Raw genomic sequence first — 238,418 nt, forward strand, 5'->3', positions numbered from 1 at the left:
ATTATCAAAAAGATTTCTGTAGATGGCTCTGTTCTTCAGAGAGCCATCTCTTTGCCACAGAAGTGTGGTTTTAACATTTTGGTAATTCAAAAGGAAATTATTTTTTTTATCAGAGTATACATTCCTTATTAAAAATTAAAATTCCTTATTAAAAATTAAATGCAGAACAGGAAATAGCAACTGATTTGGGATAAGAAAAAAATTATAAAGATTGTATTTGTTTAAAACAATGTTAACTTCAGAGGAAAGGTAGAGAGAATAAAGTCTGTAGCCTGCGCTTTTGTGGTCCCGCAGAAATCTGATGGGATAACAACAGCTTTTAAGAAAGAGAGAGATTCTTTTTCTTTTCCTATCCATATTTGCATTGCAATTTTGTAACTATGTTCCTTTGTACAGTAGTACACTACTGCAGTAATATGTAAGGATTAGCTTCTTGGGGGGTATAAATTTGTCTAGCTTCATTGAAGACAGTGGAATAAAGACAATTTACATCAGTTTCCAAAGAGTTTGATCAGCTGATCACCGCAGCAATGGGGAAGTTGGCAGGAGAATCCTGCCTTTTGTCTTTGCAGAAAAGGGGCTATTGATGAAATGCCATGTTCTGCTTTACAGACAACTAAAGCACTGTCTGAGAGTATGTTAGCATGTGTGTGTGCTACACCCCTCTGTCTGCTCCCTTGTGGGACGGGCAAAGGAGAGCAGATGGAGATCCTGCTTGCACACCTACGCTTTCCTTGATTTCAGGTTCTACATTCAAAAAGGGCTTTCCTTGTAGGCAAAGCAACTCTGCCTAGGTGATAACAGAGGAAATGAAAAAAATCCCCATAATCTGGGGCTATCACGCATACACCAGCTTCTGTTAAAGCTACTGAATTTCCTCAGAGTATACAGTAGGACAGACATTAGTACATGGTAGGGCACAAGGGAAGTTTGACATCCAGTATTTGCAGAAGACTAGACTAATACCTGTGTCACACCTGTAGGAAGCAGAATGCTCAACAAGGAAGGCTGGAGGGTTTCAAGTCCGTGCATTAAGTTCAGGAAGTACAGGGGGATTTTTTCCACTCTAGAGAACTCAAAGCTTGCTGATTTTTTTTCTGATCTATTTCTTGTGTTCTCAGGCCTTGAAGTTTGTGCGGTCACTCAGATCTGTGCAAAGTCAGCATAATGCTCTGGTAGCTCATATATAGTGCCTAGCAGTAGGGTATTACAACTTCTAGGTAGATGAAAGACCGTGTCTTTATGCTTTCCAGGATTATCCTCCCTGTCAAAGAGACATTAGACAGGAAGGAGTAGGGTGTTGATAACATCTTTTATGCTTTTGAATATTTGCAGGGTAGAGAGAGGCTTGGTCGAGATGGTCTTTTCTGGTTTTAAGATCATTTTTCTTCTCACATTATTAACTCTCTTTTTTTTTCTTCTCAAACATTATGTATTTTCTGCCTCATTTATTTATCTCTGTGGCACCTTGGCACGGTCCTGAGAAATGTTAAACGCTGTCCACTCTCTGTCTTTAGAAACAGTGGAGCATTAAAGATGATTTTTAGCATCAAACTCTGAGCGAGAATATTTATCACAGTCCCATCATATTCCCTTGTCCTATTTCTCTGATATCGGCAAACTTCTATGTTCTTAGAAGAGATAGGGAATTAGGATACGGACAGTAGCTGGTGTACAGAAAGCAGCCCAGCTTCTCTGGGCTGTTTGACACTGGGCGATCATGGATTTCCTCTAGAGCTGTCAAGAGCGCTGTGGACAAGCCCGTGTTTATACTCCTGCAGTACAATATGAGCAGTGGCACAGAAAGGCTGCTGGGCTCCTGCCAAAGGGCCCCACAAAGGCAGCCAGATCATCTCCCTGCAATGCGAATACGATGACAGTGGCGGCAGGGGAAGCCTGGTTGCGCAGCCACCTCCTCCTCTCCCCTGCTCACCCTCCCCAGTTCTGGTACCAGGAGAGTATACATACTGAGGGGGAAGTCACCAGGAGTGCTGGCTGCAAAGGGATTTGGGGAGGCAGGCTGCCTTCAGAGCTCAAAGCTCCCACCCACCTGATTTTAGGATGGGACTGGTAGCATCCCAGGTCTCTTACTGACCCTTCACTTCAGGTGTCTTTGGTGTTTGGCTAGTGGCCAAAGTGGGCAGGACCGTTCCCCACATGAGGCCCCAACACAACCTTCAACAAAATCTCTCTTCTCTGTGCCCGAATGAGGGCATTGGCGGGAGCTGGGGGAGGAGCACCAGGAGGACAGTGCAGATCCCTCTGCCAGGGGAAGGGCCCACGAACAAGTTGCCATCTCCAGCGTGAGAGAGAGTGGCTTCTCAAGCAAGAATCCCAGCCGGTCACCCTGTGCACAAGGTATGGTGGTCCTGGGGCAGAGGGAGACTGGAAAGAGGGAGGAAAGGGAACTAGAAAAGAGCTGAACAACTAAGAGAGAAAGGTAATGAAGAGAGCAGAGAAACCAGAACAGAGGGGCTTGGAAGAACATGACCCACTGCCTGCAGGGAAAATGAAATTTGATGAGAAGTTCAGATATGCGGAAAGTAAGGAATAGTGATGCTGCGGGGAGCAGGAGGAGAATTTATTGTGGAATTAATAGCTTGATGCAGTGACTGAGGAATTTGAGTGGGAATACCCATGTTATACAGGCAAATCTGATGTACATTTTTCTTTAAATTGTTACTCTGCTGGCATTAAGTATTTTTGTCTGGTTTCCGCATAGCTCGGGGGTTTAACAACATAAAATTCTATTCTTCTACATTGCTGATCTTCTCCTAAGCCATGAAGTTGGAAAATTGTCTAAAAACAACTTTCAAACCCAAAAGTTTCCCTTCCTGAAATCAGCAAGTAAGAGATTCCCTGCTTGTCGGTCCATCAGGTTTCCCATCTGTTCAAAAGGTTATGTATGCTTCCATGAAACGAATACATTTTATTTATTTATTTATTTTTGGAGGAGGGGAGTACATGTATGTAGTTTGGGAAGAAGATGTAACAGATGGTGCCCTCTTCTGAAGGGATGGCCAGAATTGCTCTTTAGCATGTGACAAAGCTCAAATATGATTTGTTCTCTTGGACTTGAATGCCTTTGGATCCCAGATGCTGAAGGATAAAGGTTTTCTTGTTTGTTTGTTTGTTGCTTGTTTTCTGAGCAGAGTTTTATTTATTTACATATGTGCAGAATGATCTATTCTACTGGGTGGGATCTCAGACTATTTGGTTTGGCGCCTAGTTTGAGAAATAGGTGTTTTTACTGCGCAGCTGAAGTGTTCTTGCTTCAGGTCCTTTTAGGATTGTAAAACCCACCAGAGTAGTGGTTCACTGCAAAACGAAGAGTCAATAGTACTTGGCTTTACAAATTTCTCAACACTTTCCACACTCTATCTCAAATTCATGCGTACAACCTTCAATTTTCATGAATTTCACATGGGTCAGCACGCTTGGATTTACTGGTTTGTGGTTTTTTTTTCATTTAAATTCTTACTGGAAAGCTAGTTATTTAGGGTATTAAGTTCCAGCTGTCCTTACTTTGATACAAGATTGTTTACTGCTTGATTAAGAAAATTGTCCAAAATAACACTGTATATGTCATGGTAGATCACTTTCTATACAAAATGTTATTTTATAATATTTCCCTATTGACATTTCTCCTAAGACTCGTTTAGTACTTGGAAGGCACGCTGGAGACCGCTGGCGTTACAGTGATGGTTTAAGCCTTATCCTGTCATTATCAAATGCACAAAACACACAAGACAGACAAGGATAGGATCTCTGTCCATGGAGTGGCTACAAGCCAGACTTTACTCACTAGATAGTATCTGCTTGAAAAGAGAAAGCAGAGCTGGGTGCAGCAGATATAGTGATGCATCTCAGCTATCTCTGAGCAGCGTGTGAGTGTACGCATTCAGGCTGATGGGGGTCTCCCATGTCCTGGGACACTGGAAACACCCCGTGAGAGAACAAGTAGTAAGTAGTTCATCCCTCAACTTCTTTGCTGTCCCACCAGACTGGTGATGGCTGCATGAGGCTCTTTGTTTACCTGTTTGGTAAATAAAAATGAGGCAGCTTAAAATACAGCCTTGGTCTCCAGCTGGAAGAGAAGTGGTGACTTTGCTGGGTGGTCAGGCTCTCTACTCCTCTGTCGTGCATGGGGCTGGCCCGTCCCCACAAGCTCTTCACTCCCCGCAGGCAGTGGGCTGACCCCACATAGCAGTAAAACATTGTACCCATCCTTGCCGTGGTCTGGCTCGGCTGCCTGCTGCAAAAATCAGTCTGCTGATATCTCACTTTTCGGAGCAACATTTCAGGACCTTCATTTTCATTCAGACGGTGCGATTTTGTGCTTTGGGATTTTGGTGCGAGGGAATGGTAGAGTTTGATATTTCTCTACAGATATAAATTTCAAGCTTTTAGGCTTAAGGGATGGGGTGGAGAAAGTATTTTCCTTTTTCATGCTTATGACAATAACTATGAATGTAAATAGATACATTAATAAAGCTGATTGAAAGTATTTTATTAGGGAATGTGCAAGTCATTAACTTTTCAGTAAGAAAGTGTAAATAGCCCTTCTTATATTTCCATGTGAAATTGTAAAACTAAATTTCCTGTGCATATAGGAGCATTTTTGTCCATCATAGTAGCCGAAGTACTTTAATAAGTCATTTTAGTTTGAAGTAGCGCTGTCATTTAGTACTGTCATTTTTCCTCCACTGCCTTACATTCCCAAATTCTTTCATAAAAAATAGCGTATGATTTTGTGAATGTAAAGATAAAAACAAGGGTGATGTTCTGTGGGTAGAACCCTCATTTTGGAAGCTGGTTTGGAGAGTGGATAAGCATCATTACTACTGATAGGAAAATTTTCTGTACCTGAGTAGCCTCCTCGTTTTACTAGTGGCTTGATAAAACATTTTGTTGCATTTGTTTTAGAATTTCTCAGTGTTAAAAAGCATGCTTACTCTGGGGTTTGTGCACATGCTGGCAGCAAGATACTAATGGACAATGTAGAAAGAAATAAAAATAAGGAAATTATTAATTTAGGGTATTTTAATAGGTCCTCAAAATAATTAACGCTTTATAACACCTTACTAAATTTAGTGTGCTCATTTTCAATGAAATGGACTAAAAGATCAAGCCAAATGTTATTCTATATATTTTGAGTTTGCTCCAGTTCTGTGTTTGTTACTATTTGCATCTGTAAATCAACCTTTTTAAAGTGTCACAGACAAAATTTCTTTGAAATCTCAGTGGTTTTGACTCTTCCAAATGGTGATGTTTCAATTGTTGATGTCACGATAAATTTCTATTATAGAGAACTTTCTTCTAGGGGAATGTGTATGACATAAAGCGTAGAGCATTGGACTCCGGGAATTATTCAAAATTAATAGCTGTGTTGGCAAGGCACTCAGAAGAATAGCTGTGGTGGACCAAGGCACAGAAAGAAGGCCCTTTGAAGAAGGTGTAGAAAGAAGTGTAGGCACACCCCTCACAGAGAGAAATGTCATGGCGAAATGAAAACAGAACATGACTAGAAGTCAGAAACCTAACACCAGGTAATTTTTTTCCTAACAGAGGAACGTAGGGAATCTTTGTGTAAGGGTTGTAAGAAATCCACAGGAGGAAACCTTATGGCAAGAAATAGTTGTAGAAATGTACCCTACTGAGGTTTAGTACCATTTTTATCTACAATATTGTCTCTGTTGTTTAACTCCAATAGTTACGAACTGTATCAAATTCATATAAGCAGAAACAATTTCCTTAGTCCTAAAGCAATAATTCTAGCATCCTTCCTATTTCTAGCAGCAGCAACAACAATAACAACAAGAAAAGTTGTAAATAACTTAAGTGCTTCCTTTTTATGGATGCACATATGGTTCAAAGCTGCACCAGGGGACGTTCAGACTGGACATCAGGAAGTATTTCTTTACCGAGAGGGTGGCCAGACATTAGACAGGCTTCCTAGAGAGGTGGTCAATACCCCAAGCCTGTCAGTGTTGGATTTGGAAAATGGCCTTAATAACCTGCTTTAACTTTTGGTCAGCCGTCAATTGGTCAGGCAGTTGGACTAGATGATCACGGTAGGTCCCTTCCATCTGAAACAGTCTATTCTAGTCTATATAGCACACAGAAACCAAGTCTCATAGTAACAAAAATTGTCACGTGCGCTTGGCAACAGCAGGCCTGTGTGTTTTCCCTTAAGGCTTGAGTCAGCTGAGAAAAAGTGCTGTGTTGAGCATTACACCGTTTTTCTCTGGATAATTAAATCTGTGAATTATTTCACTGTTATTTTACTGTTTACCAACACACTAGATTTTAAGAAAGCAATTTTATGTATACAGTACTTAAGCACCCACGAAGGCCTGCTGGCATTTGTGGGGATTACACATGAAATCCTGCTGCGGATGCAGAGAATACTCAGCTTGTTTCTCCAAAAGGCTAGTCACATCTTCACATATGATGAGATATTTATTGAGTACAATGTTAACAGCTACCATATTGCTGTACTCCCACGTTGACGCAAATGTTGGCAAAAGCTGCTCTGCCAGCTGCCCACTTACACACTCTAGTGGCACCTTTGCTATTCCTCAAATCCACAAACTGCCATTCTCGTCCAATTAATGCTCAAACACTGGTGGTTTTTTCTGCCTGACATATTTAGCAGATTTCTGTCAGAAAATAAAAGATGAAGGTGGATACACAGGACCCTGTCAAGCCAGACCAAATGCAGGAAAGTTAAGACTTTTTTGATGCCAGAAAATACCCTGGAGTGGTCTGTGGGAATATTATGAAAGAGAACCAAGGATTAGTGCAGAGATTGAGGAGATTAAACCTTAATTAAAATGAGCACTTGTATACCGTACGTATGGCAGACAACTATTCTTACGGTGCCATGGAGCAGAAGTCTTCCTGCAGTTACACAGGTCCTACCTCTCATCCCACTCAAGGAGTGGCCTTCTGCAGCAGCTGCTGGAGGACACATTGTTTAGGTCAGTATAGAAACATGCAACTACAGAAGACTCCCCATGGCATAGTGCTTCTGTGCAACAAGATAAGGTGCTTCTATAATCAGCATTTGTATCTAAACTGTATACGTGTGTTTTGCTATCCTCCTCATAGACTGGGCTCCTCCAGCTTGATGGTATCAAGCCAAAGCATGGGAGCTGCATTTGCCACTTGAGTGCACAGAAGTGGAGGTGGCCACCATTTCTGATAACTTTTCATCTCTAGAAGTATTAATCTCAGACCTAAGATAGTCTCTGCCTGCTGACCTCCAAAATATGCTGCAAGGCGTAGTCAAGACTTGAATTTGTGTCCCTTTTTATTAAGTTTACATGATTTTCTGATGGAGTTACACTTATGTTTGAAAAAGAAAAAAATCAACTTAATTTGGTGCATGTTGTTTCTGTGGTTGTGTAATCATTTTTCTGTGTCCATGAAGCTTCATTTTGGTTATCAGGAGGGAATTTATAGACCTGTGATGAACAAGAGGCATGTAAAGATCATACTGTGGTGGTGGTGATTGTCAAAATGTGAGGAAAAAAACCTGCAACTTTTGATGTACATCCCTTCAGAACACAGTGGCCATTTCAATAGTTTGAAATAGAAATACAGAATAGCAAACTATATCCAAATGACATGCCAACATCTTTCCAAAATACCAGCAGTGCTATTCTTGTCTGGAGTTTGTGTACAGTCAGGGGTTCTTCTGGAGTGCCGCTCTATAAATGCTTTCAAAGCTCCTGATGTTATAATCCATTGTTTTCCAATATTTTATGATTCTCGGTAGGACATTTATTGGAGAGATGAAACATGAGTAGGTCGTAATTAATCCTTTCAGCAGATTAGTTGCATACTCCTGGCTGTGTGGAACTATTTACTCTTAAGCAGAAACCTGGAGGTTGCAATGGTGTTCGCCACTGTTCCCTTCTGACCTGGTCTGTGTACTGGTGTAATGTTATTTTAGGGACATGTTTGATAGTTTAGAAGCAAAGTCTCGAAATAGACATCCACACGTACGTCTTTTAAGCAGCGGGGCTTCTGCTGCTCAGGCTCCTGATAACTTCATTCCTTAACTTTATTCAGGGGTTGCTGCACATAAAGCATTCCTCCAAATCATTGCCAAATAATTTGTTTATGGTTTCAGGGCATATTATGTTTAAATTACTTGAGATAGTGTCATAACAGGTATAAACTAATTATTCTAATCAAGGTTGAAATACAATGCCATCAAGTTCCAGGTGTCATTTTAGAATGTCTTCCTGTGAAAAATCCTTCTGTGCTGTTCCGCCAAGGGTAATTGGGCTGGATCCTTCTGTTTCAATGCTTGCATCGAAGTCAGTGAACTTCCTTCTTGCTATCACTCTGGGAAGAAAAAACATAATCCCTGTTTTAGGGGACTTTGCTGGTGATATTTTATCCTTATGCTATTCCATAGCCTCTATTTCTTACTTGGCAAAAAATATAGGTGTTATATATAAATAAAAAAAATATTTATCTTGCGTATGCTGTGTTATTAGGTGAATGAATTTAAAAGGCAACCCAGCAAAAGAGGGTTGCGAGGGGGAGAATGAAAACTGTGACTTCAGTGCAGAAGGAAAAGCAAAAAGTTTGCAGAAGCAGAGCAAAACCATTACTTCAGAAATCTAATAAGCAGTATTAGTGACTTTTAAAATAATAGTGTCTGCTAGGGCACGTACAGAGGAGCACTAAGAAAGCTCAGCTATCTGGTGACTGCCAAATGATACTGCTCTGCAGCCACTGCCTCCAACACAAATAGCTCAGCTCCATTTAAGTATCCTTACTGGAGGCGATCAATCACATATGGAACAGAGCAGCAGTTATAAATAAGGTCTGATGTTCATATACATTCAGTTATTTTTGCAACTAAGCTATATTTGCGTCCAAAAGAAATATTTGGATAACTGAATGTCTCCCTCCTAGAAGCAATGGAGAAAAAAAAGAGTGCAAATTGTCAGCATAGGTCAAGAAATCACTGAAATTCAGAATTCAGTGCCTGGATGCATTTCATCTTCAGAACCAAAGCGTTGCCACCCTGTGCAACCTTTCGAAAGACTTTGACGCCTTAGGCTTAAGTACCTAATGTCACAGTGAATGAAGAGATCCAGACGGCCAACTTACTGCTCATGCTGGAAGACAACACAGCAAATGGAAGGAGGAGGAGCACTGTAAGAATATTACAAAAATTGCAGAGACAGTTTAAAGAAAATTGTTAATACAAGAGCTACCTTTGAGCAGAAAGTCAGCTTCTTGAAATTCCCCATGTCTCTGTGTTTCTCAGTGTTGATGATAGCAAAATGTTTTAAAAACATTGATTTCTTTTTTTTTTGCTAGTAATGTCCCACAAAGAACACTGGTTTTAGAAATTTCAGTCAAGAGTGTGTCTGCACGCTGTGGATTACCAGTTCTCCAAAACTGTCTCACGAGTCTGTCTAACGTATGATGAACTCGGTTACATATATAGCACCAGCGACAGACATAAATGGATTCACTTGCTGGGCAAAGAAGAGCAAAGCAGGAGGCTGGTGGAACGGGCGTGTGCAGCAACAGCACTGAGCAACAGAGCCAGAGAGCTGGGTAGGGCTAACATCATCAGCCGCTGTAGTAACACGTCTGCTCACATTTAGTAATTCAGTAGTAAACATGTCAAAGTCTCATTTTCTTAATTAACTTAATCTAGTCAGATGATCAATATGTCATCACTGTTTTTACCCCATGAAACAAGAACATGCAGTGTATCTTCCCTTAGTTTTGGTGTGGGTTTTTTTCTCCTTACTTTCCCTCCTTTTGGGTGTTCTCTCTACCTTATATTTCAGAGCTATTCTGCAGGGCTGAAGAGAGACACGTGCAAGTACTGTGTTTGGGTTTGTTCTGCCTGTGAAATTTCATAGAATCGTAGAATGGTTCAGTTTAGAAGGGACCTTAAAGATCATCTAGTTCCAACCCTCCGATTTCATTGTAAATGGGGCCAGTGTTAGGAGCTTCAACCTTTTTTTCCTCAAGTTTGGCCTTGATCGTACTTCCAAGGAACTGCACATCAACTAATGTTTTGCATTTTAAGGCAAAAATGCAAACAGAAAAAAAAAAAAAGACAAGTTTTTGATAAAATATGCATGCTTACGATGTGTTTTCCATTTGAGAGGCTGATAAAGTCCAGCATGAAAAACATTTTAATGTTAACTAATTTCAGAATTACATCTTTTTGAATGGGAAAAAAAAAGCAACCCAGATATGAGCCCTTTGTTTATAACTAGTGTAGCGACAGGGCAGAGGTGAAATTTCCTTAGTTTCTTCTGTCTTTAAGAATCCAGTATTTACCAATGCATTATTCCAAATCCTTCACTGAATAATTTACATAATGATTTCAGTTTCTGTGAGTCTCATCACCAGCAAATTCGTTCATTAGAATGTATCTGAAGGACAAACATAGAAGGAACTGAACCCAGCTGAACTGAATTAATAAAAAGGTTTGAGCAAATGCTGGTGGATTTTTTTCCAGTATTTTCAGCTCTCTTAAGAAATGATACAAATCCCATCTAAAAGCAGTGAAAAACCTACATCGCTTACTGAGTTTTGTAAATCTGTGAGCCTTCTATACCTCACGCTTAAAAGTAAAGACAGGACAGACCCTTTCCCGATTTTGACCTTTTTTTTCTGTAGGTATGAAACTTGTTGAGGTATTCTCATATTACTGCAGACAGCCTCCACCCATGAACGTTGTTCATCTCTCTGGTATGTTCAGGTCTTGCATGTGTTGGCTCTTTGAGATTTTCTCTGAGCACGGTGTTCTCAAAGCTCGCAGTATGACACGTGATATTGCAAAGGAAGATAAAGAAAGGAACAGAGCAGACAGTAATAAATATGAATGAAAAGGGCAAAAGAGCCTCTCTGCATTTTCCATCCATTCTGCTACTCTTGCTTCTTTCCCCTTTATCTTTTGCTTTATGTTCTCCTCTCTCTGCCATTAAGATTTTAAACATTTTAAGTCATTCCCTCTGTCTTTCTCTACTAGGAGCATGAGTTATGAGCAATAATGAATGAATGCACTCTTCCTTAGGAGCAACAAGCAGTACGCTTACAGCAGGAGCTGCTGACGCAGCACATGGGGAGATTGACTGGAGTAGCACAGCAGAGTTTCCTAAATCAGCATGCAAAAAATGTCAGACATCGTGTGTCACCACGTGGCAGCTGGTTCAGAAGAACAACGTGGTTTTCTCCAACCTGAACATACCTCAGGAAAAACCCATTTGCAAATGCTAGTTTTCGGAGCTTTTTGTGCAGTTTTGTTTTGGTTTTACTTAGGATTAAAATGTACTTGCTTAGTTACCTCCCATTTCGTTCACCGAACATCTGGTTAACTAAATACCAGGTAGTGGATTATCACACAGGATTCTGTGGTGAGCTGCAACTCTTAGTTAAGTTTCTTTTGTATATTTAAAAGTGGGTGAATTTTATTTCTGTTGGCTTTTTATTAGCTTGGATACTCAGAAAGGCCTTTCAAGATGGCAATACCTATGCTGAGCTCCAGATCCCCTGATGTTTTGCCATTCAGATTCTGCTCTTAACTTGTTTTCTTTCTCAGCCCTTATGTAAGGAGATTACATAAGAGAAGACTGTAATCTCCAAAATCATTTACCATATTAAACAGCAACTACCATCAATGGATCTTTATCAGCTGCCTGGAGCAGAAAGGAGACATGCGGCTGTACATTTGGAAACCGGTTGTTTACAGTACTCATCAATGCTTGCTGCTAGTCGTGGGCAGATGTCATCAACAGTCATTACACAGCTCTGAAAATAGAATCAAACTTGACCTGGACAGGTCCTCAAACAATTGATAAGCTGTCTCTGAATGATGGAAATGCGTGGAGTCCATTCTGTCCACCATTCTGCAGAGCCAGATCTAGGGCAGTGTGGGGAATGGGTACTCAGTTGTGGTGTACCTGTCAAGCTGAAGTTTCCTCACCCCTAGGAGTTATGGTTTCTCTGTGGGCCCCTGACGTGTCCTTGTGGAAAGGAGCATGACCAGCATGTGCCTGCTGATCCCTGCAGCAGTGCTGTGTTATCTCTGGAAATGACAAGTTATATTTGCCCCTTGTTGTTCTTCCTTTTTCTCTTCTTCCCCAGAAACCACTGGTAAGCAAGGAGGTGAGCTAGAGAAAGCACTTTGGGGAAAAGAAGGGCAAAGAGGTTTTGAGAGCAGCTCTGCCGTGTGTGTGCTTCTTCGGCTGTCCCAGCCACTGCGCTGTGCCCGGGGAAGGGACAAAACAGCCTCAGAGTGCAGAGGGCTCCTGTGCCTCTGTCTTTCCCACTTTTCCAAACCATGTGAACTCAGCATCAAGAGCTGGTGTCATGGCTTTGACAGCACTCCTGCAATTGCTGTGTTGTGTGGAAGGGGACAACCTGCCATCATCTCATATTCGTACATTTGCCTAAATCTGGCTTCCTCTGCTTAGCTCCCACAAGAGGATGAAGAGTCCAGAGAGTGGCTTCCTTTCCCCTTCCTTCCCCCACCCTCACACAAGGCTTGAGAGGAACACTGCCTTCTCCGTTTCTTTGAGGAGTGCTGGCGAACACAGGCTGTTACAGTCCACCGCATACAGTGCCTTGGCATCAGAAGTGGTCAGCTGCTCCCAGGCTCCTATTTGTTTGCTGGCGTGTGGCAGAGGGCATGAGAGAAAAGAAAGCAATGCTATACTTCTGAAATGAGGCATAGCAAGCATTGTGTGCCTGCAGCTCCAGCCCAGCCTGCCAGTGTTTGTCTGCTCTTTAGTTAGCAGGTAGAACATTACAAGTGACTTCCACTTAGTTGCTCCCCTGTGCAAACGCCTCTGATCTCCAGCAGGCCTGGAAGACATGATTTAAGGCTCTAAGAAATGTGTCACTTAGCCTTTTTAGAAGTGCACAGCTAGAGTTCGTGTGGTAATTTTATCTTTGAAATACAAGAGTGCTTTGTAAAGGCTACCAATGCTGATAAACATAATGACAGGAAAAATTAATTTTTATGTCTCTGCCAGAATGATATTCTGTTTGTCAGAAATAGACAACAGTCCTGCCACAATGGAAGAGGGCTGTATATCTCTTTGCTATTTGCTTCTCCTCCTTTACAGTCTCTGGAAGGGTGCATGCAGATGGGCTTTCTAGCTGTTTGTCTACTTTCCCAAACCAAGGAGGATACCACAGCAATAATCATTTGGTGACAAAAATACTGAACTGAATCAAAGTTTGTTATGAGCTATGTAACAGAACATACTGTTATGCTTTATCTATGCAGGGAGCGATCTCTTTATTTAACAGCAGTTGCAGCAACAGAAATGTTTCTGGCTACAGTTTTTGTTTTTATACTTTTTTGGGCATTCTCCTTCTCCCTTTTGGTTGTTCTTGAGGTTGTGACATGAGATCAGGAAAGCTTAAAAGCTTAAGTGACTTCTTAGCGTACCATCATTTCAAGATGAATAAGCGTTCATGAAGACAGCCTGCGGGAAGGGAACTGATGTACTATCTGAATGCCCTGACTTTATAATTCATACAAAACTCTCTCGGCAGGAGCGTGCCCAGTGCTGAAAACTTTGCCTTAGGGTTCAGATGGATCAAGTGGTAATAAGACTCCATGGCTAGCAGAGGGGGAGGAAGAGGAGAAAACAATTTAAAAGCAATGAAAGGAGATACCCACGATCATTGTTGTAGCAAAGCTTTTGCTCCCACAGCCTATGGAACCACCACATAATAGGCTGGAGAACTGACCCCACTCTCAGTTGCCTGCCTTGCAGCTGCACGTGGGATTGCAACCTTGGTTTGGGAACAAGTGGCTGAAGGAGAGGCAGCTGGCTGCTCTGCTCAGCTGTGTTTTGAGATGAGCAATTTTCTGTTGAGGTCAGCGAGAGTGTGATGGTATAAGGAGTTCAGACCACCATCCCTAGAGAGGGTGGAGAAATCCAAAATGAGAAAATAGGGATAAGACCATGCGTTCTCTCTAAAACTGGTTGCATGATCTATTTCAGTGTGAATGCATTTGTCCATAATGTGTTTTTCCCAGCAAAATACAGGGAGGAGGTTTTTGCTCTGAGATGAATTCACAGTTTGCATAAAGCTTGCATAATATTTCCATTTAGACAGTGCTGTCAGGCAGTCATTTTAATGAGTGCTGAAAACCCCAAACCAATTGTAGCCTAATCCCACTGCTTGCTCCTATTTCTGTATTGATGCTTCTGGCACCTCACAGCCATTTGCCTTCTGCAACCAAACAGCCGCACATTGGGAATGAGCATCTTGGCCCAAACTGTCTGCTATTTAATAAAGCTTGCCGATAACTATTTTCCTAAGTTCTAGATGGCATGGTTTCAAATGCTGAAGCACTGTGCACCAAAATAGAGCCAAGACCCAGATAGCTTGGTTTTTCCCTCATTAGCCATCATGTTCACTGCTTACTTCTTTTAGATCATTTTTTGCAAGTTTTAATTAAGAAGGTAGTTTTGAGATAACTGGTGAGAGGAGTTGGGGAACTAACCTCTACTTTCACAGCTGGGCTTCCCAATGCATGTCTCATTTGTCAGTAAGCATCCGTCATCCCTTATCCCTCGTAAGCACGGGAAGAAGCCCTGGAAACATCTTGGAGCACCTTCCTGTGTTTTGTCCCTGAATTATTTGCTGTCACATTTTTATCGGACATCACTGCTCCTGTGCTGGAAGCAGGAAGGTTTGCTTGCAATTCAGTTAGAGGCCAGTTGTGTATTTTTGGTGTTTGTGATAGCCCTGTTATTAACTCCTGAGGGCATAAGACTTAGTGGTCAGGCTATAGATAGCCTATGGGAGAGCTGCTAATCTCATTAACCCTTGGACTTAGCTTGATTTGTACATAATATGCACCCCCTAGATATATTGCTTGACTTCAAGAAAGAACAAAACCACAGGGTGGATGACAAAAAAGTGGTCATGGAGAATTTTTGCTCAGACCTCAAACTCTTTGCTGAGAATGGAGGATTTGGATATAATTTCTTGCCACTGTCACTCATTTCTATTGTACTGTTAGGTACATGTGAATAGTCCTTCATCGATGCTAAAGAATTTCAGTTTTCCATCTCTCCTTAGGCTCACTCTGTGTCATATCTGTCTTTTCTGAATAACTTTGCTTGAATAAATTTTATGAATGTAAACACACGTGTAGTAATAAGTTTCCAGAGTCTTTACTCTAAATGAACATTTGGCTCTGCTCCAAAAATACACACAGGTTTCAGTACTGCCTTAATACCAGGGCTAATTCATTTCTGGCAGGAGCTGTTTAGTGGTACACAGAAATTAAGGGGGTTTTGTACTCAGCTTTTGTATGACATTAGCTGTATCACTGTAGACGTGTGTATAATTAGGCTGATACAACCTCTCAGTTAATTTGATGGAGCTACAGCTATAAAATATGTTTAAAGGGGTAGTGACTGTACTAAAAATTTAAGGAAATAAAGCTGTGGCAGTGTAGCTATTGCCCACGCGAAATAGTAGGGCTAATCTAGATGACTAGCATTTGAAGTACAAAGCTCTGTATAGCTCCACCTTACACCATTACTTTTCTTGCTCTGCTGGATCTGCTATTGTAAAACTTTTCTGTCACTTATATGCACAAATTCATATTTCCACAGCATGACAAGGAATATGTTATAAGACTGATAAAATCGATGAAGACAGTTTTCTTGTCTAGTGGGAGCTACTGTAAATAGTTATGCTAAGCACAGGACACCAGAAAATTTGATTTCACCAAGTAAAGCCAACCACTTCAACACAGAAAGCAATTTTTTGCTTTTTTTGCTATTCTCTACCTCATTTGCCCTCCCCACCCCAGAAATGACCAGGTGGATGTCATGTGCTCAAGCCTAAAAAAGTACTGTCAGTGGCTAAATTGAATTTATGTGGAGGTATATTAATCAGAAGCTAGCATTGAGACCGATGGGAGTAGATGAGGTTAGACTAAAAGTGGAGAAAAATAAGAACAGAGAGAATTCAGAAGAAGAAAAATACTGGTTTTAAAAGGCAAAAATAGAGAAATAACTCTAGGAAATTTGATTAAAAAAATTCATGTGAGATATCAGGTTAGCAGTTAGCATGGAAGAAAAAGAGAAAATTAAAGAAAAAGAATTTACAGATTATGAGCTTTTGATGCATGTTCAGCAGGTCACAGATAAGCAGTGATCAGGCAAGTCTGCAAACAGACCGGCGTTCCATCACACAGGAGCCACTGTCAGACTTCTGTCATTAGGCAACAGCTGTGGCTGGATAAATGACTACTTGTTCTGCTTTGCAGCCAGCACCATCCCTGTGGGCATGTAGTGTAGATTAAGCCCCCTGAACTTTGGACAAGGAGGGCAGGGGCTAGTGTTAGCTTAGGAGACAGAATTTTGTAGTATTTGTTTGTAGTATTTATATTCTATAAATAGTAGTATTGTATTTTGTATTGTATTTGTAGTAAGTATTGTATTTGTAGTATTTATATATTTTTGTAGTATTTATATTCTAGAATATATCGCAGATTATCAGAGACGGCTGTTGCAAACACATACAAGGATAATTCAAGGGGCATTCACAAAGCCTAGATTTAGCCTTGGGATGCTTTTCTCCCCCAGCTTCCTATAGAATCAAGAGAAAGCATTTCCTCTGGGGCAGCCCAGAGCACCTACAATCAGGTCCCATTGAGACACTCTGCTGAGGACTTTACCACTCCCCAATGGCTGTGGAAAGATCCTAAGGCAAATAAGCTCCTTAGTCTAAAGGTGGCCTTTGCAACTATCCTGCTGTGCAGCCCGGTTTAAGAACCAGGAGCAGTGAATCAGTCACTAACAGATTTTGGAGTCGGTTCTATGATTTTCAAGGCTCACAGAATGCCATAATTCCTCCACTGGCTTTAAGCACTCTGGAGCATTACACATGTACAGCAACTGGAAGTCTGTAAGGACTGCTACAATATCAATAAATAACATACTGTGGGGCTGCCCACATATTCAGAACACAAGTATCAGTGATAGGACATCATTCAGAGCACAACATGGTTTAATTAAAATGCTTGTGGATGTTATTAACAAAACAGTGCTATAAACTAGCAGTCACATTATTGTCTGTTCGTGTACTCCCTCTATCTAATCTGCCTGAATATAGGTGCTAAGTGGGCAGACATTCCTATCAGAGCAAAACCATGTAGAACGCAGCTCTTAATTGCTGTTTCTAATGTATTTCCTTGTGAAATTCTAATAGTGGATCACATATTTAATCATAGATCTGAAAGACAGTATAAGAGCTTGTAGTAAGTGACTGAGTCAAGTGAGTGAAATTTAAGACTAGTCTCACTAGGCATCCAGGCTCTGAGCCAAGGAGAGGGAATGTCTGAGTGTTCCTCCTCTCATTCATTTAACATAATTTTTCCTCTATTTCTTTAGCAGTTAATTAGCTGTATTCATGGTAGCAGTGGGGGATAAGACAATGGTGTCTTTCCTGTCTTGCCATGTCACTTCAGTCATAGAAGATCTTGATGGCACAACAGCTGGCAGGCAGCAAAATTAATCTATAATGAGTATCTTCTGTGCTTATACAAAAGTGGTGGTCAATGGAGTTAAATCCAGCTGGCGGCCGGTCACAAGTGGTGTTCCTCAGGGCTCGGTGTTGGGACCATTTCTGTTCAACATCTTTATTGACGACCTTGATAAGGACATAGAGTAAGTTCGCAGATGACACCAAGTTAAGCGGGAGTGTTGATCTACATGAGGATAGGGAGGCTCTACAGAGAGACTTGGATAGATTGGATCGATGGGCCAACACTAACGGTATGAGCTTCAACAAGGCCAAGTGCCAGGTCCTGCACTTGGGCCACAACAACCCCATGCATCGCTACAGGCTTGGGGAAGTGTGGCTAGAAAGTTGCCTGGCAGAAAAGGACCTGAGGGTTCTAATTGACAAGCGACTGAACATGAGCCAGCAGTGTGCCCAGGTGGCCAAGAAAGCCCATGGCATCCTGGCTTGTATTAGAAATAGCGTGACCAGCAGAAGGAGGGAGGTGATTGTCCCCCTGTACTCAACACTGGTGAGGCCACACCTTGAGTATTGTGTCCAGTTTTGGGCACCTCAATATGAGAGAGATATCGAGGTGCTGGAGTGAGTGCAGAGGAGGGCAACGAAGCTGGTGAAGGGCCTGCAGAATAAACCTTATGAAGAGCAATTGAAGGAGCTGGGACTGTTTAGTTTGAGGAAGAGGAGGCTGAGGGGAGACCTCATCACTCTCTACAACTACTTGAAAGGACACTGTAGAGAGGTTGGTGCTGGTCTCTTCTCACAGGTAATTAGCGACAGAACAAGAGGGAATGGGTTCAAGCTGCAGCAGGATAGGTTTAGACTGGGCATTAGGAAAAAATTCTTCCCAGAAGGAGTGGTCAGACAGTGGAACAGGCTGCCCAGGGAGGTGGTGGAGTCACCATCCCTGAATGTGTTTAAGAGTCATTTAGATGTGGTGTTAAGGGATATGGTGTAAGGGAGAACTTTGTAGAGTGGGGTTGATGGTTGCACTCGATGATCCCAAGGGTCTTTTCCAACCTAAATAATTCTATGATTCTATGAAAAAGCTTAAAGCTCTATAGTTATAAGAAAACTAGATCATTAGTTGACATTGAGGAACTAGTCACTTGGACCTTCTTTATTAACTTTATGTGTTACTGAACTGTACCTCCTTCTTGGCTGTCTTTGAAGAGTTTTGATGTCATCCAATGAAAGGATGTCGTATTATGAGGAAAATCTAATGTACAGGATCAGCTGAGAGAATTTAAGAAAAGCCTTTGTGGGCTTTGAAGGGGAGGGGCAGTAGGAAAGACTCAAGAAGATACTGTAATGGAAAGCCAGCAGAAATGTGTCTTGTTCCAGTGAAAATGGGAAACGCAGAAGAGAGAATGGGTCACTGTGGGCTACTTAAGCAAGTAAAACTAAAATATGAACTGCACTGGAAACAGAAAACTGGAGGGCCACCAAAACAGGCTTTTATATTCCAAGTTCAGTGCACGTGAGAAAAACAGGGACAGCATGAGGATACACTGAAACAGTTGCCAAGAGGTTAAAGATAATATGAAGAGACCGTGTTATAAGTCCTGAAGGCACAATAGTGCAAAATGACTTGACCAAGAAAATACTAATTGTAATTAATTTGTAATACGGTGATAAATTTTGAGACCAGTTCTTATTCCCCACTAAAAATAATTGGACTTTTGCCATGCAGTTTATTGTGAAGGAGATTAAACTTTGAATAATGGCTTGGTTGAGAAATCATTGATGTAATTGTGAACTGCTGGGAAAAAGCAACTAAGAAATACATAATGAAATATCATCACTTGAACAAATGCATCTGAGGTGTCCCTTTGGGTATTTATAGAACTGATGGAACAACTAGTTGCTAAAAAAACCCACGGAGAATTGAGGAAGTATCAGGAGACTAATGAAGTGTCAGCATGTTACAAGTATTTAAAAATTGAATTAAGAGTAACTATGGAAACTATTGTCTTATGGGTATGGCTCCAAATTGAAATAAATAGTATAAATATTGAAGCAGACTGGGAAAATGTGTTTATATGGAGGTGAATAGTATAATGAGACCCAGATATGACACAGGTGTACTAGAGTAAACTAAGCCAGACAAATTAGAACATTTATCCCTCCACTTCTTTTAAAGATGAAGCCAGAAGATTAGTAGAGTACAGAATAGCATCAAGACTTTGCAAAGGCATTTGATGCTCTGCCACATAATATCTTAAGGGACTTACTGCAACGAGTCAGCTTGGGCTAAAATTCACTTAAAGGTACTGCAGGCTGGCCACGGAACTGTAGACAGAAAGTAAATGTGAATAGCAGTCAGCATTGTCAAGGATAAGCGGACGGTAGTATCCTTTAAAGGTCAAGATATGGTCCGATATCTGGAGGATAAAGCACTAATTAAATGTGAAAATGATACTAAAGTAGGAAGAATGATTAACAGCACAGAAGAGAGAGGAAATACAGAAGGTTCTAGTTGTTCTCTAGGGATACTATAGATATAATAAAGTGAGGCTAAACTTAAGAGAAAAGCAAATTAATAAATGATAATGCTGAGCATTAACAGTACTTTGTGCCCATTAGGCAACAAATAAATTTTATGAAGTTACAAATACATTATTTTTGCCTATGAAAGAATTTGTCTGTCTTAAATGCTTATTCAGGCTTTATAAAGCTGATCAGAAAACTGAAACTTGGAAAGCAGCAGTATAAATAGCATTAATAATTTGCCTCATATCTTTCTGTTTATCTGAGAGGAACGTTTCTTTTTAATTGTTTACGTTGCTCACAAGTAGGTTGGGAGTTGCACACCCAGATGACACAGTGGGAGGGCTCCATATACTGAAGTGTTCGTTATGAATGAGGACGGTGTGGTGGCAGTGGTGGCTGGTAAGGAAGGAAGGTTTACATACCAGGGCATTTCCTTGATTGTGGTGGGTCAGGTCATTTGAGCAGTGGCTGAAAATGTATGTTTATGGAAGATGAAGAGCAGGACAAGCACATGTAACAGTCTTCAGTGACTCTTCCCCAGATTCTAATAATTTTCAGATTAGGGACTCCGAATCACTTGCGGGTTTAGTAACTCGAAAGGAATTCTTTTCCATGAACGTTTCCAGCCTCTCCTTGAACCAATGCAGACTTTTAGCATTGACACTATCCTTTGGCCTTACAAGTCTAACACCAATTGCACAAAGTACCACCTCCTTCTGCTTGTTGTGAAGCTGGCTGCTATTAACTGCATTTGATGCCCTCTGATTCTTGTACTGGGAGACCTGGCAAACAGACTTTGGCCACCTTATTTGTGCTACTTGTGCTTTAGTGAATATCACGTATATCCCCCTGGTTGCCTTTTTCACAGACTGATTGTCTTTTTATCTGAGTAGTAGACTAGCTTTTCCCCATATAGAAGCCATTTTCACATCATACTAGACAAAAGACTTCAGATTCCTGAGTACATCCCCTGGCACCAGAGGTCACAAGATTACCTCAGAATAGTATCTTTGACGTTTTAAAGTATGTTTTATGGCCTTGCAAGAAAAGCCTGAATGCACGAACTGAATGCAGTTGCTGAAATGAAGTCTTCCAAACAAAGAATGAGAGATGTTTTGAGATGAATGAACTACTGCACACATCTCACTGGAGAGTTCCCAGAAATAGTGAGGGCTTCCCAGCATCGTGACCAACGTGAAAGCAGAAAACAGCAGACAGACAGACCCCTTCCCAAGAGAGCTGCAGCCTCACGGCTGGGCTTAGTGTCAGGGTGCCTGGCTGCGGTTGTCACCTTTGCAGAGAGTGGGAGAAAGAGGGAGAGAGATTCACTCCAGTGCTAAAACTAAGCATTGCTGCTCTGCCTTGGATTTTCCTAGGGAAAAAAAGGGGGGGGGGAGGGGGGCTTGTGCCATCATCCTCCTTGTTTGAGCATTTGAGAAGGCTCTTGCTTTGCTATCCGAGAAAAAACAAAGACATTCCCAGTGAGATACTGTGCCTAGTGCTCTAAATTGTCATACATCAATGTCTGTCTCTGTGTAGAAAAGGAAGCTGTGTCGCACTGCACGTTAACTGTACATAGTCACGGCTTTCACTTAGCGTCTTACATCTTTTTTATTTGTCTTTCTGTCACCAGTGTGTGGATTTTACTTCCGTCCTATGGTATTTCAAGAATATCTCGCACACAATTCTTTGTGAGTATGTGCCTTTGCATGCTTGAAACAGACATGGCCACTAAAGACAAAGAATGACTGTGAAATTGCAAAGCATTTTTTTCCAGGAAACTTCAGGAGTTAGTTGCTAAGCTTAGTCAATGCTCCTTTTAGAACTGACCCAAAATATGCTGGATACTGGTTTTGACCCTTCCGTTTAGCTGTCCTTTAATATTCTGCTTTTCTCCTCAAAAGTGACGTATTAATAAAAAAAAAAAAAGAAAGAAAGAAATAAAAGAACTGTCTTTATTTCTTCCCTTGTTTTTCTTTCCTGAAAACTGTCTGTAGCCTTTCTGCCTTCTGCTTGCACAGTCCACTGAGCAATAACACAAGTCCCTTTTATTCCCAAGTGGGAAGGAAGAGCTGGAACTCTGAGTCTTGATGAAGTCTGAAAAAGGAGGTTTCTTTTATAACTTGCAAATAAAAACCTGCTACTGTGAAATACAACAGTGTTTTCAAATGGGAAGGAAAGGGTTGCCTTACAGCTCTGCGCTGTAGTCTGCTGCCGCTGCAGAGCACTTCTCCCAAAATGGAGCGCAGCACAGGCAGGACACAACTTTGTATCAGGGTGTGGGTTGGTTTGTGGGGAGGAGAGGAGCACAGAGCACCTTTTCCTCACGCTTTTATGGCTTCTCGCTTTTATGGCATGGGGTAGTGGCTTTTAGGAAAGAAGCCACACACCTCCCCAGCTGGCTGGCAGCCTCTCTGCCTGTCTGCTGTAGAGCGGTAGCCCTGCAACAAGGTCTTGGTGACCAACCCAGGGGGCTGTGAATGCCGGGCATGAGGGCCCAGCTTGTTGAACCTAGCCGGGCAAGAGCTGTGTGTCACAGCACATGCTTCCCGGTACATTTATCGTCCTAGAAAACGCTGCTTCTCTCTCCTTATGTGAGGTTGCAATAATAACAGACCCACTCCCGTTGAACTATAGAAATTGGTAATATTCTATTTAATGTTCAAAGTGCTGAAGGCTGCTGTTGTGGCAAATTCCTTGCAAGCTTTTGCAGTTCTAAACACACCACACACTGTTGTCTCTCATGTTGCGCTGCCATTGGCAGCCTTCCCATTACATAATATTGACCCATATTTGTGGTGCGTGACATTTTTTGCTAAAGACTGTCAGGGATAATCTGTCACAGAAGAAACGTTCTGATTATACGCTGAGAATTTGTCATCCTTTAGCACAAACGTAACCCGTGCCTCAGACAATGCTATTCCTTGTTAAGACAAGCAGAGTACAGTTCTGTCAGGTAAGAAAAACACCAAGACAGTATTGTGTGCTTTGAGACTGAAACACCTAAGACTAAATTCACCACAGAATGATTGCACGGGATCACATCTGGGAGTAATTTGAGCTTTAAAAAAATGTTGAGCCCGAGCCCAGGTGATGGGAGCAGCGACTGGCTGAGGGAAGCATGAAATCTGAAGTGTGACTCTGCAAAATGCTGTCTCAGGCAGGTCCAGCTTGTTTCATGCTTCAGAAAAGCAGAGCTGTGGAAAAGGTTTCTTTGCTCTACTGTTCCACTGAAGTCTGCCAGTATTTGTAGACTAACCAGTCTTTTCTTTAAAAAAAAACCCAAAAAACAAAAAACCAACCGTAATGGTGTGGGGAGATAAATAGATATAGCTCAGGCAGGGGTTATTGCTAAAAGGCAGCTGAGAAATGAGAGGTCTTGGAGGAATGGGAATGCTCCCAAAGCTGTCTGCTTTCAAAGAGCTGTGCAAAATCCATCCGTTCTTAAAAACACAATTTCAGTTGCATAGAATAAAAAGTAGAGGAGAGAAAGGTGTTTAAAACGGAGGCAGGGAGAATAAAATGGGAATTCTCTCTATTCAAGAAAAAGGTCTGCTTCAAATTGACTTTATATAATGTAGCAAAGAAGTAAGATTGCGTGAGCTGCTGAAGCGTCTGCCACTTTGTGGAAAGGAATGAATGTGGAACATAAGGCCGAGAGACTAAATACGCTGTTTTCAGAGAAAGACATTTTCCAGCCTTACGTAGGAGACGACTGTGTGCTAAGAACAGTTGCAATATCGAGGAGAAAGGTTTTGCTTCTGTGTGAGGAATTAATGCTTGTCAGAGCCAAAATTAAAACCTGATGAATGCAGTCTCATTCACTTTCGTTTCTTCCCTCTCAGATTCTGCATTTGTCCTCAGTCTGTCTGTGCATTCATTCATACATTCCTCTCCCTTCCCACCTCCCCATTGACTCACACTCTCCCTCTCTATTTGGTATCGCTTCCTTTTCATTTTCTTTAGGTTTCCTTCCCACTCATTCCATTTCTCCTCTGCCTGACCCCTCTGCACACATTTTCCTTCATGGTGAAAACACAAGAGAGACAAAGAGGAGGAAAAAATAGAAGATGAGCAAGGAAAGCAGGGGGCGAAGAGTAGACGGTGCAGGAAGACTGCTCAGCGTTGCACTTTGTCCCCGTGCTGCACTACTGATTTTTGAAGGTGTCCTAGGAGTCAGGGCTCCTAGAACCTGTTTCTTTCTCCCAGGCAGCAGCACTTGGCAGTGGCTTTGTGAAAGGTAATGCCAGAGCCCATTTCCTCAGATTAGTGTCCCTAGAAACCATCATAAAGAATAGAATAATCCCAAAGCCCAGTGGAAAGCCACCTCTGAGTGACAAACATCTGGCTGTGCGTGGAGCTTGCTACTGCGTTGGATCAGTGAGGACCGGGAGGAGACTGGGTGGTCTTGGGACTCAAAATGGCAAAGGGGAGCCTTAGGGACTCTGTGGACTTGCTGGCATGCAGTACTGAGCAAGAAACATCATGGCCTCAAGGTTGTTGGGGGACAGTGGGCAATGAGCTGGTGTTTCTCAAAGCAGCTGCTGCTGGTGTCTCAAAATCAATGGCCAAATGTTGCCAATTTTGGTTTAGTGAAAAAACAGAGAGGTGCCAGGAATGCTTATTGTAATGAGTGGTAGGAAATGAGCTGAAACCGGTTTATCTGGAGACTCATGATGCATCTGAGCACAATGAGCTCGATCCCAAAGTCAATCTGTAACCTGGAGCAAGTGCTGCGCTCTGGCAGCCCCGGAGGCCCAGAGGCTGTTTCTTTGTACACCCTGTGGACCTGTGGTGAGGAGGGAGCCGAGCCGCCACAGCCACCCATGGTGCAGTGCTGCACGAGCTTAAATTTCTTCTCCTATTACTCTTTATGTAAATTTTCTCCTTTTCTGGCCCCGTTCTTGTTCCTGAAACTGCTAACTGAGATGCAATTGTTTCTCCCCGATTTAAAAAAAAAAATAAAATAATCTACTCTTCACAAAAGCTTGGTAGGAACAGCACTGGTACACTGCGGGTTATTTCTCCTTCCCACAAAGGGAGCAGGCAGGAAGCGTGCAGGGCAGGTAGCCAGTGACGACTCACTCCTGTACCCTGCCCTGCCATCTGTAACCTTCTGCCAGCTTTTCTTGTTTTATCAATTTAACAAGGGCTAATATTTCTTTCTTCAGATTCTTGCATAATTGAAGGATCAAAGCGAAGGCACGCGGCCCTTCCCTGGCAGTTTAGTCTGATTTATAAGCCGTGTTCCCGGGGAAGGGGAATCGATACCCGCGGGCCGTTGGGGTTTTGGCGTCGATGCGCCGCTCCTTAGCCCCAAACGACGACGCCAAATACGACGGACCGCGGCGCGGCCGGCTATGCCCGGGGCTGTGTCCGCGGGGACGGCACCCGGCGGCCCCGGCCCCCCCGGGATCCGCGGCCGGGAGAGGCCCGGGGAAAGAAAAGGAGAGGAGAGGCGAGGCGGGCGGTGGGCCCGGGGAAAGAAAAGGAGAGGCGAGGCGGGCGGTGGGCCCGGGGAAGGGCCGGGCGAGACGGGCAGCGACGGACAGGAGGATGGCAGCGGGCAGAGGGATTGCGACGGGCCCCGCCGCCGCCGTTACATAAGGAAGGGGGGGGAGGGCAGCGGGCCGAACCGGGTGGCGGCGGCGGCCCCTTTAAACGCGGATCCCCGTGTGCGGTGATTGCGCGCCTCTCTGCTGCCCCCTCCCCGCCTGCCTGCAGTGACAAATCCGCTCCCCGCCCGCCTCCGCCGAGCCCAACCGAGCCGGGCGGCGCCGGGAAGCGCTGCCGTGCGGCTCTGCACCGCCCGCCCGCCGCGGAGCCGGCCAGCCCCAGCCCCAGCCCCAGCCCCGCCGGCGCGACAGCAGGGAGCGGCGAGGGGCGCGATGGAGGCTCCGCGCCTGGCGCACACCATGAGCAGCCCCACTAGCCCCTGCGAGGAGGTGATCAAGAACCTGAGCCTGGAGGCGATTCAGCTCTGCGATAGGGACGGTAAGTCCGGGCTCGACACGGCTAATCCCTGCAGACGCAAGATGCTGCTGCCCCCACGGATGCTAATGCAAATTAATCCCCGCGGCGTATGGTCCTTTGTTATCCCCCATGTATTTGTAGGTGCTAGTGTTCCCCACCCCTCCCGCCGCCGCCGCCACCCTCCTGCCATCGAGAACAAAAGAAAAAAAGAGAAGGTTGCACCTTGCTGGAGGGAAGGGAGGGAAACCAGCCGCTCCCTGAGCCATCCCTTGCGTTGCAGTGCGTTTACCCCTGGGCGAGCCTGCTGCACAGCCCTGCCAGGAATGGACGCCGGGGTTCGTTCCGGGAGAGGCCGTAGGGAGAACCGGAGCAGGCGCTGGAGAGTCCAGCTCTAGGGACCAGGCTAGTAGCCCTTGTGGGTGTTTTGTTCTCTGCGATCTCCGAACTCCTTTGTATTGTAAGGCAGTTCCGGTCTTAAAATACACAGGGATCCTCTGGCTGGCGTGGGCTAGCGGCGAAACTTGTTGCCGGTCCCTTGTGCCGAGCGGTACGGCGGGGATCGGGCCGAGGCTGGGGCTTGGGGGGAGACGGAGCGGGAGGCTGCGGGGCTGGTGGGCCCCGCGGTTCAGCACCGCGGACAGCGCCGCGGCCGGGCCGATCGGTGCGGGGGGAGCGCGGTGCCCCGGGGGCAGCGGCAGCGCGTCCCCCGGCTGGCACAGCCCGACCGTCGGACACACAAAGTTTGGGTTTAGAGTTAGCGGGTGCGGATATGGACGATTTATCTGGGTCGAAGCAGCCAGGTAAACGTAAGGTGGCGGTGAGGGAGAGCACCAACACGTTTACGTGCTTAAAACAACACTGAAAGCTAGCTATGGTAGAAGGGAGTAGTATCGTTTGTGCAGAACTATGACTGACAAAACTGAACAGACAAAACTGATAGTCAAACAATGAAAATATTTTCTGGTAAAGTGAGTGGCATGTAATCTGTGTTCATATACCAGATTATTCTCATCTTCCCATTTGACATTGAATTGTCAAAAATAACTTAGCATTTTTTGTTGCAAAATGTGCTTTGGGTGTGGAATATATGTTACCTGGTAAATATAGCCAGGAATGGAGGTACTGTGTCAGTGAACAGTACAGTTGAATTAATGAATTGCCTGTTGTGAGTGTATTTTTGGAGCATAACTGTTACAGGTGGTGATTATAGAAAGACTCAGTCCAGCTTTCTCAGTTATTTTTTTGCAAATTGATTGTGATGAAATACTTCACTCTTTTGACCTAGGTGGACTTACAATATAAAATGCTGGATTTTTTAAGTTCTTTATTTTTCTTGAAATATTCAAGAAATTGAGAAGGCATTGAAAAGTCTTTTCAGTAATTATTTTTATAGCTGCACTGGAAATTCTTTGAATTTATTTATGTTTGAATTAAGATATAATATGTATCTCTATCCACTCATGCCTAACTCGCTGCCTAGAGAAACCAACCTATGTTTATAGTATTGAAGGCTAGACTGTTCTTTTGTTAAAACTCTCTTTCATGTATATTTCTTTTTATTAATGCTAGAGAGAAATGAAAATAGATAAATTATGTAATCCTTCGTATTTGTCCACCCCAAGTAATTGTAGTGAAGTACTCCATGTTAATCATTGCAGACTCTATTTGGCTCAACAGACCGTAGTTAAGGACTGCTTGATTTCTATGGAATAGTGTCATGCAGACAAGCAAATGCAAAAACGTAGTATTTTTAATTTTAATTCCCTTTTGAATAGGCTTCACTGGAAAACATCTTTGCTGTAGATCTGGCTTTACAAACTAATCTTCATCGAGTAAGTCACTGTTGTACAGGGTCATTGCTTCCTACAATACACGGTTGAATTTCTGAAGGAGGCATCTATACTGGGCATGTAAAATGTGCAACTCGGTGCCTAATTTGGCACAAGACTGTACTTGGGCATACTTCAGTATTTCCTACAGGTGGCACTTATGTATCAAAAAGCTTGTTTTAATGGGAACATAAAAACAAGCAAGCAAAGGTTAGGGCATTGATCTTTCTAGGTAAGCATGCAAATGTATACGCAACACATTTAGAGCCCCAATTGCGTACATGGGTTTAATTAGTGCATTTATATTATAAACGCTTCCATATTTTTTTTAGGGTATCTTTGTTGTAAAAGATTTAGTTCTTAAGGTGATATGTTGGCATCACTGAGATTAATCAAATATCAATATATTACCTGTGGTGAATTAAAAATATGCTAGTTTTTCACTTTTTGAAAATGTCCTTGATGTCTAAGCTGTAGTAACTGTAAAGGTAGTCAATGAAATTATGATATTCTATATCCAGGTGTGATAAATTCTGCAGCATACTTAGTTTGGACTTGCAGGCAATGCTGCAGTATAAGCGTAAGCAATAATGTAATATTTATGCAGGTAACAAAATATTTTTCTTGTTTCCTAAGATGAGGGAAATTAATATTGAAACACTTTGTATTCGGAAAACTGAGTTATACCTCCTATGGAGGTATATGCAGGAGCCAAGAATCCAGGAACTGGAGCGAGCAATTAATAGTATCACAACAGTTCATATATTTTTAGATTTTTTCTGGGGTTTTTTCAGTGTGTTTTTTGCAAGCCTTGTTGTCTCTTTTAATGAATCAAGACCATTTAGAAAACTTACAAATGTCAAATAAAAATAAAACAAATGTATGCATTTTGGAGATTTTTTTTTTTTATAAAAACCACCTGGTAAGATAATAATCTTAATTATTATTAAGATAATAATAATGAATGCAACATTATAAAGCCAGTTATCAGCTCTTAGTTTCAGCATTCTCTGTTATTTACAAATGCATCTTAACATTATTTTTTCTTTTCACTATTGTAGGTGGGTCTACTGGCACAGCTTGGTATTAGTCTGTTGCACAGTCTAACAGATAGTTCCTTAGAACTCTGCTGAACTTACTTTCTGTATAGGAAAAAATGTATCATTTGTTATTTTCCTTTGTCGTGTTTGAACATGGCAGCCATATTTCTTTAAATTTAGGCCAGGAAAGAATGTTTAATCTGTGCTAAAAATTCTGGTGACCTTTTTATAAAATTTGTATTAACCCTACCCAGGGATTAAACCTTTAGTAGATGGATGCCCTTTGTGTCGTAGCAGGCCAATTCTGTGAAAATATATCTAACTTCAGGAAATCAGGAGCCTTTGAAAAAAACTGTGCTTTTCTCAGACTTGCTACAACAGTCTTAGATTTTAGCAGCTGAATTTCCTGAAGCTCCACGTTGTGGTTGTGCAGTGCTCGCCCTACAGATGCTGCGCTTTGGCTGCTGGGGTCCTGCCAGGGTGAGAGCAGTGATGCTGGCATCTGCTCTCCCTGTGCTTACAGTTGGCATAGACAGCTGGAAAGAGGAAGACACCTGTCGGAATGCAGGAAGGAGCAACAAACCTTCAACGATGATGTTGGAACCTGGGAGACATGGCTTGGGGAGAGGGGCAAGAAAACTGTCCCAGAAGGCACATTGGGCTTGGTGCTAATAGAGACTGAGGCAGTGTCTGGTCAAGGGTAGAAGAACAGGAAAGACTTAGAAGCTGGGGATGTTTGTGAAGATTAGATTAAATAGGAAGGCAGAAGTGGGCAAAATGACTCTGAGTGAGAATAGGAAAAGAAGATGAAGGAGCAAGGGAGGTAATCCAAGTTCAGGCAGGCTGTGCAGGAAAGTAAAACTGGGAAAAAAGATGAGGGGGTGTTCACCCAGATGAGATGAATTGGCTGAATGAGGATGGAATGAGAATTGTGAACCTGCGAAGAGTAAACCTGGAGACTTGTCTGCAAAGAAGAGACAGAAAGTACAAGAATGTGGAGGGGCGAATGGGGTAGTTTGGACCACAGAGGTTAGGAGTAAACGAATGAAACTAGGACTTGCTGAGCAAAGAGACTGTGTCTGAAAAGACAGCCTTAGGAATGAAGAACAGGACTTTTGAAGCATGACTGGGAGCCAGAAGGGGCAGGACAGGAACAAGTTCAAGGAATAGGGCAGAAGTGGCCATGTTTTGGTGTAACAACCAGAGAAAGGTCATGTATATTGGCACGTGCCATCTTCCAAAGCCACACACAAGCCCAGGGTACCAAATTCTCCTTGTTCATTTGCCAGCAAGGAGGTCTAAAATTCACTGGCAAAGCATGACATCCATTTTCAGCACTTATCTGCGTGAAGGCTGGCAGTGTGGTGCAGCTGATGGTTGGCCTGTTAGATCAAATGGTACCATCTGTGCCTTTTGCTGTGCACCTAAATGTTCCAGCACTGCAGGTTACCCATACGAGAATTGATATGAAGCCACAGGTAGATTTTTAATCTTCTTTTTAGTTGCCATTTTGTAAGATCTAAGAAATTGCAGACATACAATAGGTTATTAAGGTTGCTGAGTTAAGCACTCGAAGCTATGAAATGGTGAAAGTTTGGTCCTCTGTGCAGAACCGGCATGCTGTTCGGATGTTTATGCTGTGTAGTGAATACTGGGGATGTTGAATGGCATGTTGTAAACATCGTGGGGGAAGAAAGGAGGGAGAAGTTTTCGTTCTAACTGTGAGTCTGTTCCGGACTTTCTGCATGGAACTGAGCAAGAGCTACCTCCTTTTCAAAGGGGTTTGTTATTTCTTGTGTTTCTCCTTTTCTGGTTCATCCTGATACCATGGTGTCAGGGCTTCAGAGGTTCTGAGTGTCAGCAGCTGCAGCTGACTTCAGTGAGAGCAGGGCTTCGAACGTACAAAGTGCCGTGCTAAATGCTTTGAGAAAAGAGGCATTAACCACCTTCACTGGGCACTGAAAGTTAGTAACCATCTTTAACTTCAACATATTCATCAGTGACCTGGATGAGGGGACAGAGTGTAGCCCCAGCAAGTTTGCCGATGATACAAAACTGAGAGGAGTGGCTGACACACCAGATGGCTGTGCTCCATACAGCGAGACCTGGACAGGCTGGAGAGTTGAGCAGAGAGGAACATAATGAAGTTCAACAAGGGCAAGTGTAGGGTCCTGCAGACAGGGAGGAATAACCCCTGCACAGGTTAGGGGTTAACCTGCTGGAAAGCAGCTCTGCAGAGAGGGACCTGGGAGTCCTGGTGGACAAGAAGTTGACCATGAGCCAGCAGTGTGCCCTTGTAGTCAGGAAGGCCAATGGTAACCTGGGGTGCATTAAAAAGAGTGTGGCCAGAAGGTTGAAGGAGGTCATCCTCCCCTCTACTCTGCCCTGGTGAGGCCACATCTGGAGTATTGTGTCCAGTTCTGGGCTCCCCAGTTCAAGAAAGACAAGGGACTACTGGAGAGAGTCCAGTGGAGGGCTACAAAGATGATCAAGGGACTGGAACATCTCTTTTATGAGGAAAGCTGAGGGACCTGGGTCTGCTTAACCTGGAGAAGCCTGAGAGGGGACCTCATCAATGCTTATAAATACCTAAAGAGCGGGTGTCAGGAGGATGGGGACAGAGTCTTTTCAGTGGTGGCCAGCAACAGGACAAGGGGCAACGGGTACAAACTGGAACACAGGAAATTCCATCTCAACATGAGGAATAACTTCTTAACTTTGAGTGTGGCAGAGCACTGGAACAGGCTGCCCGGAGAGGTGGTGGAGTCTCCTTCTCTGGAGACATTCAAAACCTGCCTGGATGCGTTCCTGCGTAACCTGCTCTAGGTGACCCTGCTCTGGCAGGGGGGTTGGACTAGGTGATCTCTGAAGGTCCCTTCCAACACCTACCATTCTGTGATTCTGTGGTTTTCTGTGCCTCAATTTTCCATGTGTAAAATGGAAGTCGTATTATTGCCTCCCCTCACAGAGATGTTTTCAAAATAAACTAATGAATGTTTGTTCGGCAGCCAGACACTGTAGTAGCCTGGAAAACCCATGAGGTGCATGGAAAAACCCATGATGGAATTCATAATTTTGTCTTCAGAGCAGAATATGAATAATGTGTAGCAAATAAGGCCTGGGACTACACACTGAACAATAGAGAATAGCTGTTACAAGAAAAATAGTTCATTATGTACGCACTATTCATTACATATGCAGAATGAGTCAGAATTTATGTGGAAAAAAATAGTATGTAATCATGCAGTTAAAGACTATATCATAATCTGAACAAACAAAGGGGCCAGTTTAAGGTTATGCAAGTATGCTTTATTGTGATGTTTTCTAATCATTGATGGCTTAAACTATACAATCTCAGTTAAGTGCTTTTAAAGTGTTTTTTGGGTTTTTTTTTTCTGTGCTTTATATATTTGTATATATTCTGTGCTTTTATATATTTGAAGATAATATTTGGGTATCAGGATCAGAACTGGAATTGGTATCTTGGCTAGTTTCACTTGAATAAATCAATTTCATCACTTTTCTAAACACTTGACACCATCAAAATTGTTTAGTCTAAGAAGCTTGTATAAAAGCATTACCTCATACAAGCTAAGATGTCACTTCTGTCTTATGTAAACAACTTGCACCTGTGGCTTTCCATGTTATTTGACCATGTCTCATGTTTTCTTATTTACTTCAGAAGTTTATTATTATGCTGGATTTATTGGAGCGTTCCAAAAGATACTTCTAAAGTTTGTAAATGGGAGTTTTCATGGCCATATCATGTACACATTTGCCTTTCAAACAGAAGGGATAAAGTGGCATCATCCAGTGTCTGGGTACATTCTTCAAATGCCTTTTTTGACATTATGGGCAGTGTCACTGCTATTTCTGAAATGTTATCCTGTAAGTCTCAGAGGCAGGGGAAAATTGAATTTCTAGGTAGGCTACCACACGAAGGACAACTGAGAGATCCAAATTTCACAGTAATTCTTTGTGTCCTGAATTGCTGGACTTGCATAGTTGTTTGGGTTCTTTTTTTTTAAAACTATGATTCTTCTGAGCACACGAATGAACAATTCATATTTTCGTATCCACCATAATAGAGAGGTGGTTGTAACTGTGATGTTTTGATGGGGCACCAAATTCAGAGGGATGTTTATTGCTGTTTTTATTCCTCTCCCCAACTGCAAGTTTGGAGATTTAAATTTGCTTTCTTCAAAATGCAAACTGTATCACTTTTCTAGGCTTTGAATGATGGAGTGGCCTACTAAGACATGTATTTCTGCCATAAAATTTCATCTAACCTGGCTGAACTTAAAGATAGCAAATTTTTTTGACTATTTAACATCCCTGTGTCAAGAAATGTATTTACCTCCATTCTTCCTTTATATTCTGTAATTTTCAAAGTAATTTTCCTTCTTTCTTCCTCCCTCCTCATTTTAAAAGCCTTATGCCACTCAAGTGTGTGTAATTGATTATTAACTATTTTAACTGGCAATAACCAAGTTACATATTATTAGCTATTTAAATCTTGCCTGGTATTCTGTTTATGCCCCTATTGATTCAATTATTCTTCACTGAAACTTTTCTAGATCCTTTACAAAGCAACTGAAATGCTTGATGTGTAATTATGCCAAGTTCATGTACAGAAGCACAGTTCTCTCCCAGTGCTATGCACTGATATTGCTAGGTTGAAACTCAAATATATAATGTCAGTTTTGTAGTTAATTTCTGCTCATTGTTATAATTAAGGCTTTTTAAACATTACTGTCTCCCATGTATGTCCCTTTTTCTTTGTTTCAAATTATAGTTCCCAGATGTGTTCTTTTATTTATTCTGTAACAGAATCCATTTTATCCTTTTCTGCCTATGTTTCTAAGCCATGTTGTCCTTGCAGCTCCTTCTATTCTGATGTTTTCTGCAATACAAAAATGTTATCTTTTCTTTCTAGATTGTTCATAATGGTGCTTATTTAGCCTAGAACTAGCCACAGGCTCCATGGTAGCCCAGTACCTGAACTCCTTGGCTGTTTTGGCATGTATCGATCTCATCTCTGCCAGCTGATGTTCATTCCCGCAGATCAGTAGTTCTTAGTAAGTACAATGGCAGGAGGAATCAGTTAGGGAAGAGAAATTCCACTCCCTCCAGCATTTGAGAAGTAGGAATCCCAAGCCAACCCCTCACTTAAAATTTCGTATATCTTCTGCAAATCTCAAAGACAAAACCTGTTTTACCTGAGTGAGAGTTAAGCCATTAGTATCCTCTTCAGCTGTTTCATCTTCCATCTTAAACTAGATGTAGCAATTTTCTACTCAGCCTACCAATCTGATGGCTCTACCACCTCTGGTAAGCTGTGTTCTGAGCTCGCTTCTCTGAATTCGCTTCTACTTCCCCTGCAGTTGTGCCTGTGTATAATCTAGATCAGAGTCTGCCCTATAGGCCACTTCAGCTTTCACAGCAGCCTTCCAGTCAGGTCCCTGGTCCTAGAGCCATAGCTTCTAGGACAAGCAGAATGTCACTTTTGTCATGTAAGGTCAGGGGAGGAGACTCTATATCACATTCTTATTTAGAGTTCTCTAGTATTTTGTCATTCATTTTTGAATGGGTTCCAGTCAGGCATCATTGTGTTCAATTGTGTCCAAAGGCTTGCTGAAGCTTATCTTCCTGACCTTGGGTTTTCCTTATGGGACTTCTTTGCCTCATTAATTTTTCCTCCAAAATCTAGAAGGATCTCCTCCTTTACCCATTCTTCATAATTCCGTCCGCCTTTTATTATTCATGGTCTCTATATAGCAGAATTTGAGGCCCCGACTTCTGTGAATAAGGTAGTTTTCAGTTCCCTTTGTGCTGCTGAAGTAGTGCCAGCATCTTTTACCACAGTTGAGGAGGTAATCTTTAAGGAGTCCTTACAGCCTAGGTTTGTTTTTCCTAGTCCACTTGGTACAGTAGGTACGTCTGCCGTGCTGCCAGCGTGCATGGCCTTTTGTGCTTTATGTGACCTGGAAGGCTATATTTAGTTCTGGCTGAACACAGCCCAGAATCATCCACCATGTTTTCTTTATTCTTTTGATAGAAGTTTTAAGCCTTTTACTTGCAGACAGCTTTCTTCAAAAATTTATAAACATGTCTGAAAAAATAGTACTAACATTGCTAATACAAGATGCATGTGTAAAATATGTCACTGCTATAGGAAAGTATGAACAAATATAACTTTTATGATGTTGGAACTAAAGAAGGCTCTGCTCCAGGATCACTTCCCGTGGTTTCCACACTAGGTTTTGTTATACAGCAGAGCATCTTTTATTTGACCTTGAAAATGTTTCCTTCAGCACAGAAGGTTTGGTTAGAATTTGTTGTAGTGTTTGTAGCTGGATCAATTTTCGCAGTGGTGTTTGTAGTTGAATCATTAATCAATTTTATTTTATTGTTTTCACAGAGTGTTCTTGTTTTATTTACGCTTGAATGAACAAGCTGTTTTGCATGGATGTTTTCAAAAACAATGATTAGCTATACTGTTTTTATAACCTAACAACAGTTTCTGTGAGCCTCGACAGTTCTAGCTGCTGCCAGAAAGGGGAAACCTTAAAATTAGTTTGGTGTTACTCTTTCATTCCTACAGAATGACAGAAAGTATTATCAGAGTTACACTCTTTCTTAGTTCCAAGTATAGAGTGGCATCTGGAGTTTATTTTTCCAATACTGTTAAGTCAGACACAGCTGGCAGCTCTCGGGGAAGCATAGTTTGAGGAATTCCCATGTTAAGCTTTCTATATCAAGGCACTCTTGTTAGAATTCTGCAGTTTGCAATTGTCAGAGGCATCCCATAAATTTATTTCCTGAGCTGTTCCATTGGCTTCAATAAGACTTTGTGTAAAAAACAAATATGCGTCCATAACGCAGCATGATTAAGATCTTGCAAGAACTGTGTTTTCTTAACTTTTGTTGTGTGTGTTCAATCTTATTTCATAGCAATAGGGATTTAATTTGTAATTTCTCTCTTCAAGTTGCAATTTGTCTGTCATCTATCTTCAGTTTTGGGCTAGAAATAACATTTTAAAAAGATTATTCTGTGGTTTTTTGCAGTTCACCTCTAAGTGTACTCAAAGTTACAGGGACTTCATAGGGACTTCAAAATCAGCCAGATAAAAAGATGTTAAAAGGCTCTTTCGATTTTGGCCAGCTCTAAGTACTAGTATACAAATATCAGTGGCGTGATTCATGCTGTTGGTACTTTTAATCCAACTTATGTAAAGGGAAATTATACATGAGTTTATATAAACTAAGGGATAAAATTAAGAACAGAGTGTGCAGCAGATTGTATTTTAATGCTACTAAGGTGCATCTGATGACATAAAGTAAATATTATGCACTTACACTTTTATGATGGAATTTATGCTGGTAATTTAATATAAATGCTTAGTAGCAAGTGTGGCTTTCAGTGTGCTAACGTTTTTGACGAATTTCCAGCCTTTACACTTTCAATGTAATTTCAAGGCATATCTCTAATCACAGGAATGGAAAATTTCCAAGCTTATCTGCTCAATGAATCCATTGCATCGCAGAGAAGTTGTGTCCTTCTTGTGTGGAACATACTGGAATTTTAGCCAGTGTTACCTGTGCTGTGATGCCACAGCTACCACCTTACCCTTCATGAAAGGACGGGCTTGAGCAGTAAGACTTCACACGGAGTTTACTGGGATTGTCTCACCTCTGCCCATGTGTAGAGGTTACTTTCTCTTCCCTTCTAGATAGAGGCACCTGAAACTCCAGGTAGATTTCTTTGTTTCCTCTGTCTGTGAACTGCTTTGTACCGTGCTTTGGAACCTCGACCCATTAAATACGTTGCTTCTGTACTTCACTTTGTCCCTCTGTTTAGGTAGCATGGAGTTCTTAGATCATATTTGATTTAAGGCTCTCAAAGTCCCTCTGTCCTTTATATAGGTTATAGGCTGAAAGTCTGAAACCTACATAAAAATTAAATTTAAAAAAATATTACAAGTTACAGATTAGAATTTCTTGCACTATTGTGAATATGGAATACATTTCAAATCACAGTTAAAAAGCACAAACTGGTGTAAAACAGCCAAATCCTATTCCTTGCAAGAGATCTGTGTGCAAAGCACACGGCAATTACCAGTGCGCTGAAGGGAAGAAATGCTCATTCATGCTGCAGACTGCCAGGGTAGCCAGCGAGTCACAAAAGCCCACTCACGCTGAGCACCCTACTTTCTCAAGAAAAAACGCTTAGTAAAATTGTGTTCCCGCGCCTTGAGTTCTCTCTTCAAGTGGTGAGTTTTGCCTTTCTCTCTGGGCATCCCTTTGCTTGAAAGAAAAGTGGGTCTTAAGTGAAAATCCCTGTGCGATGAAGGCAGTTGGTTTGCAGACAAGCTGGCAGGTCAAATTAAAGCTCATGTGATAACAGGCTGCCTCTCCTTGCTAGATTTGAACTCGCATGACTTAACTTGAGGTAGAGAACGCATTTTTGGTTTTGATTAAGACACAGCTGCAATAAATGGCACAAGTTGTTGCCAGCCAAATAAGAATGAGGTAAACAAGTATGAGCGTGAGGCTCATAGTAATAAACTAAAATGAAAGCATTTGTTTGCGCCTCTTTTTTTTTTTTTTTAGTCACACGTGAAAGCACAAATCATGAAAGGACACTCAATTCTCTAATATACAGTTAATATTAAAAGCAGTAGAGGATTAAGGCCAATGCTTTGCCCTCAGTTATACTGTGTTAGATGAGGAGCATTGGAGCAATTACGCCAGTGACCCAGAGCAGTGTAACTTGGATCGGAATCTGGCCCCAAGCAACTTGTCCGGGGTCATACAGTCAGTGCCTTCATCTGTGAGATCTGTTTTATTTCGTTGTTAGTCTTGGAGATGCAGGCAGTTCCACGCACTCAGAGGCAGCTGTACTTGTTTATTCATCAGAAGAGGAAAAACCTCATGCCATAAGAAGCTCCAGATCCCTTCCTGCTCTAAAATCTGCCTCTTTAGTAATCAGCAGGGTGGGAGTCTGCTGAAAAACATCACACACTGTTTTCCAGCAAAAAAGTATTGAGGTAGCAGCCTTCCGAAATTACACCACAAAATGGGTCTGAGCGCAGTCTGAAGTATGGTCAGCATTTCATAAGGATGCATGGATGCCCGACAACGCAGGCTTCTCCTGCAAAATGAGTAAAGTACTTGTGATAAATTGATCTGCTTGTGTAGTAGTGTTTCTGATGTAGTTACTTGCTTTCAAAATCTGGAATTCCATATAACTGAAGGTATGCATTATACACAAATTCTAGTATATGTGAGTGTCTGTAAAGTTCATTTTAATTTTTAAATGACACTTAAATTAAGCTAGAAGACGGTTTAGAGCCTTTTACATCCCTTATTACCTTCTTTCCGTTTCAGCAGCTGAGAAATGCTCATTTTAATTAAAATTTGTTTTTAAAACGCGTCTTGTAGTCAACACATGCTGAGAAGAGCCACTTACCACCCATGTACTGTAAGCTTGCTGTGTTGAACAAAATGGGAGCAATGCTTTAAGTAGTAGTAAATACTGTGGTGGCTTAGCATTTGCGGTCTACTATAATGTCCTGTTTGATTTCAGGAAGGTAGAAATGCACTAGCCTGGCTGACGGTCAGGGGCATGAAAAGCAATGGTGTGCCAGTAGGAGCTGGAGTGCAGCTGTAGCTGTTTTTGCCATGCTTCAATTCTCATTCCATAGAAGGTTGCAGAGAAGCTCATTTAGCTTCAACATGACAAGGTACAGTAAAAAATAAAAACATGTCTTTAGTATAAGCCATCTAAGAGAACTTCAGTGGGAACAGTATATTGGTATAAATGTTTTTGCATATCTGAGTCGCTCAGCAGAGAGGATGAGGAGCAAGACACTGGTGGTTGGGGGTGTTATTTGCACTCAGTCTCAGCTTATCTGGCCAATTTAGTTTACTTGGGCTTGATATTCATGGGTCATAAAAGGAGATCCCACCACTTCTCCTCAGCTTGCTACCTCAAAGATTTGGTCAGTCCTTAGAGCATGGTAGGATCAGTAGATCTGCTTATCTTAGGATAAGGGGAAATGTAGGCGTGATGGCACGTCAGTTTAGTCTTCTGGGCTAGGTGGTTTTTTACTGTCTTAAAATTTTCCTGGTCTTTAGTGAAGAAATGTGTACCCACATGGTTATCCAGAACCTTCCAGCTGCATATTTTTATCTGATAATGAAATTCCTTCTTTTTCATTATTTTCCCCATATATTTTTTAACACAGTGAAAATTAAATTTTGTGTGCAGGTGTGTGCTTAGCTTAGTGTTTTACTGAGTGAGCACTCCTCAACTTACGTGTAATAAAAATGTGAAAAGGAAAGAGCAAAAACTGGGTAATAGTGGCCCAGCCTTGTGGAACACCAAGTAGTGTATAGAAGCGTAGAGGCGCATCCAGTTTTCATAAAAAATTGTCTTCCAAAAAATATCCATAAGGAGTAAGGGAAACTCTAAAAAGGTGTCATTGTGTCAACAGAGACTTGCATCTATTTTCATTTCAGTCTACCAGAAACTCTAGGTTTTTGGCTGCTATTGACATTCTGAAAATGTGGTTTAGTTTTGAATGAGTAACGTATAAATACTAAATACTTTCAAGACTTCAGGATACCCAATAAGAATTTAATCTTAGTGAAAGAATAAGGTCAGCCTTGCCATAATAGTCATTGCACAAAGTTTTTTCTGATCCGATTTTCAGTCATGTTTAGTTTTATGGTTTGGGTTTGTGAACTCATGTGCCTCCACAGTTCACTTTCAGCCATGGGTGTGAATTGTTAGATGTTTGCAGTCAAGTTTTGAGGGGCCCTCAAGTAACTCAGTTTAAATCCCATTGATTTCAGTAAGATGCTGCTAAATCATATAGGTGCTTCTGAAGATGTTACCAAATGTTACTTAAATTTTTGCTACAAGTAAGGATGGGTCAAAAATCAAAGGAAGAATTGGCACTGGATTGGAACAATTGGCTGGTAAGAACAGAGGACAACTCACAGTGATATATCTGAATTTTCTTTATGGTAATAACGAAAGAGGAAACAATTATTGAGAAATTCATTTAATGATGCAATTGAATGTATTATTTATTTTTAATTAAAATTAATCAAATTACAGTTATTAAATTATTTAGCTATAATTGTACTTAGCAAGATATAAATTCATCCACATTCAAACTTAAATGGTCCTGAGATGTTTCATCCTATCAGTGCTTTCAGAAAAAATATTATGGGGAGAAGTGAAAAACTCTGAAGCACTTGACTCAGGAATTCAGAGAAATTATTCTTGAAAAGTTTATCCCTTTTAAAGTATCAGTCCAAAGGCTATTTGTGAGTCAGTGAGATGCAATACTTACTTTTTTCCCCATGTTCTTTTTCTTGTTACTCTTTGGCAAGAATCTTGCGAATTATCAGAGGTTGCTGTTGCATCATGAGAATCATGAGAATTGACAAGTGTAATTGAGGAAATAATTACAAAGGGTAGCTTCATCTAGCTCTTGATGTCTGCAACCTCCCTTTCTAGTCTCTGAAAAGAATTAGGCTTCTCCAGCGCGAAGTTAAATGTGAGAGCTAACTGTAACTACTCACGTTATCTAATGTAGGAGACTGCCTTTCTTCACTGAATGGAAGGTGAGCCTGAGGAGACCAACCACCCAGGGCTGATGTTGCTCTTTGTTAGTATTTTCTTCTTTCTTAGCGTAGTACACCCTATCGGTATTGCACATGAACATCGTTACAAGTCATATCTATGAAACCTTTCGGACGGTAGCCTTTGCTTTTGAATTAGAGGATGCATCTTTTGTATAGAATTTATTCCAGGTGTAATTCCACAGCCATCTGTGGTCTTATTGCAGGAGTGAATGTTATTCCCGCTTTTTCCTTGTTACTGACTACTGCTACTATCTACTGTCAGTTTTAAGAAGCAAAGAAATGTTTGTGTTTTACTATCTTTAACTTTGAAGGAGTACATATGGCCCAACAAATCCATTCTTGAGAATTTTGTATCTAAGCCACAATTTATATTTCACACAAACATTATAATGGGACTCTGCTTACTAATTATAGTAACCTTTTCTGTACAGATACACTTAATTCCCTGTTTGACCTAATGTTGTATTCAGTGTCCACTGAAAGAATGCTTGAACTTCAAACCAAAGCCCTACAGTTCTGATGGCATAATCCTATTCCAAAATATACCAGCGTAACTCTTTATTTGCTACCACTAGCTGTCAGGTTTGCCACACTTGCATTGTGTTTTCCCATTGGCGTTAGAGGAAAACATACACATTTGAGGAGACTAAGCCCCTAAAGTCCCATCTGCACAAGATCTCAAAATGTATATGATAGTCGAGTGTTTTTGCTAAGGGCAAATGAGCATCTCAGTTGAGTTAGTATTCAAGCGAACGGCAAACCTTCAAGGCTGTGCGGAACGCTTTTCTTTCAGTGTCTGTACTGCGCCTCCTGTCAGGTAGCAACTGAGCCTCTGAACCGTCATTGTGAAGCAAGAGGCTGCTTGTTTCAGTTTTTCAGAACAAGGTTTCAGTCCCGTAGTTGACAGGAGGCAGTGAGAAACGAGGCCTGAGCGAGAGCGGGGCGCTGCTCAGCAGGAACTGAGAGCCTGCACATTTGCTGCTGTTAGCGGCAGCATTGAGGTATCGGTCTGCTCCTGATTTGAATCATGGCACCACTTGTAGAGTACATTTGTTCTCCATGTGAGATGGAGGAAGAATTGAGTCCTTTGTAAGGGGCTGAGAGAAATTCTTTAATACAAAAGCTAGACAATCTAGAGAATGCTCAGTGCTTTATGTAGGTGCAGTTTTGGGGTACCCTCTCTGCTGAAGATGATGGCTGTACTAAAGGCACAATTGTGCTCACAGAGTCCAGTTTTGTTGTCTCTGTTTTACAGCGTGGAATATTCCTGCTAATGGTGTAGATTAGTAGGAAACAGATAAATTAAGCCTTGAGTTAAAACCAAGTAACAAGAGAATCCAATTGTATATGAACATTTTAAAAAACTCTCAGTAAATATAGATAATACATATCATAAATAAGTAAGACTTCATTTTCAATACTATTTTTTTAAATTGTGGACAGAGTGCACATTGTCTTACTAGAAAATGCAGGACAGTAGTGTCAGACATGGGGAGGAAATGTGGAGAAGATTTAGAGGGGCTTATCCCTCTAACAAGATTGATAGAGCCAGGCATTCTCTATCTAATGAGGAATTGGTTTTACAAGGATACTTATTTAGAAAATATTCTTAAATATGCTTGTATAAATATAAAAATCTGTATTGGGAGTTAGTTTACCAGGGTTCTGGGGAGAGGAGAGAGAGACATTTAAGAATCTGAGACTATTCACTCATTTTTTGTACATAAAAAGAAGCAGAAATAAAGCATAAATGTTATTTATGTGATTACGCATAGCAAGTGGAATTTTGAAATAGAATAGCCATCCTAGAGAAGTGCCACTTCCATGGCCTAACAAATACCAGCCTTGATTTTGATAATTTTATAAATGATGTTGTATTTCCTCTGTGTGATTTCATCGTCTCTCTTGAACAAGGTGTTGCAGGGAACATTGAAATTCTTGATATTCTGGTTAATTATTTGCTTGGTAGGGACATATTGTCCTGGTCCAGTAAAACAATTTTTTGTAGCTAGCAGCTGGACAGGGACCCATTCATTCCAGAACTCAGGAGAAAAACACGATGATGTATTTTTGCTGAGTTAAATTTAAAGTATGTAGCTAATATATAATTTCCTGGCACTTCCCTGTCGTTTTTGATGGTTATAGAGACAGAATAATTCTCCCTCCTATTGAATTTTTGAGTAAATAAAATACCTCCACAGTAAGTTGGAGAATTCGGTCTGAATTATAGCGCTCAAATATTGTCGGTCTATATCAATTTTCCAGAATTACAAACTTAGTATTTTACCTTTATAGAGCCGGTATATAAACAATCAGCTGAATTATCAAGACAAGGAAAGGTAGAAATTTTTCTGTTTCAGAAGGTGTAAAGATGTCTCTGTTCATTTTATGGGAGTTAGAGTTTCTGACTGAGTTGTTTTCCGTTGTTAGTATCAGTATCTAGTAAGAGGATTTCTCGTGCATGGTACCTGGGTGCTCTTTGTGAAGTTGGTCCCCTCTCATCAAACATTTCTGCTTCAAAAGGTCATAGCTGATGTCTCTCATTGTATTGAAAATGTTAACTGAAGAAAAACGCTTTCTGTTTTCCCCAATGGATATATTTTAAGATGTGAGAAAGGTGACATTTGAAAAAACATGTGGTTTCTATTATAAGATTTTGTTTGGCTTTTGGTGTGTTTATTACATGTGCTGTTGGTATCTGCATATAATGTAAACCTGATCTTTCAGAGTCTCAAAAATTGCTTTACTTTATAGGTTATTCCTCTATGCCTGTCATCCTCATCTACATATCTTTTGATTTTCAGATATCTTCCCAGAATGTATTAAGGATCCAGCATTACCTTTTAATTTTGTGCTATGTAGGTAAAGTCTCACCTTGCTTATTTTCTGGCTCACAAACCTTAGTCACATTTCCCTTATCAAATTCCTAGGTTTTCATGGAGCTGCTTCAGGGAAGTAACTGCAGGTGTTCCTATCTTGTATGTCTTTCTAAAGACAGCACAGTGCAGCACTTGATGCACTATCTTCTGCATGACAGCAGCCCGGATAAACCCCAAACTACGTGAACCAGATGAGTGAAATTATGTCAGTGTAGGAGAATATTGTGGTGACGCAGAAGTGGCATTGATGACTGTTCCACTGGTTTTCCTCCCAGTGGCTAGTTGTGGGGTATTACCAGGGCTTCCTTGTGCTTTTGGCATTCCCAGTCAGGTCAGTAGTTTCCGGCTGTCTTACCTGCCATAAAAAATTGCAGCAACCTTAGAAGCTGCTTTGAGTTGCTTTAGCCGAGCCAGCCATGTTGTGGGTGAATGAAGCAATTACCACTGAATCTAGGCTTTCTTTTTTGTAGCAAACCTTCAATCCTGGGCCACAGGTCAGTGTTAGAGGTTCTTCAGTATGTTACGTAGGCTTAGTTTTCGTTATTGTCTGTGTAGTCCCCCTAAAGTAATGTGGTTTGTACCACGTAGTTTTCCATCATCTCCCCCTCGCCCCGCCCCCCCCATCAGAAAGCCGTTTTTCAACATCTAAATGTCAAAAGATCTCATTTTTGGAAAGTGTTTTGAACTGTTTTCTTCTTTGTTGCTGCTAGAGGTAAATTCAGAGGACAGCCAGTCTTCAGAGAGAATTTTAGCACGACCTGTTATTTACTTTGCTGTTCCTCTACCAAGTTTTAATTGAGCCTTAAATGAGTGCTTTGACTATAAGGAGTAGTGACATTTCTATATTTTCAATTAAATTCTTTGGGAATTAGCAGATTCCATGACTTTTAACTCTATGTTCATTTGAAATCTCTAAATATGTGGATGTCTTCTGGAAAATTGAACCGAGGTCTTAAACAGATGTTTTTTGCAAATCATCGTGAAATCAAAGTTTAAGAAACCGCTGTTCCCAAGTCAGCTGTGAAGGCTGTAGCTAGACTAGTCAGCTCTTAGGATGTTTCTCTGTAACTTACAGCTGGAAAACACAGGATTGTAACTGGAAGTAGCCATCACTGACAAGGATTCCACTGTTCATGTTGCGGTTTGTTTTAAATGTAGACCATATTAAATGCAAAGAGTTTCATCCTCAGGTAAAGAAACTTCTTAATAACAACCATTTCAGATGCAAGGACAAGTGTGAGATTTACAAGTACAGATTGACAGCCCCAAATGCCTTAATGTTATTCCAGATCCTTTGGGAACATTTTTTCAAAGATCCATGGCAATGGGGTTGGTAGCTTAGGAGAGGCATAATAGTGATTTTTTGAATGTCTGCTCCAAAAGCATCAGAAGTCCATGTTTCCCACAACATGACTCTAAAGACACTGAAGGTTTATCCCTGAGTACAAAGAAACTTAGAACCAGATGATTTGTCTTTGTCCATAAAACTGGAGATTTTCCAGTGCAATGCCAAAAGAGGCAAATCTATTTGTACGTGTTGAGGGGGGTTCATAATGGGTTTAAATGAAAATGTAAGTTACACTTCATTAAGCTGATGTAATTTGCATCTTGAGGGACAGAAGGACAAAGCCTTAGCAGGAAACACAGTCGACAAGAGATTTTAAAGTAATGCAAGGAAAAGCCATTTTATCGCTTTCTTCCCTTTTCCGTTGGTTGTTCCCCTGGCATGTTTGGGCTCTGTAATACAAAGCGCATTTACAGCACTTCAGGGATGTGTAACTTTCCCCCACTACTTAGGACAGCTCTAAATTTGTTTGAGCGATGCTTCAAACAGACCCCCCCCCCTCTTTTATTCCAAATTCTGTTTAGATATTTGCGTTTTTTCCACATATAAAATGGATAAATAATTTTTGTCCAGATATTGGACAAATATCTGAATTGGTTGAATCTAAACCCCGTGAAGGGGAATTCGCAATCTGAAAAGCATTCTTATATATACTTTGCTGGTCATTACCCCCAGTATCCAAGGCTAAATTGCAGATAAATAGTAATATTTTACATCTATATTTTGTCATCCATGATTACTGAAGGGATACTTTCACAGCTCCAGCAGAGAAAAGGATTTCACCTGGCCATGCCTTCTTTTAATTTCTCCAGATTTAATGAACATCATTGTGGTTGAATGAATATTTCACAAGTTTACTTCACACTGCGTACAAGCAATCACACTCATTATGGCTGTAATATTTGTCGTTTTTTCCCTGTTGATGGATGGCTATTATGTCATTGTATTCAGTCATTTGCAAGTTCTGTTTACTGTGAATTTGTTTCCTGACTGCCGGGTAATTCTTCATGGTTGCATAGTGCAGCAAGCCACGTAGTTAATGCTGTGAAAGGTGGCATATTAGTCTTGTGGATGGAGTTACGGGAAAGAGGGTGTGATTTGATTGCTGAGTACAAATCGCATGAGTTCTGAATACTTAGGAGTTCTACTGCAGCGTGTCTGGTGTACAACCTTTGATCATGAAGCCATCTTCTTAACGTTTCTAAGTGAGGAATTACATTCAAACTATGGGAAACACAGATGTATGTGTAGGGATTCTATATATTCATTAAATGTGTATCGTACTGCTTCATTTAATTTTTTTTTTCATTCTTAATGCTTAATAGCAAGAATATATTTGCCAAGATTGTATCAGAGTCAAAACATCTATAAGCAAGGTCATAGGAACCCAGAAATGTATTATTTTACTGGTCTAGTTTCATAAAACTCACTTCTGTGATCTGTAAGTATGCTTAGAGAGTGGATTACAAATTAGCCCTTTCAGGATTTCTTTTGTGGATAACATAAACAGTTTTTCTGTGAAACGAAAAATCAGTAGGCATGTACTTCCTTGCCCTGCTGTGAAGTTCTGCATTTTTAGAACTAAGGAAAAAGAAAGATCAAGTATTCTAAAATTATAAAAATTCAGTGATGGTGAATGCTCAGTAACTACCAGTCAGGGCTTGTGTAAGGTTCTTCACCATCCTTCCACTGCTGCAGATGTAATGAATGGTTCAACTTGTTTTGCGTTACGAGGCAAATTAAAGAAAAACAACATCCTTTTCCAAATCTTTTCAGTGTGGGCTTTCAATTTCCAAGTCTTATCATTTGTCTCCAATAGTAGCAGATGAAAGCCATGCATGTTCAATGGGAATTTTTGGCCTTTTTTTTTCCCATTCAGAGATAATTTATGTAAGTAGAAGATATAATGAGGATACTAAATTAAGTGTGTCTATGTGTATATAAATAAAATGTGTTTGTTACCCATTTGCCAGCATTTTGGCTCAGCTGCAGCAGTGAGTATCATAACTGCTTTAAAATTGATTAGAAAATTTAACTTGAAATTTAACTCTGGATATGGCAGAGAGAGATAAGCCTGTGAATAGGAGCGTAAAGCATTAATCTTGCAGTTCTCCAGCTGATGTCAGTAAAGCTGGCGTGTTGTATTTATTGTTTGGCTTTGAAGAAATTTAAAGTCTTGATGCTTCCAGTGTGACCTGTGCACACATGAGTGGTCTTTGACTTCTTATTATACGGGTCAAGAATCACTGGGACCTTTTGCTTGTTCTAAAAGTGAACTGTTTTTTTGTTAAAACAGAAGTGTTTCTGCGGCACACAGGGATGACATGCCTAGTTTTTTTGGCAGGGAGACCAGGTTTGTTTGACTACTGACTCTCCTGTAAGTTCCTGCCCAAAAGAAACCTGAAAGCAGTGTTTCTATCCAGTCCCGCAGTCGCTTCCAGTGTTGAAGGAACATGAAGGTGCAAAATGAAGTAGCCATTTTAATTGGAAGCTGATCTGTTTTAATTTGATTTTAAGCTGTTTGGAGCAACATTTCTTATGCTACCTTTTCAATTTTAGTCTGGATTGTGATGCTTCAAAGAAAGATCAATTTAGCCTCAGTGAAGTGGCAAAGCAACAAATGGGAAAGCAGTGAGTTCTAAGGCCTTCTCCACCTATTTTCACATCCGTAACCATAGTAACTTCCTTTCAGCTGGAGTTTTGGAGTGCTTTAGGGCAACTGTATGCTGGTGTCGAGTAAGTTCAGCTGCTTATTTCTGCTTTTAGTAGACATCCTATTTCCTGATGTTGATCTATTCTTTAAATCGATCCTGGTATAAAGAAGAACTGATTTGCAGTGGACATGCTTTCCAGTATGAGAACCAATTCAAAATATTCACTAAAGCACAAGTGGAAAAAAGGCAAGGTACAAATGCGTTACCTTTTTAGTCAGTTATACCTGTCAGTTTTTGATCTTCGTGACATCTATATTTCATCTACCACACATGTGAAGTCTCTAGTTATAACTAGCAAGTGGTCCACTCAGCAGTCTCTTGTAGCAGCCAGCGTTTTTAACTGGTTTGGTTGAAGATATTTTCAGAGCCTAGATGAACCCCCACTTTAAAAGCAGAGAGTAGTATTTTCCTAAACACCTGACTTCCAAGTTTAGCTCAAAGTTACCCTTCTGCTATTGAAAATTCTGCCCATTCGTACTATTTTGTCTTGTAGGTATGTAGCTATATATTATAGTAGTTGTAATGCTTTTATAATATTGATAAACTCTAATGGAAATATGCCATGATATGTAGTTGTTATAAATGGTGTAGATACATTGCCAGACTGGATACGATATTCTGACTCTGCTTCTGTGCTATCCTCTCATTGTCATTTCTTTCTAGTTAATTACAGTACAGTGATGTCAAACACTGTATCTCACATTTTTATGTCGTATTCCAGTAAGTCTCAGGACAGAATGGTGTTCCTAACATTGAAAAGCACTAGTTTTTGCAGGACCCAGATTCTGAGTTAAAGCTTAAGCTTTGCAAGAAAATGCTTCTTTAAAATTTCTTGGTGGTCTGAACCACTGGGGTGTCGGCTGAGTGGGCAAAGCTGGCCCAGTATCTGCATGTTTGGTTCCTACCATCAGTTCCTTAGCGTCAGTTCCTTAGCATCTAAGAAAGCAGTAGCATGCTTCTCACGCTCTGTCCTTTTTTTCCTTGTTCCCATGAATGGTCCACCAGTTGCTATTCAAAAGTCACCATTTACCAATGCCCACTGAACCATCATTCTCTGTATTAAAACTATATATCATTATAAGGTTCCTGTTACTGCCTGTCAGCTTAATGGATTTTATCATTCAGGACTACACAAATATGTATCAAAACATGCATTACAAATTTCACAGGTGCTTCATGTTCTAAATAGAAGGGAAAATGGAGTATTGCTTGCTGATGATGATTGTGAGGTATTTTACATTCTTATTTCAAATTCTGTTCGTATTCTGTTTGTATTTCAAAACCTGTAAAATGATTTTTTTTTCCACTTTCAAAGATTCCTGAGAAGTGTTTATTTTGGATTTTGTTCCATCACAAAAAAAAAGGATAGCTTAGCACTTAGTAACACAAGTGGTTTCTTTTTCTGACATATTAAAAATGTTGCTAAAAGTTACTGGGAGATTTTCTGCTAGACATTTACTTAAACTATTTATTCACCTCTTAAGCAAAGAAAGTGAAAGGAGCAGGAGTGCAGACATCTAAAGATGTATGCCAGACATTATTTCCAAGAAATGTACAGAAAACAATACCTATTTACAGAAGCACTTTTGCTCTTTGACTGTCATCGGTGTGCTCCAAAATCTTTTTTCATCTCTGTTACTGTTTGTTAGTGGCCATTACTGCTTTGCACGTGTCTGCTGAAGCTTAAACTACTTTGGCTGCTTGTAACACAGCTAGGGCTCATAGTTATGGAGTAGAGAAGCATACTTTTGGAGCGAAGTCACGTGTTAGTGTATTGTGGACATAGATGGCTTGGATTCCTGACTGCATATCTGTTCAGGTCTTTATGCAGTTATTCATTGTGCTGGGATCCAAGCCCGTCCAGCTCTCTGGGAGGTCTGGGAACCTCAGCAGCATCCCTCCATCTTCTGCTTAAACACAGGGCCTCGCTCCTGGCAGAGCAATCCCATGGAGCCTTTTTGGTGTGCCTGGTAGAGCTTTCACTCATTTTTCAAATACAAAATGCTTGCAAAAGAAAGCAATGCCATTTTCTCCCTGCTGGCTTTCTGAGGTGTCATGTTGGGAAAAGCACTTACCAGGTATTTCGTATGAACAGAAAGCTTTTGTTAATGACTGGTATTTTGGAGCCAGTTGCAGCCAGTGCAGCTGTTGAAAATGTCATTGTGGATGGCACAAATAGGATAGGGTTTTGCGCAAGGCCATGTGCCATTTGACTTTGATATTGGTTGAAAAGGAAAAAAAGAGCGATAGGATGATGAAAGAATTGACAAACTGCTGGATGTAAATGCATAGAATGGAACAAAAATAGAAAAGTGTTATTATTGGTTCTTGAAGTCATCAGTAAAATTACTTTATTCAGAGTACTAGCTGGAAATCTATGGATTTTGCAGACTCTGTGATTGAATTTCATATATCCATGAGGAGAATTTTGAACAATCAGGCCATCTTGATATTCTTGCATTGAGGTGTTGGTATAACTCTCTGACAATGTATGTCAATAGGTTGAAGTGTCCCTAATGTTTTCCAAATCACATTTTTATTATTATTACAGACTAGACTCACTTTCTGTCTCCCAGTTTTTTATCAGTTATGATGGAAGTATATAAATACAATCTTTTTCTATAATAAAATGTGACTAAAAATAATACTGACAATGTGTTCCTTCGCATCTCTGCATAGATTTCCAATCTGCCTCATCTGGACAGAATTTTGGGAACTTTACTCTCTTCCTTACACAGGCATTAGCCTTGATTTTCTCCATTGTTTTTTCTATTCTTGTCTATGTTTCATTTTATTTTTTTGTGCCATGTTTCTTTACTCCATCTCTTACATCATCTTCTCTATTTTTTTCCTTTCTGTCCACTCATTTTTCTTGTATTTCTGCTTGATTTTATTATTTCTTTGCTTTTGGCTTGTGTCTTATGTAGTGCAAGATCCCCTAATGTTTCTGAGTTTTAATGCTCACGGAAGGCTGTACTATAAGGTTGCCTTGGGAACTAAAGGACGACCCAATCTTAGAACCTGTGATGCTTTTTGGGGTCAATGGTCATTTGTTTAGCTACCATAAGCACTTAGAGAAATTAGAAAAAACTTCCCAAGAAGACTGCAGGGTCTCAACTGGGCAAATAGAACAGAGAAAAGAAGGACCAGAAAATGAAATTGGTGCCTTTTATTGTGGCTGAACAAGTTACTTGTTTCATTGTGAAGGAGACAGATTTTTATATGTGTGTATGCATATGTGTATATACCATCTATAATCCTTGAAGAGATTGGTTTTACTTTGTACTTGAAAAAGAGTTTTAGGTTGGATATGATTTCTGTTTGTATTTATGTCACTGAGGGGTATGGATAGGGCCATTATATTAACTGTGGATGTTGCTGGCATCTTAACTAAACACTGTGGCACCAGATGCCTTCAGATGTTTCTTATCCTTAAACTACAACTGCACACGGTTGTGATACCAGCCAGTCTGGGCATGCTGCTTACATGTTAGTGGTGCTTATCCACATGAGGAATTTCATCCCTTTCCAATATTTCCCATCACTGAAACGGGGACTTGCATAATTGTACTTCATAGTTGCTTCTGAGCACCACCTATGAGACTTTGTGAAAGGCTCTTCAGAGATGTGATTGTATTGGAGCACAGAAAACAGATATCTAATAGGCCTTTAACTGAACGAATCATGCTTGCTTTTTATGCAGGGAATAAATCACAAGATAGCGGGATTGCAGAGATGGAGGAACTTCCAGTCCCGCACAACATCAAAATAAGTAACATCACATGTGATTCCTTCAAGATTTCCTGGGACATGGATTCTAAATCCAAGGACCGCATTACTCATTATTTCATCGATCTCAACAAGAAAGAAAACAAGAATTCCAACAAATTTAAACACAAGGTAATTTTCACTTAAAAATCAAGGTGGAAATATTTCCAATAGATGAATCTCAGAGTTTTATTAACCTTTCAAAGCCAGACCATGGGAAACAGGTATTGGACATCCAGCAAAGGTGGGTTTTGAGCAATCCGATTGACAGGTTTTACTCAGAACACCTTCTCCATCTCTAGCCTATGCGCATGTACGCACAAATGTATTTGTTTAATGGAGAACTGAACATTACCTTTTCTATTTCATTTGACATTAAAACAGTTTTGGAACCTGTACAATGTATTGCAAGATAGACATCTTTATTCCTGACTAGTTCCTAACCATTATTTAAACACTTTCTGTATTCTGTGCCTGTCCTTGTTCAGTGACAGACTCCTGAGAGCAACACATGTCATTTCAACAGAGCGGTCACAAATTCTAATGCCCTTCTAGGAAGGCTTCCAGCAATTTGGGTTTGCAGCGTTCAGCACTGTGACCTGAATATTCATCTGGCCTCTTACCTCAAGCCACTGATGCGGGGACATACTGAATGTATTGCAGAATCTGTAGTTATCAAATCCAGCAAAATTTGCTTTGACCTCAGAACAGTTGAAATACTGAGATGTCTAGAGAAACATGGAATGAGATAGGAGATTAAACACCACAATCATCTGCACATTTCAAAACAATGTTGGCAATATCTCTAAAAGATAAGGTTTACCAAGACATAAACAACCATCCAGACAAATATGAGAGCTCTAATTCCACCAACACCTAAATTACTATTGGCTTATAAACCAGTGGGATAAGCAGGAAGTATTTCCACCAATTTCTCCAAGTCTGTTTATTGTGAGAGTATTTTTCCTGTGACTGCTATTAATAGCATGCATATAATTTTCACATTTCCTTATTTGACTTTTTTTTTGTTTTAATGTGGTTAGAAGTAACATATTCATGAACTGCAATGAAAAATCACTACTGCTTGAAATCAAGAATTTTACGTGTTTGGCTAAGATGTTGCAGTTGCTAGGAACCAGTGTGCAAAGCACTACCAAATTTAATGTTGTAATAGCCATTTATTATGACCCATTTTTAATTGTGGTAGCAAATAAAATAGGATATGTTCGGGTTTTCCTACTGTTATTACTTTTGGACTAACAACCTTTGAATTTGAATTGCCATTTTATCCTGCAGGAATAAATGTACCTTTTAATATAAGTGTTTACTTGGATGGATTCTTTTTAATTTTTTTCATTTTATTAATCTACTTTTTTTAAATTGGTGTGTGAACTGATCTAAAGATGTAAAATTTGTTTTTGTAAAAGGTAGAGCCACCCAACTAGATCAAACACTATATTCACTTCAAAATCTGTATCACAGTGACGAGACTAATGTTAAAATGGAGAGGAAGAAAAAAAAAAGGGTATTGGTAGTGTAATAAAGATAAGCCAGTAGATTTATTTTGTTTTTCTGAGCAATTCCCTAGCTTTTTACGGTGATGAAGTGTTTAGTCAAAGGAGAGAGGTAATTGGTTTTGTAAGAACAGGAGACTAAAGCCTATCAATTAAAACAATGAGTAAGTCGGATGTCTTGTCAGAATTAACTTAAAATTTCCTGGTACTAATTGTGTTAGTGACTTTGGTAAAGCTTTTTTTTTTGGGGGGGGGGGTGGTGTTGGTGTTTTTTTTCCCCGCAGCCAGAGTGATGGAAATCCCGACAGCAGGCAGGGTGGGTGAGAGAACTGCAGAGACTGAATACTCTTAAATCTGTGCCGGAGCACACGTGTTTGCTTCAGGCATCTTTAGCACTAAGTATTTTTTAACACAATTTTTTAGAATGAGCTTAAAAATTGCTCAAATTCAAAATCTGCTGTATCCCTAGTATGATTAGAGACTCGCATCCTTCCTCCCTATAACATTAGTTATACGCGTGTCAGGGCAGAAGCTCAGCGGCAGAGCTGCTGGGAGCTGATAACCTGGCAGCTGCAGCGCCAGGGACTGAATCCCCCCACCCATCCATTGCCTTCATTACAAAGCTGTTGTAGCAAGGGGAAGGATATCAGTGCCCCTTCTCCTAGCTTTTTAGAAAGAAAAGAGGGAGTCCTACCACTTAGTTATAAAAAAGAGCCTTGGGACTTATTCCCAGGAGTCATCCAGCAGTCAGGCTGTGGAAGGAGACAGGCATTTCAGGGGGAAAAAATCATCCTCACTTAGCTTGCAGATAGGGTAAATCACTGTCTGCATGTGCCTGTCTCTCTCACAGGTGATAAGCCCAGATCACCAGCTTAAACTGTTTTCTAACTTGTAGAGAGTTAGTGTTAAGTCTCAGTTTTCCTACATGGCTGTGAGGAAGTGACTAGGGATATCCCTAGATAACCTGGTAGATAAACGCTGTACTTCAGGAAAGGGGGCTGATTCTTTCCTTCTGTACCTAAGAGAGCATAAATGAATGGTTCATTCCTTACGATACCTTTTCTGTTGGCAAATATATAAAATATATTCAGCATATTTAGGGTGCATATAGTGTTATTATTTAAAACTGTTGTCATGATATCTGTGCAGGAGGAGATTTGTATTGGTATTAGCATGTAAAGATTAGAATTCTAATAAGACTGTCTTTTTCTCAATGCAATTTGCATCCCTCCCCCTTTTTTTAAAAAGATAGAAGTATGATTATTCCCATGTAATAGGAAATGAGGCTCAGATATTTAGCAAAACTAGGACTAGAACCTGGGTGTGCCGAGTTCCCACAGTGTGTCCTAGGAGCAGAGCTGGCAAAGGAATGGATAAGATCAAATGGCAGAAAGCTGAAAATTGAAAGCTGCTGCTTTGGCAATGAAAAGGGACTGCAAAGTAGGCAGCTCCTCCCAAAAAGGAGAAGAGGTAGCGTGACTCGTATACCTTTCTGCTTCCTTATTCAGTGCGTCCAGGTTGTTCTTGGAAGTTATTGCCGTCTAGGTACCTTTAGAGTTGTCTGGTAAGTGCTGGTGGTGGAGCAGCCATCTGCCACTGCAGAATCCCGGCCGGCACATAACCTCCTTTGCATTTCTTTGGGGGCTCAGCCAGGAACGAGAGCTGGGCAGGAAAGAGATGAAAGGAAAGAATCGAAAATCCCCAGAGTGATTTCAACATGCACATTTGAACATTTTTTCCTGACGTCAGTATTGCAACCTTAAAAAAAAATAATGCTTATAAAGAGAACAACAGATTAGAGTTATGAAAAGCATCGTATCTGCCCCTCCCTCCCACCTGTGCAAGAGAAAACCCTCTATTTAAGGTGCTTGTGGGTAATCTGCCCTTTTCTGGTCCAGTTAGAAGAGTTTCCTGATGCCCAGCTGTAAGGTAGGGCTTTGGTGCATGGGGGCAATGAGGCTCTTACCGTTACATGAAAAACTGCCAAAAGTAATGGGGGCAAAACCCACCACCGGTTGTGGGCAGAGAGATTTGACCCAGGGGGAGGCAGTTTTTACCATTGCCAAAGAAAAGATGACAGGAAGACTAATGATTGTAGCTGCAGCAGCTGCTGACTGCTTTAGCGTTAGCAAATACAGTCCAGCGGGACGCCTTGGCAATGTAGTTCCAGGGTGTCAGCTTTAAACGTCATTTGAGGTTTCTTTTCTTTTTCCTTGTACTTTTTCTCTATCTTTTATATATTATTTATTTCAGAGCACACAACTGAGTCCTTTACAGATAAAGTTTTCTCCCAGCTGTTTCTTGATTTAAATGAGAATTAGCAAAAAAAAAAATGAATCGTGACAGCAAAATCTTACCCTTGATTATCAGTCGATCACATTTCAGTTCTTGTAATATCACAAGCTGCAATTTTACAGTTACTCAGCAATGTGTGGAATTTTTTTCTGTTGAAGTTTGGTTTGGAAGATATCAACAGCGATATAGGTGGACTGATTGATCACAGATAGAATTTTGTTTGGTGACACTGACTGAAGGAAAACGATGGCAGTGAGAGCACAAGGAGATCTTAAATTAAGATATCCTTGTGGTTGGTAGCATGTCTTTCCCTGCTTGCAGACTTAAGCACAAATGGCCCTAGTCCGAATTATGTATTTGGGCTATATATAATAGTATCAGTCTATAGTCACTTGTAACCAATAGTAAACTCATAGGTGCCAGTTACACCGTAGCTGTTAGAGCAGAGCATAGAGCATTGTCCTCTGTTCACTTTGCTGCACCAAAGACTGTGAGAAGTAACTGAGAGTTACACAGAAGAGCCGGGGGCTGGGGATTACATTACAAAAACAAGGAAGGAGGGGGCGGTGGAGTGATTTGGTTGCACTGCTGACCTGTGTGTTATTTTGTCTTTGTGTTTCCATCAGGATGTACCCACTAAATTGGTGGCCAAAGCTGTTCCTTTGCCTATGACAGTCCGCGGGCACTGGTTCTTGAGCCCAAGAACAGAATACACAGTGGCAGTGCAGACAGCATCAAAGCAAGTTGATGGCGATTATGTTGTTTCTGAGTGGAGTGAAATCATCGAGTTTTGCACAGCAGGTAATATTGCTGAGGAACCATGCATGCACCACAGGACCTATGCAACTAACGCTAGCTCTGCTGCATGAGTCGGGGAGCCATCTACCAGTGCCAGCTGGGCCAGTAGGGTTACAGTAGTCACACCTGGGAACTGGAATTCTACCCTTCAGGCTTTGTGTGCGCTCAGGTTTGGTGTGTTAATGAGAGGAGGGAGGCAGCTGGAGCGCCCCTTTGTTCTGCAACCCCAAAGGGCTGTGCCTGGCACGATTGCTTGTCCCAGGAAAGGAGAGCGGTGAACCAAAGTGGAGCGGGGCCGCTTGTGGACCTGTTGCTGGCTACTAGCACCTGTGGAGGGAAGAGAGAGTGGCAGCTCCCTAACAGAGAGCTTGCTTAAGGCGTTCTGCTGCTCTCCCTTTCTGCATGCCGCAGAGCCTGAGCACCACCAACGCCCTCTCTCGAGCCTGTCATTGATGTATCAGTCTCCTCCTTTGGATGTCTGTCACCTAGTGCAAATGTGGTTGCCTGTGTGAAAGCCGAGCGCTGAAGTGAGCTCTGTGTGTGACTCCCATCTCGGTTGAGAGGCAGTTTAGGCTGGGTCCCAAGCAAGCTTTTTTAGTTACGTGAAGTGTTACTGGCTCACAACCAGGTACGTTGTAGCAAACAGTTTATCAAATGACAAAGTCTGGGAAGGCAATTCTCAGCTCCTCTGCAGGCCCAAATACAAGGAAACACAGGAAATCCTGAGCTGAAAGTTGTGGTAGGCTGGCAGGGTATTCCTGGGGAAAGGAGTGCGTAGAATCAAACATGCACATTCCTGCCATGTGTCCGTTGCCACTGTTGGAAACGGCTGCTGGGCTATATAGTTTCCGTATAGCTGCTGCACGATGTGAGGTATGTAACTGAGGCTCTCTTCCCAATTTTAAGTCTGTGCATCTGCGTAGCTTTTGGAGAGTATTGTAGTTTTTCCTGCTTCCCATACTAGCAGATTGTCTTTTCTTTACAGATTATTCAAAAGTTCACCTAACACAGCTATTGGAAAAAGCTGAAGTGATTGCAGGCCGTATGCTTAAACTGTCTGTTTTTTATCGGAATCAGCACAAAGAATACTTCGATTATATCAGGTAAGAAAGTAAGCATATGCAAAATTGTTTGGCAAATTAAGGGAGTAATGAAAATAAGTAAATGGAGGCAGCTGTGCTACAGCTAGAGCAGAATGTCTGTATGCTTTATTACCAGTTCAGAAGAAGGGGGAAAAAAAAAAAATACAACTAATTCTTCCACCTTGCTTAACTCAGCACTTCCATTAGGCAATAAAAGTTTGTGTTTTGAAGCAGAAACTGAAGTATGCATGGGGTCTCCAGCCTGATTAAAGTGGCTGTTATCATAACAGAGTGTTTAGTAGCCAAATGCTTCTATTGTACTAAGAAATTCAGAGTGAGATGTCTGATAGAAGTGCACAACTGCGTGCATAGGCATTTCCCTGCATATAAGAGTTCCACTATTTGCTCTCCATGTACAACCGCCCCATTTCTGTGCCCAAATATAGCAACTGGGGCTCTGCAAACCAAATGCGATTTACAGGTCGTGTGGGAGGGAGAGGGGATGATGTTTAGACAATTTTACAACACTGTGCTTCAGTTGGCATGAATAAATGGGATAGCTGGAGGTAGGTTCCTTATTCCTGTTGGAGACCCAGTGTGCCTTTGCACATGCAACGGGAAGTGTTATTACAATAGAAAAGAATAATTTTCAATAGAAGCAGTCGAAGCTCATGTACTGACTGAGGAGGAGCAACCAGCATGCAGAGGTAACCTTGCGCTGTTAGGAGAACACGGATGGGAGGTAAGCGGTGTGTCGACATCTGTTTCATCGCTGTGTCAGAAGGGCGGCAGCACTGACTGTGCTTCTTTAACGTGTGTTGAGGGACGGGGCTGCTGCTGTGCCACAGAATTCCAGTTTTATGTGGGTGTCACACTAGTACCCGTCTAGAACTAGAAGTTTTTTAAAACTGGTGAATTAAAAAAATACTCGAGGGAATCCAACTCCAAGGAGTTTCCACCACCCTTGGAAATGTTCCCACTTTGTAGTGAGTATGACTATCTGCTTGATTCCAGGAGTGTCTTGTATGTTCCAGAGCACAGGGTTTGCTCTTTCCCTTCTGTGTTTTGGAAGAATTATTTTATTGATGCAAAACTCAATGGAGATAGAGAATGAATTGCAGTTGTTGCAGCTCTTTGAGGACCTCGTAAATCTCTGGGGCCATCCTGGACTAGGTACCACAGAAGGGAAGTGCCTGTGGCAGTTCTGGTTCTCATATAGTTTTGTTTTCAGCCATAGAATCATAGTGCACCTGCCTTGGTGTTCATAGAGCTTTGAAAATTGCCACTGAGGTGCGTTTATAGCTGTGGGTTTGGCCTTGTTCTGCCAAATGTGACGCTGATTGCAGTGTATCTTTTCACCTCCTTCCTGTTATGTGCTTTCTTGGTTTGATACAAAGAGAAACTCGTTAGTTTTCCCTTCTGTTAGTGAGTTAAAGAGACAAATAGCTGTGTTTTACCGGGTCGGTATGAATCTAGAATACTTGTAACTGATAGTCACCTTTTCTGATCAGGGATGTACTAATATGGTCATGTGGGCTAGTCCTTCCACTGTACCCATAACATAGAATGTTATGTTAAAAACCCTAACCACATGCTTCCTTTTAGGAAAAATTTCTTGTCACACCATGCCTGCAAATGGCCTCTGTGGTGTCATAACTAGTAAATAAGCTTGGAAAAGCTTGTAGAGTAGCTCTAGTAGCATTGGCAAATGAGCAACTGCCACGCTGCTGAAGCAGCAACCCCTAAATGTAGGGTTTGAAGCGTGAGCGTGTGAGCGGTGTTCATGACACTGCTGCTTACCTCGGCTGGGAGCGCCATAAAGCATGTTACATCCCCGGGAAGAGTGACCTATAATTAGCCTAATTGGCCACTGGATGTCAGTATCTTGCCACAGAAATGGAACTGCGAGAATCCTGGCTTTTCAGGTGTCAGAGCTGGTCGTTATTCAAGCTGATTTATTTTTTTCTTCCTAGTAGTCGTTTCACTCATAAAAAAACCCATTGTACCCCACCCCACTCAATGTCTTGTGAAATAGGGCTTGAGACAATAACTATGTTATTGTGTTTGAATGACCCAGAAAACTTTTGAAATTTATTTTAGAGTCAAATTAAGATATGCTGCTGAGGAGATTAGAAATAATGAAAAAACCACAGCTGGAGACATTGCTGAGTTGATCAGCACTGTTTTGTATGTATACACAGAATTTGTTTGCTTTGTCTGCTACCTCACGCTTTAACCAAGTAAAACCTTCTCCCGCACAGCACCATTTTACCTGGCGCTGTTGCAAGTTAGAAGCAGGGAGAGAACAGTCTCTCTTGGCTAGCTTCCCTTCCTCAAAAAAAAAAAACAACCCAAAGGTGGGGGAAGAAAGAAAGAAAAAAGAGTAAAGGTAAAGCAAGAGGAGGATGTAAGACTCTCCGGCCCCACAGCCTCATGCGTCTTTAATCTGTCAATGTGCATAAAGGCATTTTTCTAAGGGTGCCTAGTAAATCTGGTGTTTTGCAGGACTGACTTACAAAAGGGAATGTTTCCTTTTCTGGCATCCCACGGTTGCAGGTGCAGACAGAGCCAAGCTGTCACCAGCGCTTCCAGAGAGGCGTGGGGCACAAGTTCTGGGGAACATCCTGCTCGATGTAAAATCTCAGGTGCTAAGGGAGGATTAGATGGGGTGTTTTGGACTGTTCTCCTAAACGTAGCAGCCTAATGCTGCTGAGTACAATTTGGGATTTGGGGTTTTTAAAAATCCACTTGTTACATTGAACATTTCTTTTCACTGGAAATAAATGGAGCTCAAATGGAGCTCAGCTTGCAAAAAAAAAAAAAAAAAAAAAAAAAGGAGTTAGTCTTGTACATTTTTTCCCCTTAGGACTAGTGACTGCAGAAGCTGGATACCAACCAAAGTGGAAACTAACCAAATTGCCTAATACTCTGTGCCCAGCTCTGCTCTGATTGAAGTCAGCAGTAGACAAATTAGACCTGAAATTATCATCTGGGGGGGAAAAAAAAAAAAACCCATGGCAGACAGTACATTCCTTCCTATAAGCTCTCTGAAAAACATCGTTCAGAAATAACTTTCACTGGCAGTTTTCTACATGAAATATATACTGCCTATGCTAAAAATACATATTAACAAACAGTATATTCCGCATATTGAGACTGACTTGCAATTTTCAACGTGTGATTAAAGTAAAATGTGTTTATTGTTAGAATTGTAGTGGAAGGCTGAATTAATCAGCTAATTAAAGACATTGGCGGTTTGAGGGCTTTTTTGTTTGTGCTATTCTTTGCCTGCATATGATACCCACACAGCTCGCAGCTGACAGAGAAGCCAGACTGGAAAAGCAGGTTTTTCCCTTGAGCAGGAGTTATTCTGGGTCTTTCTGAGCCTGGTGTCACTTGATTTTCTTGGTCCTAAGATCATGACACTAACCAGTTTTCAGTTTAACGGTTCTCCTTTGTGTCCCTTCAGTACTGCTACCAAACAGCACGATGTCCTAACTTTCCACTTTTTCCATTAACATGTGTTATAAAATAAACAATACCAGTCATTCGTTTGTAGAGAGCATCACGGGAATGCCATGCAGCCCTCTGTTAAAGATAACAGTGGCAGCCATGGCTCTCCGATCAGCGGGAAGCTGGAAGGCATCTTCTTTAGCTGCAACACTGAGTTTAACACTGGGAAGCCACCACAAGATTCACCTTATGGAAGATACAGGTTTGAGATTGCAGCTGAAAAACTCTTCAACCCAAACACTAACTTGTACTTTGGAGACTTCTACTGCATGTACACAGCCTACCACTACGTCATTCTCGTTATCGCCCCTGTTGGATCACCAGGAGACGAATTCTGTAAGCAGCGCCTTCCTCAACTAAATATAAAAGATAATAAATTTCTGACCTGCGATGAAGAAGACGGTGTCATGGTTTACCATCATGCCCAGGATGTTATTTTGGAGGTAATTTACACTGATCCTGTGGATCTCTCCCTCGGCACAGTTGCGGAAATTACCGGTCACCAACTAATGAGCTTGTCTACTGCAAACGCAAAGAAAGATCCCAGCTGCAAGACCTGCAATATCAGTGTTGGACGTTAAAACTTCCCTCGTTACTTAGGAGCCTTCAAACCTCTGTTGCCCATTTCCATAGTCAGACGTTTTTGTCAGAAGCATGCACATGCCGCTGTCACCAAAAGCAAACACGAGTCTTCAAAATCTCCAATAGCGTTTTTAGTATTCTTCTCTCCCTCCTTCCCTTCTGTTCCCCCGATGCTTCAAATGATTAGAAGTCCTGGATTACTTTCTGGCAACCATTTATACCTAGATGCTGCAAAAATTGTTTTCTGTTTCTTGCCAAACATAACAAAATCCTATATAAACTGCTTTAGCAAAATAAAAATAACGGCTTTTAAATGGTGTTTAAATATGCATTCATTTTAACTACTGAACAAATACTGGGATAACTCCGAACAGCATGAAAGGTTGTAATTGCAGCATGATTTAAATTTCAAAGCCTAGAAATGTCAGCACTTCCAACGTGTTGTTTGACAGTGTTATTTATGTTATTTATATTAGCTAACTGAAAACAGAAACTGTGTCTCGACATAATAAATATAATAGAAAAATATTTTATTTGTACTGTTGTATAAAATATTATACAATCATATAGAATATATAGATTACATTTTAATATCAATTGTATACATATGTCATGAAATCATTTTCCCTTATCAAAGATGTAGTTTGTAAACTTCAAATAGCTCTGTATCTGTTCCTGTTGCTCTAGATGACTTTAATTAAAACAGATTTACGAAGGAGACCATTTCTGATTCATAAAAGTTAAGTTATAAATTACTAAGTCAGTACACTGAAACAGCAAACCTCTGAGAAATAAAAAATTCCTTTTCTAGTGTTCATACTTTTTCCTCCAAGCTACTTGAAAACGCGTACGTCTTCAAAATCATGCCGAGCCATTACATACGATAGAAATACAAACACGGTTGGTACAGAATAGGCTTCATAAAATGAAAATCTTCTTACCAAGATAGAAAACAGGTTGCTTATACTACGTGGTCAATACAAAATGACAGTTAAAGCAAAACACTAAATGTGATTCAACTGATTCAAGTCCCTTTTCTTTTATTTTTCTTCCTTCCTTTATGTCTGGGCTAGGTATTTCCCAGAATCCCTGCTTTTCATTTCTAGTACAAAAACCAGTGATAATCCTCCTGTTAATAGTCCTCTTTTCACACAAATGGTCTATCACAAATAGTGAAAAAAATCTCCTTAATATTACAAAGTGTGGTGCTCTGAAAGTTAAGAAAGATGCATAATTCCAATGGAAAAATATCTTTTTTTATAATCTTATTTTCCGTAAACAAGAAGTCTAACATTCCTCACCCAGATAACTGTGACACTCGATTATATATCATGTACTTTATCTATCCAAAATAACTCAGCATAATGCAATAATCTAGTCTTGTTTTAATATATATATATATATATATGTGGCAATTTATAACACAAGAAATACTTCGACATTTTACAAAGTGCATGCGTCTAAACGAGCTTTGGTAGTTAGAAAAGCAAAAGTTATAGCATCAGGCAAAATAAAGTGCAAGGTTTAATACAGAAATAAAAATTAGCATGTAGTCGATCTATTTACTGAATTTTAAATACCATGAGCCAGGTCCTGTGAACCAGAGTGGAAAAGACAGCAGCCACTACATTTGTTTTATCTCTTCCCAGTATATTGTATCCATTTTGTTTTGCCAAACACTTTCGTTTCTAAAAAAACCCAATAGTTCTATTTGGCAGTCATGTTGCAGCCTTTTTTTATTTATTTATTTTTTTTTGCATAGGCAATATCACTTTGCTCTACTCCCAGAATTTTAGACCAAATCCTGGCACTGGTTCTTTGTGTGCACCTTTGAAGCTACCGGAATTGGACGGCAACTCTGTCTTGAAAGATACAGCGCCTTCATGAGTTTTTCCTTCATTTATTTTATGCTCATGTTTCTTTTAATCTAGTGAATCAGCATGTTGAGAAACAACATTAATAGTTAATTATAGTGCATGTTAATTCTGGAAAGAAATGTGTGGTACATCGTCACGTACTAAAAACCTGGAGAGCATTTCCTCACGCTTCTTAAAACTAAGAGCCGGTCAAACTGAAGATGTACAATACTTCAGCATCCCCTTAATGTCTAACATTCTCACAGTGCACTTCAAGGCTTTTTCAACAGGAAAAAATATATACTATAGTCCACTCACCCGTGCTTAATATTCTTGCATATTGCTGTCCTCGCTCATCCCAGCTAGTACAATTGGTAAAGTGCATCAAAAATCTCAGTGTGTCAAATAATTGTGCAGCAGACCAAGACCTGTAAAATTACTGCCTCTTTTTCATTATTTGTTTTTTTTTTTGCTAGAGACCAATACCACGGCAATCCATTCCCTTCAGATTGTTTTGGAAATATCATGCTTACTGATGAGAACCTCCAAGAGCCTGATTTTGGCTTTCGTGTGCTTGTATTCAGAGTATTCCTCGGCCATTGGCACCCGATCTTCTTTTTGAGGACTCCTACGAAAAGCAAATAAAAGTGCTATCACTTCTATGATTAAGAGGAGACATAGTCTTTAAAATTAATTCTGTAACAACTAATGAGGATTGGGTTGGATTATTATTTTTCTTCCTAACTGTAGGTAACTAAAGACAATTTGACAGGACGAAAAGCTCTAATAGACTGAAATAACAGGTTTTAAAATATTGACTTTTTATATACCAGGTAATTTTCATTCTTGTCAGCTATGCAAGCATAACTACTTCATTCTAAAATATGCAGAGAAGTTACTACACAGGGCTTTGAAAACTGCTAGCAGAGTACTGCATGCCCATATCCTCCGTGGTTTTCACCAAGCAAGTTTGCTAAATGAAGGGAGGGGATAAATAGAGTGAAAAATAGCCAGCATTTATCTATGGGTGAAAGGAGCTCTGGCTTCTGTTTCTACATCTGGCCTTTTAAAAATGGCCCAGCTGCCAAGTGTAACCCCTGCACTCTTTAGCAGCCTCCCTTCAGCTCTGGAAACAGGGTTTATACCCATTGCAGGCACATCCTGAAAGATCCCCAGATCCGGATCGTCCTCACAGATGCTCACATCCTGGGGGAATTAAGCATGGAGATGGACATCTCCACAGAGCCCAGACCCCTCCATGGTATCTCCCAGTCCCTGTCCCCAGTCCCAGAAGCTGCAGCTCCTTTGGCCTGCTCACCCAAGAGTACCCCCCCAGCAGAAACACACTCATCTGCACAGGAGCCCAAAGGGGAGGAGGAGAGGGCTTTTTGTTGAGCTGGTTATTTACCTTCCTGTCTGTTTATAGAATTGTTCCTCAAACTCTCTCAGAGCTTTGCGAAGCCTCTTCTTATCTGCTCTTGTTTCTCTGAGATGTTCAAGCAGAACGGGCCTGTAAAAGAGAGACAAGAACATGAACCCCACCCCCCCCCCAAGTGCTTGGAAGTACTGTAAGAGCTGTGGCTTTGGGTAATAAGCAGCCTGCTGCTATGGGCCATGGCAGGCACTGCTCTCGGTGACCCGAGACAGTCCACTGCATCCCTCCCACTAGGGATATAACTGGCTGTACCATCACCCACAAGAAGCAGTATATTCTCACCCCTCTAATAAGGTGAAGGCAGAGACTCTGGAAAACATGGGAGGAAAAGCTTTCAGGATTGAGTCTTGCTAGAGGGTCTTAATTCTGTGTGGAATTAATGGAGTTGACAGGGCTCAGCATCTCACAGGAAATGCTTTGCCTCTCTGTCACTGAATAAAGTCAACATCCAGCCCTACTCCTAAAAGCAGCTGTTACCAAATATTACTGTGATATGGTGGAAATGCTAGTGGTACCCAGAACCAGGAAATTTTTTTTTTAAGGCCTTGTTTTAGCTGGTATTTGGAGAAAAAGGTTTTTTTAAGCATAAAAAGACTTCTGTTATGACATCTGCAGCTGTTTGTTTGGTTTGTTTTTTACTATAATAACAAAATGCACAGAAATACCTTCACAGCATTTGTGAGCAGACTGTTGCATACATAGTTGAGTTACATGGAAAACCAAGACATTTTTATTTACGCTCAATTTTGGTAGAGCCTAGTCAACTTCATTCATGCATCTAAGAGCTGCCACTTAAAACACAAGAAGAAGATACCATCCCATAAGCTATGACAACAGATCTGTTCCTAGAATGCATATGCAACAAGTTTCAGAGATGAGTGATAACAGGGCATGTGCATCTTGAGATTCGTTATCTCATGCAACCTGAGATTCTTCACTACAACTCAGGAGGAGGGCTTTATTTTGGGTGTATAATGGAGGGTGGTATTAAGTTTTCTGGGCAGGCAGACACTGATAACTGTTCTTACACCAGGAAGAAACTGATTTTACATGCATTCAATGGCCTCCCATGTGGCCAGGTATTGTGTGACCCTTGACTCAGCTCACCTGTTGCTACTTGTATGCTTCACGTCTCCAGCATTTTTACCTCACACAGTCAGTCAGTCCTAGTACAGACACACAGGAGCAGACTGTCCTGCCTGCCCAAACTGTGCTTTGTTTTGTGACTGCTTTGTAAGAACACAAGTAATTAGCTATCTAAAAATTTTGCAGCAATTATAAGTAGATCAGCATATACTTTACTAAGGCATGATGTAGTATCTACCACTCTATAGTTTTTTTCTCCGATCTGTTTACATTCCTGCACCTTTCTCTTCATGGACCTGGCACAGAGTTGTGTGAATAAATAGCTCAAATCACAGGTATGCTGCCCAAGCAACAACTAACCTCTGCCTCTTTTCTCCTGTAAGAAAACGCGGAATCTCTTCTTTGGTACAGAATATTCCTATGCAACAAGTATGGCCCACGTGTCATTTACAAAGTCTACATAAAATATTTTAAAACATTCAGAAAAAAAAACAACAACAAAATAGACAGAACTTACATTGTTGCCTCATGTAAATTGGACATAGACAGGGCTGTTTGCCTGAAAACTTTCTTTTCATCCAGAGGTGAAACGTATGCAGGCTCACTCTCCTCCTGAGAGTAACACAGGTGCTCCTCGACAGGGAGGCAAGATATTGGACCAGATGATAACTCATGGCTGCTTTGAGAATGGTCTTCATCTGAATCTTCCTCCTCCTGCTTGTAAAATGCAAAGCATTATTAAATTAGCTGTTTACATTACAATACTAACAATTAGTAGGATCTAACTTCCTGGATTTATTCACTGAGATAGATGACACACATCGAAAGCTCTACCCAGCTCTACCTGGGATCGTTCACGAGAGCTGTCGTGGGGCCCACTGAGTTACTGTGTATTGTCCACCATGACTAGACAGGACACAAGTTGGCTCTGCTTCTGGGTTATCTCCAGCTGGCAATTTAGTTCTGTTTACTCAAAAGCCTTTATAAGTAGCAAAGATTTAAAGAACATACTATATTTATGTAAGCAGCACTGCAGTCTTGCTGGAGCTTGTCCTCCTCTTATATACCATCTACTGTTTGCATTATGCCCAGAAATTCTGACTGTAACAGGAGTTGGAGGCAGAGATTCCACAGTTATATACCTACAAATGTTAACTACCAAAACAGAGTGATGTCACTGTCTTCCTCACATTCCATCATCCTCAGAAGAAAAGTTGAGCTTTTGAAACGAAGGCTTAAACATAAAAACTCCACGGAGCAAAGCTCCTAAGTAGTAACACAAGGGAACTTCAGCTAAATTTTTAAATAAAATATCCACGTGCATGTGTACAAAGATTTACGCTGCGATTTTTCAAAGACATCTAAAGCTCCGCTGTCATCTAATATGACAATAGTTCATAAATTTAACCCAGCCGGAATTACTATTAGGTTAGTATTTTTGCTAGAGACATGCTAATTAACTTCCAGATAACCACCTTGCACTACCTCTGCTCACAGAGGGACCACTACTGTTACTTTACATTGACACATTATTAATTAAAGTACTACAAATTATACTTATGTGCTACATTATTGATAAAAGCTTTGTCAACAAAATATAGAAGATATAGTGACAGTATAGTGCTTCGTGGAAAGAGATAGGTTTCATTTTGTGTTGCATTTGTAAGCCATAACAGAAAGCTAATGCCAGCCTTTGATCTCTTGCCCAGTCATTTGAAGTGATTGCCTCAGAAACTTACGTGCTTGCAACTTGAATTTTACAGAGCGTTTGCTCTATTTGAAATATCAACACCCTGCATTAACCAATGAGCGGATTCTTCAAACATCAGTAGCTCTACTGCTGCCAAACAGGTACAAATCAAACTCAGCACTTAGTAGGTTTTCTTGACAATGAGTATGAATTCTTTCCAACTTACAATTGTTGTGATCAAAGATGGAGCTGCGAGAAGTTTCTTGATTATTCTATATCTGTCGTAAAGAGGTTTCATGAGACTCTTTTCTTGCTTGGTTACCTAAAGAGAAATCATAACAAAATATACTCTTCCAAATTAAAAATAAAAAATAAATAAATAAAGTTGTCATTTGCTCCTGTAAAGCTGAGAAAGGTATTAGAAGAGTATGTGTAATTTGCTTCCATAGATACGGCATGGGAACTGTAGTTTAATCCATACAATTTCTAAAAAAGAAAACTGCAATCTGTTTTCTAATGGAAAATACCCAATGTGCATTCCTCACTTCCTTGAGCCACAGAACCCAGGCAGAGAATAAACTAGTCTCTGTCTCTTTCTGAAGATGCTAATAGAGTTGTAAGAGTTAAGATACGCTCCTACCATGCATTGAATTGGCAGTTCACTTACTTAACTAGAATAACAGCAACAGGCTAGCTACAGTAACATGAGAAGCTGCCTGGGCCAATATACGCAGGTGCCCAGTGGGATGGAGAGTGCTGAGGATCCAGCTTTACAGCCTCACGGAGCGAGCTGGCTCCATGTGCATCCCTCGCCACAATCGGGATTAACTGGCTGTTCATTTAGTTTGCTCTTGCTCTTTTATGAGCGCTAGGAGCATTGATTTGGAGGAGAATGTTATTTTAGATCAGGTATTAAGAGCCTGATCCAGCCACAAGTATTTGTAAATACAAAAATAAACCTTATGGAAACTAGCTTTGCAGTAGACTGACTATGGAAAAAAAGAACAAATCCCACAAAAAAAAACCCAACCGCAACCTCAGAAAAACAACATGTTCCTCAGTGATTAAATGTCAAAATAGAGTCATTTGCAAACTAGTCCACCGTCAGCCTCTGCTCCTCGACTGACATGCCTATCAGCACCCACTGGGTACCATGTCACTGTCTTTTGGCACTGTGACTGCGCTACTGCATCGAAGCCCAGCCCCACACGCTCAGCTGAGTGCACACATGGCAGGTTTGAAGGGCCACAGGCTGGCTGGCAACGTGGACAACAGTCCAGAGCTGCTCAGAAACAGACCGATAGCTGGTCCTCAGGAGGAAGGGTGACAGACAAACGCAGGTTGATGGCTCTGCATATGTCTGTCTGAGTGAGAAGTCAGAGATGATTTCTAGAGGCATGCTTCACTACAGTGTCAGGGCTTGCCTATCCCACCTAGTCCGCTTCTCTTCCCCAGTCGTCTTGTTCCATTTGATTGCAACACATAAGAGCCCCAGGAAATGCCAAACAAGCCAGAACAGATAATTTTCTGTTTTAAACCTAGTCAGGGCCCTCTCTGCCTGACTTTGCTCAGGTGAGTCTGGATAAAGATGGTGCTCAGCCATTCTGAACATCAGCAGGGTAAGCATCGTCACCAGTGCTCTCCATTGTGTTTGAGGCTGCTGTATTCATAATACTCTGAATATGCAACAACTTGACAATTTTTTCTGATGGATTCATTTGTACTCCCAAAGAAGGTTTCTGGAATAACTGCGAGATTGTCTAGGACTGCATTTTGCTATTTGCTTAAAAGGAAAAAAGAAACCATAAACAAAAAATCACGACAAACCACCAAAGTTTTTGCATAACAGGCAAAATGATTATTTTCTTGGAATCCCAGTGCACTCCATTCAGATTAACCTTTTGAGAATGCTATGGTGTGATATTTGTTAAATGACAAGGCATGTCATGGGTTGCTAATTCAAACGTCTAAAGTTGGTGGTCTTGAGCCTTCAGCAATCAGCATTCAAGTATTGTGAAAATCCATTTTCTGCACTGAGACAATTCTTTGCCAGCAGAGACGCACCCTGCGTTGTTAGCTAATGTCACCGGGGTGCCTCAGACTGGGCAGTCACCGATTTGCCTTCTCCAAATCATCACCCCCTGAGTTTTATCAACTGTGTGAGCTTCCCCAGCAGCTCTCTCTTTCCTGGGCCCCTCCAGCTCTGAACTGGGCATGGAGTCTGTGCTTGTCGCTGAGCTTGAGCCTTGGTGGCCTCACTCTCCAGCTGTTCTTGGTGCCCAGGGTGCATGCAGACTCCTCACCCCTTTTCCTCAGGAAAATACGTTGATACAAAGATTAAACTTTACTTCTCTAAGATACATGGTTATGTAGGTATGCAGCTGGAACTGCGTGGAGCATCTCCAGATTGCTTGATTATTTTCAACCACAACAAAAGATGTAAAAATCTTGCCTAACTTCCACCTCCCTGCATTAAATTCTTGACTGTCCCTGGGCTTTCTGTGACCTGAAGTCAGAGCTGTTCGACAGACCTACGATTCCCTCATGGCTGCTTAGTCTCCCTGGTCACCTCTCTCCTTGTGCAGTTAGCATCCTCTTTCTTAGCTGGCTACAGAGCTGCTTCGACCTGGAGAAGAAACACCCTCTCTGAGCCCCATGGTACAAAGCATGCTCTATTAGTCTCTTTTCTATCTTTGAATCTTCAAGTCTCTTTTGCCTCTATATACCATTAACAACTCAATTTCTTGTTTGTTCTCCTTCTTAGGAAATATAATTATTTCTTCATGCCCTTCCTATATATTCTCTCCGTCCCTCAGCTCTCATTCCAAGCCCAAAGAAGCTGGACAAACAAACTATTTTATCCAAGATGCAGAGAGATCAGATTCAGATCATAATAATTTTAAGACTTGGAATATTTTTGGACACATGCTGGTGCCGCTTCCCTTTTCCTCTACCACAACAACTACTAGCCAGAAACAGAGACAGTCATAGGAATGCAGACACAGACATCAAATGGGAATTCCCTCAGTTGCGTATAGAAAAATTTCCAAATCATCATCTCGGCAACAGTGGCAATTTTTTGTTTTGTACCTACGTTCAGCAATGAAAGCCCTTGAAAGGATTTTAATTAATAGTTTTAAGTGCTGCTGTGAAATAAAGGAAGGCACAGATGACAGGTCATGTCATTTCTGTATTTCATGTCTCAGGTGGTGCCCTGTAACCCTTTCTCGGCTGCTCAGCATTCTGACCTCTCATACGTCGTAGCAGAGCTACAGTGTGCATGAGCCGAGTCTGCTGTTCTTATATATATAATCCTCCAACTTTGTCATCAAAACCTGCAAACTCCAATCATGGAGAGAGATGCATGGCCACTAAAACTTGCCTTTGTTTTTTATTTTAAAAATACAAACCAAATTCATTAATATCAGGCAATAACAGTTATACCTGAAGATTAGTTTAAAATAACTAAAACTATGTTAATCATGTAAAATTCATCCAAATATATTTAATATAGGAGTCAAAAAGTATTTGTTAGAGAAGTTAGATAATTTTTAATTTACCTATCTTTCCATGGTATACTTACAGGTCGTCCATGAATACTCTCAACATATAGTAGACATTTCTGAAGACTGATTTTTTCCAAAGCCATTTGCTTTTTTGTCATATCCTATTTAAAAAAGTTATTTATAAGATTATGAGTCAGGATTTCATGACAAAGGAACAGGTAGGTATCTGTTTAATAATCTATTCTCCCCAGATAAACATTAATAATGAATTCTGTTTCTGTCCACACTGAGGTCAACGGGGACTTGGCATTGGCTTAGCAAGAACAGAGTCCAAATGTACATGACTGAAGTTTTAAATGAATCAAAGTACATGTCACCCTCTCAAGGCCTGGGGCAAACCAACGAGAGCTAGGAGATACTTCTACTGATCAATAGCGCAGGTGTCAGTTAGGCCTTTACCAGTGGCAAATACACCGTACTTGCTTTGCCTGGCCAAAGTGGAGCCTTTGTGGCCTGAACTTGCGCTTGCTCTCCTGGAGAAAGATGCATGAATGAAAATGTACTGAAAGGCTGGAATCTTATTTTTCTTAACGTCATTATATAAAGATCTAATACTTGATTTCTTTCAAAATAACTATTCTACAAAAGCAATTTAACAAGCTTAAAGTCAGGAAGCAGTTCTAGACCATTGACAGAACACTGCATCCTTATCTGGAAGGTTTCCAAGGGTACAAGGTTAGTCAGTAAGACAAGAATCTTTGTGCATTGCTCAGTCAGAGCCTGCATCTGAAAAATTTTTCTGGGAATACCGGAAAGTCTAAACAAGCAGAGGTGTTTGCTTGACTATCACAGCCCAATCGCATGGACGTGGGGTGTATCTCATGCGTTGGGTTTAGGAAAGACGGGCTCACAAAAGACGACTGCAGCATCTGAGTAGAAGGTGTTGGCATTGAGGTCCCACAGATATCAGTGCAGCACCTCCCTACTACATTTTCCAATGCTTAGGTAACATTTATGAATAGTTGTTGTAACTGAAAAACTAAATAAGTATTTTTCTTATCCATTATTTAATCCATTAATGAGATCTGTATGTCATTAACTTCTATCTGCCAGATCAGTTCATAAATCATAGATAGCATTATATATTAAATATTATTTAGTTGTTACAAATGAGAACAACAACCATTCTAGACAAAATACTCAGAAACTTGCAAAAACGCAGAGAGGTCATTCCTCAACTTTTTAATTATTCATCAAGAAAAACAGATTTGCCTTGGCTGGTAAGGGATGAAGAACAGAAAGCTTCAGCTATGCAAACACAACACATCTATGGAGTGGAACGACAGTTTCACAATCAAATCCCTAAATATCCAATCATTGTGATACCATGGTTAACACCCCATAAATGCTGAGCATACTAGAAAAAGGTGCTATCTCTAAAATGAAATGGAAGAATAATCTGATCAGCCACCAGGAAATGATGGCTGGACAGTGTGCGTCTGTAGGACCGCGATGGGGAAGCTGCAGAAAGAGCAGCCTTTTACTAACAATGGGGACGGAGGTGGGCTTTCCCCCTCAGTCACAGTTCTTGCTCTGCTGGGCTGAACACCTAACACTAGCAGTTCATTTCTGTTCAAAAATCACAATCTGAAAGATGAAATCACAAAGATGAAAGACAAATGTTGATTTTCAACAATGCGATTTGTCGGTGTCGGTGATATACCAGGATATGTATAGGTGTCTGCTGCAGGGAACATGGGTGTTTCTCATGTTTCTCTCCTCCTCTCTCTTTCCCCGTCTTCCCAAGAAGATCTGATCCTGACACTTGCATACTTTCATCTGGGTCAGAACAGTCTCTGCCAGATGACGACAGATGTGTATGAATTAGGGACAGTGTCCGGAGGTTGGGAGGCTCAGCCACCACAACCAAGTAATGTGAAGAACACTGGAGTTGGGAACAGGGAAGGGAATATGCCTTTCTGCAGGAAGTCGACGACTAGGTTTTTTTATTGACAACTGAGAGAAGTATTTTCAGTAATTAGCCTCTACTTTTTAAAAATATATCAAGCCCTGAAGAAGCAATGCACTTCTAATATCAAAGGGGTGCCTTGCTATTAACTTCAGCAGGAGCAAAACCTGTTTTGTTTGCTGCCCAAATGCAAAACCAGTGCAGAACCACTAATCACATTTTGCCTTAAAGGTCTGCATAAGTTAATCACTCCAAAATTATCTGTCATTCACGTTAAGAGAAGAGCTACTAACTAGAATGTAGGAGTATTATAAAGTAGCTAATTGGTTTACTTATTGCAAGTTCTGCAATTAATACAAGGTTAATTTCTTTCGAAAACTCTTAAGCCTGGAGCAGCGGAATAGTTAGGAGGAAACAGGGAGTGATCATTAATATTGATTTTACACATGAGAAAAAATCTCAAGAGGGTTTAGCATTTGGGCCTATTTCATTAGCTCATTTTATTAGCAATCTCAATAGGGGTTTGTATTCAGCTATGTTCAAAATGGCTGATAATTTCGAAATCAGAGAGGGCAGGTGGAATCACAAACTACAGAATTGTCTGAGACATCTTAGGACTGTAGGCTGCGTAGAGCAACAGGAAATTCAATGCTAAGTACATAAAAACAGTGCTTCATAGCCAAGGAAAAGATGAACTGAAGCGGGTCAATAATGAGAGGACAGATGCATAAAGGTCACCAGTCTGAGAAAAGCCTTGGGGGGACAGACTGCAAATCTTCAAACTAAACATAAGGCAAAAGCTGATTGTTGCCTATAAAGAAAGAAAAAGGAGATTCCATGCCAAGCTAAAGTAGTAGGGTGGTTTTCGTAACTTGGGACAAAGGCACACCGAATACTGTATACAGCTGTCTTCCCCACTAGTCAGTTCCCTGAATGCTTATGCCTTTTAAGCTCCCTGTTGTTTTTCCAGACAGATAATGCAAACCCTGAGGCCGGACAGCGTGACAGCGGGGACCGGGCACGGCTGAGGCCTTTCACTTTTGGTGGCAGCGCTTTGTCTCCATGCGGGCACCGAGTGGGGGTTCCCAGGCCCTACTGCGCCTGCCACGTGGGGCTGTGTGGTGGCTCACTACAAAGCAGCATTTCACACAAAAACAGTAAGAAAAATTTGAAAGGAAGGCAACAAGTGACACAAGACATCCCTGGAACGATGCCAGTTTACTTCAGCTGAGGGACAGGCCAAGTCTGACTGCAGCCCACGGGTGAGCCACAGCTGAGGACCGCAGGGCTGCTGCTCCTCCTCGCTGCGATTAGGGCAGCAACGACATCCCCAGCCATTAAACATTCGGCTTGGCTTAAAAGTCAGGAGTTGGGATTTGGATTTGGGATTTAGGGATTTGGAGTAATATTATTCAAATTTTCTCTATTTGCCTTATGGCTCCTAAACTCCTACATTCATGGTCTTAATCTTTTTTTTTCTGAAGCCTTGTACCTAGAAAATAGTAACAGGTGGCCATCCCTTTTTGGGTTACTGAATCATCCATGGGATAATCCCAATTTTCTCTAAGTCTTCTCAATTCAGTAACTTTACTCACAGGCTTTTTATGTGGGAGAGATGTTTGGTTCTGAAAACCCACATTCCTCTATTTCATACTCAGATTTTATGGTTTGTCCCCTTCAGACATCGTGGGTGCCTCAGGATTTTTCTCTGTACTCATTCTCTCATTTGTATTTCAGCAGGGCCTTAGAGGCTTTCCGCAGCTGAACTTCAGGGGAGACCGAGGCAGGCTTTTATGGAAACAATATCCCTGCCCAAAATAACTAAATCTTGAAAAAAGAAACATTTAGCTGCTATTTAGTTTACTATTATTCTAGCTCAGATTCTGGTACGGGATCTAAATGTTATATACAAAATAAAAAGTTGCACGTAAAAAATATCTATGGTAACACCAAAGTTGCGTGTAGCTGAAATGAAGCCTTTGATCTTTGCTGTAACCAGCAGCCATCCTTGGTTCATTTCACATCATCAGTGCTCGTTCTTCCCCAGCATTTTGATTATGGTGACTCTTAATCAAAAACCAATCATTTTTAATGTTATACTTAAGGAATTGGTAAAATATATCCTTTTGAAATAGATCGATTTGACTTCATATTATTCCTTTTCTAGCCTCTGTTCCATAGCAGTTTCGTATAACTATTATCATACACCTCAGCTAACAAGTGGATGGTTCTCTCAACACAAGTTTTCTCTACAAGAAGAATCTAAGATCTTTTAAAAAATATTTGAAATTACTGACTTGTGCAAACATTTAATTTACATTACAGAATCCTCCATGAGAATATTTCAAGCCAGCACTGCCATTGCACAGATTTAGGAGGTTCTCTCTTGGAAAAATCAGGAGAAGTCCTATTAATGAGAAAATGAGTAGGACAGAGACCCTCACAAAACTTCCTCTATAAGAGGGGTTTTCTGGACAGGATTTCCTCATTGACATCTCTTTTGGTGTCATCTCATCTCACTCCTTGCACAATAAAAAAATATTTAACAACTGAAAATATTATCATACAGTCTGCACTATTGGGATTTTAGGACTATATAGAGAACAGTGTGGTTTTGTTGTCATCTTTTGTTTTCTTATAAAGGAGTTCTGGTTATGAAACACTTTTTCCATTTCAAGTTTTAAAAAAAGTAGTTTATAAAAAGAAACAATTAAAAAGTCAGTCATGTATGCAGAGCTCAAGATCTCAGAAGCACGGCATTGTTATGCACAGTTCTAGTTTTTATACAGTAACGAGGTGTTTAAGAAATGAGAATAGAAGCAAAACAAAACAAAAAATCAAAAATTATCTCTGCTGGGTACTTTCTGTTACTGAAATCTGCCCAGAATCATTTCTTAGTTCTCACATAGTTTAGCATTTAGTTCTTCTTCACTCCTCCTTGTCCCTCTCCTCCCCCACCCTTTTTCATTCATCAGACAGAGTCTAAACATTACTGTCAATATTTAGATTTTGGGTACCTTCGAGGTCTTGCTTGGCTGTATAGCATCAGGAATAGCAACATCATTTAACAGAAAAAACAGCCCCCAAAACGTATTTTTATGGACAATATGTTTTGCAGAGCACCAGCTTCAGACAGACCCTATAATGCGCCAGTAGTGTGAAGGTACAGCAGAATTTTAAAACATGTACTAGTTTAAAAATAAAAATAAATTGCCCAGCCATGCAAGCACATTTCATGGAATATTGCTCCTACATGTAGAAGCGTAATTGAGAATGTGGAAGAGCAGAGGGAATATCACCACAAGTAAGCGTACGAGATCAGAAGGGCAAAGCAGTCTGGACGGTTGTGCTATCCATGTCATCTTAGCACTCGGCAGAGGCTTTCAGCATTGCTCAGGTGAGAGGGGACCTTTAGTGTCAAAATAACTTCAGGAATGTTTTTAGTCAAATGGTTTCTGTGGACTCAAGATGGGATTCCTTTTGCTGTCACCATCTCCAATACACTGGGATATGCACTTCCCGCGCACACAGCCGCAAGTAGGCAGGTTTCAGCGGTGCCTGGCAAACAGCTTTGTACATGCATCTCTGAGAAAAAAGCGCTTAGCGTTATTTGAAAAAAACCTGCACCTCTTTTTCTGTGCAATTCTTCCCAGAAAAGTAATTTGGGAAATCTGCACTACAGCTCCCATCTTGTTAGAGAGAAAATGCGCTGCAGTGCCAGAAGACAGAGGGTGCACAGCCACCAGCAGGCCCTCAGACAGCTACGTGCTCAGTAGTATCTGCCTCGGATGATAACGTTCTGAAAGAAACAGCCATATTTGTTAAATACCTTAATAGTCTCAGGAAGGTTGAAGTGTTGTCTTTTCTCCTTTAATCGTCTCAATACACTATCCATGGTTTCTTCTACTGAGGGAGCTGGTTCTGTGCTTGTGGCCTCCTGTGGCGCAGCCTCTTTAGAGGTCCCAGTGTTTTCGCAATGATCATTTCTTTGGGGTGCTCTAGAAGTACAGTTTTGCTCTTCCGATATTCTGAGTTTCAGCTCTGAAAGGCAAATTACTTTGCAAGTAAATAGATTAGAAATATTTGCAAAGAAGGTTCCTCTGACGCTACAAGAAAAAAACCCAAACATCCCTACTTCTTGCATACAATTATTATCATACCAGTTGTGTAGGTAAGTAACTCTGCTTCATTTCAACATGTAACAGCTTTTACCTGGTTAAAGGGAAATCCAGTGGTCAAGGGATGAGATGTGACCAGGCCAATGAAACTTACAGCACATAGGTACTTCTCTTTTTCCTCCAAGCCCATCTTTGACATAAAAGGTGAGGACTGAAGAGGCACTGGGTTAAAGAGTGGGGTCTGGGAAGGAATCAGTGCAGAACTTCTGTGGGAGTGAGGTTAGGAAAAGGGCTTTAAAGGAGAAACAGTGCTTGAAACTATTTGTGGGAGTCCTGGTGCGGGAAAGATATTGGAAGCAGAGCTCGCTCTCTCCCCCTTCTGCTCAGTAAACCCATGTACTCTCAGTTGATCCGGTGTCTGGATAAGTAAGAACATGTCCAAGCTTCTGTGGGGATTGTTGTCTAAGGATGCAGTCCTTCACAGACGGCCTTCTGGACAAGCAGCAGTGTCTCCGCAGCCACCTGCCCCACTCACCCCCGCTGTGCTTGCCTGCCCTCCTGTGCTGCTGCACAAGTGAGGAGGAGAGTGAAGGCCATTCCCTGAGGAGGGCTGGGGAGGCTACGCTGTGATACGGAGCCCACCATGCCAGCCACCAGGCTGCTGGAGACACCTACTCCAGGTCTGCATAACCAACGCCACTCTCCTCTAGTGCAATTTAAACCATAACCCTCCCTTCCAGAGGCTGCATCACGATCTGAGCCAGGCTGCTGAGCTGGTCCTTACATGGAGAATCAGCCACTTTGCTGAAATGACTTCCCTTGGCAGAAGAGCACCTGAGTAGCCCAGCAGAAGACATACAAGGTTACAGTGTGTCCTAGCTGCTCAGTCAGCAAGCTGCCTGGCTGCGCCAAAGTATGCAAGTGTATTAGCTTGACACCAAGCCAAAGACCCTGGAGCTCTAGGGACCCGCAGAGAGTGACAAGGAAATTGAATTGAGGTCTGAGTTAGCTCCTGTGAAACCAGGCTGCATTCGTAGCGTATGCCTGGCTGGTGAAGGACCTTGGGCAAGGTGGGAGACTGATAGCTCCAAATGTGTTAAATTTATTGAAATCTGTGCAGAAACAGTAACATCTTTTTTTAGCTGTGACAGTCTGAGGATACAGGCCAGGTTTGTAGGAGAAAATAGTAATTTTTATTAAACTCATAGAGATATGAAGGATGGGCAAGCCTTCCAAATGTGAAGGACCTAGAAGCACTTGAATGTTTTTCTGTTTCAGTTGCACCTGTCCCATGAACCTCATGAATCTTGCTTCACTTAAAAGCAGTATTATCATTCAGGATAATAAAATCAAGGGTGTTCACAGAATCAAGGCATTTTGGGTGTGCAGGCGAGGCTGATCTGTAGACCTCCCGGCTAGCTGAAGCAATTGAGTTGAGTCAGAGAGATAATTTTCAGAAAGTTAACTATGTAGTTTGGCAATTTCCTCTCATTTGCCCTTCCTGGATTTGTAATAAAACATTCAAGGGGGAAAAATTCTTGTAATTATACACCATAGTATTTAAGGGAGAGCTTTCCAGAAGAAATTTACTGAAAGATGAGTTTTTAATTCTTTATTTGCCACAATCACACCCTCTATATCTCCATTCTTAACTATATCCAAAACAGAGATGAAACATACTACTGCAATTTAATTAGTAGTGAGAATCCATTTGTAATGGCGGAAAAAAGATTCAGATAAATTACAAGTAGCCTTTAAAAAAAAAAAAAAATCAATCAATCAGTCCTGGCTACATTCTCCCTGAGGACAAGCACGTGATACACCCACAGACATTAACGGAGCGGTGTGCAGACAGGCAAGGGCAAAACTTGACCCTCAAGACCAATTGTAGTATCAAGGAAAGATCCATTTTTATGATAAAAGAAAAAAAAGCTTCAGAGTTGTATTACCTCGGTCCTAAAGAAACATTTTACACCTACATTTGCACTATTACAAGGACACTTTTAACTTCGTAGTTCTGTACTTCAGACACTCAGAATATTCAGAATAATATTGCCTTTTGCACTAATGTTTATAGTTAGGAGGGAGAGATGATATCTCCTTCCCATTCCCTGTTAGCCTTGTTATGAGCCTTACTTTAATCCCTGCTTTCAGGAATGAAGGCAAGTCATATCACCTAATATCTTTGTTGTCATCGGGAGACTTATTGCTGCTACACATCAGTGAAAAACAAGCAGAGCATTGAGGTCAGAGAACTAACTCTAAAATATTCCAGGTACAGTCATACTTCCAAAAGCTTCAGCAATAGAGTGAAACGACATGCTATCATGTACCTTTGAGCTGCTTACGACCTTTGGCCAAATCATTCATCCATTTCAGAACTTCAGGATTGGAAGTCTTGTCACCGTGTGAAGGCTGAATGTAAAGAAAAAAGGAAGAGGAAAAAAATAAGAAGGAATTGATGGTTATACAGTCAAATAGATAAAAACCTACCCCCACACACAGTGCTAATAAATGTCCATAGTTCCGACCATACTACATTATAGTGTCATTCAGAGCATTTGGCTTGATCATGGTACTAATTTATCATGCCTTCTCTCCCCATTGTGGCACGGTGTTACATGGATCTGAGTATTTTGGCTCTGATCCTAAAAAAAACATTTGACTATTTGGATAAGTAATCTCCCTGACTTCAAAAGGACTGATGAAATACCTAATGTTAGTCAAGTCCCTAAGTGATTTCCAGGATGGTAACTGAAGTACTCTGTCCCTTGCAGGGACAAGCCCTTACTGCTTGAAGACAGGGCTTCTCTTGTGAAACAGCACGTTCAACGTTTCAACTGAACTGCTCAACTTATCAAATGAAAAAATTCTGTGCAACAGAGTGATTTCAAAAGCAACAAACAAAAAAAGCTTTGTATATCAGTTCTTCCTGTGCAGTTAGAAATTGCCTCCCAATTGAAATCAATTTGCCCTAGATCTTCAAAACTCAGATATTTAAAATGCTAAACAGTTGTGCAAAATTAAACCTCTGAAATAATTTCTGGTTACAGTATGATGACTGTTCAAGTATGAAATTTTACTCCTACAAGTAAATTATGACCATAGGGCATGCTTAAGTTTGCAGTCATAGCCGAGATTATAAGGTAGCATACAATTTGCTGAATTTTCATTTTAATGTACTCATAAAATATAAAAAAAAATTCCCTGTTTCATATGGTACACATCCGTAGCATCACGGATGTTTTGATATGTTTACACTGCACGATTCGCTTTACACAAACGAGTTTGATCTGAGTGATGATCTTGCATACGCTGCACAGAGCACACCATTGACCTCAAAAAAACCCCACCAGCAACACATCACAATTTTTATTTCTGTAATTTCTGCCATCGGCTTTTACGGAGCCCCATGCTCAGAGGTTTACAGGAGTCTGCCTGAATGAAGGAATCTGCACAGCAGAGCAACAGTTTCCAAGCAAATGACTTCTACAAAGTAAATAAGTAGCTTTTCATCTTTTGAATCATTCTGGTTCACAAACCTGTCAGCAATGTTTCACTGATTCACATTTCTCACACTTCTAGAAGATGGATATTTTGCAACAAAGCTAATCCAAATTAGACTCTCAGAACTACTGCATACACTGAAAGATGATAAAAAAGATATTCCCTCATTGATAATTTTCGCATTTCATTTTACCAAAAATACTCTTTTTCCTATTGTTTTGCTTAAGTTTAAATGCACTAGGATTCATGCCTGCCACTTGTAGTATTGCCTTTTATCTTTTCAATTATTATCTTACCAGGTATTTTTTTTCTTGTTCAAACTTTTCTTCATACTTCCTAATTTTTCTCTTGAGACTCTGAAGGTGCTTGGTAAGTTGTGCTACTGTTTGTGGTTCTTTGCACTCTTCACAGTTACATCTAGAAGAACTTCTTGGCCTGCAAAAGCCGGAAGCATGATCTGGATCAAAGAACTGGCTATAACGGACCGTGCCTTGTTTCAGGCACACTTAACACTTTCCTAGCACTTCAGAATTGGCAGCTAGGTTCTTTCACAGGATAGAGACAATTTAGTTTTACAAAGTAAACATAAAATAATTGCTTTTGCTTGAAGGTACCTTTAGGGTATATTAATAGGTTCACCATCTGTCTTACACATTTTCTCTTTTTTTAATTTTTTTTAATTAATTGTGGGATTTCGGAATATTTTTCAAAAGCTTAAGTTAGTAGGTCACAACCTGATCCAGTACTTACATTTAACACCCGCATCTTACTTCACAAATTTTCCAACTATAATGGGAGACCGTAACAACATGATTTGCAAAAGTAAGCTCAGGGAGTTTTTTATTACTGGGAGTAAACATTGTCATTTTGAAGGCCCTTTAGTTTTGATTTTTTACAATTGCAAATCAATAGATCCAATTACTATTCATATGCAGCTGACAGCTATGTATATAAGCTTTTAAGAAAGTTTGGTTTCTGTCTAAAACTCACAGCTTGGTTTCTGGAGATCACATATGTGGCCTGTTCAGATGTTCCATGACACTCTCACGTGCAGTGAATGACTCAAGCTATAGTTCTATTACAGCTGAAATTTTTAGTATTATGCCCTCTATCTTATGTTCACTCCTCAGACTAATTACTAACATTCAAACTGTCTTTGCTAACTATAATTACAAAGGCTTAAACAATCTTGTACTGTGTTATTACTGAAAAAATGCTAGATCCTATTTCTGGTATTGAAAGTTAACCATGTCAAAATATGCTACAATATGAAAATTTCTTGTTTATGACATAACAGTAACTGAAAAAACATGAGGAGTCAAAGATTGTGGATTGTATAAAAAATATTCAAAATATAGAAGAATTAAAATATGTTTCCTTACATCATGAAAGGTTGAGCACTTGGCGGAGAAGGGGCAGACTCTGTGTCTAGATTAAATCTCTGGCTTTGGCTAAAGATAGAGCAGCGTGGTGACAAAAGAGGATTGTCTCCATCCGTAATGTGATAGAGCAGTCGACTGGTCCCCAGGGAGTGATGTTCTTGTGGGCTGCTGTCCATGTCATTCTGCCAGTCCCTGTGGGCTGGCACAGGCTCTAGAAAGAAAGCATAAACCAACATGGACTGAGCGTCACTCGCAAGATATTTAGCTACCTAGATAAATACAGAGTTATACTTACACAAGTATTGAAAGCATAAGTGTTCAAAGTGAACAGCAAATAGTTCAGCAAAGTGACACATGCAGGATGAACATAATACTGAGGATGAGAAAATATAAAGGAACCGTTACTGGCTTAACATAAAGCATTTTTGAGTACCACAGCAGAAGGGGGGTGAGTGTGTTTGTAAACTATGAAATATAAAGATAGTTTCCCAGAATAGTAGTTATATACTAGTAGTAATATACTAGTAATACAGGAATTATATTTTCATAGATCTGTTTGCTTTTGAAAGCCACATTCCTGAAGACGACGACGAATGTACAAAACAAGTTTAATTTTGTGATTTAGAGTTTAGTTCTTTGGTCAAGAGAAAGGCAGATCAAAAATATAACATGTCCTGATGCTAAGAACCTCCAGTGTTGCTTGCAGTATCCTGCAGAATTTTGTTGAGGTTTGAAGTTACGTACACATGGGTCTAAAGAACCCAAGATAATGAAAATAACAACCACAACCAGTAACATTCAAAGTAGTTATTCAAGGTGGTGTGCAGTGACTGCTACTTGGAGGACTCATGCTTATGATACTCTGTTAATATTGTCTGAATATAAATGGAAACCTTGCCTCAGGTGCCTCAAAAGGTAAAATTTGTTTTATAGAGATGGTCAAGCTAGAAGTCAGAACGATTTATTCCGGACTGAAAATTGGTGAACCTCATCACGCTGATTCTGTTTATGGGTAACATGGAAAATAATGGGCACATTGCAGAGCCTGCCTCCAGGGAATGCCAAGAGTTCATCTTCCCTTTGCCCTGCCTGAGTACATTAACAGGAAGAACCATTGAATCTTCTTCCTCACCCTCAGGGGGTGAAATGGGTGAGGACGATCTAACCTCGTCGACATTTTTGCTATCAGATGATTGTGCTTTAAAGCAAATTATACTTTTAGGGAGGAACTCTACGCTGTCATGGAAGCTCTCCCCACAAAATCAGTTAATATATGGTAAAGCAAAGGATGTGCTCTCTCCCAGGTTCCCCAACACCAATTTCCATAGTACATAAAATTTTACACCAACTACAAGGTTTTTTTCCCCTCTAAAACCATGTATATACACAGCCTTTGAATTCATATAAAATATTTTATATCTCCAGGCAGTAGGCGTGTTATTTCTAATCAGTACTGTATTTGCAATATAGCATGCGTTCTAATACATTTCACAGAATCTTTTTATTCAACGGAAGTCTAAAACTGCGCAGAAAAAAAAACTGTATACGGATTTACTCACAGAAGAGCAGGCAGGTTTAGAAAAGTTCTTTCAACTTCACTTTCTTTCCATTTTCTCCTTTGTACAAGGGACATGACATTACCATGGTGAGTGGGAACCTTTGTAATACATTTTATTTGGCCTTTGCCCACCAGACAATGAAGCTACAAATCCCAATGGCTGCACTAGGACAGGGGGAAGAAACCAGCTCTGAATGGCACCCTTCATAGAAAGCAAGTATTGATTTCAAAAATAATAGTTCCAATGGCCTAAAATATCATTTTATCAGGCGCTATCCAACTGCTTTTGTTTACAGACAATAAAAAATCCAATTGTATATTGCATAATCACCGTTTAGTCTGTCATGTGAAAGTTACACAGGACTTTTGTATCTATAAGTTCATTTACTCTAACAGCACCATCACTTATAATTACGTTAAGCATTTTCACAAGACAATGTAGTTGATTATTAATTCTGATCTAGCATCTTTCCTCTAAGTACTTCATACTCTGTAGGTCGAATTCAACTCTCCAAGATATGAGAGCAACACCCAAAACTTCTAAATCGTGTATGAGATTCAAATCCTCTCGCAGAGGGATGCAGAAAGGCATCTGGGAGAAGCAAGGGCAGAGTATTTTACCAGTCACAGGAAATTACGTACACAGACAACATACAGTGATAAAGGCTGGAATAAATGTTCTGCAAACAAAAATGTTGTCTCTTTCTGGCAAGTAATCTTTCCTTGCCCTGTAAGACTTAAAAAAATTAATAGTTTTGGTTGGGGTTTGGTTTGTTTGGTTTTTGGTTTGTTTTTAATTTCTGAAAATCAATATTGTCACGGAGAAGAAACTGGCTTCCCTCCTTTTATTTCATTATCTTTGAACTTCACGAAACATATTATCACCGTGAAGCAGGTTGACTAAGAATAGTTTCACTGTTTCTCATACTCTGTTACTAAAAGGAATAATTTTTTTTATAGTCATATTAATTAGCAGTCTCCTCAATGTGAAAGGAAAATGATGTTGTAAAGAAAAATCAGCCAGTCTGTGTAAGATAGGTACAGGAAAAAAGTTTCCAACATCTGAGCTCCCATTTTCTATGGACATAGAAGTACCCCTCCTGCAGGAGGCAGTCTGTACTGCTGATAAACTGTATGGTCACAGGCATTTGCTCCTTTTCACGTTACCACCAGGCAATTTTACTAGGCCCAATCCAGCCTCAGAAATGGAAGAAAAGTACGCATTCGAGACTAAACACTCCTGGAAGATAAATGCAAAGGACAAGTAGTGGCTGGAGAGGCCCCAGTGTAAAACCAAACACACAGAGCTGCTGAGGGTTCGAGAAGGGTATTTTTATTGAGCTAGCGAATGAAGGGGAGACAACCTGCATGCCAGGTGAATTTGGGAGTATTTCCCAGAGGCCAGGGCTCTTCCATTTCCTTGACACCAGGGCTTCCTGACAGCATGGCTCCTCTAAATCTCACAAACTGGTACAACTTTGTTAGGGCCACAGGAAAGGTTTTTAGTCCCAACCCTACCACAGATGAATTAAATGACTACATACTGTCCAGAAGTGGTCAGCAAGTCATTCAAACTGATTCATTTACATGTCTCAAATACTATAATAGCAGAACATCTCAGGGTGATGCCAAGTTATAACCAACTCCATTTTCAATTACAAATTAGGGCCATCATCCTGATTCCAGTTCTGCATAGATCCTAAACAAGACACTAAGCATTATCCTGAGAGTAGCCCATGAACTGACCAAATATCTACCTGTGTTCATGTGTCTGATCTAATTTTAGCCTCTGTTTTTGACAAAACTGGGAACTAAAGCCACCTCTAGCCAAGCCAGTAAGTTGTCCCTTAGGCTGCATCTCCTCCATCTCGTCTACTGAGTCCAGCTTCGCACTGACAAGAGCTTACCACAGGACTTGAAGCCAATATCTAGTACCTTGTAATATGCAGTATGCTTCATAATGTGGACTTCAATCATATGACAACAAGTCATATGGTACAAGTCTGTATTCATGCATTAAGTACGCTGAATAATACAGTAATACACTGAAATCTGTTCTATAAAGAAAAAATAAAAAATAATATGCAGATGTAATGTGTTCGTCCCTCAACACGTTATGTCCGTGAATGCCAGTATCATAATTTTTTATTTGAAAGATATTTACAACCTCTTGTAGTTAAGTTCAACTGCCCACTGCTTAAGTCACATATTTGATGTATACTCATATCCAAAAGCTATAAAAATAACTCACACTCTACTTTTCTTTTTTTTCCCTTAAAAAAAATAGCTTAATATCCCCTTGCAATTCGTTATGGTCTCATTTTGCCAGCTCTAATTCAAGTTTTTTCATATTCAAAAATAAACTGGAAATTGCTGACTTTGCTCAGAGATAAGAACTACTGTTCACTCCTTAAAAATTGCATCCTGAAATACCCTGTCATTTTACTAGGCTGTTCTAGCTTCACTCACTATACATATAATGTATTTTTTTCTAATTTTTGTTGACTGGGATCTGAAACAAAAGAAATTAAATAGACTAGACAATCATGCTTATTTTAAAAATAATACATTTGTACATTGTTAATGTTAAAATTTTTAATGCCTGATCCACTGAGCAAAGGCTAATAACTAGAGGCATAGTATATATGGCACATCCTCTAAAAACTCTTCCTGGTACGAATCTCTGCACTTCCATCCAAGTTCAACCTGAAATAGCCAACAGTCCTATGTGACAACTGTACCCAAACTGAATGTGTCAGAAGATTTCAGTAGCAATTTAAGAGACAGAATTAGGACTAGCTCTATTGATGCAAAATGGCAAGTTATTAAAAAAACCCACAAACCACAAAGCAGTTATTCACAGGAATTAGCATACATTAAAATCCATTAAATAGGTAAGCTTTAATTAAAGCACAAGTTTGAACAGCTAAAGTGACAGAGCATGCTCTTGAACTGCCTGAGAGAAATGCTACATCATCCAATATTTGCCTGTGTAGCTGGAGACAGGCAAATAGGAGCTAGAGATTGTATCAGAAGTCAGGGGCACTAACAGTATGAATAAAACAAAATCCAGTCAAAACAGAAAAAAATAAGGAAAGGAAACAATTATGAACTATCCTAACAATGGATTATGAAACTACTAAAATAAAATAATTCAGTTAACTACTGGAAAAGGAGGAAAAACCCATCCTGCCATAAAGGAAAAGAGTCAGTGCAGATTCTGAATGGGCTGCAAAATGTCTCTGCCTGTGCAGCACAGGTCTGAGAGCTGTCTCTGCCTCAGATCCACACCAAGGGACTAGCACCAGTGCAAGTTCCATACCTGTATCCAAGAGCTATTAAGGCATTTGCCTAGCTAGGCTAAAGCATACATTTTTTTTTAAGCTAAACCCTAGGATATTTAGTATTTTTTACATTCCTTCATCTTTATAATAATTTGGATTCTACATACCATTTTCCTTAATTGTCCAGTGCAAACCTCAAACTTTAGATTTTCTTAAGTAGAACACTATCATTTGTCATTTTTTTAGGTAAATAACTTACTGTGATTTCTTGCTGAAAATTCTGAGCAAACAGCTTCTGAAATAAGTTCTTCTGAACCCAGCCTTTATTCTGACATAAAACATCAATTGGAAAGGGGTTACTGACCTATCTGCCTTAACTTGGACCATACATGGTGAATGATTTAAGTATTTGTGTATTCATGTCACTTGTCTGTGAGATGTATTAGTCATATTGCCTTTGACCTATTTTTCACGAACAGTGATTCCTCTTCTACTGAGCATCACGACTCTGCCAGCCCTGTGACTGCAAGCTATGAACTGACAAAAATAGTGCCGAGCCTTAGGGCTACTTATTTGCAAGGACTGGTTTCCATATTGAGGCAAGAGGGAGAGATAACACACCACAGTTTGCCCAAATGGGTAATAATACAGGTTCATGAATGATTAAAATCCACATGCTGTAAAACTCACCTTCGCTATCTCTCTGCTGATGCATTAAATTAAAATCAATAATAGGAGAAATGAAGTGATATTTCTCTGACAAAAAGAATGACAAAAATAGAATTACATGATATGGCAGGTGATCTCACACAATACAGACATAGGAAATAAAGAGCATAAATTTACTTGAACAAAAAGGCAACAGATTAAAAATAAAGGAATCAGGATTCTTAAAACCTGTCTGAAAAGCAAGACTCCCTCTCAGAAAAACAGAATGTTATATCCCTAAATTTCAGTTCTTTTAACAGGTATCACACCCCTTTTTTCATTACACAGCATTTGCTTCGGGAAATGGTGCTTTGCATTAGCTCTGCACTGTTTCCCAGAGGACTGCAAATCTGATATAAACAGCAAGTCACAAGGCTTTTTTTATAATTGCAAATGAGAACACATCGTGACATGATGGCTTACCTCCACAACCGGCCCCATCAGCTTGCACACTGGTTTGGACTGATGAAGGGGCTGGATCCTTGGGTGCCGGCAGCTGAGGAGTTTCTTCCTGGGTTGGCAGAAACGCAGAGCACAGATCGGTTTCAAGGGCTTGTAGCTTCAACAAAGAATTCTGCAGACAAAAGCAGAACATTGGGCTAGATAGCGAACAACAGAACACAGCGATAGCTCTTCAACTCACTGAGCCCATTAGCAGCGCCTGCAAAGGGGTGTTCCACTAGCAGCTCGGAGAGGATCTGCAAGAGAACAAACGTGCCCTATTCCACGAGTTTCTTGACTTCTGGTTATTTAAGTCCCAATTTACATGGATTATTCATGACACGTGGGAAAGATGACTTCGTCAGCAAAAGACGATTTATTCTAGGAATCCAAACTGAGATGGTGTCCCTTTTCTTGGTCTTGAAGCAATACACTAAGCAAGTATTTCATTCATTGGGCTGACATCACGATCTGATGACATTATGTCCCTCCCCGTTTACCATTCATAAAAAAACAAATCTCCCTCTCCAGCCTATTGTGCAGTACACAGCAGTGAACAAAGAGTTACTGAGAACACGCTCCCTCATGGGATTCCTGGAAGAGATATTTTTTAATTGGCTGTTTTAGAGATACTTCTTTATGTAGACGTAGCTTTTATGTAGGCTGCTGCTGCTTCCACAGGGCAACCAGATCATTTCCTGTCCACTGCAAAGATAAAATTAACAGATCATTGTCACTTGCTGCAGACAAATCAATGAGGACAAGGCTAGTTATCTATAATATCACTTCCAGCTACTGTGTCATGCTTGGTCCATTTCTCATTTTAATCTTCAATGCTGCATGCAATATTCAGCTGTACAATCTGACACAAGCATCTTGCTGTGATGTAAATGCTGTGAAAGCCCTAATCACCATCCGGCTGGGCAAAATGAGTCACTACCAATACCCCACGCGCTCAGTTCCCCTCTCTCAAGGGAAACACAGCTTGCAGCATCAAAGAAAGTCACACAAGGCTGTCTTAATAATCACACAGCTGGCACACACGGAATTATATGTAAAATGTTAAGTCACTCAAATGGTACATATTTGTGAAGAGCAATTTCTGAAAAAAATGTGAGTTGCAATAAAAAAAATAATTCCTCGTGTTTATATCCTGAAAAGCTCTTTTCCCCACTCTGTCAAAAACCTGAAACCAATTTATTGATTCATTTAATGAAATAATGAATTTATTGATTGTAATAATTTCCTTTAGGTAACAGAGTAGTTTAACATGTCTTTGCATTATTTTTACTGTAATACAGCCCTTTTATAAAGCCAAAGATGCCAGTGGTTTCAGGTAAAAATCAAAAAAATTTAAAAAGGTAACTAATTTGGCTGAGAACAGCAGAGAAGATTTCAGCCTTAATCTTTTCATTCTTTTTATAGAATTCAGGCAGTGAAAAGGGAGCAGAAAGTAGCTCTTTCTAGGAGCTAGCTCAAAATAGGGAAGTTTCAAAAAAGCACATGAACACTATAAGTTGTATGTGCTGTCAGGAGAGCTTCAAAATCCACGTCCCGTTCCACAAAACAGATGAGGTTACAATCAAACACTTGGACTTTGGCCTCAGCTTAGGTCAAAAAGGGAACCCAGGAACACCTTCCATCTCCTAGTCCCAGAGCAGACAGGAGCTCTGGCCATTCCTATCAGAAGCAGCTTGATATTACAGACATGTGAGCAAAGAAGTGGCCTGTGTTATACTTTTATTTTAGAATGAAGTTTGTCTCATCTGTTGTCAAGATACATTTTGACATCTCATCCTATAATATCAGGAAAGAAGTGATTGCAAGGCCAAGCACTGATTCATAATGAAATGCCTAAATGTAGTACTATTCTTTAAAAATATGGTACGATATAGAGCTGGTTTCTCTGATCTGAGGCAGGAGATACTTCTACTATTCCCAGGTCCAGGTTGCCATTAACAACCTACCATCCTCTGTACCAGCTGCCATTTCTAAGGATAATTTACCCATCTTGACCAGCAGTGCCTCATCTTCACACCTCAGTTTCTCCACGACTCTTGAACGACCAGTATCTTTTCCTTGTCACTTACTGACACCATTTGGTCCAATATTTGACATGTATTACTTCAAACTGATCTGGCTCCTTTGACCTGTCTGCTAGAAAAAGCATACCAGGTGTGCAAATGTCCCCAACATGGGCTTTATCAGTGAAGACCAATATAACAAATTCCCTCAGCCTCTCTGTTTACAGCCGTATCACCTTAGCACCCATTTCACATGTCAGCCAGCCAGCAGTCCCAGCAATACCCTACTTGCCTTCTTGCTTTTGGTGTATTTCGTAGAATTCTTACTATCAATTTGAGCATCTTTTATGATGCACTTTCAAAGTCGTCTTTAATCCTCTACAGGGTTTTCTTGAATTAGAGACAGAATGATGGAAACCATCTCACCTTCAACAGCTTTCAAGTGGCAGTGAATTTTCCTTGGCAAGGGAAGGGTGCCGACTTCAATCATATCCATGGCACTGTTTTGGGAAGAGCTTTCATGACATGACAGGCCTCATTTTCCACTGACTCTCACCCCAGCTAGACCCAAAGAAGTAGCTGTAAAATTATCACAACTGACGGGCAGCGTTTTACAGACATTAATGTCAGCTAGAAAAATATGACTATACCAGTTACAGACCAGTGAGGACCCTGATCCCAGCCTGGACCTTATAATGAGAACTGCTGATATCAAGTAAGGAAAAACATAGGCAAACATACCAGAGGAACATACCAACAAGGCGAACGTAGGCGAATAACTGACAAATATACCTAACCTTCATAGAGTGTTACTTCAAGCATTTGACAAAAGTATTTCTGTATCAAGAAAATACATTCACTTTGCATCACTATTTCTTATGATACATTAATATTTATGGCAAGTTCAGTATAAAAGCATTCACACAGACTACGTTGTTAAACATTGTATTTCGGCGATGCTTATGCTGTAATTCACCAGCTGGTTTATATTCAGTTCCTCTTAATGATATTTTTCACCCATCTGTGGAAGGTGGGAGGATGGCAAATTTCCAGTCACTGACAAATACTAAAATTTCATATAATAATAATAATAATAGAAATACCTTATATGATTTCATGACTGTGCCCTTGACAGGGATTTGATGTAGGGAGAAAAAGAGTAAGGAGCTTTGATCATTTTGATGTTACCAGGGAGATGATGAATCTGCAGTCTGCCATCAACCTCATCTTACTCCTAAAACACAGCTGAGTACTATGGTACCGCCACAGCGCACCATACATGAAAAGCCACCACATATTTATGGGAACACATGTAAGGAGACAGAGCTGTAAGCAAAGGACAAGCACAAAGCTGCCTGAGGTCCCCAACTCAGGGGCAACAGGAGCGTCCCAGTAAATGGGACTTACTTACTGCCTGCCCTGCAGCACGTCCTCTCCTGCCCCTCTCAGAGGGTTGCTTCAAGTACCGGCAATGCCAGAGCAGCTGGGCTGGATGCTGCCAGCCTCAGACCTCCCGCTCTGTGCCAGGAGCAGTGGGGCTCCCTGTTTGTGCAACTGCAGCCCAAGCAGAGCAGCAAGGTGCTCTGGGAGAGGACATGGCCATATATCAGCAACTGGCAGCGAGTCCTCTATCCTTGGGCAGGCGAACATGCTACCAACTACCAGCAAAAGGAAGGCAAGAAGAGAGGAAAAATAAAGTCTTAGCCCTGTCTTCATCTTCTCAAACCTCCCAAGTTAATTTGAAATCTTACTGACCACTTCCAACTTCTCCATAATTCTCCAATACTTTCCAGTACCTGTACAGCCATGTGACCGCAGGCGTCACACCACAGTGGTGGGGATGTGTACTCTTCTGCACTGCACAAGCTCAGCAATACATCTAATGTGGAGTTGAACCCGCCTGTGCACATGCTACTTAAAAATCTCTCGTGGTCCAGACCCGCCCTTGGGGCCCAACCGGGCCTTCTCTGCTCTTGGCCATTTAAAAGAAGTTGCAAAACACGTTAGAAGCAAATACAAACAGCTAAAATACACAGAGATGAAAATGTTAGATCATGGTGAGTATCATCATAAATTTTAGTAAGCTCTTAATGGGAAACCAACATCACTGAAATAATTTAAGCTACAGCTAATGATCTTAGTTCAAATACTTCAGATTTGATCCTCATTCCAGCTTTACTCTGGTGCCTAACATCAGTGTTTCTGATGCAGTAATTCCTGATCCATGGTAATGCAAATGAAAGGACATATTGATATTTAAAATGGATCCTTAAGTTTCTTTGGAAAAATAACCATATTGTTGCCTCTTAAGACTAGTATTTCGCATGTTTGAAAAAATTGTCTTGGACAAAGTTTTCTTATCTCTTCTTATGTCCTCTTAAAGTAACTGACAATTCAAAGAACTTGAGCTATGCCAATTCCACTAGAAGAAGAAAAAAAATCCTGCATTATTCTAGATCAAAGATAATGGAAAAATAAAGACATTTACAGGAAGTCTGAGGAAAACAGAAAAAGAGTCGGTGTGGTATTTCTCTCCTATTTGTAATTTTTGCTAATGCTTTAACAAAACATATTTATTAAAGTATCAAACTCTTGCCTGCTGGAGAAAACAAAGTAAGAAAGGATTGCCATTTGCAGCGGAAGCTCAGTCTGTAGTAATGAAACCATCTTTACAAATAAGTACGCCTGTAGACTGTACCCCATTGACCATCTCTCGTTCCCACCCAATGATAATTGAAAATCAAGACACGAGGCCTTAGGGGCAGGAATTATTGAGATGACAGATGACCTCTTACATCTAGAGATAAATACCACATACCTACACTCACACTGCTAAATCCCACTGGAGAATGGGACATTGAGTGAACAAATACTCCCAATTTATCACCAAAATGCTGTGGCAATGAGTGGGAGTCCCCTAAAATAGCCTATAAATTTATTCTTGGTAGGTGCCATAAGTAACTCCCTCTCCAGCTGGAGGCCCCTGCATGGGGCCCTGCAGGATGAGCGCTGCGTGCCGTGGTGGTCAGCACGTCCAGGGGGCCGTAGCCCAATGGGACACAATGCACCAAGTGGAGTCTCACAGCCCTGCGCTCTCCCTTATTGCACCAAGAGCTACAGCACTGCCAAACCTGGTGATCGATCCGCGCTCACTGCATATCTGCAGAGACAGCAGAGAGCTAACAACGGCCAAAAGAGTGCCAGTGCTGTTAGAAATAATTTCTTTCCCTGAAAAAGCACTACTATTATCAGCATCCGTTGTTTCATCCTTGTGGATGTCCTAAGGTCTGGTAAATTTAAGAACTGAGGGAAAGGGAATAGGTCTGCCCACCCATGGACCCTGCCTGGTCTCAGCCTGGAGGCTGAGGGAGAAGGGAGGAGAGGCAAAGCCCAGACCTGGTGCTTTCTGAAGAAACTGAAACCAGCCTGTCCCACACACGGTGTTTCTGAATATTAAGGATGCCTGCACCCTGCCCTGGGCCTGCTCCTGCCCCTCCAGGGCAGGAAGGCAGCTATTCTACTATAACCAGTTTATTCCTGGATTTACTGTATTTATGAAACCAGCTGGGGCAGAGAAGGAGAATAATCCAAGCTTTGAGTATTTAATGGCCTTTGAAGTGATTCATATAGAAAAAAACCTGAGTAAATATCAACCTGTTCAAATTCTTCACTCTAAGGAAATTAATGCTTTTCTATGTCACATTAAAACAGTGACATATAAAAGCATATCCCCTGCTTTCTAATCTGAGAATTCGGGTTAAAATAAGATAGTGATATTTTATGTGAACATAAATAAATATCTGCAGTATCTGTTATGGCAATATTTGTGTCTTTAGGCGTATGACATTTTCAATTCAGAACTTCCTTTGTGGGGAACAAACAAGCAACAATAAGATAGAACAAGATATGCCCTGGGTCTGCAGAATGGCACAGCTGAGCAGTGAGGAGAGACATCACTTTCTCTAATCCAAGAAGGGAATTTATTTTCTTATGACACACGTCCATTTGGGTTTGCAGTAGACCTGAGGCACAATACAATCTAAGATTTTGCAAAAGAAAGCACCAGAATGTAACCCTTACTCACTCCCCATAAATTATTAGCAATTTATTTTAATTTCTATCTGTTTTAATATCTTACACTGATTTTAGCTATTAGTTTATCTTAACCTTTAAGGAATCCTTTGCACGAATTTTAAATGGAGGCTTTGGTGATTTTTTGCAATGGGGCTTCTCAAATGAAACAATAACTTGATGATTTCTCCCAGGGCCTTAATTGGCTAGACAGAGGCTGAGTATATTCCCTTACATCAGTCATGGAACGTGCCTTACAAGTTAGCATTGAGATTTTCAATAGTGAGCTGCACAACAATGACATAAATACACAGGAAATAATACATTGTAAGGAGGAGATTAAGTTTGAATTCCTTTAAAAGGACATACTGTGGTTTTCCCCTAATGAAAGTCAGGCATCTATTAATAGACATAGATGTTCTCTGGCTCATTATGGAAACAAAGCTGTTTTTTCCATGGTTTGACAGGAATGGGCTTCCCTTCCCCCCAGCTCTTTTTTTCCCCCTGCTTCTGTTGTTCTGTTGTCTTGGCCTACACTTAAAAATATTGTCTGCTTTTTGTTTAAGTCTGGTATTCTTCACTGCCCTTGCAGTACATAAACATACTCTATGCTAGTATGCAGATACCCTTGTTTGTGGAAGATGCTTTATAAGTTTCCCCACTTCGAATAATTGCAAAGCTTGGGTTTGGCCTCCAGTATATTGCTGACTGAGGGAATCGAGCCCAGGCTCATCCATTGTTTGACGTGATCACACAAGCAGCTGCTTTGTGCTCTACTCTCACACCATCCTCCTGCCATAACCCCTGTGAAAACAGCTCTTGTTTCAAGTGGCACAGGTATTATTTGGCTTTCCTTGCTTCCTCTCTTCACTTCAACCCTCCTCCCCTCCCATCTTACAACAAGACTACCTTTTAGACTACCTTGTACTTTTCATAGTTTATTTATGCAGGATGTAGCAACCTTGAGAACTCCTTATTTTTAAACAAAACATCATTGATAGCTGAACACATTTGAGCTGTAATATGAGGAAAAAATCAAATGTTCTTAAAAGATGGCATTTCACTAAGTCAATATTGAATGTTTAATTCTTTTCTGAGCACAAACAGAAAGCAGCATAAAGTTGGCTAAAATATTTTTAAAATCTCTTGCTTCTAGCTTTTCAACTATTATAGCAGTCTCGTATCACATTTTTAAGCTTTTCTCCGAAAAACAAAAGACTAAAAAAAAAAATAACCTAAGACTCTCAAGTGATTACATTATTCCAAGACCGTAGAATTAACAAAAACCAAATATCTAATTCAAAATTTGTAACATCGTATTTCAACTTTTGGTTAAGCTTACCTCATTTAAGCGGTTAAATTGCTCAGTTGCTTCTTTTGGTGAAATTTGTGTTTTCTGATCTATTCTACAAAACAAAGCAAGAATTTTCACTCAATGGATTGCTTATCCATGCTGCAAATATTTCAAACTTTTCATCGCGTCTGTACATAAATTACAAGTTATAGGATAAAGTTATTTTATTATAAAAATAACACATCTATGAAAGTTACATCAGTATTTCATACCTCATTCAAAACCACAATGATTTTAATGGAATCCTAAATAATGTATTTAAATTGTGAATGAGGTCCTGGAAACTATGACATTAAAATCCGGGCTCACTCTGACACACAGAAAAAGTCCTAGAGAAGCTCGGTTAGCTCTCAGTATCTTGGTGAGCTAATAGGGTTAAAGCCAAGATAAAGCTCAAACATATGTTTAAATCTAAGCACAATTTGTCCCACATGCTTCAAGTCAGGAACAAGAGTTTTCCTGTATCAGAGCCATAAAGAATAAATCTTTCCATATTTAAACTTGATGGTATCCCAGGATCCCAATCTTCAACTTTCTGCTTAAGTTCTGTTTTGCAAATTTCACAAAGACCCAAGAGACTCTCATGAGGACCTGGAAATCCTTTGAGTAAGAGAAATTTCCACACTTTTTAAAGAGTGTCACTTTGCAGCTATCAGAGGTGTCCATACCTTTGGCTTTCGCTCAGTGTATCACTGCTTCTCCACATGGAAAAAGGAAAGGAAGGTCCTGGACTGGCAAGGGGAAAATCTCTTCCCTCTGTCTACAGCTAGTGAGACAACTGTGCCCCATCCAGACAGATGTGGTTGTGGTCTAGGGCTCCACACACCTACCTACCAGTTTACAAATTCACTCTACCAATGAAACTGAAGCCTAACAAAAACCTCACACAGATTGGATAAGCAACCTGAATAGCCTCATCCCGCTGCTCCGTCCTTCCCCAAGGCAAACAGAGGCTTTCTACACTCAGCTTCAAAGCTTGACATGGGTCTATCACAAGCTGACTCTCAACTCAGCTGAAGCAAGAAAACTGTTGCTGTCTCAGAGAATGAGATTTCTCATTGCTGAAAAGCTGGCAATGTTTGCTGGCCTCTGTGAGACTCACTCACAGACATGATCAAAACTAACACAAACCCCAGATTCCTTTGGACAAAAGAATTCATCTTTTCCAACCTATCGTGCTCAGAGTAATCCAAGCAAAACCAAATAGTTTTAGAAGTCTCTAGAGACCTCAAAAACAGCATAGACAGATCCGTAGGCCTTTGATGTAGTTCTTCATAGATTTATGAGGCATTTAAAGACTGAAATGATGGATATGCCACTTTCCCTACCAAAACAGACACATCAGATAGCTACACCAGGGTGAACAACCGCTTGCCTCCGAACAGGATCCAAGGTGCGCAATTCGTGTAGGAACAAAAATGAGTCATTTTGGTGGTGGTACATCTAGCACCAGAATGGGAGGTCTCACAGGCCACCCAGCCTGTACCTCCAGCCAGATACACAGGTACCTGATCAGAAGTGAGTGGTTTCTGGAGATACCTCAGCAGCAATGTGCCTTGGCTGACTGTTGTACAAACACCTATCTACATCTCTATGTAGCTCTCCACATATATATTCTTTCCATCATCTTGCCAGAAAATGAATAGCAAATGTCTCCACAATGTGAAGAGAACAGAAGGAAAATGGAATTACAAAAGCCAAAAGGTTAATTCCTAACAACCGACCTCTAGCGTTTAGGCAGCAGAGAGGACAGTATGAGGCAGCAGAAGAGAGTTAAAGAAAACTAAGAAAAAGCATAGGGAGAGCAAAGGGACTAATTTAATAGGAAAGAGTGACATATTTATAGTTTGGTTTAATTACATGTAAGGAAGGACCTGCAAGGCTACAAACAGATGAAGAACTAATTTACTAATGAAGAAAAAAATATTTAGAGTGATTTATTGCATTGAACTAGAGCTAGACATAAAAGAAAGGAAGAAAAGGACACGTGTCAGATTTGTACACTTCTGGTATTCATTTGCATGACTCCTTTCAGGGTGCCTAACACACAGCAAATGTGAACCCTCCTTTAAAAAAAAAATACACAACATAAAAACCTAAACACCAGTTTAAGTTTAGGTAAGAACCAGCAGTTCTTACTGGTGCTATACAAAGTTCTACATAATTCACAGCTGTATCACTCACGATTCTTGCACTCTGGAGAGTAAAATGTTTACAGCACCCCTGAAATACAACCTCTCTCTCATTCAGGATGATGTTCTTGTCTGCCATTTTAGGGATGCAGAAGTCTTGCCTTTTATGGTTTCTTTTTCACTAAAAAGGAGTAAGATGCTCTTAGCTTGGCATTCTTTGGATTCTGGAGATACTGAAATCATTAAGGTGAGTAACCATTTTTGTATGAAGACCATTTACACTAGCAGTCATATACATACGCTGAGCTGATCTTACTCTATACAGAGAGTTTGGGGGTGGGCTTTTTTGTTTTTGCCAAGATTAACTGTGCTGCTAGGCAAACGCAGGTTATCTGATTGTCACCAGGCAACAAAGGGCTTACAATTAATAACGATGAGTTGAATTCTACTCTTATTAAAAGTCAATCACAAAATATCCATTAACTTCAAAAGCAGCAGGAACAAGCCCTAATTTTCTGTCTGTGCTGAGTACATTAAAATTATTTTAGGCCTTAGCTGAAATTTTGAATAATAGCAAACAACCCTTATTTTGTATAATGTACATCATGTAAAATAACGAAAATGGAATTCTCTCTGTGGCTACTACTCAAATATATGTTATAGCATTCTTTATAAAATATGAAAGGCCTGACCTCTCACCCTCCCTATAGACTGGTAACTCAGGCTTTGGCAGACTGGCATCTGTATGGCACAGATGACAAAGATGCAACCCAGTAACATGTACATTTGAAGTTCATGGACATAACCAAAAAAATAAATTAAATGCTAATTATCATAACAGAGCTCCTACCAGACTTCAAGGGGAAGATAAATTTGCATGAGCAGTGAGCTGTTTAAAAAACAGACCAGAACATGTGAATTATTGAATTATGCATGATATCACTTCTAAACTGGCAGAAAATTCAAATAAGACCACATAAATTTAAAAAGTAGGAAAAATGAAGATAACTTAAGAAAATTCACTTCTTATTTCCCAGACTAAACCCAGAAAGGAGCATAACATTCTGTAATTTGCAAGTCTCAATCCAGTCCAACCCTGGATTACACTAACCCCATCCGCAGGAGACTTAGGTGTTCATCCACCATGATGCTACACATGCTCAGTGTCTTGGGCCAATTAATGTATCAGTGATGCCAGGAAAAATCCTGGTAAGCAAACCAGGATGCTCTGGGATGAAGCCCCTTTTCCAGATTCACTTTCAGTCTATCCTGGCCCAATACTTCTTCCCTGTCTCCAGTTTAGCAGTTGGTAGTCGGTTTTACCCTTCCCACTGTGAGGGTGGCCTACCAGGTTAACAGCTCAGAAAGCGCAGGTTCAGTACCGCACCAGAGCACTGATTCAGCCTATCCAGAGGTTACATCACACGAGTTCACAGAAAGGCAGACCCCACAACCAACACACCCCAGTGCCAGCAAAACAAAAAGGTCCTTTCTGAGACCTCCACAAATGGCAAAAAACATTATGAAGTTCAAACATAGTCACCACCTTACTACAGGGCTGCAGGTCAATGTTTCAAAAGCATGCCTGTGGCTCCTTACAAAGCAATACAGAACTACAACAGGCTCTTGGATGAACATAAAGGACAAGCTTGCAGTGAAAGAAACAACATTATTAAGACCCGAGGCTGTTTGGATACATCCTAGGCTGCTCCTTGGGCAGTCCCTGAATGCTGGACAGACAGAGAGCCAGAGTAGGAGTGCCTGGCTCATCAGTTACGTAAAGGCTGGCTGTGAACCACATTTGTTTTTCTAATCATGAGTGCCTCTCATACTCACCAGGCACAGTCCTTACTTGGGCTACAATAAGATACAAGAAATAACATTGGAACCATAAACACCAATATCTTAATATCAAAATTCCTGAAGAAGCTGCTCTTAGGAACTCGTCCATCATTTCCCAGCAAAGTGATGTTTCATCAGCAAAGCCTGATTTGCTGACAGAGAGCTATTTGCAGACACATGCTGGTCACGATGAATTTTTGCCAGGTCTGAGGCAAGACTCAGAGGGAAACTGGCCAAGTTTTCTCCCTGCTCACCTGGCTGCCTTTGTGGGAACGCAGCCTCACAAGCTCTGCCTCACCCGTGCGGGTCCACCATATGGTGTGGGGACATCAGCATTTCTGCAGCTTCCCTGCTCCCTCCCACGCATCCCTGAGTTGTAGCTGTGCAGCAGAAAGCATGGAAACTACCAGAGTCCCCACCTGAACTGACTTCTCAAAAGCTAATTGCCTTGAAAACTTAAATGCTGAAAGCCTCACTTAGTCTCCCTCAGGGGAGCACAGAAACCCTGGGAGACTCTGGCTGAACCCAAGATCCAGGGCGGCCCAGGCCTCCCGGCATTTCCAGTTTTCCTGCAGAACAGTCATAGGTCTGGCAGCAACTGCCACTCTACAGCCTCTGCAGAAATTAGGGACAACCCTGGGACCAGCTGAGTCCTACTAAATGAAATTACTCCACTCCCGTTTTATCTGGGGAATAGGAAAGAGGGGGAATTTTCAAGATTTATTTTCGTGGGGGCAGAAACCCCCAAAGCGTAGTTCCCACACTGACTTGGAACGCAACCTTCTCTGGAACACTGCCATTCCCACCGCCCAGGAGTTCCACATTTCATCCCCCTTTCTATGTAACAGGCATCTGAAGAAAACACCATTCTCTAGTCAGGTAAGAGCGTACACAGCTCTGCAATCCACGTCAGTTTTGCTGATTGCCTTTGAGAAGGCAATCGGTAAGAACAGCTTTGTGTAATCATATGTATTGTTCCATACTGGCTTTCCTATTCTCTGTTAAAAAAAAGGCAATTCTCTTTATTGTAACATTTCTTCCTGGGGCCTGCATATAACTTTTATCTCCCAAAGGTGCAGATTATATTACACTCTTATCCAAACCCAACTACACACAGTGACTAGAGCAGCATTCAATGTAATCACTAGCAATAGTATTAGAAATTCATGTTCTTCTTATAAAATGTAAAGGTTTCCTTACATGTAGATGGCATTTAATATTCTAAAATGATGCTGATGTTCATAAATCATGCATGATAAACACCTCTTGAAATTAAAATACTTGATTTGCAGGTCAGGTATAGCTTAGCCAAGAACAAGAAAGTATTCCCTCATTCTTCTGACTGTGAGCCTCTTCACCAAGTCTATTCTTCCATTTCCCTCAAATCCCACTAAAACTTTTCCTTCACTGTTTCAGTGATTATCATAAAATTAAAGCACTGCCCCTAAAAACAATCAACATACATACTTGTGTGTCATATTTCTATAGGTTATGTCTCTTATATTGCCTGTTCTGTTCTTTGTTATGTATTTGTTCATGAACATCCCTTGTTAGATTACCCTGAATTTAGATTGCTTAACAGGGACTGTACTGAAAAGTTTTTCGTATCTCAGTAGTTTTCAATCCATATTTAGACAAATTAAACCTGTACTGTTTTTAGTTGCCCCACACTAACTAGAATAGATTTTTTTAAAAAAAACTGTACCATTCAGAGGCATCTAGACCTTTAAACTCCAGTGAGACTAATGACAGAGCTATAGCAGTCTGCAGAAACAAAATTAAAGTAGAAGTACTAACCAACCGCACTAGAAATAATCAACCTTGGTTCTTAGTATGAGACAGAAATAAATCTTTCTTCTCCTGTCTTCCCCACACACATCTGATAGACAGAGGAGCCTGCCCAGTGGCACCCCTGCAGCAGTGTGGCCATCTCCTCCAAAAGACCAGAAAGCTTTTGGTCTGTGTTAGGGATCCTAGGCAGAGGTAGTGTTCCAAAGCACTGCTAATTTCACCAGTAACCTAACAAAAACAGGGTGGAAGACAGTGAAACTCAAGTTTTGTGGGGCTACCAGATGTGTTCTGTCAAAGTCTAGCTATGATTGTTGCCTGCTGCCAAGACTGAATGCTTAACCTTTGCCATGTCCCAGAGCAGAGAAGGCAGAAAACAAGGCAAGACGTCATACCCTGGCAGCTATGCTTCACGGCCTGTTGCATGAGCCAGTTCTGTGATCCTGATGTAGCAGCCAGTGCTCTGCACGAGTGAGACATGGGCGTGTAATTGCTCTGGCCCTATCAAAGCTGAGCGATGGCAGAGGGATGGGGCAAGCTGCTGGTGACCCTTAAAGAGGAGTCATCAGACACAGCGACCCTCAAACTGAAAGTGATAACTTCAGCCTATGTAATTCAAAGTCCCCTGCCCCAGCTGGGTGTTGGGAATGTTTTTTCCAAGGACAGTTAAGACAATTAAAGTAAATAAAGTGTGAGTGTGAGGCCAGGGACCATGCATTAATGCTTGTTTACTCCACATTTGAAGTTCCTTATTTGAGAGTAAAGTCACCTCCATTTTGTTGACTTCATCAAGTCTTCATCAAACTAAGACACAGCCAGAGTTGAGATTTGATCACTGTGCTTTCACAGCTTTTAGCATGGTAAATCCAGGTACCATTATTTAACAGACTTAGCACTTGTGGACAGCAGGCTTCCTAAGGAGCCACCCTGGTGTTAAACAGAAATAAATAGCATAGTGAACAATGGTTTAATACCAGGGAAACTAAAAAGGCCACACTGTTGAAATGGACAGGGGAACTTTACTGTGGTTGCTGTTTTATTCATGCACACACCACTCTGGTTCTTATCTTTAACGTCCCTGTTTCTTTCATCTTGTTCCTTTCATCAATCGAAACTAACCAATGTTATTTCATTATCTACTCATACACAGACCTCCTACCGGCAGAGCCACTAGGTAGGTCTAACTCTCCAATACCAAACCCACTATGCTCCTCTTTACAAGAAATCCATGTGATTTTTTCCTAGTGTAAAGAATGCCAGAAAAAGAGCAGGCAAGCTTCCTAGACTGGGGGTAATTAGAAACACTTTCTGAGATGCAGGACTTTGCAGTGTCTCAATCACAGATGCAGGCATTGGAAGGCGAAAGCAGTTCTTTGTGAAAGCTAATTAAATGCTTGGTCATTCTGCTAAAGCTTCCTTTGAGAGCACAAATTAATATCATTTACAACGTTGCCTACTAAAAGCTGTGCTGAAGGCAACCAGTTCATTTCGCATAAAGCACCAAACTGCCATTGGATGGCAACTGTCACTACTAACCTAGTCCTGACTTGAAAGAGACCTTGGAGGCAATGAGCTCTGCATGTCCACCAGCTGTGCCCTGACCCACTGAGCATCCCTGGGATGTACAGCTGCTGCTCTGGTCCCTCCAAAGAGAGCCAGAGCTTCTGCCACACAGCACCAAGGCTGCCATGCACCTTGAGGCAGAGAACAAAGAGCAGAGATGTGGCTCATCTGCCTGAAACTATGTGCGCAGCAAAGCAGGGCCAAATCAGCACCTGAGCATGGGAAATTTGTAAAGCGGTGCCCCAAAAACTGACAGCTGTGAAGAGCATGATCTTATTTACACAGTCCAAGCCTGTCAGTAAGAGCAAAATTTTATCCTTAGGATACACCCTCACTGGTAGATTGGGGCAGTGGGGCAAGTTGAAACCCCATTTCTAGCCTTTTGCAGAGCCATGAAGGATCAGAGGAGGAACTGTGACTTCCAATAGCTACCAGAGCTGAGTTACTTCATGATCAGCTGAGTTACCTGCCACCAAGACTTGGCTAATGCCTGACCTGGATACCCTGTACCCTTCAGGGCACTGGAACAAGCACAGTTACCACAGCACCCAGGGTCTAAACTGCACCTAAATGTATACCCCTGCTAAAATCAGGTGTGCGGCTTCCCATTCCCATTGCTCAGTGAGAATACAGCTCTGAGAAAGACTGCAGCAAGTCACCACCGGGGGGAAAAGAAAAGAAGTGCCAAGATATTTTTGAAACTTGGCACAGAGGAATTGAAGTTTCTGAACTGAGAATGTTTTTCCTGCTTGAAATGTAAGGGGTTTAAAGAATGATGAAATTTGCATTCTTATCTTCATCCCTTTCACTTTCTCCAAACAGTTCTAGGCATATAAATACAGAACACAACTGCCAGTGGGAGCCAGGAGTCTGAATATTTTATACAAAAGGCAGGAAATAAATTAGCCTTTCCTACAGTTAATCAGAAGTGAAATGCAGTGTCTTATCCCAAGGCTTACCTTGGTTGAAATCTCACGACTGCTTCCTGGCATCTGAAAGCCACGTTCTGTGCATAGTCATTAGCTGAGGATCCAGCCTTCCCCTGCCACTCTGAGAGGCCTGGCGAGGCACTTTCCAGCTCCTGCACAAAGCAAAAAAAAAACCCAAACGTTGCATGCCCTGTTAGTACCAATCAGGCTTAGCTGAATATTTTGCTTTAAGAAAAAAAGGAGCTCCATGAGACTTGATGCTGATTGTGATTCTTTATTATTTTTTGGTAATAATCTGGAAACAACTGGAAAACACAGACTAGAAAAGGTTCTAAACAAAGTAGTATCTTCTTTCACTGTAAAACATTTTTTGAAACCAAAGCAGACGGTAGCCCATTTTCTGTTTATTAGTTAGATAACAGATGTCAGCTTCTGAGCTAAGAAGTGCTATACACAGAGTTCAGTATCTTTTTGCTTATGTATACATTCACATTTCATTTGAAATTATTTACTCATGTGTCAGTTTTTTATTACTTGGGTATCATAAGAAAATTCTAGGCTGACAAAAGCAAATGCAATTCACTTAAATAAGATTTGTAAGGTATAACCAGTTTCCTTTTTCCTTTTGCTCTTTCCCTTCCCTAGCATATGCACAGCTTTATGAACAGAGTATCACTTTGGGAGGAGTGAAAGGTAATGAAGAAAAAAAGTGACATCAGCCATCCCGCCACACAGAAAATGAAAAGGCAATAGAGTCCAACAAATTGAGGAAGGGAGTAGGAAATAGAAAGGTATGCATTTTACTCCAAGCTTTTGAAAACCAGTTGTAGGGCTGTGACAAGGTCTGTTCAGCACATCTTTATTTCCTTACCTATAAAACGGGTTATAATATTTCCCTTGCATTGCAAAAGGGTAAATTAATGAAGTTCTTTGGAAATCAAAGTGGGGCTTTTTCCTACTTCTTTATTAGCTTTTATCATACAATATTTTGTAGTTCAATATATAGTTCACAAAATTAAAGTACAACATGCTTTGCGAAACAACAGTGTTCCCTTCCCCTGGTAAAGCAATGTATCTGATTTTGCTCCAGTTTCAAAGCTTAGCTGGAAGCATGGAAGTTGGAAAGACTGTTTGGATGTGAACTTGGAGGGCTGAGGTCATTCTACATTTAAAAAAACAGTGGCTGCTTTTACTTCCTTCTTAGTCCGTTCCGTCTTTACAGACTATGAATGAAGCTTGTTCAGAGACGCATTGTATTTAAACAAAACTAAATTACACTTTTTTATTTTATAAATTTTATAATTTTATAAAAAGTCAATTTTATAAAAAGTTTTAAAATTAAGAAAATTGCCCAAATGCTCTCCTCTCAGGAGAAATATTCAGTGTCTACCTCTCAAAATTAATGATGAAAAGACTAATGGATCTTGTAAAAAAAAAATAACAACTGGTAAAAATCAATAAAAAGTCTGATCACTGGCACTTTACTTCCTCTCCACGATGACATTTTAACTATAGGATATTTGTTGGATAAATGAATGTTAATTCCTCCTCCTTAGTCTATGAGATGAGTATAAAAAGCACCTCGAAATCTATCTCTAGAAAGAGGTAGCTGTCACCATCGTGATGGAAGGTATTCGGGAGGAAGCAGCCATGTGCTAACTCTAACACGCACGTCCGTCCATGGAGTATGTCTGTGCTGCAATTTTGAAGTGTAGACCTGCCCTGGCACTAAAAGGACTTTCCCTGCCAGTTGAAGAGAGCTGCGCTAACATTAGATTAGGCTGCTTTGGTATCAGCCACTGCAGTAGAACTGACCCAGCAGAGGTTAATCAAGCTTTCCAACCATACTGACTACCCACAAGGGGCAAACTTCCAAAATGGACCTCCAAACCAGAGGCTGTTCTTTTTTCAGACTAGATATAACGACACTCTGATGATATCAGAGCAAAAGGATTGAAAGCTTCACTCAACTGACTAGCATCACTCTTGCTTTTGTTACCCTTTGTCTCCTTCAGAGCCTTCTAGGACAGATGTCTTCCCCTCTCCCCATGTCTATCTAAGATAGTTTAGCATTGGATAAATGACATTTTATCCAAAAATGGTAATAACAATTCAGGTTACAAACGGACAGAAGTTTTTTGCAGCTGTCCTAGCTTTTCCGTTACTGTCTTGACATTATTTTCCTCTAGTTATATAAAAATGATCATATGTTCTTGGGGTCTAAACAGGTCAACACAAAAGTTTTCATTAAAGTTCAAGGCAGAAGTGTATTGAACCAGTTCAGCTTATTTTATTTGCCCAGAAATCTTCAGTGGCTTGATGGTCTCCAGGTAGAACAAGCATTTTGCTCATTTGTGCTTGGAATCTCTTGTAAGGACAGGGTTACATTTTGCTAGGTATTGGACATGACAGAAAGTAGAAAGACTAACACTATATTCTGGAAAAAGCTGGAAGAAAGAATTCTGCATCATCACTGTGATGCATACTGAAAATATTCTTTCTCAAAGAGATTTAATAATAGAGACACGTAGGAAGACTAAAAATCAGATCTCAGAAAAACCTCTGGAACTGAATCTGGGAATTTGTACTTTTTGTAAATCTGAAGGATGTAAACTGGGGGGATAGAGGGAAGAGGTCGGGACACTGGAGTTCAGGAGATGACTTTCCTATGACTGTAGTGGCCTCATTAGGGGACATTTCTGGTCAGAACTTGAATCCTAGCTTTTTATGCCATCATATGACAATATAGAGTTTCAGGATACAATAAAATACCAAAAGAGGCAAAAGCCATTGACTTAAACCAGTTGAAGACCTGGTCTAGAATTCTTGCAAGAGCCTCAACTTTTATGTTTAGATGGGCTTAGCTTCAGAAGTTGATCACGACAGCTGTTTATACAGACAAAAAGAAAACTTTGCATGCTCTGTAAATGAATGAAACTAGCGCATGTCAAGTTAAGCAAGCATATCTTCTGGCTGAAGCCTTCTCAGTGTTGTACTATTTAAGTTAATCAGTCAAAGAAAGTCAATCCAGTTAAGGTACAAAACTAAACCTGCATTAAAGTAGTAAACTTGCTTCAGCAGAAGCCTCTTCTGCAACGAATACCCCTCTCCCGTATCAGCAGAGAGAACACAGCAATTCAAAATGCTTTCTGCTAGATGAAAGCTGAGGACAAGAATATGTGCTGGTAATAAGCGCTTACTTGCAGGCTTGATGTTTGAGGATTTGGGTGAGTTTTGGTTGGTTTTTCTTTTCTTTTTTCTTTTTTTTTTGTTGTTGTTATTGTTCATAAGTTATGTCATTAGGATGTTAAAGAGTAACCTTAGGGAAACACCCTTGATGGAACCTCCATTTCTTAAGAGCAATGAAAACCATTCCTGATGCATCAAAGGCATCCAACAGTATAGTGCTGTCTTCTATTGTATTTCTGTTTCTTCTTCACTACGGAGAGTGAAGCTTCTACAATGAGGCTCCATCTGGTAAGTAGTCTGTGAAGAGGGAAATCTCCAGGCATTGCTGAGAAGGCTCAGTGCTGCATAATCACTGCCATGATATTTGCTCTGTACACAAAATAATACATGGGCTTGGAAGCAGACAAAAATTTCCATCATGGATACATATGTTGAGATAACTCAACTTCTGTTTCACAAGCTAAAATTATTTTTAAACTTATTTTCCTTAAAAAAAATCACAGTATGTCATAACCCATCTCTGTCAGAGCATCTGAATTACAGTAGAGGCATACAAATGTTTGCTGTGTTTACGCAGCAGGTTAATCTGCTCTTGAACTCCAGAAAGTGCCCTGCATCCTTCATATGCTTTATCCAACACATAAACACTTCTGTCTCTCGTCAAATGTAAGCTCTATGCAAATACCCTGCCAGCCCTGGCATATCACATAGTGCTGTGTCAGTGTAGAAAATAGTCAAGACTGAAGTCCTGAGAAGAAGTGCCTCCCACCCCTCCTGAAAATGCAAGCCCATACAAGAAAATAAGCAGGTATGTATTTAATGGACAGAGAATTGAACAGACTTAATCCACAATGGGAGGTATGGTTTAAACATAAATAGAGTATACCTAAAAATTGAAGCGGAACTTGCAGACTGCCTGACATGTTCATCTGTTTGTGTAGCTAATGTGTTAACATTTGCTCTGTTTTTTTGATTCCAGTGCATTTAAAATCACAATTTTAATGCCAAATTACTGAAAGTTCTTTGAAATCCATGCAATTTGACCATTTAATTTATACACAAAATACAAAATTTCACACAGCAATTTTCAGCATTCCCATATCTACACATCAATTGTCAAGCCAACATTTCATTTTTATAGTCATTTACCTTGATAATACGACTTTAAAATTGAACTTTTACTGTCTCTACCTATTAGCTAGCATGCTTAGTGTCACTTTATAAGTATGTCTCAGTATCAGTGGATAACTCATTTAATAATCTATATTCATGACTGCATCACAGGTGAGTGACAGGAGAAAGGATTAAGCAAGGAAAGCAGACTTTCCATTCCTCACCATCTGTTCTCACGCTGACTCCCCAGAGTATGTTCTGAGCATATGCTTCCTCACCTCTTGAAGTCAAATAAATCCTAATTAATTTGATTTTCTATAGATTAACATTGCGGAATTGCTAAAGAAGCTCATGAAACCACAGCAAAGATGAAACCAAGTAGCTGAAGTACAGCAGTGTAATCACATTCTAGCAGCCTGACTCTCTTCCCAAACTTTGGAAAGGTTACAACTGCCCCCATACCCAGCTCCTGCCTCCAAAGAAATAACTGCATGCAATATCCAAGATACAGCTTTACTCTAGTGACATTTTATCAGCTGATAATTGGCCAAGTGAAGTCTCTTGATATTAGTCACTTTTATTAGACTGTTAATCATCACTGTAGATTTAATAACTTTTTCTTCATCAAGATCTAGGGTACACGACCACAGTACTACACTTGCGTCAAAAAAATCAGAGGCACAGGAATCACACTTCAGCAGACTGAGAGCCCGAGTTGGCCATCTTTCCTCTACTTGAATGCAGCAGTCTGCTCCCTCACAGTGACGTTTCTACAATGGAAATCCCTTGGATTCTCACTAGTAGAAAGGCACACAAAATTGGTTACCATCCAAACAGGCTTTAATCCTTCCAGCACATGCAGCAAACTTATTTATGTTCAATAACCTATTCTGATCTTAAAGGGACAATTTTCTAAAAAAGCAGCTCATGGGCTTACAGCACAGAAGGGCAAGTGGGTCCAGAGAAGGGCAATGAAGCTGGTGAGGGGTCTGGAGAATAAGTCTTACAAGGAGCGGCTGAGGGAGCTGGGATTGTTCAGCCTGGAGAAAAGGAGGCTGAGGGGAGACCTTGTCACTCTCTACAACTACCTAAAAGCAGGTTGTAGAGAGGTGAGGGTCAGTCTCTTCTCCCAGGTAACAAGCGCTAGGACAAGAGGAAGGAGCCTCAAATTGTGCCAAGGGAGGTTTAGACCAGATACTAGGAAAACTTTTTACACTGAAAGGGCTATTAAGCATTGGAACAGGCTGCCCAGGGAAGTGGTTGAGTCACCATCCATACCACCATACCTGGAGGTATTTAAAAGACAGGTAGACATAGCGCTTAGAGATATGGTTTAGTGATGGTTTTTGTCAGAGTTAGGTTGATGGTTGGAGTAGATGATCTGTAAGGTCCCTTCCAACCCAGGCGATTCTATGATTCTACGAGTAGCAAACATTTCCCTGGCTTATCAGAGCAACACCTTTAAAAGAGATACTATCACTGCACTATTGTAACTGTCTTTGTCTGAAGCCACAGAGAAGTCAGGTGGGGGAAGTGAGGAGATTGTTGAAAAAAGCACTCTATCAAACTCAGGAAAGGGAGGATGAACAGTTTTAATCACTGTATGTAGTGCATCATGCTTTTCTTTCATAAATGCATGTACTCAGACATTGCTGTTTGTCAGCTTGACATCAGCTGCTTACGAGTACATCATTTATTTCATCAAGTGGCTTGGTGGCAAGGTGTTTCACAAAAGGAAGGTATAGGCAGTTGCATAGTGTTTCAAAGCATCAGTCTGGCCCACTTTTCCAGGTAATAACAACCTGCCATATACATATAAACAACAGTTACTACAAACAACACAGTAGCACTTTGCTTTCAGCTTCAAAATGGAGGGAAGCAGTTGCTATCAGTTCATGACTAGAGCTGCTGACACTGACAGCTGCAATAGGCTTTGGGAGGTCGGAAGACACCAAGGATCCCAACAAGAGCCCACAAACCCTTCGCAGAGCTCTTCTGCAAGCAGACCCTTGTTTTTCATAGGCAACTTTAACAAAGCCAGGAGCCAGATGCTTGCTTCTTTAAGAACAAAAGCCCTTGAGGTAGCTGAAGATACAGCAAGGCAAGTATTTGGGTCAAGAAGCGTGCACATCCTAACTAACGAGAATGAAGGCTATGTGAAATGAAGGGCTTGGTAGATGCTTTCTCCAAAACAGCTTCCTTCTGCAAACCCTTCCAAGAGGCAACCTCTTTCCTCTACAGCAAGCACCACTGAAGCCAGTGGAGATACAGGAGGCTGATGAGAGACCTCATCACTCTCTACAACTACTTGAAAGGACATTGTAGAGAGGTTGGTGATGGTCTCTTCTCACAGGTAATTAGCGATAGAACAAGAGGGAATGGGTTCAAGCTGCAGCAGGGTAGGTTTAGGCTGGACATTAGGGAAAAATTCTTCACAGAAAGAGTGGTTAGACACTGGAATGGGCTGCCCAGGGAGGTGGTGGAGTCACCATCCCTGAATGTGTTTAAGACTCATTTAAATGCAGTGTTAAGGGATATGGTGTAAGGGAGAACTTTGTAGAGTAGAGTTGATGCTTGGACTCGATGATCCCAAGGGTCTTTTCCAACCTAAATGATTCTGTGATTCTATGACATTCATTGAAAAGGATACAATTCCCTCTATGAATGAGTGGAGTTCCTTTATGGAGGGATGTTTGCTTTGTGTTTATTCTTTATATTACACTCAAAGCTCTACAGTAGCTCTCTCATCCCTCAAGTACTCCCATCAAATCAAAGGTGAGATAAAATAGTGCCTGCACATCATACCTCTTCCAGTATGCCAGAGATGGGAGCAATGCATAGTGTGGGGACCCAGCACCAGTTTTGTGTTTCCTAATTCAAACCCTTGAGTCATGTGACATTATCTGCCTGACACTGTTTTTCCTTCCAGAGGCTGCATATCTAAGTTGCACTGGTATTTTATGGCAGTCTAATTATAGACTCAAAAAAGTTTCCCATGAAAGAATATCAACATTTTCATTTAACCACTTCAGGCCACGTAAAATACCATAGAGCAGCAAATCTATGCTGCGTTAGTTTTCCTTGGGTGAGAGATACAGGCACAACATGCACAGGGAGCAGGCAGACAGGAGAGCTGGAAGCAGCTGAAAGAGCCACAGATGATCAATGAGACAGATCTTGCCCTACTTATGACTTCATGACTCCTCTTCCTGGTACACCTCCACTTGCTCTTCATAGGCCAAAATTTCCTATCATTTTTCTTGTCTGCTGATGAACATGCACACCTCATCTCCCTGCAGCCTAAATAACATTTCCTAGGAATGCAATAGATTTACAAAAAAATGAGCAGTTATTAATTCATCTCAGGGATGAACTCCAGCAAAAATATGCAAGAAGATTAGGTCAAGAATTGACATTGATATTCTGAAAAAGACTGTGATGATACCATTGGGGTGCCATTTGCTTTTACTTTTTCTTCTGGGATTCAAAAGGATATTCTTCACTTAGAAGGTAAGACATGCCATCCAATATGATGAATTCCAATTCTAAATTTGAAAAAATGAACCAAAATCATTCCTGGTCTACGATGGATCCAAAGCACTTCAGAATGCACTCCACAAATTGCTATCCACAAACAAGAGAGGAGAGAGACAGAAAATAGCCAAATACATTATACATCAAAGAAGAGATGTAAAGACAGACATCTCTCAGGCCTTGTGTCTACTACAGGCCGACAATCTACCAATGTTAGTATCAACTATGTTGGTTATGAGAATATTTCTCGCTGAGGGGTTAAACCTGGAGCAGAGCTCTATCCCTTACACTGCACATGAGACATGACTTGGGAAGCACCGGGGGAGAGTAGAGGTGGTAACTCTGAAGTCTGCCTAGCAATGCACCTCCACAGACAGCAGCAGAGGCTTCTTCATTTCTAGCCTTCCTTTATAGCTTTTAGAAAACTTACAGCTCTGCTCCCCTCAGCTCTACCCAGGAAGCCTGTGGGCAAGAGCACCGGCACCAGAACCTGCACTGGAATAGATTTATTGTTTATAGATGAGAAAAAAAACAGAAAGTAAAATAAAGGGAAAGTACAAAATCTGTCCATTGCTAGCCAAAACACCAGTGCAAGAGATCCTTGGCCAAATAAACTGTCCGGGTTTGAGACAGAAAAAGTCTAATCAAGTGCTGCAACTATCAAGATTTTTATATTTGGTGCAAGGAGTCCCAGGAAATCTAGAGATATTTGCACCTCTTCAGCTACGCTCTCCACTCACTTTGGATAGCAGTCGCAACACACCCCTGGCTGAAAGAAATTGTCTGTCATTACAGGAGGGTTCCAGGACCCCAGGTCTCTGAAAATCAGGGTAGATTATTGTGGGGTCTCAGTCACACCGTGGATTACCAGAGAGTCCCACTTTGCATTTCAAAAGGTACATTTACTCAGATACTGTGCCATAGACATACCCTTGGTAAGTTTAGTTCTTTACCTGACTTTCCTCGTGACTTTTTCCATTTTCTAGCTTTGCAATGGGCTTAGGTTTTCTTAGCTTTAAGTTGCCCATTTCAGGCTTTAGAGCGTAGTCAATTACAGCCTGCTGCTTGTGCTGCTGAGTATCCTGCAGAGGCAGCTGCCTTTCCTCTAAGACAGCAGCGTTGTCCGGATAATTTTCTTTGTTATCATCATCTCTGTAAGAAAATAAAATTGAAATGCATCAGGCAGGACTTCAGACACCTGTCAAAACATTATGAAGGACGAACAGCAACAAGTTCTTAGCTATTCATGGCATTTTAATTTTACCAAGTTGAGTAGTCTACACATCAAATACTGTATATGTTAGTAACATGAATCTGAGAGGCTACAGTTTATTGTCAAATCACAAGCTTAACTACCATTAGTATTATTACACATTCAACTGTAGAGACATTTAAATAAGACTCATTTTAGAGGCACTCTCTGGCTTCAGCCCTAGAATTCACATTCCCCAAATAAAATCTGAAACAGTCTTCTCATGCAGAGGACCTTTCCCCATCCAATGATTCACACTAGGTTAAAATCTCACAAAAATGTTGTCGCATACAGTAATTCCTCCCTAGAGCCACACTTCCCTTCTGACAGTCTCTGTTTTTGTGGGCTTTGGGACAAAGTGAAGGAGGTAGGCACACAAAGTAGGGTTTGAACAGCCAGAGATGCGTTTGGGTGGAAGGGATATCATATACCCCCAGTTTGGAGAAAAGTTCCTCCTGTATAACAGCACGTCTAGTGGTTTAAACAGACACTGTTGCTCATGGATGCTCAGGTAACCACTGAATCTGGGACAGATATTTTCAATCTCCACCTAGCTACAGAGTTCAACCTGTCCTAAAGAAGACCTTGGTAGTCTTATCCACACCCAGTCAATCCAGCCTTAGACTGGTCTAATGCCTTCCACTGGGAGCATCTCCCTGGAACCATTAAGAAAGCTACTGCAATGCAGAATGCGAGGCCCCCTGCTCAGCTGGCAGGATGAGCAGATCAGCATTACTGCTCTGAAATCCCTGGCTGTTGCTTAGTTTGCAGGTGGAATTTCAGATGCTAGCTTCAGCTGGTAAAATCCTAATGGTTAGCTGAGAGATGACCTGTCTCCTGGTGTGAAACTTCCACAACTGAGGCAGTCAAGGACTATCGAATTAAACCCCCCTGAGATTTTTTTAGAAAGCATAACTTGCTAATTCAACGGTTTCTCCCAAGGATTCGGAGCTGCCAAACTCACTTTCCATCTGTGGCCCATCAGCATCCAGATGGATGCTCACAGGGTGCCTGTGGAGTTAAGCACCATTGCTGCCCATGCCTTCTGCAAGTGTGCTCCAAGGCAGTTGTTATAGTTACAATGTGCAGAAGTGTTGCTAATTTTAAGGTATCATCTGATTTAAAAATCTTTCTGAAAGGTTAAGTTGCATCCTCTAGCAATCAACGTATACTAACGTAGCTATGAGACACATGCCTCAAGAATACTTGAGTTAAATTACAATTTGAAGACTTTTTTTTTTCAGAGTCACTCATCAATGTGCATATCCTTGCAAAGTTGCAAAACTCCGCTTACTACTACTTTATACCAGCTGCTGTACAGTAAAACTCAATGTATTAGCATCAGAACTGCATCTGAATTAAAGTAATATGATGTGAAGAACACAGACTATAATACGTTTACTCATATGATAACAATGGTAATTAATCTTAATATTCTTTACACAAAAGCATACAATACAAATACGAATTTCCCAGAAATACTAATAGCTTTAGCAAGTAATACCACAGAAATTCTTCATTCCCTTGAGAATAAAGATTTTTTTCTAATAGTTTAACAGAGGCACTCTGACAGCTTTGTTGGTTGCCAACGGATTTCAGACAAAATTTGCAGTAGAATACCTGGGGCTGGAACTGGATGCTTGATCTTCATGTACAGAATCCGAATCCCCGTCGCACCTTGAAAATGGATACAAAATAATTGCTGATTTTCTGCCAGCTGCAGAAATTTAGCTTTTAATAACATGACAGTGCAGCTGAAAGTATAAACACATCTCTCCTTCTCACACCTTAGCTGGGGTCATTTAATGCCATAGCTGCTCCACGACAGTCTAAATCTCAGCGGAAGAAGGGGATTTGAGATGTTACGTGTACACAATTTGCTATATCTTTTTCAGCAAGATAGAAATAGTGATGACAAAGAATTCAGATGTTACCATAAAAATCACAGGAAATTATGTATTTTAATTGCTTATAGTATACTACACATTTAAAAAAAAAAAAAAGAATTAGAAACAATTAGCTAAGGGTATTTTTCTCCTAGATCACAAAAGTATTTAGTTGAGCAGTCATACATTATGCAGCAGGAAAAAGAATCCCAAAATAAATTATAAATTGGTCACCACTCTTAAAAAGTGAATTAGCAGAATTTTCAGATGCCTGAAGAATCATAATCGATTAGATCCCCTTAAGTTACAAACAACAGAATTGGATAAATATGCCAACCACTCAGTGTTGAACACTACATTGTGCAGCATGGCTGAACTTTGCAGAATGATACAACTGCAAAGCCTATGAGCAGTATTTCTTCAAATAAACATACATATAGACACATACGCTCCTAACAAATACGCATACGCCCTTTCTAGGTATTATTTCTGGGGAAAAGTCGGGGGCCTCTCCTCACCCTCTGTTCATACTCACAGGGCACAGACACTAAGCAGGCCTGGATCACTTGAAGTTTGCTGGCAGAGGAATCTCTTCATTATGAGGGAAGCAGCCTGTACTTCCGCTGACTTGTTAAATTTTCAGAAGAGCTGCTGCACTTAGGACAGAGCACATTAAATGATAAATTCATAGCTCTGTGTTGCAATTTGATGGCAAGGTTTTTAATATATTCCTCTTTCCCACCAGTCTTCTGCTAGTATCTTTATCAAAAGCCAGACTGCAGCAGAAAATATTTAAAGGGACATTCAAGTGTTTACACTTCCTGAATACATCAGCATATGGATGAAAGCATTTGCTGCTAGCAACTGGAACATGTAACTACAGTTGCAGATCCCTCCTAATCACACAATATTCCTGTAACGGGTGCAGTTCTCCCCACAAGGCAAAGTGGGATGACAGATGGAAGACAGGGGTCGATGTACAAAATGGATAAATTCACTGTAGAAGTCTGGTTGCCTTTGACTAAATCTAGTGCCAGCCACACCTTCCCCTCTGGTCTTTCACTAATTACCTTATGGGTGTCTGACACCTGCAAGATGTGAGGATAGGACATACTGGGGGTATGAAGAAGGAAGCCCAGTACAAAAGGAACCAGAAACCTGGATGGAAAACACAATGGAGAATTTCAGAGGGAGAAAAACATAGTAAGGAAACACACTGTGAGGAGACAGTGCCAAGGTCAGAGCTGGACGCACAGAGGTCCAGCACAAATACGAGAGTCGGGTAAGATGCCACCAGGTGTGCTGTGCACCATGGACCATGCCACAGTCAACAAAGCCCAGGGACCCTCTAAAGGGACAAATTCTCCCTCCTGTGTGTACCACAGGAAGAGGAGGTGGGAGGAAGCAGCTCTACCATCTTCACTCACCCCTTCCTCTCACCAAACACCACACTTCGCAGCCTTCAGTCCTGAAAGACCATTTTAGCAACTGGGAACACTCTTTGGAGGGATGATAGATGACTTAGCACAGGTCCATCAGCCAAGTCTATGGGTGCATACTTGTGTGCATACTCCATAACCTGGGGAAGTGCCATGCGGGTTGCTTTCCCTGAGCTGGCTGTAATAAGGTGATCTTAAGAAGTAGAGTTCCTAACTTACCATCCAGATAAAAGCCATAAAACAAGACAGAACTTATAAATAACACAAGTAAGCATGACAAAATGTATTTGAATAGCAGTAGATAGCAGTAGATAGGAAAGATAAGTAATAATGAAGAAGAAAAGATCATGTCCATCATGTAATAAAAAGATTATGAGGAAGTTCAGAAACAACGTGCTCTGAAATTGTTAACAGAAATTCTTCTCTTCATAAGAATAAATATTAACCAACAAAGCTCATTCACATGAGACAGTGCTTGAGGCTAAGACCATAGCAGGATCTTTAAAAAGATGAATCCATGATATAATACAAATATTCATCATTAAAGCCCAGAGTATTTTTCTTGACTTTTTTAAGAAATGCAGCTTATGTGTTCATGCCAACTTGTTTGCACATATCAACAGACATGCACACACTCCTCTCCTCTCACCAGTAACTTGTAAATCTTGTCCAGCTTTAGCTATATTTAACAGACAGAGGGATATTCAAGAGTTTGGTAAGTTTTGTGAAAGCTTGTGGCCATGTAGTAGAGAGAGTTCCCAGCAACCCAAAAATCGGAGCAGCATCTCACTGATTCCTAAAGCATCAGAGAATATGCCAGAACAGCTTCAAGTCATAAATCCATATGGGTTGAAGCTTACATTGGGCAAGAAGAACATCTTTTAACAAAACCAGTGATGTACATCCTTTTCCTTCAGTGCCCAATCTAACTACTGACTAATGGATATCTCTCTTAAAAGTAAGTACATCCATTACTGGTTTTATGGCACTGGCCAGCATCAGGTCAGAGAAGGGATCCCAGTCTAGGTGGACTGCTGTTCTGACTATTTATACTTCTGCCTCTGTATGTTTCTTCCAAGGATCTCTGGTTTAATGGGATTAGCTTTTTACATTTTCTTCCATTTTCACCTTTCCGTAGGAGGCATTTCAGTACAACTTGGAAACTGCTCCTCTTTGTTGACTTGACCTTTAAGATGTTCACATGAACAACTTCTAAAACCAGTTTGCACGCATAGCTTGCTGGAAGCTTAGCGGCCCCAGGCACTTGCCTTGTCTGGAGAAATGTTCCTGAAAGTATAGTATCACTGATTTTATATCATTCAGGAAGTCCCGATTTTGCCTTTGCCACAAGTAAAGACAGAAATTGTCAAATGGGGATGTCTAAAGTTGCATGGCAAGCTCTCTCTTTATTCTGCTCAATAAAAGTAACCTATTTTCAGATATGGCCCACACAAACAACTAGTGCTGAAATCAGTAAGAATAGTGTATCCTCAGCAGTTCTCAAAAACAGGCTTTGTGGGGAGGATCTAAACAGGATTTAGGGAAATCAACCCTGGAAACCAAGTTTGTTCATTTGGACAATGCATTTCAGATGTCATTGTTCGCTTGCTTTGTTTTCTAAAAGCATGTTTCTACTTCTATGTTTGGAAGATAAGATTAAAAATTAAAGCCCCTGAAACAGAACGAACAACAGCTTAAATGAGGGAGATTCACCCTTCAGGCAATGCCTGGCCCCAGCTCTGCCATGCCACTGCCTCTCAGCTCGGCACAGCACAGCACCGCACAGCACCGTCTGCCCCCTCTCCCTTTCCCCAGGGGCAGTGCTGGAACTACGCAGTCAGCTTTTATGCCATCCCAGCCCTTGTCTTAGTGGTCACGTGAAGGACCACAGAGAAAGGCCGTCACCTTTGAGTCCCAGAAACCTCAAGGGTGAGGCTGACACAGGGGACGCTCCAGAGGAATCTCTATGGGAAACAATGGATGTAGGGACAGAGAAAAGGGAAGGAGGAAAAAATATGAAAAATGTACTATCTGTAATCTGGTTATTCTTCTGTGGAGAGGGAGCACCCCAGAATTTTACAGACCAATATTCATCACTCAACTAACAGGGACACAGGAAAAAAAAAACCCAAAAGCCACAATGATTTATTAGCTTCTGTTAAATCTTTCCATATCTGCCACAATCACACTAAAAGAGTGACTAAGTTAAAATATTAAATAAAGCAAGGCAATGTAAGCAAATAAAGTGAAGCAATATATGAGAGGGAAATTATTTGTATCACTTTTCCTGTAGTGGTTTTGACAATACTTAGGGACGGCTCAGAAGATTACAACTTGGCCTGCTTTCAGAATGTATTCTGTCCCCACAACACTTAGGCAAACAGCTCACTGCAGCCAGGGTTTTTTAAATTATGAGCATTTTAGCAGTGTAAAACTCACCTGATACACAAACAAATTTAAAAATAATTTCCTTCCTGAGAAACTGCTTGGCATATTACTGCTTAAGAATCTACCCTAAAAGCTTTTGAAACAATCAAAAGCATGCAAAAAAATAATGTAGAGAACACCAAAATTGCGTTGTTTTAGACTGAAAGAAAACAAAGACAATTTCGTCTCTAATGGTTCCTAAAGCCTTTGCCTTTCTAACTTTCTAATGTTCTCCCTTGTGCTGTTCTGTTGTGTCTGTAAAACAACAACAAAAAAAAATCAACATATATATCCTTATGATCATATATCATAATTTTTCATATCATTATATAAATGAAAGGTCTTCTAATGAGTTTATGGAATTGATTACAAAGAAATGATGTATTTGGTATTTGGCCTATCTAAATAATGGATAGTTATTTTTTTCAAAATATTTGCAAAGATATTTTTTTTCTAATAATGCTTGCAGGAAGTACAAACCATGTGTTCTTAGAAAACCGACATGCTTGTGTTTATCAAGATCAGCAGTACCAGAAACGAGCAATATTTTCACAGGAGATTTATCCTACACTGAAAATCATGCATTTAAACATGTGTGATGTGCATCAAATATATTCTCTCCCAGAAAGGTATTTCACTGCTAAATGGTCACAGAGGACGTGAAGGGAGCTGTTTCATGCAATCTTTCCCATACAGTCAATAATATACTTAGATCACAGAAAACTGAATCAAAAAACATGACAGACAGCTTGGGACTTCTCACATACCACTTAAAATTATTCTCTACAGTAACTAAACTCAGCATTCTTATTTAAAAATAAGGACATCTAAAATGTTCACTTACTCTGCCAAAGCTGTTGTGTTGAAGGGATTATCCTGAATGCTGAAACAGAAACAAGAAAACATCAGATAAATCAGCAAGGCAGGCAGGCTCCCTGTATCCTTCTCAGTTGTAGGAACACATGCACAAACATGGCATTGCAAGGCAAGTCTCTCTGTGTCAGCTCTACATGCACGGCTCTACCTTCAGCTGCTCTGCACATGCTCATAATCAAGGAACCATAGGGATTAGCCCTACAACACTCACAAAGCCCATCCAGCAGCGCTGTGAATTAATACAGGGATGGAGGTAGTCTGAGAGGCTCAGAAAGGGATCATATTCTTTTATAACTGTAACAGTGCTACTAATAAAGGCTTAGGTTTACAAACAAGTATTTGGCATTCGGTCCTTTAAACGTTTGCTCTGTGTTATTGGCTCTCAAACACAGTTATTTTTATTACTTAAATAGGGCTGCTCAGCTAAGATCTCTGGAGGTTTTATCTTCTTGTGTAGTGGTCTCTTACACACTCAGCTCACGGCCAAACCCCAGGGGAAGCTATGAAAAAATAATCTGGCAGAAAGGACAGTTCAAGTAGCAAAAGGCTATTAAGCTAACAGCAAGCAATAGATGAAACCATTTCTATGAAAGGAATAGGCTGCTGTGCTCCTGCAACAAAATGTTTCAGACCTGATGTAATACATTCAGTGGGGGTCAACTCAGGATACCAAAAACTGCTGGGTTTGAGGCAGTGGTGGAATCCCCCCTTGAACAACACCTCTCAAATCGGATCATCCTGAAATCTTATAGCAGCAGGGGAAAAAAAAAAAAAATCTCACTGCTACATACCAGAGCTGTGATACTTTTTTTTTTCCCTTTGGGGGGAGGTGGAGAAGGCAATGCAGACAACAGTGTCTTACGAGCACTCCTGTTTGTGACAATGGCTCCTGGCGGATGACAGCAGCAAGCGGAGCAGGGACACCGGGAGGTGCAGCGTCCCCCTCCCGGCAGCAGCTTGTGCCGCTGCGAGGTGTTGATACACATTTCCCAAGCAGCAGCAGCCAGGAGCCACAGCCCTGACAATTTCCCTTCTCTCACCAACCGGGCTAACAGCGTATCTCATCTCCGCCTCTTCCCAGCCTTCCTACCTGCTTGCACACACTACTTTGCTCTTTTCTTTCCCATATATGTATATATAATGTCAATTTATATAATTGCACAAATTACCTGGGGTGTCAGAATATCACAGCCAGTCTGTAAGGACTTCTGCCCTACAAAGTAGCGGGTTTCATGAGAGAAGGGTGAACAGAAAAGCTAAATTTAATGGTTAGCATTTAAATCTTGCCTTACACCTAAAATTTCAAATTTTTTCTCCTCCTGCTTTCAGTTTCTTGGTCCCTGGCTTTACCCTGCCTCACAAGGGAGAGCCGAAGATGGCTGAACCTGCATCTTTGCTTCCCTCTAAGTCTCAGGTGCAGGGAAAACATAATACTGATGTTATCTCCTTGTTTTCAATAATGACATTAAAGTCAATTAGGCCTGTAATGCTATAAAACATTGCTCTTCAATGTACTAAAATTCTCAGTGCCAGATATATGTCGTCACCACATTCAGGTGACGTGTCAGGTCTCTCATCATCCTGAAGTCCCAATGAAAAATAATTCTACACATGTATGTGAAGTTCTATGTGAAGTAAGCTTTAGACTTCACCACTGAGCAGGTACACTTTTAAGGACTTTACATTCTGAAGTAATTAAAATACATCTTTCTGAAATTCTGAAAATAAAGGCTTTTAAATCAGTTTTTTCCTCATTTATACTGAACAGTTTAAGTGATTCATATTTTTGCAATATCATATCCATGGAAAAATGCCTTCTTTGTTAAAAAGCTTCCCATTTTATATCCAGCTTTGTTCTTATCCTCTTTTGGCAAATGTTGACCAAGCCAACATAAACATCACATGCCAGCTCTCAGCTGACAACAAAGATGTCGGAGAACTATGAAATGAACATATTTTGGAGACACCAGGATTCAGAAACATGTTGCTGTTCACTTCTGAAAATTTGACTAATATATTGCCTATTTATGGCTGACAAATAGATCGGCAAAGAAATTCCATTCTTTATTTGTTTTGTATCATCAAGAGAATTCCTGCTAGGTCAGGAGGAAGACTGAAACAGGAATCACGTAGCCTCCAGATCAGTTTTGCACGTAATAGAGACACATGCTCAATATAAACGATACGTTCATAAGCTCAGAACAGCATTAATTGGCACTATAAGCATGTATCAGGCAGTGAATGCTTTACAAAGACAGTATGGTCTGGTTTCAGAAGACTGCAAAAGAAGAGAGAGGTAGTGAGACAAAAGTGGGCAGAAGTAGTTCTGGCTTCAGGAAAATGGAAGAGCATGCAACAATCAAGATCAAAAGGCCAGGAAAAAAAAGAGGGAATAGTGAAGCTTGCCAAGCTACAGTTGCCTAAATCGTCATACACACACACCCCACATACAACCCCCTGCAGACTTTGTGGCAGCTCGGTTTCACCTGCAGAATAGAACCTTTGCCTCAGTTTCCAGAATTTGCTCATCTCAGGAAATGACTGTGCTCTCTTAAGGGCATTGCTGACTCAGGTAAATTATGAGGCCTTTCAGCCTTAACTACAGAATAATGGAGAATTTGCTTTGGGAAATAAACTGCATGTTTAGAGGGAGAATTACATATTTACAAAGAACTCTAAACTCTCTAAGGTTCTAGGAAAGTTAGTATTTCTGCATTTAATATCTACTATCTAATGACAAATTCAGTGCAATCCTGTAGGGTCTCATTAGCATTTATTGCAAGACTATTTTCTTTATTATTATTTGTTATTCCACAGAGTCCAAATTGCTTGTGCTGAAATTGCTGCATCAGAAGCAATTACATTTTGCACTATGGTTAGGCCATACAAGGGAGCTGCACTAACACCGCGGAGGGACGTGAGAGATGCGGTATGACACTCTGTGCACGACGAGGAGCCCAAGGTGACTCCCTCCAGCTCTGGGAAGAAGTTACTCATGTTCCACTACCCAAATAAAGGGAAAGTTGGAACAATCTGAATGATCTCCCCCCTACTGCCTCTCTAAGATGAAGTCAAGCTGCCAGAATCAGCTGAGCTCAGAGACTCATAAAAATATTGAGCAAATTTGTTTGCCATGGAGTAAGCGTGTTCCTGCCTAGTAGCAATACCTTGAAGTGCTCCAACAGTCCTTCATCTCCCTCTCAAATTGTGCCAACAAGGAGCTGCACTCACTCCTACCTGTATGCATACACAGCGTATGCTTTCATGGCCAAAACACATTCAACTCCGGCAAGGAGCAGATTAAATATGCTTGCTTGTCAGGTCACATGGCTACTTCTGAGGTCACATTTACAACAGAACACTTTTATTTAAGCAGAAAAAAACCTGAGGGTCTCTGCAGTAACTCATCTCTGCCTTCAGCAAGTCTGTTCTCTTCCAACACACAGGACTTTCTTAGCTGATAAGTGTAAGGATCATTCTTGCAGCAAAATGTTAGCACTGGGGATCGTCCCAGTGCCTTGCCCTTTCTTCAAAAGCCATCCTGCGGGATACTTTCTCTATTTTCCAATCAGCAAGGCATAAACCAAGGAGCTGCCATGTGAAAGAGAAGTCACATGTCTCTTGCCTGTAGTGATAAATACTGAATGCTACACTCTGTGGCTCAAAATATTCATGTGTTCACTGACTTGCTTTCTTGATGTGCAGTCTGCCTTTTTACGGGTAACATTCTCAGAGACATCAGAGAACATCTTAAGACAAATTAAACTAAAATACAGCAATTACATGTAGGAGTTGGTCAGTGAGCACTCGATCCAGTTTCTATATCTTTGATTTTTCTCAGTGACCTAATTAGCACATCATCCGAGTGAATGGACCTGGGGGGGAAAAAGCATTCAGCTGATCTTGCTGTATGTCTTAAAATGCGCAGACTTTTAAGTCTCAAACTGAGCTTTAAGTGCAGACACAGTCGTCATAATCCAATCCAGGGCAATTCCATAAGGCGTACACATGTTGGGTTGGATAAAGCTTTGTGCAGCTCCACAGACCTTCAGGGTTATATTTGCTGAAGATATTTGAGTGAGCAATCAAACTGCATATAGTTCCTTACCCAAGCCTTCTAAGCAGTGGGCCCATGAATCCCATACACACTCCCACAGTACACCCAAGTTTGCACTGGGGAAGGTACATCTGCCCTGTAGCTCAAAAGGTACAGCCATACTTCAGTCAGATCCCTGCTCTTTTAAAGGGAAAAATATGGAATTTGTGCAGACTGGAAATTCTGATTTGTGAACGACTGCAGTGCCATCACTTGGGTTACATTTCAAGCACTAACCCTGCCAACGGGGAAACCTCCCAGGAACATGGGTAATCACTGGGGCAGGGAGCCCATACTAAGCTCCTTGCTGGAAGGCTACACTGCTACTAGTGCCCTGGTTAATTAGCATAAGCCTACTTCATATAGGTCTGCTGACTTGAGTAAGTGTGCTAAGCAGGAGATACAGAACTGTGCCTCTTATTTTGTTATTGAAGAACAGGGTGCTTTATGAAGTCCTATCAGCTCTGCTGAAAACCTCTGTAGAGATGCCCAAGAATCATTATCCAGCATGCACTGGGCTGCATGATAAACCCAACCGTACCAGTCAAACTGGTGCTAGTGACTGAGCCATTATACACACTAAAACTTGCTTAAATGTTGTCATCCACTGCAGATAATTTAATACTGCTACAGATGACAAAACTATTTCCAGCAAGTTTACACTAGACTACTTGACTAGACTAGTCAGGCTAGACTCGACACAGCACTAACCAGTTTCCTCTGAGCATTGCAATATGGGGAAAAATACACACACAGACATATGCCCCCCGCCCCAATTCTACTGAGATGCCCAGAATGCTTCAACAGATCGCTACACCTAAAAGTAAATATTCTTATTTTAGAAGCCTTGATCTTTACCGCAACTTACTTCAGCAAATAACAGAGTTGCAAGAACAACCTCTCTGAATTAATTGATCTGCCTAACATGTCTGCAAGCTCACCGTGTTCCTTTTGCTTGTGACAGTAGGAAGAGAAGAGAGGCAAATAAAGGCAAAGGCATTGTAAAAAATAATACTTCTTCCCTAGAGCAGAGCACGTGTGGAGAATGTGTTTAGATAACATCAGCAATGGGGGTTTTTTGTTTTGTTTTGGTGGGTTTGTTTTGGTGGTGGTGGCCTTTTGAAAGTGTGTTCCCTCTTTTTTGTCCGAGCTATCTAATAGAGCAGGAATGCTGCAGGGTCACATTCTTCCTTTACACTCCCAGTCTAATTATTTTGGAGGCTTACTAAAAACAACGGAAAATGTTAACAGTATTAATTAGTTTACATATAGTAAAGTTATTTAGAGGAATTAGCATGTTGTTTAAGGAAAGCCAGAATTAAGAAGTTCTATACTTTGTGTTTCTTCTTCTGAAGACAACCACAGAGAACTAGACAGCTCAGCCAGGAAGAGATTTCACTCTTAAACATTCAAGAATTTCCTCTTCTTTCTAAGAGTGCAGATCTTGCTGAACAATTTGAATGGGATCATATAAGTACAGATTGTCACTTATGAGCAAGAATGCCAAATCAAGGCTTAAATGTATAGCTTATCCAGCATTTTCCAAAATTTAATGGAAAGGTGAACTTGAGCTAAACCACATTCTCAAAAAGTTGACAGTAAAAGGGAAAACCAAGCAAAGAGCTGCTCATGCATTCAAAAAACATTAATGCCTTTTTCTGCTGGGTCTGTAGACGAGTGGAGCCACACAATTTAGTTCTTGTTAAGCCCAGATACGAGAAAGAAATATGCAAGATATGTATGATTCTTGGCTGTTTCTTAGGGAGATAACCATTGCCATCTAGAGCAATGCTGGTTATGCTGGGTAATCTACTTGTTTTCTGAAAGCAAAGAATAAACAAGAAAGCTCACACTTTTTTTCTCAGATTTCCCTTTGCAGAGCTCTTCCTTACCACCTGGGAATCCAGTTGTGTAATCTGTGTGCACATACACACACACGCATGCATGCACGTATAAACATGTTTATTTCTCTTCCAAACATCTATTCACAGAACCACAAACCTGAAAGACTTCATTATTTGCCTTTTTCCACATCTGTGTGTCATAGTATACATACTTATGAGGTATTTTGCAAATCCTGGTCGCTATCCTCCATGTAACTAGCAGAGTAGTACATACTACCTTGGTTCACCTGTAGCTCTATCTTCCCAGCAGCACAGAAGCCAGAATGATATAAAACAAAATCTATACCAATGTAGAAGTCACATAATAAAACAAACTTACAGCAATTGCTGCCTGATGTCAGAGCAGTGACACATAGGCAACATCTCTTTAATTAGCATTATAAAAGGGCTTCATTATCAGCAATTATGTGTTTTCAAAGGGCACCTGGCCTTCTCCCCAAGCATGCAGGTGGGTCACCACAACCACTGATTAGTCCTATTGATATCTGAGGGACAGGTCAGGTAACATTAAAAATAGATTCACACAGAATCCTCCCAAAGCCTCTTTCTAGTTTACAAAACCTGTCTCTGTGTGTATTTCTGTGCTCTGCCTACAAGCAGAAACACCAACAGGCTGCTCTCAGAAGGCTGGTCAGCTGTACCCGGGGCCCATGCCAAGCTGTGCTAGTTTACACCACCGGAGGACGTTGCCCGCAATATTTGCCCGTGTCCACAGAAAGGCTACAAAGCTGGTGAGGGGTCTGGAGGACAAACCTTATGAAGAACGACTGAGGGAGCTGGGGTTGTTTAGCCTGGAGAAGAGGAGGCTGAGGGGAGACCTTATCACCCTCTACAACTACCTGAAAGGAGGTTGTAGAGAGATGGGGGCTGACCTCTTCTCCCTGGTGACAAGTGATAGGACAAGAGGAAACGGGTTCAAGTGATGTCAGGGGAGGTTTAGATTGGATACTAGGAAACATTTTTTTCACTGAAAGGGTTATTAAACATTGGAACAGGCTGCCCAGGGAGGTGGTGGATTCACCATCCCTGGAGGTTTAAAAAAAGGGTAGATGGGGCACTTAGGGACATGGTTTAGAAGTGGTTTTTGTCAGGGTAGGTTAATGGTTGGACTTGATCTTAAAAGTCCCTTCCAACCTCAGCAATTCTATGATTCTATGATTTATAGTCCAGCAGAGCTCCTCCCTTTGATCAGATGTGCCTTAAAACTTTTTGCGTATAAAGCCAAACATACCCTTCAAGTCCTTGAATATTTCTTTTTCATAGCTTGCTTCCTGCTTTGTATTTTTGTGGCACTGCAGGAAAATCTAACCGGTACAGACAGATTATGAAGTATTAGTGTAGAAGCTAATCAGAGATGTGAAATGTAGAACTATACCATTATATGCCACTTAGCTTCAAAACAAACTGCTTTCTGTTTATGAATTTAGATCATATTCAGAGAATTCCAAATAACCACTACTGTTTGTGTGATACTAAGAGTGACTAATAAAATTCAGAAAGAGAATAGTAATAAATGCAGTTACAAAAGTATAAACTGTAACTTAAGACACCTGTAGCATAATAAATAACCAGAACCACTTCTCATTTGGAAACAAAAAAAATATGGGCAGTAACACATGGATGTTTAGGAGTGAATTTAGCTTTACACTGCACTACTCTGCATATTTGAAATAGCTGAAAAACTAAAGATAACATTGCTTCTTACATCTGAAAAAAAAGGAATCTCCATTTGCACACACAAGATACAATTGTACAAGACATGGGATCCCACAGAGAGGTTTTTGACTCCATTCACTGCAGTCAGTATCTTTATATACACAAATCTCATTACTCCTTTGATGAGTCTGTTAATATCAGGGGCTAGAAGGGTCAGAAGAGAGGTTGATGTCATTAAGTCAAAACTGATGTAACAAGTCCTTTTCTGAACTTGCTGCATGTGTCACATAAATACAAAACCAAGACAGACTCAACTTCTCACAGGCCCCTCTGGAGCCCCCTCTAAGCCATGGTAAAAGCCTTACCAAGAACAGCATTTAGTTAACTTATTTCTGGCTGTCAATTCAGCATTATGTTTTTTCCCAGCTATCTTACCTCTCATAGAAAGGAAAAGCCATCCACATGGCAAGCAGTTTTGGACCACGAGAAAAGACAGAAAAGAAAAGAATGTGGTGGGCAAAAGGAATGAAACTGGTATTGGAGGACATAACAAGAAGGCACGAACAAAATCCAGAATAAATACAACAAACGTCATAAGCAAACAATCACAATGTAAAATACAGTTGTGATGGGCAACTGGGGGAGGTCCATTTACTTCTGGACTTTAGTTCATCTATATTTGTGGGCGTTTATGAAGCTCCAGTTGCTCATTCGTATTTCCACCATGGAAAACGCATGGTAATGAATGCCACTATTTATTTTTCCAAGTTGTTTTCCTGAATTTCTATTCACTATAATGTATAGTCAATTACATTTGAAAACCACTGATTCAGACCATTAACTTTTCCAATATCATGATCCATTGACATCAGAAAAGTCTCATCAGTTATGCCTTACACGCCTGCACTTGAATTTCACTGAAATGATGTGAATAAGCCACTCAATAATAGCAGCCACAGTCAGTGGTGAACTCCTGCTCAGCTTCTACCTTGCTGGTTTAATTTCTTCTCATAGCAAGTAGTCTCCTCTATTTGGCTTCTATTTCTATCCAGACTCATGATCTGTGCTGGTGTCCTACCACCTACTATTTTAACTTTCCAGAAGGACAATGCATTACTCCTCAGCACAGACAAAAGTTTGATCTTTCAAAGTTTGAGAAAGTGTTTAACTCTCAACACATTTTGTTTTGTTTTTCCCAGTAAGCAAAAATATTTTTTTTCTCTTTCACATGGAGGGAAAGACAGAGGAAATTCTCTTTCACCCAAACGTACATTCTCAGCAGGTTATGTCTTTCAACACAGTAAAACAGCCAGGACGGGACACAGCACTCTACAGAAATTAAATAATACAATTCTGTTACATAATATTCAGCTTTGTGACATAAAACCAGAACCATACAGAAAATATAAGTAAATGGCACAGAGATATCTTATACACGTTTGAATTTACCTTCTCATTACTTAAAAGCATTTTCTTTCATATAATGGTTGTTTGGGGAAGGGATAAACCTGTGGCAGGCACTGAAACACAGGCAACACAGGACCTAATTTCTATACAAAGCCAAGGAAATATCCACAGAACCACACACCATCTGTACTCTTGGCTTTTTTATTCTCCTGACGCACTGCGTACTGTTTAAGTGTGTGCGCTTTTATCTTGTGAGCTGCCTTGGTTCCCTTGCTGTGCAAGAAATATCCTGAGATAGCACCGAGCTCAGGCATGTTTGCAGACATGCCTTGTACCAGGACCCCTGGGACGTCTCCATTTCCTAGGTAACGGAGTTTCTTGACCCAAATAGCAAGATCTGAGTTCTGACACAACCAGACCACAGGAGATCTACCACCCATAGCACCACAGAAAGGTCCTTACCACAGCTCATGATTTTCATGGGGCCAAGCTTTGCAGCTCTTTACAGCTCCTCAGGGGAAGTCCTCTTCCAAGGACCAAGACAAATCTCACTTAATGAGAGTTTGCAAAAGAGCTATATTTTCATTCTGACTTAGAATGTCTCACAGACGTCTCCAGAATTAGTTCAGTAAATTGCTGTAGCACACATAGAGGACAGCAGTCAGTACTTTGGTTATAAAATGCATTCCATGTTCTCTTTTCAGTTGGTTATTTGTTTTAATATGTTCTCATCCCAGGTTAGCAACAGCTTTTAATGCTCAAAAAGAATTTGAAAACAAGAATTTTCTCTGGGATGACCTTGTGCAACTTTACAACAACTGACGACACCGATCAAATGACCTCTTCTCATATAAATTTGGTCCCAGTGAAAACTCTTTGTGACTCAAGTATTTCCTGTATAGATCTGCTGAAAGGAAGCAGAAGCATATGGTAAAGATATTTATGCAGGAAGAAGCTTCACCACTTTGCTATCTATTGCATTAGTTTTGTTACAAAAGGGCAGTGAAAATTACTTTTCCTGTTTGAGGCATTTAAATCCTTTGTTGTAAAGCACATTAAGTGCTCTTCATGACATCATCACATTTTCCAACTCAAATTGTCTGTCCCCTGACCTCTTTGATAAACTAGAGAAATTGGTTTTGGTTTTACATTATTCATCAGAGAAGTAAAAATAAGAAAAACTTTTTCATTCTAATTTTAATAATATTTTTCATCTAGCAGTCGTGCAGCACCAGTCAGCAAGATACCAGTCATGGAAGAAAGGTTTATTTCTAGGTGAGCTCTCATCCATTTTTGGAGAGAATCAGAGTCTTTAGAAAAATTCTATAAGCAGAGTCAGTGAAAAATAACAAATAATCCTTGAAACCATGACTGTAATATCTATTTTTTTCCTGTAAAGATTACAAGGAAACGATGTCTTGCCTTTATATTAACAGAAATGCTGACAGTACTTATTAAAAAAGAGCAATGAATATTGCAGTCTAAATGTAGGCATATTCAGGAATATTCAGAGCTACAGTAACTTCCCTCTCTTTGCTGATGCTTGAAGAACTACAGCCTACATTTTCTAACCCAAATCCAGGCTCCCAAACCCACATTTAAGCACCTACACAGTTTCAGACTAATTTTAGGTAGCCACTAAACTGAAAACATTTGGCCAATACATATTATGCTAGTTTTGTGTCTAGAATGATGGTTGTAAAGGCGCTGGGATTATGCCTAACACTACAGCTGTGTTGATGCATGCATACTATAAATATAGAAGGAAAAAACCCAACACATCGAAACTAGCTTCAACAGTTATCAAGCCATCAACCCAGTTACCATCTCAGGACATATTTGTGCCCCCCTTCCCCCCCCCCCCCCCCCCCCAATTTTTTGGTTCTTCATATATCATCTCCATTCTGTACAACTACCCCAAAGCTCCTGTCTCAGCCACTGTAGGTGGCAAAGGGGCTAATGTAAACCAGGATGACTATTAATATGTCCTATTAACCCCCACAGAAATGGTGCAAACCATGGACTGACAGTGAGGTCCCTCACTTGTTTGTCTCTCTCCTCGACTCAACACTTGGCACATACTTCATTGCTTGTTTACGCAACCAGCCACTCAAGTGTTTTGAAAGAATGGGCCAAATAATGACATTGTAAACTGCCCAATGTAAAAACATATTGAGACAGGGCACCACGCAGAGTAGGGAAAAGCCATTCTCCAAAGCAGTAATAGTTCTTAATACAGCATTACTCATAGCTGCATGGAGAAACAGGAAAACCAGATAATCTATAGCTACCAAAAAGTAAGCATGACTCAATTCGAATGACTCATGGGTGTGACTAACCTGTTTAATAGCTCTCTTTTAAAAAAAAGTCAGCCTTTAAATCATTTCTGCGTGTTCTTTCTCAATTGCCTTGCATTCCATAATTTTAAAATGATTACCAAAGCACGATCCCAGTGTAGATCTAAGGAAATCACAATGATATATAAATGTATCTTAAAGCTTTAAATAAAACATACAGTAAGTAAGCATCAGGAAAGCGTATTTGTCTAGAATCTAGCAGATTATTTCTTAGGCAAACATAAGACAAATACAACTGAATGCCAGACTGGAGGGATGGAGGGTTGAGTCATGCTGCTATCAGGTGCCTATACCCTGCCTGCAGGTGCTCTACAACTCATTGCTCCATCACATTATAGTTTTGCGCAGTGAATTTCAAGCAGAATAAAAAAGTAGCTGAGTCCTCAGAAGAAAATGAAGTCAGGAACAGCAATGCTTTTAAGGAGAGCTTGAGGAACAGTCATCTTCTGGCAAAAAGCATTTGCATTTTTAAATCAATAGGGATATTAAATCTCTAAATGAGAGGAAAATTTAGAGATCATTCACTGTTATCCCACTCTTCAATATAGAGTAAACATTCCTCCTCATACACCATTAAAATGAATCCCCACTATTTAAAAATGTTTATAAAACCATAACTGCTCTTTGCACTTGTGATGTAGAATAGGCAAATGAATTTATTACTAGTTCATTTTTACAAATAATCTTATGCCAAAGTCAAAGAGCAAGCAAGCAGAAGAAAAGGAACCAAATGAAACCTATTCTTCAAGTGCATCGCTAAAGAAAACTTTTTAATTTCAACTCTTACCACAAAGTGTCCTGTCACCCTTTGCAGCAAATGGTGTTCATATCCACCCAACGCAGCCAGCACTAACTGAAAAGGCTGTGAAATCAGCTGAAGAGACATACTGAAATATGGTGCTGTAATTCATCTACTCTATCATTTGGTGAATCTATAGAGGTGCCACGTTTCCAAATTACACTTACATCTAAAACTACACATACAATAAATCATCCATGCAGCATTTCTCAACAGCCTCTAAGCAGGTTTATCTGACATTGCCACTAATGGAAAAGAGGATTAATGGGCTTTATTATTATTTATTATCCTCCCCTTGACTGCAGAAAATCCAGTTGCTTTTCCCAAGTTGTTGCTAAAGGCCTTGATCTGAATCCCTACTTACAGCCTTAGGTGGGAGAAGCATGAGAAAGGAAACAAAAGGTTTGTGACGTTACTTGTGGGATCAGGCAGTAACCACGGACACACTAAATTTAATCCATACTGTATGGAGCACTTGATTGATTAATAACTGCTATAGACTAGTCAAGCATCTCTCTCTGCTATCTGGGAGAAAATTTCCAGGTAATTTGTCAGAAAATATTTACTTATGTGTCCTGATGAATTCCTGCGTTTCCACTGTCCTCAGCATCCTCACTTCCTTGCTTGTGCAGTGTACAGTTGTCAACTAATCTGAAACTGTTTCATACTCAAAAGTATGATAAACTGATTACAATTAATGCAGCAGTCATTGTGATAAACCATATAATACACCTTCAGGAGTTTCATCTTATGCATCAAAGCTGCAGAGGCTCTGTAAATAATAAATACGCCAATGTAGACATATTCAAGCTCTCACCCAAATACCTTTTGGCTTGCAGCAAAATAAGACTATAAAGCATTTCCTCAGTTTATTTTTAGGAGGTGGTCATTTCATTTTCTGGGAGAAATCACATTATGCAAAAACTAAATTATGCAACCCTACATTTCATTAATATTTTTTTTGTTGGCAGAAGCCTGTTCCAATTTTCAAAATCCATTATGAATGTAGGGAATGATACCCATGAAAAGAGTGAGTCACAACACTGCTGCCACTCGAAATGAATAATCATCAACTTTTTTCATAATGTCCTCTGAATCTGTGCAAAAAATAACTTTCCGCTTTAACAAGAAAACTTTGGGAAACAGTAAAACTGGAAACACGTGTCTCAGATTTAGTCTCAAAAAATAGTGACATTTTCCCATATTATTTTAAAGTAGTCTTAACAAAATGAAATACTTGTTATCCGCAATTTGTTGACACGGCAATACAAATATACTCCCTCCCACAGCAGTGAAATTACATACAAAACATTACGCATTTACAAAGAAATTGGTAAAAATTTCAGACAGCTACTGAGGAATTCCTGCAGATCTCAGTCAGCTATCTGAACAGGCTTTTTTAACCTGGCTGTATTGTAACAGTCTGCAAAACCTGCAAATGAAAAGTCACAGCAGCTGCCCTTGAGCTTAATTCTCAACCTCTCTCATATAGTGAGTGGCACAGGACTTCACCAATAACAGTGCCACTCCTCTGCTCTAGAAGCGCAGGCCTGAGATATGCACATAATAGCCAAAGCACGCAGCAATCCTGATCTCCAACCTTTTCCTGGAAAGCTGCCAAGCTGTTAATATGTTAGATGCGAGATTCCTCACCATGGAGCTCCTCGGGGATTAGCAGCTAGATTAGCCCCATGCAACAGGAAGTTCTGCTTTGCTCTACAGATACCCTAAAATTACCTTGCTATCTCCTACATTCTTCTGTTCTCTTCACCGGCTTCATCTCCCACTTGCAAAGCTGCTGGCCTCCTCAGGCTCTCAGGAGCACAAATCTTAGAAGTTGTTACTTAAGGTCTCTCTTTGACAATTAAAGATTTTAAGGAAATAACCTCAAAATGTCTCATATATAAGCAGAACGCTTGGTTCTTCCATAAGTCATAAGGAGGCAAGCAGACAGTCTGCTTCCAACTTGGGACCATTGCCATCATTTTCAAGTGTCATTATAGCATTGATGCAGACAGCACAATCCATTTCTTGGTGCAGAACAGCCACCTAAGCCACGAAGCATCCTAAGAATCTTAAGAATCATGTAGTTCTCATAACTCAAACCATCATCCAGCCATCTGTGTTTCTATATATGTTTCCACAGTGCACAGTTTTCAGAATATAATTTTTGCTATTCCTTAGGTCAACAAGACATATTCCTTAGCAGGAAGAAATCACCCAATTGTAAGATTAAAAACAACCACACAGTTTTGAGAATCTGAAAACTGTCATCAATCTTGTAAAACATTATTGTAAATCCATTTCAGATACAGACACCAGCAACATCTACATAATAAAGTATCTTCCTACTATCACACACACAAACACAAATTAGAAATATATCAGTCCTATTTGAACGGAGCTTCGCATTATTTGCCTTGAACTGTTTTTAACAGGACTTTGCTAAATCCCTAGATGTTGAATATGAGTTTGAATATTCTTTTCCAATGCTATTCAAAGTAAAATCAACACTGAAAAGGTCTGGAGCCATAGACAGAGAGATGAAAAAAATGACGTTACTTCCTTAAAAATCAATCTAAGAGAAATGAAGGGGACAAAAAAAGCTAGTGCCTGGCAGGGATGTGCTGATGCTCTCAGGTTTACTGACACTAACCCGCTAAAGCCCCTTGTTCCATCCACCATGTATGCAAAAAAGCCTTTTGACTTGTGGGATCAAAATCAGATTCAGGGCAAGGTTAAAAAGGGAGAAATGGCACTGCTCTTACACCTGAAAAAATTAAAAGGTAATAAATTGTTGGGGGTGAGGAGTAATATAACCTGTTAAAAGATTGAAAAGGGTCTAATTATCTCAGTTCATGGTTGTCAAGAAGGCTGACAAAACCTGAATTGTTCAAGTGGGGGGGGAAGTTGCACTGAAAGAAAATGGAGGAGAGGGGAATCAGTCTCATCTTGAACTTGAAAAAGTGAAGACAGAGAATTGAAAAGAATGAATCTTGATAAGTTTCCTGTAAGCACAGAAAGAATTAATTATGATAACAGAAATATTAGACTAGAAGAAAAAGCACTGATAAGAGCCAAGGTAACTTATCTTTCCTGTATTTATAGAGACACACTTTTTTTTTTTTTTGGCAAAACCTGTAATAAAGACCCTGTTCAGATGAGCAATCTTGTGAGTGACCTATTCTTATTGTGCATTGTAAAGACACTGTCATGCTTGACATCATTTCCAAGTGTATTCAAAAATAGGCTGTAGGATCTCGGAAAATTTGCAAATCTAATTAATCCAGGGCAGAGGTTTGGGGTGGTAATTATACTTGCTTTAGTTTGCATTTCATTCAATGAAATGAGTGTTACACTATCTTTTTCATTGAATTTATGCTCAGAAATATGCATGACCATGAAAAGCCATCTGGTGATTCTAGGCATGGAATCAAGCCCAGTGACTGCTCTTTAACCTGAGCCCCTCAGATAGTTAGGATTCAATGTTTATGAAATAGATACACAGACAGTAACATATGCAAACAGGAAAACACAATCTGCATTTCTCCTTTGTTTATATATTCATTAAACTGGATTTCTGCATGTGCAAATGATCAGTTGGTTGCATAAGTGTGTGTGCAATACTTATTTGCATTAAATCATGATAAAACTAACGCAAATTATATGGGACACAGACTTTTTTCATATGTGCCTCTTTTGATCTTCTGGCAGATTGCTAATACTATGGGTTTTGGAATATTCTATGGAGTACAGTTTATAACTTAACCTCTGTGACCTTGGAACAATTAGAAATAATTATAGAACTGACTGATAAGAACTTGGATTAGAATTAAAATTAGAATTACCATAAAATCAAAAAGAAGTATTTTAGTACCCATTCTCCTTTCTGGATGTGAGAAAAGCTAGTTAAAATTTTTTTTCTTTTATTAACATAATTGTTTGAACGTTTTTTCATATAAAACTACCTCAGGTGAGTATACGATTTATACTTTGTTTTATATTTATAAGAGCTACAGCTAGATTTACATTCTAATTCATTCTCTCCTGTTGTCAGCTCTAACTTGCAGATGTCGTGCACATAGGCTTTCACTCTAAAACAGAGGCAGAAATTTGGGCATGTTCAATGTTTGGAAGACATTCATATCTGCAATGATAGGCTAAACAGATAGGGCAGATGAGACAGGAGGACAGAAGTAAATTACAACTTGATGTTACCAGAGTATCAATTTATTTGGAAGCCAGTATGTTTTCAACAGTGCAGCATGAAGGAGTCATTTTTTCTAGTTAGAATACTTCTGTCCAGCTGGATTGAAATACTTCTGTAATACTTCCTAATGTATTGATTTGTTTAAAAATGTTTGATTTTTGTCAAATGCTAATGCATGAAATCAGAATATGCCCAGCTAATTCATATATGGTGCCTAAGAGCAGCCCTTGTATGGGTTTCTAGAACTAAACTAAAACCACACTTGTTCAGAACTCCACCAGTTAGTCATCAGTGACAAACTGATAAAAAAAGAAGTGAAGAGTACCAACACAGTACTTATTTTTATCCAAAATAAAACATTACCATTTTCAGATTTTGTTTAAAGGAAAAAAAATATGAAATAGTCTCATAGAATGACTCTCCTTCTTTTCTAAGTCTCTCAGCCTCCTACCATTCCCAAAATTTGTGCATACGTGGTACTGGGAATCACAGCTCAATCTGCCTGTCCTGGAGTGTGAATAAGCACTTTGGCTGTTCATCTCCAAACAGTTTGCCCCAAACTGTTGGCTAAAGAAAATTAATCTCTCCTGACCTTTGCTGTTAAACTGTTCCAGTTTCTACCATAACTCAACACAAGGGAGGATTAGGACTCTGGGTGCATTTCTTGGTTTAGTGACACCCAATTGCCCACAGGAATCCCATTGCCCAAACTCAAACATTATAGAAAAGTTTCAATGAGCTTTGAAAAATTACTTGGGAGCTTAGGGACTAAACTTTTCACCAAATGCAATCTGCACAAAACTGCACTCTTTAGTCAGTATATTATTCCATTTGCAAGGCACAGTAAAGCTCTGACTAAAATATATATTGCTGAACGGAAACACAGCCAAGTCAGTCTCTGGCTGGAGATGGCCTGAAATCGATTCAAACATCCTAGCACTAATTATGTCTCACTTGAGACATAATGCCAGCCAAAAGGAAAGAGTAGTTCAGGAACTCAGGTGCCGTTCCTGCTTTCTGAATGCATCCTCACATATGACCACATTCAATAAATCTGTTCATCCCTTGAGGGGAGAGATGTCACACCCTGAGCTCCTGTCCTAGTCCTACCACACCAATGAAACGAGTAGATACTCTTCTGGAGGACGAGGCAAAGATGTGCTAATCTTTTTCCACAACAACTTTGTCAGACAAAATGAAAAGCCCAGTGCCATTCAACAGAGATACTACAAAGCAACCAATGTCCTCCTTCAGCAGGCTACTAAACAGACATTTATACAGTATTTTGCAGAGAAATCCTCAATTATAGTTTCCCGTCTGAGAGTAGTGTGACACAGAAAGAAGTAATAAGCCCAGTTTAACAGTGCAATTGCATTGCTTCCAGTCAGTTCATTGCATGTGCAAAGAAAGGACTTTCACAAACATAAGTATCTATATAGATGCATCCAGTTTTAGTTTCTAATATTCACCATTAAAGGCATAAGAAATTTAAAATTGGCACCAGAACTCAGATATTTCAGTGGCACTGATTGTAATATTCTTACCACTTGCAATAACTTTCAGGACCAACATCATTTTACAAGCAATGGTATTCATTAGAATACTTATGGCACTCAGTTGCATATATAAATAGAACAGTGTGCATAAAGCTGCTTTAAGGCCAAACCCACCATACATTCACAACTGAAAAAGAAGGGCCATAAAGTGAGAACCAACTCAAGATGGAATTTTGGTTTTGACTGACACGAATCAGAAGTGTTGGTTAATGAATTATTCCCAGTGATTTAAATAAATGAAATGTTCTTCCTGCCTGGTGTACTGTAGGCATTTTCACTTGATATTTCACATCAGGTGGATGAATCACATGTGTCTTGATCTTCCCTCATGGAAAACCTTGACTCATCTTCCCAGGCACTACTAAAAACCTTAGCATAACACTCTTGAAAGCAACAAGCACAGAGAAACATCTACAAATTATTTGCTTATCAACAGTTATAAATATTTTTAAAGGAATATTTGTTTAAAAAGGCAAAACCAAAAGCAATATGCTCTGAAGCCACTTGATGTTACAGCAAGCTGTGCTCAACACACCACCCCGGTGGGACATGACAAGGGTGATGTGATCTGTCACTGAGTCTTGCATGGCCTTGAGTCACCTGCAGGCCAACCGACACCGTGTTCGGGTACCCACAGCTATACAGGTCTTTGCATACAACAACTGCATCCCATCTAACTAGAGCAGAACTGCTGTCATGTCCCTTGGCTCTAACGTGCCCAGCATACTCCAGGCTACCGGATGCTGCAATGCAGACTTGTTTTGCCTGTCTAGATGTTCTCTGGGAAATTGACCCAGCTAATTTATGACCGCTATGCTGTCAGAGCATCATAAACTACTTGCTCAAGTCCTAGTGATGGGCTCCATTGATTCTATTAAAACACAAATTTCACATTAGATTTTTGATCTGTTATTTTGACAAAGCCCGAATTCTTGGACAGATAATTTTCATCAAGCGTACATTATTTTCTGCTAGGATACACTATATATTCCATTCCAAATTACAAAAAACCTCTGTGCAAACTAATGATATATTATCCCCTGCGATACCTTTATGTACAATAAACAGTCCCACAGTTCCTAAATTATTCAACATAATGTGCTCTAGAAGCAGAATTTGCTCATATTTCTTTAGGTGTCATGTAGTTGGAAGACACGTGGTTCTCTTTAACCCATTCCCCAGTAAAGGGGCACTCATTTGGTTAACTTTAAGCAAAAGAAATGTATCTTTTCCTTTTGTCTTCACTTTCATATTTTAAACTCATCTAGGAGGTATGAATCACCCTATTTTACCGTCAGTTAAAGCCTCACAAATAAGCACATCACAAAAGCTAAGGAACTATGACAGATGACAAAAAGCACTGTGTAGTTGAAGACAAAGAAAAGAGAGAGACAAATTAGTTAAGTGCTGGAGTAAATTGTCCAGGGATGTTGCTCAATCTCCATCTCTGGTGGAGAGATCAGGTTAGACAAATGTCTGTAAGGAATCTTTTAAGTGGAGCTTACCTTGCCTTTGGGCAAAAGTATGGATTAGATGACCTCCTGACATTTCTTTCAGATCTGTGAGTCTACAAATATAGAAGCATTAATCACTGCCTGTCTTTAGAGTAGCCTTCATGGCCCTCGTAACTCTCAGGATGACACTCAAGAAGAACTGCAGCTACTATAGCAACATCACAGGGCTACTTCACCTTCTTCCATAGGGCAAAACAATGACAATCGCTAATAGTTCTGAGACTTGCTATAGCATGTGCATTTTTGTCTTCAGCTGACTGTATCTTACCAGATAAGACCAAGCGTTTTAAAGGATTTCAAGCAACAGGCTTTCTAGTTGGCTGGCAGAACCTTTATAAATCATCCGATGAGAAGCAAAAAGCAATATACTTCCAGGGCTCAAGGAGCTGTGGTTTTGAGAGCTGCTTGAAGGGAATAAGCATTGAGGGAAGGCCTTCTGCACCTGTAGGCTTCTGGCACTGCCCCAAGACCATCTGTGCAAAAACCTGTGGGAAGGGGAGCTTTATCCATTCAATGTATTAAATGTTTTTTCTGTTCTGCTTTGGTGCACTGATACTTCTGTTCTCGAAAGTCTGCCACCTTTCAAAGCATCTACTACAAACTAAAATAATGCTTTCCATTTTAAAGTTTCCTTAGTAGGAGCTAAAGGATGGTAATAACAGCATGAAAACCAGGCACACGTTTTTATCACCTCCTCACTGCCCAACATCTCCAGGTCAGAAACAGGTTTTCAATTTCTTTTTTGGCATCCACACCAGATCTGTTTCAGGAACACACAGTTCTGTATGAACAAGAAATCCAGAAATACAGGCAGCGTCTTTGTGGAGCAGGCAGACAGAAACTGATACTGTAATCCTTCTGAATTTTAGAAAAAAAAGGGGAAAGTTTTAAAAAATAATTATTTCTTATCCCAAAACTATTCATTCAATTATACCCAAAGTATAGCTTGGAATGTAACAGGCAAACCACAGGAGAACGCATTTCCAGAGTTCAGGTTTTTTTCCTTCACCATACACCTCAAAGTAAAAGACAGCTGATATAACAGAAAAATAGCCTGACAGATTGAGAGAAGTAAACAGGGAGCAATTCAGGGAGAAGAAAACAAGACCGTGCTTGAATTTTATTCTTTCAGCTTTAAAGTGAGCACCTGGCTGAAATATTATGAACTGTCAAAACAGAACAGTAGCTTATATTTCCTTTGCATTATTAGATTTTTGTTTCTATTTGTAAGAGCTGATTAGTCCCAAATGTTGAAGGAAGAAGAAAACAGCACATGCTGCATTCAGGAAAGTTTTGCCATGCTTCAGAGTGGGCAATGGAGGTCAAAGCCGCAGCTGCTTTGTCAAGTAACAAATACTTAATCTATTGTGAAATGTGTGTTTCATTAACATGGATATTATAAATGTTTCATTAGTTTACTCACATTCAATGCTCATGTCTATTGATTCCCAAGAGTTTCAAAGCTTTCTAAAACTTTTTGGAAAAAAAAAAATTATTTATTTTTTACAGTAAATTTGGTTGCAAGACTGAAGTCTCTGTGATCAGCATCACAACTGGACACTCACTGTTACTATAAATGTAATAAAAGGCAAAAATTGTTTGGGGGTAGTTTTTGCCTTTTTTTACAGTCAAAACTTTACTACTATGAAGTATTCTGATTAGGTTCCTCTATTTGTTTTTTTAAGGCACTAATTAAGACCAAAATCTTTGATTATGTAACAAATAATTTATGAACAAAATCAATCAAACTATTATTGTTCCAAAATCTGATAACCTCTCAGGAATATTTTGTTGCTGACAGTGCACAGCTTGGGTTTCAGCAATACTTCAGATGCCTCACATCTGAAGAATGTGAACATACACTTTTGAAAAGGAACAAAGAAGACATTAAAACAGACACTAATGTAAAGCAAGTCTTTAAATAACATAAAATAAAATAGCTAAAAGCATAATGCCAAATGAAGAACAGAATGTAAGTTCCTAAGAATCTGCAAGAAAGTGACCAAAATTACTTTACAATTCTAGAACTTCATCACAGTATCTTTGGTACCCTGTTGACCAGAAAAAAAAGAAAAGGAAAAAAACCAAACCTCTCCTTTATATGTATGAATACACACATACACAGAGATACATTTATATATTTCTTACATACATTCTCCCTGCTTTTTGATGTTTCTATTTTCAACCCCATGATGGAGAATTTCAGAGTTCTGCTCTGCTTAGTCATTCCCTAACTTTTCATCAAAAGCTATCATGATCACCAGTAGGACCTGTGCTACATCATTGCAGTTGTGACAAAATGCATTACTTACTGAGTTTTGCATTACTGAAGCATGTAAGTGACTTCAGGACAGAAAATTATGCAAGCGATGAGTACCTTTAGGATCAAAGAGATTCACAGCAGCTTGGTATAACACCTTAGTAGCTCATAAGTGAGCTAGGTGTTCAGATCTATTAATCCATCATTGAGATTTTGGCTCCTAATTATCTATGTCACTTTTTACAGTAGTGCTTTGGAAAACATTGAAAGAAATCACCTTCTAGACCAGAGCCCTAACTCATCCTCTGAGCAAACATCCACAACACCGACACCAAACCCCTATGTTGCAGACTAAATGGCAGCACCACCAGTATTCCCACTGCAAAGGCCAAGGGCTCAGTGTACCAGTAGTGCCACCACCCAGCTTGCTTCTGGAAGGGTTCAAAGCACATCATTACTCACTCTGAAGCATGGCAAAACTTTCCTTAATGCACCATGTGCTGTGCTCTTCTTCTTTCAGCATCTGGGACTAATCAGCTCTTACAAACAGAAACAAAAATGTAATAATACAAAGGAAACATACCTCACAATTGACAATAGCTGGCAGGCCATCATGCTCTTAATAAAAAAGGATCATTTTAATGGACTTCATGCACGCTGAAACAACGAAGATCTCAAGAGATCACCAATGCCTTTTTGGTATGTCAGAGCTTGGAAAGCTCTTCAGGCACAAGGCAACATTTTTCTAACTGTATTTGATAACACTTGCAAAAACATGGTGGTGCTGATCAGCAGAGATAAACCATATAAGGGGAATAGCAGGGTCATGTCTGTGATACATCAAGACTCACGATGAGTGGCAAATAAATCTCAGATTTTCTAAAAAATAGGGACACATATCAAGTGATGAAGGACATCTTGTTGTCACACAGCTCAGATGCTAAGGTTTATGCCAACCTTAATAACAAAGCTAAACTAATATCAGAACTCCTCAAGTATCACAAATGTCTAAATCTACAACCAGAATTATGTAGATGGTTGTTTTCCACATTTTCAAATATTATCACAACGCCTTTCCTTTTAAAAAGACAAACACAACCATTTGAACTGCAGCAGTATTGTCGTTTATGGTTTGGTCTGTTTTTGTTGTGTTTTTTTTCCTATTCTCATTGTTTAAAATAAAGAACAAGTATTGACATCTTGAGACCTTTGCAGTTGTCCTGGAGTCATTAATCTCTCTGGCTGACCTAATACAATCAGCCTTTACTTATTTTTTCACTAGTAGATAGTCTTGCATCTACTCCTGATAGAACAGCTTGTTAATGGTCATGTTTGTACCAGAGACCACGAAATTTAATACTAAAAATAAATCACTTCTGTAGAGAAGAAAAATCATTACTGTATTTGAAATATGAAAACATTTCAAAAAGTGTATCATTCTCCATTACCAGTACCTTGAAAAAAGTACATTTTTCGTGCTTTAAATGGAATCCAGAATGGTGACTGTCATACAATTACAGACCCACTGAAAATTCTACCAACAGGCAAAACAATAAACACTTTAAAACAAATCTCTCTGCTAAGCAAACCTAGCCTTGCTAAACTACTTGAGAAATTTCTTCCTGCTTACAGTTTCTGGAAATTGAGACTTTCTGAATTTGACCTTTACATATTCACATTCTGGGCCTTAATCTATTTCATTTCTCTGTAAACAGAGACATGTTGGTGAACACATGCAATATGTTTATACCAATTATAGAAGCATTTTTTGGTAAACAGTTTGTTTGCCATGTGTTCTTTGTGCAAAAGTACCACCTACAGATTCAACTTCCTACAGCATTTAGGCCCTACTGTCTCCATGGAAAAGGCTCTCCCATCCCATCACTGCCACTCTTTTGATTTTTCCATTAGTACCTTGCACAGACTGCTGTATTTGGGTGACAAATACACCTAGCAAGGCACTGAAATGTTCAGAAAGCAATAGAAAAGGATCACAAAATTACAAAGTCAACTATCCCAAGGTGAATTATTTATTGTTCAGTTCCAGCACTTGCGTTTCTCAATATCATCCAATCACACTTTGATGTTATTTTAGAAACAAGTTTTACCAAAACTAGGAACCAGTGTATTATCTAAGGACAAGCCAGGACAACCTCTGTACAGGTATACGTTTTTCCTTATCTTATATTTATTGCATATATATTTCAAAGTCCTCAAATAAACTGTTTTTTCTTGCATCCCAAATATTAAAGAAGCATTTTATAGCTTGCTTATTTTATGGCTTGTTATTTGTGATTCAGCCAACTTATATCTGTCTCAGCTCAAGAAAGAGTGAGATTTACAGTGAGCTTGGCATATAAAAAAACCCCACCAATAACCCAAGACAGTACTGAGAAACAGGTCGAGGAAAGGAGAACAGAAGAGAGTTGTGTCATGAACCTGTAATTCTATTTGCCCCATTTTGAGATCAAGAAAACAATCAAAGAGGAGGAAACACTAAAAAAATTAATGCACGCACACAATATTCTATACCCTAAAGTTACTAGACAATACTATCTCAAGGGTTTTTTTTCTTATCTCAGTGATTTGGCAAACACTTTTATCTGCACTTTCAAAGAAAAAGTCTAATCTGACCTTGCTCACTATAAGAATCTCTGTGCAAAGGGCTTGCCGACAGTAACTGCGGGCCTGCTTCCTGAAAGACTGGCTGTTTCAAAACCTAAGATTTTTCTCAGAAAACTTGAGAATAAAAATTCTTTATGATCTCAGCTGATGTCCAGTTCGTTACCCAAAGTTGGAAGATGAACTAATGATATTGCCAAATTAATTACAGAATTCTTCCTGGGATCCAGCGTTGAGGCACACATAGTGGCTGGTGTCCTTGCTTAGCATCAATTTTTCAGTTGATGTGCACTTGAAGCTAGCTGAGGCAAAAATATGGTAACAAATTTTTTGGCAATTCTGGGTATCACAGAATTTAGGTCCGTAAGTTTGAAGGCTTTCTATTTATTTATTTTACCTACAGCTGTTAATTTACTTTAGCGTAATACTTTGTTATTAATGTGCGTATTACATTCCACACAAAATACTGAAATATACTACAATATTTTAATGCATTCTGATGCAGAATTATTTTCTGAGTGTGTGGTCAGATACTGAGATGATTCGCATTAATTTAGTGACTTTGGGGTGATAAATGTGGCAACTTTTGGTATCAAGTGTGATTTAACAGCCTACAATTGACAGCAGCATGTCTGGAGACACCTATATCAGACATTCTTGTCCAACTGTGGTATTACATGTCTATTTTTTTAATCAGAGCCTGTTTTATTGCTTTAGGTTTAGATACCCCATTAGAAACTCTCAGCAGATTATAAATTCCTGGGTTTGGAACAGTTCACAAAGAAAGACTCTTTGCTGGGGAGAACCATGTCATGGTGAGATTATTTTTAGTTCTTGAGAAAACTAGATAAAATATTATGTCAATCAGGATAGGAAACTGCCTAAAACCAGGCATATTCAGATTTTTTTCCTTTTGTCCTTTATGTTTCTCATACTAGTGTCCATCTCCCAGCAGAAACACACACCAAATGGAGCTCTGTCTCTGGGAACCAGGAAACAGAACCCCTCAAAGCCTTGTCTCTAAAAATTTTATTTCCTGCATTTTCCAATTGGTTCAAAATGCAACTAATAGAAGAAGCAAATCATCCTTCCTCCCCCACCACTACCTTGATCCTCCCTGATAGGCAATGGCCGGACGAAGACATTGATCCCAGTAGTAAAACATATGCAGTTTGCCCCTTAATACATACTTATGTGGTCCATTAGTATTACTGGCATTTATATATGTGTTTCAATAGGAAAACTACACACCCAAGGGTCTCATTCTGCACCATTTTCTGTATTCTCTGAATATAATGGAAAAAAAGAGAAGATTGGACAGCTTTTGGTTGTCAAGATCATGCTCATGGTGTAAATTGATATACTGATCTCTGGAGGGGTTAAAACAGTGCCTAAGGTGTGAAGTTGCAGTTGTTCTTACTGGAATTTGAATGTCAGCTAACCACAATAATGTTAACAGTACTAGAAAAGATGCTACAGTAAAATATGGCTTGAGCAATTAAACAAGTATTTACGGCTTCACTGAAAGCTGAAACATTATCTCCACCTTAACATACAGAAGAAAAAGCTGGAAATATGTAGAACGTACTGATATATATCTAAATACTGAAATTTACCATAAGGAACAATGGTATAACAAATGCCAGAACTGATCAATGTTCAGAAATGTCATCTCTCAAATTATGCAAAAAAGACAACGGAACCGCCTTACCCCTTAATGAAGCCGTTCCTTCCTTGTCAGCAGGAACATGGGAAAGAGTCTCTCTGCCAAAAAGTTTTTGCCTGACAAGCAAGATTTAACAACACAAAGAGCACACAAAACATGAAGCGCAAGATAGACATAGTGGATAAATCTATCCTTATGCTCTATGTCACAATATGAAAGGGAGACTGTAGAAGGAGCCCAAAGCTCTCCCATAGTCAAAAAGAAAGCTTTAGTTGAATTTTGGATCATCTGGTTATTGAGTAACAAAAAAAGCCTTCTTCTCAAGAGAAATTAAATTTTTCCTGAACATCCTCATTTGAAGCAGAGACGGGGAAGAGCCCCAAGCTTAGATGCCTGTGCTAACCCGGTAGGTAAGGGGTATTCCAGTAGCATTCTAAATGACAGAAAACAGCATAGGCACCAAATGGAATCTCAAATATCTATCCTAAAATTAAGCAAAAACGTCAGCCTTCTCATCAAAACTTATTTATATAGCTGTGGATATTGTCTAGCTAGAAGTATTCACTTTAAGATAAGCATGAGTATCTCAGTCTGATGAACAGCCAATAAAGGAGCTAATAATCATTTTGCCAATTTAAAATTGAACTGGGAGAGGTTTCTCCTAATAAAATATACCACATAAAAGTAATTATCTTTCTACAAAAGAAACCTTGCCACCCTCTCAAGTGTTGTCAGGATGCTGCTTTTGAATTTAATATTAGCTTTATGAAGCAGAGTAAATTATGTTACTGGTACATGTTTGGCTTCTCACTCAATTGAAATGACAATATTTTTAGTCTCACACAAAAAAATTTTACAGAAAAGTAGAAAAACTAAACATAAAGGTTTATAATTTGGCTATTTTCAAGTATTTCTAGCATAACTTTCCTGGGAACATGCAACCACATCTGCTGTGGTCACTGCTGCAACTGTAATACAGCACATAGATAAAGCCAAGTTCATTTTAAACTTGTTAGCTCAACTACAGGCACTTCTTACTTTGCCGTAGTGAGGCCACAGCTCAGCATGGGCTCCTTTTCTGAGGATTTCATCAGCTCCTAACTTGATTTTTATAACTTACATGTGTCTCTACAGCCACACTGATGTTACTTCAGCTAACTTGAGTCAGCTAATCCAAAATTGTTCTTTTACCTATACAACGATTTCAGCTACCAGACTGCAGGAGACAAGTAGACATATAGAACAGAAACCTTTAGAACAAAAATCTCATGTAAATCAACCCACTGATGCACTCCGTAAATATATAATAAAATAAATGCTTTACTGCTTTTAAAGTGTATTTGAAAATTAAGCTTTTTTTGGCATCAATCTGAGCAAACACACTCAAAAAAGACTGAAAGGGACAGACAAGTTATTTCAAAGAGAGAGAATTAAGTGGGATGTTGATGTAACATTTGTAAGAAACCCGTATTTTCTTGGTGACCACTTCATAATATTTTCATTAACCTGCCTCACACCTTTCAGCTCCATTGAAGGGAGATTAAACAAACTGTCCGTCACATATTAAATTGCAGGACAAGGGTGCCTCCTCCCATCCTGGAGGTTGTATGCTTGCCACACCTCTGGTTCATGCAACCCTTCCTTGACTACATCACAGCCTTGGCAGGAGCAAGGTGTAAATTTACCCCCTACCTGGCAGCCCAAAGGTATGTAAGAGCATCACTGCAAAACTACAATGTATTTTCTCTAGGATTTCGTGACACCTGAGACTGTATGCTTTAGATGGATATTATCCAGGAGCCCACCCACACTGTATCTGCACCATCTGCTTTCCCAGCTTAGCAGTATTACACTTTTACAAGTCTCATAAAATCTTCTATGGTCTTTCCAGGTGCTCATATGTGACCAGGCTGAGGGCTTAAAATATGCAAAAAAAAAAAAAATCCAGAAAATTTTCCAATTTACCATTTTAATTATATACAGCTTATTTAAAACCCTGTTACCACCTTTCAGGGCAGTCCTTGCTTTTCTGAACAGATCTCTTAAAATAAAACACCGAAGGAAAACAAGATACCATGATGCAAACCATTCCCACTAGATGCTATGGTCTATGAAGTGGTACAGTTGTTCAACAGATGAGAAAATGGAAATACATTTTATACAAAATTGTGATTTTGAAGAAAAAAAACCCAAACAAAACCCTAAATTTTCTGCATCACAGAATTAAGAAAAAATAAAATATACAGAATTCAAAACACTACTGGGAGGTAGAAGGGCATTCTGGCTACTGCCCTGAAAACCTCTGTCAATTTGCTTCTCTTCAGGGTAAATGGTGAAGGAGTCATTGATTTGATTTTCTTAAGGGGGGAACATGGAAAAAAAAAATGCAACACTTTGTCACATTGAGGGTTTTACTGGAAAATATTTATCCATGAGAAAACATCTGCAGCATGCAGTTTTAATGAGATTCTGTATCTGTGTTGCTACATTACATTTTTAATCTGCAAATGGTAAAGGATGAAAGCTGAATTGTAAGGGCTTAGCTAAAACTTTTTCTAAGATTTTTTTGGTGAAGGAAGAATCCATAGCCATAAGACAGCAAAAATAAAACTACGGTCTGAAATTCAGTCAGGATATTGTGTTTCCCGTTACCAGTTTTGTAGTCTCTAGAGCAAACATGTTGGAAATATAAGCAGTGGACTTCTCTGAGCTTTCTCTGAAAGACAGCTAGCATTTTCATGCTGAATCTAAGACCCAAGATTGTATCATGTATTTTTTGCTTCATAGAACTGTCAAGATGAAAAAATATCTAACACATTTGTTCATTTGTGCTCACATTAAAAGAGTAAATGATCCACCGATTTCCCTTCTTACAGTTATAAAAATATTTTGCAAAGTCATCAAACAAGTCAAATTAGATATCACAATTGATTTAAATACAACATTTCATCAATGTGATTGAAGACTTGCCTGCTTTCAATGTAATCAGCCATCTTTTCCTTTTAATATTTGAAGTCTTCCACCTGCAGGCTGGCTGTTAGCTTTAGTGCTTTGCACATAAAGAGTCAAAAGAACTGATAAATAGAAAATACCAGCCATTTTTACCAGCCAACAGAAACATCAGAGGTGACATGCAAAGCTAGCCAACATGAAGTAGCTCAGCATGAATTTTCCATTAACTCAGGAATATGCTATTTGTATGGAAAACTACTGAAATTCAAATCTAGGAAGAAAAATGCTGCTGCTGACATATCCATTTCGACATATTACAACAAAACCAAAACAGAAATTCAGAGAGTTTGCTCTTATGAAGGTTATAGTGTGAAGTAGTAGGAAGGATACTGAATTGGGTTTTCTTTTTGTTTTGTTTTGTTTTTGTTTTTTTTAAAGACGTTATTCCTTTTGAAGCCATGGCTATAGGACATGGAAAACAAATAATCATTGTTTTAAGAGATACTGAATTTCACTATATCCCCGTATTACTTGGAAAAATTTCATATGTAACATATATGACACAAAAATGCCAAAACTTTGAAAAGCCCTGAATGAAAACGGAAAATACTTTGGAAAACTAGGTGGCAAATGAGTGTCAGTGTTTCATACAAAAATAATCAATATCAGAGAAAATAATAAGCAGTCACTGAACAAAATAACAACCTTAACTACTACATTGCAAATTGTCCAAGGTATATTACCCAAACATTCACGCACAAACCTGCCCGAGCCAGGTGTAACAGCTGGATGAGTTATACAGCCCACTGCATTGGATTGCAGCATTAACACAAAGTTAGCAACCCTCTACTAAGTCAGTATATCACCTGGAAAAAAGGATGAAAGTGGCATTCACTATTGACAATTTGCGCACGGTCTGAGAAAGAAATGAAACACAGTTACTTTTAAAAGGATGAGAACAAAATAGCTAACATATGCATTGGCATAAAGTCAAAACTCTACTTCAGTTTGCGAAGGGCCTTAATAAAACTCACATGGTACTCCTGCAGTTGCCCTGCCTGTGCAGTACTACTGCCCTTGGGCACAGAGACTTCATGAGCAGGAAGCTTACGAGACCAAATACAGGCCCCAAAACACTACTAGGTGTTAAACCAAACCCCAACTCCAGACATTAGGGAATATTTTTGAAATCCCAAGGCGGTGTCCCTAAGCAGTGCTGGCTTTTGGTGCTGACCACCACAGCGCTACCCAACACAGCACACTTCCAGCATAAGCCAGAGCATGGCCGTGAGCTCGGTGCATCTCCTGCCCTGATCACAAGGCCTGAACTCATTTCAGATCCAGGGGCCTGAATACACCACCCACATATCCAGTATCTTCATTAGCCCAACCTTGCTCAATGAGACAAGTACATGTGCCACTTATAGGTCTGCAGTCCGTCAAAGCAGAAAACTGAAAACTTCCGGAATACCCCTTCCTTCTGTAGAACAGTAACAAGTGCTGCACCAAAAATTAGGGAAGATAAAATTTATTTTCCTTTCTTTCCCCAGCAGTTGGAGGTTTCCTCTAAAAGACTGCATACAAACCAGGATCAGGCTTTCCTTTCTCAGTAATAATGCGGCTTAAGAAAAGACCAATGACTACAAACATTTTCAGAATCCAAGCAGTGCACAAAATTGCACCTCAAAACCAAAATGAAATCTTCTTCCTGTTGCCAAGGGACTCATACTGGAAAGGATATCTAGGAGTATATTAGTCCATCACTGCAGGTCTATGCTGGTGTAACTTCATGTAATAACAAGCTCTAACTGGAGTAACACAGGCATGACTCAGATGTTAGATGGTATCTAACTATACAGTTACTAATGAATTTCTGACATTGGCCATACATAGGAAAAGTTTCACAGCCACCTAAAACATCAGCTGTAGTACTTGTAAAACATTTTTCCTCTAGCAAAGAGGTGGCTAGAAGCTTTTTCATTCTAAACTCAATGAAGTCTCACGAAAACATCCCATACCATCAGAAAGGGAACACTTTGCAGAGAGGTATGGGTCTTAAGAAAAATTTTTAACAATAAATCTTTTTGGATTAAGAACTCTGGTATAATGTCTCAACAGAATGACCCAGATTGATCTGAAAATAAAAAATTTTGCGGAGAGACAGTAAAAAAAACAGTCTCTCATGAATAAGTCAAACTCTTGGAGATCTAAGAATTAACTACAAGACAGCGAAACAATTTCTGTCTTGAGAAGGAATATTGAAGCCCAACAGAGGAAGAAGTAGTTACATTTTTTAAATCTAAAGCAGGAGCGTCTGGATGGCGCTCTTAGTCATATGATTTAATTTTAGGTAGTCCTGCAAGGAGCAGGGAGTTGGACTCGATGATCTGTATGGGTCCCTTCCAACTTGAGACATTCTATGATTAAAGAACTGGGATAGGACATAGAAGAAGTTTATTACCACCAGTGCTGCCTAAAAGAAAAAAATGTTTCCTTAAGAAAACTTCGCGACCTTCTTTAGCTGTTTCCTTTAGACACCACACACTGCTGCACAACGGACACATATCAGAGTTTCCCTAGGGCACCTGGAAAGGTTGGTAGTGCAACACTGATCCAGAGTGCAGAGAATCAGCACCCCAGGGTACCAAGGAGGAGTATTGGAAGTCTAGGTGAATTACAGACAACGTAAAGAGACCAAAACTGGAAGCCTCTGCACACCCAAGGACCTGGCGAGGGGCAAGGGTCAAGCGTGAGTGCTACACATAGTTGTGCCAGGGACATTAATCCTTTGCTCAACACCAAAAGATGTAAATGCATATCACAACCCAAGCCCTCTTGTTTTGCCCGCAGCTATGCCATCTGCACAGAAGTCTTACAGCATGGATCATCCATTGCACAAAACATATATTGAAAGAGGTCCCTTTTTCTCACACCAGGAGTCTGGACTTTTACAAATGCTTTCCCTCATTCCTTCCAGGGAAAAGCCTGGCATGTGACAAGAGGGTATTGGAACACTGACTTAGTAACAAAAGTTCTCTGAGCCTTCTCTGCAGAATAAAAACATTGCCTTCAAACCATCTAAGTGGTAAAAGAAAAAGGTTGCCCCATTAATTAGAAACAGCCTCCACAGCATTCCCCATTGGTTGTATCAAAACATTATAGACTTCATCCTTTTATTTACCCCCAGAAACATTTTGTCATAAATGTTCAGGACTGTGTGGTGAAAAGCAACACTGAATAATATTTTCGTTAGCCACCAAAATTATTTCACTACTTCATAAAGAGCAAAAAATTAATTCAGTTACTTCGTTGAAGTTAACAATAATTGAATCTTCAGATCACAAGAGAGTCAAACATATAGCATTTCAAAGTTGAAGCATTTCAAGTTGAAATATTAGAGCAAATTACTAATTGTTTAATGAAATACAAGGCAAAATCAGAGGCTTTGTATATTGCTAGTGGTTTAGAAGTGCCTTCAAACTCTAGGTTCGGAATATTTCATGAAACCTGACAATTAATTAGTGGGCCTAATGACCCCTCTTTGTCAATCTGAAAGAAATGAACAGGAAAATCTTTTCCGGCCATGTCCATCCTCTCTGGAAATGTTTCGCGATATGTTGCAAAAAATAACTAGCATTTCTGCTCTCCTGTGCAAAGAGGGTTTTTTTTCAGGTTTTTGCGCCGTTACTCTCGACTACTGAATTACCAAACTGAATGGGAAAGTGGACACTGCGGAAGGGACAGCCCCCCTGCAGGAAGACCTGGATAGGCTGGAAGACTGGGCTAACAAGAACCTTATGAAGTTCAACAGGGACAAACGTAAGGTCTTGCTCCTGGGAAAACATCATCCAGGAGTGCAGCACAGACTGGGATCCAGCTGGCTGGCGAGCAGCTCTGTGGAAAGGGACCTGGGGGTCCTGGTGGACAAGCTCGATATGGGTGAACAGTGCGCTACTGCAGCAAAGAAAGCCAACAGGACGCTGGGTTGCATCAACAAGGGCATCACCAGCAGAGATAAAGAAGTCATTATCCCACTCTACTCAGCACTTGTCAGGCCACACCTGGAATACCGTGTTCAGCTTTGGTCCCCACTATCCAAAAAAGATGTGGACAGGCTGGGGAGGGTCCAGAGAAGGGCCACCAAGATGATCAAAGGACTGGGAAGCCTGACACATGAGGAAAGGCTGAGAGAATTGGGTGTTCGTTCGGCCTTGAGAAAAGAAGGCTTAAGGAGGACCTTATCACCATGTTCCAGTATTTAAAGGGTGGCTACACAGAAGATGGAGACTCCCGATTTACAAGGGGTCACATGGAAAAGACAAGGCGTAATGGGTACAAGTTACTCCTGGGGAGATTCCAACTGGACATAAGAGGAAAATTTTTCACAATGAGATAAATCGGCCACTGGAATCATCCCCCCAGTGAAGTGGTGGATTCCCCATGTAAGAAAAGCAGGTATTGCTTTTGCAGAGGAGAAAAGCCATTTCCATCAGAGGTGGCACGACAAGGGAATGACTAAGACAAAGAGGCTCCAGCAAAGGCTTGTAGAACATCTCTTATCACACAGACAAAAGGACAAACTGATTCCTACTGGATTAGTGTCTAGAAGGGTAGTCAAACATTTAACCAGGGCTAATGATATTGAGCAATTTTTTTACCAAAAAGGAAAGAAATAAAATAGTCAGATAATCCCTTTAGGTGTAGCATAAAGAGAAGTAAACAGAGGCAGGACATCTGGGAAGAATTTTTTGGCGCTTCGGACAGACTGTGAACCCTGGAGTACCTAACCAGTGGGAAACAGGGGAGGGAAAAATTCGGCCGGGATTAGGAAATAAAAAGGTGTGTTTCAAGAACTGAAAGGGTGCCTACTTGCTAGGTCACACGCTCTTGCAAGAACGTGAATAAAAATGTGCTTCACAGAGGATTCTGCCTGAGCCCATTTCATTCGGATTGGAACTTATTTCTCACACCCAACATTGGACAGTTTTAAGATTCAGCTGGACAAGGTGCTGGGCCATCTTGTCTAGACCGTGCTTTTGCCAAGAAACGTTGGACCAGATGATTCTTGAGGTCCCTTCCAACCTGCTAATCTATGATTCTATGATACTCCAAAATAATTAAAATGAATTAAACAGCTAAATGGCTTGTGGTATCAAAGAAAGCATCAAGGAGTATCAGAGAGATACTTTGAGAAATTCTTTCCCAAACCCACTGAATTTCTTTTCTCAGTAATAAAGCAAAATCTGATCCAGAGTTACATCACGGACCAGTAGCCATGGAAAATAACATTACCACTGTTTATATGATGATTCATATCCTCTAATTTTCAAATTCTCTTGACAGTCCTGCTGTGCCACAAACAGCATTAATGTCACACTAGAAGAAAACCACAGATCTTAAGTGCTGTTTCTGAGAAAGTCAAATTCATAATCTGTTCTTTTCCAGGCTCAGCCATTGTCAAAGATATATCTGCAGGACAGTAACAAAGTCAATGGACAATACAGGTCTTCAATATTTCTCAAAATAACAGACCACATAAAGTGCAAAACATATTTGACCATAAAACTAAAAACAAAACCTAAAATATTCCATATTGACAGTGCTCGTTTTATGAAAAAATCTTTGCATACCACCTTTCCCATGCAGTCAGAATCATGAGAAGTGTAAGATGTTGAAGCTAGGGTAGGAAGCTGATAAATTCAATTAGTTGCAGTGTTCTGCTTTTTAACCTTGTTTCAGCAGCAAATAAAATCAGCTCTGAGACACTTTCATACCCTTCCTGTGTGAAGAAAGATTTACTCATTATCTCTCTAAAGCTAAGGAACTGCTCCAAAAGCAGAGCCAGGCTGCATTACCATAGCTGCTTACACTGGCAGGAATGGTGCATAAAGAACCAGGCATTCAGTCTTCCCTCCCCCCTGCTCCTCATGCCTTTGTACTGCCCATTAACACCAGAATGACCCTATCTCTGAAGCCAAGACTGGCCCACAGATAGGAATAGTACATGCAAAAAGAGTTGGCTATTTATATATTTCGCATATGCTTTAATTACATTATCACTACAGCACACAACAGCAACATGCTTTATAAAGCACTGACAAATTTTATGGTAATTAGAAAGCCCAATTAGCAATTCTCACACCACAGGCAGATTTTGTTTGATTCAGCAACAGTTGAAGAGAGAAAAATTTAGAAGAAAAAAAGGCTTAAAGGTATTTGAAGTTACAGACAGAGGAATCTATGTCTATAATTTAAAGTATATTTAACATATGTTTGAAATCTGTTCTTCTCAACAAGGGCTCTGACTTGAGAACATGCTTCTTGATTCCATTCTCCTGCATTTTTTCTCTCATTGACATATCTGGCTTATAGTTTCTCTGGAAAAGAATTTTATCCCCTAAGAACAACTATCAAGAGCTAAGAGCAAATGCAATTTTAGCTTAGCAAGTTAAATACCATCATAAAACATTTCTGAATAGAAATACAATCTGGAGTTATACTAGTATAGGTAACACTCAAACAAGTGACAGTTACCAATTACCTCAAGTTAGGAAAACCCCCCTGTTTTTTTAATACAAAATGGTTCTCTGTGGTGGTTTATACACTTTTCACTCTAAGTATCTACACCCAAAGTGATCCTATTCAGTTCCCAGTCAAGACACATCGCCAGCTGGATCAGAAATGCAGCCCTGTTATTCCAGAGCAGTTTAGAAAAGTGCCCAGGTACGCCAGCACTGAAACGTTGCTGTTTGGTATGAGATGGACTATGTAAATTGGAAGTAAAGCAAGCCCAGCCTCAGACCTGGGAGGAATTCTCCATCTGAATAGGTGAATACTGTCCCTAGTGTAAACTGGACTGACTTCTCTTTTTACATAGACTACACAAAGCTCTTAAATTAAATAAATTCTATTTTCGTAAGAAATCAATAGGGAAACACTTCATGTAATTCTTTTTCTCCAGCTCCACCCACGCAGCTGATATGACTCACGATCCTCAAAGTTGTTTCAGCTTTCAGGGATATTAGGACTTGCCTCATTCAGTTTACTGTAGTACTAGTTATACCGAGATACAGACAACTGCTTTACAGCTGTAAGAAAAATAAGCTACTTGACAGCAATTAGGGTAAAACTTTGCTGTGGCATAAATTCTGGAAAACTGCTATTTCCTCAGTCTGTCATGCTCCCTGAAGAAAGGGTGAAACGTTAGCAAATTTTAATGCCTGCTTTTAAGGGGAAATGGGGGAAATTCAGTGAATTATACTGGCAGATTAAAATATGGTAACCTAAAGCTTCTGTAGCGTTCTACTGTCAAACCCCGAATGCTGAGAATGAACCCACTGAACTACAATTTACAATGATTGCCAGCAACACTTCCCAAGGATTTTGCATGCATGTCAGTTGTTACTGGATTTAATTTTGCTAGAGACTGGATGAGGACTATTCTCTTTCATTTGGAAAACACTCAACATTTCCTTCCCTTTTCTTTTCAATGGTGAAAGTTAAAAATGAAAGCTTGACATTTGGCATAATGCCTACTTAAAAAGAGTAGTCCCATCATTTATGCCTGAGTCCTCATCAAAACTACTTGAAATATTCTCTGCTGCATACCCTATATCAATACATAGGACTTGAAAGTGCACACACACATGGATGGGGCAGAACTGAGTTGACTCTGCAAAGTGCTTCCCATTGGCTATAATCCGTCATGTTGATCTATTAGAGAAGATGTGCCTGCATCTCCTTAGTCCAGATCTATCCCTAAGTGCCTACAGGCATTCTCTTGATCAGCCTGATTGTGTAAACAGAAAGAATTAGTGTTAACAATATTACTGTGGGGAAAAAAAAAAGGTAAAAAAGATTAGTGTAAACAGTGGATTAGCAGTAGCAGCAACGAAAACAGGTCTTTCTAAATGGGTCTGAGGGAGCTGAAACAGTGGTAGCACACCACATTACACATTACTTGGGAGTAAGGGTGCACACACACACTATGGGGAAGTACTATTAAGCTGATTTAGCTAAGCTAGTACAACAGGCTGTGTGGATGCACTGTCCCTTAACCACGTTTATTTTGGTTTAATTCATAACAAGGAGGAAAAGTGGGAGAAAAACTAGAGGTACTCTCAAAACCAAAGGAAAAATCATCATGTAGAATTTTACATTACTTTAGCTAATACCAAAGTAAGCCTGCGTACATGAGCATGCATGTGGACAGACATGTAAAACTGGATTTCTTTAAAACTCTCACCTAGAGAATGTAAAAAGCGTACTTGTGAGACTAAAACAAAGCCAAGAGCATTTGCTGATTAATATGTCTTCATCATTGACCTCACTACGAAGAAAATATCAAAACCAAATTTTTCATTTCCTGTATTCTGTACATGAGAAAAAAAACACCAAAAAATAATTTCTGTGTACTGCAAGAGGCATTGGTATCTCAAGCCTACTGCATAGCCACAGATTTCCAAACCTTGGCCAACTTTTCTGAATCAAAGACAAAAAAATTCAGTTTAAAATATAAAGTATGACCAGAAAAAAATCTGATCAGAGAAAAAATACTCTGAAAAATTTTATTACACACTTGCCTTTGCTCGTCAATTTTTCCATCTTTGATCTTCATTATAAATTGTCATTGCATTTGTATATTTTATGAAAAGCATATTAGGAGAGTGAAGGAGGGAAATAAAACATCAGCCTTGTGATCCCTTACTTCAAAACACACTTTATCCGTTTCAAACTTTTCTTTGTAGACTTGCTAGTTTGTTAATCTGTAGACAGTTCCTAACAAAACTTTCTTGATAGGTGGGACAAGGCATGTCAGTGTGATATCGCTAATATTTTATCCTCTAAGCTCTCTTTCAAAAAAGGCAACATATTGGCATTGGGAGGTGTATAATGGAGTTAGGCAGGACAAAAGACCAGTTTCCCATAACAATAACAGTTCTACTTGTGCCTACTAGATTCAACAGCATCACGTACATTCAGACTAGTGACACTACCCTGCTATAGTGTGGTGCCGTGGGGTTCAAGGATAGCTGCAGTTATCCTTGAATCTAGCCCGCAGAGATAGTAAATCTAATTCTATTTAACAATTAGCTTTTACATGAAAAGAAGTAACAACAGAGTCCAAGAGGATGAATCTGCCATAATTGTTACTGAAAGAAAAACATCCTGAGACAGACACTTTTATTTGCCCTTAATAACAAACTTAATTTAAAGGGGTTAAAATTGCCCGTTTTAGCATACTGATAGACATCTATCAAACACATTTCTGTATATCAGATTCCCAAGCTGACTGATTTGTGTATGCAATCAAGCTAAGCCTCTATGAAACAAAACAGAAAATCAGTTAATAGGTATCTTGTGGTAGCACACTGATTTACTTTAAAAGGCCATGACACTAAACCAACCAAATGAAAGACAACTCCTCTTACACAAAATTAAAGTAACATTAGTTTATCTTGTTAATCAACAGTGTGAGTCATCCTCACTTTTCCATGCTAAAAGGAATTTGATAAGAGTTAAATTATCAGGACAAGTTTTAATTCCATAATAAAAGACCATAGGATAGAAAAAATGCAGTAAGTAGCTGAAAAAGGGAACCATCATCCTGTTTTATCTGAAACTGCTTATATTATAAAAGAAACTAGCAACACCATATAGGCATACTGAACAACAAATAACACATTTAAGGTCAGTGACGGGAAGTCAGGTGCATGGTAATTAGTCTTACTCTCAGTTCAGAGCTAGCCATGAATTTTGGAAAGCTGAAGTAGATTAACTGTCCTTTCCAGTCATGTAATCTCGATAATGCTTTTCTTTACTGATGTATTTACTGAGAAACTGGGTAGCACCTAATTGTGCTTAGTCCTAACAGAAAGGTCATTTTTTGGTAACCAAATACCAAGACCCTGGTTCTGAATCAGTAAGCTTCACAGTACATCCAGCAGGTTTCTTAATTCCAATACCTATTCCCATCACAGCAGGCTGAGGCTATGGCTATCTCTTCTACATATTTATTTCATGAGTATTTGTCTTTATGTAGTACATATCTTTTGGGTGGCAGATTGCCACATCTAAGAGCTGGTTTCATAAGGGACTTTCTTGTGGCATTGGATAATTTTTTTAAACCAACAATGTTGCTGAACACAAGTAGTGTCACTGCTTGCTGGAGGTTGGGTTGCTTCATTCAGGTGCTCCGTTCTCTGCTCAGACAAGAACGTGCCATGCTAATTCAAATTAAATGGTCAAATGCTTAGTTCATCTTATTTTGCTAGAAGCAAATTACTATGCGTTTTTGCTCCAGCAGAGTGGCAGTAACAAACAGCTGGGGTTACAGCTTCATAACTGGTACCTTTGAATGGCCTGAGGGTTTGCAAAGTGAGTATTTACCATCAGTGTTTACCTAGTTTTGTTTAAATGAAAGCAAACAGTTGGGGAAGTTCACACCAGCAACTGGCCCACTTGCTTGATTATTATTAAACAAATAATAAAGCACTGCTTCCAAGACAGGCATAGTCAAATTCATTTTCCTGAAAGAATTGCCTTTTGCTGATCTTCATCAGACCTTGGTTGTAAAAGAATGAACACCAGCGAATATTAAGTTCTCTAAGAAATGCAAATCTGGCTGTCCTGAGGAGACATAAATTAGGTTTTAATTTTCTGCAGAAATTTGAGTTAGCAAGACAAAATCATGGCAGATGGATTTACAAAAAAAATATTTGAGCATGAGACGATTTTTTTTTTTTAAATCCAACATATGGCACAAACTCAAGATAGAAAACTTGGCTTTAATTTCACTCTGTGTCCAAAGGGATTTTAATTTAAATCTCTGAGAAGAATGCCTTAATTCCAGTAAGGTTGAAGCTGAGCATTTCCAGTCTCCCTGTTTATATGACCCAGTGTTTATAAAATACATTCACAGACACACTTTTTTTTTTTTTACTCTTTTTAAATTTTTTTCATTGCAGATACTGAAATTCAGCTGCTTTATAACCTGGATGAACATCCAAACCATTACTTACCAATTGTGTAAGATAGGAAGGACTTAAATTCAGTGTGATCAGAAAAAAAAAACAATTGCCAGTTGTTCCATTATGACAAAAAATGTAGAAAAAATGCCCAGAATTCATATTATCTCCTGAACTTGATACTGTATCTCAGATCCAGAAATGAGTTGGGACTACACGCAAGTCCTCCACAGACCTAAGCAATCAGTATGATTTAGAAGATACCCTCTCACAGAACAGATGATTATTTCAACAGTGCTTTGTAATTTCTATGGTGATAAAGTCTCAACTTTGGGAGGTACTATCTGCTGGCAAATAAGAGATAGTATCTTTTGAAATCTTCTCCCTTGACTTTTGTCTCCCAAATGATGTATTGTACTCCCCTATTGCTCTAGTAGTATTTGATTAGCTTTTGGGAAATGCCAGCTTGTCTCTGCTTCAATAGCTTTGTCTAAAACCTTGAATTATCTTTCCTAGTTCTCTCAGAAAGCTATTTCCTAACTATTGTGGTTTATTAATCTGCTGTATTTCTGGCAAAGCTAGCAGAATATTAAGTGGGATACTTCAGCAGTGTCTGGCATTACAAAATATCTGGGAAATACTTGAAGTTGCTCTGAACCATAATATCTTTTCCTTGTCTTTTGCACTGCAGAGCACAATAAAATTGGCCTCCGTTACAGTGTTTCAGTGAAATCTCAGAACAAAACACACAAAATGTAAAAGACTGGGACGTGTACCATGATTTTCCAGTGGCTATTAGCTTAGTCCATGAATTTCTACTCCAAAATGCAAATAGGGGTGGGAGCGGATTACTGTATTTTTAAGCCTTATGGGTAAAAATAGTCCCTTAAAAAAGTTTTTGGCTAAGCTATGCTCCTGTGGTCAGACAAGTCAAATGCTGGAGAAATTATGCAAGGAAATCTAGAATTGGGGCATAACATAATACTGTTTGTTTACATAAATGCAAGTGACATAAATGTCAAATTTTTCTGACAGAAACACAGCAAAGGATTTCAACTTTGTTTAGACATCAGTTTTTCTCTCTCCAGAAAATTTAGCCATCTGCATAAAGCACCGTCGTTGCACACCCCAACCCTCTCCAAAAAGAAGCTTTGAAGATGCTGACTTCACTGCCAGCCCCCTCCCCTTCCCAGGAGTGAGCACACACAGTTATTGATATATTTTACTCTGATTGTAGCCCAGCCTACTGGTGCACTGCCACACCAGTGCAAGCCCATGAAACACTTCCTGAAACTAGGCACTTCATCCTTGCAGCTTAGGAAATACCAACATGTCACCCATGATATAAGCAGAATAGAAAATTAGAGGAATACTGAAAAAAAACCCCCAAACAACCCCCCAAAAGAATACATTTGTTCGGGGGTCAACTGGTGACATTGGCCTTCTAGGTCTCCATTTATCTGTCTACAGCTGATATACATCAGTGTTAAGACTTTGAGAAGTTTCACTTTTTAGGTTATTCTTCCATCAAACCAGCTATCATTACATTATAGGAGCATGTTATCTGGATTAGTAAGGAGATACCAAAGTTTCCATGAAGCAGTTATTTAACGGGTGCTTTCATCCTACCTTAATAACATGAGTCTGTCTCTTTCTTTATCTTCTGTGTTGTTTTCCTGTGTAGAGAAAACAAACAAAATGTACAAGGCTGGATTTCAATTCAGTACCAGCTTGGTCCACTGTTCAGTTGTGCTGTTCATGTCTATTTTCAGGAGGAAAACCACTTCTTGTTCATTTAGGTGTTTATAATTTTCTTGTCCTAGTCAAGATCACACCCTATCATTTTCCTAGCTAGCAGCCATGTGAGGGAGCAGGAAACTCATTAACACAATCATAATAGAAACAGCTGGAAAAAATGTAATTTTTAAAATGTTAAAATATGATTTTTAATAGACACTAAATTAGTGGCACCTTTCTACATATGACAAAGCAGTACCTCAGTAGAAAAACAAATAAAGGAAAAGTGTACTAAAAAAACATCCAGACCATAAAACATAACTGTACACAGCACCTCTTTTGAAAGGAGGGGGGGGAGGAAAAACGGAAAAAAAGGGGGGGCGGGGAGCAATGAAAGGTGCTGGGTTTTATTTTCTCTTTACTATTATACAATGGTAATAAATCCAAACTAACAGGGACACTTCAGCTTGGATTCAGAAGAATACTTTCCCAAGCCCAAACTTTCTGACATTGCTGTAGCCAGAGTGCAGTCACCTCCCCTCCCCAAGAAAACTTGGCTCTGCAGCTTTACACACTGATGGCATGCATTCCATATGTCAAATTCCCTTCTGCTCAGGGTACCTGCAATTTTACACAATTTAGGAGCTATGATAACCCTATAATTGGTAAACATTGCAACAAACAGGAGATATAAATTTAAAACAATAAGAACTCTTAGTTGAATGTGGGAGGTATCTATACGAAACACCAAAGTAGCCAAGTGGGAAGGATTTTAAAAGACTCTCCCCAAACAAGCTGGAACTTTTGCCATTTAAGACTGAACTAAGTTTCAGCTTTGAAAGACCTCAGTGGTAGTCTCTTAATTTATTTTAAGAGATAATAGAATTTTTAATCAGATCTTGTGTTATCTGGACCCCAGACATCGCAGTTAGTGATGTAATTGGAAACTGGAAAAACTATTCTGGCTTTGCTACACTTTTCACTTTTTATTCTTTCATCCCCTGTGATTTTTCCTGCCTCAGTGCTATATCCTAATGTAGAAAATCAGGACATGACAAATATTCACCATTTTGTAGTAGAGACAGAAAAGCGTTATTGTAATTACATCTGTCATGTAGTTTTCACGTAGTAATGAAACAGCCACTACACACCTAATCAGAGCTACCCAGGAAGAACTTACCATGCACAAAAAGTGATCAAGTAACCTTCTATTAACTCAAGCCTCAAGCAACTTTACAGTAATTATCATAAAAATGGAAAACTGATTTAGGCCCCAAAACTTAGGCATGTGCTTAACTTTAAGAACTTAAATATGCTAAGCACTTGCTAAGTAGATTGGCAAGCACTGAACTGCCTTGTTAAATAAAGCAAGACCTAAATCTTACACACACACAGAGTAGTCAGTGCCTGTCAAGAGGAATTTCATGGGTAGCACTGAACTACACAATTTCCACTCATTTACATTACTAATACTAACAGTGCTCAGGTGAAAAGGAAGCTCAACAGCTCTTAGATACAGCTCTTTAGTATGTGAGAATGCCAACCTGGAAACCCAAGCCTTTTCCCTGACTGTAAATAAGGATTTGCAGGTTTTTAATCTTGATCCCCAAAGGTACTGGTTCTCGCTTTTCAGCACTGCAGTGTGCTGGATTTACCAACCAATATACCTATCTCAACATTGCAGACACTCTGGGAGAAGGGAAACTACTGCTGGGCAGATGATTAGGACCTCCTGAGGTCTCTTCTATCCCGAGTTATTCTACAATCCTAAACCAGTCAGTTCCCATCGCTCTGTGCCTGCAGTACTCGCTCAGGATGGGAAAGCTAGGTGCAATTCCCTCCTCTCCCCAGGAGTGTGCCAGTGCAAACTCCAGCGGGTAAGTGCATTTCATCCCACTTGATGCAGCTGCCTTATTTTATTCTGGCCTTGGTCCAATATTTTGTTAAACATTTGGGGACTGAACCCAGGGATCCCTCTTTCTCCGCAGTGACTATAGTTCCCCTAGGTTAAGAGGTCAGCATTATTTTTGTTCAAACTCCCTCTAGGAAGATCACCTTTTAAACACTGCATGGTCTTCGCTGAAACGTTTTCAACAAGGGTCACTTAGTGTTTTATTCCCGAACTTTACAATACTAGCAAAGAAAAAAAACCCTCTCTTTAGAATTGGCACAGCTATGAACAATACATAGCAAACACAGCTTCATTGTTAACTTCACTATACCTTAAACATACATAACTGCTTTTTAATTGCACGTGGATTTCTGCACAAGAACAAGGGTTTCTACAGGGATCTTTGCAGTTAGTTAGTATGAGAAATTGCTCTAATTAGCAACTCTTTCAACAATTTAAAAACGAGTTCACTGCAGCCAAGGAGTCTGGAGCTACAGAAAAGGACAAGCCTGCAAAAGAAATAACATTGTGTATCTGACAAAAACACACAAATACATTGAAATTTATCTTTTTTTTTTCCGTTTTAAAGTTAGGCTTTGGCTCTAGATATTTGTACTTCTTCCAGTAATAGCTAAACCACTGCGGGATGGTTCACGAAGCTATTGCATATTGCATTTGACCAAGTTGGTATTCAAGTGGAGGGTAAAATATGCCAAAGAGAAGCCATTTGTTTGTCAGTACCTGAGGCTATTTTAAGTAAAAAACTGCAATGCAAAAGGTTAATTTCAATCAGTGCACCTAGGCAGTACATAAGAAAAATTTCACATTTTCTATAACCACAAGTTTTCTAATACGAGTGAAATTTCCAAGCTCCTTTGAAAATGCAAGTCACAAAATAAGTACCAAGGGGTAAATTTTGCCCTGAAGGTTGTATACTAACGACTTTACCTACCCCTGTTCAATCACAAAGAAAGAAATATTAAAAGGTGTCAGGAGTTTTAATTTTGGAGAGGTTCAGGGGAGTCTACTGTAAATTAAAGGGTCTCTGTTCATCAGTTCTGCAGGTTTCCCACCAATGGCCCTAGGTAAAAGCGTCCTTCATCCACGCAGCTTTCCCTAAAAAGTATCTCCCTTTTCTGATGATGCAGCAGAAGGCCAGCAGAGAACATGCTACTCCTTTGAATGTTGACATTGAGGACACATTTCTCCAGAATCTACTATACAAAAACCCAAAAAAGTAGTCCTAAACTCATCCTCTCCAGTGGCAGGAATGTATAAAGATAAGGCAGTACTTTATAAAAATGCACACCCTTGTAACCCATCATCTTCCCCATGGAATTTTGGACATAACGTCTTGAATTTGTTCTGCTAAACTTTGCTATGACAAATATTTTTCTAGCTTCATATTAAAAGAAAGTAATCATAAGAGCACTATTGGGGGAGAAGGTATAACGCAAAGTCTCAAAGAAAGGTTGCACACACCACCGAATACAGTATCTCAAAATTCACAGCAGAATGAGCTGGTGTGAGAAAACCCATGTGATGATTTATTAAAACATAACTTTTGAGAGATCACCTGCTACAGGGAGAAAACAAAATGGGCTTCTTATTGGTACAGTAAACCTGAGTCAATATCTGGCATTGCTTGGTTCAACTACTCTCCAGCTATCTTGACACTTCCAAGAACAAGGAGCTAGAATTTGCATTAAAAATATAAACAGAGCTCAACAATATATGTATTCATTTACATATTTTTTAAATATATGCATCTTCTCTAAGTATGTAATATACAAGAACCACTATAAACTTCAGTTTCTTTTTTCTTTTAACAAAATTATACTGTAATGCCCAGTAATGGTTATAGATGTTTAGTACTGTCTCTCAAAGCTATTTCATTACTACGTTTGATAGTCATTTAATGATCTGAAGCCATATATCCTCAAGACTGTACTAAATAAATCAGCCATGGTAATGATACCTGCTTCACCAACAAGATGTTTTTGAACTGAATTGTTTTAGTACGAAAGAAAGTAAAGTGTACCTTAGAACAGTAACCTACATAATTCACTACTCAAATGCAATATTCTGTTTCCATTTTAATCAGAATGCAATATTAGTGTGCCATTTGCTATTGAGAATTCACCTTTTTTTAGAGAACTTATGAGAATTTGAGCAGAGACATCCATGATTTTACCCCTAAGAAATGTAATTAAGCTTGAAAAAAAGACTTTTGCAAAAATAAAATTATGAAAGAAACAGATTAGTACTAATAACTCTTGAAAGGGAGGATATTTAAGTATTCACTATCACAATCAGTTAAGTCTTCAACTTTGATCTCAAAATTTATTAATGGATCTTCTGTACAGAATACTGGAAGTTAGTAGGCACAGATATTTTAGGTTTTTACTGTATTTTCTGCCTCATTCTAGGGCCAGAACAGATAAGTCTAGCTTTCCTGGAATTATAATAGAATACCAATTTGCTGCAGCCTGAGTTTATCTCAGTTGATAAAAATGTAATGGCATATTATTTTTAATTAGGCAGAAGGTTTGTGAAAACACACACATGCCAAAATTTTAAAATGTTTATTCATTTAACAGAAACAGATATTCTCAACTTTAAAAACCTCACTCAGAGAGTTGGTAAAAACCAGGCATCGTCCACTGCATTATCAAGTAACTCCTGAAACTGATCTAACTGTGAATTCAGCATGTCTCTCCACTGATGCATACCCGCAGGATAATACACTCTCGACTCCTAAAAAAGGCTTTATATTTACCCTGATTAAATGTGTCTATAATAATTTCTCCAATTTTTTTCTTGTTCTGTTTGATGCATATTAAAAACTCGTTTTATATAAATGTTACCTTACTGCTCTGGCCTGGTTCCTTCCTCCCTGCCCAAATTCAGACCCGCAATATGAAATACTGCAATACCACTTCATTGTGCTGCTCAGAAAGCATCTTTTGAGGGTTTACTTCCCCAGAAAGACTCACTGATTGCATCATCCTAGCACCTCTGGCTCCTCATAGACTTGTAGTGAGAAGCTTTCAAATACCTGCTGCACAATAGCTTTATAATAAACCCTATACATCGAGGAAGTCTTTGTCCCGTTCAGTTACTGTTCAAGCTTGCCTGGAAGTCAGCTTACTACCTCAAATTTCAACTGACACATTGTCTCACAGGGCACAATTTTTTTGGCACACTGCATGCAAGATAGGCAAATATTTTGAAGACACAGGAGTTCTAACACTTCCCTTTAGTCTCTTTTTAAAAGTTCTTGCTAATATCTCACCTATAAGCGTCAGAATTGATTTGTCTTATTGTCGTCATTAGCACAATGTAACTGACTTTTTGGGGGCAAGGAGCAGAAAGAGAATGCATTTCATTATTAGTCTGCTTTTTGTGAACCAAAACCATGGGCAACTGCAATAGCGTGGGGGCTGATTTGTTTTTGAACACCATAAACCAAACTCTAATTTGGGAAGCCCGTAACTGAACGAAACATTAAGTCTGTTAGAAATAATCTAGTGTAGCCTAGTTTAGGAAAGAGACAGAGAAATGCTTTGGAAACAGATCTCATTGCTTAAAAAAAATACAAAACAAACCACACAGTATTTGGGAGTGGACATCAGATACAGAAAAGAGTTTGGGATAGGAGCATGCTCCAACCCCACAGATTTTGCAAGGCATTGCAATGCCTGTCAACTTTTCCACCTTTGAGAAACTCTTAAACTACTTCTGGGAAAAAACCCAAGAAAAGTCCTCTCTGCTCTCCTTCCCAGGCCACAGTAAATTACCAAAATGCCATGAGAGCCTGTCAGTGTTCTCCATCCAGGTAGGCAATGCTATCAAAGTTCCTTCTTTAACGAAAAACCGTTTTAACCTGCTGGGCCTTTTAAACACCACCTTCATCACTAGACTTCAACTGCACAGCTGCGTTTATGTCTCCCTCCCCACCTCCTATTTCTTTACGTTATTATTTCCATGGTCAAACATCACAACCCACAGAGCTCGGGCAACGTGGTAGGTGTTGTGAGTGCAATGCCAGACCAGCAGCTTACAGAGCAAGTTGTCTCAGCAGATTGACAGTCAACAGGGATATCGATACCTCCCGGCACACTTGACCTGCCTGGTGGTGGAAAACAACAGGAAACAAAAACAGGAGCAAAAAGGGAGCATGGCTAAAGTCAGCTCCCACAAAGCATATAAATTCAAATTTTGCAGTTACTCTTTTAACTTCTTTCAATAGCAATAAAGAGTGAGAGAGAGTATTTCATTTTCTGCAAAAATTAAACACTACGCCCTTCTGCACAATGCCCTCTTGGAATGCATACCAGTATTCACCAGATAAGAGAAAGTCAGAACTGCCTTCACAGTTCTGTTTGTGTTTCTATTTCAGTTAAATAACAGAGAGGGCAGAAGAGAGTCAGTCCCAGATGATGGCATGTAGGGAAAACCATACTGCTACATTAAAGATGTGCTTTTAATTAACTTCTATCTGAACAATTATAATTAAAGACTTTACCACAGGTGTTCTTAGAATAATTACCTTCTATTTCCTTGCATAGTGCACATTCCCAGGAAATGGGAATCGAGACTATTTTGTAATTTAAATACTTTCTCAATTAGTTTTAAAATTTATTGCTTTTTAATTGGCTTATTGTTGAGATCTTCTTTGTGCCTTTTTGGCCCTTTTCAGATTCCTATAGGCTTTTCCAAGACCTCAGAAACGTCTTTCAGGTGGCCAGATGCAATTCTGAGCAGTTAACAAAATATAGGTTGCATTTTATTGTGTTTGGATGCAGGAAAACCAGTTCATGTACAGAGTTATACATTTACTTTTGGACTTGGGAATAAATGGCTCATTTTTGTCACTGGTGCTGCATGTGTGGTACTAATTTCCTACAGTATTGTTGTGGAGATTGATATCTCTTTTACTGTTGTATTTGTATATAAGTCTTAGCAGATGACTGTTGCACGTCAAATGGTGCAATGTGTACTGAATACAAAAGATTGACTAGCTATCCTGATTTTTTTTTTCCTCCATGAGACTAATTGTGCAGGTCAATGCGTTTAGCAGGAATTCCTTGGCTTCTTATTAACATGTCCACTGATAATATAACAACATATTGTGAAATTGGCAATTATAAAACATAGGCCAAGAGAATCAGGCTCCTGCTTCATCTGTGCTGCAAAGATACGTTGGGTCACATTTTTTTCATAAGCTTGAAATTCATAGTTCATAATTTTATTAAAACAGAAAGACAGAGAGGGCTGAAGATAGGATTTCATGAAGGGAGGAGAAGAATAATGCACAAAGGAGAATGACTTAAGGCAGAGAGTCCTGCCCTCTCTTGCATTAGTTCCTGCCAGATCTGCAGCAGTTTTTAGTATGCAAGATTACACTCGTGAAATTCTTCTTAACTGTATCTTCCAGTCTAGGGAAAACAAACAACAATAACCCAAGAATAAACAGTATCATTCATCTTTTCCTTATGTTTATCTCTGATTATGTTATCTTTATACTGAAATAATATTCAGCCAGAGGCAGTCTTAAGAAACTAAAGAGACCTTTGAAGTAGCACCTCCTGAGACAAAGCAACAGCATCAAATGGCATATATGCTGGTTTCAGTCTAACAGACAGAAACTAAGCTGCTAATATCACATTCACAGAGCTATCAGCGTTCGGCCCATTTAAGAAGCCGCTGGGGAAGCCAGCTCCCCACTCTCCTCCATCAGCGGACATCAGGGGGGTACTAGATAGATGGATGCATGAGGGTGTGGGCTCACCTGCACGTGACACAGCATTGGAGATAGCGAGCTTCCAGCTACAAGTTCTCATTTAACACGCTCATTCAATATAAGTGTGCAAGAAAAATTTTAAAGGGCATTATAAAAGTTATGATGTTGTAGATTTAAAACCATCTATTGCCTCCATTACAGCCTTCAACAATCCCAAAAAAGGCAGTCTATATATATATGAACACATACAACAATTCAGTTGCTCTAAGGCTACTTTTATAAAAATTTGATAGGAACTGATGCTAGAAATACAATTACTGCTGAGTAAGCCACCTCAGTCACCTTATGTCTTTTTATTTTAAGGACATTGACAGACAAAGAACTGAGAAAAAAATATTTCCATTTTGTCAGTATTTGGAAGTAAATAAAGAAAAGAGAATTTTCCGTAAGTGCCCATTTGGGACTCTAACTCCTCTTTTCTTGCATTAGACTCCCTCCCCAAAGTTGAGTACCTGGCTGTAACTAGATAAAAATTAAGCCTTCTTTGAAACTTTGGGATTTCTATGTGTCAGCTTTCAAAGATAGGCAGAAACATTCAGTGTCTATTTATTTAAACTCCTGTCCAGAATAAGACCTTGTTACTGTTGGCTCTTACCAAGCAAGCCTAGAGCATAAAGCATCTTTTGCCAAGAAACACTGAGATTCTTCCTTGTAGAGTAATTCCCAAGCTTCTGACTGTCTTGTTCCCACAGTGCTTCATTAGCTGAACAACTGAATAAAATGGATTCTGTTTACGTAAGAGATATTAATAGAGTCCACGCTCATTTCCGTTGCATGCCATTCAAGGGCATACAAAATGACCAATTTAGTTAACACGTGGGTGAAACCCTTCTGCTAAGTGGCCACTAAGGTGAGCAGGGTCAAGACAGAAAATAGAAATTTCACTGGGGATTGATTTGGAGTCGCAAGTAGGGGGTAAAGAGATGGAAATTGCATTAAGAGTAACTCCTAGGTCTGTATTTCAAGAATTTTAAAAGTTTAACCCTACAGAGCCTACATTCCACCCACATTTTATCAGTGTTACTTCCATCTTGCTCAGTGTGTGCTATAGGAAAACTGTATTTAGTGTACCAACCAAACAAAAAGTGATACAGAAGTGAAGAACCAATCTCCTGAATGGCCTGTCCCTACCTGTGCACCCCATTCTCAGTGCTTCTCCTTATTTCAGTGGGGATATTTGCCTGAAATATGTATGAATCATTTCAGCAGTATCCCTGCTTATCCAAAACTCTATGGTCAAACTTCATTCCAACTTTTCTTTGCTTATATGGAGAAACAGGGAAAGAGAAGAAATCAAAGCTTAAAGTCAATTACAAGGTTTAATCTTTCCACCACCCACTAAGCAACTCGGCTCAAATCTCTCTCCCTGACTTCTGCCAGCAGCTTGCATGGTTTATCTTCCCTGCTCCCAGAAACAGCAAGGCTTCCATCATAAACATCCTGCATTACATCTGGTCCAACAAACAAGAAGGAGAGCACAAAGGCTGTAAAGTAGAAGCATCCCTACTTTTCATGCACCTCTGGGTAGTGTACAAGAGCTTGGCTGTGAGGTAGTTTTCTCCCACAGGATGGGGAAGGGGAGGAAGGATAAACAATAGGTACATGAAGACAGGTTTTGGCAAGCCATGACAAGCAAAGTACAATGGTAAGTGCCCTTCTGCATTCCCTAGCAAGAACTGCATGAGCTACTGTGCCCCAGACATACCCTAAACATACAGCCACCTATACAATAAAGATGCCATGTGCATATAGAACAGCCTACCACCAACTACAGAAAAAGCCTAAAAATACTGTAAACTGCAGAAAACATAAGAAATTATGGCTTGTGAAAAAAAGCTGTTGCAATACATTCTACAGTAGAGCAAAACAACCTGCTCTTAGCATTTCTCAGACTTTTAATGAGTCTTTTCTCTTCACTCAGATTGCTCGCAACTGTTTGTAACAAGTGTCAAGCCCTCCACATGCTCACACATTGGGCTGTCCAGTTGATAGGCAAGGTCTTTGTTCTGAACGCCCATGGAGACCTTGCAAGCAGTGCTTTCTGTAAATGAAGTGCTGTCGCTGCCTGGAAAATAGCTCATGCAGACAGACAACTTGGAGACAGAGCAACTATCTGGCTCCTCAAGAATGACAAGGAGCCAACAAACAATACTTATTTTATATTCAAATCCAAATGAATCCCAACGCAAAGGAAGTGTTTTCAGAATGTTTGAGGAAGGTCTCCAGCTCGCTTAGATTTTTAGAATATATGTTGACATTCCATAGGGCAATCCAGGAAATGTAACTTGAGCCAGAGCTGGCAGGGAAATCCAGCTCTCTTTAACATGCAAGTTTACAGAGCAGCTAAAAAGGAATGCTGAGATGTTGTGGAAGAGATTTAAGTTCTGAGACAGAAAGCACACTGCTTCAAGTGTAAAATAGGTAGCTAATGAAAAAGAATATGAGGAAAAAAAGAGAGAGAGTGAAAGTGAGTGCTGCAAAACTGTCTACGCTCTTTCAGATTAATCCTGACAACTCTGTCATAATTTCTTCCTTTCCCAATTGATCTTTTTTGTTGAAAAGAACAAAAATTTCCACACAAATTCCCAGAGAGATACTAGCCGTAAGGCTGAGGCCAGAAAAGCTACCTTGGCTTGCTCAATTACAAAGATTTTTATAGGGCACCATCAATACATAATTCAAGCATATACAGAGAATGACAAAAAGGGAAAAAAAATGTGAACCACATAAAAAACATTAGCTTAAAGGGTCAGATTTTAAAGGATATTTGAAAAGTTTGAAAGTTGTAATGGGTGTATTTAAGCTATCTTCAGACATTCAGTAGCTAAAAGCATACTTAATGGGCATGAACATCCTAAAGTGACATGTTGGTGAAACTCTCACTTTGCACTGTTTCTCAGCATCAGTCTGACTCTGTCCATTCAACAGTTCTGGGGTGTCTCTAATGCTTCTTAATGAGGACAGAAATACATCTTTTGGCCGGCATTAACACAAGTACGAAACTTCTAAGGTTTCGTACCTTGAGCAACCAAGAGAGCAACACTGCACAGAGGTCATCTATCCTGTTCCCCACTAAGCATGAGCAAAGCAGAGCTGAGACAGAGGGCTTAACAGGAGATGGAAATACATACACTGCTTGTTCTCTTCCTTCTCTTGTGGTACTTTTTCTCTCCTCTTTTTGCACAAGAAGGGAACAGTGGGGATTGCTTTTTTTGATGTGAAATTCTGAACTTACATCCACTGAACACATAGGACAGTAATGTTAACCATCGGTTCCCAATGTTCATCCCCACTGAAAGCAGCATGGCATCAGTAAGAACAGCATACTTGCACTGATAACATCATCATGCTGAGAACCGAGTGGGAAAGCAAATCTTGGAGATTTGGTTGTACTAGTTGAATGAGATACATTATCAGCCCAGTTTTGAAGAGAAATTCCATCAAGGATATAATAAGTTCTTCCCAGAAAAGTCTTATCGAACCTTGCATACAGCCATACTCAGTTTCTACTTTGATGAATTGATATTTCCCATCTAAAAACAGGCCTGGTTGAAAAACTGACCCACACTGATCAAGCAAAAATCATGTGGGAAAGAGCCCTGAGTCAGCAGAAGGTTACCAGAGCTACTGAGATAGCAGGTATGCACTTCAATATCGGTCTTCACAGACGTGAAGGAAAAGTCTCAGAAAAAATTCAGCAGAGCTAAGATAGTTCATGAATAATTTGACTTCTCTAGGGGGAAAAACAGTCCCTAAGACTAATGACTCTTGCAGCTACTCTGATGGCATCAAAGACTGGAAAACATCAAATATAGTGGCAGCAAACTGAGAGAATCCATGCCTGTGGTATCACTACATGTCACAGAAGAGTTTAACAAGCTGGTAAAAGAAAATTTGAAAAGGGATGTGGAAACATAATATTAAAAAATGCATACATCGTATTGAACCATTAATTCAACTCATTCTGAAATGTGCTTGTGTCTGCCAGTGCTGTGGTTAATAGGGAGGGTATGAAATTCAGAATGCAATTAAGTCTTGGAGGAAGCACAGTTGGAGTCTGTGGCAGTTTCTATAGCAACCTGAAAGGCTCAAGACTAGTAACGGGAGATTAACTTAAAGGCAAGATAAGTATGTAACTATAGTTCTCATTTATGATTTTCTCTGCTTCCAAATGGGCAGTGTATTCTTGATTTAAACAATACAGAAGTGCATTCAGATGGCCTACTTGTTACTAACTAGGGCAGAAATAACCTTTTAAAAGATCCTCTTAAAAATATTCTGACAATTTCAGAATCAGGGAATCATCCAAACTTCACTAATTAATTCAATCAAAATGGAAACCACTGAACTTGAATGCTGCCAGAAGATTAGCAAGAGGCTTCAAGATAGGGAACATGACAGTCATAATAAGAGTTTGCTGATGTCAATGCACTGTATGCTTATGAACAAATCCTCTTGACGTATTTTTTGGATTATTCTTCAGATCAGGTATTAAGTCTTCAAAACGGTGAAGGCAAGATAAAGAAGAATTTTTGCACTATAGATCTTTTTCTTTCCTTTTTTTTTTTTTTTTTTTTAAAAAAAACAGGACAATATTGAAGAAACATCATCCAGTATTTTTCCTGGCACTTAGCTTTTATTCAAAGGTTCATCTGAGACTGTAGCCACCCTTTTAAACTCCTGTAGCCACCTTCCATACAAATAAAAAAAGAAAAACATACATTAAAGATATTCCTCGAACGCATCCCTAGTGCAGCCAGTTGCTCTGAACGTGTTTTACTTCATCATTTACAAACAAATGATACATGAATAAGACATTCAGGAACATGTATCCAGGAAACAAACATATTCTTGCCCTGTCTTCTGTACTCTTTTGAACTGCGGACATGATATTACCATGGGTACTGAAAGCAGTTACATTAGCTAAATAGCTAGTCCAAACTAATTTACCCTATCCACCCGGCCAAGTAATGTAGAGCTAGCACTAGCACTTCCGCACAGCACCAGGTTGTCCTGCACAGTATCTGTTACCATCAGACTGACAAAAAATAACACTGCCCCTACTTCACTACTAATCGATCAATTAACCCACAGTGTGTTCCAAGGGTTACCATGGAATGCCTGCCTCAGACAACACAAACCTCTTGGGTTGACCCAACCTTGCCTTCAAACCCTCATGTGGTTTTACTTGCGTGGTAAGCTTTTTTTGGTTGGAATTTGTTGACTTGTTGCCTATTTGAGGAAAAAAAATGCAGATACCCTGTGAAAATTTCAAGAACTTGCTGTTACGCAATTCAAAATGTTTGTTCCACTTCACTGAAGATGTTCCAACCTGTCTAGATAATATCTAAGCACCACCTAGAGTAATGGGACTGGCATAGCATTATTTACAATGGAACATGTTCTCTGCTACTGCTATGGTGGGAGGTTGCCTGTTGATGTGGAGAACACAAGGAAACAATAAACTGATATTTTTTCTCAAGACCATACTACATTCTCTGTCATAAGTAAAATCTTTCATCTTGTAAAATGCTCTGTTTCGGGAATAGTACTGTCTTCTCCACAAGATCATTCCAGGTCAAAAGTGGCTTTAGCTGGGGAGCTCCACCACATCAACTACACAAATCAGAGTAGAGGTGACACAGGAATAATCTTTTTATCTGCATAGCTTGGCCCTCATCCATTGAAGGCTTCTAACATTTGGACTAAGGCCTTCGATCTCTACCCAAAGCAACCGAGAGCCAATGAAGAGCATGAAATACACTAGGATTTTCTCCAACGTTTTCCCTTCCTAGGAAAAAAACCCTCTGCAACAAGAACTGCAGAACCAGGCTGAAATGCATTGAGGTAGGGAAGAAACCTTGCCATCCTTCTCTACGAGGAGCAATTTACATCACCTCCACCAGTACAATACCTAATTTATAGATAGGTGACTTCTCCTTGCTTCAGTGTCATATTAGACAAAGAGCCAATAGCTTAACAGGTGCGAAGTTGGTCAGAGTAGCGAAAATTTCCTCCTATTAGTTTTAATTTAACAAGGAACGTGAAATAAAAATAAAGAGTCTCTCTAATGCTAAGTGTTTGTTCTACTTTGTAATAGCAACAGTTTCAAAGAACTTCTTCATTTCCAAGAAAGAAAAAGTTGGTAGAGAGAGGAAGAAGAGAAAAGAAGGGAAAAGGAAGAGGGAAAAGGATATACCTAAAGACCTTGTAGCAGTTTCCAGAATTAATATTTTGTTCTGAGTGGAAGAGCTGCAACAGGGTGAGATGAGGACACCGCTCTCAACTTCTTCATTGAAGTGATTTGTAAGTTGATACCAAAGAATTAATTTATTCTTCTATTTTCCACTGTTAATTTTCTTCTCCCTTTCAACCAATTGAAAAGCCGCAATTGAAGACCATACAGGGACAGCAGCAGCCTTTCAACTCTGAAGTTAATTTTCATTAAAAAAAGAAATCCCATGCTATATAAAAATTTCAAAGTAGGGAACATTACATATTGTAGAATCTATTAAGTGGGAAGAAGTTGGAGAGATCCATCATTCCCCTCCGTATTCTTAGGAGCTGACCTGTCCTTTAATTGAAGTTATCATATCACACTTTGAAGAGTTTCTTTGCCTTTTCTAAAGTGGCCATGGCAGTGCCAAGATTCTCAAGAGAGCGAGCTTAATAGGAATATAAAAAATGCTACCGGCCTCTTGTCCACATAAAGGTTTTTATATTTTTTTTTCTTTGATTTTGACAGGATATGAGCTTCTCTCCTTTAAAGAAATAATGTAGGTTTCACTAGAGGAAAATGCAGCAACATTTAGAAAGATGTATCTCAGGTATTAGCATAGGTTTGGAAAACAGAAATTAGAGCAAAGCTTTGCAAAGTTGTTTTGTTTGGAGTTTTTTTGTTTTTCTTTTTTTTTTTGTTTATATCAAGGTTTAGTAGATTCCTAAGCACACTTTTCAGGAACAGCGTATCTGTGAATTTTAAGCATACAAATAAATTAATCTCCTTCCCGTTTCCCATAGACTTTAGAAACAAACAGACTTCATAAAGACTGACAATTACAGGGATCTGAATTTGCTATAGACATTAAAAACAAACAGACTTTATAAGGAATTACATTTACATGGATCTGGATTTAGATTTCAACTCTCTGGTCAGAAAGTGCAATGACTGTTATCATGTGAATACAGGGGATAAAGAACACTGGAAGAGAAATCAACACTGCTGCTAATAATAACTAAATCATGCTCCAGGCAGATCCAGAAGGAGATCTTGTTTTAGTTGACAAGTTTGCCTTCAACTACAAAGTTCCTAGAAGCATCTTTATTCTACAACTTGCAAGAAAAGACTATTTTCTTTGTAACACACAAATTACTAAGGGCAGGTGAAAAGAAAGGCATGCACAGCTCACTGATTATCTAGAATACAGCAGGTTGCTGGTCTGCCAACAGCAGTTTTCACAAGTTGCTTAAGCTTCTAACATGAACTGTGCTTAGTGGCTGCAAAGGGTAATTAAATAGCTACAGCTCTTTACTGTTCCACAGCCCTTTTAATATTAATTTTGAATACAGCTTATATTCCTCTCCTCCTGCCCCCCACTCCAAAGAGCATTTTGGTTAAGCATGGAACACATTATAGAATATAAATAGTCAGCAAAATAGCTATGAATTTGGTTAGACTAAACATTAACAACATGAAAGCAAGAGTTTGAAGAAAAATAAAGCAGCAGATCAGATATTTAATTAAGGAAATATTCTGCTCATCCATCATTCCTTGCTATTAAGCAGTAGACTGCTTGCTATACTTTCCTGGTGAAAATATGCAAAAGACAAACATTTTTTAGAGGTACTATATGGTTTTGAGTTACGGCGTGCTGCATGTATCTAAACTCATCTCACAGGATATTATTGCTGCATGGTCCTCTAGTATTAACCAATGAAAAAGATCATGAAGCTCAAAGCAATCCATGTAATTCCCAATGAGTTTGAAAATAAAATTAAAAAGAACTAAAATAATATCAGATAGAGAGTTCTACAGCATAATTTCTTCACTTGATCTCTGCCACTGCTCTATGAAAATATGAAAGCCATCATGTACACACTCTGGTAAACCAAAAAGGTTGTGGTTTTTTGGTTTGTGGGGTTTTTTTGTAAAGTAATATATTTTATCTTCCAATGTATTCCCATTCAGCTTGATGTCATGGATGGGAGGAAAAAGAATATAAATAAAACACATGAAAATCCTAAAGCTACAGAGCTTAGGATCTATGAAGAACTCTGTATGTCATCTCTTGTTCTCTTCTACTTACACCCACATACTTATCTTGTGTAGCTTTACCCTTCCCCTGCCTGCAGGGTTTACAGATGGCTCAGCCTTCCCCTGACCCAGTACTCAGGCCCTTCTCCTGCCTGTGCCAGGCAGAGACGCCAGCAGCCCTCATCTTGGCAAACCTCTGCATCTTTCATCCACCCCATGGGCAAGATGGAGGGGAGGTCGGTTTAAACCTGTGGATTTGGGTCCCCTCTCTGCCCAGCTCTCCACACCCAGATTCTGGCATGAGGGGTCTCCCAAAGTAATCAAAAGCTGAGCTCCTACGGCTGCTCTCTCATGCAGCCCAGTGACACCAGCAACTCCCAGGCAAACCTCCAGTTGCATACTGGAAGCAATGCTGGGTCAAACAGCTGCATTCCTTCAAGTATTTCCCTGTCCTCTTAACAACTTACAGAAAAATTCAGTCCTGATCAGCATCCTTTACCATGATCATCTCCAGGCACAGCTGACTACCTCACCACTTGGCAGAATAGCCTAAGGCCCACACTATTATTTCTTTACTAGCCAGAATCTTTGTATGCTCATCTGCAGTCCTCTGGGAATACAGCAACATCTAATTAAAGCAGATGGTCAGTGAAAATCGAAAGGTCAGAATTAAGGTTGTTGACAGAACCTCAGCTTCAAGTGTCCATCTAGATTACCAGCCATGCAAACCAACCCGTGCATGCAAAGCCAAACCGCAGTAATGTTTGTTTAAATTAAAAATGGTCTTTGAACTGACTAGAAATGCACTTGGGAAAAAAGCACATATGGAGGTGTTGTGTTTATTTGCTCTTATTAAAAGTTTCTGAAGTATCCTGTTCTTTCCATAATACTCTTAAAGGCTTTTTCCATTTATTTCTTCCGATTTTTTCCACAAATCTCTCTTTTTTTGTTTTGTTTTGAGAAAAAAAAAGTTCTATCAGTAAATCAGGATAACTTGGACAAAATTCTTCTAACCATGAACCCTAAGTTCAGCACGCAACTTTGCCATACGTTTCCTTTTGTTCCTATGTTTTTGGCTCAAGAGCGTTTGTATTTTTATTACAGGCATATTTCATCCCTTTCCTTTTTTCATAGCAAAATAAAAAGGTACCCAGTATTTAGTTTCATAGTTCTGGAAACTATTTAGCAGAAATGCTGACTCACGAACATTCATTTCCTTTTTTACTTGAAGCAAAGAAATTAAATACTGCAGTCTGCTCTATAGAAAAGCCCCAAATAAACTGGGAGAGAGTGAAACTGCATTACGCTGTAACATCCTAATAAGCTTTCAAGATTCAGCCAAGCCTTTCTACATGCAACTACAATAAGTGCTAGCCATATTCCTTCCTCAATTCGTGTTGTTTAAATATTTCAGCATGCTTGCATCTTTGCAAATAGGTGAAACAGACTAATTAAAGAGGAACAAAGCAGCCTAGGAACTGCTGGGGGGGGGGGCGGGGAGGGGGCAGAGGTTGGAAGGGAGCTAGAGGGGAATCTGCATTCAGAATATGTCTGTTAAATCCACTGTTGCACAGCTCTGCAACTAACTACAATTAAATGAACTACAATTAACTACAGTTAAATGAAAAACGGGATTTTCTTATTTTGATTTTTTTTCTGACAGTGGAATTTTTTTTCAGGTTTGTATTCTTCTCTACATTTCTTGCCTGCTTTTCTGATGAAAATGAAAACATTTCCAACTCCCATCCCTAACCTTGCACAAAATGAAAAGCCAGTAAGGGTTTAAAATAATGTCTTTTTGTTCTCCTACTATTACAGCCAATGACAAGTGAAAAGGCTGAAATATTTTGACGCTTAAATATCACAAGCCTTTCAATAAAAATACTTTTAATTTCCTAAGGGATGACTTTCCTATCAAAGACTTCACTTCTGATGATGTTTTTTCAAAAAGCCCTGATCATCAGCAAACAAATCAAATTGCTCACGTACACCAAAGAAAAGGATCACAACAGTGGTAAGAGATTTTATTGGTAGTCCTGCCGAGGTAAAGAAGGCGACACAAGCACAAAATAAAAAAGGCTTGCCTTTCATAATGGTTTGGAGGTGAATTCATACCCTTCCTTCATGCCTCTCCGATATCAGTAATTATCTGAGGAAGGAACAGGCTGATGTTCTGACACATTACAAAAATAGAAATGTAATACCTAATTTTAAGATAGGTAGTCAGAACATATTAAAGGGTTATGTTCAAAGGAAATAACAGCTCTGGAGTGAGAGAACAATGCTGACACCAAGTGGAAGAAAATGCTGCCGGCGCCATCGTCTATTGCAACCTTGAGACGCCTGAAAATCTCAGACCCACAAGTCTTAGGTTTAGGTGTTGTGGTCATTTTTTTAAACATAGAGGAAGACCACACAGATCCTCTGAAAGCAGTTATCTGTGTCATCCTAATGTGCGCACTAGCTGATTAATTATAATCCTCTTCCTTGTAGTGTAGCTGATAAGCAAAGCAACTGGCTGCCGCTCTGAACACAGCAGGTATTATTCTCCTTCACAAATTGCAGATAAAGCTCTGTAATCTGTAATCTATGTAAATTCTGAGAGCCTGAATATGGTAGGAGCTTTTGAGACACTCTGTTCACAGCAAAACTGAAAATGGGCATTCACGGACTGAAAAGTAACAAAGACAAGTCTCTACTGAGTTGGTTTCTGTATCACTTACTGCTTTCCAAACATATTTTCCAAGCCAGAGAGGGTCTGTATCAGTGACCATTTTTAGAAAGACCTTCCCCTCTCACGCGCTTTCTATCATTATTGAATGACAGACAGTGCTCAGCGTAATCAGCTAGTGTGATTGCATGAGCTCTGTTCTTCTATTATTGATTGCATTAAAGAATCTCAGGATTTCAGTTTGATCGGCTTCCCTCTTCTGTGCTCAAGCTGCTTGTTACAGTAAAGCGCAGCTGACGGTGTGCTTCATGTCACACAGCACAGTGTCTCTTGACAGTATTCTCTCCTAGAGCAGACTTCCACAGGAAAAAAATAAATAAATTAAATTATAAAAATCTACATACATACATCCATACAGTGGATAGTGGCAAAATCCACTAAGTCATAGAAAGGGGTTAAAGTGTGACAGCAGTGTCACAAAGCACTTGTGCAGCAAGTCAAGAGAAACCCACAGTTTTCCTGGAGCAAACATTAAGTCAGCGACATTCCCTACACACCCCACAGCTCACTAAAAATGGAGACCAGGCCCGCTCGTCGTTTCCAAGTTACAGATCTCCAGTACAAAGGCCAGTCTGCTACAGATCACAGACACAACACAGAAATAGCACCTCGCTCTCTCTCTGTCCTATTCCTTCCACTGACAGGCAGAAAGGCTCTGGCACTGAAGACCTAGAAGGAGTAATGAGTACTCCAGCCGCATCCACTTTGGTTGTTTTAAGTCACACTTGCATAGGCTACAGCAGGTTTTATCAAATCCTTATGCCTACAGTTGGTAAAATATTCTGCACTGTTTATCCAGAAGGAAGAAAAAAACAACCAAACAAAACAAAACAGAACAGAAGCTATAAAATCTATTGGCCACAATTTTTGTAGGGATACAGGTCCTACTTGATCCTGAATGTATGGCATTTTTTATCCAGTCTTCTGGTTTGGGCAGTACTCAAATACACAATTAAAACTTAATGTTTAATGAGTCCATGCTTTTGCTAGATTTATAAATGTTAGGGAAAATACTTTTTCCATGAATGGGAAATAATACAAAGTTGTCTTTCTATAATGCAACAGCAATCCCTACAGAAACATTGACAAATATCCTGGCAGTTCATATGGTACACACAGGATTTGCTATGTTTACATCCAAACCCAAGTAAAAGTTATTATTGCTAAGCAAAGAACTCAAATGAAAGAAAATCAAGACCTGTAGAAGTTTAAACTTAGTAAATTGTAAAGAGCCACAAACAGGAATTGGAATTATGTTCCTCTACCCTTGAAAAATTATTTTGACAAGAAAATTTAGTCTAACCTGGAAATTTCAGTATACTAGATCATGAGATAATGCCTGCTTGTTTGTTCATTCCGAATGGTTTCGACTAATTTCACAAGCATTGTCATGGGATTAGCAAAGTATAACATCAGTTAAATTATTACTGTCCTCCAGATTGAAGACAGTCCATTGTGGAGACCGCTATTTATTTTTTATGGCAACTTCAGATGATAGGGAGGCACGACTTTTTTTTTTTTTTTTTTTTTTTTTTACAAAACAGGGTTAACGCTGAAACGTCCATCTGATCCTTGAAAAAGGCTAAAAACCTGAGATTGACAAAAGTCTCCAGACCACAAAAGCCTTCCCAACAAAACCATAGTTTGAGTAGATAAAGTATCCATGAAATATTCAGTTGCATTATTCTGACCAACTCCAAACCACACTGCAATTTCAGAAATTCACTCTGAGGTGTCTGCGGTCAACCTGCAAGTCCAGGAGAGTGTCCAGCTCCACTTCCCCAGCCCTCTGGATCTCTCCAATCCCTTCATAATGGGGTTCCACGATTGTAGCGAGTAGCTACGTGAGATCCAACCAATAGGCAGTCCCTGCAGCCTTACTGAGACATAGTAAAGCATGTGTAAAAGGACAAAGGAAGAAAACAAGGAATGAGACTTGTTTCCTCAGGGTGTAGGCTTTTCTTCTAATTAACCCCATGCTTTGATGGAGAGACATGCAATGGCTTGTACGCACCCACAGGTGTGTACAATAGAAGTCAGGCTTCTATTTGTTTGCAAGACAAAGGTAGCGTGCATAATTCAGGGTGGATTTATCTATGACTTCTCTACAGAAAGGAGATATGAAAAAACACTCTTGGACTAGATGCAAAAAAAAAAAAATCCATAGTAAATTTTTATCTAAAACCCAAGATTCACAAGTGATGAGGGCAGACAGTATGACAAATTGCTATTAGCAAGGTTTGGTCCATAATTTAATTGTACTATAGAAGTTAAGCTAATCTTGTACACCTCAGCACAGCTAGTGATACGTTTCAGGTGAAACACAGTTACCTAGAGAGGCCTCAGGTCACAAACACCACCACAGTGTTGTCTAACCTCTTTTTAAAGAATGATTTAAGCCAAGCAGGAAAATCACTTTAGTACCAGTGCACTTTGCAAGCTCTGACAGAAGGTTATAGGACAACTTTAAGAAATGAAACCCTGGCAGGATTTTACAGCATTCCAACTCCAGCCTAAGAAAATAAATAAGTGTACAACATACAGTAGCCAGGAAAAAGGACAAACTAAAATGAATAGTAGCTTGGATATATCTTTTAAACCACTCTCTTTAGATGGAATAGGTGGCACTGAGTAGTCTACTAGCCAGACAGGGTAATAGTTCTGAACTATTAGACTGGTGCCTCTCAAAAACTTGCAAATTTTTCTTCCAGTCTGTCAGCCTGAATCAGCCTGCAGAGGTAGAGGTAGGTGGGATGACTCTGGCACTTCAAGATACTAAGAGCTCTGCTCAGAAACAATCGATCTTGCCCATCTCAGCCTAACAAAGACACAACTGGAGGTTAAGCTTATGTCAGCTGTATGGCATGTCTGCCAGGTTGGCATGGCTTTAACTTGTTAAAGCTCAAATAATTAGGGTAACATAGAATGTTGAAGGCGGGGGGGGAAGGCATCCCAAAACCAACAACAACAACAACAAAAAAATCACAGGCATTAAATAGTCCAAATGCAAGTATCTGTGTAACTGCTTTAAGTTATTTCATGAGAAAGAGCCAATAAAAGCAAGTTTCATTTCCAGGAAGCAACAAGGGACCTGAGCCAGGTTTGCCATTTCACTTTTTGCTTGCTTTGCTGGAACTAGAACAGGCACTTTTAATATGTTTGGTTTGTAAACCTAACTTTGATGTTTCCAGTTTAGTGGACTTTGAGCAATTGTTATATTATGAAAGATGAAGGGTACCTATCCAACGTGCTGGGTTTCCTGCCAGAAATTACAAAAACAAGATCAGCCACAGAATACTGAATTCCCTTCTCACCCACAGATGAGAATTCTTTCATAAGCTTACCTCAGAGCAGGAGAGTGCCTCATGGCTATGCCTTGTCTGAGGTTTTATTAAAGAACTTGAAAGGATCTTTTTAGCAGAATTCTTTCCCACATCACCACAATCCCAGACAGACTGTGACATTTTGCAGAATTACAGGGAGGGAAGTTGCTTCTAAAACAAAAGCACTGCAGTAGAAAGCCAGGTTTCCTGGCTTCTCTAATACCCTTCCAACTTCCTTTAGCTGCTGATGCTGCTTCTAGTTTTGTACGCAGAAGCAGATACAACAGGACAACTAATATTTTATCGTTCATGCTCGTTTGAGTACAGGTTGCAGGAATTCTCAAAGGTGGTAGTGACATGGGACATCTTCAGAGAGTACGGGCAGCTGGAGGTGTGGGCTCCAACACTGTCTTTATGTGAAACAACCCTAGTTTTAGATTTTGGGCCATGTCCTGTGATATAGCAGGAATATTTCAGAAACATCCTTGTATCAGTGTATGTTTTTCTCCGTACCTACGGCTGTACAGGATTTATTTTAAAAGAGAGGTTCCAAGGAGCAGTACAGTCTCAATATTCAGTTTGGGATACATAAGATGCTCCAAATGCTGAATTTGACTTTGTATTAGAAGTCTGCCGGTTTTCCTTAACACACATGCTTGGAGAAAGAACCCAGGAAATTAAGGACTCGCAAACACAAGCACCATGATCTACAATTACATACAATGCAAATCCCTTATAATCCTTCACCTGATCTGGCACATTGCTATCCATCTAGTCACGAACCGCAAGGATGTGTGGTAACTGCGTGGTGCAGTACTAAACTGTAGGTTTTGCTACAACACTTCCTTCATGTCTTCTTGTAAAAATCAATTTCAAGTTAAGCAGCAATGACACATCACATCACAAACTGAAAACAAGACTTATATTGACCCTGTCCCTAAACCAGCATTTGTCTATCATGTTTCTTCCACCAGGAGACTTTTGCCAAAAAAGGCAAAAGAGGAATCAAAGTACTAACAAAGTTTTAGAAAAGAATATGCCCACGGAGAGACTGAAATATACACAGTGAGCTCTGGAAAGGTGAGAGGGGTTTCACCCTTCTGGTTTTGCTTTCCTGCATCATCACTGTACAGCCAAACACACACAAAATAAGAAGTGCTTCATTAGAGGAAAAATCCAGCAGCTTTGATCTAACAAACCTGGCATCAAGATATTTAAATTGGAACAACTTGGGATTTTATTCTTGACCTTTTACTTTTGCGGGTGCATTTTTTTTTCAAAATCAGAATTTTAAACACTCATGTTTCCCCTCTAGCTTAGGCATATGATGAATATTTACATTGCTGGCAACAAGCTATAGTCGTTAATTACATTATGTATAAGCAAATACGTTTCCATTTGTAGCTTAGAACCTAACGAAGCACTTTTGATTACTTGCTGAACCAATTAACGTAACTTTCTTACCTGAAGGCCATCTGCTTGTCTCTGTGAAACACAAGCGTTCAGGTCAACAAAAAGCATCTCATGATCTTGAAGCAAATACAGCAGGAGGCCATTGTAAAGCCTTTGTTCTTCACAAGCCAAGGGACTGACAGGGATCCTAAGGGAAGCGAAGAGGGATTAAGTTTGGGAGCTCTCAGATCAGGAGCTAGTGATGAGTCACACAGGGAGCCCCCCAGTACCCAAGATAATTCAGCTAAGCAGACAGCTAGAAGACTGGATAAAAGAGAGTGCCAGCCTCATTTCCCAAAGGTGACTGTTGGGACAGGTACCAACTTAATTTGGTGGGTTCACAACGCTGGGAGCCTCACGGTGACGGAGCCCCAGTTTGCTGCAGCAATTCACAACACAATGAATCTTTGAGGCAGCACAACAAAATAGTTAGAACTTGACAGTAACTCAGCGATTAAGTTCATAAAAATCAAGGATGACAAGGACAAAAAAAAGCCTTAGAAGTCTGCCATCACACACTGGCATTGAGGCTGAAGAAAGGCATTTTGTTGTTCTAGCTTAGTTTATGAAGGTGAACTTTCATGGCTAGAATGTCTTATTACCAGAACTGCCTGAAAAAAAAAACACAGGTAAGAAGCTGTTTCAGTGCAAAAAATTATGAGTTCACAGATATCAGGCACATAGAGTGGAACTTCCACACACTCCTGTTAACGGGTTTTGTTTTGGTTTTTTCTGTCTTTTTCTCTCTTTTCTTTTCCCCCTCTTTTTTAAATAAATAGTAGTTGAACTTTTACTATCCACACAAAAAGCCTAAATTGAGATAATTTAATTAAAGTCAGGGGATTCTTTATATGGGATTTTAACCTCATTCCCTGAAGGAACTGTGTATTTCCTCACTCCACCCCCTGCCCCGTGAACTGTTTGGAAGTTTGGAGGACATTTACATAAATGCTGTCACCTTAATCCAGCTTCTCTAGCCATGCTGCACCAACTCAGTTCAACCCAGCACAATATTAACATTTAAACAAGAAATTCATAAACTCTGGAGACTATTGTGGAGACGTACACACACCAGTCTTCTGTTTGCCAAATCAGTACATTCATTATTAATTTGTGATTTTAAAGTACAAATATACGCACTGGGCCCAGTCCAATTAAATACATGCACTGAGCCCAATTGCCCTCATTCACGTTCTCCTTTTGTAAGCTTACTGTTATTTCTGTAAGAACTTGAATTTGGGCTCCTTTTGAAAGATGATGGTTTAAGCACACTTATAGCCAGGTACAACGTAGACAGATTTACAGGATAAACTACTGCGTCATCACATCTTTCTTTAGGGTTGGCTAACATTTCTCCTTCTTAGATTCCTCCTGTTCTCAGAACAGACTCAATTTCTCCACAAAAAGCAAGCCCATGTGTAAAACCCGGTTGACCGAGCAACAGCCTTTCCTACATGCAACAGTCCTAAGAGATTATTCATCGCTTACCCAAACATTAAAACCCTCTACTTACAGGCCATAGAAGCAATCTTTTTAGTCCCTTGCCTTCTTTTTCTCAGCTTCTTTCTTTAACCTAGACATATGTTCTCGAATCCATCTCTGCCAGCTGTTAACTCTTACCAGCAAGGAGCACTCCACAAGATGTCCATTAAGAAGATAAACAGCTCTCACCCTACTTATTGGGTCCCATTTTTTGTGACTAGCGGCCTATATTTTGGGTGCCCCGTTCTCAATTCATTCTCAAACAAATCTAATCAATACTCTGGGATGCGACCCTACAGCTGACTCCAAATATCAATGTCTGCCCATTCACAGATATTCACGGGCAGAAACAGATGGGTATTCCAAATATAGAAAATACATTTTTAGTTTCCTCTGCAGCCACCTTCCACAATGACTTTCAATTAATTTTGGAAAATAATCACTTCCTGCCTCTTCAGATACTTCTGCTGCTAGCAGAAACTGTGTTATCAGGCTGTGTAGGGGAACCATGTTCATACACTGCTGAATCCAGGACATGTTCCTAGGAAGAGCACAGCTACTGAAGTATATTCTGCACTTCACATAAAACCCCTGTAATCAGTTGCAGTACAAATGAAACACAGGAGAACACTCACTACAAATAAGAAACAATTCAAACTTGGTCATCAGGAATCAGCCACTGGTTTCCTTGAGCCTAAACCTTTCAAAGTTGCTTTGCCACAAAAATGCAAGCTAGAAAATCCATGCAGTCCCTTGCCTTGGCTTTTTTCCAGGAGATCTGCCAAGGTTCCCTGCTGGCAGTGGCTTGTATATGAGGCTTGCTGCACATTTACAGAAAGAATGAGTCAAAGTGAGTAGAAGCAAACAACTGGTTGGCTAGTATCCTTGTACACTCATGCAGGAACTACTTACTGAGGTTAGTAGCAGAAATCTCTTTACCAAGATGAGGCATAATGAAGTACCCACAGAAATTTAAGTAACAGCAGTTGAATCTCTAATAAAAGCAGAGCAGCTCATACTTGTTGGGGTTTACAGAGACTACCAGGACATGAAACAGCTCACAAGAAGAATGAATGGCAACAGAAATAAATAGTTCAGAGGATAAGCAGAAAGAAATAAACAGCAGAAACTGACAAAAGAGTGGAGCTTAACAAAGAAAGCGTAGGGAGTAGTAGCCACCTGAATTTTGGCCTACAAGTTGCACTTTTTGTTCCTCTTACTTAGGAGGCAAGGACATGAATGCTGCATCATGCAGATATTAAGACTGAAGTCTCAAAAGATAAGAAACAGATGGCAGGGTCAAAAATCTAAAAGAAAAGCAATCGGAAAGGTGCTAGTGGAGCAACTTAACAGCAGTGAACATAGCTTAACTCAGTCTCACTGGCGAAAAACAGCATGAGGGAGGGAGGCCAGTAGAAGAAATCACAAGGACCTGGTTTGCAAAGGAGACTAAGGATAAAATGAAACATTTTACTCAGTTAACGCTTTTCTGAAATACGCCTTCATTTCTTACCCCCACCTTTGGGTCCTACCACCCTGAACAGGGACAGGAAGCTGTCTAATTACTAATAATGTAACAGAATAATGCCAATATGAGTATTTTAGTTAAATATCCAATACAAGCAGTATCAAAGTAAGGGGGTACAATAAATTAAAAATAGAGAAGAAACAGCTTATTTAACATTCAGTTTTCACACAAACAATTATATTAGTTTCCTAGCATTTAAAATTCGTGATAATAGGAGTTCTCTGTGATCCTGTAACTAGACTTCCAATATAATACCTCTGCTAAGGCTTATATTTTTTTTGTGTTGCAATTACCACAGTTACTAATTATGAAGTATGTGCCGTTTCGGCTTGCAAGGTTTAATGAGCAGCAAGTTTTATATTCCAATTTTGTGTCCTGATGGCCCGTATGTGTTCTGTGTTCCAACTACTGAATATTCCAACTCAAGTTATTTCAATGAAACTATAAGCACGACAGGTCTCCACAAATAAAAGTGTCAACAGATTGAGACAGGTGATAATCATGGGCAGAGTTTACACTTGAATATAAATAGATCAAAAATGTAAAGTAAAAAGGCTTATAAACAACCTAGTTTACTTGTTTAATGTCAAAGAAGGAAGAAGTAATTGCACAAAACCGCAGATTGCCAGAATAGATGCAGATTTTAACACCTGCAATGAATTAGTGCTGTAAGTGGAGCTGACATTACATCCAAAGGTTATTTCTAACAATTGCATGGGGTAGGCATTTCTGCAGATTAGATCTAGAGTTGTTTTTTTCCATAACCTTCACGTTCTGACTGAACAACTGTAGCAAATACTACCCAACATGTCTCACTTTCCAGTGAATCTACACTCTGGCTGCCAAATGTTTCATAATGTGGCGGCTAATTGCACTAATTCTTGCTCTGAAAGAGGTAAAGGATATTTATGACTTTATTCCCTGTGTCAGTAGATACAGTTTGCCACATTAGACTACCTTGAATTTTGCTGCTGTACAGGACAATACAAATGGTTTATTCTGAATCATTTGAGGCCTCAGATCACTCAGCAGGAAGTGGTATGGCAATGTCACTGAGAGAAAGTCCCAGTTGCAAGGCTCTCCTCCCCACCCAACTACCAAAAAGGTGATGTTTCATAATCCTAGGAGGTAACTCTCCAAGGATAGCACTAATTAAACACTTTACAAAACATAAGCTCCAGACTGGCTGGTTTCTCCCCCAGAACTGGCGAGATCAGAATGACTGTAAGAAGCTGGAGTGAATGTTCATAGGGCAGATATACTTCTAATTATGGTAGCTGTGTTGTCTTCACAAGTCACTCTGGTAGGGAAACCTGATACTGATCGTTTTCAAGGGTTCTCAGGCAGGTCATTGCCACAAGCATTTAGTTTAGCACTAAGTGTACTTTAAAAACCAGACGGGGGGCATGTTCAAAAGTAGCTGGACCATCTCCAAAGACACAGCGGGTTGCTTAAAAACTGAAACAGCTCATCAATCAATAAGGGAGCCTCCTGGATTCTTATGTGTTGATACAGAAATCAGTGGGTGCACATTCAGAGCCAAATCCTCTGGAGATTAAGGAATAAAATAAACGGAGATAAAGGAATAAAATAAAGTATTCTTGCATGGGTGTGCATGCACAGAAGCCCCATGTGATAGCAAAGGGGGCCTGATGGCAGGAGAGCGAGGGTCACTGCAGTCCTCATTGATTTAGTGTGGGGGTCAAGGGATAGATTTTTGCTGAAGGACTTTTGGCATCAGCCGTTTACCTGTTTAGAAGTATCGCCACACAACTAATCCAGACACTGGGAAGTAAGCCTCATCTGCCTACACTCATTTACTAATTTTAGCATGCAGATATTAAGGAACTTGGGGTTTGGTCATAGAACTGCTTTGTTCTATCACTGAATATCCTCCATTGTCAAGCCTGTTCTCACAGGAGCAAACGGCATAACTCCTACCACACCACATGTCATTGGATTCTTGTCCCTAGCTGTACTCTCGCTAAAGTAAGGATCCTTTTACTTATACCACCTGCAAAGGTTAAACTCTGGTACATCTGGTGATAAGCCCACAGGGCAGGTAAACAGACATAAACATGGAAACCTATGGAAACAGCAGCAAGGTTTAAGAGAGCAGTTCTCCAAAACAAACCCTGTGATTGATTTCTTATATGCTTGGTACCAATTTTTATGACTGTATCTTTTTAATAACTTGCTTGTCATCCCATACAAAAGAAGTGAAAAACCATCAAGGTTTCTTTTACTGCATAGAAAATACTAATTGTTAACATGTACATTTTTGCAAAGTGGCATTAAGCTGAAATGGCTATGATCCACTAAAACAAAGGTTTACAAATTATAAGACAGGTATAAGCATTTTAACATCCTCTAGTGTCAACATGAAGGATAGGATACAGAACCAAATTGTTCCAGCTTCACTGGAAAATCTTCCATTATCATATCACTCTAGGCTGTTCCTTCACCACCCTGACTTGCATGACGTATGCCCTTCCACCTTTCTTTTTTACCATCCATTTAAGCGCCCACTCACCATCATCCCAAACATACCTTCTCTAGCTTCAGCCAAGCACTCACTGCTCGTGAGCTCAGCTGGTCTCTGGATGTCAACTTCCATTTTAGTGACAAGGGCAGAACAAGTTACTGCTCTTTCTTAATAGAGGAGATATATCAAATACTATTACAAGATCAAAGTCAGCCTTAGCTTTTAAAAAATCAAGGCTATAAACTAAGTAGCCTCCACAGCCAGCACTCAGTTTGGCTAAGAAAAGAGGAGTAGTTCTCATTAAACAGCTCTCCATCCCTCATGTCTCTTCTTTTCAGATGGTTTCTTACTTAAGGCTGGCCCTCTACAGTCAGCGCCTAACAGGATGAAGGTGGTCAGCCAGCTCAGAATCAGTCACGTCTGCCCATAATATACTATATAAGCATTTAACTTTCAAAATGCTGCACTTACTATTAGACGTACAGTTATGACAGAAAGCCTCGTTGTAAAGTGTGATCTAGTGGTACTATCTAAGGTAACTAAATAGAGAGCACTCACTTGAAAAGAACAGGTCCAAACACAATGGCTAGGTTTTCCAGAGTCATGAAATTCACTGCACTGTACGTTGCCACCTTTAACAGGAAAGCAGACAGGAACTGAAGAAGGTTTTGATGGGCTTTGGGCAGGCAGCTGAGCAACTGTCTGAAGTTCTCTATGCATTCTGTTGTGTGGACTTTGTGCTCTGTGCGGGAGGGGGAAGAAAAGTTATTACATAGGTATTCCTAATAATAATACAATTCCATCACAGGCATTATTATAGATCTGAAAAAGATGGAAGGCTTTAAAATATATTAGAGCAAAGTGAAGAATAAATATGTCCTAAACAAAGAATTTATATGCTAAATCTTGACAACAATTTTCACATATTAATATTAAACTAGCATGGATTTTCCAGATACTGAGTTTTATATGCACTGTTTCTGCTGTTCTTCCTGTTATAACAGAATCCTCTAGAACTTGCTGCTTTTTTTAATGGAATTGCAGGCAGTAGTCGTGTACCTGAATCCTTAAAGCTGCCTTTATAGGTGATACAGGATTGTCAGCCTTGACTCTCCCCAGAGATTTTACACATGCTGTGAGTCTCATTAAGAGGAATAAGAAATTGTACCCTTTCAGCCCCACATCATCTTCATTTCCTGACTAATTGGTAGTTCTCGGTCTCAAAACATTTTTGCTCTATAAATATGCAACTGTAGTTACACAAGAGATGCTTAAAAATCTAAATTGGGGATACTTAGCATTTTCTTGGTTCTCATTCTTCAAAGAGTTACAAGGCAGTAAATGGGTTCACAAACCACTCTATTTGATCAGCAGTTCAAAATTAGTATGATAAAGTCTCCCGGTTATTAGAACTGAGATGACAGTACTGCTCAATAACTGGCAGCTGATGCACAGATTTGCCATAGATCACCAGGACACATCTGCGTAGCTTTGACATTGTGAATAGCAAATCATGCCCTAAAGGGCAATTTTAGCCCTAAAATATATATTTCATAAAGGCCAAGACCCATGGTGCTCAACCTATTAATGAGAAATATGGAAAACAGGATGGAGAGGGGGGAAAAAAAATACAAAAGGAAAAAAAAAAACAACCCCAAAACGGACAGTAAGACTGTTCCGTGTAGTCAAAACAAGGGGCTTGCAAAAACCTGTAGATCTTTCAGCATAGATTTTCATAGTTCATGAAAATTATTCCTTTCTCTTTCTTCCTCTCCTTTTTTTTTTTGTTAAATATGTACTTAACTTGGCACTTAGTAGATGAAGTTTGAACAAAAGCAACAAGCAATCTAACCCACGAAATCCACTTATTTGTATGCAAACACCTGAAGCAGTTATCACTCAAAATCACTGGGCAGAAGCATCTGAATTCATTAGCTCAGCCATTATAGCCGTGAATAGGGAACTAAGCAGTGTATTGCTGTAGGTACTCAACTTGGCTTTGCATGTTGAATGCTTCATGCAGCTCCACACACTGCTGTGCAAGAAGACTGTAAGAAAACAAGTAAAAAGTACTAAATAGGAACAGGGATGTTCAAAAAGGCTCCTGTACAAGAGAAGGTTAAATTTCCACTTGGAAGAGAGAAGTGAGGCAGTGGCTATATAAAGACACAAGCAGCATTATGACGGCAATTAGATGAAAAATAAAAATATTATCACAATAACAAGTAAGGTATCCAATTTAAAAGAAAAAAAAAGCATGCAGAATGGGTACTTTGTCAAAGAATACAGGATTGGATAGCAGAACGCCTTCCCACAGGATGTTGGGGAGCCAAAAATGCTTAATGAATTCAAAAGACTGGCCCATCAAAAACAATTAAACATCAGTCTTAGGTTAAGGAAACTTAAATCCTTGTTTATAGGAAGGTGCAATGAACACGTTATCTGTCAGTGTCAGAGAAAGAACAGAAGCTTGGAAGGTGCCCATTCTGTACCTTGGAAAGTTTTTAGCAAGCCAGAACAGATGTTGTCTGGAAAAACAGCCACTGGCAGTTCTTTCAGGAAGAGTTTCAGGAGACTAGCCACAGAATCAACATCTCCATCATTAATAAGGTCTACTTTTTCTCCTTGATTGTACTTCTGCTTCAATTCCTTGATTTTAGTTACTGAGCCGCTGATTCGAAATATACCAACACGCTCCAGACCTGTTTAAGAAGAAATACAAAACAGTAAGCAACAGTTGCATTACCATACCTGTGTGATGAGAACTGGATCTCAAAAAGCCAGAGCTCCTCTTAGAAAGCATAATAATCATAAAAATAGACTTTTCAGCAGTTATAGCTGAAAAGTACCACTTAAAGAACAACAGTTTTCGGAGACTGAACATGAGCTTTCAGAAAAAACGTGAACTTACCAAACATTTCTAGGTACTCCACCATCTGTGTCACAAGAAAAGGAACTCCACATTCCGTTGCGTCCTGTATGAGGGTTTCCAGAGGAACACCAAATGTGCTTCTTTCTCTGCTGCACTGTAGATCTGGTGAGACTTTATTTGTTGTGTGCCTGACTTGAACAGATGATAATGATTTCTGAGGAATAAAAACAGGCAAGTGATAAGCAGAAACCAGTTTTTATTATCTTAAGTTACAAGGGTCTACATTTTAGGTAAAATTATTGTCCTCATTGTAGCATCTTAGTACAGATTTTACTTATACTGCATGTTCTTAAAAGACTAATATAATTCTTCTTCTCTACAGCTGAGACAGGACCTGCCATGGGGTAAATCCTAACAGAAGCCATTCACACCTACATTCAGAGAAAATGGAGGTCCAGGTCAGGGCGAATGCCCTGTTTAGGGCAAGAAGGGGTTGCTAAACCCCTTCCTCAAGAAGGGCCCCTGCAGTCAAGGAAAAGGCTGACTAAGTGCTAGCGCACAGCCCTCCAACCCCGTGAAATTTGTGAATTTCTACCCAATTCACAAAGACAAGAAATGCAAGATTCATGGAGGAGCCAGAAGAGGAACTTAAGCAGCAGCCACAGCACTGGTAAAGGGTTCCCGTCCATTCGCCTATTTATTCTGAATTTCTTACCCCAATAACCAATGCAAAGACATACGTGAGACATCATGAACGCCCTCGGGAGGTACTTTTTCATCTCGCTAGGATGGGGAGGCTGCCCAGTGTGTGTGGGCTGAAAAGCCGGTGAGATAGTGCAGGGGTGCCTGGGCCCAGGGCAAGGCCCAGGCTGAGGGGCCCGCGTGAGGAGAGGCAGGGGCTGCCCCGGGCCGGGCGGGGATGGCTCCAGAAGGTTCCGTGACTGGGCCCCACTGAGCCCCTCAGTCCCTCGGAGGGATGTATTTAAGGAAGGGGGAAATGCCGCCTGGCCATGAGGAGCCTTTACTCCCTCATCCTCTTTCCCTCCTCTGCTTTGCCTTACAAACAGATGACATTACCCACTGTGCCACATTTTATCCTCATTTTCCTCCCAGGCAAGCTGTGCTCGCAGTCACAGAGAGGACCCATTTCCACCACGCAATGAGAACAGAAGTCCAAACCGGGAACGCCCGGATTTACCAGTTCTGCATTCAGGAATGTTTAAACAGTCCCCGCATTTCTTTTCAGAGGGGAATTCTAATTTTTTGTAGCATCATCCCAACACATTCCAAAACTAGCCTCTTCTTAAATGTTTTTATCACAATGTTTTCAGAGGGGAAAAAGGAAAGACTTCCCTACAGATCTGTAGCAGAACCGCTACAGAAAAGCTGTTTTTCAGCTCCTAAGGTGCACGCCTCCAGTAGAGCCACAAGCCGGAGCTCGGGGATGCCGCGTCCAGCCCCACTGCCATGGCGGGGGGGAAACACAGACACCCCTGAAACACTGGGACACCACTTTGCTCTCACGGCACATAAGCAAGCTTAGAACGTGGTGTTAATGCTAAACTCCCTATTACCCAATAGAACCAATATCAGAGTGTACCAAACGTATTTTACAACATTTTTATATACAAGCTGCGAGGTGTTAAAAAAAAAAAAAGCCTCTAAAGTATCTATGATATATCACTTTAAATACCTCCTTCTTTCCCTCCTCAGATGCAGCAGTTGGGTTAGGGGAAGAAGCGCAGCCTTCTCGGGCAGAAGAAAAGATGTAAGGAAGGACTCAAGAAGCCAGATTTAAGTTCACTTACACAAAGTGAAAGGGAGGTGCTTGCTCCCATATTAGACCGCAGGAGTGCCAGTATTTCAGCTGCGCTGCTCAGAAGACACCATTGCCTTTCTTCCCCTCACAAATCCATGCAGTCCGGCCAAAGCTAACTGCAGCCATTCGGCTGTTCCTCTGTAATTAACTCATCGTGGCATAATTGCTAGGCATCATCTTAATCAGTAGTTTCACTCCAGATTTTGTCAAAGGTAGAAATTAACTGCTAGTAGACATGGACTGCTTGTAGCCAAGGCTTGCTGCTGGAGGCACATTGTACGAGCTGACGGACGTGTTACCATCAGGAGATGTTTCCATGGCACCTAACACACACAACGGCATGGCTTCCTGAAGCACACTGATCGTGTGCTTGATATTTGCTTTTGAGTGGTGTTTTTTAATGCCAGTTTGCAGATATTCACGCTACCTGCTGTCTATTCTGCCTGCTAGCAGTAGTGAGTAAAATATTTTGAGATGGCTGACAGTATATACATATTATAGATACTCATTTATATAACACCTGCACAATCATTTGATAAGCACACAAACAAAGTTCCATCCAGCCTTTGAAATATGGAAGATGTAGATGCTGTTAAGCCCAACATCTTCTATTGTAATGCTTTCACATACAAAGCCTCTCCTAAGAAATAAGTCTCAATGAAGCAAGTGCTGTTGCAGTTAAATCTAATTGGGGGAGATTCTTAATACAAATCTGGTAGGTACATACAAAACAAAACCAAAACACACATAGCAAAAAAGAAAATACAGGTGCTGAGTCAGACACCCCCTTGGTGGAATCCTAGAAAAACAGGAGTTACTCTTCCGAGGCGCTGGACTGCTGGTTCAGCACAGACAGCAAAGGCAAATCCCCCTTCTTTAGGAGAGGAAACACCACATAAAAAATAGTGCAGATTTTTAGCCCACTTACCTCTCCACAACATCCCACGACAAGGTCTGCAAATGCTATGGTTTAAGGCTTTCTTGCCCTACAATTTGAGGATTTCCTGCACACCTGGCACGAGAAGAGACCTCACATTTGGGCATGCCAACCCCCACCACACAGGTGCAGCCAGGCATGGCCAAATCACTAGAGAGTAGGGTTCATGCCCAGACAAAAATTCCTCACTGCCACCTCTGCTTGCTCCAGGTCTTGCCTTTCCAACCCTCAGGAAATTATTAATTTACCTTGCTGTGCAGCAGAAGATGCCGGCTGACAAAGCTGGTCCAGCAGGCATTTAATCCCTTTCTCCATGGCGCATGGGCCATTCCTGCAGCACGGCTGGCTCTCCCCAAGCCCATTTTAGCTGGTGACATGCAAAGCTCAGCCCTCTCCTCAACACCACCACTCCCAGAGCCCCCTCAGCTGTTCTGCCCATGGGCTGAACTGGAGGCAGATGCCACCATGCTCAACAGCCCAGCCTCCCCAAAAGTAGCAAAAGAGAGGACTCCACCACCCCATGGCTACCTGCTGGCGCCTGCCCAGCAGCCCTCCCCGCCCCCCAGGCAGGGGCAGCTGGCCTTGTCACAACAGATATGTTCCACCTGGTCCCATCACCACAGCTGTGGCTGATTGAGTGATCCTGTGCCCGTCCAACCCCTCCACCACTGCCACATTAACCACTTCACAGCTAAGCCTGTTCAAAGCTGTTGGTCCCACAGGCAGTGCCAAGGATGATGGTGCTGTCCCCAAAACCGCTCCATATAAAAGCGACCGCTAAAAAAGAGAAGAAAATATGTTCATCCTCCCATACCCCACGGGGTGACTGCCCTTCTCTGTCACAGCAGTATGGCATCCAGCGCTCACATCTGAGAGGATACAGGGGCCATTTTGGTGTGTAGCATCCCCTCCCTGCTGCATTCAAATCCTCTGCCCCACTACTGCCCTCCAGCCACCAGAAACAGCGCTTTCCCTCCCTCCATGCCCTGATATACTTTATGGCTGTGTTTGCAAGGCAGCAGGGGCAGGAGCAGCTCTCCCCCACCTTCGCTAGGTCCCTTTGGGACAGACAAAAGCACAAGGTGCTCCAGCTAATGGTGCTCTTGGGACAGCAGCAATTTGCTCGCTGCAGAGAAACATCTCGCAAAAGGCCTGTGCAAAAAAAACCCAACAACTTAAAAATTCATAAACTCTCTTTGCTCCCCACCCCACAGCAAATTTTCACCCTCCGTTTTATTAGATGTCATAGGAACCCTTCTGACTTGCCACTCCCCCCTGCTTCAGGGGTAAACTCTAGGCAAATACCTTTTAAAGCAACAAATTCCTGGCTTGAGCAGCAAGCACAATTTTTTTTTCTATTGGATCATCACAGGGCAAACAAGGCAGCAGCAGCTCCAATCAGCTGCTTGGTCTCTACTGCTCCTCTAACTGCAGTTATTGACGAATTTGTTTACAAGACCTACCTGTTGGGTCCAAAAGTGAAATTCAGTGAGGCTTATAGAAAATGAAGACATTTCAGTTTCCCAGAAAGCCTGCAGCAGCTAGAGGGCACACGAGACTTGCCAGAGTGGTGGTCCTGCAAACCTCACTTCAGAGACAGCACCGAGACCAAGGCCCTGGACAGGATTTTCCTTTTGTACGAAGTAACACAGTTCAGAGGGATGATTTCTCCTGGCATTGCTGTTGTACAAAGAGCAGAAGGCTGCAGGCAGCACAAATTAAACATATAACTGCTCATACTGTGTAGCCCTTTCTTCACAGCCTCTGGATCAAAGTCAGCCCCTGCAGGACTTCAGCTATATGAATAGGATGTGTGGTGCTTTGAGCAGCCACCCTGACTTCAAGGGCCGCATCTAAATTAAAACCAAAACTGTTGGCCTCCCAACACCCTGCCGCCCAGGGGAAGGGTTGTGAGGAAAGGCAGTGCCCTGGCCTGGGTGGTGTGAGGGGCTGGGAGGGATTCGGGGGTTGCTTTTGTACTGTCTACACTGGGCATGGCGTCCAGCTACTGGAAGAGATGCTTTTTTAGGCTTGCTGATGTCTCAGAAAGATAGAGAAAGAATAAACATGAAAGGAAAACAGAAAAGTTTAGTCATCTTCCTTAGAAAACAAGCCTTTTTACAGAAGCATTAAGAACAGCAGGATCCCTGTGAGAGAGGGCAGAGGTAAATCCACTGTCAGCAGCAGTAAAAAACAATAGCAGCAAGAAAAATAATTAACCGAGGCTTTACGGTTCATTTCAGAGTTCTCTTTGAAAATGGCAAGCAGCCTGTTCTGCTAACCTAGTGATCTGTGTCTCAGTTGCGGGAGTCACCAAGCGCCCAGCCAAATAAGAAAGAAAGCCCTTCTTGGTGGGCAAGAGCTGAGCAGCCAGAGGGGGTGCCCTGCGGGGAGGCCGTTGTGGGGATGCAGCGTGGGCCATGCCGCTGTCCCTGCCCTGTCCCAGATCCAGCTGGAGAGGCTGCGGTGCCTCTGGGTTCGAAGTAAACACTGGGGAAAGCAGCCCTGCTGATGCCAGCTGAAGAGTAGCTTGCAAACTGCAGCCTTTGAGTGCGGGATGCTCTGGATCAGAGTAGAAGTGTGGGGGTTCATAAATAAATGCGCAAAGCCTGACCTGAAGCAAAGAAATTCAATCCAATTGCAACTGCTAGCCGGCCCCTCCATGACATTATCCTCATTATCCAGTGACAACTTCAAAAGCGACTTTTCAAGGATACGCAGGCATACAACACTGATTAAAAAATCAAGACCATATGTTTTTAATTTAAAGTATTGTCCACCATAAATAAATGCTGTTACTGTCATACTGCTTGTCTCCTGGTATCTAATGTTATCCTAAAGTATAATTTGTAATGCCTTGATGTATTTAGAGCATTTAGGTCTTTTTTTCCTGTTTTTCAAGTGGACAACTGCAGAGAAAAAAAATACCTTCCAGTGTGTCCGAAGATCAAAGAACACCATAAATACAGATTAATCGGCTCATGAAAACATCACTAAATTTGTCTCATCTGTAGTAAACACTCCAGACCCTCTGTGATGGCTCTGCTGGAGTTGCTAAATTATGCTGTTGATACAGTAAGATTATGAACTGACTGTGCTGTATGCAAAACACTGGACATTCCAAATTCACATAATCAACCTCTAGGTCATTCCCAGCTGCTTTAAAAAACCTTTTCTTCCCATATATCAAAATAAATGGCAGACTTGTGGAAGAGAAGGCCACGGGGCAGCATCCCACAGGACCTCACAGCTAATGGTGTTGCTTTTTGCAGCTTGCCTAAAGGCAAATCAGCACGTGTCCCGGCCAGACAGTGAGCATCCCACAGCTGCAAGACCCACGGCGTAATATGCCTTGTCTTACCCACCCCAATGCTGGGGCCTGGGGGCAGTGTGGGGTAAAAAGGGCCTGACAGACCCTGTGGGAGCTGAGGGAGGAGGAGAAGGCACTGTGAGACAAGAGAGAGTAAGAAGCTGATGTTGTAGCAGGGAATATAGGACTCCAATGTGCTATTCAGAACTGTTCTGAAAAGCGCAGTTTGTTTTGGGTGGGGAGCTCAGAGAAAAGTCACTGGCATAAGTAGCAACACTACTGCTCTGACTTGGCAATTTATATAGGATAAAACACCATGACAAGCCCGTGAACCCATGCCAAGTGATTGTGTCCTGACCTGTTACATTTCAGAGCTGATCGCTTCAGCAAGTAGGCCTGGAAACACTAAAAAGCCATAGCGATTTGTCCGAACAGAAGGAAAACAGAAATATTATATTGTCTACTCCTTGGCTCAAAACGCTCAAAATTGTCTCATTTAGGAATATATTTTTTCTTTTCTCTATGTAATCTTTTGGGAACAGTGCAATCATTTCCTAAATGCACTACAATGCAACGGTTGCACCATCTCAGCCTTGACAGCCCTTGCGTGCTTACGCCATAAAAGCATCCCTGAATTATCTCAAAAAACAGTCAAGGCCAGATACACGCAAATGACTTTCCATCGGACGAACCTGTCTTACTGGCTTTCGATGCAGGTTCTCATTGCCACCCTAGACACACAGCATTTGTATATTTTATTCCAATTCATCATGAGACACTTAAAAAAAAAAAAAAAAAGAGTAAGTTCTGAAAATTGCACATTTTAAAGTATATGGAGCTGGTAGAGAAACTATAGTGAGTCTCAAACAAAAGGAAAAAATGGTAATATGAACTACAACCAAGACAGAAGTACAGATGGAGAAAAAGATGCGTCTAGTGTTAGGTAATCATTGGCAAGAAATAAGGCACAAAAAAATGGTATTTCTATTTTAATTGGTACTGTATCAGTACACATTTTCCCACATCTTAGCTGCTAACCAAAGCCATAGTACAGGCTTATAGGATGGTTACCACATATCCCTCATCACAATATTTTGACTGCCAACTATGTCTACTCACCCAGCTAAATTATCAGGATGGAAGAGTTGCTGTCCTGACAAGAAAGCAGTTCTCCCCTGCTGCTACACGCATTGCTTTTCATTGTGCTTATGGAGAGAGTACACAGGCCACATTCCCTCCTGCCAGGCAAGCTCTTGCCAGCTGCCAGCAGCGTCCCCTCTAACTTCATTTCTGCTCACAGCTGGTCAGGAGGTCTCCTCAGGATGTGTATGCCCAGGGCAAAGACAGGTATGTCTCCTCAGCCAGGGCCAGGCAGGCGCAAGGGCATCCACATGGCTTCTCCATCAGCCAGGCACGCATTTGTCCGGTGCTGTGCCTGAGCAGGTATGTCCTGAGTCATGGCAAGGTTCTCTGTTACTGTAGATGCAGCTCTGCATTAACCGACCTGGCAAGCTTGGAGTTGCTTGCCTCTATCTGCACCCATCTCTGGCAATGGATGTGTCGGTGTCCTGCGGTGGCTCAGCAGAGCCTATTTCAAGGCAGCTGAATTACAGGCATGTGGAGAACTGCCCAACGGAACAGTGGGAGGCACATGTTCGGACCGCTTGCTTGCCTTCTCCCCCCCCCCCCCCCGCCCCAGTCTATTAAACTCTCTGGCATTATTTTTCTTTTAAAGGCTCTAGGGAAGCATGCAGAAAACCGCACGCTTCCTTGGCAGTTTTGCAGAACTGAAAGTAACTGGCAAGTGACAGGTCAATAACTGTCAATACTCTTCTCCTCTTGAAGGTTGACTTGGAGCCTGCCTCTCTCTGCTTCCTGTTTTGGATTTCGTTTTCTTCCTCTAATCTCCACCTGGCACCTTAACCTCTTAATTATCTTGATGCTGTTCCATGGAAAACAAGTCAGTATTCAAAATTCAGTGTTGCTTCATTATCTAAATGTACTATCTTGCTGTTGCAGCTAAAGAGAAGAACATCAGCAAAAATAGCTGTGGGCTGAAAACTATTGTAATAGAAAGTCAAGATCTTTTTCAGGCCTTAGAAATTATTTAAAGCCCATTTCAGTCTATATAATGAAGTTCAAACGACGCATGAATAAGCCTGATAACTGAACTCTTGATTCAGGCAATTAATTGAGTGAAAGCAAATCCCAAAATTTGACACAGAGGGTAAATTTGAGAGGAAAAATATATCCAAAGTAGCTGGAAGTATAGCTGTACCCAGTAAAGGTTCTGTCTGGTAAAAACTAAGCACAGGAGGAAGGGCTATTCTGCAACTGGACATTCTGACAACTATTCCTTACTTGAGCTCATATGCCTGTGTATACAGTATATATTGCTTACTGGAAAAAACACAGAAAGAAATACATCATGGGAAAAAAAACCTGTTCTCCCTCCCCAGTGTCTTATCATCCCTGCCAGAAAGGCAAATATTCAATCTGCTTCTTGGTGCAGTTTGCACAAAAAAAGGAAGTCACGGGAATAGCAGTTTGGGCTGAAAACTTGTATTTGTAAGAAGAGAATTTATTCTTCTTTTCATGCAGATTTTCTTGCCGTCTGCTGGTGGTGGTTTCATCTTACTTTCTTCAGTCTGAAGGAGCAAGATCAGAAAAATCCTCTGTTCACATCTCTTAAGCAGCATCTTCTCCCCTTCAGAGTGGGTTACAGCACTAGAACTTTGTATTTCTAACATCGCAACTGCACTGGAGTGCAGATTGACTTAAAAAAATACTTGGCATTTTCATACATGGTTAAGGGCACCTGGATTTTCTGATAAGGCACTACAGCAGTAGTTAAGCAATATGACTCCGCTGATTGACTGGCATTCACCGAACGTGCATTTAAATGCAATCAGGAAATAATAACTAAGGAGAATTTTCTTTCAGTTTGGCTGATCCCAGGTTTATTTTTCCAAGAAACAGGAAGCTGAAAAGCAAAACACAAAGCAACACCAAATTTTTGTAATAATGGTTTGTTCCCCATCCCTCATTTTCATAGGGAATTTGAATTGTTGGACTACTTTTAGCAAAAGCTACCAGTATCTGGCCAGTTTTCAATCATCCTCCCAGGGCAGATCTCCCATGGGGCTCCATCCACAGGCTGGTCACTGATTTCTGACAGCTTCCCACAGCTGACGGGAAGCTTAGCTTCCAGCTTCAGCTCTAGACAGCTCATGGCCTACGAATCTCTAGCTGAAGCATTTATCTCTGGCACCATATGCTGCCATTAAATAATACAGTTCAAACACAATATTACATCTTTGAAGAAATCTTTGAAGAGCTGTAGAGAAATAAAATATGGTTAGTCCTTGCCTCCTCTCTGCCTCTAGCTTGCACAGCACCCAAGGAGGGGATAAAAAAAGAAAAAGGAGTGGAGGCTTCAGCATCCTCTTGCACCATGGACGCTGCCCCAACCCATATAAAAAGTCAGGCAGAGGTGGGTTTTTATTTATATTTCTCCAATGGCGTAGAATTTCAATACCTTTGGTCCTTACTGATTCAACATTGTTTCAAATGAGTTGCTCCTGTCTATTACGTTCAATTAACTCTACCTTCTTGAGACACATCTTGAGACATCTACCATGTCTTGAGCAAAACTGGAGAAAACTCAAAAAAGGTAGAAGACCCTCAACAGAGAGATCTTCCCTCCAGAGAAACTGAGATAGCAGCAGCAGCTCCATCAAGTTTTCCAGTGCCAGAAGAGATGATAAAACCCTGTTTTCAATAATTCAGTCTGTCATATGTAAATTCAAGTCTTATATTTTGAAGCAATAAGGTACACGGTGTGCTCAGTGGGAATTCTCTCTTCTCCATCTCTCTCCCCCGGGAATCTTTTTGGTAGCCAAAATGGTCATCCACACACCCAAAACAATAACTGCTTAATTGTTACCTATAATTGACGGTGGCTGGGGAGATACCAGATTGTCAAGCCCAGTATCATAAATTGTCCCTTGGTCCCTGGCAGCACCTCCACATAACCCTGTTTTATTTGAAGCAAATATTAATTAATTGAAGCATTTTTATGAACCCTTGCATAACCTCATACATGGTATTTATTGTAATTCAAGACACGCCAGATGATTTCAGTTATCCTGATTTGCAAAGATGGTCCCCTAAGTAATGCAAAGCAGGGAGACAGCCACTCTAACCCAGGGACATTTTAATTAAACAGCAAAGTAATTTGATTCCAACAGAAGGCAGCATGACCTAATACAACTTGATATGCAAGTCATATATCAAATTTTAAAGTTATAACCACAAAACCCCCACACAATTTAGATATGATCTGTAAATATAGAGTTGGTCAGAGCACTGCTGGTTTACAAAACAGGGGGGTAGGTATTCATCTTGTTACTCAGCAACATCTCCTAGTCATTGCTGTTAATCACTGAAAACATGTTTACTTTTCAACATGAGCTGTGACACCAGAAAAGGAGGTAAGAGAGTCTCAGCTTGCAATGAGAGAAACGGGGGGAGACACACAACATTAACTTGAACTAAAAGAAAATGTTTTTGCAAGTGTAGCTATGACAAGCAGGATTAAACTTGGAGCCAAAGGCAGCTGGGAACAACATAGGCTGCAGCCTCACGGCACAGGGGCACAACCGCAAGGGCAGCTCACACAAGAATTTCTCCAAGCTCCTGCCCTCCCACCCATCCGCTGCGGCCACACCACGGCGTGCTGTGCTAGCAGTGACGTGGGAGCCCCTGCTGTAACAATGAGCTCACCTCAGTTACAAAAAGACGCATTTCCAGGGGTTCCCTGAGTGGGTCTACAGCACAGCACCCACAATAATGCACTGTTGTATGCCTTAAGCAAGCACTTCCACTGGCAGAAAACACAACTTCAAACTATGGCCTGGAAGACTCACTGGACTTACCCCCTCTGCAGCGGCACTGGGGCTCAGCGAGGAACGGGTGCAGGGATGCTCCCTTGAAAACTCCTGAGGTATGTATTCGATGCCAACATTGCCCGATACTCCTTGTTGCACGCTAAGTGAGGAGACTGGAGGTGCCCAAGTGTTAAATTTCATGCTTCAGGCATGCGATTCTCCCACCTGTCACCTTACACTAGCTCACAACACTGCAGCGCACACAGCACAAAAGCTGCACCTGACACAAGACATCCAAAGAGGAGAGAGCCCAGCAGTGAGACCCCAGAGCCAAAAGATTTGTCCTGTCTTCAACTCTTCCTTATCACGTGCACGCAAGACTCACGTTCCTCATTAAATGAAGTCTTGAGCATCTGCAGGCAGAGAAGCTCAGAAATCTGCATTTATACCAGTCGTATTTGACTCGTTCTATAGCTCTGGCTGAGAATGTCAGTGAATTGCTCACTTCAGGCATCTTGGCCTTTAGATTCTGGCAACATGAAATGATTTTAAGGCTAATAACGTAAGAAGCTATTGCAGAAAACGTGAGGCCCTACAATGAGGACATACAAGAAAGGAGTCACGACTTCCCCACAGAGCCAATGACAACAATCCAGAAGCATACCAGCTATTTGGAGAAACTTGAAATCACTGTGTCATGGCAGGGGGGTTGGACTAGATGATCTTTACAGGTTCCTTCCAACCAAAATTATTCTATGATTTAGTTCCTGCAACAAATCCATTACGTGATATAGCACGGTACAAGATGAGTATCTGCGTATCGACTTCTAAGAACTGGTTCAATTTAAACCCACAAATATCTTTCTTCAAAAAAATAAAAAAAAAAATGTAAAAAGCAAAATGGATTTTGGTAAACAGAGGGCATACTGGCATGTCTCTAAAGACTATTTCTCATAAGAAGACTGACAAGCCTATAACTTGGCTCTTCAGCATAATTAGAGTCTACAGCAACACATCACTGAAATAGTCCTTTCCATCTCAGGAATTTATTTCATACTGCAAAGAAGCTTTTGCCACTTGCTTTGACATACCTGTCCAATTTCTGTATGATTTGCCTTTTGCCATTTTAAATCTGACCAGTATCATGCTCAGCCCAACATAGTCACCAGACATGCCCTCCTGAAAGGCCTGAAATGAAATATGCTTCAAATAAAAAAATACCTCAGTGTCAGCTTAATACTATGCAAACATCTCAACCAATTTTTATAGCATGTGATCTGTCGCCCTGACTCAGCACATTGTTCAATGTCAGTACGTGCCCCACCCCTGGAGGTGTTCAAGGACAGGCTGGATGGTGCTTTGAGCAACCTGGTCTGGCGGGAGGTGTCCCTGTCCATGGCAGGGGGTTGGAACTAGATGATCTTTAAGGTACCTTCCAACCCAAACCATTCTATGATACGTGATGCAGGAATCCAATACCATCATGATGTGGACAAATTAACAGCTACCAAAGGAATGTAATGTGGTTTTACAGCTAACCATAAAGACCATCAATTGAGCAAGGCACAGAATAGACTTTAAATCTAATAAAATTTAGCAGTTTCATTTGTCTTTTGTTTTGGTAACTACAATTAATTTTCTTCAGATCTGCAAATAAGTTAAATGTTCTATTGGCGATTGACTCCACAGTAAGCAATTAATTTATGCAATAAACAATATATTTTTCTTCTACAATAAAGAGTCATTATTTAAGCATCTCATTCCTTCTATTCCAGATCTATTTGTCAGGACTATGAAACTCAAGAGGATGCAGAATTTAATTCTACATGGCCAAACTGTGTACCTACCTACCTCTACCGCCCTGTCAATGCTGATAATCTACTTTGCGAGCAACTGAGGCACAGATAATCATGCTGCATCTCTCCTGCCACTTTCCAAAAAACATTTGAACCTATGGGTTGATTGGAATGAAGCCTGCCAGACAGGAGGAGGAAAGGCTCTCACATAATACTCAGGTTGCAGCACGTCTGAAAATCTCTTCTTGGAAGGGAACACTGCAAAACTAGAGAAGTAAAAAGCAAAAAATGAGAAAGATTAAATTTTAGGTCTTGTTTATCAATTAAATTCACAATTAGATTAGTCACAGAGCTCAACTAGGGCGCTAGGGCTAGCGCTAGGGCTAGGAGTCCTAACACATTGCCTGCAGTAGCAATACAGAATTCTTCAACATCCAGGGCTCTTTCCTCACTGATGGGCAGGGTTACATCAGGAAACTATCATACATCACTAGCCATATTTCCAAACTTATCAAGCTGCCTAATAACAGACACCATTTTCATTGCAAAAGTGTGCTACATATTGCCCAATCGTTAACATTAATTCCAGACGATTTTTTTCAAACAAACTGACTACTAATTTAACATGAGTTTCGTCTCTAAAGTGCTCAGAATGTATTGTTGGCAGCAACTGAGAGATTTTAAAAGATATTAATCTGAAGGCACACATACCTGATTATATCCAGTGTATCACCGCAGTTTCTTTAAGATGTGTAAAACATGGCCCTACTTTTATATGCATGTGGTGAAATCTGACTACAGCTGCCAGACAGCACAGAAAACAGGTGCAAATCCACACCAGATACCCAGGGCTCCAGTTTGGAACTGGAGCTGCACTTATGCCTATATTGAATACTCAGTATTTTTTCCACATGCACTGAATAAGCAATCCAGGAAAAAACCCACGCAGTAGTTACACCCCGTTGACAAATGGCAGGAAAAAAAATAGAGACAAACTAACTGCGTCTTTATTTGTCGAGTCTGAATACAAACAAACATAAATGAATCCCAGGATGTCAGCAAAAACTGTCTGAAGCTAAGCTGGATTCTCCTACCTTGGACCACAAGAGGGAACATTACTTGCACTTATGCTGGCCCCACTTAAGCATTACATCGCTCTTGGTTAATGAGGTGTGCAAACACCTGTACCTCTGTGCATAGCACTTTGACAATAAAGGGTGCTCATTACATGCCTGGTTTTGATCTGAAGGATTATTTATGAGCCAGAATCACAGCACACATTTGACGCAAATAGTATGGCTGAGAACTACTTGGGCATTTGCAGGCAACCGTACAGGATGTAACTTGGGACTAAGAACTTCTACCTCATCCAAGGCTTACCAATGTGTTCCACTAAACTTTAACCCTCCAGCAAGAAGCCAAAGCGCGTGGGTAGAGAGATTTCTGTGCCTACAAGAGCAACCATACATTGTTGGCACAGGAGCAACTGCTGAGGCAACAGCTATTGCCTGGGGCACGCAGGACAGTGCCAATGGCCAAGTCATCCTGCCTTCCCCGCAGCACCTGCCCGCCTCAGGAAGGACTTTAACCTTACACAGTGTTTCCCCCAGTCACACCAGCCATGGCTTGAACAAAACCAAAAAGCCAACACACACACACACACACACACACACACAGAGCCAGCCTGCAGCTAAGCAGTATCCGGGCAGTGGGTTTCAGGGGCTCTCAATTAATCGTCCTGTTTGGTGTTCAAGTGTTGCAGCTCTCTTTTCACCTCAGCTTCCCCCTGTCCCACACTTTTTCTTACTCCCGGTTACTAACTTCTCTCTTTATTGTGTCCATTCCAAAAATGACAGAGCAAAGATGACATCGCTGTCACATTTTTGCTTTTTTCATCAAATCTACCTTGTTGAAAGCTCTACTGCTAAGCTCTGTGCAGCAGGTTCAACCTACTAAACTGTACTTGGGCAAAAGGAGATGCCCCCAGTACTGCCAGACGGTGGGTGACTCACTTAGAAACACTCAGCTGTGGACTTCTGTAAGCACATTGCCAACTCCGATCTAAAGATCATGAACTTGCATAACCAAGTCCGCGTTTCTTTTCATGGTTTCAACAATCATATTTATTCCTTGGTTTAAAAGGTTTTGGTTCAACAGTTTTATAAACAGACTTCACAAAATGTGCAATATTTATAAACACAGTTCTTAGTTGCAGTGGTAGTAAGAATCTTTACTATCATCATAAGGTTCACTTCAGTTATGCGACACAAGATTGGTTTTGTTCCCCATCTTCTCCCTCCCCCAATTGGCACTTCATTGTAAATTGGAGAAACTTTAAAAAGACAAAAAGTTAATCTAAGCATGATGTTATAAGCACCTTGCCACAGTATTACATTCTAATAAGGCAAATTTTTGTTTTGTAAAGTCTGATTGTGCAACTTGAAAACCTATAAAAGGTGACAGAAATGCCAGCCTTCTCCTATAAGGAACAGGCCTTCATTTTTGCTTCAAAGTTTTTACCCCTCTGCACCATCTTACCCCTTAAAAAAAAAAGTACAGCTGATAATACAGCAGAATATACCCCTTACAGGGTGAAAGGAAATTACAGTAGACACAGGCTGAAAACACAGTGCATAGTAGACAAAATAAGACTGTACTTAAAAATAAAATAAAAAAGAAATAAACGAAGAAAAAGGAACTGAAAAACAAGAAACAATGGAATTTTTCTAGTGGAAGAGGATTTTTGGGCTTTATAAATAAGTGGAAAATTACTAAAATACTTTGCTGTATAATATAAAAAAAGCACAAAGAGTTTTCCAGTTGTCACCTAAGCACTAGATGCAACTTTGTAGGAGTAAGTATTTGGAGGCAACTTTGAGCTCTGACTGGTACAGGCATTCCAGCAGGGTAACGCTGCCAACAGCAGGAGAAATCCACCCAGTAAGACACACAAGCCACTAAAATAGAATGCAGTGTTGTACTCCTGCGTCCAGTCGTAAAACCAACCTGAGGGTGAAAAATAAGAGAGAAGCGCATCAGTGAGGAGTTACATGTAACACAGCACTGCAAGTTAGAGAAACATCATGAAAAAAACAAACCAAAACAAGATGGCCAAATCCAAAATGCAGTTTGACCACTTAGACATGAAATGTGCTTTTCATCAAAGCCAAAACCAGAACACAATCAGCTTGGCCAGCTAAAGCAAAACAGGCTTTAATTTTTGTTGGAGGATTTTGATTTCATCCTTCCATTGTTAGTAGGACCAACCAGAACGACTCGCATGCAAATTAATTCTGCCTGGTCCTGACAAGCTCACGTTCACTTTATAGTATCTATCTTGGCCTTACCTACAATTGGTGGTCCGAGGCTATTTCCAAGTCCAGCAAAGAACATCAATATCCCATACGCGTGAGTCAGTTTCTCAATTCCCACAGTCTTTGTTGTTACATACGGAAAAATCGACCAGTTCCCAGTCAGAAAACCCAAAATCCCAGAAAGCATCGCTAATGTAAGGTAACTTTTGGCAAATGGAATTGCAAACAAGGCCACTCCTGTCATTAGTAAGGTAGTTACATATAGATATAAAGTGTTAACCCACTTAAAATCTGCCAGTATTCCTAAAGTGAGTTTGCCAACAGCAGTCATAATGCCTATAATGGAAATAAGGGGCATATGATAGTCATCCTCATTAATGTTTGCACTTCTTGCTACATCTTCCATGAGCAGAGAAGGAGGAAATCCACCAATATCAAAGAGCAAGATGGCAACAAAGAGAGCTGAAAATACTTTGTTCTTAAAAAGAACCACGGTTTCCTCCCAGTAGTTCAAATAGAGCTGCCACTTCCTCTTGGCGAGTTGCTTGCAGAAGTTTGTCTGTTCTACAACTTTCTTTTTATAAGTGTCTTTCTCATTTACATTTATTGAGCTTAATACATTCTTGTTTAAAATGCTATCCTGTTTGAAATCAGGCATATTGTTCACGCATTTTTCATCAACGTAGCCCTTTTCAAGGATGCTTATATTTTCTTCAACAGTCTTTTCTTTTTCATGGTAAACAAAATATTGATCTGGGACTTTGTCTACACACGTTTTTTCTGGTGGAGGGGAATCAGATGACTCCAATGGTCTCATTAGGCTGCCACATGCTAATATATTTAGAGACAGCGCGCCAACTATTAGCAGACAACCATCCAGTCCATAGAGATCAATAAGCTCTCTTTGCAATGCTGCATATATAAAGAGTCCAACACTTGAGCCTATAAAAGGAAAATAAGATCAGTGTAAACTGAAGAACTGAGAACATTCTTCAACACTAACAAACTTCTATGTCTCAGCAGCTACAAATATACTGTCACAGGAGCAGTGAGCCATTTGTGCTCCTCTCTCCCCAGGCTAACGAACTGGTACTTTACCATCCTTCTTGAAGTTACAGTTTGTTTATGCAGAATCCACAAAATAAAAAGCCTTCTGAACAATTTATGACAATTAAAACCAGCAGACACTTTAGAAACAAGTTGGATCAATACTATATCTGATGAAAAACACTGAAGAACTATTAAGCCATCCTTCTGCCTCACTCACATACATGTATCCCTTCAGGTACCATTTCGAGTTAGCACAATTAGAATTTCACAAACCAACATTTTCCCCTTTCTCCTCCTCACTGCCACCTTCCTCCTCTAAGGCAGGAACAGTCCAAGGGCTCACCAAGAGCCCTCCTAGAAGCAGCCCTTGACTGCTTGGTGTTTAAAGAGGGGAGCTCACATGATGTAATTTTACTCCAAATTCTGTAAGCTCTGCATTCTGAAGCTCTGCAGGGACTAACATGCATTTGAGAAATTTGGTTATTCAGAAGAAAACACCGAAGAGCAAGCAATTACTATGAACACAAGCATTTTAGGCAATCCCATGAATTTAAAGAAAAAGCTCTCGGTTGAAGTGAGCGTAGATCCATTGTAATCATGGATGTCCACTCACAAATAGAGAGCGTTGTTTTTTCAAGTCAATTTAAAGACAAACTTTAAATTAAAATCATTTACTGAAGACTGTCTCTAGGTTATATTAAAACCATTCATATACTTCATTGCTAAACACAGGAAAAATTATTATAAAATTCAGACTTGTTTTGTCTTCTAGGTACTAAAATTAACCAGGACTCAATAAGATCAGGCCTTAAGGCAAACTACCTGGAATCCCAACAAAAGCCACTGAAAATGATTCCAAGGAACATTTCTGCAGAAGTTTCCCTCTATTCCACTGGTGTGGATCTGCCAGTAATATCTCACAACACTGGCTGTACTGACCAGGCCTCTCCTTGCTAACAGCTACTTGAGAAAACAGATCAGAGGAGAGACTCCATACAGCACAAAAAGCAAGGCATGGGACAACAGCCTTCTTTAACAGTTCCTAACAGTCCATTAATTTAGCAATTCCTCTTGGTGTAAAAGACAACATCACATAACCTAAAGACCCAGAGAGAGGACAAGAAATACTGCTCAGCATCCTTCAAAGGATTTTCCTTCTATTATCAGAGGTTCATTTTTCTAGGATCCCTTTAACACACATGGACAAAAAGCTGGGATGAACTTTTGGAAGATTTCAGAATTTAGTCTCCTTTCAGATTGGAAAGGAAAAACTATTAGAAATGTAAGCCCAGACTTCAACTACTCTTTTGAAGGTACAGCTAATGTGGGGTTATGGTGATCCAGCATTTACATCCTGCATCTCCAATCTCCTTCTCACCTCTGATCTTGGGAGAGAAGGGAGAGAAGGGAGAGAAGGGAGAGAAGGGAGAGAAGGGAGAGAAGGGAGAGAAGGGAGAGAAGGGAGAGAAGGGAGCTCTGTGGAAAGTTTGTCCTCTTATTACCCATGGCACACAGCCCAAGCTACTCATGAGTCTGCTTTCATTTTAGTGAAAATCCTTTTCTCAGCTATATGGATAACCCACACCATACACCTGCAAGCGTAGTTACTATTTTATCTGAAGCCTGATTTTATGTGTTCATTGCTACTGATGTTTTAACTTAAGAAGTACTTCAGGAAGTAACTGAGAAAAATATAATCTCCTGGGTTTTATTGCCAGGGTAATGGTAGCTGCATCAGAGTTGAAAAGTTAAGAGAGAATGACAATTAAAAGTCATACCTGTTGAAATCAGACCAAGCGCAAGGCCTCTGCGTTTGTCAAAATACTGGCAAGTGATAGTAACCGTTGCGGTATACAAAAGGCCGCATCCAAGCCCTTGAGAAAAAGAGTTAGAAATAAAGCATGCGACATACTCTGGGAAATGAACGCTCCTTTTTATTCCCCAGATAATACAGTAGTGCACCCTGGGCACAGAGGTACATTTTAGCCCTGGCTCAGCACTAGCCACACCAGCCTTTCACTGAGCAGGCCATTAGGCTGCCTGCACTGTCCCACCTCCCTCTCCCCAACCGCCCCTGGCTGCAAAACCTGTGTGGGGCAGGCTGGCTTTGAGGTGTTCACCAGCTCAGGTTCTGTGCTACGTGCAAGAGTTACATGGCTTTCAGTCCAGAAAACAGGCCCCAGAAAACAGCAGAGCTGCATCCGTGGGGCACTGAGCCCGAGCCAGCATGCTGCTGGGTCCCTGCTGGCCTGCGAGGTGCCTGGATTCCTGACACAGTTAATTTGATAAACCACCCACAGTAGCCCTCTGCAGCACACAGGGGCAGGTCACCACCTGCCAGGAGAACAGCACTTTCATGCCTCTAGCACAAGCGTTTTAGGTTCAATCCAGTTATGTGGAGAACAACATTGCTGCCTAATGATCTCTAATTTATCAAATTAGAATGAGTACATGACAAAATTCCAGAGGAGATGTTATTCCTTTAATATTGGCACTTCACGTCTGCAGAAGACCTGCTTTATTCCACCCCTTAGGTGAAACCTCAGCTTCTCCATCTCTAACAATCATGTCAGAGGATAAACTGTTTTCTGCCCCGATGAACATATGCATTGCCTTTATCTTTCACTGCACGGTAACAGCGTCATGAGACATCCCTCCTCACCCCAAAGTAAAGTATTCCTTGATAAACCAAGTCCCAGACTGCCGCTGTGTCTGTGAATCAATTTCCCATTTCAGATTCAGAAACCAAGACTCAAAATAATAAAGATTAAGTCTCTATATGAAGGGAAGGTGTTTCTTACCAACAACAATCCCATATGAAATATATAGAAAGTATATGTTAGGTGCAAAACTGCTCATCATGAGGCCCCCAGCCACCATAAAGCCACTGAAGATTGCTACTGGTCTTGCTCCAAAAGACGATACGCATATACTGCAGACAGGACCTAGAGGAAAAGCAGGAAAAACATTCCTAGTAAATACCAGCATCAGGAAGAACTTCTAAAAAAAACCTCAGTCTATGTAAATGTTTCTTATGATAATTATTTAAATATATAATTATATTAAACAACAATTCCGAGTAGTCATTTTTCCAGGATTCTTTAAAAGAGTCAGTTATAAAAACATACAAGATCAGGCTTGCAAGATTTTTGCTCAAGGAGAAACTGACATCAAACCCAGGAAATGCTACCAGGGTTGGGAGGGAGAGAGGGAGCAAAACATTTTTAAACACAGGATGATACATACATACTAGACTGCAACACTGTCAGGACACACCTAAGGACCTGTACAAAGGTTCTGAAAAGAATCTTCCTCTTTAGGTACCAAAACAAGTTAGACCATCAACCAGGCTTTATAACCAAGCAGGTATTTTTTGACAGAGCCCAAAGACTGTGTTTCAGAAAAGAGAGTACCTGTATTCGTCGTGTTATAAGATAAGATTTATAAAACTGAAATGGAAAATAGTAACTTCTGATCATAATCTCATGGTAAGAATGCCACCTGGTGCTTACATAGAGGAAATATCTGCTGATGTGCCAGATAAAGACAAACACTGCTCCTCCCTGATTTTCTAGGGAATTAAATATCTGCTAGTCGGTATCTTACCAAATAACTGTTTACTACCTATCTTGGTTTCTACTGTAAAGCTACAGAAAATAAAAGGCATTTATTGAGATTGTCCAGAGCAATGTTCATGAAGTTTGGAAGGGTTTCTTCCTCTCTTTATCCCCCTCACACTCCCTCCCATATTTCTTGGTTGGTTAGTTCTTCAAAACAAGAACAAAGTGCAGGGAACATTCATACTCTGCCTCTACTCAGCCAGTTCTCCCCACACAGAAGTTGTAGAACAAGCACTTGTTTTCAGTTGTGTGACCTGGAATACACCTCTGAGTCTGAAGTAGCATGCAAGCTTGGTGCCCTGCATAAATAAGCAACCAGCAAGGGACTTGGCTTGCAAAAGACAATCTCCCATCTGAAACCCTGCAGGTCCAAACATTCATATATAGACTCCATATATGATCCCCAAGATCCTAAACTCACCAACTCTGAGATTAGAAGTTAGACACACAGATGAATGACATTATTTAAAAACCAACAAAAAAACCCCAACCTCATCACCTCTGTATGTCGTTCGCAGCAATACAGAGACACTCCATGGTCGATACAATCTGCAAAAGCTGTAAGGTTGGTTGTCCCCTGACTCACACATAACTGAGATTCCCAGCAGATGGGAGGTGAGCCCAGAGAGGCGATACGAGGTGAACAACAGTTGGAGCTGGGGCCGGCGCTTGCCTAGGTTTGCAGACAGGAGCTAGCAGCTGGGAATGTAGGCAAGGTTTTCGTGTGGTTAGCGGCCATGGGACAAGCAGTTCTGGCAGGCAGGACCACAGATTCGTCAGCAGGTGCAATGATCCTCAAAGGCAAGGCAGGTCAGAACTTTTGCCCTACGTAAGAGCTATCTGCTGAGGGAACGTAAAGGGAAGCGAGCCTGAATTGGGGCTTATCCAGGCAAGGAGTCAAAGAACCACCGAGAAAAATCTTCTGGGGAAGTAAGGTTTGTTTGGATTTTGGAAATGATGAAGAAGGAAGACGTAAGCGCTTGTTGCTTCTCAAGAGTCAGCACGCTGTGGGAATGAAAGCCAGCCAGAATAACTTGGGCACAGCAACTTGCCAAGAACAAAAGCTGAGAGTGTTAGATTGTTGCTGATTCTTAGAATTAATTACTAGAACTGGCAAATTAAGATTGGTATGTTTCCTAAAACCATGGGATTTAAAAATAAACAAAGGATTGAATCTGTATTACATAAAAAAAATAAATCCTTCTACAGTAAAAGAACATTAGGTAGTGATAACATAATTCAATTAAGCAGAGGAATTTGCACTCTTTCTATTCTTTATTTCTGACGCACTACCTTGCTAAAATAAACAGTATTTCCCTTCCACCTGTTTGCTACATTTTGACACAGCTGCTTTCAGAAGGTCTCTGTGCAGCCTGGGGTGGTGGTACTGGTACAGACCACACTGATCGCTACTAAAGGATCCGAGGTGAAGCTGGAGCCTCTGACCCCCAGGCAGAACAAGGGAGACACAGGGTTGAAAAAACACGACTTCATAATCTGACAAGGACACTCTCCTCTGGAACACAATCAAAAGCATCTCTGACAGGGTCCAAGGAGATGCTCTTCCAGCTTCTCCCACTTCCAAAAAATAATCCAAAAGGAGAACAGAAAGTACAAAGAGATCTTTTTGCTCTGACATGGAAAACAACCTGCACAAATCTGAAGAACCTGCTCCAATAAGTTCAGTATTAATGTGTCATCTCACACAGCAAGAGATCTGGCAGCTCAGCAATGGCCCCGCTTATAAGAAAGAGCGCCAGTATAAGTATTAAAATAGTTGTTATAGGTCTCCGTGACAAGAAGAAAAACAACTCCATCTTCCCCCTCACACTAGGCCCTACTTTCACACTCCCCTCATCATACTGCTAGAAAATAAAAGTCACAAAAGAAAACCCCCATGACAGCCAGCATCTTTGTTCTTTTCCCTGCCTCCCCGCATTCCTTCTCTTTCTCTGTTTCCCAAAGAGTTGGCATGGTTTTTTCTACCAGGCACAGTATCTTTGGTTATTACCATGGTATTTGCACAGGAGTTCACTGTACACAAACATGTTATTCTCTACAAGTAATTCAAGCACAATGGGTTCAAGGTAGTTAATTCTAGTCAAACATCCAACTTCCCCAGAGCAGGACTGAGACTTGCTCCGTGAACTCCTGCCCTGTGAATTTTGTTCAGAGTGGAGATTCTGAAGAATGTAGAAGTCTATGTACAGCCGCATAGGAAATAGCTCTTCTGGCAGCACTAGCTGACTCTCTTTCAGAAAGATTCTTCCACTGATAATGTATTTCTCACCATAACGTGAACAACATAAAAATAAAATCCCAGTGGCAATTCTCAACAGTAAGCATGAAAATGGCTTTTAAGCCAGCATTTTGTTCAGTTTGCCAAGCAACTCCAGAGGTTAGCACTGGTATTAGAATAATATTTGAAGGCATTGATAAATATTTACCCCTTTTACAAATAAAATCCCTGGGGATATTTTCCTTCCAAATGATGTGTCTTAAACTAGGTGAAACTCTACCAAAAAAAAGGTACCAGCCCAGTTTATAAGAATGACAGCTAACTCTAGGAAGAAAGACTTAGAAGCCAGCACAGGGACATCCACTGCTCTTCTGGCACACGACCTGCCAAGGCTCGGCAGCCAGTAATACAATTATCAGGCTCTGCAGGGGAGCAGTCAAGAAGATCCCTAGACAAAATGGGAAGCAGCAGCAGAAAGAAGATGGGCTCTCACAGCAGATCCTCATGCCGAGAGACCAAAGAGGAAGAACTCCTAAGAGGAATCACTTGTACATTGATATTTTCATTAAAATTTTTTTGAGTAAGAGACTTTGCCTTCAGTGAGACCGGGATGTGACAGTGAGTCCTTCCTGAGATGTGAAAACAAGCCATCTGCTGCTCACACAGGAACTTTATAATGACCACGATCTTCTGACCTCCTGACAAGTACAAAATTGTTTTGTTTAATGGACATCAAAAACTAATACTCTCTTCCTCAATATTCTCACATGAAGAGAAAAATTCTGCAAATTAACACTCCCTTCCCTCCACTCACCCATCCCAAGGGTCCTCCCTCCTTCACCTCATACACACACAAAACCTTCTGCTACACAAGCAATACTGGACAACTGAGTTCTTCTTATCGCCTGCATTAATCTGACCCACCCCGCTTGCTGGTATCTGTCCGAGCTTGTTGAAACTGTATAGTAGAAGCAACGCTGATGGACTGTACGTAAAAACCACTGGGCAGAACACAAGAATATTTTTTGCATATTTAATGCATTGCTAAAGCCTGGTCATAATAAATATAATATTCTCCAAGTGTTTGTACTTTGGATAAGGATACAGATCAGAGAAGGCTTTTTTTACACTGGACTGCAACCTACTCCCAACTGATTGAAAAGACTGCTTCTTTCCGATAAAGTTATTAAATGAACTGGGCTCCTCTTCGGAGGAATCATTGGGATATCTTCTCCCCTCCCCACAAACTATGTATAGCTTCCATAGTTTACAGTGGGGGCTATTTATGTGCGAGGCTTTTGTCCAAAAATACATGGATACTGCAAAGGTTTTTTTATAGTTGTAAAAATATTGCTTGAAAACACAAAATTAAGCTTTTTAAACATTTAACACTGAGTGCCTCAGCCCAGGAGAAACACCCCATTAATTTATCAAGACATGCCTTTCAAGGGACAATCTTCCCTTTGCTCTTCTTCCATCAATAAAGGGGAGTGGGAATGAAAGACATATTGCTGGTGTCTCCTGCTATGCCAAATACTGTGAAGTCAAGTCTTACTATAAACAGCTGCGGTACCAATTACGGGCGCCAAGGTCTTTGTTTTGCTTTTAGCAAGTATAACATGGATTAAATTTAATTTCAGGCTCCAAATGGATGTAAAATTAAGAACACTTGGTGCAGGAGAAACACACGATCTTCAACAATGTAATAAATATCCTCCTCTCGCCTGTTTTAGTTGGGGAAAGATGCTAAGCTCCTTCAGTTCCTTCCTATGCAACAAGCCCTGCATCATCCATGGAGCCATGTGCCGCATCTGCTATAGGCTAAATCAGCATTATGACACTTAATATCGTAGAGGAAGTCTCATAACTGCCCTGTATAATAAGACTGATGCTTTCCTTCCAGTGTTTTAGGCACATTTCTTCCAATACACTGTAAGGTCACATCACAGAAAGTTATAACTCGGGTCACCCTGCAAGGAAGAGATCAACCATATCCCGGTCCCCTTCCCTTTTCCAGCTGAGAAGCTGAAGAGCCCAGCTCAGGGCTGCACACTGGCCTTAGCGACACTGCCTGTGCTGCGAGCGAGAGGACAGAAATCGAACACCAGGTGGCTAGGATATTCATCTCAACAAACAAGGTGCTGTCCTGGGTTTCTATGTCTCGAGTCTAAGTTTAGCTCTCACATAAGTCAGAAGTAAACACTGTAGAAAGGATACGGCAAATGTGAAAGGACTCGCCAGCATCAGCTACTTTAAAAAAAATAATGTTTAAGACTACACGTACAGAGGGGAGAAGACACACAGAACCTATTTCTGTGCCAGCTGGCATACGTATCAGGACATTTTCTTCTTTTTGGTGAAATTACAGTACTAATAGAGTAAAGTCACTGGACCTAGCTTCCACTGTTACAGAAGCTAGCTCGTGATTTCCAGTGCTATCAGTGAGATAGTCTTCCTCAAGAAAATGGACACTAACTTATTTCCTGTATGTAGCTGTGAATCTACTGTAACTGCCATTCTTTTTCCAGGCTGGCATCTACAGCTGCAGAAAGGTGATGCTAAGTTGGAGAGGGCTCACAGAAGACTCTTAATGGCTCTCCAGAAGAGCCTTAATTAAAAGAGCAGAAGTCTCTTGTAGCAATGGCAAAAAGACTGCATCAAGTTAGAGGTTTAAAAGAAAATTTAGAAGTAATTTGACTGCAGTCTCTGGACATACACCACACTTATTCAGAGACACTTCAAAACATACCACTTAAAGATAATATTATTCATCAGCTGAAAACTAAAAGTAAGCAACTTATATCATAAGTTTACATACTGTTAAGGAGGAAATGAATTACTGAAAAAAGTTGTAAGAGACAAAAAAATGCCCTAAACAAACATGTTTTAAATCAAATGAGAATTACAATATTCTCTGCATGCAACATGGATTGCTTTAAGAGTACCAATACTTGAAAATATGTCTTTGGATAATTAGATCAGTGACTGGAAACCAAAATAAAAGAGAAGAATGGAAAGAACAACGAATATAAGAGTCAAGTAAGGAACAGTAAAAGTCAAGGGGACTACTGAGAGGCTTTGGGGTGAAGTTGTCCTGTTACTAGCACTCACGTGCAATATTGCTGCTGAAATCAGCTTGCTTGGGGAGATTGTTAAGTTATTAAGTTACAGATAATATCTTTTTACATACATGAAAATATGCTAATTTAGAAAAATTCAATTATCCCAATCATCTACTTAATACAGGTTACAACACACAATGGTCCCACCTGGCCTATAATAGTGGCACCTGCAATAGCAGAAACAAGAACAGAACAAGTTCTCTTTCCTTATAATCATGAAAAGGGCCTTTGCAATGTGTTATACCAATGGTTTTGCACTGAGAACACATACGTTCTTTACACTAGTGACTAGATCTGAAAAAAGCCTGCTATGAAAACTGCGTGAAAAATTGCAACTTCCCAAGAGTATTCTAGTTTTAGGTAGAGGTTATGACACTTACAGTGTCCCCTCCAACAAGTTTACTTTAAGTAAAGTTATCATTAAGGTCAGATCCCAGCTTGATAAGACAGTGGGATCCTCCATTTCAGGCAAAGCAGGGAACATATATTTTGTTTTCAGTGAACTCTGATAATACCAATGCAATTAAAAGGCCCGTGCTGTACTTTTCTTTCAAGGCATTAAAAACAGGAATGATTATTAAGCTTCCCAAACTGAATGAATAAACGTACGGTGACATACAGCGTTACTCCTAACCTGTCAAAATTTCAAGTAATTTAATCATTCCTTACCAACATCAATTACAATAGTACCTTTTATTTGTATTATTCAGACACAGAAGTTTCTATTTGCTATAAAGCACACTACTGACAATTGCTCACAGTGGCAAGGCAGAGGCCACTAAGAAATCTGGAAAGTAGCATGGTGTGGACGTATGAGAAACAGGGCTGAGGCTCTTGTCAGAAGAGTGAGCCAGAGACTTCTGGTCCCCAGGGAGAGGGTTTTTCTTCGCCCCTTCTCTTGCAATCCCCTTCTGCCTAGTTTTTCTTCAGTGACTATCTTGGTTTAGCCTTCCCCCCCGCCCCCCCACTTCATTCTCTCACTCAAATTTACTTAGGTCTTGATCCATTAATAGTAGGAGTTAATGCCCTTAAAACAGGGGGAAAAAAAGTACAATGGAAGAGCAGTCTACAGTCCTTTGCCTACTTACACCCTGGGACTGAATACACAAGTCTTCTTTTGGTTAATGATACACCCGCCTTTGCCCATTTCTGTTCTGCCTAGTGATATAAAACCCTAATATGAGTGTGACACCAGTATTTGGCCAGTTATAGCGTCACACAAAGCAGCGGTCTTTATTCAGGTCTGTACCACTATTTGAACATCAACTTTCGTTTAAGGAGAGATTTCCTCAGAATCCTGAGCTGCATTTCGTCCATTAAGCCACATAATTGCTATTGCCCATAGCAATTTCTCTGCTGACAGGCAATTTTTTCCAGATTCAGCAAAAAGATAATAGTTCCCATGGTGAATCTTTGAAAAGCAGAAGTTAGTGATATTACCCAGTACAATACCCATGCTCGTTATTAAAATAACAACAACAAAATGGACCTATGGACTTTCAAAGTGGTGTTTTATTTCCCCAAAACCCTGCTGTTACTCTCCAAGTAACAATGTCTTACTGAAGAAAAGCATCCAGGAAAGTTGTTTTATTTAATGCCACTGTTATCCATAACTTTCCAGGCTTTAAAGGGAGTTCTTTTCTCAAACAAACAGTGGAAAAGAGCCCTCACCCACCCTAACTGGTGGGTTTACTTCAAGAGCTGAAAAATGAGCAACTGGTTTATTAATTGACTTTTTTTTTTTTCTTAAAGCACTTGAACCATTTCAGAATAACAATTTGCTCTGCTTTGGAAGATACTAATGCAAATGTTAGTCTTAAAGCCTCATTAAAAAAAAAAAATTAAAAAAACCCCATCAACAGAAGTACCATTCCGTTTCCCAGGCAGAGTTTGGTTTTTCTAGTTTATTCAAATACAGTAATTTTGAATTTTCTAAGGGTAATATTTTTATTGCTCTTTTACCATTATATTGTTTTGGTTTAGGTATACTGGAACTACAAATGTAATCTTCTTAGCCGTCTTGACCTAAAACAAAAATGCAGCACCCTCATTCTATCATTAATATAATTCCAAAAGCACACACAGATGGAAGCATCTATTAGAAAGAAGTGTTTTGATTTAAGACAGATACTGCATCTACACTTACTGGCAAGCAATCCGATTCCATTTGCTAGTGATCCAACCCAAGCAGTCTTGCCTTTCCCTTCTCCAAAAGCATCCAGCCATTCTAAATACAAGACTCCGACCGCCAGTGGTGATCCGTAACACAAGAACTGAGTAAAGAAGGAAACGACAACAATTACCCAGCCCCAGCCACCATCTGGTGGTTTCCGAAATACCATCTTGTCAGGAGTGCAGATGTACAGGCAGAACCTGTGTAAACAAAAACCAAACAGAACAGAGCATTAGAAATGTGACTGATTAGGTTTGCTAATACAGAGAAGTACACATTCAAACATTATTTCAACCATCCTTCAAGAAATATATGCAACACAGCATATAGGCAATGAAAATTAGTTACTATTTGGTACTTCAACCTCTTCTGCGTAACACAGGAACAGTACACAAAGCATTAGTAAGTCATACATACATTGGCACTGTATTACAGAAAGGGAGAACATTTCATTTTCTGAGGGTTAAATAGGCTTTGTGAAGACTTCAGGCATTAATATCTGACACAGTTCAACGAGAGAACCACATGGCCACCACCTGTTAAGCCCTCAGATATCCTGAGTATAGGCTTGAAGGACAAGAAAAGCTACAACTATAAAAAAAATCCCAATAAATAATTTAGGATTTAAAAGAAACCCCACAAGCATAAAAACAAGGTTATAAAAAAAATAAAAAATCTCTACTTAGTTTTAATGTCAGTATAGGACCTTGCAGTTTAGCAAGGTGTTTGCCACCAGATAGTGTACTCTGTGAGAGGCAGGCCAAGAGCAAGACTGACATTCTGGAAATAGTAACAGTTGAGTACTCTGCTCTGTCAACAAGGTGATGTGTAGAGGAGCAAAGCATCCAAAAATCACTTTGTACATATTAGTAACTGAAGTGAGTTCTGAAAGTGTATACAGGTGTCGGCTTATATGCCAAGACACGACAGCATTAAACACGTTCACAAAAACCTCCTATAATGTGTCACAGTGTGTGCTCTCTGCACAGTTTGCACACATCACCCTTCCCAAACTGGCACTCACATCTTGGACTCCATAAGTACCACCTTACTCCTTTGCATGGCAAGATCCACCACCTATGGATTTAAATAACTGACTGTCCTCACACCTTCTCAAGACTAGTTTGTGAATGTCGGGGCTGGTGCCTTTAACATCTAGCAAAGAATTTAGAAGTTTCCAGGCTAAAGCACTTTGGAGTTTTGATGACTCTAATGATATGCGAGTCCCTATGCACACAACTAACCTGCCCTCCCTCTCTACAGGGAGAAATCTGCCGAAGTGATGATCACAAAACCCGTGTTCTGTTCCTGGCTCTGTCACTAACCAGATGTATGATTCTCAACAATTTTATTTCCTTTACCCTGTAAGATAGAAACAGATAAGATCTTACCCTGTTTTCCCCATGAAATACTCTCAAGAACCATCTTCACACCGCAGCTTAGGCGTTAAGACTGCTGCAGTAACAGTTCTGCTCGGGGAGACCCCCAAGAGACAAAGCAGAAAAATAAACACGTCACATGGCCCTTTTGACTTACAACCCAGAGGAGATGGAAAAAAAATTACTGCTGTATGAAAGCAATGGTGTAAACAAGTAGACAGCAACAGAACTTCCATTCAAGCTCCCCCGTACTCTTTGCTCAGGCAATTTTTAAAAATTTGCATGGAAAACCTACAAAAAAGCTACAGTATAGAGGAATACTCACTATAGAGACATGAAAAAGACTGGACACACTTAAATGTTACTTTGAGCATAGATACTTACAGATGATGACAAAAAAGTCCTTCAGCTTCCTACAAACGTAACTTCACGTGGCGACTCTGCCTGCAGAAAAAGAGAAGCAAAGCAAGTTTTCAGCTGAAGTATCACTGCAACAGCGAACACAACTCCGAAAAACTGGTGCCTTCCTGTTAAATTTCTCCTTTTTAATAGCTTTTCAGAGAAACTTCAGAAATAATCAAATTATCTCAGTGGAGAAATACTGATCCGCCCTCAATTAATTACCAACTGACAGCAGCCTTGAGCCCCAAAATAACATAAACGTTGTCTACTAATGTAAAATAAACTTTGATGTTCTAGGTCCTTTAGGAGTGATTTACAGTTTTAACATACTGACAGTCCTTCAAGATACAGTATTTCCAGTTATAAATGTTACAAAGTCATACGTTTCAGTTATAAATGTAAGCTCTGATTTATTTCCTCAAATGACTGGTAAGTGTCCCTTGATTACACCAGGTGAAAGGGTGACAGCTGGGAAGACAGAAACCATACCATACTGTAAGGTATCAAAGCATTAAAAAGCTGCTTATAGGTACTTTCCAACAACAACAACCTTTATACAAAAGGGGGTCCCTGTATTTCTACACAAAAATATTTAAACTAAAAGAGCTGACATACACATCCCTCCACACATTAAATAAGTATAACTTGGCTTGTTTTGTCCCTGACTGGAGGAAAAATGGTGGAAATAAGTAGCAGCTTCAAGAAAAGACACTTCCACTGAGACAAAGCAAGGAAGTTTTCAGAAAACCACTAAAATAATGGAAATAGACAGGGGGGGGAAAAAAATCCCAAGTCATATTTGTTTGAAAAGTAATCTTTAGAAAACAAACAAGTTTTAGCTCTTATATTGATTTCCACTATATTGGCGCCCTAAAACTTGGCACAGAGACAACTCTGAGTTCAGTTCTGCTATTCTAATCATTTGATGGGGAGGAAGGGAGGGCAGGGCAGCAGAGGAAAAAGAGTTTTCATAGTCTTAGGTCACGTAGTTTTTTCTAATAGAAAGACTAAAAAGAAACCCTCTGGATCAGTTCCTCAGCTGCTGCAAGTCTGCACAGCTCTACTGACTTTAACCAACTGTTCCCAACTTATGGCAGCAAAAGAGCTGACCTCCTGCATCCTGATGCTTCCTGTTTTGCACCACAGATCTCTTTTGCATCTTTTAGCTAAATAACAAGATTTTGCGTAACAAAAAACATTTCTACTGTCTAAACACTTCAAGCCATTTACAGTCTGCAACTGTCAAGCAAAAAGTGAAAGCCGCTGTCATTTTTCCCCCGCCAGAAATCATCCTCAAAATTAAAACAGATCTACAATGTCCCCAAGTTTGTTTTTAAGAGCCAACATAACCTGGCTTTTCCTTCTCTTTCTTGCAGGTTGCTCCTTCACCTCGCACCGCTGGGTGCTTATTCACTAAAATAAGGCATATTTTCTAACTTCCCCGAAGGCACAAAGTCCTCCTGAAGGGAGCATGCGAGCTGAGAGCCCTGTGCAAGAAGAGCCCATTCCCCAGAGCCCTGTACGTGGTTAAAGACGTCCCAGTCAACCAAGTTGCTGCTGGGACCGTAGGTATGAATATACCTTTTATTGCTACACTATTTAATGCTTCCGTGAAAACAACAAGTTGTAGTATAAAAGCTTAGTAGCACGGACGAGAGCCGACAGTAGGAACTAAACCTTTGCTACTCCCAACTCTGCCTGCACAGGCATCGAATCTGTGCGTTGACTTGGGAGGGATCCAAAGTGCTTTTTACTATTTTCTATCTGTGTGGAAGGAGGACACAGACTGTACAGATACAGGCGATCATCAAAAATAAAGCAGCAGAAACACATAGAGAAAAGAGCACTTAACAGTTTTGTTTTCTCTTGGAACCAACCAGGAAGACTTGTCTGATCCTGGAAAGAGAGGAAGAACCACGGGTTTAAGATTCAGGTGGGAATCATTTCACAGTCCTTACTGTTCCCAAAACCTAAGGATGTTGTTTCAGACTCCAGGAAACCTAGTCGCATCAAAAATACTGACACGGAGAAATGAAGCATAAAGAATTAAACGGTAACTTGAAGTTTGGTCAGAAAAAGCTTTTCAGTGAGTTGTACTCACTGCGAATAAGAATCAGAGGAAGAGGGCTGCCTGATGAAAGCCTTTACCAACAACAACAAAACGAAACCCTAGAGAACGAACTGAACAACAAGAGTTTTAATGTGGAAAGAGAGAGGTGTCGGGCTGCAACTTTTCTTTTATCTGAGCAGCTCGATCACAATATTGAGCTCTTTTTCTATAAATCTTAAAATTTGGCTTAAAGATGAGAGAGGTGCACAAAAAGAGAACTGGTCTAAAGATGAGTACAACTGAAACGTTAGTCCTCAGCGCAGAAACTTGTATTAATCTGTGGCAAAGGGAACCTTGAGAAAGACAGTAGCAATACGATTGTTCCCAGTTTGCTATTTGTGCAACCGGAGTCTGGTTAAGTATGCTGCTTTCGGCAGGCAGCACATGGCTGCAGAGAAAGCCGATGTCAGCAGAACCACTGTGTGATTAACACTCAGCTATTCCAGTTTTGCAAGGCACTGGTACGAATTAAGACGGTACCAGCCAGAATAGTAATATCCCTCATTTTAAGTTGAATTAGATTTCATGTAAATTTCTATTTATTTTTCAGGCAATGTTCTTGCAATTATCATCTGAGGTTTCTGCTACCCTTAGCTTGCAAGTAACACCTAGAGCATTAGAACAGTAGTGATGCATTACAGTTGTTTTTAACATACTCATCATATCCAAACACCTACATACATGCTGACATGACGGTATAAGTGTTGCATTAAATGCACTGAAAAAGACGCATCTGTACTTTGATGACATCAGACTTTAACTGATGTTCTAATTACACTGGCTCCCCATGTTTAAATATTCGGCTTTAAGTTCTTTCACACTGAATGTATGTATTTCCCGCTCAGTTCTCAGCATTCACATCTACCTGTTTCTCATGTTCCTCCACTTTCCCTTTTGCAAGTTACACAAGAAGCTCATCAACATAAATATTCCCTTCCATTTCTGCCCAACAAGGGAAGAAGCATGGAGTTTAAAACAAAATGCCAGAACAAAACTTACCGATGACACAATAATGTTTTTCCATTGTGCAAAATAAGTTCACATAAAGAAGCATCAACCTGGGCAGCACACAAACCAGCCAGCTTTGTACAAATCTGTCAGCTCAGCAGAACCAGTCCTACCTGTTTCCAGAGCCTCACTGCCCCAGAGGGGATGGAAAACCCCCCCACACGTATAACTGCCTGTCAGACACTAGCACGCATCCCTGCTGACATGCTGACAGACGTAAGCCAGCGCTGCTATAAGCCACCAGCCAACTCGATTCACCAGAGGAGAATCCTCTGCACAAGGAGCACCCGGTGTGCGCCACCTTACGCATCACAACCTGCGAGGGCTCCTGTCGGCGTCCACTCTCTCTCAGCCGCTCTGCATCCTTCGGCCAGGTCCTCTGTGGGGACGAACAGGCTCTTATAGCCCCCGGCTCACCTCGCCTCTCCCCACGCCCCCAGGGGCCAGCCCACACCCCCCACTCCGAGGGACCGTGTTACACATTGACACCTTCCATTCCTAAACCTGTTGCAACGGGATGCGCTCATCCACCCAGTGACACACGCCAAGAGATGACTGAAGGTCGCCCTCACTGGCCTGATACCATGCACAAGGCAAGATGGGGTCATGCTATGCTGCCCTGCTCCCAAGCACCCACAGCCTCCGAGACGGGCGCCCACCCATGCTGGTAGGTGCCCACTGCCATGAGCCCAGAGCAGGCACCGATGCCACGACACTGCTGGGTTCCCACTTGATGCCAACAGGCCCCCACGATAGACAGCAGGAGGTACCCGCAGCCAACACCAAGGGGTGCTCACAGCGGGGTGGACATCGATGGGGACCCCCAAGGGATGCAGCCGCCCCGGCTGGCACCCAGGGGCGACCGCGTCCCCTGCGACCCACCACCTGCTCCCCACAGCCTGGGTGTCGCGGAGGCCCCTGCAGAGCCCGCTCGGGGCCACCGGCCTGGCCCAGCCGCCCCCGGCACGGACACCCGGGGCCGGGACAGCCCTGCGAGGCCTCCCGACGGCGAGCCGGGCCGACCCGGCTGGCGGCGGCCCCAGTGCGGGACCCGTGCGGCTGCTCCCCGCGGCTCCCGCCGGCCCGACCCGGCTGCTCCCCCCGCTCCCCTCTCCCGGCGCCCCGCGTCCCCCTCCCACCCCGCCCCGGCCCGGCCGAAGCCCAGGTCCCCCCTGAGGCGGCGTCGTCCCCGTTACCTGCGCCCCGCGCCGGCAGCAGCGGGCGGCCCGTGGGGCGGGGGCGGCCGGGCGGGGGGCAGGAGCCGCCCCCGGCGCGGCGGGGCAGCCCCGCATCCCCGGCGCGGCGCGGCGGGGCGGGGCACGGCCGCGGCCGGTGCCGGCACGAACCGGTTGTAACTTGGGCGGGGGGGGAGGAGCCGCCGGGGGCCGCCACCGCCTCCGCCTGCAGCCCCGGGGCGGAGCGGGGGGCTGCCACGGCTGCCGGGCAGGCAGGGGGCGGCCGCTCACCCCTCGGCCTCACCTCCATCGCCGACCCCTGCCCGCCTCCCTCCTCCTCCTGCTCCGCGGGCGGACCCCAGCCTCCCCACCCCGCTCTCGCCGGGAGAGGCGGGCACTGGTCCCCGGGAGAGGGTCGCCCCCAGCCTGGGGCCGGCAGTCAGCGCGGTGTCCCTGCCCGTCCCCAGCCCCACCGCCCCTAGCGAGGGCCTGGCTCCAAGGCACGACAAGAGCCCCCTACCACCACCCCCTGCTCCTGTTAATTCGCACGCCCAGGCTGAAGCCCCGAAGGCAGGCGCAGGACCGCGGCTCTCCGGGCACACCGCAGCGGCTTGCAACCTGCCCGGGAACCAAAGGCAGCGGTGGCCGCTGCAGGACGGGGACGGGAGCTGGCTCCCCGCCAGCATCGTTGCCCACAGGCCGCAAAATTGCACTGCAAACAGCACAGATTGCTACTCCAGCCTGCTAGCTCAGGTAAGAGGCAACTCACTCTTGGATGGGCATAGCCATTGCCTTTTGAGGCAGTCTCATTAGAGCACTAGCCCAGATCAGTGCGTATGGTATGTACAGCGCTGTTAGACATATGACGAGGTACTGCAACCTTCACCCTCCAGACTGCAGAATGTGTTGCAGAAGGTGTCTGAATACTCAGCGAGTATCGGCTCTACCCGTGGCTGCGCGTTCAGCACGACAGCTCTGCTGCTATCTCTACCCACTCAGGGCAGCTCAGGTACCCACACCAGCTGCAGGCGGAAATACAAACATTGCCAGAGTTGAGTGACATTCTGAGAGCTGAAATATCCCTAGAGCTGAAATTCTGAAGCAATGGCAGATGTTTACAGCCCCTGCAGTTCCTACAGGCATGGCATAACTCCCCTTTCAGAGCTGCAGTCCAGATTCACTCCTCTGTGCGGTATTTACAAGAGTTCATGAACTTCAAATATCTGTTAAAGCACCTACATCTACCCCACAGTGTTCAGGCAAATATTGAAATTAAGGCTTGCTACCACAAGGACTGACAGAAGAATGATGCAAACTCAAAACTCACTTCTAAGACACCACTGAAGTGAGAAGGCCTCTACTGAATATGGTTCAGTTTTGGGTATCTCATGTCAAAAGGGGCAGCCAACAGAAAATAAAGGAGAAGAAAGAAAAAAAAAAAAAAGAACAGGAACTATCAGAGCTCTAGAAAACTTGTCCAGGGAGGAGAAATGAGATAAATGATATTTAACCAAGAGAGAAGGTAGAGAAGGTGGAAGGGAAACATAACAACGTTATACAAGAACTAAAAGTTACTGCAAGGAGAAAGGAATTAATTGTTCTGCATACACATTAGACAACTAAAAGAGGTGAGTGGGCTTAAACTCCATCAACAGATATTGCTTTAGATATTAGGAAAAGCAAGGCTGGCAGAGATTTCTTTGGGTGAGCATAGCACTTCGGGAACATATGTGCACTGAGTTGCAGAAACAAGGCATGACTGAGGGCAGCTGTCCAGATAGTAAACAGCCTGTTTTCTTTGATCATTTCTTGGGCTCCAGGACACAGGCTGAAATCGAAAGGCTAACTGAAATCTTTCCATAGCCACGCAAGAGACGTCTGGAAAATAAAAATTCTGAAATGACTGTTCAAGATGTGCTGTTTCCCATACTTCAATACAAAACTAATAAATACGATAAAAACCTTTTTGCATACAAGTACGTATAAAGCTCCACTTCCCGTTACAGTGCTTGATATAAGTGTTTTACTTTTTGAATTCTACAGAAGCTTAAAAAACAATGTTGTGGGCTAAAATTAAGCACAGGACATTTCACTCTAGCAAAACTGGTTATGAGCATCTGAAAAAAACAGTGAAGAGGAGGACTGGTGTATTCACGAGTAGTCATTAGACTGCTGCATACAAGCAGCTCAAAGTTCATAATGGTTTATCCACACAGGAACATTCAGAAGAGTTAAGGCATATCAGTTACAGCGTACAATGAAATACATTGGATCTTTATATGCAGAGGAAGTGTTCCTAGTCAGATGCAAACCTGCTTTAGACCACAGGCAGCTTTGGACCTGAACCAGAAACCCCTCTTGAGAATTAAAATGCACTTTAAATGAATACACATTGATCCTAATTGCTTTGCTTTAACTTCTCTGGGTGCCTTCCAGATGACAAGTCCTCCGCTTTTAATTAACTCCGCTTTTCATATGAACATGCCAGTCAAGCGCACACCATAATTTTGAGAGGGCAATCTTGCTGGTAAAAGACAGACCTGTGAAACCAAGCCACAGAAACAAAAGGCCAGAGGAAAGAGTCCCTCCGTCCATGTCTCCTTTGTCCTTGGTTTCATAACAAGCAACGCAGCTCCCTCCAACTCTAGGTTTCTGCTCACTTAGCCTACAGTATTTTGGCAACTGCCATTTGGCTTAGATTTCAAATCACTGATTAATCTTCTCATTTCTTCACTTCAGAAACCCTTCCTACAGGGCCTCCAAAGGCAAGTGAATGATAACAGTGCCATAGCTGCACCTTTCATAACCACGCTTTTGTCCCACACATCACCAGAATAATTCTGAAATCCTCACTTTAAAATAGAAAATGAAGCAAAACACTGAATAATGCCTACAAACCCCTACGTCCCCCAGCCTTCTGGGGTTCAAGAATCCACAGGATAAAGGTACTCATGTAGCATGGCCAGGGATGAGAGCAGCACCTGACTAAAAAGTTACCTTACTTTTGATGAGCCACGGTTGCAGGATGTGCAGTTCTAGGTCACTAGCAGCTGTACCAGCATACAGATGATCTAGAAATGTTCTCTACTCTGCAGACAGTGCAGCAGCAGCAGCTCCTGAGGGTACAGAGAGGAAATTTAGAGGGTATTCATACAGCAATCCTAGAGGGGTGCTTCCCAGCAAGAAACATGGCTGGTGTACTGAACATCCCAAAACTGACCAAACAGGGGCGGATGTTTGGGGTCTTTTGTTTGTTTGTTTGGTGTCTTTCTTTGGTTTTGTTGTTTGTTTTTGTTTCTTTAAAAAGAAGGTACATAATCTGCAACTGAGAAAAATCTCAAAACATAAACCAATTCTAAATATTTGATCAACTACTGTCCTGTAACCTGTGGTCCAGATTGGGAAGCATCCTTTTGTACATTTGCAGTCTTTACACAATCTGCGTAGGAGGAGAGACTCTGGAAAGAATATGTCCAAAGTTCATTGTCGTCTTAGGTGTTTTGTTAACTTGCTTGTGGAAAATGTCCATTAATGATTGAAGGGGGAAAAGAGTGCTGAAAGCAATCAGTAGTTTGACTAGAGTTTAATTTAAGTAGATGTATTAAATACCTGTGCACTTACAGAGTCTAAAGGACACTCATTGGTCTTCAGCAGCCTTAAAAGGCAATACTTCAGTAGTTATAATTTAACCCTTCATGTGAGAGACAGAAAGAGTGAGGTACGTCAAGTGCCGTTCGGCCACATTAAGCAGGGTCATTATACCTTCTCTCAGATTTGTGTGAAAGGGAATAAGATTGCTTAAGCTGCAAAGCATACAGATTTTCCCCAAGATGCCAATAAAATACCACAAAGCCCCCTGGTGCCATCACGGCTATGCTGACAAGGAACTTAGCCTACTTTGTTTAGGGAGGTACAGACCTAGCAGCAGAATTGTCTTCCCCCACCCAGTGTGGCTATCACTGCCAACACACAACACAGTGCATCCACACCACCCTCTTCTGTAGAGGTCCCACAACATGGGCAAGACCTGACATAGGTGTTCAGATGAACCGCATCACCAGTCTAACCACCGTCTGACTACGTTCAGCTGCGTACTGCTGAATGCTGATTTGTAAATCAGTTTTCTATGTTAGTCTTCAAACCTATATGTGTGTGAAACAAATATCATGTGCAAACCTTCTGCAAAACTCGGAACAAAAGAAATATTGCAGCCCCTTAGGTTGAAAAATTCTAATCTATAACCACTTTTTTTAGTTTTAAATGACAAAGGTTTTTTTGGTTGTTACAGGTGGTGCTTAGCAACATGGTTTAGTGATGGTTTTGTGTTACATTGATAGTTGGACTGATCCACGATCTGAAAGGTCCCTTCCAACCTAGACAATTCTATGATTCTACTCATATAGATAATGAGGACACGGAAGGATTACAGGAAAAAGTTATCTAAGAAAAGTAATTCTATCTTGCTGTTCACTAAAATACTCTTGCTGTGCAATGCAATCAACGACTGTAGTTGGTTTTTGAAGATTTCAGAAGTAAACTTGCTTAGTAGAAGTTTGCTGTAACAAACTAAGGAACTATGACAATTTTTACCTAATGTAATCTTCTCAATCTGCCACATATATTTGCTTTCTCCAAACTGATAATGGAACTATTAGGGTTCAGTAAATAATGATGTTTTTTGTATTAGAACATTAAGGAAAAAATAATAATTTAAGGCTATTTCAAAAAACACATATACTTCAACTAAAATACAATACTGCGCATGAAATGACAAGTAAGCGATGGCAGCATGAAGCACATCTGCTAAGTGTGTGAAATGGAAATAAAACTAGTGCCCCATCTCTGAGCAAAGAAATTTATCAGTTCCACTTTTCTAGAGCATTCACTTTCAGGGAATATAAAGTAGCATGTTTTTATTAAGGCATAGATCTCTCATGATCTCTAGGTTTGCCGCAAATTCACCAAGATCAATACCAGTACAGACCACAAGTGCTATTTTTACTGAGATACAAATTTTCTGTTCTTCAACCCCATCTTCCAATGTAGCATTGATCTTATTAAGTGTCCCTCACAGTAAAGCTAAAACCCAGTTAAGATGGTGCATATTACACTAGGATAGCTCAGAATGCACTCATTGTTTTAGGGAAAGGATTAAATTTTCTTTAGAGATTGGAAGAAGATTCCTTACAGAAGAAGGACGAAGGTCAGAGCCATCTCACATAAGGGCAAATCTCGTATATACAAGTACGTATGGTTACGTTAGAGAACCAGATGTCAGTGAAAATACCAGCATATTAAAAAAATCACAATACATAAATAATCAAATCACTTTTCCAGAAAATAACTTAATAAGTTAAAATATCTTTCCCCTTTCTAGATGTTGCACCTCTTTCTGAGCTATTGTATCTAGGGAACATAAAGTGCTTGCTTAACTAGAGGAGGCCAACTGGTTTATGCTGCCTCTGCCTTTTTTTTTATCAGGAATATCAGACCTCCTTCCTAAGTTTTATTTTGTATTAGCTTCATGCCTTAAAAGGATAGCAAAACAATCTTTACTAAAGAATATGATGCAAATTAGTTAAGCATATTTTTATTTGCAGCAGTGGATGGACAGAAAACAGAAAAGAACTGGATCGTTAATACTGCTGAAAAGCAGCATGAACTAGAAGAAAGCAAGTGCCAGAATATCCCCTCCAGTCCCATGCTACAAACTCCTGGGTGACAGCTGCAGTAATCAGAGCTGCGGCAGAGGGCACGATGAGGTGGCAAAAATGCATTAAAGAATGTCCTTTAAGAAAATGACGACTCATCTGTTACACAGAATTATCTGCAGTTTCTGGCTGTTGAGCACATGACATGGAGAGGGCTGTTACCAGCCACATCACGCGCCTGCCCATTTCCCAGTTGGACTTGGATCATACAATAGTGTGTCAGTCAGATGCTCTAGAAATCCCTAGTTCCCCTCTGGTGGATAGCTCTGAGTCTTTGTAAAGACTATGCAAAATAGCCTTTGCAAAGATGGGCCAAGTAGATGACTTCAGCTCCAGAGCAAAAAGACGACAATCTCAGCATATCAAAGTATTTTTGTTGAGGCAGTCACCAGGTAGAGCGTGACTACTGGAAACGGCTCCTCAGAAGTGGTGTTTGCTTATTCCACGCTGACAATTCATTTGCTTCTTGCCAGTAAAGAATACTGAAGTTTAATAGCACACTTTTATCAGGGCAGTAAGTAGCATAATGCATTCCTGTGAGACTCCGCAGAGTACAGGCACACACTTTTCATCCTGCTTGAGCATTAAGTTCATTTAATAGAGTTAGCTTTTCCCTCACTTATTTAGCTACATTAAAATACTGAGGAAGGCATTTATTTTTTGTCAATGAAATGGAGAAGCTAATAGTAGCAGTATGGAACAGCCAGTGACCTAAATTCATCTTGGTGCAATCTCATTTTGATGCGAATGTTGTAAAGTTTTTTCTGTATAATACCATTCTGCCAGTTAAGATGTAGCCTTATTCCCAGTACTTCCCTTAACCTAGTCTTCAGTCTTCACAGGCTGAGACCATGATTCCAAATTACACTGCATTTTTGTAGTTATGATTGTGCATCCATCGATCTGTTGGGATACAGCACGTGCTAAAGCAGTTCACCATTTATCTCCAAATGTCTGTAAAGTGTCCCCAGAAGCCTACTTATTTTAATTTTCTACTGCCAAGACAAACTCAGTTAGTGGAGGGACAAAAGGGAAAGAAAGATTCCACAATGGAAGAGGTTTATTTTAAGCCTATGTTAAGCTGCCACCAGTGCTTGTCTAAATATAGATTTGTCCACTGTAAACACCCTTAGTCTGCATTTAGTGCAGACACACGCAGAATTACTCAGCAATGGCAAGCAGGCTTTACATTCACGCCCAGGCCACAATAACTCTCAATCGCAAACTATTTTTTCAGAAATCGGTTATAAGTGGATTTTTGCATCCAAAGAGAAACATTAACCAAGAAAAGCTTCCCTCCTCCTCCTGTTGGCATCACACTTTTGGCATCTCGGCTCTCAAGATGAGAAGCAAGCTCACACCAAGGAGTTGTGGCTTTCAGGCCCAGCTCTTCAACTCACCGTGGCTGGCAAAGGACAGGCGAGCAGGGGCTGCACAGATATGTTCCGTGAGCTTCTGTAGTGGCTCACATGCAACAAGGCAGGAAGCAGCCTGTGTTGGGCAGGTGTGGGTCATTGTTCTGCCACTCAGAAATCCTGCCATCCGTACCATGCTTTCCTGCTAACTCCTGTCCTCCACTTGTTAATGCTTGCTCTGCTTCCCGAATTATCAATCATTGTATTCTGCAGCATAAATACTGCACTATACTGAAACCGTCTATCTCAAGTACAGGTAATCTCACCACATCTGCAAAGAGCTTGGACAATCAATAAAGTAGCTTAAAATGTACTTGCTCTGACAACTACAATGTAAACATATCCGGTGTGTTCTACCACTGCAATGTGATACTCTCTCCAAGTTTGTGTGAATCATCCCCCCAGTGACTCTGAGGAGAACTGGAAACCGTTGCCTGTTTACTGATCATTTGAGCTTCCTTACCAAAAAAGGTACAAATAAGTACGTCTTCACTGAAACAACTCAGGAACTCCTCTGCAGCCTCCCTGTAAAGCAGACATAAATGTATAATTGTACTTGTGTTAAACTTTATTTGGATTTTGGGCTTTGCTACTTAAAGAGTATATGGCAAAAGATTGCCGGAATAAAGGATGAGGATGCTGTATTTCAGTAGGCTAGCAGCCCAAGACCTGCCAGTGCTGTGCTCTTGTGCTGACCCAGAGTCAGAGTTGTACGGGGTCAGCATTTGGGATGGTTCCAAACCTCAGTGTAATAGCCGAGCCTAGAAGGGCCTTTATCTCTGAGGTACGTCATCTACCAACTAAATTATGTAACAAGAGCTATCTTTGAAACCTTTGCAATCTGCTTTGAGGTGGACTATTGTTCAGTAATTATTACAGCAAGTAGTGGAATAACTAGAAAAATTAGAAAACCAAATGGCCAGTAGAATATATGCATGTTACATACTCATCCCTGTGCTGAAAGCAGGACGAGGAAGGTTTCTTCTCAGTGCTGCAAATGACACTTCCACTGCAACATATCCACATAGCAAGTGCTGTCCAAAGATGTACAGTATTCCTTTATCATTTTGTAAGCATCAGGATTTTGTTTATTTTCCATTGCCATTGTCTGTGGCTTTTTCCCACTTGAGGAAGACTCCAGACACCTGTCATAAATAACACTCCTTACACAACTTGTCCAGCCTGGGGCATCTTAACAGCCTTATGGAGCACCTGCTGCCCTCTACAGATCAGGCATCAGATGCTTACTGTTAGTAGCAGCTAGAATCACGTGGGAGTACCATAATCATTCAGATGACCAAATCTCCATAACTGCTATCAGTGTTTAGAAACATTCATTCATTTTTGAACAAGGCAGAAAAAATTTCTTTATAGCACTTGAGTTTTGGACAGTTGGTGTTACCCGTATTTCACAAGGGATGCTCATAAGACTCACTGGTACAACAGGCCAAAAAGATACATATGAATGAGGCACAAGAGAACACCCCCCTCTAAGGACATAAAGCACAGAGTGCATTTATTGTGCATCCTTTTCCTTTAACCTATGGAATTTCTGGGCTCCAAAACAGTGGATCAGTCTGTGGACCATGCATATAAGCAAGGCATCAAATGGCAAATCATCTACTAGTGTGTTTCAGTCCAGGCAATGCCAAAGCAGAAGGTTCCTATCTTGACAGTGAGATGAGGAGAGAGAGGCTAAACCACCAGCTCACTGACCTCAATCTTAGAAAACCCAATGCTATTACATACACAGAGCTCCAGGTGATTGATCTAGAAGGCATTCAGACAATGTCACTGGAAAATACTGAAGTGAAATACACTCTAGTAGGCACAGACGGGTCTGCCTTGGAAATCTTGTAGAATGTTCACACCCAGTCTAAATTCATTTGGAGAGCTTCTGGATAGAGATTGCTTTGACCTTCTTGCGCCTTACAATAACTATTAAAAACCTGAAAAGCTTTTGCCTGAACAGTTAGAAATTAGACCACATCTCACATCTAAGATACAGAGTGAAGCCTCTACCTTGAATTCACAAGGCTTTGGAGAAGGTACTTTTTTTTCCCCAAAGCAAACTCATGCACTTAAAACAAAGAATGACCACTTTCAGCAGGAATCTAGAATGCTTCCTGACAGAAGGAAGCAGTCCTACCTTGAACTGTGGGACTGCACAAGTCAGACCCATGACTATGACACGAGGCTGAGGGCCAGACCAAGGTTCTGCAGTGGAGTGCAATTTAGGTAAGGGTATGCTGAGCTTGGAGTGAGCTCTTCAGATTCTTCTCTACTGTTAGGAATGAGTCTTGCCTCAGAGAGAGGTTGTTTCTCCATTGTGGCTTACTTTTAGGTAACGAGAAGTCCCTCAGCAGAGGCATAATATCTGCAAGGATATTAAAAGGATTTGATAGTCAGACAAAGCAAAAAAGTGTTAATTTGAACAAAAAAAATAGCTATCCTTATTTGGCTATATTTATTTTTGTATTTTGGACAGAGTTGAGACGCTGGAGAAAGTTTACTTTAAATATCCCTGCACAGGCTTGGAATTTATTTTTAACACACAAAGCATTCCTATACAGTTCATAACTCTGCAAATTGACACGTGAATTTCCTCTTCCATTTTCCTCCTCATTGCTGTTTTTTCCCCGCCTCTGTACAGTCATTAAAAGAACTCTCCATAATTTGCCCACGAGGCCCACTGCCACAAACTTCGTATACAACTAGACAGCATCTTAAATACAGGGCCAGGGTCTCCATAGAAAATGACATCACTTTAAGTCGTAGAATTTTTTTTTTTTTAAATGCTGTTTTATATATCCACCACTAAGGAGAGCAATCTTAAAGTAGACTTACCCTAGTTCAAAGAGTTGAAGTAAAAGAGGTAAAAAGAGATGAACTGTAAATTTCAATAGGTCGTCAGCGAATTAAAGCTGCATTTGCAGGAAATCATTATTTTCCTTAGAGGGAAGTTTTCTGCTTAAGGGTAAGCCGACAAACCACCTTAAGTTTCTCCAGTCCAGAGATGGAAAACATCCTTAATGGCTTCCGCTAACTTATCTTTGAAGTCCTGCAGTAATTATGCAACTGCTCTGGAAACAGAAGAGGGGCCGCCAGGAACCCTGCCTCTGAGCACAGCATTGGGAGGGCAAAACAAAAACGTCTTTGCCGAGACTTCCCCCCACCTCAGCCGTAGGCCAACTTGGATGGGAACGCTGTAGTAAGTGTCAGGCTTTTATTGTCTGCTCTATTTTTGGGGATTTGTTGCGGAGGAAGAAAGCGAAGCCTGAGCATCATGTGGACAACTTTAATATCTGGGCATAAATGCCCAGAGAACAGTGCCCTGGCTCCTTTTGCCCCTGCGGGAACAACATTGCTGTGCCTTCCATCATAGAACTCCGAGATCTGAGGCTTGGAGGAAGCGGTCAGTTTTGAAACCATTGTAAAATTTTCAGGAAGGTGTAAAAGACATCAAAGCTAATTTTGAAGCCCACTCATCCATTTGGAATTTGCAACCAAACTCAGTTCTCATTTCTGCTTGTCTAAGTCCAAAATATAACCTCACTTCAGTTATTCCATCCATGCGAACAAGAACAACAGCTGACCCACAATATCTGGGTAAGTGCCAATTTCAGCCCTCAACGAATCCAAGTATTTTGGGGAATTGATCAAAGGTTCATTGATGTTTGCTGAATTGTATCTTAAAAGGATTCCTTGCACTAATACATTTTAAGTAAGATCAGGTGGCAATTCATAAATGCAAGTGGCAGTGCTGTAAAAAAAGCAAACCATTACAAACTATTCTTTCCAGAACAGTTTTTAAAACAGGAAATTTGGAAGATAGGGAATAACCGAAAAGCATGTGAGAATATGGAAGTTGTACTGTCAGCAGCAGCAGAGACTACAACAGCACGACAGCTAAGCCTGGCAGGTTCCTTATCATCTGTAAATTACAGGGCATTTGTACCATTAAAATAAAAAAACCTCGACAGTATAGTTCTGCAGTGGTAAAGGAAAGCTGCCCCAGCAATGACAGGAGATTGCTAAAATCCGGTATGGACCAAAGAGGAAGATTTGCCAGAGAAGCAAGTAGCAGGCAAATGAACCTGGCAACATATTAACAAAAAAAAGCAAAACAAAACAAACAAACCAACCCAAAACACTTAAACCGAAAAATGAAGGCAAGAAGTTTAAATAGATTTCCATTATGCTGCACACACACACACAAAAATTACCAGGCTACAATTTTGGATGCTTGTGCCAACAGAAACCGTTCAAGATGTGAATTCCGTAGCCTGAAAGACTATCTCAGTCATAATCAGTTCTAACACTGTATAGTTTATTCAACATTAAATGGCTTAACCTTGTAAATCTTTAGCAAATTTTATTACTGTCATGAGTCATGACTCTAATCAATTAAACATCAGGAC

General features: G+C 40.6%; 5 protein-coding genes across 16 annotated transcripts; 2 read left to right on the top strand and 3 right to left on the bottom strand.

Moving 5' to 3' along the window:
- Positions 1-2,009: 2,009 nt before the first annotated feature.
- On the top strand, positions 2,010-61,762 carry PHYHIPL (phytanoyl-CoA 2-hydroxylase interacting protein like). Of its 2 annotated transcripts, none has more exons than XM_063337971.1 (5): positions 2,010-2,358; positions 51,194-51,390; positions 55,694-55,868; positions 56,851-56,968; positions 60,507-61,762. In XM_063337971.1, exons 2-5 carry the CDS (start codon positions 51,226-51,228, stop codon positions 61,039-61,041), a joined length of 993 nt encoding a protein of 330 aa, XP_063194041.1. In that variant the 5' UTR covers positions 2,010-2,358; positions 51,194-51,225; the 3' UTR covers positions 61,042-61,762. The 2 variants fall into 2 exon arrangements, with proteins under 2 accessions (XP_063194041.1, XP_063194040.1); XM_063337970.1 differs by lacking the exon at positions 2,010-2,358 and adding an exon at positions 25,716-26,043.
- FAM13C (family with sequence similarity 13 member C) lies at positions 61,703-127,170 on the bottom strand. 5 transcript variants are annotated; one of them, XM_063337955.1, is made up of 17 exons: positions 127,093-127,170; positions 118,970-119,008; positions 113,994-114,050; positions 112,075-112,273; positions 103,316-103,437; positions 95,020-95,083; positions 87,565-87,715; positions 87,124-87,189; positions 81,592-81,802; positions 80,506-80,644; positions 79,036-79,117; positions 76,414-76,625; positions 70,693-70,776; positions 67,336-67,431; positions 65,937-66,136; positions 64,307-64,408; positions 61,703-63,526 (listed from the first exon to the last, which is right to left on the bottom strand). In XM_063337955.1, exons 1-17 carry the CDS (start codon positions 127,119-127,121, stop codon positions 63,403-63,405), a joined length of 1,977 nt encoding a protein of 658 aa, XP_063194025.1. In that variant the 5' UTR covers positions 127,122-127,170; the 3' UTR covers positions 61,703-63,402. The 5 variants fall into 5 exon arrangements, with proteins under 5 accessions (XP_063194025.1, XP_063194026.1, XP_063194031.1 ...); XM_063337956.1 differs by lacking the exon at positions 127,093-127,170 and having other exon boundaries at positions 118,970-119,129; XM_063337961.1 differs by lacking the exons at positions 87,124-87,189; positions 127,093-127,170 and having other exon boundaries at positions 65,937-66,133; positions 118,970-119,129.
- A 52,448-nt stretch (positions 127,171-179,618) lies between these two features.
- Positions 179,619-195,599, bottom strand: LOC134517208 (protein FAM13A-like). The gene is made up of 7 exons (XM_063338480.1): positions 195,533-195,599; positions 193,610-193,731; positions 192,568-192,742; positions 192,149-192,358; positions 190,215-190,398; positions 184,174-184,309; positions 179,619-179,682 (listed from the first exon to the last, which is right to left on the bottom strand). Exons 1-7 carry the CDS (start codon positions 195,597-195,599, stop codon positions 179,638-179,640), a joined length of 939 nt encoding a protein of 312 aa, XP_063194550.1. The 3' UTR covers positions 179,619-179,637.
- An 11,775-nt stretch (positions 195,600-207,374) lies between these two features.
- On the bottom strand, positions 207,375-227,019 carry SLC16A9 (solute carrier family 16 member 9). Of its 7 annotated transcripts, XM_063337964.1 has the most exons (10): positions 226,893-227,016; positions 226,013-226,075; positions 224,431-224,474; positions 222,561-222,620; positions 222,042-222,159; positions 220,771-220,997; positions 212,445-212,588; positions 211,422-211,517; positions 208,627-209,535; positions 207,375-208,285 (listed from the first exon to the last, which is right to left on the bottom strand). In XM_063337964.1, the coding sequence occupies exons 6-10, from the start codon at positions 220,964-220,966 to the stop codon at positions 208,107-208,109; spliced, it is 1,524 nt and encodes a 507-aa protein (XP_063194034.1). In that variant the 5' UTR covers positions 220,967-220,997; positions 222,042-222,159; positions 222,561-222,620; positions 224,431-224,474; positions 226,013-226,075; positions 226,893-227,016; the 3' UTR covers positions 207,375-208,106. The 7 variants fall into 7 exon arrangements, with proteins under 7 accessions (XP_063194034.1, XP_063194037.1, XP_063194033.1 ...); XM_063337967.1 differs by lacking the exon at positions 222,042-222,159 and having other exon boundaries at positions 226,893-227,017; XM_063337963.1 differs by lacking the exon at positions 224,431-224,474.
- On the top strand, positions 226,527-234,574 carry LOC134517209 (basic proline-rich protein-like). Its single transcript, XM_063338481.1, has 3 exons — positions 226,527-226,749; positions 227,104-227,624; positions 232,472-234,574. Exons 1-3 carry the CDS (start codon positions 226,527-226,529, stop codon positions 232,535-232,537), a joined length of 810 nt encoding a protein of 269 aa, XP_063194551.1. The 3' UTR covers positions 232,538-234,574.
- The last annotated feature ends 3,844 nt before the right edge of the window (positions 234,575-238,418 follow it).

The sequence above is a fragment of the Chroicocephalus ridibundus genome, chromosome 6, assembly GCF_963924245.1.
Source record: "Chroicocephalus ridibundus chromosome 6, bChrRid1.1, whole genome shotgun sequence".
NCBI classification, from domain to species: domain Eukaryota; kingdom Metazoa; phylum Chordata; class Aves; order Charadriiformes; family Laridae; genus Chroicocephalus; species Chroicocephalus ridibundus.

Bases quoted from the DNA above. Each gene is read 5' to 3' on its own strand.
- LOC134517208 (XM_063338480.1), bottom strand. From the start codon at position 195,599: ATGGAGAAAGGGATTAAATGCCTGCTGGACCAGCTTTGTCAGCCGGCA. The intron at 193,732-195,532 runs GTAAATTAATAA...TCCTGAATGCAG, and splicing joins ATCTTCTGCTGCACAGCAAG to AACTGGTAAATCCGGGCGTT. The intron at 179,683-184,173 runs GTAAGAAAGTTA...TTCCTGTGGAAG, and splicing joins GACAAGCAGATGGCCTTCAG to TCTGCTCTAGGAGAGAATAC.
- SLC16A9 (XM_063337968.1), bottom strand. From the start codon at position 220,966: ATGGTATTTCGGAAACCACCAGATGGTGGCTGGGGCTGGGTAATTGTT. The intron at 211,518-212,444 runs GTAAGAAACACC...CTTTTTCTCAAG, and splicing joins TTCATATGGGATTGTTGTTG to GGCTTGGATGCGGCCTTTTG. The intron at 208,286-208,626 runs GTAAGGCCAAGA...TTTCACCCTCAG, and splicing joins CCTCGGACCACCAATTGTAG to GTTGGTTTTACGACTGGACG.
- LOC134517209 (XM_063338481.1), top strand. From the start codon at position 226,527: ATGCAGCCGCCCCGGCTGGCACCCAGGGGCGACCGCGTCCCCTGCGAC. The intron at 226,750-227,103 runs GTGCGGCTGCTC...CTCCGCCTGCAG, and splicing joins GCGGCCCCAGTGCGGGACCC to CCCCGGGGCGGAGCGGGGGG. The intron at 227,625-232,471 runs GTAAGAGGCAAC...TTTTATTTGCAG, and splicing joins ACTCCAGCCTGCTAGCTCAG to CAGTGGATGGACAGAAAACA.
- PHYHIPL (XM_063337970.1), top strand. From the start codon at position 25,938: ATGGAGGCTCCGCGCCTGGCGCACACCATGAGCAGCCCCACTAGCCCC. The intron at 51,391-55,693 runs GTAATTTTCACT...TGTTTCCATCAG, and splicing joins CCAACAAATTTAAACACAAG to GATGTACCCACTAAATTGGT. The intron at 55,869-56,850 runs GTAATATTGCTG...TTTTCTTTACAG, and splicing joins CATCGAGTTTTGCACAGCAG to ATTATTCAAAAGTTCACCTA.
- FAM13C (XM_063337955.1), bottom strand. From the start codon at position 127,121: ATGTGGATGGCTTTTCCTTTCTATGAGAG. The intron at 112,274-113,993 runs GTATTCTACTGC...ATTTTCTTACAG, and splicing joins GCATCCAGTTCCAGCCCCAG to AGATGATGATAACAAAGAAA. The intron at 66,137-67,335 runs GTAAGTTGGAAA...GCATTTTACAAG, and splicing joins CATCTTTGATCACAACAATT to CAGGAGGAGGAAGATTCAGA.